Here is a 288,358-nt window from a genome sequence, read left to right as displayed (position 1 = left end):
CTGGATAAGAAGACTACTATGACTCATGATGTCATTCTGGACAATATACAGAAAATAGGCCTATAGGGAAATTCCACAAAATTTTAGTTTCATGAAAAGTGCACATTCCATTCACTTGCTAAATACTGACATATATGTTAAGGGCAATATTATTCCCCCTGCCTTCTGAAAAAGGCTAGTCAAGTGCTCTTTCATTATGCTAGAAAAGAATGAATAAGTTGAATTTTCTTTATATTGTCCAAAATGAAGTCATGAACTGTAGCAGTCTCCTTATCCAGTGACAACATTAGCAAAACTTTAAAATTCATAACTTTTTAATTAATAGTCAAATTTTGTTCTACTACTATTGCTGTCTTCACTCAATCCACATTTACATTCGGTTTCTGTTTCCTTTGTTCATTTTAGACATTACAAAAATCACAAGCAGTAAGATTCAATGTGGAAGAGTGAAGCAATAGTCAGTGAAGAAATAACATCTACAGTATGTCCCCAAAAAAATTACAACGGGACCCTATGCAATGATATCTTTAAAAATATTGCATCAATCTAAATACAAATTCAGGGTATGAAGCTATAACTCATTGCCCACATCTTACAGAAAACCCCATTTGATTTGCTTCAGTGGTAAAAGAGAAATGAGGAATTTTGTAGAGGATGTCGGGAATCTCTTTTGTCCAAGTTCTGTCTGAAGTAGCACTTAGACAGGTGGATCATTTTGGATGTTATCAATTCGAAAAATTGATTGTAATTTTTTGGGGACATACTGCAGTATATCACACAAAAATTACAATCATATTTTTGCATTGATAACATCCAATATGATTTTTTTTTTCAATGCTACTTCAGTTTCTTAAAATATAACATCTTAGGTCTATATTGCAGAAATCCCCATTCGATTTGGTTAAGCGGTCACAGAGAAATGTGGATTGTAGTAAAGCATGTCATGAGTCTGATTCTTCCAAGTTTAGCACTTCGATGATTTTGTGTGTAAACAATAGGCAGAACTTGGACAAAAGAGATTCCCGACATCCTCTACAAAATTCCTCATTTCTCTTTGACCACCGAAGCAAATCGAATGGGGTTTTCTGGAAGATGTGGGCAATGAGTTATAGTTTCATACCCTGAATTTGTATTTAGATTGATGCTAATATCTTTAAAGATATCATTGCATAGGGCCCCGTTGTAATTTTTTTTTTGGACATACGGTACAGTACCAGGTCAATGCAACTGCACAATCAATTGCTGTACAGATAAATCCATTAGGTCTTTCATAGCCAAATCCGATTTGCAAGAATATAAATAATCAAGTTCATTTCCTCTTTTCTTTATGTTTACAAATCTTCACAGTTGTCTATTCTTCAGAAAGGAAATGGAAATATACCATTACTACATCATATATCGATACCACATACCTATTAGTAGGCTCTTGACTCTTTGTAATTCAGAATCATTTTCAAACACCTCTCCTGTGAATATCAAGCATGGCTTAGTCCCTGTTGTGCATTTTGGTGTCTGGGAAACAAGAAAATGGAGAAAGATATGACATTCATCAAAAGTTAACCTGGCTCTACAATGTATGTAGAACCTCCAGATATGCGAAGTACAGATTATTTCAAGAATTTTTACAGGAAAGCAGATAGTTTGAGCATCTGGCACATTAATGAATTAAATCGCCTGACTAACTTCATATTTCTTGAAAGTCTTTATTACACATTGGTAGCTATTTTACTTTGCAAAAGAGGAGACAACAAGTAGTAATCTATTAATAACAAAGTCTGAAAACAAAGAAAACGGAAAAAATTGTTCTTGTGGCATTACAATTACATGAACATTACAGCCTTTAAAATTGAATAATAACCAAACCTTGGGCCAATGCAAACACAGGATGCATCCACTCACCTTGAATTCATGCATTGATTTGAAGTTTTCTACTCCAAACTCCACCATATCTAACGTATGGTAGTCAAACATGCGACCTGAAAGTGAGGGTGTGAGAGAATGGGAGAGAGTAAGTTTTGTGGCAAAACTTATTTTCATAAGATTCTGCATGAAAATAAGAAGACATTCATTCATGCACAAGGGACCAATAACGAAAAATAACTTATCACAGTTTCTTAGGTGCAGATAAGCAAAACAACATCTGATCACATGCATACGCAGGGAATAAATTTCCTGGTATCGCACTTTTTATATGGTATTACTGCTATACAAAATATTATTTGTGTAGCATTTTTCGAAGCAGTGTACGACTCATGAACATAAACAGCGAAAGCTCACTGCATGAGGACGGCACAGTCTATCTACATGCAAGTTTATGTCACATGTACATCATGTGTAAATGACATTGGTTTTCTGGGGGTTTGCTGGAAAATCTTTACGGGGGGGGGGGGTGTTTCATAAAGCTGTTCTTAAAAGTTACGAACAACTTAAGAATGACTGGTGATCAGTTCTGATGTGCTATACTTATCAGAATTTCCATAATTCAGCACAAGAACTGATCACCAGTCGTTCTTAAGTCGTTCGTAACTTTAGCAAAGCTTTATGAAACACCCCCCCCCCCCCCCCCTACGGGGATGTTAAATGTCACATGTGGTAATAGCATATCAAATTCCAGTTGACATGGCAACTTTATGGTTATATCAATATTCTTGTGTGTCTAATTTTACTTGCAGTGTATCATGGTCATGTTGCCTTAAAATCACTGCTTTCACATTGATGTTTACATCTTTTCTTTTCATCAGTCATTTATTTACCTAGGACAAGGTTATTTGGTCTCTTCTTGGAGTGAGAGCCGAACGCAAACAGCGAAGCATCATTCTTTTGGGCCATGAATTCCAGTGACGTTTGGTCATCAAACGGTCGCATGATGTTTTTTCTGTGAAGATACAATATCAAGGATAAATTTGCATTTCATTTACACAATAAGCCCAACACAACATAGACTGACTTTAACTGCCAAAGGAAGTATCACGTACCACAAATGCCACAACCAGAAAATTTCATGAATTTCATCTAGACTGCCAGGTGCACAAACATATTGCAATTGCATTGTATCAAGGCTTTTCAATGATTGTCTTTCATGTCGTTTCTCAATATTAGACCTGTGATTGTCTAGTATTAACATCCAATACATGGTATTTTGACACACTCTGGATAGAATTTGGAGGACAAGATAGAGGCTTGCCAGCAAAGGCTGTACCTGTTCACATGAAAAAATGAATAGAAATAAAGAAAAGAAATCACTTTCATAGTATAACTGGCAACAAACTCCAACTTCATCAGCTGGCAACAAACAATGGTTCTCCCAGACCTATTTAAAGAAGTGAAAGCTATTCCCGACCAATGTAAAATTGGAAACATTCACACATTTAAATTTGTCATGCTCAGCTAATTTAAGCTGTGAACTTCCCTTGACTATAAATGATGAATGAGAGAAGATTTCCACATACATTTGTACACATATTCATATCATCTGTACAGTTCTGGTTGAAGTGAGGATGTAGCTTTTAACGTTTTGGAAGATGTTCAGAAACCACTCTATGAGATGTCAAAGAGCATGCAATTCTAAAGGATATCAAAAGTTTATTTGATGAAAATCGGTTTTGAAATGGCTGAGATATCCAAAAACAAGGTGAAACAAAGAGATCCTAATAAAAGGCGTGGCCTGTCGCCTTATCATCACTTTTTTGGATATCTCAGCCATTTGAAAACCAATTTTCATCAAATAAACGTTGAATCCTTCTTAAAATGACATGCTCTTTCATATTTCGTAAGAGGTTCTCGTTATCTCACTTAGGAATGTTATTAACCTGAATCCCCACCTCAACCAGTACTGTGCAGTCCCCTTAAGACTATTTATGTTATTTTTGCATGATATTCACATAGATTCTCTCCATGCAGCAACAATACTTTGCCACATGGCTACAGTTGTGTTTACACACCTCCTGAATATCTGGCTGTGCGGCTTCCTCAGCATGTGAAGCTCAGTGAGGACAGCCGTAATCCTCTCACTGGTGTGTCCGCCCCGAATGAAGAGGGACGTCTTGTTGTTCTCAATCAGCTTTGGCTCCCGCTTCTCAAGCGCCCTCTTCACGCGCTGATTCTTTGGCTTTCTGATATTTCAAAGGACAAAAAAACAAACAAACAAATAAACAAACACTCAAGGTATAAAGTGAACACCGCAAGGATTATTCATTCATTCATTCAGTGCTGCAAAAATATGGTTAACTTGAATTTAAAGCAGGCTATCCGTTTCTAATATACAGTAGTGCTAGATACTAATTATTGATGTTGTAAATCACATATCTTTACTGCCAAGAAGGCTACATAACAGGATTTTTTTTTACACATTATAAATCTTGAATATCAAACTATTGCACAATAAAAATAACACACTGTATTTGAGTCTTCAAAGTAATTCTTAAAGACCTTTAAATGATAGAAATACATGAAGTAGAAGAAAGCAAATAAAGACTGGAAATGTCAATAGTCACTGAGGTGACTGGTATGCCATTGCCTATGTCACAATATTGTCCCAATAGGTCTACAGTACATGTTGAAAATGTGTGACAATTCATTGAATTGTTTTAACCAACTGAACAGACCTTTGACCCTTTGGAACAAATCTTCCCCAACAAAATCATTTGAAATCATTTTGCAGCGATGCATGTATAAACTTTGCTTAATTAATGTATAAAATTATTCATTTACAACTGTACAGGATATGGAGAAAAGTGCAATTTAAGCAGTAAATACTATAATCTTAGATTTTATACCTGGCCTTTGACCCCATACTTCCAAGGAAAACCATTGGCATTCAATACATGTATGCAAATGTACAGTGGTCACTGCTAAAATAATCAGGAGGGGCCTAAGACAAGTTTTTCTCCCGTTTAATGAATTTCAAACACGTACTAATCTCACCCAAAATATTTCATAACTTAAACACACTACCATTTGAGTGTCCAAAGTTGGGTAGAAGACACTTTTAATGAGTTTTATGCATCAAACCTAACTAGGCCGTGCTATTTAGGTAGATGATAGAGCCGGGCGGGGGGGGGGGGGGGTCCTCCCAAGCCCCCTCTCCAGATCTCGGCCGTCGACCGCGCCATCGCGACGAAATTTGGCACACACATTGCCTACGATGTAATCTAAAGTACCATGAAGTTGATTTTTTTGAAAATTATCATTTTTGCTAAATTATGCTAACTTATGCATAATGATGCATGAAATCAGACAATTTGGTATAAATCACTAAAATAAAGCTCAAAACAGGCACATTTTTTTGTGTACAGATTCTTTTAAGTGTCCTTAGCAAATGTAAGAGAAAAAAATTGTGCAATTAGAAAATTTTTTAAAGTTTTTCGTTGTTTATTGAATTTCTTATGTATTTCTGTTTTTTCGACTTTATGTTTTTCATTGTTTTTTTTAATGAAATTTGTCCGCGACATTGTTCCGAACAAGAAAATATGTTATGAATTGATTTTAATCAATAAAACCCCCAAATAACCATGCTTTTATGAAATTTGCCTGTAAACGCAGCTACAGTTTGCATTGAAATTGTACACGAATTCACGTTTTTGAACAATTTTTGGTCTGACATGCACGTACATATTTATTAGGGTGTCTGATCGCGCACTGCCAACCTTCAGACAAAACGCGACCCTATCTTACAACACGCAAGCCCCATAGAACACAATAGAGTTGCGCGCCTACGCTGTTTTGACCCCGCGTTTTGTGCTAAAAAATTGCATTTATGGCAAAATCCCCGGTCCATGCCGCTATCGAATCCTAACAAATTTGGTATCATATGAAAGAGGAAGTTTTGCTCCATATTCTATCAAAGCGCTGGTACATGACTCCGACGATAACTTGGTGTAAATGTCATTAGAATCACACCTATCTCGATATCTCAGCATCTGCTTCGCTACTTGTACCAGCATGTGGCATGCGAGTAGTTTAGGATGTGCTGAATCCGCTGGTGAAGTCGGTTTTTCGCTAGCTCCACGTCTTGGACCGGGGATATTGCCTAGAAGATACCCCTTGCAATAATTTTTTGATCACAGCGAACGTGTTTGGCGTGGCTTCGTATGCAACAACCATAGTAACGTCCGCGCCAATATGCTCATACATATGTAAATCTACACGCATTCGCCGCCACATGGCGCGCATGCAGCTAGCTCGCGCGCTGTGTGTGTGTGTATCTCACTGACCTACATGTGTAGGTCAGTGGTGTGTCTACCGTCGCAAGGTAGCTACATAGTTTGCTAGATCGCAGTGTGTGTGTGTGTGTGTCTACTTACGAGTACGTGCGCACACCGGTGCCACTGAAAACAGAGCTACCGTAGCTAGCTGTCATGTCGCTTCGCTTGCGATAGTTATACAGCACTGAGTTCTATGGGGTTACGATTGCCCAGCATTCACAATGTGCATGTAATACGCTCGTAAACCACCTGGCACATCAGTTTCAATGTAGTAAAAGTACTATTACTGGGTTGATAACGCTCATAACAGGCCTACAATGTATGAGTTAGCAATACAAACAAATGACCACGTAGAGTCATAATTATTATTTTTTAAATACTTCAATATAAAAGTGCACTAACGATGCACGAGTTACAGTCTTTCTCGCGATCTTATGCAGCACAACAGATAGGCCTAGGCTACACAACGCATCATATTGGGCAAGTCAATTGTGACGCGGTACCGCGGCCCGCGGTGGAAGGTAGGTACAAATACCGACTTTAACGACTGAACTTCCAATCGACAGAAAAGGGCAAGCAATGATTTTGGCAGCTATACTCTTAAGCCACAAATGTATTCACGAATGGTGGTAAAGTGACACCAATTCATGGCTAAATAGCCATAACATTTTCACATGAACTCAGAGATCTCTGACAGAATCGACGTGTATTTCTTATGTATGTAGTCGTCGCATTCAGTAGCCAGCTGTGTACGTGTACACGTGTAGCGTAGCGCATATAGCGTGTGTGTAGGTAGTACAATAATACCTTCAAAGCATGCATGCTCGCTAGCTCGTCCGCCGATGTTGGCTGGGCCGGAATGCATGCGCTACGTATTCATTTACAACGCTGAGCGCTGTATACGTACATATCAGTTCGGGAAACCCACTCACAAGGGGGGCCCCTCCTTATAAGTAACCCGTCCCCCTTATAAGTAACCCCGTCCCCCTTATAAGTAACCCCCGGGGCACCCCTTATAAGGAGTCTCCATGCTTTTTTGCAATGCAACGCGAAAATGAAAGGACTGCGGCAATTCGCTTGATTATGTCCATAAAGGTTCACAAGTTTCCTAGTTACTCACGAAATTTGAGCAAAATCGGTTTGAGGCATCTAAAATCATGGATTTAAATGCGATGCCAAACGACCCATGCGAATGCTGAAATGCGAGCGATTACTGGCGTGAGTGTCGCCAGGCGCGGCGGCGCGGCAATGCTTGAGTGCAGACGTGGCGACTGAGTACATGTACTCAGTCGCCACGTCTGCACTCAAGCATTGCGAGCGATTACTGGCGTGAGTGTCGCCAGGCGCGGCGGCGCGGCAATGCTTGAGTGCAGACGTGGCGACTGAGTACATACTCAGTCGCCACGTCTGCACTCAAGCATTGCCGCGCCGCCGCGCCTGGCGACACTCACGCCAGTAATCGCTCGCATTTCAGCATTCGCATGGGTCGTTTGGCATCGCATTTAAATCCATGATTTTAGATATGATGCCTCAAACCGATTTTGCTCAAATTTCGTGAGTAACTAGGAAACTTGTGAAGCTTTATGGACATAATCAAGCGAATTGCCGCAGTCCTTTCATTTTCGCGTTGCATTGCAAAAAAGCGTGGAGACTCCTTATAAGGGGTGCCCCGGGGGTTACTTATAAGGGGGACGGGGTTACTTATAAGGGGGACGGGTTACTTATAAGGAGGGGCCCCCCTTGTGAGTGGGTTTCCCGAACTGATATACACACAGCACACACAACATGATGACGACACGAGGGGGAGTGGCTTCTGCGCTGGTTACCCGTTTTAGCAATCCGCTGTACGCTCATTAACCGGTCGCTGGATATCTGCACGCGAATGCTACTTATCGGCCTTGTTTGCAAACATGATTTGGACACATTTTCGTGCGTGCTCGTCAAAAAAAAGGTGTAATATTGCAGTGATTTTAAAGTTAAATTTCTCGACATTGAATGATTATTCTGCCATGAAATTTGAAATATATGCTAATGACACAATTTTCTTTCATATGAAATAGTTTATAATCCACCTTATAGAATTTCAAAAGTTGCAAAAATGCTCCAGACACCCTATATTTATGCGCAACTTCAGAAACGTGCGCCCGGGCATCGCAAATTTGGTGTCAAAAGATGCGGGAGACTCGAAAGAAAAAAGTCATGAAACGTCGCAGCAATAGCTTTTCGTGATAGCTCATAATCTGACAAAATGCCAAGTAAATTTTTTGCCTGGGCTGGGTCCGGTCCCTCCCCCTCTAACTGCGACAGCCGCCACACGCAGTGTGGCGGCTGCGCCGTGCTCCCATAAAAGATCTTCATGTTGAACAAACGGGTGCCTTTGCGGCGCTATATTTCCTTAATTTTTCAACAGAAACTACTAGGAATACTTACATGGGTCGATGAAACCTAAATGACTATCATCGGCGACTGTTTGATGCATTTCATTGCTTGTGATGCACAAAATGATGTCTTATAAGCAGCTCACCGATGTTCACAGAATTCACAATCACTTGCACAAGCGCACAGAATACTTGAACTATAACATAAGCGAAACTGCGGGGAAGCCGCCAGGACCGCGCCTGGCGGCGCGGTCTCCGGGGCTACTCCCCCTCCAGCCCTCGCTAAGCTAGCGAGACTAGAGTAACTGCGTCAGTAAGCGGCCGTGCAGCCGTTCGCGGCAGATACAACATACACGGTAATATACCGCTAAACACAGCACTGCACTGTTACATGCACACTACACATATGCTAACACACTAGCAATCAACAAAAATCAACCGATAAAATAGGCACAATCTCTGACGAAAGTGAAATTTTCTCACCGAAATGACAACATATCGCATCCAAAATGAAATTTTCAGTACTTCTTAACATAACAGTTAAGAAACAATGGTCCAAGAAACTGGATTTTTTGTCATTTTCTCGATGTTCATGGATTTTGAAAACACATCCTCACGTAAAATAGAACTTTCGCGAGCCGATGTGGGCCGCCATATTTTTCGGAAAATGGATGTTACCATCGAAAAAAAACGGGAAAAACACGAGAAAGACATCAACAACACCGCCAGAATTGCGATCTTGTTTGCGGCCAATGCATGTGCGCACGCTATTTTCACGTGCTTTCGCAATGGGAATTGGCGCTTACGCAATGTTCGCGAGACATGTGAAGGCGTTTCAGCTAAAGATCGCGGAGCACGCGCGTATTGCATAGGGATTGTACATCGTGCCGCAAGCAGAAATACTACGTCGCATATCGCCCTTATCGGCGAAAATTGTGCCGGGTTTTGCCCTGGTAAATCATGAAAACTGCGTTGGTCAATGGTTAATTTCTTTTACGAAAACAATTGCGTTAATGCATAATCTTGTCTATGATATATGAAATGGTTGAAAATAATTTGCCTGATTTGTTTACAAGTTGGAAAAACCCTTAACAATGCTTAAACTGCCGCAAACGGGATATTTTACTCTAGAGCATAGAGTAAAGCCGGGTTGACTGAACATACTCTAGCTCTCCTAGCGCTAACCCCGGGGCGCTGTAGCCAGTGACACGTGTCGTAAACATTACGTGTTGGGGTCGCTGGTGGAGCTGGAGCGGATATACCAGCGCTAGCCTCAGTCTAACTAGACCCTATGTACTAATGTAGTCTAACAACGTTACATACATCTAACGCTATAATGAGTATGTGGGACTGTACTGTCTACCTACGTGTGCACATCAACAGTTCATACAGATCGCCAATGTACATTTTACCGCAAGAATAAAGCACATTAATGACAGATTTTCAAAATGTTAATACTGACACTATTCGCTGCATCTTCTAGTCAGTGGCGGGAAATTTCTCTCGGAGTACAGGCCTTCTGTCAAGTGTTCTGGTTGTTCGATTGAAAGTACGGTCACTGCACGGTACTTAGCTTCCCACGTGTTGTGCTAGCTGTGCAGTGCCAGTGGTTTGAAAGGTCAGAACATTTACTATATTTGCCTTTTTCCAAAACTGTTTTTATTTATGATCACGTAACTTTTATAAAAAAAAGAAGAGAATAAGTACTTTAATGAGTTTGCAAATTTTTTTATTTCTATTGGTTATTAGTAAGTTTGATTAGATAAAATTATCATTTTTACATTCACAAATGGTAATTCTCTTGTCACTTGAGAGTATTCTCATGATAAAACGACTTTAATTAGGCTAAACATTGTCACATGACATTTTGCGGGTCACGTTATCGCAATTTATACAACGTCCAAGTAGATCCTTGTCATTTGATTGGAGGATTGTTGGTGACGTGATATTCAATAAGTACTCCATTCAACGCGCCGTGCAATTTTGGTTCTATTTTTGCGTGCAACTTGGTTTGATTTTTCTGTTCTATTCCACGGTTCGAAAAATTGTACGGTACTGCGTGTACTGTGTGTTGCATATTGAAGATCGCATGCAGCTAGCGCAGTGTACGTGTGCGGTACATGCATGCGCGTACGTAGGCCTACGTAGTGCTAGTGTACGTGTTTGAGCGCTAGTATAGCTGTGACCTGTATCTTACACTGATTGCGCAAGCCAGAAAGAGAATCGCAGTGGATCCACATGTAAGTATGGCTATATTTTTCATACATATATAGACTTCTAGGCCTACTTAGACCAAAAAGATCTACTTGGACGTCGTATAAATCAAATAGTGTATGGTCTTTACTCGTGCAATGGAACGAGATTTCGCACGAGGTGAAAGATAGAGGCGCTCTATTCAACGAGGCAAAATCGTACCATTGCACTCGTGACCATTCACTATTTGTATACTAATCCACTCAAAACATCACGAAAGTACAATAACAACCGGATGCGGATACGACAAGTCGACCCATCTACAATACGAAGTCTCTTCGCTTATTTGGACTCCGCGATCCGTGTGTAATGTTCCGTCTATTCACATGATTTTGACCATAATATCTCTTCTAATCGGCCACTGAAACTTTGGGCGTAATCCGTCGGAAGTTTGACGTAAGATGTATTCTTAATTCTTTCATACTGTAGATGTAGTGTAATTAATGTAAAGTGTAAATAAAATTTTAGATGAAATCAGAGCAGGGACAGAGTTTACAGAGTCAGAAAGCACTGACTGAGAGAGAGGGAGAGAGACGGGGGGGGGGGGGTGGCGGGGGGGGGATAGGAGAGGGAGTTAGACAACTCAGATGTTGTCTAATACTTCTTGTTAGAATTGTAAAAATAAGCTAAATAAGTTATCCTTGGCACATGTCATAACAAGATCGCTCGTCCAGCTCCAGGAAGAAACCTTCATTCTCTATTCTTCAATCTTCATTCTTTAGCCACCCCCGGCCCCTCGCACAATACTGTACTGACAACTATTATTATTATTTTGTTTTATTTTGTTTTATTTTTGTAGAGCAAGATCTTTACAAGTGGCAGCTGCAGAGTTATGGAACAAACTACCTATAGCCTATACTGGCTATAGAAGGCATCTCCAGCACTCAAACAAGCAGGCTTATACAAAAGATAAATTAATTCCAAAACTAAGTTGTTTTTTTTTTACATATTTCTTTAACTTGATGATAATGGATCAGGATCTGCACTGTATGTTGAACTTCTCATTTGGTCCCCTTTTCTCTCTTTTTTGTTTAATGAGTATAAGACTACTTGCCTTTATTTCTGTATTTTCCTTCCTTCATTGTGCATAGAGACATTAATCCATTTTTATTTGCAATATGTCATGATTGATATGTTATTATGATTTGTTAATGTTGTTATCATTTTGTAGTCATAGAGACATTAATCCAGTTTGGTCAGTCATATGTAATGATTGATATGTTATTTTGATTTGCTATTGTTATTATAATTTTGTAGTCATGATTCCCAGGTCCAGTGTAGCACTTACTCAACGCATTCAAGACAACAAGGGATTGCTGTGCTGAGGGTTGACATCGTACATGTGTCTCTCGACAGATGAAGAAACTTGCCAAGACCTAGATCTAGATCTGCTACCTTGCTCATTGAAATGGCAGCACTTCAACACATGCTTTTCAGGGATTTTTTGTTCAAGAGTGTCCTGTGCTTGACGTTTCTCCTGGCCAAAGCTGACTTCATGACAGAAGTGGGCTCCGCTAATGGTGCTGACTTGAATGGAAGAGAACATACTTACAATCAGCAAGGGCGTGTGGCACTCCAGTATAGCTTCTCTGAATCAGACAGTGGCGAGGGTGCAGGGGACGACGCCTTTGCCAAATGTCAGCACAGAGACACCCTCCTCAAAAACTACAGCGAAGCATCGTCGGAATTCCTCGAGTGTGCTGTTAAAAGAGCTAAACCAGTTCGCATCTGCGAGAAGTGCGTGAGAGAGTTCAAAAATGTGCACTATGCGTGGGATATGATTAACAAGGTAAACCAATCAATACTGCATGGATGTGTGTTAATCACTGTGTCAGTGAAATTATTAGGGTTGTTTTTATATCACTGAGTACCTGGTATTTCTTATAATATGCAAGATATCAATACAGCATTAAAACAGCTATGATAAAGCTGTATGTACAACTTGGTAATTACTGCAAATACAATGCTGTGGCACACTTATTATACATTTTGATATCTAATGTGTAGTACTTTTGTAACGTTCTACATGCTGTTCAGCATAATGCAAATAAGTTTGCTGATCAGGCATTGAAGCGAATGAAATAAGAATATTTTGGTCAGAATGAAATGGTCTTTGACCAGTTTTTAATGTGTCATACCATTTCTCCATACGACTTATATGATCTTTCCTTTAAGTTGCTTTCATTTGACATATTGATGATAATCATGTCACCATTGCCAAAAATTAAAATCCAGTGTGCATACGTGTTTCATCCATGTATAAAGGCTAGTCTCTTTTTTTTTCAGTCAATATGTTGGCAAAGAGTGTAATGTTGATGATGGTGAAACAGCATTTACATAGCCCTGTTTATCTGTAGAAACATTCAAAGGTGCCTGGCTCCCACAATGTGTCACACCTCATTCACAAAGTTGCTGGAAAAGATCGTTTGTAGACATTTTAATCATGAGCACAGGTAGCCTAGTGTACTGTAATGATACATGTGTGTAAGTTAGCTGATACTAAAAAAACAACAATGATTACAACAACAAACAAATATCTACTTGATTTATTGTAGGAAATCAAATCATAATGCCTGCTTGAGTTTCTATTTGTACATTTGATCTGCTCAATGAATTGTTCCCTTGAATATTTGCCCTGAAAGGAAATTTGTAGTTGTGAGCATCCTTACGTTCTCTGGTGATTTTTATTCTATTTCTTATCTATAACCTTTTATTTCCCCAATTTGTCTTTTGTTAGGATGATGAGTGCAAGGAGGACATCCTTGTGTCTGACACCCTCCAAATTGTTACACAGACACACACATTCTTGCAGTCACTGTGGGATGTTGGTCTGTGTGAGAGTAAGTATACTGGTATGAGACTTGTATGATTGTAACAGGGATTGCATCTCAATCAATGATGCAGACTGGTAGATCTGATACAGCAGGTTGCTGCACTAGCTGTACATTGGGTAGATTAGGATAGAAATGTTGCACAAATTCAATCTACAAAGGCTGGGGTGAAATCTGCGTGTTAAACCATAATTGTTGTCCTAAAGTTTTTCTTTTAAAAAAAAGACCCTTAATTCCCATGGCTGTAATGAGTGTATATGATAGGCTCTGTACTAATTAATGCTTCACATTGTATTTAGAAATTCATGGATTTCGTTGAGGGGGGGGGGGGGGGACCCCCCTGATATAGCACAATAAAGCCCAACCTGATTAGGGTTAAAGGTACTCTACCACGTACCACATATATTTATGGAAAACTCCCAGAGATCACACATAGCATGGTTTCTACCCAGTTGACAACAGACTAATATTGTAGTGGAAGTTTAGTTCTGTAATGCCTGTGTGTTAAGGCTGAAGAATATTCTGTCCTCTTGCCCTATGTCCCTCATCAAAAACCTGTAATCCGTTTCCAATTGAATTTTGCTTGATTTTAGGAGTGCCTTTGTAAACTATAAGTCAGCTTGACTTGTAAAGTACCCTTTTACATACCGACATTTAATACCAACATTAAGCATATTGAGAGTTACATATTTGATTGACATGCATGGAGCTTATGACTTGGCTGTTGTTTGAAATGCCATTTGCAGAGGGCCAGGAAACTCATGTCATTGTCTGAATACTGTATACGCTGTTACTTTTGCGTACAGATATTTTCGCGAATGAGGAGGTCACGGATATTTTTACGAGATGTTGTTTTTGCAAATTCACACAGAGGCCTTCACAAGCGCACTAATACTACAATAGCGTATGATGACATTTTCGCGTGTTGTTAGATTCGCGGTCCAACTAAGATTCACGAAATTCACGAAAATCAAACCCTTGCGAAAATAACAGCTTATACAGTACACAGCAGCTTTATACACTTAGAAATGTTTCAGAAATGTGCTTGCAAATAAGCTCTGTTGTAATTAGAAGCTGCTCTTCATATCGTGTATGCATGCAATGTTTCTTTTGTTACTCAAGATGTGGGACAATGGGTAACAATGCCTCCACGTTTTATATTGAACATTGCAGATTGTTACAGCACATCTTCACATTTCGAGGCGAGCAATAGCACGATGCAGTTCCTCAGGCACTACAATGAGACCATTGACTGCTTCATTGCATTTGGCGGAGTGAGTTTACATGGAAACGCAAAACAACAATCATGAAGGAATTGCCATAGTGGCATGGAATGATAATTTCATTCTCTGAATTCAAAATGCAATACATTGTATATATCTTGCTTTCACCACCAAGTCCCCCCTCCCCAAAAAAAAAGAAAGAAAAGATACAAAAATAAATATTGATTAAATTAAAAAAATAAATAAATAAAAAAAAATATATATATATATGTATATATGTATATATATATATATATGAAGAGTTTGTTCACAAAAACCGATAAGTCCATATTTGCCAAATGGAGATTTTTGCGATTAAGGGTCAAGGAAAATAAAGAGAATAATAAGAAAATATTTGCTTCTTTTGACCATAACTTCAAAAATGTACCTTTATATGTAGTGACCAGTATATCATTTAAAAGGTATTATTTTGTACTTTATGATAGAGACCATACTTCAAAATCTTAAAAAATGGACTTATCGGTTTTTGCGAACAAACTCTTCATATATATATATAGATATATATATATATATATATATATATATTTCTGTGATGTCATGCTGTATGCACTTGTTATCATTGTTACTATTACTTGCTAGTGTTCAATAAGGTAGAGTGAAAAAATTATATTTCATTTGAGCACTAGTAATCTGTCATCTTATTCATTGAGTAATCTTAAAGCCTCCTAATTGCTGAGTTTATTTACTGATTCTCAGAGTGGCAACTCGTTTAAGAACATAAAAGTTCCTATAAAATCTACACATTTTTGTTAATTTATTTTTGAATTGTATAGATTTGATGGTTTTAAATAGTTCCATCTAATTCAGAGGTGCCCAATTCAATGATGATATGATGATTATGTCTTGCAAATACATATCTCCAGGACTTGTGGGTTGAAATATGTTGCGATTCCTGGTCATCAAATGTTAATATGTCGGTGTGATGCCCTTTCAATTTTTTTTAAATGACGTTACCAAAGATGTTTGCCAGGCTAAAATGCAGGTTCATAAAAATTTTGAAACAAACAAACTTTTTGTTTTCTTTTCTTTTTTTAAAAGCAATTTGACTGTATTGTATTTGTCACTGTGGCAGCATGTTTCATGCAGCTTGTTGCAGGATTACAGATTCAATTTTTGGTTTTCAGATTCTGGATAATGAGATTTGGGATAAATGGTAAAGAGTAGTGTGCAGTTTTTGTTATTGCAGATGATACGTTTTCCCCCTTGTAAATGCATTCACAGTTAACTGTCTTATCTTCCACAGCATGTACCTGGTCCTGAGGATAACAACACTACAAGTATATGCACAAACTGTAGTGAGCAATACAAAGCCCTGAATCATGTGTACAATAGCATTCCTGAAAATGGGCTGTGCATGGACATAATTGACTTGGTAAGATGTGTTTTCTCTCTCATGTGAAAGGGATGATACAGTATTGGTGGAGATGAAAATTGGGCTTTAACATTTTTGCGAGATACCAAGAAAACACTTATGAAATAGTACAGAGCATACCATTTGAAGAGGAATTCGAAGTTTATTTGATAAAAATCGGGTTTGGAATAGCTGAAACATCCAAAAACAAAGTAAAACAAAGCGATCGTAATAAAATGTGGGTCCCACACTTTATTAGGATCGCATTTTTTTTGATATCTCGGCCATTTAAAAACCAATTTTCATCAAATAAACATTAAATCCCTCTTGGAACTACATGCTCTTTCATATTTCATAAGAGGTTTCTCACTATCTCACCAAAAAATGATCAAAACCTGAAGTTAAGGCTCAACCAAAACTATACCATCCCTTTAAAGGGAAGGTAAACCCAAAGAGCAATGTGGATTGAGTGAAAGCAGCAACGTTAGTAGAACGCATCAGTGAAAGTTTGAGGAAAATTGGACAATCGATGCAAAAGTTATGAATTTTTAAAGTTTTGGTGTTGGAACCGCTGGATGAGGAGACTACTAGAGGATATGACGTATGAGTGGACAACAATACAAAGAAAATATAAAGGAAATTCAACAAAAATTCACTTTTCTAGAATTATGAAAGAGCAATGGACCAACCGCTTTCAGAAAGCAGGGGGAATCATTGCTACCCTTAACATAATGTCAATATCAAGTTGATGGAATTTGTAATTTTCATGAAAAATGGATTTTTGTAGAATTTTCTTTATATTTTCTTGGTATTGTTGTCCACTCATACGTCATAACCTCTAGTAGTCTCTTCATCCAGCGGTTCCAACACCAAAACTTTAAAAATTCATAACTTTTGCATCGATTGTCCGATTTTCTTCAAACTTTCACTGATGCGTTCTACTAATTTTGCTGCTTTCACTCAATCTACATTACTCTTGGGGTTTATCTTCCCTTTAAGAAAAGTTTCAGACTCATCGGACCAAGAATCTATGTACCAACTTCCTCTTTTACAGTTCCTGCATCAAATGCATTTCAATTTATGCTCATCTGAAATCTGTAAAATGACATGGAATTCATGCTCTGAACAATGTCATACTGTGTACCCTGTTATTTTCGCGTACAGATATTTTCGCGAATGAGGAGGTCACGGACATTTTCGCGAGATGTTATTTCGAGAATTGACACAGAGGCCTACATATAAGCGCATTACTACCTTAGCATATGGTGACATTTTCGCGTGTTGTTCAATTCGCTGTCCAACTGTGATTCGCGAAATTCACAAAAATTAAACCCTCGCGAAAATAACAGCTTATACAGTAAACAAGTGAGAGTTATGATGTGTTGCTCCTGAAAGTACAATTCTGTATACGGAAATTATTATTATTGTTGTTGCTATTATTATTTTTATTATCATCATCATAATAACAATGATAATGATAATAATAATAATAATAATAATAATAATGTTATTATTATTATTATTACATGTATTATCATTATTATTATTATTATTATTATGGCAATTACGGCTATTACTGCCACTGCTACTATTAATTCTCTTTTACTGTTATTATTGTCATCCTTTACAAAATCATCAGCAATATTTGTAATTCTATCATTCTATGTTGGATAATTGATGAAATTGACCGTCGTGTAAGTGTACTTTGATTTCACTCTATCGATTGAAGCCAGTCTGCATTTGGATTGGCACAGCATTTTGATTTTTTTTTTTTTCGCTTTATTATTATTATTATTATTTTTTTATTTAATGGTGTGCCCAGATGAATCGGACTCGTATGCAGTGGAAGAGCAGCGGCTGCACCTGGAGAGAGAGAAATTTCACCTTCGTGACGGCTTTAAGTGTCTTCATCTGCATCCTCCCGCTCTTCTTCTATCTGACGGCCAAGATTCACGGCACCAAGAAAGAGCAGAAGCTGGTCAAAAGTGGGTTTATTCACTCTCAATTTTCCCTTTCCTTTCCTAGCATACGTTTTCATTTCAGGTACTGTAAAAGTGGAAATTTTTGCGGTGTTGAAATTTTCGCGCATTTCGCGCAACCAGAAACTAGCGCAAAATAAAAGCCCGCGAATATTTTTGCTTGCCATATGTTCCTGTGCATGACGTCTTGATTCCGCGGAATTAAAAACACGCGAAACTCTTCTGACCCGGCCAAGCGCGAAAAATTAGTCGCGCGAAAATATCAACTTTTACAGTATTGAAATTTGTAGCGTGCTATCAACCTTGATAAATGACATTTTAAAAGAGAGCTTAAATGAGTAAGATGAACTTTATTTCACAAGTCTTTGTGCATTGCAGAGATGGGTATATCGCATACATTTTCATTAAAAAATTTCTCTAGAGCCAAAATTAGCAAAAAAAAAGTAAATGCATGCAAAATTTCTTGTCTACACTATGATGCATTGTGTGCCAGTGGCAATTCATAGAAATTTCATGCCACAAAAAAGGTCATCTGTTCCAGTTCATGAAAATGTCATACCCCAAATATTTCTTGTTTTACAGTAGCTGACTCATTGTTGAGAGTAATACATAGTAATAGGAGATATCTACCCCTTGGAAACAGACCTTTTTTTATAGCCAAGATTACATTCTGTACAGTTTGTCAAAAAAAAAAAATACAATCAGCTTTTGCATTGAAAACTTCCAGTATGATGATTAGACTGTCTAAATGCTACTTCAGGGTCTTGAAATATAACATCTGAGCTATATTTTCCAGAAAACCCCATTCAATTTGGTTAAGTTGTCACAGAGAAATGTGGATCTTTGTAAAGCATGTCATGGGTCTGATTCTTCCAAATTTAGCACTCATGGATGCTCTTGGTAGTGCATAATGGTGAACACAATGGACAGGGCTTGGAGGGAAGGGATTCCTGACATGCTCTACAAAACTCCTCATTTCTCTTTGACCACTGCAGCAGATCAGATGGTGTTTTCAGTAAGATGTGGGTAATAAGTTATAGTTTCATACCCTGAAATACTATTTGAATTGATTCACTATTTCTAAAGTTACCATTGCGGAGGGTCCTGTCATAATTGTTTTTGGGGACATACAGTAGATGATTTATACTTCATCCTTTTCTCCAAAATGGGTGCAATCTGCAATTCATGTCTTACTCTTTACATTGCAGAAAGTAGACAGCAAAGAAGAGGTTTGACAGCGTCGGACAGGTTATTCGCAGGGACAGCAGATTCTTTGCGCTGAAGCCTTCTTCATCCCAAGTTGACAGCGCTTCATCAGTGCATCAAGTACAGCTTGTGGAGGGTTAACATATGCAGGAAAACCTTGTTGTGAGAAGATTACCAATCTTGCCTGCTTATAACCAGTCCCTCCTCGTAAATATACTAAAAAAGTGACCAGCTACATGCAGTAATGGAAAATTTGGACAGCCAAATTCACCTGGTTAAAAGCGGTACCTCTATGTAAGCGAGCCCGTGGTAAAGGTTCCCTGTAGTACCTTCAAACGCCACACTCCAGCCTTTATGACGCTTGTCAAGGGTTCCTATTTGAAGATGCAATTTGTGTGGGGCGTTGTCTGTCGTTATCACACAAACTCCACTTTATAATATGTCCACCTCTTTACACAGCTCATCCTTTATACACGACACTCAACGCGAGAGAGGGTGAGATATATTGTATATAAGATGGAGAAAAAGCAAAAAATATGATAGTGTACTGAAATGCAATTCCTCCTTCAATGTTCCTCTGTACTTGGTTATATGCTATGACTGTATTTTCTTTTTCCTGCAGTCAATTTGTCAAATTTCTTCAATGCTGATAAAACTGTTGTTAATTTGTCACTGATTGGTAGCTTTGATTTCATTGTCTTTGGTAAAAATCGGTAGCTTTGTTTTCATTGTCTTTGCTGAAGTAAAATTCTGAGGTAAAGTCCGCTCAAATATATTGTGCCCATTCTTCCCAGTTCCCCAACTCCCACTTTAAAAACAAAAACAAAAAACAAAACAGGAAAAAAAGACACATACAGATTGAAAGTTGGCTGATCTGAGTTGAATTTAATCAAGATCTGTTACACATGGCCTCTATTGCAAACACTGGATGCTAAGAAGAATTTGCAGTGAAGCATTGTGGAAACATGTACACCAATACCATAAACATCCTAATTAATTTCATATGTATTTGACAGCCCACACATGTGTTTCTGTGTACGCCCAAAACAGATAAAATCAAAGGGATCATATAGTTTTGGTTGAGACCTAACTTCAGGTTTCTAACATTTTTGGGTGGGATAATGAAAAACCTCTTATGAAATATGAAAGAGCATGTACATGTAATTACAAGAGGAATGCAACATTTATTTGATGAAAAATGGTTTCGAAATGGCTGAGATACAAAAAAAAAAGAGCAATCCGAATAAAATAAAAGGTGGGCCCCACCTTTTATTACGATTGCTTCATTTTACTTTGTTTTTATATGTCTCAGCCATCCCAAAACCAATTTTCACAAAATAAACTTTGAATTCCTCTTAGAATGGTATGCTATGTACTATTTCATAAGTGGTTTCTTGGTATGTGGCAAAAAGTTAAAAGCCCAATCCTCATCTCTGCCTAAACTATACTATCCCTTTAAACTTGACAAATTTCTGTTTTGCCACCACTGTTTTGTCAAAAATGGGTAAATAGTCTAGGTTTACAGGACCTCTCATTATTGTGAGAATCACCTCAGAGTATGTACCACCCCCCCCCCCCCCTTCATAGCACATTGGACATTTGCTGCATAATTAGATCTCTGTCATTTTGAACATGTGCCAAGCAGTTTCAGTCAGTGAGTATAATTAATGTCAGTGAATCTTCAGGTTTGTCTTGACATCTGTCATATCAAAGTGCTTCCAATTCAGAGCTTTCACAAAAGACCAAGGAATTAGGACTATTGCCATTTGATTTGTGTGAGAGAACTCCGTCTATATCTGGAGTGATAGCATTATGATTTGGAGGGAAAAAAATAAAGCAAAAAAAAAAAATGAAATGGAGCAATTACAAGTAAGGCATTGCAAAGTGTCCTGTACATTTTGACTTAATGCTTGTTACAGTGCAAATAAAATAAATTCTATATTTACAACAGAATTGTATATTATGTAATTGGTGCATGTAATTGTAATTTATACATTGTACTACTCTGAGGAATGATAGTTTATTTGTTCTACATTGTATTATGTTGAAGTCAAAATGAGCAGAAATCTTTTGATTCTGATGCATGTTGAAGAATGCCCCATGATCAAAGTGGAATGGATGGACAGGATGCTGGCATTAAAAAACATGGTGGAGCCAAAGATGATACATACTTGTCATCAAAAGGGGAATTTCCCATCCCGTCTGCAGTACCGGTAGTAATTCTTATCATCTCCTTACAATGATCAAGATCACACAGCTTTATGGTTTACTATGTACTGATTGCCACCTGTCTAGGACAGGAAATCATCTTTAAAGTACCAGTTTATGTGCACAATATCTTGGATATGAAATGCTCCTTTACATCATCAAACAGAACTAGTACCAGTTCTATTAAAATTTAACATAAAATGAAGACAGTATTGGAATTCATACGTTTCATGTTTTCTTACCACAGTAATAAGTTCGCAATTCAACACTTTGATACTATACATGGTAATAAAACATTTTTGGAATTTTTAGCCTTAGCATGTTTTCAGAAAATGTGTAATATCTGTAGTAACTGCACATGCAGAGAAGACAAAACAATGTCATACTCACACATCTCCCCCAATAATTTGTAGCAACTGTAGGCAGCTCTGTTCCAAAATCATTTTTGGTTGATGAAATAGAAACTGCAACCCTTAACCTTTAAAACCATCAGAAGAATTTATTACAAGTCTTACAATGTGTTGACATGGTGGATGCCATTTGTTTACTTCTTAAAAAATAAAACAAAAGAGAAAATTTCATGACCGGGTCAAGGCCTAAAACAGACTTTACAGAGGAGATGCTGTGTACAGATCTATTTTGGAGTAAGTATAACATTGCCAATTTTGTGGGTGGTTTTGGATCTTGAACCTCTCTGATGAAATAAGTTCATGTATTACATGTGTATTTTTGAAGTGAAATACAGCTGTATTAGATTTTCCCACCTTGGATAAACTACATTCATGTGACAGGAGGTAATATTTTGTGAGTCATTACTTCTGCAAATACATGTGTCACAAAAAAATTCCTGAAAATTATAATGCTGCAAAATGTATGGTGCACATACAGTAACATGTCATCTAAGTGAGATGTATGATACATGTAGTATGTACAAGTATCACTGAAAATTAAAAACTTCCATAACTTTATCCTATTATTTATATCAAAGCAAATTTTACACTGTTTGATAGCACTCAATTTGTCAACATTTATTTCAACTTCAAGATTTATCCGATTACATCACACTAATGTAAAGAAGATGATCATTATTCAGTGCCCATGGGCACCTTTAGTCTCTGTGTCTAACTTTTAAGATAAATTTTCAATTTTGTTCCACTGTATCTGTTCAAAATGTCTTTCTTGAAATAGGAGGATAACACTTTTAGAGGCAGAGGCTACTTGCAAAGACTATTTGCAAAGTATGTCACTACAGTGCACTGCTGTTATACCGAAATCCTTGGGACCTGCAGTTTTCTTTTGTTATATCAAAATTTTGTTATAACCGAACAGAGTAATGTGTAGAGAGTCCTTATTTTGATTTTGTTGTAACAAGAATTCTGTAATAACCACGTTCGTTATAACGGGAGTACACTGTACCCCCTCCCCATATGTGTGAAAAGAGTTAACTCCATAAAAGCAATAAATGTTCATCACACTTTCTTTAAAAATATGTTCATGCACATTGACTCTTTATTTTCATGACTGTGTACAAGGTACGTAAGCTCATCTTTTTAAATAAAAATAAAGCAAATTTCTTTGCAATGTCCACTTCAACATCTACAGACTTCTTTGGGTCACATACACGGGAATGAACAACGCAAAGTGCACAGTGCGCTTTAATCTTTTAACATAATTACATATCTCTCCACAGCCTGCACATGGAAACATTAACATTCACACTGGGTCTCTTTTGTCTTTGATGCAAACTATTTGACATATCCCATGAGAATATAGAGACATTCTACATGTATTTTCTGCCCTATCTGGTCTATATCAGACCCCTTCCACTGATCCTAAGTGATTTTCTAAGAAAAGATTTGTACAGCGTAAAAACACCTGATATGAAAGTACAGGCTCTTGGCATGTGAAAGTGCTGTAAGACAATAGATTTTATGCCCATCACTTATGACGGAAACTAATGCTCATTCAATAATTTCTACTACGTGTACTTTCTTCCAATATCAGCATAGATTTGTCATACAATGACAATTTCAAACTAAATTCCCTAATACATGTACATGTATTAGAGTGGATCTCTACACGAAGAAATCCTTACAGGCAACATTTTCTCGATAATATTTTGTTTTTCATTTCTTGAGTAGCACACTGACCTAACATGACATAAAGGCTTGTGAAAACAAAACTCCAACCTAGAATTGAGCCAAATTGGTGACTGCTGTGTGTCTCTCTAGTTACTACAATTATTCTAGAAAAAAAATGTGACTTTATATCAAGCTTCGCAAATTTTCACATCTCTCGGCAAATATGAACAAAAATTCATTGAACAAGTTTTACAGAACTTTTCTCACAAGGCGTTCCTCTTAGACGCTTTGCAGAGCTACTATTCACTGGTTTCTTTACTTTTCACTGAGAAGGAGGCTTACTAGTCCAAAGCAGAGTGTGCAGATTCAATTCTGAATCTTTTTGATGAAGCTTTCCTGCTAATCATACATTTTTTTTATACAGTGCACTCCCGTTATAACGAAATGCTCGGGACCGGCAGTTTTCTTTCGTTATAATGAAATTTCGTTATAACCGAACAAATACAATATATAACGAAAAGAAGGAAGCCACGTATATATATATACAGTGTATATATATATATATATATATACAGTTAAACTCGCATAAGTCGATCTTCTCGGGACTGAGCAAAACACATCGACTTGGGCGATTTTCGACTTGTGCGTAAGTCGAAAAAAATTGACTTAACAACAGTTACACATATACAATTGTACATGTATGTTGTCTAATCTGGAGCCGAGAGCTGGAGAGGTGTGCCGCAGCACGGGGTCGCACGGCAGGGCCGTGTTGAACTTTGCATGGACAGTGCATTAGTAGTGGCACAGGTCCGATTACTTTACACCCTTGTTAAACCTTGAGGAAGTGAATATGAACGATATTTGAGCAGTGATTGATTCCAGTTTACCATACCGTGGCTTGAAATGCGTGTTGAGGTGTAATTCTGATTTACCCGTGCCCGTAACTTCCCCCCTACTTTCCGCTTTGAAAACTCAGCAGCTTCATCTATCCACTGCACAGCGCAGACTGCAAACATACACAGACTATACACAGCCCAGTCGCTGTACGCATAACTATACACAGCCCAGTAGCTGTACGTACGTAGCGCTAGCGCGACAGGGTAGTACCAGCGGACCTCCAAACACGAAGAGAGTTCAACAATCGCATGCGATCGCTTTGAATTTTGATACTTTATATCATTTTTTGTCACCTGTCTGGTCGGGCTAGTTCTTATGTAAACAAAAACTGGCGTCTCGTGATTTTGACAGTGATTTATTGCACAATAAAATCTTATTCGACTTAGGCACAGTGAATTTAATGGTTTTTCCGTGAAAGTGTTCTTGGAATTTCATCGACGTAGGCGAGTATTCGACTTACAAAATTCGACTTGTGAGTGAATTAATACACGTAGGTCAATGGGGAAAAATCGGGACTTTTTAAAATCATCGACTTGCGCGATTATTCGACATATGCGATGTCGACTTAGGCGAGTTTAACTGTATATATCATATTCTGTTTGCTGAATACTCATCATACAATGGAAAACTATGTGAAATGTGATGGGATAACTGTATTACAATAATAAACGCAAGTTCCCCTCAGAAACTGTGCGTGACACAAGGAGCGAACACACAGTGGTGAGAAGCGTTCACCCATGCAGAGACGCTCATGCTTGTTCCGCTACGTATTTTCGAAAGCAATTCACATTTCGTTATAACGGAGCACATTTCTTTTGTTTTTCTTTGTCTGTGGCGCTCGAAAAAGACTTCGTTATAACGGAAATTTCGCTATAACCGTGTTCGTTATAAGCGAATTTTGTACCATAGACTTTAATGTCGATAATTTTGGGACCAGAAGATTGACTTCGTTATAACGAAATTTCGTTATAACCGTGTTCGTTGTAACGGGAGTGCACTGTAGTAGTAATAACTGCAAACAAGGGAGAGCTATGGGCCCTCTCTTTTTCCCTCGTGTTGGGACAATAGTTTGAACTATTCATTCACGGAAAAAGTTGAGATGCATATCATGCTCATGCACACCATTCTTATCATCTATACATTAAAAAAGGCAAAAAAAAAGTGTATCAGGTCAAAGAATCTGTGCATCTGACTACCAACATCTGGAAGAAAACGATGTGGTGGTTTTAAAACAATTCTTCAAGTCTACATGAAAAAAAAAGAGGAAAAAGAGCACACATCTGTATGTTGTCATGTCTCGTCACAATCTTGTACGCCTATGGCAGGCCTAAAAGTCTACATGCAACTGCAAGGCAATGCTTACACTTCAGAGCAGCCTCATCATGGATGTTTATCTGAGAGAGATTTACATTTAGATAGTGTAATCTTAAACAGTACCATTATTTTAATTAGCACAGCAGATTGGAATATAAGCCATCCAAACTCATAAATAAAGTACCATACATTCAGATTAGACCAGGGACAGGTAGGGTGTCTCACTCATGGGTGCATTATACTGACTATGTGTGGAGACACAAAACCGGACTACGGTTGCAGACATTTCTCCCCTAAATGTTTGTACACAAATTGCAGATGTCAGCATCTACAGCAACCAAAGACAAGTACGTAAATATTCACTGGCCTAGAGGAACATAAATGACATATTGAGTTAACTAGACTCATCGGTGACATAACTCGTGTGCTAAGAATGAAAATCAAGAAATCTCTGTTAATATGTCTATAGGATACAGGAAACTACAAAAAGACAAGAAAATTTGACAGCAGACGCAAAGATTTAGGAAATTCAATACTTTACAAGATATATAAAAAAAAAAAAAAATGTGGGCACTGATGTCAATTCTTCGCATTTTCTAGTATAAAGGATTCGAATTGCTGCAGACTCGAGATTGGAGACACTCCACTGGAGCAATTCCATAACAGGAGCTGGGGGTAAAGACAACACAAAATCTGTCATGGGTGCTGTCCTGTCTTGGAGGTAGCATCAACTATGAGGAGGATATTTCGATGCATTCTATGAAGGAGAAGAGCGTGGCATTCTCTACATCGACTATCGACTATCAACTTCAAACAGCAAAGGAAAGGATGCCTGTCTCCAAAACGGGGCGCCATCACACCAACGATAACCTCACATATGCCGTATTCAGGAGCCAGGGTTGGGGGTTGGGAGCTCACGCGAGACCGTTCCATCCCTTTTTGTCAAGTCTCAATGGTCACAGAGCACAGTTTACAGACATCAATCTCACAGCTTTGCTTTCAGGGCGTGCGGTCTGTTCACAACAGAACAGCAAAGGATGCCTTGTCTCTCTAACATTGCTGGAATGAACAGTTCAGTAGTCTTCATTTGAATGCCTACTCTTTTTCATTCTGCCTTCGATCCTGAGGGAGGAGAGGAGAGGAGAATGAACAGAGAGAGAGAGACATGTTAATTCGCATTTCGGTTTATCTTGCATATCATAAACAAAATACAATACACAATACTTCTCTCTCAGATTATTAATGACACAAATGAGAGACTTGTGTTTGATCGTAACTTTTATGCAACGGGGCCCTAGTCTATTACAGAAGGATTCTGTAATAGAATCCCGTTCTTCCCATCCCTTCCCTCCCTCTCCCCTCCCCCCCCCCCCCCCAAAAAAAAAAAAACACAACAACAACATCATTACAAAAACACAATAAAACAAGTGTCAAATGTCTGAATGTCTAGAATAAAACACAAAACAAAACAAAACAAAAGAAAAAGTAATTCTGAAACATTATGGCAAGGGTATGGGCACACACCGGTGTCTGCTCTTGTTTTTCCTCTTCTTGTGGCCATGTGAGCTCTTGTGGACCTTGCCGGTGTGGTTGCTGCTGCTACTGCTGCTGCCGGCCTGCGGGTTCTCCTTGGAATCCACAGCCTCTCCGTTGCTGTGTCCGTCCGCGGAGTCCTTCTCCAACTTTGTCACCAGCCCGTCTTGATTGTTGGACACATCCTTGGTCTCTGATTCTAAGCATACATAGAAATTAATCAGTGGTTATAATATTTGAGGGGGAGGGAAGAGATGGGAGGGAAAGTGGGGAAGAAACATCCACACAAAGCACAGAGGAAGTAAGAAACTAGTAGCTAATCTAGGGATGGGAATGGCATTCCAGCAGACAATTGCATTTATCATTTTAAGTGAACTCATTTTGGGGTAAAACTCTTCATGTTTCCAGCCGATTATAACTTTTACAGAATATATCTGTTTTTTCCCCCCATCATAATTTTTAATGAACATACTCCAACAATAATACGGTGGATAATCTTTAATTTGGCATCAACTTTACCATGACTTTTAGTTGGTACAAATGTATGAAATTATGGATCAGGCACCAAACCAATGTCATATGAAAGGGACAATTCAGACAATGACATCACTACACACTACAAATGCACTTACTTTTGTCATTTGAATCTGTAAGGCCAAGTGATGCCTGTGAAGCAAAAGAAAATGAAATTAAACAAAAATAGGCAGAGGTTAAATGATATTCCACTCATACACAACTGACGAAGAGGATAACATCGACATTGTCTCACAAATAGAAATTACATCAAAGCATCAGTCTTATTGAATCATATAACCCACCTCTTGACAATAATGCAAAGTACTCTTGTCTGCTTTTTTTTTTATTATTTCACAAGATACATAAACCTCTATTTTGGATTATATTGTTACATATTTTACAATCAGAGTGTTTGACATCATTTAAAATATCAAAAACAATTGATATTTTGAAATTCACAGCAAAATGATAAAAGTTTTAAATTCTGGCCTTCTTCTTTGTCAGTTCTCCAGAAAAGTCCACATGTGAATGTGCTTTATCATTGGTGTATCACACATGTACCAAAACTGATGAAAAGCAAGAAACATTTCATGAATTATTACTCTTCTCACTAACAATGAACTTTGCACCAATTTATATAATTATCTGAAATGGTCATACATGTGGCCAGTTTTACCATCATACTTTCCAGCTTTCTCAGGTATGAATGGATGGGCAAAGATAAGTAGGAATCGTGGACACTAATGCCTCACCATTTTATAGCTACAGTTAATATCAAAAGTGTGATTGATATCCTTGACATTTACAACATTTGAAATCACAATACCTGAGAAGTGATGCTAGACTTGGAGAAGAGTCTGTCAGCCTCTTTGAATTTTCGATTCCTCTTGTCTGTTTTGCTGTTTGTATTCCTGTATAAGGAAACAAGTTTACATACAAAGCTTAATCGAAGACCCACGACAAGCAGCACAGTTTATCGGTAGGCATTTTCATCATAGGCATTAGAATCTACCAACATACATATATACATATATATATATATATATAAGTAACATTTTGTAAACATTCATGAGAAAATGCAAGTGTGTTAATTCATTTCATTTTGGAAAACTTATCTGTGAAGTGTCACGTCACATTCCACTTTTGTTTTGAACTTGTGATTCCGATTTTGACAGAATCCTGACTTTCATTGTGTCAGCAACATCAAAAGAATCATTCCATTTTCTTTTTTAATCAATCTTGTTTTTTTCCATTTAATTGGAAAGCTGATTTCATACTTCATCTTTACAAGACAGGAATTTACATTTATTTCCACAACAAACACTGAACAGTGTCACTTACTTATTTGTTAGGTATCTGTCCCATCCTCTGATAATGTTTCCATACATTGCCGTGTCCTCCAAGTAGCTGCCTTCAAATGCATAGATCTGTCTCTCAAGATTGGCAAGTGTCTCCTGCAACAGAGGAAGAAATATCAAATCCCAAAATGAATCTGGCAAAAGACCAAAAGCAGGGCTCAACACTAACGGTGGCCCAGGGCCACCAAAAATGAAAGTCGGGCCACCAAATTTCAAAAAAGGGCAAATTTGGTGGTCCACCTTGGGCCACCAATAATTTTGGAAAAGTGTCATTTATTTATGTTAAGACAGGGCTCGACACTAACGGTGGCCCGGTGGCCCGGTGGCCCAGGGCCACCAAAAACACGCATCGGGCCACCAAAATTTCAGAAATGAAGATTTTGGTGGCCCAATCGGGCCACCAAAAAGTCGGATAATTGCCTTTACTTTTGTAGATGGACAGCGGTAACAATCGGCTCCGTAAGATGCTAAAATAAATATCAGATGTTTTTGCTTTTTATTTTGGAAATGAATAACGGTAATATTCGACTCCGTATGATACTAAAATAAGTGTCGGATGTTTGATTTTGCGTTCGGAAATGAATAAGGATAACATTTGGCTCCAGAAGATGATGAAATAAATGTGGAATGTTAGCTCTGACGTTCGGAAATGAATACTAATAACATTCAACTCCGTACGATGAGAAAATAAATGCCGGATGTTTGCTTTTTATTTTGGAAATGAATGACGGTAATATTCGGCTCCGTACGATACTAAAAGAAGTGTCGGATGTTTGGTTTTGCGTTCGGAAATGAATAAGGATAACATTCGGCTCCAGAAGATGCTGAAATAAATGTGGAATGTTAGCTTTGACGTTCCGAATGAATACTAATAATATTCAACTCCGTACGATGAGAAAATAAATGCCGGATGTTTGCTTTTACGTTGTAAAGTAAATAACAACATTCAGCTCCAGAAGATGCTAAAGTAAGTGTTGAATGATCCCTTTGACGTTAGGAAATGAATAAACATGATATTCAACTCCATATAGATAGAAATACCGGATGTTCACGTTCAGGTGAATGATAAGAATAATGTCTCATGTTTGCTTTTATGTTCGAATGTATATACACGTGTAGCAACAACATTCAGCTTCGGAAGATGCTAAAATAGATGTCGGATATTAATTTTGCTCTCACGTTCGGAAATGAACAACAATAATATCGTCGGGTGCCCGTGCATTGGCCGCTAACGCAATACAATTTGTATTGCGTTAGCGGCCAATGCACGGGCACCCGACGATATTCAACTCCATATAGATAGTAAAATAAATACCGGATGTTCACTTTCAGATTTGAAGTAAATAGCAATAACAGATCAGCTGCAGAAGATGCTAAAATAAATGTTTAATGATCCCTTGCCCTTTGACGTTCGGAAATGAATAACAATGATATTCAACCCCGAATGATGATTAAATAAATGTCGGATGTTTGCTTTTACTTTCGAAACTATTATAGCAATAACATTCGGCTAAGGAAGATGCTAAAATAAATGTCAGATGATTGCTTTTACGTTCGGAAGTGAATAGCAGTAATATTCTGCTCTATACGATGCTAAAATGAATGTCGGATATTTGCTATTACATTTTGAAATGAATAACAGTAACTTTCAGCTGCGTTTAATGGTAAAATATTTAATGTCTGATGTCTGCCTGACGTTCAAAAATGAAAAACAGTAAAATTCGGCTCCACACAATGCTAAATTGTCAGATAATTCATTTCACTTTCAGAAGTGGACAGCAGTAACATTCGGCTCCGTACAATAATAAAACAAATGTTGGATGTTTGCTTTTTTTAATTTTAAAATGAATAACGGTAATATTCTGCTCCGTACGGTGCTAAAATGAATAACAGATTATTGCTTTCACATTTGGAAATGATTGACGGTATCAATCGGCTCAGTTAGATGCTAAAATAAATTGAGGATGTTTGCTTTCACGTTCAGAAATGAATAAGGATAACATTCAGCTCCGTAAGATGCTAAAATGAATGTCAGTTCTTTGCTTTTACATTTGAAAAAAAAAATAATAATTAATAGTAACATTCGGCTCCGTACGATGTTGAAATACTAGTAAATGTTGGATAATTGCTTTTACAATCAGAAATGAATAACGGTAACTTCCAGCTCTTTATAATGCCAAAACAGATGTCGGATGTTCACAAATGTCTGCAAATGCTCCCACTCAATCGTTTCAAACGTAAGTTTTGACCACCTAAATAGGCATCAACTTTTATAATAATCTATAAGCCTATTTGCTAAATCTTAGAACTCAGAATAACGGTAACATGATTGAATTTTCTCTTCATTTATTTTAGACATGGGTACATGTATCACTTCAGTAATACAATGTACAATTTGTACTTAATATTTCATTTTCTATGTTCAGTAGGACCGATTTAGTATTTCTTATGTTTTTCTTGATTTTTTTTTTTCCGGGCCACCAGATTTTACTTTCGGGCCACCAAAAAATAAAAATTAATGATTTTGGTGGCCCCATCGGGCCACCAAAAATAAAAGTTAGTGTCAAGCCCTGGTTAGGATATTGCAACCCATGTGCCTGTCAATGAATATTTACACTTTAATACTAGTCTTACCATTCCACAGTTAATTTGTTTAAAGGATGGATGAAAAGGACTGAATGAGTGCCTGAGAGTGATTGTTGCGAGTTTGTTGAGGTTTATTTATGAGTAGATATGTCCAGCTTCCAATTCTTACAATTATAAAACTGAAATATTTGACTCATAAAAAAAGCAGGGATTTTTAACGTTTTTTATTGTTTTTGGGGGACCACCAAAACTTTGAAATTGAATCGGTGGCCCCATCCGGCCACCAAATAAAAAAGTTAGTGTGGAGCCCTGCCAAAAGAAACTGTTAGATATTGCACACAAATAAAGCAAATCAAACTCATTTAGGTTAGGGCCGAACTATACACAGCCCTATTGGGCCCTATCCCTGCTGTACACAAGTACAGTGTCCACAGACCAGTCGCGGCCGTGGCCGTGCTAATTGCTAGCGCACGGCGGGCGTCTGGTACGTCGGGCTAATCAAACTCATGATGCTCTGACTGTCGACTGAGTTTGACACTCTACAGTCCCGAGACAGCTTCTGAAGTTGTAAACATTCTGTGATGAGTTATGAACATCTACCAAACATCTAACAACGTTACCACACAAACTAAATTGCAGTAGAAATCTACGGTAGGTCTAGATCTACTTTCAACTTGCGTGACGACTGAGTGAAGTGCGAAAAAAAAAAAAAAAAAAAAACTACACCACTAACGTTAAACGTATTGCAGTGTACGGATACGATACAGTACTCGAGTGCATGCAGTTCGTTGCTAATGCAGTGCAGTGCATTGCATGTAAAACATGACGTCAGAGCCACAGACCAGACTAGAGTGCGATACGAAAATTGCCCGCCACCACTGCCTATTCCGATCATTTACTTGTCCTGTACTTACAATGTACACAAAACGACTACATTAACAACCTCTAATATTCACAGAATCTTAATCATACCGCTATTTCTGTTCTCCTTTTCACTAATTCGGCCAGTTCTGTTCTCGTATCAGATTGTGGCTGGGCATTTTTCGACGACATCTTGCTTGACTTGACTTGACCCGTACGTGGGCGCGAGATGGCGCTATGCGAAAATTAATTGCCTAGCTCGCCACCAGACCAGCCAAGCATGCTGCGTAGTGAGCTGCTAGTACATGTACATGGGTACTATGCTGATTTGATTGAGCGATCGAGCTATATATATGCTAGCTCGCTCGCGAGAGCGCGCGCTTTCTGACTGAGAATTTTCATGCAATGCGTGGTCCGGTCGTCGAGAGCTAGAGAACCACAGAACTCTCTCATCTCGCGAGCTTGAGCCGGTTGAAATTATTACGTAATAAGCACGCATGCACGTAAATCGTAGGACCTAAAAAGGCTTTAGGCCCTACTCTTTGATTTATACTGGTCGACAAGAGTCGTGGGGAAAGTAAAGTAAAGAGGAGGACTGAAGAGGACTGATGAGGCGGCCGCCGAGCGAGGCCGCGCCGATGTGATGTGATAAGTTTGATACAGTCACAGTCGTCTGCTTCGTCACTTGTACAGGCAGGATTCCAGATGTTCACGTGCTGAGTGAAATATACCAAAGCCCAAAGCCAAAGGTAAATCCAGGTGAGCAGGTATTAAAGCTAACGGTTAGGAATTAAATGAGACTGAAAGTTTTTATACGTACGCTTCAGTCCATGAAGCACCAGAAGCAGAGACAGAGTGCAATTTTGTACAGCCTCATTTCTCAATCATTTGATTTGTCAATGATTTGTCTTGTGATTGGACTTGGGAAATCACCTTGTCTTTGGTTTCTCTCTCTTGTTTAACTGCGACCAGCCTGAAAGGAAAGGCCTAAAATTTTAAAAGTTAACATGTTAAGCGTTGAACTGTAGAATCTATGTGTGACAGTGAAGGAGCGCGGTTACTCTGATTTAATAGTTTTTAAATTTAGACTAGAGGTCTACTTGGTTCCTTTTTAGCTCACCTGAGCCAAAGGCTCAAGTGAGCTATTGCGATCGCCCTTCGTCCGGCGTCCGGCGTGCGTCGTGCGTAAACTTTTTACACTTTCATCTTCTTCTTGAAAACCCCGAGACCGATTTTCATCAACATTGGCAGGTAGCATCCCTAACATTAGGGGGTTAGGAACTCAATTTGTTAAAATGGGCACCATGCCCCACCCAGGAGGCCCCCAGGGGGCCCAAACCCCCCAAAATTAAGGAATCTGTAAAAATCTTCTTCTCTAGAACCAGAAGTGATAGAGCTAAGTTTATACTATGAGTTAGTACATTGATGACTGTAGTTTCAAGTTTGTTCATGGCAGAATCAGGGGTGCCCCCCTTGGGATCCAGGGGAGGGGGGTGGGGAGGGGTTCTAGCGTTAGTGGGGCCAAAATTGTACATTTTCATCTTCTTCTTGAGAACCCCATGACCCATTTTCACCAAACTTGGCAGGTAGCATCCCTAGGGGGTTAGGATCTCAATTTGTTAAAATGGGCACCATGCCCCACCCAGGGGGCCCCCAGGGGGCCCAAACCCCCCAAATGAAGGAATCTTTAAAAATCTTCTCTAGAATCAGAAGTTACAGAGCTAAGATAATACTATGAGTGAGTACATTAATGACTGTAGTTTCAAGTTTGTTCATAGGAGATCCAGGGGTGCCCCTCTTGGGGGCGGGGGGGGGGGGGGGGGGGGTTGGTTGGGAAGGTCCAAATGGGGGCCTGAATTGTACATTTTCATCTTCTTCCTGAAAACCTCATGATGTATTTTCGTCAAAATTGGCAGGTAGCATCCCTAGGGGGTCAGGATCTCAATTTATAAAAATGGGCACCATGCCCCACCCAGAGGGCCCCAGGGGGCCCCAATCCCCCCCAAATTAAGGAATCTTAAAAAATTTGGGCCCTTATTGTACATTTTCATCTTCTACTTGAGAATGCCTGGTCAAATTTTGGTAGAACCGTGAATAATTTAGATTAGTGACTGCGTGAAAGGTGAACTTGCGATACTCAGGTGAGCGCTAGACCAGCGGGTCTCTTGTTACTCAATATGATCACTGATGATGGACCCTAAGTTAGACCATCTCCATAGCCTAGGTCTACATCTAGTTTACAGCTAGCTAGATCTAATTTACTTTTTAATTTTATAACAACTTGAAAAACAAGGTGTTTTTGTATATAAAAGTAACAAATTACTGTAAACTATTCAGGGGAGGATCCAGAAATTCAGTAAAGCATGTAAAAAAGGGGAGGCAGGGGTGGATACATGGATCTGGCTTTTTTTCCAAGGGGGTGGGGGGGGGGGGTTCAGGGGCTGAGCTGGGTATTGTGAGGGAGCATATAGTGACCGAGCTCGAGCGAGTGAAACAAGCGAGGGGGGAGGGTGTGTGAGGGGGTTATTCCCCCCACAGGTATAGGGAGATTTTTCATTTTTAGGGTTGCCAGCTTGCAATTTTAAGCTAATGTGCGTGCTCAAGTTTTTTTCCCAAAATAATTGGGGGGGGGGGGGGGCGATGCAGAGCATTGTCCACAAGGCGCAAAGCGCCAATATCTGTGAACCGCATAGCGGCGTGTTGATTTTTTTTTTTTGCTATTTGAACCCCCGTAAGTGATGTTTTCCTGGCATCTACTGTACCAGTCTAGGGAGCATCTACTAAACGAAGTAACGCAATGGAGACCATAAAAAGCAGTCCATACAGATAACTGGAGGGGGAGTGAGCAATATCGCTTTGTTAGTCCTTTGAATCCTGGTTATGGGTAAAATTAGTTGCTTTACAAGTAGTTTGAAGGTGTTGTCGACTATACTCTGGGTGGTGGCTGGTAGTGAGTTTCAGGGTTTTTTTGTCAATAACAAAACATTTCTTGTGGCTATCAGAAATTTAGGATGGACCACACCTGGCAATTCCACATCATGGAATTTCAAATCCAATCATAGAAGACATGATTTCATCTAAAAAATATGCGTAATTATTGTCAACAACATTGAATCAATTAAAATCAAAGCAAGCTTAGCTTCAATGGCACCTTTGACTACTGTGGTACCTCAACCTTTCAAAAACGCATGCTGAAATTACAATAAATATGTATATAGGCTCTATTTAAGTATTGTGTAGAAATAGGTTTTGAGTCAATATAAATCTTTGTACCATATTGCTAGAGTCTGTGAGTAAAAGAGTATTTTGATATAAAGTGTGTGAAACATTGTGCTCATTGTTTAATGCACTTTTACAACCCCAAATGCAGGAACTAGATACATGTGACAGTTAGTGCCAGTGGTCTCGACGAGTCTCGCACACTTTGCAAGTGACTGGATGGTCGATGGCCGTTTACATCTGCAGACTTGTGCTGTCTGTAGGCAACAAGCGTCGTCACAATATAAGATGGTTGACCACTCCATCAGCCGGGCTTGATGGGGACTGTCTGCATATGCTGAAGAAGGCTGTTTCTCCTTTACTTGAGATACCGTACACCAAGCAGTTGCAGCTTAAATACATCAGGTAAGGTCACAATAAATGCACATTCCAGAATACTCCACAGAATACAATTAGTTTTCTGATTTCAACAGTTTTCAGCTCCTCGATATGTTGATCGATGTCCATGTATGTGTGAATTTTCGCTTTCAGCTTAAACTAGGTCTTCTTTTGATATGAAGTGGTGATGGAATGATCAAACTAAAACGACTTTTTCGGAAAAATAACAGCCCTCGATGGCATAATTATGGTTTTCTATTCAAGGGTCAATGACAAATTTATTGTGAAAATCACACTGTATATACAATGACCATGTGTCACATAGATGTAGAATAATATTTGTACAAAATTACAAATACAAATTGTAGCCAGCACAAAACATAATGTGATGAACTTGAGTACCAGGTACTGTTTTTAACTTTCTTTCCCTTTTGAGAAAGGCACCTTGCAATAGTCGTGTGAGAAGACGACAAATGTGGTGTATCAATCCCTTTTTCACCATTATCCTTATCAAATGATACTTCTATAATTTTTAACAACCTGTTTTAATTTATTTCGCAAACTAGTATGGTACTCGAGGGAATCATTTATGCCCACTTTTATTGATGATTATTTCTGTAATAGAGTGTCTATTTTTTTGCTGATGCTTCTGTGATCACTTTTTGTGAGTATTGTTGCTGGAAATCAGTCTGTGAATATAGGAACGTGATAACAACAGAATTCCAAAGGGGAGGGATTATTCTGTAGTAACTCAACATTTGTCTACTAGTATCTATTATGATAATGCATAAAGAGGATATGCAGTGCATTTTTTTTTTGTTTTGTTGCAGTAGTAATTTAATAGTGTGATATGCAGTGTGCATATATACACTGCTGTAGGTTTTTTCTAACACACACATACACAATTACAAGTGTACATAGCTTTTCAACATCTACTGTAGATGGCTGCTTATTTGTGTGTATACATTGTACAGGCATTGCAGGCTAGACGTACCCTGGATGCCCAGGTCACTTCCTGTCTGCAATGTAGTGTGATGTCTGGTTTTTATGCAAATGAGGTGATAATGAATAATTATTTTCATGACAGCCAATCATTTTAAGTTATGTAATATATTCAGTATTCTTTAGCCAATCAAAATAGTTTTTGCCTTTGTGGCAATTCAGAGCTTGCTGAGTTAGTTTGCAGGCCCCAAAATTTAGTCAGTCCTGCTGCAACTTTCAAAGAGTGATCACCAGTGTGTCTCTATTCTGCTTAGATCTGGCACATGCTTGTGACTCAGGCACACGATACTGTCAGTGATGAGTTTTTGACTTTGAGATTAGCTACTTCACTGTAGGTCACCTACTCGGTCTACGTAGACCCCAGTAGACCCCAGTACGTACTCGGTCTACGTAGACCCCTATATACTGATTCTGGTGATGGATTCATATTTTGGACTGAGCATTATTTTTGGATAATTCCAACCACGGAATAGCAGGCACTCCTGTGACGCTAGATTACTGCTAGAATCTACCAAGGTTTTTTTTAGTACTTCTGATGGGACATTGACAGCAGCTGTGTATCACATCGGGCTAGGCTATCTCCGTGGCGTGGGGAGCTAACCTCGCATTGGTCCCTACACTGACGTCTGAACCCGCCATCATTGCAGTACTCGTGCACAGCGGGGTCCCTTCTTGGTTTCAAGCTGTTTCGTTCGATGACGCCGGCGCCCAGCACGGCAGTGAACATCAGTGAACAGTGAATACCACCCTCCTAGTTTCATCATCAGCGGCCAGGGTTTTCTTCCAAGTTCTACGGACGATTTCTAGCGCCTGTGTGACTGTCAAATTTACCGTCGACGGAATGCTACTGACATACCGTGCTACTATAGGCTAGTGCTGGACTATCCTAGCAGGTAGCTTTATATTAGGTCCTAACGTTAGATTTATACCTGGTACAACCATGTACTTACTACAATCCATGTTTGTAAATTAACAGCGGCGGCCTCCCGCTATATAAACAGTGCCTATAGTTAAGCTGTACTACACTAACAGTCCCTGCTGGTCAACGTACGTACAATGTACTGTAGGGCCTACAGTCTGTAACCTTGCATAGGGTAGGCTAGCTAGTCTATACTGTTTTTAGCCTCAGTTTTGTCGGCCATTGATATGCGTTAATGTTACAGTTAAAGCGGCGGCCTTCCGCTATATAAACAGTGCCACAGCTTACTTGTTAACCACAATTGAAGAGCTCTGTAGACACGCTGTGTTTCTCTGGATTTATTTTGTTGGCTGATGCCTCATAAATGAAATGGTTTAAGCCAGATATCTTGAATAGTATACCGAAGCCTTTGTGTTGTGTAACATTAGTGTAAAGCCTACCTGTGAATCCCGTGATCAAAAGTGTGGGGTGAATGGGCACGTGGAGTCATTGGATTTTTAGTTGTTGTTTTTTTTTTTTTTTTAGCTGCACTGAGTTAAAACATATTCATATGAATTTGTGTGCACGTGTGAATTTTTGAAGTCAGTGATCAATCTTACCTTTGGTTACAATGTTTCATCTGACATCACACACTCATTAAATACTCGAGGTATATCTCATACATCGAAACGCCAAAAGCCCCAAACCACAAATCATATTACATTACCGATCCCCACAATTCCATGCCCCACCTGGGCCCCCCCCCCCCATAAGATTAATTAAAGATTATCTCTAGAACCAGAAGTGATTGAGCTAAGTTGATACATTGAGTCAGTATATTGATGACTGTTGTTTCAAGTTTGTTCATGGGAGAATCAGGGGTGCCCCCCCATTGGGACCCAAGTAAGTGGGGTAGGATGGGTCCAAATGGTGATGTAAATTGTGCATGTTCATAATCATTGAAAACCCATTGGTGAATATTCACCAAACTTGACAGGTAGCATGCCAGGGGGTTAAGTTCTCAATTTGTTCAACAGGGCACATTGGGGGACCGGAGGGGGACTAATCCCCCCCCCCCCCCTCCCCCAACATTAAGGCATATTTACAAATTACAGTTCCTCTCTAGAACCAGAAGTGATAAAACAAAGTTACTTTGAGTTTGAGATTGGTGACTATAGTTCTAATGTAAGTTTGTTCATTGCAGATCCAGGACTGGACCTAAATTTTCATCTTCTTGCTGAAAACAACATGGATTTTCACCAAACTTGCAAGTAGCATTTCTAGGGGGATAAGATCTCAATGTGTTTGAATGGGCACCATGCTTTCCTTGGGGGCCCCAGGGGGTCCAAACCTCCTAAGTTAATGAATATTCAAAGATATTTTTCTCTACAATCAAAAGAGATCAGGGCTTTAGTTTAAGTCTTTTTTTTTCCAAACTGCATAATCCATAATTCTATAAAGTACAGTGTACTTGGCAGGTATTTTTACCAGTGTGATGGAATATGCAAGTTATGGACACCATGCCCCCAGCTCTCAAAGCTACCCCCACCACAAGTTTCCAATGTTCTCGGGTAAGAGTCTGCAAGAATGCCTGGAAGGTGAACTTGCGATACTCAGGTGAGCGCGAGACCCACAGGTCTCTTGTTCACCAGATGTTCTCTTGTCTTGTCTTGGCAGAAGCCATGTTTTACTCCAGCAACTTGCTGCCAGACTCGTGGACCTGGAAGTGGAATGTGGCGAATGTCGCACACTGGATCACATGAGCAATCGCGGTGGAGTCTACTGCCATGTGGGAAACACAAAACGCTCGGTGAGTGCCTGCACATGTCCATCTGTATACTGTATAAGCTATTTTTTTCGCAAGGGTTTGATTTTTGCGAATTTAACAACAATGTCGCCATGCACTGTGCTGTAATATAGTGCACTTACAATAGCCTCGGTGTCAATTTGCGAAAACAACATCTCGCAAAAATGTCTGTGACCTGCTCATCCGTGAAAATAACAGCTTTAAATACACCGGTATATAGTAGTATGTGAAGCTTTGGAAAAATTCTCCATTCAAAATCAAAGCTTGGACCCCACTCTTGCAAATATGAAAATAAGAGTGCAGACAATAGCCGGGTTCACACATACAAAAAAGCGGGATGACGATCGCGATCCATATCTCGAGTTTTTTTGCGAGCGTCCACACGTACCAAATTAGCGGGATAGCGATCGCGATCAGTATCCCGCTAATTTGACGAGCGTCCACACGTTCCGAATTATCCCGCTAATTGCCGAAAGAGATAACAGCAAAGCCTGCAAACTGGGTCGCGCAGCGCCCTTCTCTATCACTACCTGTGCGCACTTTCCTTTGCCCATTGTCTTTTACACGTCAGTGGTGTGGTTCGCGCGCTGTTGTTTTGGTGCGCCAAAGAGGTGAAGGACCTCTTCGCAGAGGCCTCGCTGTAGTGATGTGCGCATTGCATGATGGGATAAAAAAAACCTCAAGATTCTAATCCCGACCGTTCACACGTACCAGCGCAGGGCCAATTATCCCACTAATTGATGAACCAGCGCAATATTTCTTGGGATTAGCATCGCGATGCTTATCCCGCTAATTTTCAGGTTTTTTCTGTCCACATGTGCAAAAAACTCGGGATGACGATTGCGATGCAAATCTCGAGATTTGTATCCCGCTAATTGGTGTACGTGTGAACCCGGCTATTGTTAGAATGTGTGATCCCGGCTATTGTTAGAATGTGTGATGTGGACTTAATATTCATGGTTTGTATTAAGAAAGATTGCTCTCACCTATCAGCAACATAACACTTTCAGCAACAGTCATCAACACACCCCTGTGTTAAGAATTGCAAATACTTTAGGTTTGCAGTGCAGATATCAAGCCAACCCAAAGTGTTTTAGTAGCTGATAGAATATCTCAGAAACTAGCTCTTAATGAGGGTGTACAAATGAGCAGAAACCAAAACTCCAGTGAAATTCTGTCTGAAACTTTAAGGTACGAAAAGATTATGCTATCTTGGTTGTTTACTGTACAAGGGCTTATCTCCTTTACTTCTAGCTTTCAACTGTGCTGAGCTTGCCAATCACAAGTGTAGTTCTTTCAGTCTAAACAACCCTCTCTCAATATTTCGACCATCCCCTGGTCTGGCATGTAACCTTTTGAAGGTAAAGGGGAGTATACTGGTAATATCTTGCCCGAGTTTTACCTATTGCTTCTCCTTTCAGGCAAGCAGGCAAGTTTTTATAACATTTTGTGGGCTGGAAACCTTACTTGTTACCCACGGGCACTGGCTCTTGATTGCCTGGGGTCCAGTGGGCATTTGGATATCGATGTGGCATCAGCCTCCGCCCTCTGAAACTAAAGACCAAAATAGAATGTAACTGTATATTAAGTTGTGAATAAACAAGGATCGTAGGAACCTCTTCAGTGTTATCTCTTGGCTAAATTTTAGTTTGCAATGGTTTTTACTGTTCATTATTATACAATTTATCCGACATAATTTTTATATTCCATAGATTACATTTGGTATGAGTGTTCAAAAAACCATGGCTTCACGTTTCCAGTGCCCTCCCCTATGATCCCATAAATTATGTGCATCTAATCATAGTCCCTTCCCAACATCTGTTTTTGGTTGAAGCCAGTGACAGAAAGGTATCGCAACAAGTCTGACTTCAGCACAGGTCCTGGCCCAGATGGAAATCCAAAGACTGTTGGATACTATGTCGGTGACTGGAAAAGTAAGTGTGATATAAAAAATATGCTTTTTTCTTTCTTTAATTGGGACTGTATTAACCCAAGTCATACAGATATAAAACAAAGGAATTAATTCAAACATGACATTATTGTTAATCTGAGTGGCATGTCATGCAAATTTATTTAGATAGTGTTTTAACTCCCAAAGTCACCTGTTTGTATATTTTATGCTATTTTTATCTTGTTTGTGTGTGTATTTATCCAAACAATTCTTTTTTAATAGTGAATAAGAGTGTGTAGCTGAAGTCTTATTTACAGTAGTATGAAGGCAGTGTTGCTGATCTTCTAGAAACATGTATACAACATCCATTCCACTTAATAACTGTGACATATCAGTTTCCTTGTCTTCTCTGAAACCAAGATGTTGGACTCACACTTCAACTGATTGGGTACCAATACCTACTGAGTACATTAAAAAAAGTGGATTGTATAGATGTACTTGTATTGCAGTGTTAGTTTGTTATAAAGTCAGTGAAACGTCAAATGTATAACTCCAAACGATCACTACATGTTGATTTTACGAGCAATAGACATCAAAGTTATTTTTATCATCTTCAGCTAACTTGCAGAATGTGTTTGGACTTTCATTGATAATGCTAGTTGCTTTTCAGCATGAGCCACTTATTTTTATGAAAGACACTGACCAGCAGATATACGCAAAGGTTGCATTTTATTTGTTTTTAGAGTTAGTTTATAAACCTTAATTGTGGGATATTTTGTTTATACAGACATGAAAGTCACACATTCAGAGTGATGTTACCACCTACCTTAATCACAACCAGCTTTCAATTTGAAAGTAATCGAGTACATGTTAGTTATATCCAATCAGGAGAGACTCTTCATCCTCCTTCCTGCCACCAGCTGGGCAAGTTCGCTCAGTGTAAGTGTTGGTGCTTGTATGTTCACAAACACTCATTTGACATTTAGACTGTGCTTCTTCTTTTTTCTTTTCTTTTTTAGAGAAGACAGTCATGTGTATCCCACCAACCTATGCAAAGAATGACAAGACGGACCATATCAGAGTTGCAGAGGTATGATTATCCTCTTTGTTTTCCACCGTCAAGGTTGTACGTACCCTACTGCTTACAAGGAAGTATGAAGTTCTCTGACTAACAGAGTCCTTGTAGCAGTGAAGAGACAATCTCGTTTGAAGAGAGAAAAATCCACTGCACTCGATTTCCAGTCACATTTTTTATTTGTGGCCAACAAAATGAGCATACCTGTCTGACAAAGCTATTTAAAGGTGTGTTCCCAGTGCCAATCATATCAACTCGATTAAACCCAACCAACCTATTTTGGCCTAGTTGGGCTCACTCAGGAAGTGCAATCGGGTTCGATCTACCTTGATCGGTATCGGTCTTTCTTCCTACACAACAATTTTTGACATGTCAAAAAATATCGTGTAGGAAGCTGGACCAATGCTGATCATGGAAGATCAACCTCACTCGCCCCTGATCGCCCCCGATCACCCTTGCTGAGCGAACCCGACCAGGCCAAAATAGGTTGGTCAGGTTTGATCAAGTTGATATAATTGGCAGTGGGAACCCACTGTAAATAATGAATAGTGTTTAAAAAGAGTTTGGGACTTGAAGACACAATCACTTTTTAAAAATGGAAGGCAGTTGGAAGAATTATGTCATTTTTCTTTTTATTCATTGCACTTCATTTGTTCAGCACATGATTAATGAAGCTGGATTGTAGGAACCTTTTGATGAAAGAATTCAACCAAATGTACCCCTTTCCAGGCATATCAAAGTTTTCTACGACTGTCTCCTCTGCGAGCCATGCACGACTTCCAAGATGGGGGCCACTGGCGCAACATCCTCGTACGTTCCAACCAGCTGGGACAGCTCATGGCAGTGGTCACCTTTCACCCCCAGCACCTCGCTGAGGTCAAAGTTCAGGAAGTCAAGGACTCCTTGCAAGAGTATTTTGTTCAGGGAGAAGGGAGACACTGTGGGTTGGACTCTCTCTATTTTCAACAGAGGTAGAGAGACAATTAATTTGGTGTTCAATTTGCAAGCTTCCTGGTGTAGATCAACTGCCATGTACATGCCTAGATTCAGGCAAAGTTTTCAATGTCAAAGCAATGGAGATTGTACCTGTATCTTGAATATTGTACTGTGTGTCACTTGATTCCAATCTGTTACTTACAAAAAAAAGGGGAAAATTCTCACTCAGAAAAAAAGAAAAAGTTTCTTAAAAAGGTTGATTGGTCCCTTTCATACCGAAAAGAATAGTTCTGAAAATTTTCACTGAGCATCATCTGCATGTAACAGGACAGAGTGTTTTTTTTTAATCTGTTTGCCTACCATGCTTACATCAGTTGCAGAAAGTTATTCTGTTGAGCTACTTCATAAATTAATCCACAGTGCTTTTAGACGACAAGTTGTATTGCAATAGAAGATATCAATTGGTTAACATTAATCAGTGCAGAGAAATCATAGAATATGTTGTGGCAATGCATTTTAACTTGAGCCATTTGATATACACATTAATATGCTGCGAATGCCTGTCTGCACAGAAAACCAAATAGTGTGGTATACACTGTCCAAAATCCCTGGCATGGAAAGTGTTGAATTAAGCCATGTATGCACCCAACGTTAAAGACTTGTCATCCTTCAATTTTTCATTTAGTTTGTTTTGTTTTGTTTTGTAATCCACCACCCAGCACCAGGACGAGAATGTCAAATGAAGAATCGCAATTCGAGCTCCTGCATGGCTGTGCGCACATCTACGAGAAATTGTTCGATCTGCGTTTTCGCATTTCACCGTCATCCTTCTTCCAAGTCAACACGCCAGCAGCAGAGGTGTTGTACTCAACAGTGAAGGAAATGTGTGAAGCCAGTGCGTGAGTTCCAGTTTGGGAAGATAAAGCTGTGGGTTTGATATTGCATGACAACCAGTTATATACAGGGGTGGAAGTGCATATGAATCAATATGGGGCCTGGTTTATAATCACTGAAAAATGAAAAAAAGGTAATGATACACTATTGTAAGTCTTCACTTTTAGTTCAGTTCAGTATCATTGAGCAAACAATATACACGAGTACAAATAACATGTGATCATTTTGAACATGCTGAGGGTACATCTCTAGAAGTAGAAAACTTGTGAGTGTGCCCTGAACATAAATGAATATAGTATACAGTAATAAACAAAGTTATGATCAAGATACAAAACAGACATAGGGCAACAGGGACAAATATTCATTTTACAAATAGTGTTTGAATAGAATAGAATATATTCCAGATATGCAGCTATTACTATATTAATAGCTACTTGTGTTTCTCATTCTCTCTGTCACTTCTTGTGTATATCTGCGTGATTTCCAGGTGTGTAGCTTGCTTTGTCTATTCTTGTTCCTCTTCTACTCAAGTTTATACGCTTTTGCCTCATCTCATGTTCTTTAACACTTAAACAACTTGTGCCACCAGAAGTCCTGTTGCCTAATAGATGTTATGCTCATGGCCTGTGAATATTTTTTCGTTTGGTCTACTTTTAAAGGGGATGGCTAGTAACCGATCAGTGGGAATCAGTGGGAATGCTGAGGGATGATTGTTCCAATCCTTGTGGGATTCATTTAAGAGTACATAATATATCTACTGTTGTGCGAAAATTATTTGCCTTCAGAACGGTCTCATATTCCAGTAATGTGCAGATTAATGCCCCGTCACTGACCAGGCACGCTAACCTGGAAACATTAAACTGCACATTACTTGAATATGAGACCATTCTGAAGCAAATAATTTTCACACAACAATAGATATATAATGCACTCTTAAATGAATCCCACAAGGATTGGAACAATCATCCTCCAGCATTTCCACTGATTCCCACTGATCAGTTACTAGCTATCCCCTTTAAACTTGACTGATTAAATCCTAATTTGGATGGGGGGGGGGGTGTATACACTTTACTCTTGTAGGACTATGTAAAGAACTAAAAGTATTCTGATACTATTGCACTCTGTGCACTTGTCTGAATGTGAGATATATGGGTCAAATGTTTTTTTTTTTCTTCTCACAGTTCCACCACTCTGATTGATGTGTGCTGTGGGACAGGGACAATCGGATTGGTACTCGCTGGGGAGGTGAAAGAGGTCATTGGTATCGAGATTGTACAACAGGCTGTGCAGGATGCCGTACTTAATGCTGAAGTGAATGGTGAGTATGAGTTATCCATGCAGGCAGCTCCTTTTCTCTTATCATATTCTAATCTACCTCCCACTTTTCTACCACTTTTCACTATGTCATTATGAGTTCTGCAAAATATGATTCAGCTTGTTATCATAGGTCAGAAGTCTAAGACTCAAACTCCTGACGTGCAATTACCTACAATGTATGCACAGAGCCGAGTCTCTCCACAAGAGATGTTAAGAACTTTTGTCTAATTTTCCCTTTTCACCCTAACAAAAACATAGTCTCTACACGACAAAAATATATTTTCATAGCTTGCAGTCAATAGTTGTTGGGATTTTTTTTTCTTCAACACTTAACAATTGGTAAGAAATCTACAAAACTATGGTAGTTTGAAGATTAAGATGGTGCTGGCTGCTTTTCATGCACTGGCACAGCACAAATGAAAACATTATTTTGGTAATTGAATATCACCGCTACCTTTCACACACTGCCACAAATCGAAAGGAAACCAAAAGCATAATTTTGTATTCAGTGTACCACGCACTTATATTTGTGTTGTATACGTGCTATCTTTATCCAGAGATTGGCAATGCTAAATTCCTGTGCGGTGCTGCAGAGAAGGTGCTACCCAAGGTTGTGGCCAACTTGGAAGACGATTTTGATGTCGTCATGGTTGTAAACCCAGCTCGGGCAGGATTACGTGAGTTTGTCGTCTTTATTTTGGAGCTATCTTTGGTTTCAAAGTTAACAGCAAAGGAACAAAAAGAAAAGACAGACCTCACTTTGAATATTTCACTATCGTATTTTTATTTGCAGTTTTTACTAATCGAATGATATGACAGAACTGAATATATATCTGTTGGATACCACTGGCATTTCTCTATAAAGCTTGACCCACTTGGCAAACCCTTTGCTTTATTTTGTTGTTTTGGATATCTCTGAAAATGACTTTAACTCTTGCCATAGAAAGTGTATTTTCCTTGATTTCCTCACGAAAATGCACCAAACATTTAGTTTTGTTCTATTCATTCATTCATTCAATTCATTCAACTCTACTTAATTTCCATCCAAGAAAATGAAATGCATAATTAATTTTGATACAAGGTTCACATCTGACAAAGAGATTGTGGCAGATATTGAAATTCCCATTTTCTGTCTTTCTTCTTCTTCTTTTTTTTATGCCTCCGCCACGAAGTGGTGCCGGAGGCATTATGTTTTCGGGTTGTCCGTCCGTCCGTCCGTCCTTCCGTCCGTCCGTCCGTCTTTCCGTCCGTCCGTAATGAATTTTGTGGACAAGGTAACTATCAAAAGCTGTTGAGGTATCCTGATGAAACTTGGCATGTATGTGTATTAGGGGGTGAAGTTGTGCCTATCAACTTTTGGGTGCATGTGCTCAAGGTCAAAGGTCAAAAGGTCAAGGTCAAATACATAAAATTTCACTATTTCCACCATATCTATGCAATGCCAGAAGATATTTTCTTGAAACTTAGTGTATACATGTATTACCCAATTTAGATTCTCTGGTGAAAGTTTGGGTCATGAGGTCAAAGGTCAAAGGTCAAAAGGTCGAGTAAAAGTATTAAAACTTCTTTTTTTTCTCTGTAAATTGGAAAATTGTTCAAGGTATCTTCATGAAACATAGTATATATACATGTACTGACTGGCAGTGATTATCTAGAGATGTAGGGTTCATGGGGTCAAAGGTCAGGGGTCAAAGGTCAAGTGCAACACTTCAAAATTTTACTATTTCCCTCATGTTCATGCAATGCCAGCAGGATTAGTATTTTTTTTTTTACACTTGGTGTATGCATGTGTAACCTAATAGAAATTCTCTGGAGAGTTTTTTTTCTTTTTCTTTTTTTATTGCCTCAAAGGTCAAAGATCAAGTGAAAGTGCTGAACTAACTTTTTCCTCCATATCTCGGAAGTGGCTCAATTTATCGTGAAACCTACTGCATATCTATGCATGTTCTACCTGAAAGTGATTATCTTATGAATTTTAGGGTCTAAGGCCAGATGAACATGGTAACAATTTACTATTCAGTACAGAAATTGCACTTTTTCTCCATACCGGTACCATGAAAATTACTCAATGCATAAATGTATGAATGGGTCAAAGTCAAGTTAAAGTCCTTAAATCCCCAAATACATGCTCTCCTATTCATCCAATTAAACCAAGTTCAAGGAAGGTGAACATTTAACACATTTCTGACAAACTTGTCATTTCAATATTTTGCCAGTTTTGTGAAAATGTAATCACACATTGTCCACATGGACTATCTAGACCTATTAGGAGAATCATGCATTATGGCGGAGGCATACCAGTCGCCATAGCGACATTTCTAGTTTTTTTTTTTTTTTTTTTTTTGGGGGGGGGGGTTATCTTGCTGCTTGTCCCCAATATCATCAATAAAGTTGTCGCCTCTCAACCCCACAGACCCCAAAGTCATCAAAGCCATCAGGAATTGTACTGCAGTAAAGCGCCTCATCTATGTCTCCTGCAAACCAGACGGGACAGCTTTTAACAACTTTGTAGAGTGAGTAACAGTACAAATATATGCTCCTGTAAAATTTGAATGTCACTTCATGTACACATTGACTCTCATCCTACCAAACAGACAGAAATCTAGTCGTTTTATTCAAAAACAAAAAATTAGATATAATAAAGTTGTGAAATTGTAGAGTATCAAAAGTTGTCTGTATATCTGTTTTCTGAAAGTACACTAATGTAGACAGTTTCCAAACTTCCCTCCCTTTACCTGTTGGGCTCCTTGCCCATGACCTCCCACTCTCTCCTTTGTTTTCTTTGTTCTGTGTACCCAGCCTGTCCCTTACTGTTCTTGTTGTGTGAAGTCCTTATATGTGATTGCTTTCCCTGCCTGTTTGTCATTTTGCCTCTGACGAAGATTCTGCTAGGATAGATAGCTCAGGCCCGTTTTGATTCCATTTTACTCCATTGGCTCGCCACTATTGGATAAGCAGTTTTCAGCAGCCTTTTATTTTGCTACATTTTCCAAACTTTGAAGGAATCTATCTTGTAGGCAGGGGAAACAATGTTCCTCAACTTTTTTCAGAAGAACCCAATAGGGGCTCAGGGCCAAGGCCCAAAATGTCTGAATCCTATATCCTTTGGAGCTTTAGCATTGTTGGAGCTGAAAGGGTTCTCCATAGTTCAGTAGTGTCAAGTTTTTTTAAGAATAAAGTAAGTGCTGTTGATATATGCTGACAACATGAAGCTTACAGAATGTCCTTGTGAGAGGTTAATATATCTGCACTATTCCTCTTTCTTGCTTTCATAGCCTGTGCAGGCCAGCCACAGAAAGACTACGGGGACCTGCCTTTGTGGCCAGCAAAGCAGTACCAGTGGACCTGTTTCCTCACACCAATCACTGTGAGCTGGTCATCCAGTTTGAGAGGTGACCAGATGTTAGGGGTGGGGGGGGGGGGGGGGACAGTGTTCGGATGATGGCTAACTATTGCTGCATGTATAGTTCTCCAGCAGAACAAATGGTTTACTTGACATAAGTTTTTGTATTATGTTGCACGTATAGTGAGATAACTCATAAGACAAGGTAATTTTGCAAGGCCCATACCTTTTGTAGTCATTTGTTTTTATTCTTGATACAATATACAAGATCCTGATATACAGTCCAACCTCTCCAATCGGGATATGTCCGGGACTGGTGCTCATCCAGATGTGAGATTTGGCCAAATATGGGAGACTCAATGTTTAAAGCCCAAACAAAGTTCTGGTAAGCCTGCAAAAGTTGTCAAATTTTGCCCCACAATGTGAACGTATGCCTAGGAAATGTGCGGAATAACGCTGTAATAACAAGATATTCAATGGGTAACGACGAAAATGGGAAATATTAACCAAAAACGTTCAGTCTCAGAACTTACCCGAACGGGGTCAGGCTAAAATCGGACTCGGGGATAACTCGGCTTCGCTTTGACGGCGGGATGAGTAATAATGGTTGTCCCTCTGATTGTACAGTGTTGTCCTATGGGAGCGGCCTGTATAAACTAGCGCTTCGTGTTCTGGCTACTCGCAGTAATGGTCCGAGTTGTTACAACGCGCGCATCAAAAACCTCTTTTGCGCGCATGCAAAATTAGTGTGCGCCTATCAAGCACCTCTAAAACAATCAAAGGCGCTTGATAAACAACAACAAAAAGTCCAAAGACCGCGCGTCTCAGCAACTGAGGACCGCGCGCTGTCATTTTTGTTTTGTTTTGTACAGGATTACTAGTACGTTAGCACGCACTTTCCTGTCCATTCAGTTAGGCCTCATTTGGTATATGCAGTGGCCAGTAGAATGTAGTGATCACTTACTGCGTGTGAATTGTCTGAAGTAGGGTCGAATTTTTCCCGAGACCGAGTTAGTCTGGAGCCTTCTGGAATAAAAGTCGGTTTTCCTACTATTATTATTTTTCTCAAAATACTCCAAACCGACTCATCATTCCGGCAAACCGCGTCAGCCAGGTAAGTTTCTTAGTGGACTCTTTCAATATATTGCAAGCAATAATGAAATAGTGCTAGACGGGTTCTCAAGCACTTACCGAAACTTAGTTTTCACTTTAACTGCCAAGTGGTAACTACACTTGTACACTGTACACAGTACATATACATTTAACCTATTGCAGGTAGGGTACACTGCGCTGATTTGGGGGTATAGGCTATTGGGGCGAGGGATGAAAATAGCTATAAAAAATAACTTTTGTAGTCTTCGTCTTGGGACTACCTGAATTATGGCTTAAGATTTAGGTATTGCATGCGAGATCAAAATTCTGATTGTTCCCAGCTCTAGAAGTGGAGCACTTCCGAAAGGTCAAAGGTCATTATCATACATGAAAATAGCTTGTTCTCGCTATAATTCAAGAACCGCTTGAGGGATCCACTTCAAAATTAGCTCATGTATGTACAGTGTATATGTGGATAACGATAATCTGATATAGCTGTACATCTTTGGAGTCACAAGGTCAAAGGTCATGTACATGGAAATAGCTTCTTTTCATTATAACCTAACTGCTTGAGGAATCAAATTTGGCTCATGTGTACACTATTGGAGTGGCAATAATATATTACAATTTGGGGGTCACAAGAAAGAGGTCACAGAGGTAATTAAAGTGCCATGGCGTCACAATAGCTCCAACAAAGTTGCCTTTTCCAGCCATTTCTTCACATTGTCTTGTGATAAAGGCTCTTTCGTGGTGGCCTCTGACCCTAACGGTTTGTAGCTTCCTGGTTGTTTGAGAACCCCTTTACTCCTCCTGCGGCTGTTGTATCTCTATTAACTGTTTGCTCGATGGTCATATCACATGCCACCTGTGCAAATCAATGACTACAATGAGACCAATCAAGCTAGCAAGCATGGATACTTCTCTTTAAGTTTGTGTCAATTGAAGCACATTTTCAACCAAATCAAGATAAGATCTCCAGAAGGCAAAAGTACTATTCCTCTCCTTATGACTTGTTATGAACATGTCATATCCTGTCATATTGAGCTGCTTGCACACATGTAACCATGTTTACAGCTCAACCATCTACACTTCCTCGGTTGTAATGAGAAGTTTACGATGGGTTTACCTTTAGCATATCAACAAACCAAAACATATATACCCCATCCTATACTACTTTCAATAGTAGGTATCACGGGATTTTAGTTCATTACGTGCTTTAGCATATGAACAGACCAAAACATACCCCATGCTATACATAACTATCTAGATTCAATGCCAGGTGTTTGTCCTGCAATCGTGGACATGACCTGCCTGCACACATTTAACCACGTTCAGAGCTCAACCATTTACATCCTCAGTTGAAATGAGAAGTTTACGATGGGTCTAACACTCTATTGAGTGCTATGTAATGCAATGCAACTTTCAACAAGACTGATACTCCTCAGTGATAGGATGGGGGAGGGGGGTAGTGACATGGAAAGCAGTGGATCTGAGCTGGGGAGTACAAATTGGCACTCGTGAGGTGGATTGAGCAGATGGTACAGGCTCTTGTGGACCTTAACTTAATTGCAACATTAGACATATGGAGTTGGTTTGGGTTTCATCAGTGAATGGCTAGATGAAGCGACGAGCAGTTTCTTGGCAGCTTTGGCATATGAAACATGAGTCACTGTGGAATAGTTTTGAACTTTCCATGCAAGTTAGTGCTTGGGACAGCCTGTATAGGCCACGCGGCAGTGACCGTTACATGTACAGCACAGGCCCCGCATTGCAAGCACATCTTACACAACATAGCTTAGATCTACAGGAGTCCTTTGTGTGGCCAAACCACTGGCAGTTGTAGCAGCGTGGAATGGGAGAATGCTTTGACTCACTGGAAGAGATTCATAGTCAAAGCATTTCAATTTAGGAAGCGTAGGGCTCAGGTTCAGTCAGCTCTCTAGTACACTCAAAGAAGCACATGGGTACAGGGGGCAGCATGTAAAGTTGCATCGCTGAAATCTGCTGGCTAAGTGACTTAATTGTAGCCAGTTTTAATGGTCAGTTTCCTTTGCATGGACTTACATGCAGATTCAAATTATGACACATAAATATTCGTGATCCAAATTACAGAACATTTTGATACATGTACAGGCAAACAAGAAAGCAATGACTGATAACTGAATATTTGTATTGATATGTAAATGTTGTGTACATACGAGGCTTTTGCGAGTTTGACAAGTATCCAGTCTTGTAAAGGCCAATCAGTGAGAATTGAAAAAGCAGGAAAATGCAAAGCCAGCACATTCTGAAGTCATCAAGAAGCATTACATATTTTGAAACTGTGTTGCCTTGTTGCTCTTCCTTCTCGAGGATAAAGTTCTCCACTTCAGATGTTTCCTGAAAACATACACATTCGACTGCTCGGCCCATTGGTTGACAGTTTGAACAAGTGCACCACGAAACACTTCCGACACAATCACTGCAATCCAGAGCTGCATGAATTGTAGTCATGGTGGTTAGAATCCTAAGTTAGGATCTTAGGGTTGTTATGGGTCTGTTATAAGGACATGTTGTCTTAATCATCATGGCAGCTGGTATGATTTGCCGGTCGATGCAATCAATTTCGTTTGATGTTATCCAATTCTACCTTGCATTAACTTGAAATATCTACACCATATGCACTTGATAAATTTTGGTATTGACTATTAAATCTACTTACTCATCTTTTCCCCGACAATCGGCGGCGGCAGCATAACTAAGCATGGTGGATGAGTGAGATGGCGATCTCCCAGGAATTGGTGAATTTCAAAATATTGTTGGCATGCCCTGAGCGAAGTAACTTGTCCAGTCCCTGACCGTGTTTTTTTTTTTTTTTTTTATATATATACATACCCCCGCCACACGTAGAGTGATGGGGGTATTTTTTTTTCTTCAGAGATTAGAGGAAGGAAGAAATAACAGCCAATGCACCCTTCATGTATCGATTTAAAGATTAATGCTATGAAAAACGTCCTGATAGTAACTACATTATTATTATCATTCTCTAACACATTTATAGTGGACAGCTCATTCATGCATTCTTCACTGACATTAAACTGAATACCTGGCACCTGGACATTATCATCAGTTTTGATTCGATTTGGTGGTCCATCCTCATCAACACCATACATTTCCAAGTTTCCTGCATCAATACTAAATATTATTACACATAACTCCGGAATAAAATAGTTGTTGAGATGATCTGCCTTCATTTCTGAGAACATGGTTGTTCCACATAGAAGAAAATTGTTATAATGCAAAGTTGATTCTCAGCAAATAAACATGATGTAATGCAAAAATATATAATTCTGAATTCTGAACTTTGACTTTACCCTAATAACGACTCTGAGAATTTGTTTGTTCAAGTATAAAAGACAACTGAATCTAATAACAGATTGCTTGTACTAACTTGTAGTACCAATCAGTGTTACTGTATCCCTTTGTACCTTATTTGTAACATATTTTGACTTCTGAGTTCTTTCGGCTTGTGCTAGTGAATCAATCCAGTCGGATGCATAGTCTGAAGTATGTGGCTTGCAGATTCCACGCCATCATCGAAAAGGGGAGTGTCGGTCTCTATGGCGATGCCATCTGTGGTCGACCGCATCAAGATAAGTGCAGGTAGTATGAACCACTCTGCTGGGAAAGGTTCAACTGCTACATCGAGACTGGGTATGGCGTTACTTCAGAGCCTTAGTGGCCTCTTTTAGAATCCCTTCTGATACATAAGGGTTTACTTGTGGTCCGAGTCCTCTAGCCTGAAGTTGCCAGAGCAGAAAACTTTAATGTTCCAGCGTCTGTGGCATCTTTAAGCGTGAATGTTTGCTTCCTGCCGATGAAATGAATCCAAGCTCTTTTGAGGAGCAGGAAGACTTCGTTTGGTGCCAACATCTTCCCGGGCAAGTAGTCCAGGGATGTACTCGAGTTCTTTTAGATGTGTTGCTGCAGCTCCCCACCACGCACTACTTCCCAATCATCCCCATTGTCGACAACTAGGAGTACTGTAGTTCGTCCTTGCTCTCTGAGTTGTTGAGTGATTGGCAGGACATCACACAAGTAAGTCTTGATGTCCACTGAGATGCCTGGAGGACAGTTAACAACATGAGTTTCACCGATCCTGTCAAATCTGTAATGTTATGTACAATTAGAGGCAGGTTTATTAATTCAAGAAAGTGCATTGAAGTGTTGGTTAGTTTGCACTGTAAATCTCCATTTGTTTCTTTATTATTTCATTTGGTTTGAACGGTCCCTATGTGTGCCGACTACACATGCCGCAGTACATTATATCCAATGAAAATTATACAAAGTAATCTACACATTTCCTTCAAAAGCAAAAATAGTCATATTAGTTATTCATTTATTTATGATACATCTATACATTGATGATCTTTAAAATAAGCAATGGTAAATTACTTCATTTCCTTAACCATCAATGGTACCCTAACATTGTTCTAAACGTCTGTTGCATATTGAAAAGGCAATGTTAAACTAGCATCGGTTAAATAATTAGATTGGCATTTTCAATAATCTTGCACAAACCTCCGGCAGCCTAAAATGCACACAAAACACGTGGCCCACCGATAAGATTAGATGGAAGGGGGTGGGGGTCATCTTGCCACAACATTTTTATCTGTCTGTTTCTTGAGTCACACACTGGATGCTCGTTGGTGGATTGTTTCCCTTTCTGGTTAACTAAGATATGTCTGTCGTTTCCAAGAAGGGCACCATGGAGCTCGACATGATTTCCATCTATTGCTCCAACAACCAGAAATAAAGTCAGCTGGAAGAATCCTGTCTGGGTTTCCCGCACTTCCACCCTAGATTCAGAAAACTTTATTACCTGCTGTCAATGAACAATCAAATTTTAAATATAAGAAAAAAGGAAGTGACATAGACTCTATTATCCTGTGTGTGATGCTGAGAGAAGACATTGATGCCTAGGTGCAGAATGATTCATGATGCTAGGGTAACACTTACCAACTTATTTTAATTTAATCGTAACATAAATCGATATATATTGAGTACCATATCAAAAGAAAATAATTTGTATCATATCAGTCCATTGTGATGATGATCCTTCCTAGTTTAGATTATTGATCGCCCACTGCAGTTGTGAAAAGTAAGTTTTTGAAAAGTGATGTATGTAAAGATACAAAGCGTTTACGTAACATAGTTTGAACAATAGATTCCCTTCAAGCCAATTCCATCTAAATTATGTGACATACTGTTTGTTACTGTATACTGACCCTCAGGATTCTGCTATCATGTGTTCTTCCTGGCCATCGTGCCACAACATTTGTATCCTTTGTATCTTGAGTCACACACTAATTGCTTGTTGGTGAAGTGTTTCCCTTTTCGTCGATTATACTGTTAAAGGAAGGTGAATTCGTCATCTCCACGGGGGGCACTGTGAAGCTCGATGTGGGTTCCGTCTATTGCTCCAACAACCTTTGGAAATCCAGCCAACTGATAGAATCCTATCTGGGTTTCCCACACTTCCACCTTAGATTCAGGAAACTTTATTACCTGCTGTCAATGAACAATCAAATTTTAAATATTAAAAGAATTAACACCAACCTCATTTTCTGTTGTGTGATGCTAAAAGAGGAATTGATGCTGAGGTGCGGAATACTTCATGACACTAGGTTAACACTTAACTTATTCGATTTTAACTCATATCATAAAATCATGTATATTAAATTCCATATTGCAAGAAGATAATATATCTCATCAATGGCATGGTGATTCTTCCTAATTTGGATCATTGAAAGCATACTTCAGTTGTGAAAAGTAAGTTTTTGAAATGTGATGTGTGTACAGATATAAAGCAGTTAGTTAAACATAGCTTGAGCCTATTCCTTTCAAGCCAGTTTCATCTGAATTATGTGACAAACGCTATATACTGACCCTCAAGATTCTGCTATCGTGTGTTGTTCCAGGCCATCGTGCCACAACATTTGTATCTGTTTGTATCTTGAGTCACACACTATTTGCTTGTTGGTGGAGTATTACTCTTTCTGATTAAGGAAGATGAATTCACCATCTCCAAGGGGGGCACTCTGAAGCTCGACGTGGGTTCCGTCTATTGCTCCAACAACCTTTGGAAATCCAGCCAACTGGTAGAATCCTATCTGGGTTTCCTGCACTTCCACCTTAGATTCACTAAACTTTGTTACCTACTGTCAATGAACAATCTAATTTTCAATATTAAAAAAAAATGACACCAACCTTATTTTCTCTTGTGTGATGCTAAAAGAGGAATTGATGCTGAGGTGCGGAATGATTCATGATGCTAGGTTAACACTTGTCAACTTATTCAATTTTAACTCATACCATGAAATAATGTATGTTAAATTCCTTATTGAAAGAAGACAATCCGTCAATTGCATGGTGATCCTTCCTAATCTAGATTATTGATAGCCCACTGCAGTTGTGAAAAGTAAGTTTTTGAAAAGTGTTGTATATTAAGATATAAAGCAATATTACATAACATAGTCTGACCAATAGATTCCCTTCAAGCTAATTCTATCTGAATTATGTGACATACTGTTACTGACCCTCCAGATTCTGCTGTCATGAGTTCTTCCTGGCCATCTTGCTACAACATTTCTATCAATTTGTGTATGGAGTTGCACACTAGTTGGATGTTGGTGGACAGTTTCCCTCTTTGGTTAATGAAGATATTTCAATTCCAAGGAAGGCACTGTGGAGTTCGATGTGAGTTCCATCTATCGCACCCACAACATTTGGAAATCCAACCAGCTGGTAGAATCCTATCTGGGTTTCTTACACTTCCATCCTAGATTCAGGAACCTTTGTTACCTGCTGTCAATGAACAATCTAATTTTAAATACTAAAAAGAAAGGAAGTGTAATGTACCCTATTTTCCTGTGTGTGATGCTGAGAGAAGACAGTGATGCTTAGGTGCAGAATGATTTGTGATGCTAGGTAACACTTGTCACCTTATTCAGTTTTAATTCATATCATAAAATGATGTATATTGAATTCCATATCAAAAGATAAGATAATATGTCAGTCAGTTGTGTGGTGATCCTTCCTAATCTAGATTATTGATAGCCCACTCCAGTTGTGAAAAGTATTTTTTGAAAAGTGACATATATACAGATATAAAGCAATTAATTAGAAGTAGCTTGAGCCATGAATAATAGATTCCTTTCCACCCAGTTTCATCTGAATTATGTGACATACGTTATGTACTGACCCTCAAGATTCTGCTATCGTGTGTTGTTCCAGGCCATCGTGCTACAACATTTGTATCAGTTTGTATATTGAGTCACACGCTATTTGTACGTTAACAAAGATATATCTGTCGTTTCCAAGGAAGGCACTGTGGAGTTAGACGCGAGTTCAATCTATTGCTCCAACAACTGGAAATAAAGTCAGGTGGAAGAATATCCTATCTGGGTTTCCCACACATCCACCTTAGATTCAGGAAACTTCGCTACCTGCTGTCAATGAACAATCTAATTTGAAATAGTAGAAGAAGAAAAAAAAGAAGTGACATAAACTCTATTTTCCTGTGTGTGATGTTAAGGTAACACTTACCAACTTATTTCATTTTAATCATAACACTAATTGATATACATTGAATACTAATATTAAAGAAAATAACATATATCATATTAGTCAATTGTAATGGTGATCCTTCCTAATTTTGATTATCGATAGCCCACTACAGATGTGAAAAATCAGTTTTTTTTTAAAGAGGTGTATGTATTTTTCTATTCAATTTTTTCAATTCCATTTATTTCCACAAATCTGATAAAAGAGACAATTACATTGTACATCACAGCATACAAGGGACATCGTAAAGGCAAATAGATAATATCTACAAAACATAGGTGTTATATCAAGAGAAGTGGAGGAATCAACATAGGCTTAAACCAGCCTTTTAAGGTCAATCCCAAAGAAATAAATTTAGTTTAGTACATTGAAAGAGTATCGCTGCATTCTAACAAGCTGGTTTTGTACGTACTCTGACTACTGGGTGTTTGTAGACATAGTTACCGATAAAGTTGTAAGTTTTTTATATAAAATCTGCTGGTATATTTCCGTAAGTGCATTGAGAAGACCCTTCTTGCGAAAGGACAACTTTATAAAAACTGTTAACTTTCTTAGATTGCAAATTGGACGCATTCTTCAATGTCATTGTCAAGTCTACAGCAGCTCTCGGCTGAGGTATGTGCTGTGTCATTTCTACACTACACGATTTTGTATGCATGGGATCACACTGCTGTGATGGAGCTGTGCAGATGATAACTTAACATTAGGTATCATTTTGTTTGATATTAATAATGCTATTGCTAGATTCTGTGGATTTATTAACACCATCTGTAATGTACCTGCTGTTTTCTGAATTACTTCTTATCATGGGCAGAGTGTAAAGACCTAGCTTGAAGAATACAATATGATTTTGATATAGAAAATTAATACTTATAATCGACCTTTTGTTGCATTCCGTTGGCGTTGCTCCGCCGCCGGTACCTCCCGACATAAACTCTAACACCGTTACCGCTTCATTGTTGACCGATGCGTCATCATCGAAAGGGTTTCTCATCTGCAAGAAATGTTGTAGACACATGTCCTTGATCATTGTGCTGATGGAACTGGGAGGAACTGGAGGTGGCCCCCCTCCAGTTTTTTGGCACTCTTTTTGGTACGAGGACATTTCCTTCTTGGCATTTATCCTTAGTCTTTTCCATTGATCTTTGACTTGTGTCGTACTCCATTTCTGTCTAAACTTTGCTTGTAACAACCTTGTTATTTCCTCCCATGATTTCTTCTTCTCTTCGTTTGTTTTGATGTCTGTTTTTTTTTTTTGTTTTGTAGTATGCTGATTCTCTCGGCAATCAATTCCAGTAAGTGATTTCTCTCCACCATTTGCCAATTCTGCGCGCTGCTTTTTACTCCGGCCATTTTCACAAGTTTCCTTATCATGCAGTTTGTGTTATGTAATCTGTGGTTTGTTTATGTGTGTTTTTGTACCATGTAAGCTGCGGGTGTACTGAGCATGCTCAGTACACTTGTAAGAGTTTGATAAATTGTACTGAGCATGCTTAGTTCAGTGTTTTCTCCGTGGTACAATTTTAAATTATGGTTTAAACCATGGTCTAAAATTGTTCTATGGATTGTCCATGGTTCAAACCATGGACAAAAATTGTACCATGGATTGTACCACAGTACAATCCATGGTGCCATTTTAGTCCATGATTTAGACCATGGTTTTCCTAAACCTTGCTTCGTGAATTGTTCCATAGTTTAAACCGTGGTCTAAGTTTGTACCAGGTTTACTTGGACCACGGTTTCAAATGTCCATGGTTTAATTTTGTACCACCTTCGTGAATTCGTTCCAATGAGTTTGCATGGTGGCATGTCGTCTTGAATATGGAAGAAAAAAAAAACACCTTCGGTAGGAATGTTAGGGTTCTCTCCAGACAAGGAGGATATGCTAGATTGAATACATAGAAGGATGATAGCCACATACAATGTAGCAATCGCAGGTAGTACACATGATTGTTCAATCCAACATGGAGAAATCATCCAGGCCCTGTTCACAAAATTGCTTTTTTCAACAGCTCAATATCTAATACCGGTAATGGGTTTATTTGGTGTTTTTCTTCTTTTTTTTTTCCCCATTTTAGATTTTGCTCATGCATGGGTTGTGTGATTGTATAGTGTTCACAAAGAGAGGAGGGAACAAGAGAGGCAACAGATTTACAACAGAAAATACACACAAAAAAAAAAACACACCCCAATCGCCCCCTTTTTAAGGAATCATGAATACATGTCTGAAATATAGCCTAAAATCTTATGAGTAACTAAACATGGAATGATGCATCATGGACTTGTACATGTCGTGTTATCGACTTGATGAGAAATCAAAATGACTCATGGATGAAAGCAGCAGAATTTACTACAATCTGAGAAGAATTCAGTTGGTCAGAATATGAATCTAAGTGATTGATCAAAAAGTATTAACCTTTGATGTATGATGTACTCATGGATACTTATCAGATTCGCAATGAATGTTCTTTGTAAATCAGTACTAGAGATATGTGAGCTCAATATCTTTGGTTTTGTTTGATCTATTTGAATTCTTAAAGAATAAAGTAATTGAAAAAAACACCTGCATTATCAATCTATTAAATGCATCAGTTTTGCTTTAGCATAGACCAAATGAAATGAAAAGAAATGTATACCTACATGAAATTCTAAATCAAGCTTCTTCATACTTCTTTGCTTGTTTTTTTAAGCCACTCCATAGTATTTGCATTTCTGTTCCACTCCTTCCCAGGTATCCAAGAGTTGCAATTTGTTGGGCAAGACTCTCCTAACATTCTCAATGCTTTTTTACCACCTGTGAGATGTTTAATGCATGTGAATGAAAAAGAAAGAAATTTCCCTCCTATGAAAAATTCAATATTTGAACCATACTTGAATTGAATATCATTAAAACCTTTCTTAAAATCTTATTACTCATAAACGTGCCTCTTAAATGAAAAACACTCGCTGAGATGGGGAATGCTAGATGTAGCATATCACTGTTTTCATTATTAAGCACAATATCTCAAGCATGCAGATTGTTATGTATTTATCATCACACAAAGACAGTAATGATGTAAACGGACACCAATTCATGAGATCCAAGAGCCATGTTTAATGTCCTGCCGGCTCTTCCAGAGGCCATATTAGGAAGTCACTAGCGCACTACAACACTGATGCGCTTGCATTGCTGATGCGTCGTATGTATGTGTGCTTACAATAGGCTGAGCTTCAGACTCCATATATTACAATGTACATTCCTCCCTGAGGTGTCAATCTTTTATCAAAACCAAAAAAGAAATTTTGTTGCTGCTTTGCAAAATAATGTTGTCGCGGTGCCATGTCTGCAGCAAGGCAGTAAACTGATGCCTAGACATAGGGAATTGCAGAAATTTGTGCTGCAAATACCTGTATTTTCGCTTTGCACTCTTTTGAATTTCTCCTCAGTTCGCATTAATAGCTGTGCCAGCCATCCGCAAGCTCCCTTTTCTTCACGTACATGTACCCCTCAAACTGCTGTTTCTTGACCAATTTGTTGAGGTTGGGTGTGACGTTGTCCAATTGGTGTCTCATTTTCCTTTTGAGCCAGAGTTCAGAGACCAGCAGCAGCCAGGGGCTAAATCAAATACTTGTACCACTTACCTTTACCAGCCATTGTGTCTTACCATTCAGTATCACCTACCAACTTAATTCCTGCAAATTCTAATTCATAATACATCTGACAGTTTTACCATATTTTAACTACTGACGCACGCATTTATTCGAATAATTTGCATTCCTCTGTAAACTTCGTTCTCGTATGTCACTGCCAAAATGACATATCAACCAAATATTCTGTCACAAGCCATTTGAATTGTCAATCATTTCCAGAATTTCAGATTAACCAATAAAATGTGCTACCATAATTTGTTCTCGTTGTTAATCGTTTCCAGGATTTGAATAACCATTAAAATGTTCTATCAAAATTCGTTCTTGTTGTTAGTTGGTTCCGAAATGTCAGAGTAGCCAATAAATCTATCGTGATGGTATCAAAACATGTCTATTCCAGGGTCAAAGACCCTGCTCCACGGAAAAGCTATCGTGCTGACCTCTGTTATAACGTTATGGTTGTTAATAAAGACAAAAGAAATGACAAAGGATACCACTCGTAAATTGTCATTTACTAACAGAGTCCATCTTACGACATGTCTACTTGCCACGAGACTAAGCGTGGAAGAGGCTAGGCTTCTAAGATATAGCTACAATGTCAACAGTCAGCCTAACTGTGACACGTCCTGGACTAAATCTGAATTCAATGTGATGTCATGATTTCATGACAATCACCAGAATGTTAAAACTCTAGTCCGTAAAGAAACAGGGTTTAACCTCAACCACGGGAATTCTTTAGAATGACTACAAAATCGTGTCTTTGGACGTGAGCCACAATAGCAGACACTGATAGAATTCATACTAAGTTATGAAAGTTCAGTCCGAAAAAGCCTAACAATCAATCTCTCAATCTAATATCATGACATGGAAGAAGAATTAAAACACAGAATCTCTGCTCGAGGAATACCGGTACTAAGAATGACGCTAACAAGAATCTCCGCAAGTATCACAATATTTTGGGCCTTTGTGGCAATGTCTTCAAATGGCTATCAAAACACTCACTGTCAACACGCTTCTATCAGGAAGAGCTTGACAAAAACTTGAAAAGAAACTGCAAACGGCCTTGAAGTTGTAGAGCAGAATCCTTCTGAGGAATTTTCTCTGCTATTTATACTTCCCACCATGCATCCAATGTCACTTTCGATATTCCCGCAATGAATTCTCATTGGTTAAAAGTACAATACTTCATTTTCTGTGAATGGACACTTGATATGCAAATAATTATCGGGACTTGCTGACTGACCAGTGACGGCTTAAAAAATTTTACCTCATAAAATAAACCAGCTTTAAAAAAAAAAAACTCTTCATGTTAAAATTCTTAGATGTTATCAAGCAAATTTATCACTCTTCCATGCAAAAATCATTAAACTATAATCATTAAACTATCTGCATATACCTTAATCCACACTCATCTCCCCTACAATTAAAGTATTATAGAGTAAAACGAGTGGATAAAAAAAAAAAAAACAGCGGGAAACTACCACGTTGTTTATGCAAATGAGCTTTGATCCTCTTCATCATTAAGGTATTTGGTGATGCACACCGCATCCCTCTCTCAATTGTAATCTATACAGCGCAGTCACTCGCTCTGCGATGCGACAATGGCGCATCATTAACCTTAACGTAACCCGGCTCTTTACTCGGCCATGGAGCGAGATGCTCTTGCATCTCTTGACTTATACCATATAAAATAAACTATGCCATTAAATCCCTGTTAACATTCTTCATCCTTATCGTATAGACTCTCAGAATCTATATATAAAATGACATATTACAGCTTATAATTGAGAAAAGAGGGGGGAGTGATGAGGATAAAAGATCGTTTTCGCTACGATCGGGATTCCTAAGGAAAGGACGCTACGGAAAGTTTATTGACCCTCAGACTGTGCCTTATGTGACAAAGAGGGCACCCTTCCACTTGTATTCATAAACGTGCATGACTTTGGTGTACGATCATTTCTCGTCGCTTGTGAATGCTTGCCAAAGTCTCTCTGGCAGAAATAAGTGATATTCGCTCGACCAATATTCTCACATCTGAAATTTGCAATATAATATGAGGTATTTTGAGAGGTTATGATATACATATATTATTTTTTGGGGAGGGATGGTACATCACACTATTTTTTTTTTAAGGTCACTCCATAGTATTTGCATTTCTGTTCCACTCCTTCCCAGGTATCCAAGAGTTGCAATTTGTTGGGCAAGACTCTCCCCATATTCTCTATGCTTTTTTGCCACCTGTGAGATGTTAAATGCATGTGAATGAAAAAGAAAGAAATTTCCCTCTTTCTAAGAAAAATTCAATATTTCAACCATACTTGAATTGTATGTCATTAAAACCTTTCTTAATATCTTCAAATTACTCACAAAAGTGTCTCTTATCGATGAAAACACTCGCTGAGATGGGGATTGCTACATGTAGCATATCACTGTTATCGTTATTAAGCACAATATCTCAAGCATGCAGATTGTTATGTATTTATCCTCACACAAAGACAGTAATGATATAAACGGACACCAATTCATGAAATCCAAAAGCCGTGTTTAATGTGCTGCCGGCTCTTCCAGAGGCCGTATTGGGAAGTCACTGGCGCACTACAACACTGATGCGCTTGCATCGCTGATGCGTTGTATGTATGTGTGCTTACAATAGGCTGAGCTTCAGACTCCTTATATTACAATGTACATTCCTCCCTGAGGTATCAATCTTTTATCAAAACCAAAAAAAGATTTTCTTTTGCTGCTTTGCAAACGATTGTTGTCGCGGTGCCATGTCTGCAGCAAGGCAGTAAACTGATGCCTAGACAGAGGGAATTGCAGAAATTTGTGCTACAAATACTTGTATCTTTGCTTTGCACTCTTTTGAATTTCTCCTCAGTTCACATTCATACAGTAGCTGTGCCAGCCATCCGCAAGTTCCCTTTTCTTCACGTACATGATACCCCTCAAACTGCTGTTTCTTGACCAATTTGTTGAGGTTGGGTCTGACGTTGTCCAATCGGCATCTCATTTTCCTTTTGAGCAAGAGTTCACTTGGGCACTTTCCTGTAGATGACTGTGGTGTGAGTCGGTTGGCGAATAAGAATCTCTGAAGTTTCATCTCCAGGTCCTTCCCTGCAGTATTCTTCACACCTTGCTTTACAGTTCCAATGGCATGTTCTGCTATACTCTATTGAATCTTGTAAGAAGGCACATTGGTCTCGCTTTACGCAAAGTCTGCTTTCCTCCAATCTTGTAAGCATCTGTTCTTCAATTCTGTTCTACAATGGCTAAGTGCTCTTGATCAGACTTGCTACTGACGATGATATGATGATGTCGTCTAGATACGGTCTACACATTAGAATCCCTGCAAGGATGGACTCTATCATCCTCTGGAAAGGGCAGGTGCGCTAGCAAGCAATACCAAACGGTAGTCTGGCATATTGGAATAATGGGTCTAGGAACACTCCACCCTGGAAAACCACCCTCCAGATAACACTATTAGACTATGACGTGCATAAGGTCTAAGGAGGCCTAGACATAGGGAATTGCAGAAATTTATGCTACAAATTGTGTAGGGAAGAGAGTAGAAAAGAGGAGTTGTATTATGTTGTATCATGAGAGTATGTCTTTGTTCTTTCTTTAATCTCTTGTGGCTCTAAAAAGAGCCGTTGTTTCAAGGCTTAAAAGCCTGACACCTTTCCATGTTTTTCAATCACTACAGGTATGACTCTGTGCAGGTGGTTGATGTATCTGCCACATAGATCTGGAGTCATCTTCGATCTCCAAAACTTCTATTGCTTCCTTGAGTTCTGGCAGAGTCTGCGGCTTGGCGGTTCGTTGAAGCCATTTTTCAGCTGGTGCCACATAAATTCAATGGGGTCGAGGTCGGGACTCTCCGGAGGGGTGACCCACCAGTTAATCCCGTTCGCTTTCATGAGCTCCTTCTTAAGCTTTGAGCAGTGTTTGGAATCATTATCCTGTTGAAACTGATGATGATCGGGATACGTCGTCTCTATAAAGGGGATCAGGGTCTTTCAAAGAATTTCCTCACAGTAGAAATTGGAGTCCATTATGCCTGAGAATATGAGGATATCCGTTGCTCCCCTCTGCGAAATTCCGGCCCAAACATGTAATGTTCCTGGATGTTGTGGCCTTCCCTTCAGTTTCCTCTCCTGCCCCCTCTGTCGGAAGCACAACCGTGAATTTGAGTGGAGCTGTACGCTACACTCATCCATAAAAATGACATCAAAGGACTCCTGGTCTTTCCTAAGCTTCGTGCAGTGTGCTTCCCGTTTTGATTGATTGTCGCGACAGACGATCTGCGATGATTTAGCCAGCAGGGGACCCAGCCAAGGCTTTGCCTGCAACGCCTGATGGACGATGAAGACACGTCAAGATGCTAGTCTCTGGAAAGGATATGCTGAATGTCCCTGCTGCTGAGCTCGTCGTTTTCCTTGTAGAGGTTGTCGATTATGGTACGGAAATCCTCGAGCTTCGAAAGACAGGGATTTCGTATCTGCACTCCAGTGGAGCCCGTTAACTCGTATTGCTTCAGGAAGGCGGATATTGCCTGCCGGCTTACAGTGATGCCTTGCCCCGCTAGTTTAACTTGTATAGAAGTTACACCAATGCAATCATCTCGAGAGAGACTAAGGACTCTCTGTCTTGTGGCAGGAGACATTTGCCCCATTCTTTTTTGACGAATCTGCTCAATATAAGGCCTACGTGTACTGTATTCGCTGTGAAAGCTTAGATGGAACTGAACATTCAATGCGTCTTCATCAAGCATTTATATGCAGTTCGACCTTGATTATCCGGCCTCCTTTTATCCGGAAATCTCTATTATCCGGACGCGTTCACGCAGTGAAGGACTTTTTTTTTTCATCCAAAATTTGAGAAAAAACAATGACTTTAGCATCTTTTCATGGATCTATTTCACTAATTTCATAAGATGTGCATGATAGGTTTCTCAATATCTAATGAGGTAAAAACATGTATGATTTTAACATAAAGATATACTTTATTTTTGTGAAGAAGGGACTACAATTTTGCGCAGGCTGGCATAGATTACACCACCGTTGCGGGGTATGCTACGTGTACCTACCAAGCTGCCAGTGCACTGGGACGGCAGCTTGGACGGCAGCTATATACATCAACATTGTGTCTCCCATATCCGGCCAATTCGCTTATCCGGATGAGCGCCGGTCCCGACATGGCCGGATAATCGAGGTCGAACTGTACTTGCAGTCGTGTTGAGAAAATAGTGCCAACTTATAACTGGATGCGAATATTTGCATATTCACAGAAGATTGCCTGGCTAAGGCATCCTATATCATAATAATCCTTGAATTTTCCGAATATCTGCCTTCCTGAAGCGATACAAGCTAACCAGTTCGACAGAAATCCCCGCCATTAGAAGCTAGAAGATTATCGCACGATAATCGACAACCTCTACAAGGAAAACGACGAGGTCAGCAGCAGGGACATTCAGCATATCCTTTCCAGAGACTGGCATCTTGATGTGTCTTCATCGACCATCAGGCAGTGCAGGCAAAGCCTTGGCTGGGTCCCTTTGCCGAGCTAAATCGTCGCAGATCGTCTGTCGCGACAATCAATCAAAACGGGAAGCGCACTGCAAGAAGCTTATGAAAGACCAGGAGTCGTTTGATGATGTCATTTTTACGGATGAGTGTAGCGTACAGCTCCACCCAAATGCACAGTTGTGCTTCCAAAAGAGGTGGGAGGAGAGGAAACTGAAGGGAAGGCCACAACATCCAGGAAAATTACATGTTTGGGCCGGAATTTCACCAACGGGAGCAACAGATATCCTCGTATTCTAAGGCATAATGGACTCTAATTTCTACTGTGAGGAAATTCTTTGAAAGATCCTGATCCCCTTTATAGAGGTGACGTATCCCGATCATCATCGGTTTCAACAGGATAATGATCCCAAACACTGCGCAAAGTTTACGAAGGAGTTCATGAAAGCAAACAGGATTAACTGGTGGGTCACCCCTCTGGAGTCCCGACCTCAACACCATTGAACTCATGTTGCGAACCGCCAAGCCGCAGACTCTGCCAGAACTCAGGAAGCATTGTCATTTACTAACAGAGTCCATCTTACGACATGTCTATACTTGCCACAAGACTAAGCGTGGAAGAGGCTAGGCTTCTAAGATTTAGCTACAATGTCAACAGTCAGCCTAACTGTGACACGTCCTGGACTAAATCTGAATTCAGTGTGATGTCATGATTTTATGACAATCACCAGAGAGTTAAAACTCTAGTCCGAAAAGAAACAGGGTTTAACCTCAATAACGGGAATTCTTTACAGTTACTACAAAATCGTGTCTTTGGACGTGAGCCACAATAGCAGACACTGATCATAGAATTCATACTTCGTTATGAAAGTTCAGTCCGAAAAAGCCTAACAATCAATCTCTTAATGTAATATCGTGGCATGGAAGAAGAATTAAAACACAGAATCTCTGCTCGAGGAATACCGGTACCGGTACTAAAAATGACGCTAACAAGAATCTCCGCAAGTATCACAATATTTTGGGCCTTTGTGGCATTGTCTTCAAATGGCTATCAAAACACTCACTGTTTTTGCCGTCAGCAACACGCTTCTATCAGGAAGAGCTTGACAAAAACTTGAAAAGAAACTGCAAACGGCCTTGAAGTTGTAGAGCATATTTATACTTCCCACCATGCATCCAATGTCACTTTCGATATTCCCGCAATGAATTCTCACTGGTTAAAAGTACAATGCTTCATTTTCTGTGAATGGACACCTATAATATGCAAATAATTATTGGGACTTGCCGACTGACCAATGATGGCTTAAAGAAGTTTACCTCATAAAATAAACCAGCTTTAAAAAAAAAAAAACTCTTCATGTTAAAAATTCTCAGATGTTATCCAGCAAATTTATCACTCTATTCCATGCAAAAATCGTTAAACTATCTGTATCATACCTTAATCCACACTCATCTCTCCTACAATTAAAGTATTATAGAGTGAAATGAGTGGATAAGAAAAAAAGCGGGAAACTACCACTTTGTTTATGCAAATGAACTTTGATCCTCTTCATCATTAAAGTATTTGGTGATGCACACCTCATCCCTCTCTCAATTGTAATCTATACAGCGCAGTCACTCGCTCTGCGATGGGACAATGACGCATCATTAACCTTAATGTAACCCGGCTCTTTACTCGGCCACGGAGCGAGATGCTCTTGCATCTCTTGACTTATACCATATAAAATAAACTATGCCATTAAATCCCGATTAACATTCTTCATCCTTATCTTATAGACTCTCAGAATCTATATAAAATGACATATTTCAGCTTATAATAAGATAAGAGGGGAGAGTGATGAGGATAAAAGATCGTTTTCGCTACGATCGGGATTCCTAAGGAAAGGACGCTACTGAAAAGTTTATTGACCCTCAGACTGTGCCTAATGTGACAAGAGAGGGCACCCTTCCACTTGTATTCATAAACGTGCATGACTTTGGTGTACGATCATTTTCTCATCGCTTGCGAATGCTTGCCAAAGTCTCTTTGGCAGAAATAAGTGATACTGAAGTATTCGCTCGACCAATATTCTCACATCTGAAATTTGCAATATAATATGAGGGTATTTTGAGAGGTTATGATATACATGTATTATTTTTTTTTGGGGGGGGGGGGATGGTACGTCACACTATTTTTTTTTTTTTAGGTCACTCCATAGTATTTGCGCTTCTGTTCCACTCCTTCCCGGGTATCCAAGAGTTGCAATTAGTTGGGCAAGACTCTCCTAACATTCTCAATGCTTTTTACCACCTGTGAGATGTGAGATGTGTAATGCATGTCAATGAAGAAGAAAGTGATTTCCCTCCTGAAAAATTAAATATTTGAATCATACTTAAAATTGAATAGCATTAAAAACTTTCTTAATTCATGTATCTTCAAATCACTCACAAGAGTGCCTTTTAAGTGAAAAACACTTGCTGAGATGGGGAATGCTAGATGTAGCATATCACTGTTTTCGTTATTAAGCACATTATCTAAAGCATGCAGATTGTTATGTATTTATCATCACACAAAGACAGTAATGATGTAAACGGACACCAATTCATGAGTTTTGTGCACGTCTGTTTGTGTATAATTATGGTCTGTGACTGCTGTGCATTTGAAAGTGCGTTCATGTGTGTGTGTGTTTTGTACATTATAGCTGAGAATATAAATACAACAACATATTGAGGGCTTAGTTTTATGAAACCTTCATTCATGACATCTGTCCCACTATAAAATCCAAATATAATCTATCATGTTTTCATAATACACTGGTTACAACGTACAGTCTGGCCAAATGTTAAGCATGACACTATTAGACTGTGACGTGCACGAGGTCTAAGGAGGCCTAGACATAGGGAATTGCAGAAATTTATGCTACAAATTGTGTAGGGAAGAAAGTAGAAAAGAGAAGTTATATTATGTTGTATCATGAGAGATCTTTGTTCTTTCTTGAATCTCTTGTGACTCTAAAAAGAGCCGTTGTTTCGAGGCTTAAAAGCCTGACGCCTTTCCATGTTTTTCAATCACTACAGGTATGACTCTGTGCAGGTGGTTGATATTTCTGCCATGTAGATCTGGAGTCATCTTCGTTCTCCAAAACTCGTGTATTGCTTCCTTGAGTTCTGGCAGAGTCTGCGGCTTGGCGGTTCGTTGAAGCCATAACTTGAGCTGGTGCCACACGAGTTCAATGGGGTTGAGGTCGGGACTCTCCAGAGGGGTGACCCACCAGTTAATTCCGTTCGCTTTCATGAACTCCTTTGTAAACTTTGAGCAGTGATTGGGATCATTATCCTGTTGAAACCGATGATGATCGGGATACGTCGCCTCTATAAAGGGGATCAGGGTCTTTCAAAGAATTTCCTCACAATAGAAATTGGAGTCCATTATGCCTGAGAATATGAGGGCATCTGTTGCCCCTGTCTGCGAAATTCCGGCCCAAACATGTAATTTTCCTGGATGTTTTGGCCTTCCGTTCAGTTTCCTCTCCTGCCCCCTCTGTCGGAAGCACAACTGTGCGTTTGGGTGGAGCTGTACGCTACATTCGTCCGTAAAAATGACATCATCAAATGACTCCGGTCTTTCATTAGCTTCTTGCAGTGCGCTTCCCGTTTTGATTGATTGTCGCGACGGACGATCTACGACGATTTAGCTCGGCAAGGGATCCAGCCAAGGCTTTGCCTGCACCGCCTGATGGTCAATGAAGACACATCAAGATGATAGTCTCTGAAAAGGATATGCTGAATGTCCCTCCTGCTGAGCTTGTCGTTTTCCTTGTAGAGGTCGTCGATTATCGTGCGATAATCTTCTAGCTTCGAATGGCGGGGATTTCGCCTCTGCGCTTCTGTCGAACCGGTTAGCTTGTATCGCTTCAGGAAGGCAGATACTGCCTGCCGGCTTACAGTGATGCCTTGCTCCGTTAGTTTAACTTGTATAGAAGTTACACCAGTGTGACCATCTCGAGAGAGACTAAGGACTCTCTGCCTCGTGGCAGGAGACATGCGCCCCATTCTTCTTGACTTCCATTCTTTCTTTCCATCCTTCTTCACGTTCTTATCCGCAACCATAAACTTGCTTCGAGCAGGCCCCTTATGTACTCTCTCGGTCTTCCAAACCTCCAATCTAGTTAATATGACAGTGTCTCTACCTCAGATCCCCTAACGTCCTCCATGTCTTCATGCCAGCAATCAAACATTAACCATTCTTCAGTATAAAAAACATTCTTCTTCCCAATCCACTCCTCAGCACCCTACGGCGGGCTTTCATGGCCTCTTCCGCCCTAATTACTATTCCCTAACATGGTCACTGGTTTGGTGCCACACAGTGCCACTTAGAAGACATAGCAATTTACATGCGTTCGCTTATAGTTACTGGCCTCGAGATTCTATCTCCCGGCAACTATGACAGGTAGATTCTTCTCATAAAAACAAGTGTCTGTATTTTTCAACCTGTTCCATGACTTTCAAGAACATTTATAAGTAACTATGAGAATTTATACTTTCAACATTGGCATCTAATACAACCCTCACATAAAAATGTATACCATCACTATAAAAGTGAACCACTCTCCTTAATGCAAAATGAAGTTTATCAACATTCTATCGGGGAGGGGGGGGGGGGATCAACGGCAGACGAAAAGGTCCAAATTCTCCAACTAACACGGTGGCTGGAACCCAGGCTGGTACAGGTCCTCTTGCTTGCCAGACTCCAGCCTATATGCAAGAATGATACTAAGATCACGTGTACAAGTTGATGAAAAATGCAAGTTATGCCTATTCGGCAAGTAAACACCAGGCTCTGTATTGCTAATGCCATGTACCATTCCCTATTCGAGAACGCACCTTTCAACTGTGCTTGTAGCACACACAAAAAATACTTAATCCTTGTGCAGGATTTCCACTCCAGATGGGTTGACAATACTCAGAGTCAGAGTCAAAAAAAGGGGGGGGGGGGGTAAAAGGAGGGGGTTGTACATACTCTGTACTTGCACCAAGCATCAACTGCCGAACAGTGCTAACTTATATCGAGGGAAGATGCATTATGATGCATCCATACATGCTATACTTGCATGTAAACACATTCTTATACAATCCTTATTTATGCCTTTATAACATACCGACTTCTGCTATAGATTCCCGTAATACACATTTGTTCTATAGTGGTCTTGCCACAATACCTGGACTTATGATTCATATACCAATGTACTGTGTGGCAACCATGCCAAAGAGTACCAACTTAACCTGTACAGTAGATTCAATTGCACATCACTTGTTTCCTAATGAGGTACGCTTTACCACATTGAACTAAGTTCTGTATAATATGACAAAGTTTCTATTGATTTGTATTACTAATAAATTGATGATTTACTAAGACCACAAAAATGCTTCTTTCTGCATTCCAATTTGAGAGTATTAAAATTCACATCTACTGAAGATAAGCCAAAATATCAATAATTGTGTTGTGAAAAATTATTATTGTATGGAAAATCCGCAGTCAGAGAGAGAGTCCAAAAGTCAAAAATATTATCAACAATCTATCCATGTTCCCCTATCCAGGGATCTCCGGATCCCAAATTTGCACCTCTCTTTGCCCTCTTCTGTTGTCTCTGCTTGGTCTCATGGTGGATGGCTGATGAGGATGTTTGATAGTAGTAGAACGGTAGTGAAAGTTGTAGCAGAAGTGGTGTGAGTGTTTGCTGTGAGAGTGAATTCCCGAAAAGTGACAAATCGAGCTTTCCGCCGGCTATATATACGGCAGATCTGGGCCGCTCATTGGCTAAGAGTCCCGTAATTAAGCCCCTTTGTTATACAGGTGTACTATGCCCCCTACGTTAGCGTTCAATATCACCAGGACAACTAATGGGTTACACGTAAGAAGGCACATTGGTCCCGCTTTAGGCAAAGCTGCTTTCCTCCATCCTTGTAAGCATCTGTTCTTCAATTCTGTTCTACAATGGCTAAATGCTCTTGATCAGACTTGATCAGATGATATGATGATGTCGTCTAGATACGGTCTACACATTAGAATCCCTGCGAGGATGGACTCTATCATCCTCTGGAAAGGGCAGGTGTGCTAGCAAACAATACCAAACGGTAGTCTGGCATATTGGAATAATGGGTCTAGGAACACTCCACCCTGGAAAACCACCCTCCAGATAACACTATTAGACTATGACGTGCATAAGGTCTAAGGAGGCCTAGACATAGGGAATTGCAGAAATTTATGCTACAAATTGTGTAGGGAAGAGAGTAGAAAAGAGGAGTTGTATTATGTTGTATCATGAGAGTATGTCTTTGTTCTTTCTTTAATCTCTTGTGGCTCTAAAAAGAGCTGTTGTTTCAAGGCTTAAAAGCCTGACGCCTTTCCATGTTTTTCAATCACTACAGGTATGACTCTGTGCAGGTGGTTGATGTATCTGCCACATAGATCTGGAGTCATCTTCGATCTCCAAAACTTCTATTGCTTCCTTGAGTTCTGGCAGAGTCTGCGGCTTGGCGGTTCGTTGAAGCCATATTTCAGCTGGTGCCACACAAATTCAATGGGGTCGAGGTCGGGACTCTCCGGAGGGGTGACCCACCAGTTAATCCCGTTCGCTTTCATGAACTCCTTCTTAAGCTTTGAGCAGTGTTTGGAATCATTATCCTGTTGAAACCGATGATGATCGGGATACGTCGTCTCTATAAAGGGGATCAGGGTCTTTCAAAGAATTTTCTCACAGTAGAAATTGGAGTCCATTATGCCTGAGAATATGAGGATATCCGTTGCTCCCCTCTGCGAAATTCCGGCCCAAACATGTAATGTTCCTGGATGTTGTGGCCTTCCCTTCAGTTTCCTCTCCTGCCCCCTCTGTCGGAAGCACAACCGTGAATTTGGGTGGAGCTGTACGCTACACTCATCCGTAAAAATGACATCAAAGGACTCCTGGTCTTTCCTAAGCTTCGTGCAGTGTGCTTCCCGTTTTGATTGATTGTCGCGACGGACGATCTGCGATGATTAGCCGGCAGGGGACCCAGCCAAGGCTTTGCCTGCAACGCCTGATGGATGATGAAGACACGTCAAGATGCTAGTCTCTGGAAAGGATATGCTGAATGTCCCTGCTGCTGAGCTCGTCGTTTTCCTTGTAGAGGTTGTCGATTATGGTACGGAAATTTTCGAGCTTCGAAAGACAGGGATTTCGTGTCTGCACTCCAGTGGAGCCCGTTAACTCGTATTGCTTCAGGAAGGCAGATATTGCCTGCCAGCTTACAGTGATGCCTTGCCCCGCTAGTTTAACTTGTATAGAAGTTACACCAATGCAATCATCTCGAGAGAGACTAAGGACTCTCTGTCTTGTGGCAGGAGACATGTGCCCCATTCTTTTTTGACGAATCTGCTCGATATAAGGCCTACGTGTACTGTATTCGCTGTGAAAGCTTACCGGTAGATGGGACTGAACATTCAATGCGTCTTCATCAAGCATTTATATGCAGTTTGACTTTGATTATCCGGCCTCCTTTTATCCGGAAATCTCTATTATCCGTTCACGCAGTGAAGGACTTCTTTTTTTTTTTCATCCAAACTTTGAGAAAAAACAATGACTTTAGCATCTTTTCATGGATCTATTTCACTAATTTCATAAGATGTGCATGATAGGTTTCTCAATATCTATTTAGGTAAAAACATGTATGATTTTCACATAAAGATATACTTTATTTTTGTGAAGAAGGGACTACAATTTTGCGCAGGCTAGCATAGATTACACCACCGTTGCGGGATATGCTACCTACCAAGCTGCCAGTGCACTGGGACGGCAGCTTGGACGGCAGCTATATACATTAACATTGTGTCTCCCATATCCGGCCAATTCGCTTGTCCGGATGAGCGCCGGTCCCGACATAGCCGGATAATCGAGGTCGAACTGTACTTGCAGTCGTGTTGAGAAAATAGTGCCAACTTATAAACTGGATGCGAATATTTGCATATTCACAGAAGATTGCCTGGCTAAGGCATCCTATATCATAATAATCCTTGAATTTTCCGTTCCTTGTCACCTCTTTGGGTTTTGATAAGAATAAACTAATAACAATGTATCGTAGCACCACTCAACTGGTATCCTATGCAACATGCAACATGCAACCACTCAGTCCGTCGGTGGCCATGCCATAACCATACCGACCACCTACCCTGCATTACACCCTAGCTTCGAGCGTCAAAATTCCATGATACTCCAAGGTCATATGCCAAACGAAAACTATCAACCTCTTCAGGTTTCACTTTAACTGACCAAATATCTTACTCAACATTACTCCAAAACCAGTTTGTGGTTACTTAATAGCTTTTATAACCTGTATTGTATACAGTAATCAAACTGTAATAAACATATGGCATGGTAAAAATAAGAAGGGGGGGGGAGTACCTAGTTCCAAAAAAGGGGGAGTACCTAGTTCAAAAAAAAAGGGAGGTAGTACCTAGTTCCAAAAAAAGAGGGGGGAGTACCTAGTTCCAAAAAAGGGGGAGGGGAGTACCTAGTTCCCCAAAAAAGGGGGAGGGGAGTACCTAGTTCCCCAAAAAAGAGGGGGGGGGGGAGTACCTACTTCCAAAAAAAGGGGGGAGTACCTAGTTCCAAAAAAAAAAGAGGGGAGGGGGGAGTACCTAGTTCCAAAAAGAGGGGGGGTTATTGCCAACTTCATCAACTGCCATCACTTGCATCCACTGCACTCTGCCACGCCATGGCCAGTGATCTCGTCATGCCTTGTTCAGGCTTGAGATAGATCTACGATGGTTGTTAACATTCCTTATTCAGGATTACATCCAATTTATTTGCCAAAGCCTTCCCATTCTTGATGGCCGTTGTTGATGAATTGCTCAGGCAAGACCATTTACTCATACCTTGTTCAGGATTTCTATTGGGCTACCTGTTTGGGAACGGATGCAAGTGGATGCAAGTGATGGCAGTTGATGAAGTTGGCAATGACCCCCCCCCCCTTTTTTTTTGGAACTACAGTAGGTACTCCCCCCCCCCTTTTTTTTGGAACTAGGCACTCCCCCCCCCCCCCCCCCCCCTTTTTATGCCTCCTCCACAAAGTGGTGCCAGAGGCATTATGTTTTCGGGTTGTCCGTCCGTCCGTCCATAATGAATTTTGTGGACAAGGTAACTATCAAAAGCTGTTGAGGTATCCTGATGAAACTTGGCATGTATGTGTATTAGGGGGTGAAGTTGTGCCTATCAGCTTTTTGGTGCACGTGCTCAAGGTCAAAGGTCAAAAGGTCAGGGTCAAATACATAAAATTTCACTATTTCCACCATATCTATGCAATGCCTGAAGATATTTTCTTGAAACTTAGTGTATACATGTATTACCCAATTTAGATTCTCTGGTGAAAGTTTGGGTCATGAGGTCAAAGGTCAAAAGGTCGAGTAAAAGTATTAAAACTTCTTTTTTTCTCTGTAAATTGGAAAATTGTTCAAGGTATCTTCATGGAACATAGTATATACATGTACTGACTGGCAGTGATTATCGAGAGAATGTAGGGTTCATGGGGTCAAAGGTCAGGGGTCAAATGTCAAGTGCAACACTTAAAAATTTTGCTATTTCCCTCATGTTCATACAATGCCAGCAGGATTATTTTTTTTTTTTACACTTGGTGTATGCATGTGTAACCTAATAGAAATTCTCTGGAGAGTTTTTTCTTTTTCTTTTTCTTTTTTTTTGCCTCAAAGGTCAAAAGGTCAAAGATCAAGTGAAAGTGCTGAACTAACTTTTTCCTCCATATCTCGGAAATGGCTCAATTTATCGTGAAACTTACTGCATATTTATGCATGTTCTACTTGAAAGTGATTATCTTATGAATATTAGGGTCAAAGGCCAGATGAGCATGGTAACAATTTACTATTCAGTACAGAAATTGCACTTTTTCTCCATACCGGTACCATGAAAATTACTCAATGCATAAATGTATGAATGGGTCAAAGTCAAGTTAAAGCCCTTAAATCCCCAAATACATGCTCTCCTATTCATCCAATTAAATCAAGGTCAAGGAAGGTGAACATTTAACACAAGTGACAAACTTGTCATTTCAATATTTTGCCAGTTTTTGTGAAAATGTAATCACACATTGTCCACATGTACTATCTACACCTATTAGGAGAATCATGCATTATGGCGGAGGCATACCAGTCGCCATAGCGACATTTCTAGTTTGGAAATAGGTTCTCCCCCCTTTATTGGATCTAGGTACTCTCCCCCGTACCCCCTCCCCCCCCCCCCCCCCCCCCCCCCCCCCGTTCTCATTTTTACCATGCCATATATTTATTACAGTTTGATTACTGTATGTAATATACAAATATACTTGGCCTTGAGAGTGTTAAAACTATGGGCAGAGGTGACTCCAAACTAGTACTATTCACTGAGGGGCGCAGCCCCTCAGTGAATAGTACTAGTTTGGAGTCACCGAGGCCCATAGTTTTAACAAGAAACTCGAAACTAGGCAAAGTATATTTGTTTTATATTTTGGAGCAAAAATTTGAATAAAAAGTGAAAATCATTATAGGCTTAGCCTAACCCCGGGACGCTCCGTGTACACAGTTACACTGCAACACTGCGTGTTGGGGTTGGTCGCAGTTAGGCTTAGCCGCACTGCATGGCAGCAGCGCAGCGCCTGCAATACGCAACAGTGCAAGAGACCGGAAATTGAAAAACGTAGCAGCCGTGGCACCGCCAGAGTTGCCCGTCGCATGTATGCAAGCGCTCGTATGGCCGCTGCAAACCTGAACACTAGAATTCGGGACCGGACGTGGACGGACCACGTAAACTTGATTGTAAAGAAGGGTGATTGTGACATCATTTTGCAAATAGTATATACTATTTGCAAAATGTCGTCATAAAAGTGACGTCATTTTGCAAATAGTACTTCATGGAGTGTCAAACACACCAACACTCTAAAATAGTTCAAAATACCTATTAATCACGTGAAGCTCTTTTAACCAATCAATGGAAGACAAATTTTTGATCCAAAATATAATACAGGTTATAAATGCTACCAAGTAACCAGAAACTGGTGATGGAGTAATGTTGAGCAAGATATTTGGTCAGTTACAGTGAAACCTGAAGAGGTTAATAGTCTTTGTTTGGCATATGACCTTAGGAGTATCATGGAATTTCGACGCTCGAAGCTAGGGTGTAATGCGGGGCAGGTGGTCGGTATGGTTATAGCATGGCCACCGACGGACTGAGTGGTTGCATGTTGCATAGGATACCACTTGAGTGGTGCTACATTGTTATTGGTTTATTCTTATCAAAACCCAATAAGGTGACAAGGAACGGTATATTCAAGGATTATTATGATAAAGCTGCCTTAGCCAGGCAATCTTCTGTGAATATGCAAATATTCGCATCCAGTTTATAAGTTGGCACTATTTTCTCAACACGACTACGAGTATATAAATGCTTGATGAAGACACATGGATCGTTCAGTCCTATGTAAGCTTTCACAGCGAATACAGTACACATAGGCCTCATATCGAGTAGATTCGTCAAAAAAGAATGGGTGCATGTCTCCTGCCACGAGGCAGAGAGTCCTTAGTCTCTCTCGAGATGATCACATTGGTGTAACTTCTATACAAGTTAAACTAGCAGAGCAAGGCATCACTGTAAGCCGGCAGGCAATATCTGCCTTCCTGAAGCGATACAAGCTAACCGGTTCGACAGAAGCGTTGAGGCGAAATCCCCGCCATTAGAAGCTAGAAGATTATCGCACGATAATCGATGACCTCTACAAGGAAAACGACGAGGTCAGCAGCAGGGACATTCAGCATATCCTTTCCAGAGACTGGCATCTTGACGTGTCTTCATCGTCCATCAGGCGGTGCAGGCAAAGCCTTGGCTGGGTCCCCTGCCAGCTAAATCATCGCAGATCGTCCGTCGAGACAATCAATCAAAACGGCAAGCGCACTGCAAGAAGCTTATGAAAGACCAGGAGTCGTTTGATGATGTCATTTTTACGGATGAGTGTAGCGTACAGCTCCACCCAAATGCACAGTTGTGCTTCCAAAAGAGGTGGGAGGAGAGGAAACTGAAGGGAAGGCCACAACATCCAGGAAAATTACATGTTTGGGCCGGAATTTCACAGAGGGGAGCAACGGATATCCTCGTATTCTAAGGCATAATGGACTCTAATTCTACTGTGAGGAAATTCTTTGAAAGATCCTGATCCCCTTTATAGAGGTGACGTATCCTGATCATCATCGGTTTCAACAGGATAATGATCCCAAACACTGCGCAAAGTTTACAAAGGAGTTCATGAAAGCGAACAGGATTAACTGGTGGGTCACCCCTCCGGAGTCCCGACCTCAACACCATTGAACTCATGTCGCCAAGCCGCAGACTCTGCCACAACTCAGGAAGCATTGTCATTTACTAACAGAGTCCATCTTACGACATGTCTATACTTGCCACGAGACTAAGCGTGGAAGAGGCTAGGCTTCTAAGATTTAGCTACAATGTCAACAGTCAGCCTAACTGTGACACGTCCTGGACTAAATCTGAATTCAATGTGATAGCCATGATTTTATGACAATCACCAGAAAGTTAAAACTCTAGTCCGAAAAGAAACAGGGTTTAACCTCAACCACGGGAATTCTTTACAGTTACTACAAAATCGTGTCTTTGGACGTGAGCCACAATAGCAGACACTGATCATAGAATTCATACTTCGTTATGAAAGTTCAGTCCGAAAAAGCCTAACAATCAATCTCTCAATCTAATATAATGACATGGAAGAAGAATTAAAACACAGAATCTCTGCTCGAGGAATACCGGTACCGGTACTAAAAATGACGCTAACAAGAATCTCCGCAAGTATCACAATATTTTTGGCCTTTGTGGCATTGTCTTCAAATGGCTATCAAAACACTCACTGTTTTTGCCATCAGCAATGCGCTTCTATCAGGAAGAGCTTGACAAAAACTTGAAAAGAAACTGCAAACGGCCTTGAAGTTGTAGAGCAGAATCCTTCTGAGGAATTTTCTCTGCTATTTATACTTCCCACCATGCATCCAATGTCACTTTCGATATTCCCGCAATGAATTCTCATTGGTTAAAAGTACAATGCTTCATTTTCTGTGAATGGACACCTATAATATGCAAATAATTATGGGGACTTGCTGACTGACCAGTGACGGCTTAAAGAATTTTACCTCATGAAATAAACCAGCTTTAAAAAAAAAAACTCTTCATGTTAAAATTCTCATATGTTATCCAGCAAATTTATCACTCTATTCCACACAAAAATCATTAAACTATCTGTATCATACCTTAATCCACACTCATCTCTCCTACAATTAAAGTATTATAGAGTGAAATGAGTGGATAAAAAAAAAAAACAGCAGGAAACTACCACTTTGTTTATGCAAATGAGCTTTGATCCTCTTCATCATTAAAGTATTTGGTGATGCACACCTCATCCCTCTCTCAATTGTAATCTATACAGCGCAGTCACTCGCTCTGCGATGCGACAATGGCGCATCATTAACCTTAACGTAACCCAGCTCTTTACTCGGCCACGGAGCGAGATGCTCTTTCATCTCTTGACTTATACCATATAAAATAAACTATGCCATTAAATCCCTATTAACATTCTTCATCCTTATCTTATAGGCTCTCGGAATCTATATATAAAATGACATATTTCAGCTTATAATTGAGATAAGAGGGGAGAGTGATGAGGATAAAAGATCGTTTTCGCTACGATCGGGATTCCTAAGGAAAGGACGCTACCGAAAAGTTTATCGACTCTCAGTAAGGACTGTGCCTAATGTGACAAAAGAGGGCGCCCTTTCACATGTATTCATAAATGTTCATGACTTTGGTGTGCGATCATTTCTCATCACTTGCGAATGATTGCCAAAGTCTCTCCAGATGGCAGAAATAAGTGATATTCGCTCAACCAATATTCTCACATCTGAAATTTGCAATATGATATGAGGTATTTTGAGAGGTTATGATAAACACGTATTTTTTTTTGGGGGGGGGGGATGGTACATCACACTATTTTTTTTTAGGTCACTCCATAGTATTTGCATTACTGTTCCACTCCTTCCCGGGTATCCAAGAGTTGCAATTACTCGGGCAAGACTCTCCTAACATTCTTGATGCTTTTTTTACCACCTGTGAGATGTGTAATGCATGTCAATGAAGAAGAAAGTGATTTCCCTCCTTCTGAAAAATTAAATATTTGAATCATACTTGAAGTTGAATAGCATTAAAAACTTTCTTAATACATGTATCTTCAAATCACTCACAAAAGTGCCTTTTAAATGAAAAACACTTGCTGAGATGGGGAATGCTAGATGTACAAATGTAGCATATCACTGTTTTCGTTATTAAGCACAATATCTAAAGCATGCAGATTGTTATGTATTTATCATCACACAAAGACAGTAATGATGTAAACGGACACCAATTCATGAGTTTTGTGCACATCTGTTTATGTATAATTATGGTCTGTGACTGCTGTGCATTTGAAAGTGTGTTCATGTGTGTGTATGTTTTGTACATTATAGCTGAGAATATAAATACAACAACATATTGAGGGCTTAGTTCTAAGAAACCTTCATTCATGACATCTGTCCCACTATAAAATCCAAATATAATCTATCATGTTTTCATAATACACTGGTTACAACGTACAGTCTGGCCAAACGTTAAGCATGACACTATTAGACTATGACGTGCATGAGGTCTAAGGAGGCCTAGACATAGGGAATTGGAGAAATTTATGCTAGAAATTGTGTAGGGAAGAAAGTAGAAAAGTGAAGTTATATTATGTTGTATCATGAGAGTATATCTTTGTTCTTTCTTGAATCTCTTGTGGCTCTAAAAAGAGCCGTTGTTTCGAGGCTTAAAAGCCTGACGCCTTTCCATGTTTTTCAATCACTACAGGTATGACTCTGTGCAGGTGGTTGATGTATCTGCCACATAGATCTGGAGTCATCTTTGTTCTCCAAAACTCGTATATTGCTTCCTTGAGTTCTGGCAGAGTCTGCGGCTTGGCGGTTCCTTGAAGCCATAACTTGAGATGGTGCCACACGAGTTCAATGGGGTTGAGGTCGGGACTCTCCAGAGGGGTGACCCACCAGTTAATTCCGTTCGCTTTCATGAACTCCTTTGTAAACTTTGAGCAGTGATTGGGATCATTATCCTGTTGAAACCGATGATGATCGGGATACGTCGCCTCTATAAAGGGGATCAGGGTCTGTCAAAGAATTTCCTCACAATAGAAATTGGAGTCCATTATGCCTGAGAATACGAGGGCATCCGTTGCCCCCGTCTGCGAAATTCCGGCCCAGACATGTAATTTTCCTGGATGTTTTGGCCTTCCGTTCAGTTTCCTCTCCTGCCCCCTCTGTCGGAAACACAACTGTGCGTTTGGGTGGAGCTGTACGCTACATTCGTCCGTAAAAATGACATCATCAAACGACTCCGGTCTTTCATAACCTTCTTGCAGTGCGCTTCCCGTTTTGATTGATTGTCGCGACGGACGATCTGCGACGATTTAGCTCGGCAAGAGACCCAGCCAAGGCTTTGCCTGCACCGCCTGATGGTCGATGAAGACACATCAAGATGATAGTCTCTGGAAAGGATATGCTGAATGTCCCTGCTGCTGATCTCATCGTTTTCCTTGTAGAGGTCGTCGATTATTGTGCGATAATCTTCTAGCTTCGAACGGCGGGGATTTCGCCTCTGCGCTTCTGTCGAACTGGTTAGCTTGTATCGCTTCAGGAAGGCAGATACTGCCTGCCGGCTTACAGTGATGCCTTGCTCCGTTAGTTTAACTTGTATAGAAGTTACACCAATGTGACCATCTCGAGAGAGACTAAGGACTCTCTGCCTCGTGGCAGGAGACATGCACCCCATTCTTCTTGACTTCCATTCTTTCTTTCCATCCTTCTTCATGTTCTTATCGGCAACCATAACCTTGCTCCGAGCAGGCCCCTTATGTACTCTCTCGGTCTTCCAAACCTCCAATCTAGTTAATATGACAGTGTCTCTACCTCAGATCCCCAAACGTCCTCCATGTCTTCATGCCAGCAATCAAACATTAACCATTCTTCAGTATAAAAACATTCTTCTTCCCAATCCACTCCTCAGCACCCGACGGCGGGCTTTCATGGCCTTTCCGCCCCAATTACTATTCCCTAACATGGTCACTGGTTTGGTGCCACACAGTGCCACTTAGAAGACATAGCAATTTACATACGTTCGCTTTGTAGTTACTGGCCCCGAGATTCTATCTTTTTTTTTTCAACCTGTTCCATGACTTTCAAGAACATTTATACATGTAAGTAACTATGAGAATTTATATCTTCAACAGTGGCATCTAATACAATCCTCACATAAATATGTAAACCATCACTATAAAAGTGAACCACTCTCCTTAATGCAGATTGAAGTTTATCAATCATTCTATCGGGGGGGGGGGGGGGGGGGGATCAACAGCAGACAAAAAGGTCCAAATTCTCCAACTAACTCGGTGGCTGGAACCCAGGCTGGTACAGGTCCTCTTGCTTGCCAGACTCCAGCCTATATGCAGGAATGATACTAAGATCACGTGTACACATTGATGAAAAATGTAAGTTATGCCTATTCGGCAAGTAAACACCAGGCTCTGTATTGCTAACACCATGTATTGCACATCAATTGCACATCACTTGTTTCCTAATGAGGTACCGCTTTACCACATTGAACTAAGTTCTGTATATATGGCAAAGTTTCTATTGATTGGTATTACTAATTAATGGATGATTTAGTAAGACCACAAAAATGCTTCTTTATGCATTCCAATTTGAGAGTATTGAAATTCATATCTACTGAAGATAAGCCAAAATATCAATAATTGTGTTGTGAAAAATTATTATTGTATGGAAAATCCGCAATCAGAGAGAGTCCAAAAGTCAAAAATATTATCAACAATCTATCTATGTTTCCCTATCCAGGGATCCCCAGATCCCAAATTTGCACTCTCTTTGCCCTCTTCTGTTGTCTCTGCTTGCTCTCATGGTGGATGGCTGATGAGGATGTTTGATAGTAGTAGAATGGTAGTGAAAGTGGTAGCAGGAGTGGTGTGAGTGCTTGCTGTGAGAGTGAATTCCTGAAAAGTGACAAATCGAGCTTTCCGCCGGCTATATATACGGCAGATCCGGGCCGCTCATTGGCTAAAAGTCCCGTGATTAAGCCCCTTTGTTATACAGGTGTACTACGCCCCCTACGTTAGCGTTCAATATCACCAGGACAACTAACGGGTTACACGTTTACTACACAGGGGAACCCGCGAACTACAAATGGGACAGTCCGGATTCTGATTATAAATCAAGCTCAATTACTAAGGATATTTATCAAAAACAATAAATTATGGTAATTTAGAAGTATGAGTACCTCTCAGCTTGACCAGCTACGGAAACAGGTATTGTAAACACCTTAAGTTCATATGACAAGTTAGGGTTAGCTAAACAATCGCAACATAGTCCCACATACTGTAATCTATGGTGTTATCGATACCTCCTGCCTACAATGTGCAGAATGAATGTGTAGTGTATCACGATCGTAATTCTGCATAAAATCTGAAGTCTGCACTTAGAAAAAGATTTTTTTTTTAAAGAAAACCTATGGGGGGTATTCTTAACAATTTATCTATAAAGCCAAAAAGATCAATAAAGGCTAAAATAGTGGAGGAAAATGAAGAATTTTCTTTCAAATCCAAATTAAATGAAATGCTAGAAGAGGCAATATAAAACAAAAAGGTAGGAATTTGAATTAATTTTTCAAATTATAAAAAAAATAAATCATATTTGATTCTTGAATTTGTGTCATGAATTCTTAAATTTTGACAATAAAAAAATGAAATTAAAATGTTCTGTTCATTTAATCATCATAGTGCAATTATTCCCTATGTCATTAGAAGTTAAAGTTGACAGGAAATTCTTATTTTTCCCCTTTACTTTTTTAACTTTGATTTTGTTTGAGACTATAAAGACATAAACAGAACTTTCATTCATGTCTCCCACTCTGCTAAACTGGTCTTTTGTTATCATTATTATCTTGAAGGGCATTTCCAAATGAAAGACATGTCAATTTCTGCAGTTTTTACTTTTGTACTTTGGAGGACAAAAACAAATGCATTTACTCACGTTTCCCTTTATATTGACCCACCAGTTTGATAGCCAATTGATATACCTTCAATTTAGGATAAAACATTGATTTTAATCAAAATCTTCCATGAAAAATATGGTCGATAGCCCAGCCTACTGCATGGCTCTTGAGAGTGCTGCTGATTCTGCATATCTGGTTTGCGCAGGCCATGGTCCATCACTGTGAATTTGTACTTCTTGCTAGCTATTGCAACTTGCTTGTGCAGTGGCAGATATCTAGTTGCAGCATTCAGCAGATTCTAATTGAAGCATTGTCATAGAAAATATGATTTATATTTGATTGTTCCCCATATATCTACTTGATTTTGGGTAAGATTGTTTATATGACCAGTTAAACTTCAACATACTAACATAAAAACGTAGGTGAGTTTATGGGTACACTACAGTAGCTCTAAACTCGTGAATATTGGGGGGGAAACTGTTATTGAAAATTGAAAACAAATATCAAAAAATAAATGCTTCACCATTAGAACTTATCATTTACAATTTCAATGATTACTCTATTCAAACATTAAGTAACAAAATATAAGCAGGCTGAGCACAATAGCGGTGATTACATGTACACAAATTCACCGAGCAGTGTTTGCACAACCTGTTTGTGATGTCTCATGAAACAGGCAGCATAATTATCATCATTTCATTACATCTTTGAATTTCACTGTACGCTTGTATGTCTAACATTCGCGAAAAAATTTGATGGAAATTTATTAGATTCGTGAAATGTGCACAAAAAATAAGTGGAAATTTTGTATCTTGTAGATAAGAGGATCACCTTTGCTTCTTATGATCTGCTGGTAATAATAAGCCATTTAAATTGCCTGTTTCGACTGAAAATATTAGAATCTAGTCCCGGATGCATATGTTAGTACTGGGTAAGGCAAGCCTTTCTGGTCATCCAAAACAACCTGTGCTGTTCAGGTATGCACGCAATTTCAGTAATTATGTTCTGAGTGTGTTTATTTATTTATTTGATTAAAAAGTTATAAGCAGAACAGCAATGAACCATAAGCTATAAAAGTTGTCCCATGGCCAAAGTTGAAGCTCTCCATTACTTTAATGGTGAAAGTGTTCAAATGCATGGTAACTTCAAATGCATGGTAACAGTACATTGTGTACTGTTATCGATTTATTTCACTGCACTTGCTATTCTTTGTCTTTGTACTTATTGAAATTTGTATTCAAATTGTATCTGATTGAATACAGAAATAATTTAAAACAAATCAAATCAAAATCTCTTTCTTTTGATCTAACATGTCTAAGTCGTAAAGTAATGATATTAAGATGTTTTGATCACACGTGAAATACATCCTACTGGGTCATTGTCTTGTGTATTTTCATTGTCATTTATTGTACAGAAAATAGGTCTCTGAAATGAGAGCGAACATATTGAATTTTATTTTAGAGCTGTGTTTCTTATCTATGCAGGGGTACTCCATGCCCATGGTGGTTATTCAGGTGGAATTTGTTTCATAAAGTAGGTTACAATTATTGCAAGCTACAGAAATGTCAGCCATAGTAGCAGCTTGAGTACTTGCAGCTGATTAGTCTAATAAACAGCTGATGCTATGATAACTTGCCATTAAATTCTATATATGTCATATACCATTTGTGTATATATATATATATATATATATATATATATATATATATATATATTGCTCATTCTTGATTTATCTCTAATGCAATGTTACTTTGTTAAATCTTGTTTATGTTTGTGATTTGTATATAAATATGTATACCTTTGTTTTGATTGTAATTTTTGTTATTTTATATATGTTTTTGTATCTGTTTTTATGTGGAGCCCTTCAGTAGAAAAAAAACAACAACTGTAAGGGCTGCCTTGCTGAAATGAAATAAAAATAGAGTAAATTGATAAATTATTTGCAGTTATCGTATGCCTATTTGTGAAATGAGCCCCTGGTCTGAATGGATGGTGTTAGTGACTGTGTGCTGTATAATGTGTGTCATGTAGGAGCACTGCACTCATTATGGGTGCATCAGGAGTTTTTATACCATTTAAACATTCTCTACAAAGGTCACCCATTCATAACCCCACAACACTTTGCCTCTTTGACCACTGGTAACAATAGGCTTATATGTCTGCAAAAACAAGCATCACTGTTAATTACTGAACATGAAGTGGCATGCTGTTAAATGGAATGATATTGTGTGTGTGTTTCTGTGTGTGTCTGTATGTGTGCATGGTTACCAGAAAATAAGAAAAACCCAAGTCCAGTAGAAACTAGTGTGAGAAGCTTTAGCAGGAAAAGAAAAATCTTGATGTTTCTAATTCAATTTTAGTTGAATTTAATTTTAGTTTGAATATATATTCATATATATATATATATATATATATTCATATATATATATATATATATTCATATATATATATATATATATTCATATATATATATACATATATATATATATATATTCATATATATATATATATATATATATATATATATATATTCATATATATATATATATATATATATATTCATATATATATATATATATATATATATATATATATTCATATATATATATATATATATATATATATATATATATACACACACATAACGAAGAATCAAGAAATAAACCGGTAATGCATTTTTTTTTTTTTTTTGGCCAATAAAGAATGAGTTTATTCAACTCGAATTTTTGGTGGCCTCCACCTTCTTCAGGAGTCTCGACAAAGACTCCTCATTTCTTGATTCTTCGTTATATTGGAGCCAATACGTGAATTCTCTACATGTTTATATATAACAATTCGAGTTGTTACATTTGTTACATTGAAAATGTGCCATATATTTAAAAGATTATATATATATATATATATATATATATATATATATATATATATAGCCAGACTTTTTTTTTTAAATCTTATATTTTCCTACTTTTATATAATGGTCATACAAACATTATCAGTCTCAACTAGGCCCCTACTGATTAAATGTTTGATTGACAAACCGTGTTTGCATTCAAGCAGAACAAGAGAAGACACAAAGATGGGAGAAGCGATTGATCAGTGTTGCTTGACATCAGATTTATTCATTGTAATGTACAAACAGTCCCAACATCTTCATTAGCGTGATCACAGTACAGTACTCATTGCATTTCTCACACTGCCTACACCCTTCAACCAACTAGTTTTAAGATTTACTTGAAAGACGGAGATGAATTCTGCAATTTCTTCTTTGGTACAAATGACGAGTTTGTTTGCAAAAACCAATAAGTCCATTTTTGAAGATTTTGAAGTACAGTCTCTGTCACAAGGTACAAAATAATACCTTTTAAATGATAATGAATTATATTGGCCACTACATATAAAGGTACATTTTTGAAGTTATGGTCAAAAGAAGCTAAAATTTTCTTATTATTCTCTTTATTTTTCTTGACCTTCAATCGCAAATGTCTCCATTTCGCAAATATGGACTTATCGGTTTTTGCAAACAAACTCTTCAAATATTTTATAACCGGCTGTATTACAAGTTCGTATATTCCTCAAATATTCACCCTGATGAATAAGGACGTGATGAACTGCAGTTTTATCACAAAAACTACAATGATACATTTATGACAAACCAAGGAGTAAGTGGTCTCATCGATAGTGCATGATTTGTGTCAAAATGAGTTTGTAGGAAGATGATATTATCTGAGACAGCTAATATGACTTTTGCGTGCATTTTTCATACTTTTTAAAAGCCAAAGTGCAGTTTATAAATGGGAGCACATTGATTGATAAGCTGCCGAATACTCGATTGGCCGAATCTTTTGTATTGGTAATCCTGTCTGACAAAACTATTTTTAATACATTCTCTATATATTTAGTATGCATCTCATATTATTTCTTTCTAGATCTATAAAGCAAATCTCTTATGATGATTACTATAAATGAAATACCTCTAATTGCCCATTTTCTAAATGATTTAATCATCATTATGGTACAGTAACCATAATTATTCAAATAATGCAGTGGTGATGACTTTGTGGAACATAATTATGGCATTTCCACAGCATTACTGGTACTATGTACATGATACAATAAATAGATCAACAAAATAAAATGACAAAACAGTGTTACAATGGAATGATTCATTTCATACTCTCTCTCTCTCTCTCTCTCTCTCTCTCCCTCTCTCACTCACTTTCTGCTCCTTTTGTCTCCCACTTTCATGCGCACTTTTCACTCTGACCCTTCAATTAATTAGTCCATATTTCAGTAAAAGTTTTTTTTCTCTTATTTCTCTTGGGGTTTTTTTTTTGTGGAGAATTTTTGCTGACACTGTGATCACCTGTGCGAATTATGTCCATAAAAGCTGTGCAAGAATATCGCGTGAGCACACTTTATGAATGTGGAAGAAAGCTTGGAAATTGAAATCTTATACATTGTGTAGAATTTTGCTGAATTGTGATCACTTGTGCGAATGATATCCATACAACCCTGGAAATGGAAATCTTATACATTTGTTTGCTTGTTTAGCATTTCGTTTGTTTGCCATTTATTTATTTGTTTTTTATTTGGCGGATGTAGAGAAGGGGGCATCCGTCTTGTTTCTTAAAATCACCAACAGTGATGATCGAAGAATGCCGATTGTGAAAGATTGTTAACATGAGGATGGTAATACGTTAACTCCTTGTGAAAAGTGTGAAATGATGATAACTATGATGAATATTGGTAGGGGTTGTGTTAATTACAACTTAGATTTAGATTTGTCTTCTTTTTGTGATTGCAATCAATCATTAATATCATTCGCTCCCATCATATCTTCTGAAAGTCTTATCTAGAAATTAGCAGTTCACAGGAAAATTAATTCAAGATTTGACACTGCAGTTAATGAATGCTGGAAGAAGAAATTGAAATGACATAACATTCGACATCAATAGCAATAACGCTCTTGTATTTTTCCGCGAGGGTAACATACTGCGGGAGCTTGGCCGGATGTGTAATGATTTAATTATAAGCCTACTGATTATCCATGTTAGATAGTATTGCACTTCAAAGGATTCATTAATAATGCCAATTGGGCCACCGTAAGAGAACTTGTTTAAATGCAATATTAGAGTTCGAACTAGCACGTCGTCATAAGATGTGAAACTGGTGTAATATTCAGTGACAAAGTTTATACTGTATGTCCCATCACTGTGAATGGTGCTCTAAGCATTTTACATAATACAGTCTACATGCATTGTACTCTGGATCCGGTCAGTGAAGTCAAAATCGGGCAGAGAATCGTGGTTGGCGTTATTTTATCCACACGTGCTACATTCAGTTAATACTGTTCCATTCAGTTTGTTACTGGATACCCATATAAGGGAGTGCTTTGGCTTGAATGTCTTACCCAAGAGCGAAGTGTCACCATAAGGGCTCGCATCCTGTTCTGAAACCTCCTCGCCAAAGAGGGTTACAAACCTCTGTGCTCCTCACCGACAATGAAGTACCCGGTCTACTAGACCCATCACATCACATTACATTATACATCATGATTATACTATAGTTCCAGAAAAACGGAAATCAAGTCTCCGTATGAATCAGTTCCACTCTAGTTTCTTCACGCGCAACGTCAGCATGAAAGTTTTATCATGGTGCACTTTCTGCAAGTACTGTAGAAGAACACTGACCGTCAGGACCTGATGGCTAAACAAGACTTGCCAACCTGTACGACGATGGCATATATTTCACTGATATTATGACCTACTTCCTTTTCTGTGGAGTCGTGAGTGACTTGCATGGCCGCACTCACTGAATACTAGTATGCAGAAATTAACTAGCTATTCTGGAACATATCGCTGAGGAGCCGTTCGATCGGAATTTCGCCGATCGTCTGCTGAAAGAATAGGCGTTCTACGAACTTGCTGCTGATGGCGCGGATGGCGGGAAGGGCGAGAAGCAGACGACCGAAGCGCGTGGGACGGGAAAGGTGAGCGTAGCGCACGTAGTCCCCCAGCATCACTTGGGCTTGGTCTTGCAGAGACTCGACTCGTGCAGGATCACTCAATCCAAGGGTTTCTAGAAGAGTTAAAATGGGGGCAAACAAATATTGAAACATTTGTGCTCTCTTCAACAGCCTTTAATAGTCATTGATCTTGATTGGACTCATTTGACATGATAATGATTGACGTGAAGGGACCATTAGTGACATTTTGATATTGCTTCGAATAGGATGAATGAGGAATATATCAGTATATATTAACACTCAATGAACGATTGAAAGAGACTACGAACACACTTTACCGACTTACTGACTGTACTGGCTGAGCAGCTGATTATTCAGAATAGTTACCTCTAAATGTGTAACTTTACCATATAAGTTTTCTCTTTCTTACAGTATAGAGATAACAAATCCTTGCTTCGCAAAATCATTAACCAGAAACTTCACTTTCTCAGACGTCTCTGCAAGGAAGTGCCGAACACCTTCCGAATACCAAAGTATTAAACAAACGGACGTAGACACTTTGGAGGTTTGAAGAAAAGGAATTGAGGTGCATAAGAAAGTTGCAGTATGATTTTACGTGACATTAAAGACGATTACCTGTAGATATTAAGCTTGTGTGATGTGTACAATGTCCCATTATTTCGTGGTTCTTTTTGACATTAGTAAATGTGATATTTGTATTTGTCCGGAAGTTGTACCAACCACGGATAAACCAGAGAAGATACTTTAGGTACAAGAGTCTGTTTAAAGTGGATAGGTAATCCCAAGTTCACCTTTTTCTTCAGCTGTGTCTGGTTATCTTTAATTGGCATATTGAATCAATCATTATAATTTCATGATCATTTTCATGATGGAATAATCATAATCAATTTGCACGTTACACGGGATGAATAAGGAAAAGAAACACTTTTGAAAAGTTTTCCCTCTACATGCAAACATGCAGTGCGGGAATTCATTGGGTGCGAGAGGAGGAGACGTCACTCCAAACGTTAGGATCGAAAGGGACAGGCACTTCCTAATTCCAGATAAAGCTAGCTCCTTTAAAATCATAGCTACTATACTGTACCTGCTTTGAAGAGCGCCACAGCTTTCAGGCAGGCGAACTCCGTGAAGTCGACCTTCAGCGCGCGCAACCTCTCCACCACGTCCTCCATGCGATGGACCTGGGCGCGTAACTCGGCCACGGTGTCGGCGGACATCTTTCTCTCTTCGGTTCCCTGGACGAGAGCCTCGACGAGGACGTCTGTTTTGAGAGGGACTGCCCACTGGCTCATGCCCATGAGGAACAGATCCCGCCATGTTTCTTCTAGAAGAATCAACTGTGAGAGAGAAATTTAAAAAAAAAGGCAAAGGACACTGTAAATCGCTGACAAAACTTCACAATCCAGACGAGTCCATTCTATGTCTTTAGAGCAATTTTAGACTTTCCGTCAGAGTTATAACTGTTGTGTTCAGAGTAACATTTAGCATTAAGAGATTCCCCCCCCTACTCTTTTTCGTGTTCAGTATTGCCCCAGATTGCTAAGTGCTGACTAAATTGTTATTTTGTAAAGAGTAAAACGTAAGGAATAGCCTACAATTTATTTTCGGTTTGATTGTTTTCTTCTTCTTTTTTCAATAGAAATGGAATGTCATCCTTTTTAAGTTTGATATTCGTTACTTGAAGCAAATAAGGTATAAAAACAATAGTGGAGAGTCAAAACAATACTCCCTTTTTTTTTTTTCATCTGTGGTTAGCAGCCACTGATCTGCTGGTCTGTTGGCGTTTTGATAACTTAAAGCAATTTTCTGATGTACCTGATCGCGATACGGAAGCAGCCTGAAACACGTGATATTCTTCGCCCACTTGACGGAGGTGAAGAGAAGTCTGGCCGCCACCTCGGGCATGTTGTCCGGTGATGTTCCGCCCAGCTCTAGTCCGACGGAGCGTCCGCCTTCGCCATTTCGCGCGAAGTTCAACACGAGCGGGTTGATGTTGTAGTGTTCGGCCGTGAGAAGGCTGTGGTAAAACGTCCCGTAGTACACCGACGCCGATATGAGGCCGGCGCTCGCGGTCGGAGCGACGCCAGCGGTGAGACCGGACTTCTCCGGGTGGGGCACGGAAAGGGCGAGGATTGGGTGGTGGGCGGTGTGATGGTGCGGCGGCGGGGGACTGTTCGAAGCGCTGCTCGACGGGGTGAGAGAGCGCAGTGAGCCCGAAGCTCCAGGGGATGCGCCGTTGGAGAGTTCCATCGTCTTGTTCTTCGGTTTACGTGGTCCCCTTTCGTGTTGAACAGCTAAAATACAGGAGAGAGAATTAAAGTGATGAAGAGAGGACGACAGGATAAAAGAGAGAGGGGGATATTATGATTATCATTATTTGCCCAAAATTATATTAAATTTCCATATTTCCATGTTTCATTGTGTAATGTCGGTGTGGTTTTTAATGTAGTTGATCTCAGACAAAAATTAAGATTATGAATAGAGGATTCTCCAGTTATTAAAGTTAACTCCATAGATAATTTAAACATCTTTACACCGGACTTTCAGTTAAAAGAATTTCTATCACTGACGCAGTCGGAAGTAAAGGCTGGCTAAGAAGGAATAACTTTTTTTTTCTGTTTTTTGCAGTTCACATTTGTATTCATTGAAAAAAAACACACACACACATTATTTCGCTTTCTTCATTTTAGGCTGAATGTGACAAGTTGTAGTGATAAATCAGGCTCACTATCTATAATGCAGTAAACAAGTGACGACTTCATGTTATAATGCCACATGAAACAAGAGTTCCTTTGACGTCATTATTCAGAACTATAGGTCGCGTCTGATGCACGTAGTTCAAACATCACACTCTTCACTGCATTTCACATGCAGCCGGTGATGAAATACAGAAATCATGTTTTGTTGAAGATGAGGAATTAATGACCTTGTTACTTGTTCACTCCTTTCCACGGGAAAATAACAAACTGGCAGTAAAGAGAGAAAAATACAAAATAATGGCAGATGTTGTCTGCTGGCTATGATTTCAGCTTTCTGTAAAAGGGAGTAGCAGTGTTGGAAACGTGAGAAACAATTTCTCTTCGTCAGTTGAAAAACAACTCTACATGGATTACGAGGTGTGATATGATTATTCTATCCAATAGAAATGAACAACACCTGTTACCGTGCCGATAGTCTAGTTTCCCGATGAATACATACATACAGCGTGTAAGTCTCCGTCAACGTGCTATATAGCAATGGAAAGTATTGTCCTGTCGCATTTATAGTATGCATGCTCCCTGTCCAAAGCTCAAATATTTTATTTCAGTCTTTATAAAAGAAATAGTATTTACTTTGTGTTCCTTTTCCATTGCAAGACGTTTTCACACTGTTATTGCTTCCCTGGGTACCGCAATTGCAAGCTCTGCTTTAACGGTTCCTTTAACCATAAATATATCTTAGTAAGATTAGTCTCCTATATAGACCTCCTATGTTGACACATTTTCTAATTAGGTCTATCACACATTTTTCCCCCTGTTGTATATTGTTTGTTTTATGGTTGTATTGTTTCATTTTCAAGTGAAATTTGAAAATAAATGTGCTGGAAATCTCCACCCATGCAGTCTCTCGAGTGTATTATTTTCCCAAAAATTCTGTTTCGTTTCAGTTTGAGAGAAGACTTGAAGTGAAACCTGACATATATATATATTAACATATATAGACACACTGACATACCTAATCGCATTTTGTGTTCAATAATAACGAAGAGTAATCATAATTTACCATGAAATTACCAAGATCCGCGTATGTTGGTTACTTTTTTTTATGATGCCATAGAGTGGAAATGATTACAAGCAAGCGTGTGTATAACATTTTTCATTTATATTTCTTTGCTCATAGAAAAGATTCATGGGAGTTTGTGTCTTCATCCACGTTGAGCAAAGTTTGGTTATTAATTCACCTAAAATGTGTAATCATTGTGTGATCATACCAGAGCAGCAAAATGGTGCGTAAAAGCATTGGTTGCTTGAGCCTTTGGTCAATGAGAAAATGAGACGTGCTCATTTCAATCATCGATTTCCCTTTTAATGACCATCATGACCTCAACCTCCCAAAACCATTTCGACGAAGTACAAGAACTATATCAACATCATTTTTTCTCCCATTATCTGTTGGTATGGCATCGCCCGGCGTCTATAGTTATATAGATAAATGTCATTGTCCTAATTTAAGACGACAGTTGTATCAACTTCTCACACTTCCATTCATTGGTACACTCCAGAACTTCTTTTGTAGTCATTGTTAGAAGGTTTCCATCCCCAATATGCTCAGAAATAATTTTTGTTTCCTATTCCGAGATTACCGGGTGTGAGTGTCGTGCTCCATTCTTTTCATGACTTGGCTAGATATCCTTGTACTCTCGAGTAGTAACCGGAAACTTTCAAGTATAATTATATGGGATACTTGGTTCGACGCAAATCGCACTTGTTATACAAGCTTTGTAAGGTTTGAGTGTCATATCCAGTGCTTTGGGCCTGACGGCTTGCAAGCGATTTCAGAATTTCCCACAGCACACTGACATTTATACGAATAGGATCTCAAAACCCTCTTCAACGGTTGTAGGAGGAAACGCTTGAATATTTCACCTTTGTCACGATGTGAAATAATGTAAATAAAAAATCTGCGTACTCATGGTACTTCAAAAAAGGGATATACATCATAAACGATGATGTCTCACTCTCCATATCAACGTCTCACTTATTTGAATCGCGTTGCAACTTTTCGTCGACAATTCGGTCACTTCCCTTCAAAAGCAGTAAATCATGACTAGCTATACTTTCGGAGGCTTTCTCCCTGAGCACCTAAAAGTGATCGTTCTTCCTCCATCTTTACGTGGAGTTCGTGTCCACTTCATAGGATGAGGGGCTTTCTATTGATACGCGGCGGAAGAGCTATATGTGGGAACGAACAGATTGGATCAATTGCGTTGGGCATTATAGACAACCAGTGCAAGAGATCAGACGAGACTGCACTTGAGGATTTTTGGCGCCCTTTCTGGTTCTCGAGTGGTTTCTCGCTTGCTTTGCTGTCGTTTTGATATTTGGCGAGGTATACTACGTGACATACGAACATTCCTTCTCTTTCTCCCCCCCCCCCTTCCCTTCTTCTCTCGTAGTTTGAAGCTACTTTTTTGGAGTTATTCCATCTTCTTTTATTCCCTTTTCTCTCTCTCTCTCTCTCTCTGTCTCTCTCTCCATCTCTCTCTCTTTATCTATCTCTCTATTCCCTATTTGTTAATGAATTTGCTATCTTTTTTATTCAAACTATATCGGTTGCTTTGCAAGCCGTGGTGACACATTGATAGCAATAACTGCTTCACGTCTTTATACTGAACAATAAACCATTCATTTGCTTTGATTCGTATACTGTAAATTAGAGACTTGTTTGGTCTTTACGGATGAATACCAAAGGTTACACATCATAGGCGAAGCCATGAGATTAGTGTTTTGTCTCTTTTCATTTCTTTTTGCTTTCTCGATCTCCATCTTACTTCCCCTTTTGCAAAAAATTCTTATATACCTCAGCCAGCGCTTCCGCGCGCCGATCATCCGTGTTTTTTCGACACCAGCGCAGCAGGGCGGCTCCCTGGGGTGATGATCCGTCACTTCGTGGCGGAGAGCTGGGGCATTTTGGGGGAAAGTACGAAGTCACACCGTGGATATATGGCGTGAATAGTGTAAGGGTGGTATGGGTTATTCTCCAGTCGGCACTTCGACGCATTGGGGAAAAAATAACGGGTTTTACTGGAGGAGCTAAAGGCCCCTCGTTCGGAGGTGTTTGGCCCCAAAACTCTGGAGAGACTGGCGAGAGACAAGGTGGTTTCGATGAGGCGGAAAGCCGAACTACCGAAAAGCTGACAAAATATCATGGTCAATTTACCCTCCCATCTCAAGTTAATAAACAAGTGACATTATACAACCATTCCCCCCCTCCCCTATCTAAGGCTTATGGTTTGACCTGAGTGGATGAAAAATAATGAAGATAGGGAAAACACGTTTTGCAAACTTATACACGTACTTTGACTCAATGGTGTGTTCATATATCACAGTCTTGAATTAAAAACTCTGTTTACAGTCTGTGACCTCTCCCCCCCCCCCCCCTCCCCCTCCCCTCTCCCCCCTCTCTCTCTCTCTCTTTGTCAACCTGTCCCTATTTACCTCTTCCAGTCCATCTCTTTCTTTTTCCCGTCTCGTTACCCCATGTCGGTAACCGCAGATGTTTAAAAGAATTATATTGCATATAACTACGTTCCAACCTTTAAGGTCCTGTTTACCTTTGGGAACAGTGATTTCAAAAATGCTCAAGATATCATATTTGATGCATATGTTTAGGTCTGTTGTATCACAAAACATCCTATCGTATAAAATTTTCGCAATAAAGCCTAAAATATAAGGAGATATCAGTATTTTTCTCAATAACCCAGTACTGTAGACGATTTAGTCTGGAAACAGATTATAACTATTGTTCACATTTTGTGAAATTAACAATACCTGAAAGTGCAGTTTCGCGATTGAGGTAAAACGTGCATCGAATTGTAAAAAAGAGACTGTAAAAACTTACAGTGTGGCGAAAGAACATTAAAATTAGCCTTTTTGAAGATATAATAGAAAAAAAAGAACAAACTGAAGAATAGTGGGAGGAGTCACTCTTGCAAACATTACGCAGACATTGAAAAATTGAGATCATTATGTCTTTTGAATGAGACCGCCTGAAACAGCCGTGTTTTTTAAAAGTCGTCGTTTCATGGTACTTTTCTGTCTTTATTGGAAGAAGACAAAATCTCAGCACCCCCTCAGGGTACAAACGGCATAAATGATTTATAAAATCAACGCCTCGGGCCGTGATTCCACGCCTACATTGTGTTTCATACTGGTAGATTATCCGGCGAAATCTCATCACGAGTCAACACAAAACAGACGGTAAACTTCTCCCGTCCCTTATAGAGACAAAATCAAAAGCTAGCTAGCTGTGGCAAAAGAAAAGAAAAAAAAAAACAGCCCCGAGGGCAAATCAACACAAGCTTCGCCTAGAATTCGCCTGCGCTCCGATCCACCCTTTTCTCCATATTTATTCCACGGGCGGGATGGGCAAGGTAAACACAACGATACAATACTGATCGTCCGCCGAATTGGCAAAGCGATCGTTATCACGCGAATTGCTGTCCGTTTGTCGCAGACGACCGCGCGGTATTGACTTATTTATCAAGCGGAACGAAACGATCCGGATCCTGCAACTCGCCTTGGAGATGTTGAAACAGACTTACATCTGTCATCGACTTCTTGAGAACTCAGCATCATTGAATTCGCAGGACGAAATAGTATGAAATGTATCCACCCCCTACCCCCCCCCCCCCTGCCAAATATAGCAATGATAAGAAGGAGCCAGTAGTGCAAGTTCCTTTATAATAACCGTTTTTGTTGCGGGTTCGTTTTTGCTTTTGTTTTTTCCTCGTTGTTGTTCCACATCATCAGCAGCTTGAGTCCAAGATTAATTTAAGAATGCCTTCAACATGCACGCTAAATGATGTTCTAAGTGATTACAGAGATCAATCACTAAAAGAAGTGAAAAGCATCCACAAAAAAAGAAGAAAAAACACGAAATGCTAGCAATATGTTTTTGTTTAAAAGGTGTCAATAATTCTCAAGGATCACAGTTTATTGTTCTTGTCTCACTGTTTTCTATATTTAAAGAAATCGGTGTTTCACTTCACAAACAAGACAATGATTTATCCCTGGACATGATTCTCACATCTTTCTGGTTTCGTGGGATAAAATTTTGTCTTCTTTGCTTGATTCAATGCTTTTGCATTGTTGTATATCTTGTACTCTTTCGGATCTAGAGTTTGCTATACCTATAATTCAAGTGATACGACATAGTTACGACCTTCATTGATTATAATCACTCGCTTGATGCTATTCGGTTTTAAAAACTGGAAGGGGGCTTCCAAAATAGGAAGAAAAGATTGTTTAATGGCTCAATGAGTCGCAGCTGTATTGCTATGTCAGGGCATAGATTCATTGTTAGGCATACTGAAGCCCCCCACCCCCACCCCCACCCCCACCCCCAGTTATGGGTGAACTGTATGTTCACCTTTAAAAATGACACCCAAACCGAACAAGCATATTATGTTCCACACAGGTTAATCTATTCTAACTTAACTCATTCACTTACTTAGTACTAACTCAATGAATGCAATTCTCGTGGCACGGGACTATAAACGTGACACTCGGCTGGAAAATTAATCGTCTTTACATGAACACCAAAAGCTGTAACTAAACGCTTTGCATCAACCCACCGATCCTTGCGGAGCAACATCGGTCAGAACAAAGAAGGTGTATATAGGATAGGAAAAGAGATGAACTGATACAAAATGACAGCCTTGACCGTCACATTTTCGTCCAAATCTACTTATCAACCTCTGCAATTAAAAGCGATTCAACCGTATTTATTCAACTGCTAGAAAGCACTTCGCTTAGAAGCGTGGACATAGCTTCTTCCCTTGATTTCATTACTCCGGTAAATTAAAACAAAAAGAGAGGAAAAATGGAGGGATAAGATTGGGACCGAATCTGCCTTATAAATGCCCAGTGTGGGGAAAACAGGTCTTTCCAACTAGAGCTCGCAAGGATACCGGGTATTTTCGCTATGATTATTCGGGCGGAAGCGTCCGCTGCTCTTTAACGATCGACTCGTCTTAAATCCGGGCGACTTTTTGGAGGTTTTCTTGACGGCACATACATATAGACATGCGGGATACTTTCGATTTTAAGACTCCGCGAAGTCTTCCGTAATTATGGAGAAAGCGGACAGCTATTCAAATCAACTCATGAGGTCAATCACAATATAATTCACTGCCTTCGAAACAGGGCAATACGAGCAGAATGCCTGGTAAAAGCATGCGATTTCCGTGAGGTAAAGGATTAAATTTGTTGAAAGTACAATTTACAGTATAGACAGTATTAATGCACGCACTTTCTTAGTTTGGATAGCCCACAAGTTTCTTAAGATTTTTGAAACTTGAAAAAAGTCCCTATTGCGATGTACACTTCTTTATGCAGGAGAAATCAGTTAAAAAAAACACTCAAACACAAAACTGCGGCGATGTCTCAGTGGGTTTCTGTAAATATCACGGAATAAAGTAACTATAATGCCTGTCATTGTATTGTATTGATTTTTTTCCCGTTTACTTCACAACTGAAGTATCTGTTGGCGTTACATTGTAAGTACATAATTATCATGCAATCAAAATGTTACCTATCACTCTTTTTATCCTTTTATTTCACTAAAAGTGCGGAATACCTCTCAATGCTGACACAAGAATTCATGTAGTAAGATATTTCATTATATATATATATATATATGTGTGTGTGTGTGTGTGTGTGTGTGTGTTTGTATGTATGGGTGTGTGCGTTAGTTTGTGCGTCTACCTCCTACACACAATCATATACATAAATTACATTTCAACAGATTTTTTGTTTTACAGTATTCCAGTTATGAAAATGAATATTGCCTATGCATCAGCGTGAAGAATCTTATTCCTCATAATCATTTTATATATTTTTTTATGAAATAGCGGTTAGCGAATCATGTCCGCCTGGATTTTTATTGGTTGTTAAGGTTACTCTCTAAAAAAAAATCGAGTGAAAATTTTCACTCTAAAAAGAGTGAATACAAAAAAGAGTGAATTTCGAGTGAAATTGGAGTGAATTTTGAGTGAAAATGCTCATTTTCACTCATTTTGGAGTGACGTCAGGGATCACTCCAAAATCTTCGAGTGATCCCTGACGTCACTCCAAAATGAGTGAAAATGAGCATTTTCACTCAAAATTCACTCTAATTTCACTCGAAATTCACTCTTTTTTGTATTCACTCTCTTTTTAGAGTGAAAATTTTCACTCGATTTTTTTTTAGAGAGTATGCAAACAAGAGTATCTTATACAATTTATATGTGCATCTACATAATCGGCCACTGTGTTGGGTTTTTTATTTTCATTTATGTTACTTTTTATGTATGACATCGAGAACGATAAAGATGTTTTGTTAGGTTCACTTTGTTTGTTTACTCTGGCGTTATGAAATCTACCGCTCTGTCTTAAAAGAATTGAGACTCACATTTATATCTAAATATAATTTTTTTTTTTGAAAATGCCAACAACTGAAGATCTTAACCTTAGCTTGTGAAGAGAAACATTAACATCAACGAAAGAGGGATGAAATACCATGCAGAGGGATTCGAGTGATGAAGAAAATCACCTCCGCCTCAACTCACCATCTTTGTTCATCTGAGATTCGAAGCACTTTCGAAGCCTGCAGGCGCGGCACTGGTTTCGGTGCGTCTTGTCGATAGGGCAGTCCCCGCCCCCTTTCCCTTGCTGCTTACACACGTAAACCCGGTTGCGGTGGATGCTGCGTTTGAAGAACCCGCTGCACCCGTCGCACGCGTACACGCCGTAATGCTTGCCAGAGCTCCGATCCCCACACACTTTACACGGAATGTCGAGCAGACGATCACCTGAGCGGGAACACACATACACACAAAAGAAGAAAATTGTCTCACATTAAATAAAATTAAGAGTATGATTTTTGTTCATTAACATTACAGGAAATCTAAATCATATATTCTTCCCCTTTCATGATTAAGTTGAGTTTCACAGTTTTATAAACGTTGTCAAAACAAGAGATTTTCAAAGTATTTCGGAGCATCTTTTGATGCAATGTTCTATTAAACCTGTGCTTCATATTTCACATTTACACATGGTTAGCACGTGCAAGATTCTGCTCCCACCGAAAATGGGTCTCGAGATCATGTCAAGACGCTTGTTTGTCAAGTACATTTTCCCTTCCTCGCTGACAACACCACATACACAATGCAGAAAAACAAAGTAAAAATAAAAAGAAGCACTGTTGATAGTGACTTTCTTAATTCATAAGAAAAAAAAACAGTGTGGTATAGAATACTGCAGACTTAAAATGTGAAATCACGTAATAAATCATGCTAGTTAGATGTGTTCAACACAATATGCCCGGAATTCTTCTAAAAATCGCGGTAGTGAAAACAAAATTTCAATCAACATTTTCAATAGGCCTATTTGAACATTCTTTTCAAAATGGTCCAAAGCAATCATTTTTATGTAGTCCCTAATGTTCTTATGTAAGACGCTGATTTTAAATCCACAATCTTGCAAGACAAACGTACCTCGAGTAAGTAGTAGACCCCTCATCATTCCCTACGAAATACTGTTGTCTGAGTAGAAAAAGTTACGACTGTTCGTAATTCCACAATTTCTTTGCTCCCCTGAACTGAACTGAGAACCTGTTTGAAAATGTGTCTTAATTTATATATGCGAAAGGGACGGGGAAAAAAAGCGCTATAATATACTCCTCTCCGTTTCCTCAGAGTGGCTTACTGCTTGACAAAAGAATCTCAATTCAATGAAGGTGTTATTCTCTGTTTTATTATCAAATGTTTTGATTGAGTAACGCATTCGACGACCATGCAGATCGCGGAGGCCCGGCCTCCCGAAATGTTCGACCAATCAGCTGGTCGGATAGCTTTAAGGATCCCGGTGTGATTCGCGAGCAACTCGCGAGTCGAGCGCGCGACTTGGATTTACTCGTCAAACAAAAACCAACGGGAGTGAAGGATGGAAAAAAAAAATCTTTGCAAGAAAGTCGTCTGGCTTGCGCCAGGCACACTTGTCACTTGGGTTGAATAGAGTAAATTCGCGATGTACACCTGGTCATCTTTTATCGTAAATGGTATAGCACAAAGGTATTTTCCTTTCCACTTTGTTGTTCATTCTTCTTCTTATTTACACTCACAATAAGGCGCAGTAAGATTTTCTTGTCTGTAGTAACCTCGCGCTCCAGTTGCATTTTTTTTTTCAACGAAGCACGAGTGATTGTTATCGGACTTTGTGACAATATGGGAACAATGACGACTGTATTTACTTGTTATGAACCATCTTGTTGTGAACTATCAAAACAGAGCTGCGGGTCTAGACATAAACATGGCATGGAGCGCGAACCAAGTTACGGCTTGTGCACCTGTTTAGAAACGCACACTCGTTGGTTAACAGACATTTTGCAGGCCTACTCTTTAGTCATGATTTCGTTAGACTTTGGGTCCCTATTATTAAGAAGTTACTCCGCGGCTTTCATAAAGACATCCTACACATGCCCCAATTGATTTTCCTCTGATATTGTTCACGAAGAAAATCTGTGAACATATATATAATTTTATATATATATGTATATATATATATATATATATATATATATACATATATATATATCCGTTGGGTATATAGTTTGTTGAGGATTGATGAAAAGTGAAGCAGAGCATTTTAGGCGTACCTGTGCTAGGTATATATATCATATAAATAAATAAATAGATATGTATATATATATATATATATATATATATATATATATATATATATGTATATATATATATGTATATATATATATATATATATATATATATATATATATATATATATATAGGAGTGACGGAGGAATGACTGCTCGCAGACGTTGCAGTATGTTCACTAATAAGCCTTTAATTCTCCCGAGCTTTCGACAGAGTTACCGGTCTTTTTAGGGGTATGCCTGCTGTGTATGGTGTAGGTGGGATGAGTGGTTTTATATATATATATATATATATATATATATATATATATATATATATATATATATATATAACATGGCACTAAACATCTTTTTTTTTTTTGGTAATTTGTGAGCTACCAGCTTTCACTTTTTGGTCTTTATTTTTACAGCGTGCTTCTTCCTGTTTGATTGCATCCTTATGAAGCAATTAAAGTACAAACGCAAAGTGTCTCTTCAATGTATTTTGTTTTCGTATGAAAACACATCCTGTAACAGTTCTTTAACCTCTTCATTTGACGCAATCTATATACCACGTTCAAACGCCAGGCCAATAACAGCTGAACGCAAAACACCGCCCAAATAACAGATTTTTAAAGTTTCGTTTTATTATGAGTAAAAACAAAAAAGAAGAATTCAACATAGTTAATCATGCCAGGTCGCAGAGAAAACATAAATCAGCACAGAAATTCAATGTGACTAAAGAAGAATACGAACTTAATGCTTTCATCCTCGGAAAAAAAAGAGTGAAAGACTTGTAATAGTTTGAGCACTCATTATAGGCCTAGAGGGTTGGGTTTGTCGCGTTTGTGCATCTCATTCTGAAGTTTCGGGAGCATTAGATCATGTTCTGTGTTATTGAAATTACAAGCGACTTCCACTGTGCCATTTTCTTACATAATCTTGAAGACTTGCCTTTTTTGTAACAGTTTCAAGTCTTTTAATTGCATAAAGAGAAAGTTGTATTTTTCTCGAACATGTAAACTGTTCCATTTCATTTTCTTGAAAATGTCTTTTTTTTTTCCCTCAGCAATAATATTAACAGTCTACATACTGTTACAATTAAATTTGCATGTTTTCTTTTTCAACGATTTGATACCCTCTCATGTCCGTAAACACCTCACAGAGCATATTATAGTGACTTAACCATTAAGGTTTTCGACATTATAACTTTATATGAAGTTGCCCGCTCCTTTGCGCCCTTTCGGACAATGATAATTGCAACAATTTCTTTGTTGGTTTCATTGTTATCACGACATTTCGTGGACAAAAGGTGTGCGCGCGATTTGTCATTTTGTCGACCAGTTGTGTAAACATAACACATACACCACAATATTTTTTTTATTCGGGGGGGGGGGAGGTAAGTGGTCTTCTGTTTGTAGCACTTGAATACATACACACAGGCACACACACACAATAAATGTACATCCCACTCTTTCTTTTTAAATCATTAAAATCAGTTCAATTCAATTCAATTTATTTCGTTTTCTTCTTCCACAGAACATTTATTTCATTTTCTTTTTCCACTTGTTTAGAATCGCAGTACAATCATTGTCAGTATCAATGAGTCATTATGAACTGAATTGAACTGATTTTAATAACATAAAGAAAAAGAATGTTCAAAAGCTGCAAATCTTACAGAACAGATTGCTCAAGACTAGGTATGTAACTCGCCTTACTTATGATTCATTGTCACTTGATATGTTAGAACAAAGACGAGCAAAGCATACTTCATATTTGAAGTATAAAATAGTCGCGAATTTAGCACCGGAGTATCTTACTAGTACATTTGAGATGAAACGTTCCCCATGTAACATAAGAAACAATTTCCAAATCCTGTCATTACCTCGGTTAAATACATGTTTTAAGAAGAATAGTTTGAGTTATTATGTGGCAAAATTATGGAACGATTTACGAACTGATCTTAAACTGAAAGCCACTTATGACAGCTTTAAACAGAATATAAACAGTTATTTTGCTATAAATATTTGATAACAAAAGTGTGTATTTTTTCTCATTCTATGACTTTATGATTTCTCTCTCTCTATTTTCCTTTTGAATCATTACATTTTATATTGTTACTTACCATGCTCACCATGTTGTGCATTTGTTTGTAGTATTTAATTGATTATTTTTTCCTTTAATTTTTTTTTGTATTGTATTGTATATTACTATTTTCTATGTGTTCTTAGCCGTGCACGGACATGTTGATAAAAGTCATTGACTAAATTTTGTTGCCGTGCTTATATAAATGAATGAAATGAAGTGAATGAAATATTCGGAATTATTAAAGTATTTAACGTGGTTCGAATATCATTCGTCCTTCCCAGCGTAAACATAATACATCAATATGTAAATGAAGCAACGTTCATAACACTTTGATTTAAAACAAAAACAAAGGCAACGCTGAAATACAAAAAAAAATCAATAGTTGAAAGGATGACAGTAAAAGATTTAACTTTCTTTCTTTATTTTTGTTATTGTTTATGCATTCTTCCCTCAATTTCTAAGTTTGGAAATCAATTCAGATCACTGATTGCAACTTTTGTGTCAAAGTGGGAACATCAAAATGGGACCACTGCAGGTGGTGATGTTCTGCAGTACGTGTGTGTGTGTGTGTGTGTGTGTGTGTGTGTGTGTGTGTGTGTGTGTGTGTGTGTGTGTGTGTGTGTTTGAAAGAAAGGGGGTAGAGAAAAAAGGACAAGCAGAAGAAGAGAAGAGGAATAGACTGAGGCAAGGTGCATAAAGAGACACGGATACGTTATATATACATACATAGTAGAGAGAAAGAGAGAGCGAGATTTATAGGGGAGGGGGAAGGATGACGTAGAAAATATGTGATAGAGGGGGAAGATAGGGGAGGGGAAAGATGAGAGAGAGAGAATGTGTGATAGAGAGAGAGGGAGAGAGAGAACGACACAGGAGAAGGGAAATTTTAGACTGAACGAGATATAGAAGGCATGTTGCTGATTCTTAAAAAGTGGGGGTAAAGAGCAAAGAATCTCCGGAAAGAATCTTTACATCCAACAGAAAATGGTTTTCATCAAACAGTATGCCACAGCTGACGCAAATCACTCCGGCAAAACTTTGAAAAGCGTCTCGCGCACCTTGGCCGATTCTGGGTGATAAGGTCCAATTAGTAAGGAAAGAGGAACAACAGATAAAAGAGGGCGGGGAAATGGACTGGGTAAGGGGACATGATAATGACAATCAAAACCCCAAATCATCCGCATACACATTGTTACAAAAATATCGTCATAATATTATCTAAGGCGGATTGACGAGGAAATGAAAGGACCATCAGTTTGTAATACGCTGTAATAAAGTCATGTTAACAATATTCGACTTTTCATTAATCACACGTATAGGAAAATGGATAAGATTTTCCTATCAATACTTGGTCAGGATCAATGTCGTTGTCTTGGGATCATTTATTTTTGAAAACGTATGGCTAGGTTAGGCTCTACATAATACTTTACAGAACAGAACTTGTGTCTGAGAATCTCTTCAAGATAATTCAAAGTTGCTGCACAATGAACAATTTGAAATTGTTTATTCTACTTCATAAATTGCGTCGTATTCAAACATTTTACGGGTCTCCCAAACCCGACTGAATTCTAACTAAGCCTTTGCACTTTTCTCCCCTAGGTCTGCCTTAGCGAAAAAACGGGAAGTAATTGTAATTAGGTGTTATTCTCTCTCACCTGACTTGCAGCGTGTCTGAAGTATTCACTCAAGCAGCTAATTCCTCACTCAGAAAAAGCTCAAAAAGGTCACTTAGTAGCATTAAAAGGCTTTTTGTCGACGGAAACCACACAAGTGCACCCAAATTTGATTTTTGTTCTCTAGTGTTGATTACGTTAATGCTCCACTAGTTCAAGATAAACGTGTCACAAGTTCTTTTTTCCATACGCCATCTTTCCTTGTTGCAGTTTGCACAAAGGAACAAAGCATATTATAATTTTGCGCACCATCAAGTGCACAAACTTTTTTTTTTCCTTCAGGAAAGTTATCCGTTCAGGAGTATAATCATGATTCAAATGGACGAGATTTTTGCCGTTTTCTGGATTGTGGTTTACTTGTCTAGTTGAGTGGAAAAGATCGTAATCATGGGTGTCACAGCGTGTGTAATCCGAAATACCCTCTAAATTTACTGTGAGTGTCAACTTTTTTTTTCCAATAATAACTCCTCCCCCCTAAAAAGAAAAGAAAAGAAAAGAATACAATCAAACAGGAAACATCGACGAAAAAATGCAATCAGCGAATGAAATGCCAACACTGATCTATATTTTGATATCAGAATTAAGTGATCTTAATTCCGGCCGTTTAGTTTTATTTTTTTTTAATCTGGTTTTCTACCATGTGTGTTTTCTATGATTTGATTTGATTTGATTTGATTTGATTTGATTTGATTTGATTTGATTTGATTTGATTTGATCTATTGATTTCTGTGTTAGCATTGTATACATGAACATACATGTTTTCCTTGAACATTTTTGTCATCAAGTTTGTGTTTATATTTATTTTTGCAAACATGGGTATAGATAATGAAGAAGACTTGAAAGAATTACAGCAATGTCATAACAATTTTACCATCTCGATAACAACTCAACATAATTATCACGTCATTAATGTGATATACAATCACTTTCTTCATAAAGACACGAGTGTACCTAGTTGTTTACCAATTTTGTTGTTGTTATTTTCTCTCTGAAAGAATTGTAGAAAATTCGGCATCGACAAAAACGTATATTTTATATTCAGTTTAATCATATCCACTCTACGTGCAAGTGCGTCTTCTTGTGTAAGATTCCAAACATGGTATTCCTATTTTTTTCCTTCATACCTGACAAGTTGTCTTTTGTTGACAACCCGTCTTTGTGACTGCCATGAAAGCAGAGCATGGCGATGTTGCTCTGATAAAAACATGCATCTTTATGGCGAATCTCTGTACCTTCACTGCTATATATCATCACGTCGAAGATGCGCCCTTTTGGTTATCTTCCTGACAGCAACCAGCCCTCCTTTGGAAGCTGAACAAATAATGAGGAGTGACGAAGAAGATCGCCCATGGCTTGATTTTTCCCACGATAATTTTTAAAAGAGGTATTTCAGTAGTTTTGTCAGTCTCAATCCTTCTAACAATGCATATCTGAATGTCGTTGATCATTGGATATATTTTTGTTTTTAAGTGATGAACTCTCAAGGTCATGCAAGTGTCTGTCTCGGAGGGAATCGAATGCCTGCACACAAGCCACTTTTAAACAAAGGGGGGGGGGGGGGGGGGGGGGGGGAGAGGGAGAGTTGGAGGGAAAGGGAGGGGAACGAGAGACAAAGATAGTTTGCTAACTCACTTGTCCCGACCCCCTATTTTGTGGTGGGGATGTCCCAACACCTCTCGTGCTGGGCTCATCATCTGTACAAAGGAATTCGTGAAGCCCTGATTGAGTTGCGTTAAAACTCTCTTTAGCGGGTAACAATGGCCGCCATTGGAATAGCTGCGAAACGGTCGTGTGCTGGTCGTGTGGGAACGCTTTTCTCTAAACACGGGCGGCGTCCGCCACCGAAGACCTCGCACCCCTCTCGCACCCTTCACAATTAACTTGTTCCACCCAGTCCCCCGTGGTCGATGAGCCGAAGAACTGCACGGCATTGCAGTACACTGAGAACGAATCTTTTGGTCGTTTACTCCCTACACACACATTCACACACACACACACACACACACACACACACGCACACACACACACACACTTTTTTTTTCATTGCTGGAGACAAGTTCACGTTAAGAAATAGCGGTTCAAGATCAAGATTTCGTGACGGGGGTGCATTGTGGGATTGCTTGTATGTCTTTTTGTTCTGCCTTGTTTTGTTCAGTTTCTTTGTAATTTCTGTCGTGTCCTTCCTTTGTGCGTGTGTGTGTGTGTCTTTCAACATAGCTGTGTATCTCTGATTTCAATATATTCTATTCATAAACCCCCTTTCAAGAATCTGAAAAAAAAAATCATGTAACTAACTTCACAGATAAACCAAAGAGACGGAAATAAAAACAGATCAAATGTGTTTTTATTTTTTAACTATATCGAAGGGAATGTTTCTTTTGAAAATACAATTCGCATATGCGTTTTGGAAAGTCATGGTTTAGTGATTATAATGACCAGGTGCATTAAAAAAATCGAAGAAGAAATTTGACAGCGGCAGAAACATCTATATTTAGTGAGATAGGGGAATTTTTGTCAGATATGAACGAAAATTGTTTGACCCATTGGATTCATCCTCGAAGCGACTTTTTAAACTTTTCTTATCTTTAACATTCATACGATCTTTTACCACTGGAGTTAGTCATTAATTGGGAGGAATTTCTGGTCAAATCGGCATTTAGCCATGAGTTCGCTTTGTTACACTGTGGTTTTCTCTTTGAACTACACACAACGCGTTTTCCATGGCGCTGTAGACTCTGCAGATAAAAGTAAGTGGTTATCGGGGTATGGGGGTCACCAACAAATTCAAGCTGCGGTAATATCATTGTATTGTTGGGGTTTTTTTCTCCAATTTGCGTTGTTATCATTATTTGCATTCTTTGTAGTTCATTCTTTATCTAACTTCAAGACAAATACAATCAAACACACACAAGCACACTTAATCACATTCAATATCATGGAAGCATGCAAATTATGCTCAGTCAAGGGGAAAGTGTATCACAGCGTTTTTGTTAATAATATTATAGTACTTAAGCTTTTGTGGGCGTTTGTGAGTAATCTGAAGAAAAACAGTAAAAAATACTATACTGAGCATCACGAAGATGACACTAATTTCAGAACTTATTTAGATATTCTTTTGGACAAATTGTTAAGTGATGTTGAATGCATCATGAATGCATCACAGTATGGGCCCTACATGTCAACTTCAATTTGCACTATATACAAGATTCTGTAAGGTTGCTTTTTCAAGAATTCATGACTCGGACATACAACGAGGCAGAAAGGTGCGACGAGTGAGTGAGCATCGAGATTCTCGACCAATCAGCCCGCCGCCACTGCGGGGTGCACCTGTCCGACGGGTGAGAATAGCGACCTCTCTGGCGCGCTAGTTAGGATTTCGTTGTCGCCCAGCTGCGAACGTGCGAAAACGCAATAAACCGCGCGATATTACGGGACTTTCTGATGCACATGAAGCTAAAGTCGTGGGGTAACTGGCGAAAAGGAATTACAGCCTCTCCTATCCTGTAAGACACAATGTTCAGGAGGTTTACTTAACAATCGGGTAAAAGGCGACCATGGTGGTGACTAAAATGATGCAATGGTGCGATGGGGCCTTTGGGAATCTTCTACGGCTAGCTGCCACTGATATTAAGCTACTGATGATTTTGCTTATGCCTTACATAGTGCATTGCACGGTGAACGAAAATGACATATAGACATTATTTACCATTTGCATGTGAAACAAAGACCCAGATTTAGTGCTTCAAAATAGTTCTAAAATGTGACTTAGGCATAGAAACAACCAATGTAAAAACGTTAATCAGTATTATCAATGTTGAATATTGTTAAATATACAATGAAAATGTGAACAATATTTATAATGAAACCCGATTGTTTCTAGAACAAACCGTCTACAGTTACGGTTTATTGAGAAAATAGTGATATCTCCTTAAATTTCAGGCTTTATTGCAAAATTTCTATATGATCGGATGTTTTGTGATATACAACTAATCAACATATATAACAAATATGATCTGGAATATTTCTTAATCACTTCTCCCGATGGTAAAAAGTACCTTTAAAGTAGGCCTACACATTCACACGCAGTGATTATTAACACAATGTTGTCACACACACAATGTATACTAATATTCGAATGGTGGATATCTGTGCATCCATGATGACAGAACTTTCAAGACGGGTCTCAGCGGAATAAAATAGTCTCTGCTTTATAAACACCTCTCATCACCCTGACCTGCTCATGATCAGTATAATAACGAGGAAATTCTGAATTCGAGTCTTGTTAAGTGCTTAAATCCTTGAACAAGATGTTCAACAACGACATCTCTTTTAACCGAGGAGTTTATTGTAAAAAGGCACCTGGCGAATCTTGGAAATCATATCTTATACCAAAGAGAATATACTGGGTTGACGAAAACTCTTTTTAGTTCTCAGACAAAGATGGCATTCTGTGTTGAATTTAAAACTTGAGGGTATATTACGTTGTTATATTTGTAAGGTTTAACATTCACCTTTGACATAATCTTATTTTCACTGTGTGTATTTGCTTTGAGAAAACTTTGATATGCTGTAATATCGCTCATACATTATCATTATATATATATATATATATATATATATATATATATATATATATGTCACCAAAACAAACTAAAATATGTCGACTACTTTGAGCGTTCGAAAAATATTTTTTCCTCAACTTTTCTATCTAGATAATTCACGGACTCTTCTAATTTGGACGAATTTTGAACAAAGTTTCGATCCTTGAAATCATTTGTAAATACTTGTTATTTAGTATGATGTGATACCCAACTTGCTCGTTGTTCCGAAGGTTCATTACGGACCCTATATCACTTCGGATCAACGAACCTTCGGAATAACGAACCCTATTTCATTTTCGGATTAACGAACCTTCGGAATTACGAACCCTATTTCATTTTCGAATAAACGAGCCTTCGGAATAACGAACCCTATTTCACTTTCGGATTAACGAACCTTCGGAATAACGAACCTTCGGAATAAGGAACAGCACCCACGTTGATCATGCCAGTATGATTTGGGGTAGTTTGTGAACGTTGATGAAACATTGCAAACAGCTTTGAGCGCAACCACGTGCTGGAAATGCAGGGTAATAACAATTCAACAACAGCTGGACTATACTATGCGTTTTAGCCCCCATTTTACTGTATTTGAATTTGAACTCTTCCTTGAGAGTTCAGCAACATGTGACTTCGGTTTCAAAATATTGCTTCAGTGCTTTGGGACAGTAACGCATATCAGTGTTATTCCAAGAACTCGTATACTAAATGAAAGGATAGAAAATGCTTTATTTTCATAATTCTCTGTTTCGAACAGTATGTTATGTCCATGCATACATAGTGTTTGGCATCATTTCAAAATAATATGTCATGAAAGGCGTTTTCTCTTTGGACATAAATCTTTAATATTGATGGTCACCGTTTGGTATTACACCCATGTTTGGAAGCTGGGTTACAGTCGTTTAAACACTCACCAGCTCTGCGCACTGGAAAATGAATTTCCTCTCATAAAAGGTTTTCAACAGCAACATACTTTTTTTTTAATCCGAGTTATGGGGCTGAGTTATCAACAATTTCATTTATAAGAGACCAATTTAGACACTTTATGTGTTGAGTTGTCAGCATGGTAACTAACTACAAGCCATTGAGACCAATCAAGTTATCTCTTTTCATTACACTATTCTTTAAATTGATATCATTAAAGTTAACAAACTCATCAAAATTACTTTCGACATTCATCGATTTTACTTATCAAATCAGTTGATTTTCTTATTGTTACATAGTGAAGGGTATACATAGTATATGATTATGCCTTACCAATTAACATATCAAATATTCACGATTCTGAAGTATGGTACATTTTATGCAGAGTACGTTTTGCTCCGGACCGCTTTGCCCTTACAAACATTATAGTTTGCCCAGTGGAAAAATTGTATCTGGTATATTGCAAAGTCTCTATTTTCTTGCTACCGATTATCATAATTTTTTAAAAAACATGTGAGGAACTTTTTCAGGTTCTTCCTTGTCCAACTCTGTTTTTCAGTTTCCTTCTCCCATTCTCTCCGTCCCTCTCTCCCTCCCTCACACATACACTCACACACACACACACACACACACACACATACACATACACACGCACACTCCCTCTCTCTCTCTCTCTCTCTCTCGCTTCTCTACTCTAGAATAAGTAATTTCTCTCATTCGTATGAACTGCCATCACATAATACGACGGCTGTAATACATGCAGGATTGTGAGTAAACTACTGTCTAAGTGGTTTAATTTCGCGAACTACGCGAATCACAGCTGGATCGCGAATTTAACAACACGCGAAAATGTCGCCATACACTAGAGTAACAATACATGCACGATAGCGTTGGTGTCAATTCGCGAAATCAACATCTCGCGAATGTCTGTCTTTATAATTCGCGAAAATATCTGTACGCGAAAATAACAGCTTATGCGGTATTATTACTGATAATACCCACGTTGGAGCTATAAAGATACATGAACGTCACATTCCCCCTTCTTCTCCAACTTTCTCTTTCCCTCTATGTTACTCTCTCTCTCTCTCTCTCTCTCTCTCTAAATATTTATGCAATGCATTACATATATATATATATATATATATATATATATATATATATATATATATATGTATATATACTCTCTTTAAAAAATCGAGTGAAAATATTCACTCTTAAAGGAGTGAACACAAAAAAGAGTGAATTTAGAGTGAAAATGCTCATTTTCACTCATTTTGGAGTGACCTCAGGAATCACTCGAAGATTTAGGAGTGATCCCTGAGGTCACTCCCAAACGAGTGAAAATGAACATTTTCACTCAAAATTCACTCCAATTTCACTCTAAATTCACTCTTTTTTGTATTCACTCCTTTAAGAGTGAATATTTTCGCTCGATTTTTTTAAAGAGTATATATATTTATATATATAATCAAAATATGAAAGTTTCGCGTCGGTGTGTAGTAAATAGATATCAAGAGTAAAAACAGTCGTATAAACACCGCAGGAACCAAAACAATTGGACTGACGTTTCGGTCAAAGACCTTTATCAAAGACTTTGATAAAGGTCTTTGACCGAAACGTCAGTTCAATTTTTTGGCTCCTGCGGTGTTTATACGACTGCTTTTACTCTTGATATATATATATATATATATATATATATATATATATATATATATATATATATATATATATATATATATATGTACATAACAATATACATCATCTATCTGTCTTCTGATCGCACTTTTTGTTGTTCTTTCACAACCTGATATATTTTCTAACAATGCCATGGCAATTTCAAAAGAGTTAGAGATACTGTAATGCCCACATCCATGTCTATCATGTCTATAGAGTAATGAAAAATCTCGATACAATCAAGATGATCGAGCGTAAGAATGAAGAAAAAGAAGAGGCTAATGAAAAGTAGCAATGAGGAATTCAAACATTATCGTCACCAAATAGAGAATGATAATAAATGCGATGATGATTACTAGTAACTCATCTTCTTTTTCTAAGAACCGCATAGAGCTGACATTAGAAATTTTGTGAGAGATATTAGCAATCATTGATTATTGAAATTGTTATTAATTATTGTTATCAAAAGAAGTGAAACATATGTTTTGTCGAAAATTGAAATAAACTTTGAATTGAATTGAATTGAATTGATAGTATCTCTCGTCATTCACTCACTGATCTTCACAGGCTGTCTGTGTTCTGGCCTTGGCGACGCCATCGTCGTGATCGTCGGCTTCAGTATCGTGGTCGATGATAGCGGCAATCTCGGTTTCTCCTCCCCAAAGTTCATCAGATCCATCACGATACGGCAGGGTATTTGCGGACACCCCTATCGCACTCTCGGGGCGCTTATAACGTCGTAACAGTTCTTCCTTCAAAGTTGTTTCCCAGATGAGTTTCAAGCTATGAATGGTCAATTGCTATATGCCCCAAGCAATTTTTGATCTTCTGGAAGATCTATTTTATGGAAATATCGAAATACCTTTTTAGCCAGTGTCAATTTGAGAATTGATTAAGAGGAAAAATTGTTTTCAGTTTACTGTCCCAGTGGAGAAAACAGAATCATGCAGTTTTTTGGAAGTCGAAGGAAATTAGATGATTCAAAGTTTAGGACTAGCCGAAAAAGCGTTAGCAGCATTTATCCAAATTTACAATGGCACTACAAGTAAACTCGCCAAATTGAAAGTAGTTCCGACAGAACTCTGGAGATGCAATGTAGTGACAAAACCATAGGAGATTTTGGAAGAGCTGTTGCAGTTATGAAATTATATCTGATGATGCCTAAGAAGTATCTATCACAGTCAAACCATATGATAGTACGGCGTCAATCATGTGGGGATTAATAGTCCTGAGTTATTCATTTCGGGGGAGTGGGTTGAAGGGTGAAACGTGGTCAGGACCAGCTTTATTGCTTGAGAGTCTGAGCACCTGCTATGACGTGTAGCAGGTAATAAGCATGCGCAATATTACGCCTGTGGATGACGTAGTATCGAGCCGATGATCTGATTGGACAATTGCATGATAGGTAGAGAAGACTTGGTTTGGGAATACAATCGACACGTGTGTGATGGCAATCATGAGGTTCATATTCTCATGATGAGAAAAAACGAATGAAATAGAAAAGAATGGGTTTGTTGATGGTGATACACATGATGATGGTGAGGGAGTGTTGTTATTAACAGGCACAATGATGGTGGGGATTATAATTACTTGCATATTCCTTAACTTCAGTTGAGAATAATTATTCTTCAATATTCACGAGAGTATAGACTTCCACTACAACCATTTCCTTTGACATCACGGTATATCTTCAAAGCGACATGTCCAAGTGTAGTATAAGCCGTTGACAGGAATGACAACAATTATGTTAATAATGATGATGATAATGTTGATGATGATGATGATGATGATGACGGTGATACATAAGAAGGTGATTGTGGTAATGTTACAGGGGCCGAGGAACGTTTATGGGGTGGGGGCTCTGTGACCGAGGAGGTCAAGGTCAATAGAATTATGGTGATAGTGAGAACGATTATCATGTTGATTATAATGATAATGATGATGACGATAATGATGATGATGATGATGATGATGATAACAACAATGATGGTGATTGCGATGATGATGAATGAGAATGTAATTATGGTGATTTAACGTTATAAGTAGACATTTCAGCTGTAAAATTATCAAATAAGATTATAGCGAGAATAATAGGAATGAAATCTATAAATGTATTTACGAGGTGCAATGTGGGTGTCCGAAAAGGGTAAACTCTAGCACTACAGTCCAAAAGTAGGCACATGACGCGGGACATTAACTTTATTCAATAAAGCAAACATATTAGTGTTTGTCAAGACCATCAATAACATTTTAAGCACCATAAAGGGTGGGATGACATTGAGGATGGAGATGGCATTGACATAAGGAAATATAATAATAAAGAACATCGTAAAGAATAAAAAACATATGGTCAGTAAGCTCTTCTGAGAATTGGCTTGAAAAGTTCTGCTTCTCCGAAATAGCAAAAGTGCAAGGTAATCTTGAGAAATATACCGATATTATGTTTCAGGGATTTCTCTACTCACAATGAATATTCTCAGTGAATAAGACCATAATGGAAGTGACTAAAAGATAATAATGGTATATGCAATATTGACTGCGCGTGAATGGAAGGGCTAACGTTGTCGCTTTTGCGCAATATAGGCTTACAGACAGGACTTGAAAGACAGTTGGTGGGGCAAAATGCAAGTGAAGTGTTATCTACTGCAGCCTGTCACTGAAATGACGTAAATGACCACTACACGGTGTTTAATCCCCAAGAGTTAAAAAGTCCACCTACCGATTTCCGGACAATCGATACCTTTCCATTTTGACCACTTGGCGTAGAGTGACTGACTTTAAAACATTTCATTCGGCCGACGTTGTCAAGTAACGTCGTTATTACACTCTAATCGTCACCTCCCAGAACGTGTATCATCAATTAGCAATCGCTGACATCTTCAAACCCATTACAAACACCGACCATTCACGTTGAAATCGTGTGCCCGCAGCGAAATCAATACTGCTTCCCAAGTTGCATGACTATAGCACCCACGTTTGCCAAACGCGAAACATTTTGACGGCTTTATATTCTTCAATCATTACAAAGCCATAAAAAGGGGGAAGGGTATTAATATTATTTTCACACTTTGTGACTGACGTCCGTAAGTGATGTGATGCTAACAACCCGGAAAAACACTCAATTAGGATTTATGCCATCGACCGCCGGGTATCAAATCCATTAAAACACCGTTACGATCGTTTTCGCGATAGCCGAGGGAGTGTGCGCCATGTGCGCACCGCTGCGATGTTACGTAATCGCTGAAGAGGGTGCCCTCAGTGGCTGGATTGTGAGAAATGGACAGATGGGAGTAGAAGTCAGTGGTATAACATCAAAAGGCACCTCATTACAGATCACGGCTGTCATTACAGACCTCTGCTGACATTAGCGCTAATTTTTCGCAGCCCGGTTATTATTCACATTTCTTTATACGCATGAAACAAGACCTATTCCAGAGTAACTGTTGTCTTGGAAATCAAGAGGTCTCAGAGAGTTATAAAGACAACGAAATATATTTTTGCCTGCTTCGATACAGTCGGACAATTTCCTCCATAATGATTATTCAAATTGTGACAATTATCTTATTTTGTGTGCATTCTATTTTTATTATCTTAATTTATGTTGGTTATCTCCATGAGTTATATACTAGTAATGCCTATACACCCACACACACACCCACACACACACCCACACACACACACACACATAACTATATATATATATATATATATATATATATATATACTGCATATGTATATATATATATATACTGCATATATATATATATATATATGTGTGTGTGTGTGTGTGTGTGTGTGTGTGTGTGAGAGTGTGTGTCAAGACTCGTGAAGAAGGCGTTGGACGCGGAAAATTTGAGTAGAATAAACTAATGCTTTATCGGCCAAAAATGCATTGCCAGTTTGTTTCTTCATTTCTTCGTGGAGCCAATACGTGAAATCGAAACATGTCTATATACATATATTATATATATATATATATATATATATATATAGTACATATAGTACATAGTACATACAGAGAGAGAGAGAGAGAGAGAGATGCATACTTACACACGTACATATAGAGAGGAACATATAGATATACATCATTGTATAATGGTTTTACGGTGATTAGCTGGCAGGAAAAGATGAAGAATCGAAGTTTTTTTTTTTGTTGTTGTTGTTGTTGTTTTGCTTAGTATCGAATTCGTAGGTCTTGTTTGCCTAGTGTCGGACTTATGGGCCTTTTTGTCTAATTTTAGACTTGTGCAATGGGCCTTCTTTTCCTACTGTCGGACTCATGGGCCTTATTTTCCTGGTGTCCAGCTCATGGGTTGTATGACCCATGGCCTGTATGACTCACGGACCTGTGTTCGTGTATTTGTTGTTGTCGTCGTTTATTTGGTTTTTTTTTTTTTAATGCCGAACTCATCAGTCGTACATGACTCGTGGGTGTCAGTCTCGTGGGATGCCCTCGACATAAATTCTCTTGATTTATATGCGTCTCTTTGTACACGACGACTTTAACATCTTACCTGGATGACCATGTTTTCGTCGGGATATTTGCCTGTAATCACTGACTGAAATTTAATAGTACCACTAATACTATTTAGCATTATTAATTCCAAGTGTTGCCATCATGTGGTGAAAGTAGTGTCACTGCTCCTTCAATTACTGCTATACTGAATTTTTTTTTTTCTCCGTCATAAACAATGGACCAGTCCTGGGACGAAATGATCTTTATGATCTGCGTTGTTTACAAATTGTTAACAATATCGTATGATCCATTATTAATGTTTACTTTGCATTAGTCATACTTTTCCGTTGGATGGAAATAAAAGGCCAATTGTATTGTAATCAAAAACCCCTAATCAAAATTACAAGTAGCACGTTTAGCTATCAGACATTAGACTATTATCAATGTGAGTTTGAGTCGTCTTTCACAGTATTATATCGTAACTCAAACTTTCAGTCGGAGGTGGACACTTTTCGATTCAATTCAAAGTTTATTCATTTTTATTTAAAAAAAAACTTGATACAAAGCGGTACATGTGTTATTTTGACTTTCATTCAGTTGGGAAGGACAGATCATTGAACACATTTTAAGATAAATGCACAAATGGTATTATAACGAGAAAAAACGAACAATACATTTTGCCTTTGTAACAAAAAAAGAAGTAAGAGTGTTCCACTAAAAGGTAAGCTAAGCTTCCAGGACGTGGAACACTCAAATGAAAACAAACAGCAAATCCAACTTACCAATATGTATTTAAGTTAAATTCATATGTACCATTGTACATTTTATTATTGATGTTATGATTTGATATGATATACTTTGCAGTGGATGTGATCATTTATTGTGATATGATATACTTTGCAGTGGATGTGATTATTATGTGATATGATATACTTTGCAGCAGATCTCATAAAAGTGAACCAATTTTCGCGAAGATTCTGTCTCGGATCCGATCTCCAACCTTGCATCCTGGGCGACCTGAACGAAAAAAAAAATGGTTGTCAACCAAGAATGAATCAGCATGTAACTGATGAACAAGTCGTCCTGGGCCCTGTTGCATAAAGCCTTAACCAGAGGTTTTTTTTTCAAGGTTAAAGGAAACCAAAACCCAAATATGAATTTGGATTGAGTGAAAGTGGCAATATTAGTTGATCATATCAGCTGAAGTTTGATAAAAATCGGACAGTCGATTCAAAACTTATGAATTTTGAATTTTCAGTGCAGTAATTGCTGGATAAGGAGACTACTACAGTTCATGACGTCATTGTGGGCAACAATTTAAAGAAAATAATAATATATGGAAAATTCCACAAAATTTCATTTTTCATGGAAAGTCAAATTCCATCGACGAGCTACTGTCATATGTTCAGGATAATATCATTCCCTCTGCTTTCTGAAAGAGGTAAGCCAAGTGCTCTTTTACGCCAAATAATGAAAATATGTTGAATTTTCTTTATGTTTTCTGTGTATTATTATCCACAATGATGTCATGAACTATAGTAGTCTCCTTGTCCAGCAATGACAGGGCCAAAACTTTAAAAAAAAATCATAACTTTTAATGGAATGTCCAATTTTCCTAAAACTTTCACTGATCAGATCAACTATCGTATTGTTGCTTTCACTCAATCCACATTTATATTTGGGTTTTGGTTTGCTGTAAGTCCAGAAACTCTTGAGAAAATCGACTAACCATAAAACTCGGGTAGGCACCCACCTCTAACCCGAGGGTTTTCTCAGGTTCTTTATGCAACAGAGACCAGAAGTTGCTGATTAGACGTCGAGAAGTAGCCTACAAACAAATAAAACAAAAACGGAACAAAATAAAAATAAAAACGACACCTTTGGATGCAATGTGGCCCGATGATTCCCTCGTCGAAATCTGGAGTTCCACTTACTTTTCTTCCACGATGACGTCCACACATCCACCGGAGGCGCCATTTTACTTTGTACATAGGCTGCGTTCTCGCACTAGGGAGCTTTCGCTACACGACGGGAAGACCAAGAGTCCGCAGAAGTAATCAGCTGTGACAGTCCCCGCACTCGCACTCCCATCCCCATATCGAAACAGTTTCGCTTTCCTGTGTGGACGGAGGTGTGGCAACAAGATCGCTGATTGGCTGACTGAATCCTGCCCAGCATCGGAGTCGAACGCTATTTTGGCCGAGTACCGTTCTCGTTTTCCCCAGGACGGGACGTTTCTCGGATTTGATCAAGCACAGAAGCAAATTTTTACACACGGCACGCTCAACTACCGACCGCGTCGTGCTTGCAAAGTGCAACACGACGCAGCCCTGGAGAGACGAGAACGGCAGCGTCACAAATCTAAAGCTCCCTGATATTGTTACATTGACATGAAATAAAAGTGCTTGGAAAAAAAAAGAGTCATGTCACGCCATTACACATCATGATTTCAGGGCATGCCATGAAAAACAATACACGTCACATGATCTGAATCGCGTGTGTGACAAATTTGGAGTAATTGACTGTCTGCCACAGAGATTCATTTTCAGTTTGATTTTTATTACGCATTTTCCAAGGGAATCATACCTTCATAAAATGAAAACACGTGTACACATATTCGAGAAAAAAAATCTAACAAAATAAATGTACAGTATGCAATCACGATGATATTCAAAACATTATCTGAATGAATATATTGAAGTTAGATAAGTCAACAATACAATTAAATCAAATTCAAGAGAAGAAAAATGCATTAGTCCGCCTACTTTACGCAGGTGCTCGATAAAATACAGCCTAGAAAATAAGGGGAGCGACCTTTATCCTGCCACTTCAACCCTTTATTGCAATCATCTGTGAGCAGCTTTTACTTTTATCTCTGTAACTATATTTACTCGTTCGATATGTAAAACACGAACCTTTTCTTTTTAAATATATTCCAGCTTTAAGTCTCAAGTCTTTATCAAAATGTATTCTATATATCATAAAAAGGTTGCTCGGCTTCATTCGGATGCAACACACGATCGCTCAGGTCTCCTTTTCTCAAAGGACGTAGGGTTTTAGGGTTAGGGTTGTGGTGATAGGGTTTTAGGTTTAGTTTGACGTGAGAAGTTAGGGTTATAATGTTTGTGGGTAGACTCTATGTTTAGCTTAGCGTGCAGATATTTCATGGGAGCAATTGTCGCTGGAGCAAATGTCATGGGACCATTTGGATCGAGGCGACAAAGTGCTTGCAAATGGTACACAGGTCATTTCTCATAAACATAAACATCACAAGTGTGAAACTATTCAAAGTTAGAAGAGCAGCTTGCAGAGTGACATATCATTACGCACCACAAAGCCTTTGAAGCAAACGCCCTCAAAATCGATCCAAGGAGATTCGATCAACTTTTTCGTTCATGCTCTTTTAGCCAATCACGAATCACCTCTCATACTGTTCACGCGAACCCCACTCTTATGTTTTTCCCACGCTTCACAGAATTCCCACGAATTTTCTTGGTCACTTCACCCGTGATCGTGGTGGACTCGTGCACGGTCATCGAGCTTTTGTTTGGTTTTTCTGTAGGTTTTTTGTTTGAAGGTGTGAAGTATTGTTTTTAAGTGTGTCGGTATTTGGGCCGCACCCGCTGCTCTTACTTTCTGTTGTTCTGATTTGTTATTTTATGATTTGCTGATCGACTATTCGGCGATCGTTTGCGCAGATGGCTTTAAGCAGTATTTCTGAAAACTTTTTGTTTTTGGCCCTTTTCGTGCTTCTAAACTTAACTCAATTTTCGTTTTTTTAGAATAGGCCCTAAATGTATTACTGAGTTTAACTTGATCTTTCATCAAAAGAAATACGATGTTGGTCCCACATCAAGAGGGTGCACGTCACCAGACGGACACCCACGAGTTATACAGCCCACGAATTATAGGCCTATACAGCCCATGAATTCGACACTAAGCAAACAAGGCCCACGAGACCGACACATTAAACTCCGTGTTGTATCTGTCGAACTTGTGGATTGTTTTTACCTAGTGTCGAACTCATGGGCTTTATTTGCCTAGTGTCGAACTCGTGAGCTGTATGACTCGTGGGCTGTGTGACTCATGGGTGTCGGTCTCGTAGGATGACCCCGATCAAACCATGCGAAATGAAGAAGCCTCGAACTATGAATATTATATGATTATATAAGGTTGTCTGTTTCTTTTTTAATTGGTTCTTTATCTATTTCTTTCTTCCTTTGTTTTGAAGAGCGAAAGAGTGGTTGGAAAAAAAGAGATACTCAGCCATCGTTGGACTGACGTATATGTGCATGCCATCAAGGTGGAAGAAATGCAAAATCATTAATCTTCAGTTATATATGGATTCAGCATCCTTGACGCCATCATTGGACAGTCAGCTCGTTTTCTTAAATATGAGATCAGTTTGTGTTGTTGCAGCGAAGCATTGTTTGTTAATGAATGAAATAAATTGAATTAAATTGAATGATATTTTTTTTTCTAAAAAGAAATAACGATAATTCAAGTTCCATCAGGATGATACATTATGAACCTATATACTAATGTCCCTAAAATGTTTACTTATAACGTTAACAGTAATAATGGTGATATCAATAATAATGATATACCATTTTCGTTCAACTTCTACTGCAGACACCGAATGGAATTCCTGTTCTGAGTCAATAGATGATAGGTTTTATCTACTGGAAAAAATAATCATCAGAACAAAAGTAAAAATAAGAAAGAAATGAAATCCAACCAAAATTTAGCGCAAGATTTGTTAAAAAATAATATTCTGTAAATAGAGGTTAGCGGTTATGATTACGTTCTGGTAAGTGTCGCACTAGAAAAAAAAAATATGGATATCATAATAATCTCGTCCAAGTACTTCTATAATGGTAAATTTAAACATAGCTATGGAGGCGGATAGTTTCCACTTTGAATACCGGGTAGACGTCTTAGAAGTTTTCCTAGTGGTATCCAGTATCAGAGATCTCGCCATGTTAAAACACAAGTTCTTAAAAAGTAAATAATGTTGTCCTTTGCTGAACCCCTAAAAACAAAAACAAATACCAAAAGGACATGGATCTTGCCTGTTATCAAAGCTGCAAATCTACACAGTTAATCTTTTATAAAGTACTTAAATTTTGTTGAAGCTTTTTTTTTTATGGTTTTTTAAATTTGATGAACAAGAACAGCAGCTGCGTGGCGGGACTAGTCAAGACACTTTGCTGGAAAGCAGACGGACTTTACAAGATCGTGGGATAGACATGCACCCGACTGAAGTATCGATCAACAAATGTCCCTTTTCTCACACGGGTTATGGCTAACCCTAACAACACCATTGCATCTGAATATAGCATTGCTATCTTATGTCGGTGCAGGGGCGGGTCCAGGAATTCCGTAAAGAGGGGACATCTTTACAAAACTAAAGGGTGCGCACGCATCCCAACCCAATATTTTCTTTTTATTTCTTTTGTTTTAACAAAAAATAAAGGGGGCGCTCCCACCTGGATCCGCTACTGTCGTTGGATATGTGAGATTGTCTTAGTTTATGTCGACAAACGACGTAGGCAAGCCACGTCCTAAGTGCGAACATTTTCTTCAAACCAGTTTGCCAACTACCGGTTATTTTACTCCTGTAATCAGGTTTCTCAGAGGACATATATACAATTATTCCTTTGAGATTAATAAGTGTTTATTCCTTGCAGCAATGATGCTATTTGCAACAATTACATCGGTTGATGATTGTTATTCCTAAGGTTCGTAAGTCCGAAAATGATAAAAGCTTCGGTATTTAAGGTTGTTCATCCGAGAATGAGAAAAACTCTGTTATTCCGGAGGTTCGTTCATCAGAAAAATAACGAAATAAGGTTCGTTAATCAGAAAATGAAAAAAGGTGCGTATTAACGAACGTTCAGAATTACAAACCATATTTCATTTTGTTGTGCACACGCGTTTCAGTGTTTTGTAAGTGCCTGACGGTTAACTGCTGATTAAAAAAAAAAAAAAATGTCGGTTACGGGAATGAGAGTATCAAGAAAAATACAAAGGAAATGATTTTTGCAGAGTCACCGTTGGTAACTATGATGCAGAAGCGTCGGTTGTAAATTCAAGATTGTAATCTGCCCGTTTAACGATGGGGCCTTCCCGGCTTCAAAAGCTTTCAGTGTCAACTTTCCTGGTGAAAACATAGAGGGGGGGGGGGGGGGGGGGGGAGAAAACTCTTGTCTGAGTCTGCTGTGGTACATGCCATGTTGTAAAATCATTTCGACTCCATAGCTATAAATTAGCTTCCATCAGAGACTTAACATTCGAATGATTATGATCACGAACAAAGGGCGTGGAAACCAAATTTACTGCATTCATTTATCATCAAAGCCCATTATGACGAGTGGGGAATTGCTGCTGGCAAAGTGATTACAAACAAAGTGAGCGTGACATGACTATCATGAACAAACAACACATGAAATTCCGAACGGGTGGATATCTGTCGTCAGGCTCTGACGTCACCAATCTGGAATGTCTGCCAATAAACCCAGTATATGTGACATGTCCATGGCTTTCTATCAGATGTGCAGTAAAAAGATAAATAAAAGAGTTTTGTTTGTTTGTTTGTTTTATTTCCGTCATAAACATACATACAGATATAAAAGACAACATATGAGGTACAAGGAAAATGATACATCATGCATAAAAATGAAGCATACATACATAGCAAATGAATAATGTGACACATCATCGATATACCAAAAAAAAAAAAAAATGAGGAAATAGAATGTACAGTAGGATTATATAGAGAGATAACGGCTGGATAGCCCATAATCAGCTGCACTTTTCTGGTGCCGCTGGTCTTCCATGGGGACCAGTTATAAAGAGTCATAACTTTAATGCCAGTAAGAGATAACTTCTTTTCTTCTTTTATTATTGACTGTGAAAAGAAAAGGGGCAGCTTTGTACAAGATCTACATAATAATTGCTGCAAGGCGAAAAGAATATAAGCATAATAAAATATGAAAACTGTCCATCAGAGTTGACAAAAAGACAGGCTGTATTGGTAGCAACTTCGGGGTCACCCCACGAACTCGACACCCACGAGTCATACGGCTCGGGAGTTGGACATTTGAAAGAAATGTCCACGAGTCATGCAGAAGAGTTCGACACCAGTCAGATAAGATTTAAGTCCAACACTATATTTATTAGGCAAACAAAGCCCACGAGTTCGACACCAGGAAAACAAGGCCCACGAGTTCGACACCAAAAAAAAAGCAAAAAAAAAAAAAGGCTCAGAGTTCCACACTAGGCAAAACGGTCCATGAATTATAACATAAAAACATAATATCACGGTGCTTAATGTGTCGGTCTCATGGGCCTTATTTGCTTATCAAACTCATGGACTGCATGACTCGTTGACTGTATGATTCGTGGGTGTCGAACTCGTGACGTGGTTGTTTATCCTATCACCACTTTCAAATGCCACGTCACGCAACTGGTGCATTAGTATTTTAGGTTGCATGGTGCTGTAAAATGAGGAAGTGGGTTCCTGGTAACACCATGTACATGATATGCATGTCCTTGAGAGGATTGTTGTTTAGGAAAAGAAGACCCCAGAAACAGGAACAGGAATACGGGAAGCGACACACAGGGAGGGTGTAGGGAAGGTGAATAGTGACAGGGGAAGGGCAGCATGCATTAAGCTGGAAGTTGAGGTTGCACTGAGGGAGACGGGAAGATATAAGAGACACGTATACGCGTCCCTGTTTCCGCCCTGACTGTATATGTACGAAAGAAGAGAGTGAGGATCCAGCAAAGAGTTCCGAAGTCGGTTGGGGAGAAAGATGAAGCGGAAGGGAAAGAACGGAAGGGGGAGGACAAGTTTGGAAAATTATTACCAAAAAAAAAACAACAACAAAAAAAACAGAGAGAGAGAGAGAGAGAGAAGTGATGAAGATGTGAATATTCGAACAATGGTTATTAGAATCTTTCGAAAATTCACATCTTCAGAACTCCTCTCTCCTGATGGGTATTTATTCTCCAAACATTTCTTTCAAGAACGATGGTGCTACCGCGGGGTCATCTCACGAGACCGACACCCACGAGTCATACAGCCCACGGGTTCGACATTGAAAACAGGTCCATGAGTCATACAGCTCACGAGTCATACAGCCCAGGAGTTTGACACTAGGCAAATTAAGCCCACGAATTCGACAGATACAGCACGGCGCTTAATGTGTCGGTCTCGTGGGCCTTGTTTGCTTAGTGACGAACTCATGGGCTGTATGACTCGTGAGCTGTATAACTTTTGGGCTGTATAGCTCATGGTCTGCATGACTCGTGGGCTGTATGACTCGTGGGTGTCGGTCTCGTGACGTGAACCCGTTACCGCAACCTCTCTACCTTATCTTGTATCATCTGTTGAAGAGTAGCAGTGCTGGAGTTTTCAACCATTCTGACCAGACTCTAATAGAGCCAGATCTAGAACCTTGTATAATAAGCATCAATATGTAAGTTTGTTGTGCCATTTCTGATAGAACTTGTTACGTTTGATACTCGATACCCCTAATTGTATGACTGATCATCTTTCTGGCTATTCTTTGAGAAGCTACACACACAAGCACAAACAAACACACACACACACACACACACACACACACAACAACAACAACAAAAATACACTCACTCATACGTGTACGTATCATTCCATGCAGAGCTTGCAATTGCCTTTAACACAGCAACTCTACCTTTTAAGAAAACGAAAAGAATCGTCACTTTGATGTACTGTAACCTCTCGGGAGCTGAATAAGTCTTACGAAGCGGTGTTTGCCCGCTAGCAATAAAAACATGAGAAACAATAAATTCCTGCAGTGTCTTGATCAGCGTCTGTAGACAAACGTCGTCCGATTAGAAAACTCAATTTGTCACGGGAAATGCAGTGGTGTAACGCAGCAACTACATGCTGGTACACAGTTCCACCTCTTGGCCAAACGTTCTGCGCTCCACGATATAGCGACGGGCGCCAATAAATGCGGAGATCCTGATAACGTTTTATGGTGCTCCATCAAAAATGCATTAGCCATACCGTCTTGACTTTGCTACGAAAGCTCATTTGTCAAAGCAAATACATTTCCTTTTACTAGTAATCTTCTTAATCTATATTCTTAAGTATCTTTTTTTCTGTTTTTTTTTTTACACGTTGCGCTCACCTTTTCATTTCCTAAAGTAGCTGGATATCTATTTTGGTGGATAGCATAAATACATAAAATGGAGCTTGGTTAGTCTGGGCGGGGATGTTTTATGAATTATCAAAAATTTCCTTTCTTTGCTTTGTACAATAATTGTGAATTTAGGACATAATTCATGAACAATTAAGAAAACAAGTCTTTGCATTTATAAGTTCGCTGTCAGCACACGCGTATAAGATGCTGGGAAAGCGGATGATTTACAAGTGTTTGGTCCGAGATATTATGCTATATACGTGTTAAGACTTCACACTGTACTAGTCTGTAAAAGTAAAATGGAACGATAGAGAGAAAAGGAGTGAAGAAGGGAGACAGAGCAGAAGAGGAATAGATTGAATCTTCAAATCATACTAATGGCAAGAGGTTAGTAGGTGATGATATCTCCCTTTCTCTCTCCCCGTATCTCTCTCTCTCCTCTTCCCGCATCGGTGGCACAATGCTCTATAGGTCACCCCTATGATTGCCATTTAATGTTCTTGTCAATTCAAAAGGAATCTCGACCTTTCAAATTGAGATGGAAAGGGCTCTTTGAGTTCTTTAGGGTATGTTTGTTCATTTTAACTTATATAGGGTCTCCCTTTTAGAATTCTAAAAAATGGGGTTGGCCTTAATATATGCTGACGAAGGCCCGAGGCAGGCCGAAAATTTTGTTAATAAAAACTTTCTTGTTGGAACTACAAATGGCGTACTCGAGAGTCCTCCTTCTTCTTATATTAACATTCGAAGTCCAACACATGAAAAATTCCCATATATATATATATATATATATATATATATATATATATATATATATATAATACTATAGGTGTTACAAAAAACATTTCCCACTTTTGATCCTTGATAATTTGAACACTATACATCAGATAACGCTGTCATTGATAATGAGCAATGGTTGAATAGTGTACAATTTGGTTGGAGGTGATTTGAATAGGAGAGCATGAATCACTTTCGTTAAATTCATGATTAATTGTAAAGTTAAGTTCCAGATTTTTGTCAAATTTGAACCCTCTGTTCAAAATTGAACTTTACACAAGAACCAATGATGTGTATATGTGAGCGTGTGCATACAATGACCTTGAACAATAGACCTGAATACCACGAATACCATCTTTTCAGGGCTCTGCCGACTAGGCTTCTGGACTCTTGCTCCAAGGCACATGAATGTTTTATTGATAATTCATGGTGGATTGCCCTGGGCACTGCTAGTCTGAATTCAGGGTAAAGGGTGAAATGCATGAACATGAGACATCCAGGCAGATGAAAAAGTAAACACACGTTTGCATGTGCTTGCATACACTACATTTCAGGATGAATAAAGACTAGCTGTGGTGGTAGAACTTCTCATGAATATGTGATAGAGCATTCCAACCCTGGCCATTGTTCAGGACCATTGTCTGGGTGTCACCACACACTCCCATTAGTCCATCGTGCAAAGTTGAAGTTTTGTACAGAGGGATGAAAATAGAGCAAAATCTGAAACCACACTTAAAAATAAATCTTGAATTTAATGAAACTGGTTTATGCTTTCATTTTAAAATTACCAACAGTTGGATTTTTTTTTTGTAACAACTAGCATATATATATATATATATATATATATATATATATATATATATATACATGCAGCGAATTCTCGTGGGGTCCATGCTTACAATCCACACGTGCCAAGCACACCCCTCCATGTTGACACTTTCCAGTGTTTCTAACTTTCCGGCCTTTGTCCCAAAACATTAGGATTTATTGCATAATTCTACCTCATAAAGTACCTAGTACCTAGTACCTAAAGTATATATATATATATATATATATATATATATATATATATACACATTTATATATATATATATACATATATATACATACATATATATATATGTTTGTATATATATGTATATATATGTGTATATATCTATATATATATACACGTATATATACATTTTGTATAGATATAGCACTTTCATCCCTGACGAAGGGGGAGGCCCCCGAAAATTCGGATTTTGAATTAAAATCAAGGCAATTGGCACTTAATGCATTCCTCTATTGTGGCATTATTATTGCTTTTTCCAGTACTGCCAATACACAGAGCAATTATATATATGCATATATATATATATATATATATATATATATATATATTTCTCCTTACTTTTTCATATCTCATATTTATATATATATATATATACATATGTGTGTGTGTGTGTGTGTGTGTGTACTAGTATATATTATATATGCACATATATAAATATATCTATATATATTTGCTGTTGATGGATAAATATAATGAATTATAATGAATTATAAACTTGTGATAATGTATGTGCTTTATACTGTATTGTGAGTATAAATCATGCTTGTATACAATTGTGCATATATCGAAAATTGTATTTATTCATATGTATATATGTACAGGAATACAATGTATTTATGTATGTATGCATACATGTAGATATTCCAATGTATACGCCTATATGCCAACAAAAAGAATTTTCTAAATGGACAATCAATGAATCTGAATCTATACACTGCAGCTTATTATAATTATTCATTTGTGACCTGCTACAACAAAATGGTCCTAAAGTCGCGCAAGGTCAAAGCCGTGAAAATCGAGTTTGAAGTCAGAGCATCAAAATTGGTCAAAACTTACGATTTTCTGAATTTGACATATTATTAGAGTCTGACATGTCTTCTATCGTCTGTCGAAATTTTGAAGCAAAATGATGAAAGGAAAGACCAAAAAATAACGTTTTTCTGGGCCATGTTTTTTGGCGTTTCAACAAAGCAGAAACGGGTTAGAACATTTGGATTGGGCGCCACAGATAGGCTCCGCCCCTAACAACGACCAGAGTGATCTCATTGGTCAGTTTGCTGCTTGCCGCTAACCAAAGCGTGAAGCTCGCACACTGCCTAGTCGACTGGTGCGTGCTGGCAGGGTGCGCTATGCCCAGCCGCTTCTCCTGGCATCCTGGTCACTGATTGGTCGGTGAGGAGACCGCCGACGCTGTGTTTGAATGAGCATTTTGGGGGTTGCTAGGGCTTACCTTCTATTGTCCGGAGGTGAATACTGACTTGCGTGTCCCTTGATCGTGACTGCGTCGCAGGGAGATCTTTTAGGGCGCTTTTCTCGAAACAGTGATTTCCCAGACGTCTCGACATGCTCTCTTTTAAACATCGATATCTCCACAGCCGATTATTTTTATAAGATGTGTTATACATCAATTTAAAGCAGAAAGATTAGGGAATTGTGTCATGCAATTTTCAAATAATCGGCCTCACCCGACTTTAGGATCATTTTGTTGTAGCGGGTCACATTTTATATTCCATCTGACTGTACAGCGGACAAAGCTGATGAAGACATACATGTCGAAGGCTATAACAAAATTTGGCCTCCTACAACATCCGTCATTAATTTCATCACACTTATATATCATATTTGTGTTTGTGAGTGTGTGTTTGTGTTCGTGTGTGTCTGTGTGTGATGTTATGTTCCATATATACATAACTACACAGTGTATAAGTCAAGAGATGTGATAATGCATAAAACATGAAAGTAAAATCAGGGAAGCATTGATTTACATTGGAGGGGACTTTCCAATTCTGCAAATTTTCTCTCCTTTTCTCTCTCCTCTGCTAAGTACAGTTGTACAATGTAATACTGCCATGACATAATGAATGATTACTTTTTTTGATAATTTAATTACAAAATGTATATATAAACACATAATTACATAATTCTTTCAAAATAGAGTCAGGAAAACATCCATTCAACACTGTTGGGGACTTAGATACAGTCATTTTATAATGTGCTGCCTTACATTCATTGCTCCTCCATTAGCAATGCATCATCTATAGAGGGCACTATTCCTCTCATGCAAGAAAAGCAACGTGGACTATCTTTGAAAATATGGGCAGATTGCTATATCACACTTCCAGTAAACATAACTCATCAATTTCCCATCAAATGTAGTCATTTGGGAAGGCCTAGGAAAAATGCACATAGATAAGGATGTTGCTCGAGCCTGCTTGAACCAATTTTGAAATGATCTTTGAATTATGACATAAATGGTACCCTGGGGTACCAAATAAAAATCAGCCATTTCGTTGAATCATTACTATTATTATTTTTAAGGTTGTACCCTGGGTTGCCAAAAAGTGGGAAATTATTTTGGTGTGATTCTTTTCAACATTAAATTTGCCCCATGTCCTTGTAAAAAATTCTATAGGTCATGTTTTTTAGCTAGCTGGAGCTAGCGTGCGCTAGCCACTGCACTACACTGCACCGCACTGAAGCAGACGCTATTGCTAGCACAGCATACCATGCATGCATAGTATAACATGCAGTGGCATGGGAATGACTATGTACACCCACACACAGTGCATGCATTTCTCTGCGGCTGTCCTCGAGTGGACGTGAGGTGGCGCTACACAGCGTGGTACCCCGGGGTAACGCAGAGACTCCAACTCTCCTGTTTTCGACGGGAGATCTCCCGCCGAAAACCCATATTTGCAAAATCTCCCGTTCTCCCGTTTGAGATTTAATTTCTCCCGCCCTGGCTCTTTGTCTCCCGTTGGAAAGGATTTCTTACTTATTTCTATCGTATGTTGAAAAAATAAGCCTTAGATAGCACCAGAGAGCATCTAGAACCCTGGGAATTTCGCGCTTCGCACACATCAAGTTGGAGTCTCCCGTTTGCTAAGGGTTTCAGGCAGGAGAATCTCCAGATCAGAAGGTGCTTGGGGTTGGAGTCTCTGGTAACGCGTGATGCATCAAATAAAGATAATATTGCCCTCATGTCGCCCCTACTTTCACAACTGCATACACTTTCTCGGCCATGTGTTTAGCTCTGTAAACATCAGCTATTGATAGATGGAACCAAGCACTCAACATATGACAATGTGATACTCATAATACACACACAGGCCTATACAGGCACATCCTAGATGGAATTGGAAATTAAATTGTCTCAAATTTCCTGAATAAGGAAATCGGCATGGGTGTGTTGGACCCCATAAATGCAACTGTGAAGTATTTCAAAGTTGAATTAGAATGATTTTACTGTCTTTTACTCTTTTGACGAAAGATCAAATGGTGGAGTTTTCTTCTTAGAAAATGTGAATATTCCAGGGAAAAGTCTTAAATACCCTGTCCTTACTCATCTGTACACTTTGCATGGGAACAAACAAGAATCCTACTCTCACAAATTCAGACCAGCCAAACAGGAAATAGACCCAAGTACATTCATCATCACTATCGTTATTGGTGTGAATGCATGCTTATGCATGAATTTGTATGTCTATGTATGAATATGTACATTTATGTATGATTATGTATGTTTATGTATGATTACTGGGGGCAGTATGTATGTTTATGCATGTTTATGCATGAATATGTATGTTAATGCATTGTTTAGGAATGAATATGTATGTTGTGGATGCAGAGAAAATGACTATGTAGCAGCTCAGAAAAGCAAAATAGATGCTTCATAAATCTCAACAGATACCCATCCTATTTTGTATAAGCCTTGCTTGAAACATCGTGAAGACATTGCAAAGACTCCAACCCAAAGCACCTTCTGATCTGGAGATTCTCCCGCCTGAAACCCCTAGCAAACGGGAGACTCCAACTTGATGTGTGCGAAGCGCGAAGTTCCTAGGGTTGTAGATGCTCTCTGGTGCTATCTAAGGTTTATTTTCTCAACATACAGTACAATAGAAATAAGTAAGAAACCCTTTCCAACGGGAGACAAAGAGCCAGGGCGGGAGAAATTAAATCTCAAGCAGGAGAATGGGAGATTTTGCAAAAATGGGTTTTCGGCGGGAGATCTCCCGTCGAAAACGGGAGAGTTGGAGTCTCTGACATTGACCTTTGTACTGATGACAGTTCCTTCAGAATGTGTGTGGCATTGCTTCCTCTTAATCCCGCAAATTAAGGTTCATGTTAGAAGAGTGTGAAACAAGCAACCTGGAGGGCGCCCCCAACACATTAGGCATTTCAGTGTTTTTATCTGCAAAGCAAGTACCTCGGGTCCATGGCATGTAGAGTAGCATCGTAAATATTGGTCTGATTACCCAACAAGCTCGAGTCTGTCATGGTGTGGGAACCACATCTTTGAGAAAAGACAGCGCTCCATAGAAATCCCTAAATGAACTGCAGGTCAGGCTATGCTCAGTCCCACGTAATGAACTTCATGTTAGTGTGTACCACACTTCAGGCACAAGCACATCAAGCCCGTGTGGGTGTTTCCTCCATCCTGGCATACAGACTCGAACATATAAGGAACAAGTACTAAGCCATCATGCCTCTACAAAGTTTCTCCCACAAACTCCTCAGTCCCACAGCTTAATCAGTCCGTCCCAGCCACACGTGATGACCTTTGATGTCTCGTGGGGGTGCCAGAGGCAGCCGATGCACACTCCATCATGGGCCTTTAGCTTGGTGTACAGCTTGGTGCTCTTCCAGTCCCACACATTCAGTTTGCCGTCAGCATCACCAGACACAATGTAACTAGAAAGCGTACGTATAGAAAGGAAAACGAGACAAAAAGAGTTAGTAAGATAAATCATAACAACGAGGCAATGTGCTTGTCCATCATCAAGATACTACAGTTGTACTTTCTTCTCATTCAAAGAAATTTATAACTGATCACAATAACTCATTTGATTAGCACCTATTCACTACCTTACAGTGCAATTTTTGTGAACTGAACGAATGCAGAGAGATCAGTGACAAACTCATTGAAAGTATGAGGAAAATTGCACAAGTAATTCAAAACCTATGAATGCTTCAAGTTTTGATTAATTATCTACATCCTGCATCTTCAGGTAAGGAGCTCTACAACACTTTGTGTTGTCAGTGTAACAGAACAACAAAGAATAAGAAACGCACACAGAAAGTCATTCCTTATGAAACATACTGTATATGCCTTATATTTAGCAAGTCTAATTTTTTCGCAAATCGGAACTTCCTAAAAATTTCCCTGAGTGGTTTATTTTGTGAATGTAGAGTACAGTACTGAATGAAGAAATATATAGGTGCATGTCATATTCATGTTGGGATTAGAGCTAATATTATCGTGTGTTTTCAATTTGTGAATAGCAGAAGACTCAAGAAATTCACAAAAATAAAAGTTTTGCAAAATATTTGGCATATACAGTACTCAGTCCTCTGACCTGTTACTGAGGTATGACAGGGAAAATATCATTCTCCATTCTTTCTGTACGAGTAAGGCCAAGTGCTCCTTGAATATTCTAGAAATCTGAATACTAGTGATATCCTTTTTCTTTACATTACTCCACTACTATGACTTCAACAATGGCAGATTTCTTATACACATTTTTGTCCTTTCTCACATATACAACTTGATATTTTAAAGTCATGGAAAATGTATAAAAGCATTAGAGATCACTAGCTTCAATTGATAAACAGGCATCGTCCAATATAATCGTGGGTTCAAAGTAAGGCAAACTAGAGAGGGCAGCATGTAAAATTGTCTGAAACTTTACATCACATTTGAATGGATTGTCAGAATTCAAGTCTTTTCAGACCTTTCACAGAATGTTGCCTTGATCTTCTTGTATTCACAGGAACACTGATTATAATGAGTGGTTGTGTATCATCTTCATGTCTATCATCCCATCACCTTATGACCAATGCCTTACTTAAAAACACACAAACACTTGCAGCAGGGCTTGAACCCACAACATTCTTGTTGAAAAGTACAGCATGCAATCCCGAAGACCCAATCCAACTACGAGGAAAACCCACATAATTGCCACGGAAGTACAATCACCACTGCATGAGCATTCTGTAGATGTGGAAAAATGTTGCTAATTTCATGCTTTTGAGCAGAACTGTTGCAAAAATAACGAAGCATCAGTATCCTCAATACTCTCATTCACAAAATCATAGGTGAGCATATAGTCCCCCAAAAATGGCCAAACGCAAAAATGAAATTAATCCTGCAAAATTTCAAAATTTTACAGTCTCTGGTGAGAAACAAAGAGTGTGCATTACCAGACCCTTAAAAAAAGCAAACAAACAAACAAACAAACTTTGTTCATACAGGGATAATATAAACAACAAAACAAAAGCAGAAGTCAGGAAAATCCCAGTATTGTATAATAGTAACATTACAAATAAGGAGTAAGAAAAACACATTAAAAAAAATTCTGCTTTCCCTCACTCTAAGCGAGTTTTAACACCTTTTTTTTTCACACAGGGAAGATAACGACAATAAAAGAAAAAATCATGAAAACCTCAGTATTGCACATCAGCAAGGCACACACAGGAAGAATAACAGGGGAAAAAAACAAAACAAAACAATAATCTCAGGGACAAGTGACGGCCCTCACCTCATGTCTGGAGCAAAGTCCATCTGACAGGCGTAACCGGCCACCATGTGACCCTTGAAGATCTTCTTCCTGTTCTGCCTGAACCTGTTGATGGCACTGTAGATGACGATCTGGTTGTCCATGGACTGGCAGCCCAGCCACTTGCCTGTAGACAATAAAAGACACAGTCATACAGGGGTAAGCACTGTTTCTTAACCCCTCATGTCTCTCCCCCCCCCCCCCCACATATATCTGTGCTATGGTGCTGAATCTTTCAGTTCAAATTTGAATCATTAATTGTCAGTACCGTAAATACCGTCATGCCACAAAAAAAAGGCAGTTGGCTCTAATGCACGAAAACTTCATGTCATGAATATATCTTGTTTTACAGTAGTTGGACTGAATTGAAATATATAAATGTATGGTAAAATTATAATAGGGCCTCGTCCACCTCAAGCTTTGCTTATCTATTTTCATATCAGGGACAGTGGTTGTTATAAATTTGACAATTCCTATATTGAGTTGACTTGAAATTTCTCATAAAGAAACATCAATAGGGTGTTGTTGTTTTTTTTAAGGCAAAGAAGAAATGAAAATCAATTCAATATAATGAGGTGATTTTCCAGGTCTCTTTCCTTTACATTCTTTTGTTTTTACCCCTGATATAACGAGATACCCAATATGACAATATTACAGCGGTCCCAAGCAGCTTCTTATAATAACAGGGTTCACCTGAACATCACTAATTTGACTGTGGAAAGTTTTCGTCTTGTGGTGAATATATATCATTTAGTCTCAACCAAAAATGCATACATATCATACAATGTCTGCACTTGAAAGAACTTCCCAGTGCAAGGGCAAGATTTTCAAAAGTCATCTGGACAATTCTATGAACTGCAACCGAATGATAGAGTCGTACCAATCGTTTTTAATGCGTACCGTTGTGGCTGAGGGTGACACTGGGCATACTGTGCATGCTGGGATCGGCGATGTACTTGAAGTCGACGGGAATGTCCCACTCCCACACGCGCAGGCTCTTGTCGTCAGACGTCGTGACAAAGCGCTTGTTGTTGTCCACGAAGGTGATGGTGTTCACCGCACCCAGGTGGCGGTCGTACTCTTGAACGACCTCCTCGGTCCTCAGATCATACTGTGATTTTTTAGAAAGGGAAGAAGAGATATAACGAGGGAGGGAGAGAGAGAGAGGACAAGCTTGATCAAGACTGAATTCAGTGCAGGCTATAAGTATTTGTTCTCTTTGCTTGTCTGATGATAACTAAATGGGAAATTTGACACTACTCAACACATACTATCACATTCAAATTAATAAATTATTGTTGCTTTTATTGCATTGTCTTTCATCAGCGTAAATAAGCAACAATTATACAGTGACCTGGGTGTTTAAGTAGTAGCCACGATAAAAAAATCACAAGCACACATACACAGGTTGGATTTGAACCCACAATCTCCTGATTACTGGACAGGTGTTGTATCCACTAGACCCCCGAGCTTCCACCTAAGAGCCACTGCTGGTTCTAATTCTTATGGCATGCAGGGGGTACTGCCTATTTACCAAATTAATAAATTATTGTGTCAAAACACTGAAGACACTGAACAATTGATAACTGGTGCTTATTTAAATTGATGAAGGGCAAATTTGTCAATTAGTTGCAATAAACACAACTAGAGGCAAGAATTCATAAATTAACTAATACTAAATTACAATCACATTGCTCTGAAGAATTCAATAGCCAATGCCACAGATTTGTCAGAAAATAACAATGCTGATCAAGAGAACAAAAACAACAACAACAACAACAACAGGTTTAACTAGTATGTCGCTATGGCAACTGGTATGCCTCCGCCATAATGCATGATTCTCCCAATAGGTCTATAGTACATGTGGACAATGTGTGATTACATTTTCACAAAATTGGCAAAATATTAAACTGACATGTTTGTCACAAATGTATTGAATGTTTACCTTCCTTGACCTATGTTTAATTGGATGAATAGGAGAGCATGTATTTGGGGATTTAAGAACTTTAACTTGACTTTGACCATTTCATAAGTTTATGCACTGAGTAAATTTCAAGGTATGGAGAAAAAGCGCAATTTCTGTATTGAACAGTAAATTGTTATCATTTTCATCTGGCCTTTGATTTATAAAAGAATCACTGTCAGGCAGAACATACATAAATTCAGCATGTTCTAAGTTTCAAGATAACTTGAGCCACTTCCGAGATATGGAGAAAGAATTAAGTTCAGCACTTTCACTTGATCTTTGACCTTTTGACCTTTGACCTTCTTGGCAAAAAAAAAAATCCCAGAGAATCTCTATTGAGTTATACATGCATACATCAAGTTTAAAAAAAAAAAGTCCTGCTGGCATTGCATAATTACATAAGGAAAATAGTAAAATTTTGAAGTATTGCCCTTGACCTTTGACCCCTGACCTTTGACCCCATGAACCCTTAATTCCCTAGATAACCACTGCCAGTCAGTAGATGCATATATATACTATGTTCCATGAAGATACCTTGAACAATTTCCAAGATACAGAGAAAAAAGTGAAAATTTAACATTTTACTTGACCTTTTGACCTTTGACCTTTTGACCTCATGACCCCAAACTTTCACCAGAGAATCTTAATTGGGTAGTACATGTATACACTAAGTTTCCAGAAAATATCTTCAGGCATTGCATAGATATGGGGGAAATAGTAAAATTTTAAGCATTTGACCTTGACCTTTGACCTTGAGCATGTGCACCCAAAAGTTGATAGGCACAACTTCACCCCCTAATACACATACATGCCAAGTTTCATTAGGATACCTCAAAAGGTTTTGGTAGTTACCCTGTCCACAAAATTCATTACGGACGGACAGAAGGACGGACGGACGGACAGAAGGACGGACGGAAAGACGCTACGACGGACGGACGGACGGACAACCCGAAAACATAATGCCTCCGGCACCACTTCGTGGCGGAGGCATAAAAAAACCCTCTCTGACAGGACTAGGTCCAATTACTAGGACCAATCACTGGTTTGCAATAATAGCAAGGAGCAACAATTTTTGGCTGGTGGCATTGGTATCTGCCAATAACTACAAGTAGAATTGTTGCAAGATGCATTCTGAATCAAAAGTCTCTGGCTAATTGATGGCCTCCTCACCTGAACAATCTTCTTGTCCGACATGCCGGCCACAAAGATGTCCTGCTTGTCCTCCTCAGGATTGAACTTCACACAGTAGGGCACCTTGCGGTTGGTGAACTTCTTGATGCATTCACCTGGAGTGAAAAGGTTAGCATTCACAGAGTGAGAGTCATCGGTGATGAGACTGGTAAAAGCAGTGAGGTGTACTGGTGGGAATGGTAAATTCTGCAAGCACTGCGCTGCTGTGTAATGGGGGTGGACTGTGGCATAATGGTGGGAGCACTGTGGTGTAATGGAGAAAGGACTGTGGTGTAATGGTGGGGGCACTTCCTATAATGGTGGCAGTGCTGTCATATAATGGAAGGAGCATTATGAGAATCAGTGGAATTACTGTGGTCTAATGGTAGGAGTACTGTGGTACAATGGTGGGAGTACCGTGGTGTAACAGAGGAAGGACTGTGGTGTAATGGTGGGAGCACTTTCTATAATAGTGGGACTGCTGTGATATAAAGGAAGGAGCATTTTGTGAATCAGTGGAAACACTGGTGTAATGGTTGGAGCACTGCAGTGTATCAGAGGAAAGGCGTGGTGTATCAATAGGAGTGCTGTGGTATAATGGTAGGAGCACTCTGGTGTAATGTTGGGAACATTGTGGCATAATGGTATGCAGCACTGTGGTGGGGCACTGAGCACTGTGTAGTACTGGAGGGAGCACTGTGGTGTAATGGCAGGAGCACTATGGTGTGATGGTTGGAGCACTGTGGTGTCATGGTTTGATCACTCTAGTGTATATAAGGAAAACTGTGGTATAGAAACAAAAACACCTGCTTTAGAGTCAGTATCTCTCCTACTTTGGAAACTCACCCGTTTCTGTGTCCCAGAGTTTGATGTAGCGATCGTAGCCAGCACTGAGGAACTTTGTGCCCTCATTGTTGAAACAGATGTCCCTGACTGCCTGTTTGTGTCCGGAGAAGGTTCTGATCAGCCTCCTCTGGTTGTACACCTCCCACAGCTGGTTTCACACACACAGAGAAAAAAAAATCACATTATACAATGAAAATTCACTCTAGTGGTCACATTTCAATTTCAATCGGGAAGCTAGCCATGCACATGATTATACTTGCTGTCCCAAAGAAAATAGTTAAAACTGTCTCTGCGTTCACCAAATGGAACTGATTTCCTTTCCAACTCTAACTGTCAGCATTTACAGCTATCTGTAAAGAGCTCCCCAATATACCGCATATCTACCTAGGCCTTAAAAAAAATAAATCCATGGAGGGTAGCATGATTCGGATAGGGGCTCAGTGTGCAGATATCAAATGTTGCCTTGATACAGTCGTAACTGTCCCAGCATAAAATTGTACTTCTGTTCAGTGTTTTCCTTTATTGCAATGTTGTATTGTTTTCAATAACTACGTACAAATGTATGTGTAAATGTTTGACTGTAATTGCATTTTTGTTGGAAATGAAAATAAATGAAATGAGATGAAAGGATTATAATCTGAGCTTACATTTTGGACTAGAAACTTTACCTACCTTCTAACAAGAGGCATCATGAATATTAACAATCCTACCAAGGAAAAGGTCATCTGGAAAAGGTCATCTAAAAAATGAACACTACCTTGATCTTGGAGTCCATCCCACAAGACAGAAGGAGGTGACCGGACATGGGGAAGAGCCTGATGGCCGCCACACCCTTGGTGTGACCAGTCCAGGCATGGATCATCTTCTTTGGTAGGTAGCACTTGTCGGGAGGCTGCTCCGACCTCAGGTCGACGTCCAGATCCTGTGGGATGTGCAGGTAGGACCTGCCCTGGTAGTCGTAGGCGTCTTTGACTGAGAGACAAGATTGAGGCAGTGTTGAGAGTGAATGCAAATCGCATGTTTAACATTCAAAACTGTGATCTCTCTCTACCCATGGTTGAATTTGACTCAGAGTAAACAGTGACTACAACTCTTCCACGTTGCGACCATTTTCTCGAAATCTCCCGCTCTGCCACTTGAGTTTGACTTTTTCCGACTCTAGCTGTGTGTTTCCCGCTTAAGACATATTTTCTCCGGCGTAGGATTTAGCTTTCCCCTGCCTAACACTAATGTGTGTTCATAATTAAGGATAAGATGGCACCAGAGAACATTTACCACTAAAGAGCTCCCAGGGCCCTGGAGCAGGCCCTGGAGACCTGCTGCAAGGGACATCACAACTCAAACTTGTAATGTGTGAAACTGCCACTTAAAATCATGCACACGAACATGCAGAAGTCTCCAGTTTGCTAGTGGGTCCAGGCTGGAGAATCTCGTCATCCTGTTAAAGAGGTGCTGGGTTTGGAGTCTCTGAATTAACACTCCCTTGACACGTATATCAATGATCAAAACCATTCACATTAAATTTCATGGCAGATTTCATTGATGATGAAATCTTCTGTAGGTAATTTCTTGTCCCCTAACAAGGAATCCAAGTTTGAATGACGACATAGATGGACTATACATCAGACACACACCTTACAAGTTTTCACACAAGGGTCAACTACAATCATACCTCAAAAAGGAAACTCAAGACATGAAAACATAAACACGGATAATCTAAACCATTTGATGAGCTTCTGCAGCTCTCTCTCTCATTCTCAAAACAAATCCAATACTGTAAAACGAGGAATGTTCGCGTGCATTTCAATTTCGCGAATTTCGCGAGAGCCAAAATTCGCAAAATCAAAATGCACGCGAAAGTTCTTGTCTACACTATATGCATTGAATGTACGAGGCAACTCGCAAAAATTTCATGCAGCCATAAAGGCCGTCGGCTCCAATTTGCGAAAATTTCATGCCGCGAAAATAATGTGTTTTACAGTAGATACACAAATGAAACTGGAGGCTGTTGAAGCTGAAATTGGACAAGTTTAGTCCATGAACTACTAGTAATGTGGACTGTTTGTGAAACTCACTGTGCAATGTCGTCTTCTCGTCAGCAGGTTTATCATCCACGACCTTTCCTCGCTTGGCTCTCTTTGCAAGAATCTCATCCAATTCGGTTTGCTCCTCCTGTTTGTCGTTCAAGGAGAGATGAATGCATTCAGTGCATACATGTACATGTATACACCAATATTAACACAGAAAAAATATATATATTTACATACATTCATACCATATATAAAACATCGAATATGGGAGACTGTTACTTCTGTAGCAGGCTGTACAGACCATTCCTGGATGAAACAGTCACACATACACACATACATGTATATATTATGTACGTACAATGTTGTACAATACTTCAAGGTCGTTTGATAGAACTGCATTACATTGTATAGAAGTCATATTATAAATAATAAAATTCCAGAATTTGACCCTGATATAAGGTAAGTTCTTTACCCCTCTAATATTGGCCTTTAACAAATTTATTTACAAAAAGATACTTGATTACCTCCATCTCAGAGTCACATGTATCACATATGATGAATTTCAGCCACTGGTTCTACAAGATACCATGATACCAAGATACCCTCAGGCAAACAGAATCCTTAACCTCCCCAGAAAAGTTCAGACCAGACAGGTCAAAACTTAAATTTACCATATTTTATTCTTTGAACAGCAAAGCAGAAAATTTAATGATACTTTATGAATTGACAACATGTGTGTATTTTGTGTATGTGTGTGGGGGGGGGGGGGGGGGGGAGGGGGGGGGGGGAGACAAACAGAAAACAGAACACAAGCCCCGGGGCAGATTGATATTCAGCTGATATTCAGCAAAGTTTGACTTTGATGTGATATCTCTGTTGTGCCCCTTGCAGTAAGTCATGAATTAAATTGCCATATTTCTTCAGAGATACTTTGCAAATTTTTTTTTTTCATTTTTATGTATGGAGGGATCTGATCTACCATGATACAACTGTCATCTGTCGATCTTCCAAGAATGAAAATAATGCTTGACATAATCACAGTACTTTGGCTCTTGGGAGCCCCTTGCCCTAATGTCCTGCCAGTTGAACAACTTGGTATCCCTTGCTCACAAGAACAATGAAACAAAATATATACACCAAAACAACAACAAAACATTCAAGAAGGCTCCCTCCCACGTCCCTTGAGCCCTCGGCAAGGCGAGCCCCAAAAATGAGCAGCCGTAAGGTCCAAACCCACCTCCGATGGCTTGGCAACCGTCTTCTCGTCCACGTACTTTCCCCAAGGGCCCTCGAATCCCTCGATGTCAGACGCGTCCAGATTCCGCACCCTCTTCCTTTTGTCCCCCTCTCGCTTGCTCGTCTTTTCAAACACGGTTTTTCCTGCGCATCGCAATATTCAATATGTGACATTTACTGACTGACCCTTGCTCACATGAATCTACAGTACTCTACACGTGCTATAATTTTGCCATATGTCGCACAATGATAGTAAAGAAGCCACTGAGCAGTTTTATACAGCATCATCTGCATATTTCCACACTTGGAGAACTATCCATCAAGTATGTGTTACAATATAAACATAACTTTCCATTAATAATCCATTCTGGTGGCAGAACATCATTAATGGCATATCATACACTGAAACACACAATGATGCATCTACACATATATGTATAAATCATATGTACTAAATTATTTCTGGCAATAGCCTACATTCAATTATTACCAAGTGTTTACATTCAGTGTACTTTTGATAGCATCCATTCTTTTTTTACGCATCATTTTCTCATGAGGACGTTGCATATTTTATGGGATTATTGATTTGTAAATTTGTAAAGATTTCACTTTTATTTTCAACAAATTTCAGTGCTACCTCAAATGCCCAGAAGTCATGAGAGTGGAATGTTCTACTCAACAGATCAGATTTCTACATTTGCAATAGAGGTGAATGCAAAATTTGACAGGTTTGAGGCAGAATGACATGTCCAACAACCATGAAGTTTGATAACCTCACTCTACTTTGATATCAACCAAAGACATAACTTTCATATATGCCCTTATTGGCATGAAGAAACACAATGCCAATACTTCCCTGCTCAGACATGGGAAAAGCATATGATATCCAAGTAAATGATTTTTTTTTTTTTTTTTTTTTGGTGGTGGGATACAAAATATGTCACATTTGGTTAGATGTGTGGAAGGGGAGTGTCCAATGGGCTTGATCATTTACTGGTTAAACTCTCCACACTTTGTTCCCCACTGACTCTTGATATTGGTCATCACTTTTAACATGGTTGACTGCATGGGCTGCTGAACCGAGGGTGGGTGGAGGAGGGCTGGGGGCTATACGAGCTACAGCCCCCCCCCCCATTTTTTTACCTGAAAAAACAAAACAAAAACAAAAATCGAAAAAGAAACAACAACACCCACAACTTTCCAAAGGTTTTGTCCTTAGATTCTTCCCATCTAAAAAGGGGGTGTGGCATTGAGGGTGCCATTGACCCATGACCCTGCAGCCCCCCCTCCCCAACCCTATAAAACATTTTGCTGTCCCTGGATTGTATCTGACAAAAATGACCATTGGAATGCTAAAGTGCTGCAAGACCACCAAAGTCATACTGACCTTCAGGTGCCACCGTGCCCTCCGTACTGCTGACCATTTTCTGACCACCGGTTTCCACACTGGGATCAACAGCAAACCCTGATGGGAGAGAAATGGTAGTAGAGACAAAGTGCATTACATGCATGAAGTGTGATTATATACAAAGTGGAAATGAAGATGACGAACACAGCCACCAGGAACGGAAGAAGATGACTGCTAAGGATGGAGAGAATTATGACGACCCATAATCAAATCAAAGTATCTGTACAAAGTTATTCAAAGCAAAAAGATAGACATGCCAAAATAGTGAGTTGACTTAAAAAGACACACGACATGAAAAGTAAAGAAAAACCTAAAAAAAGAGCCTTCAAGAGAGAATAATAACATTGTTTAAAACGAAATACCCATCAATGGCTCTATCAGACTTTGTAAAATACATTCATATACAGTACTCTCCACGTAATCGGGTATCGCTTAAATGGGTACTCCGTTTAATTGGGTAGTAATGTTAAAATCAGTTCCAATGCACATTAAAATTACCTGATAATCGGGTTGCCTCTCCGCATAAATGGGTAAATAATTTTCTTCTAATCTAATTTCTACCCGCGAGAAGGTTGAAACGAAAATCAGTTCATGCACCAGCTCCATAATTTTGCTTTTCCCCAGTCACTTCTCGAAAAGTAACCCGACGTTCTACGTGACTATAGTGCATGCAAAGAGACCTGTTCATTTTGGAAAACGCCTGCATGTTAACGAGGAGTCTATAGTCAAACGACAAAGTTTTCTGAAGACATTTTTGTCCATAAAAAGAGCAAGTGTAAGGTATGTATAATGTGCCGTGCAAGCACACGTGTTAAGCATACAGTGTAGGTGTTTGGTGCAGCGTACAATGCATGTACATACACATTGTGTGTGTCAATTGTGAATGAGACGTGTTCTTCTGTTAATCGGGTACTCCGCTTAATTGGGTAAGAACGCTCTGCCCGAGCCTACCCGATCATGCGGAGAGTACTGTACTACAACCTTTATCAAAATCACATGCAAACCACAGGCAACATATAATTATGCAAGAATACGTTCAGCACTTTTTGTTTCTATAATATTGATTCTTTGGCTTACAGAGACTAACATATGAGCATGAAAATGAGGAGAAACACATAACAACTAAAAAAAAAAAGAAGAAGAAGAAATTACGACAGATAACAGTGAAAGTAAGGCAAAATCCAAACATGCTTCCAATATACACCCAAACTTGAAGTGGGGGACAAGCTTACCATAACTGGAAAACGTTCTCCTCTGGTTTTCAAAATGGAAAGCGTTGAGATGTGCCGGCTCTACAAATCCAGACAGCATGTTCTTGGCTGCTTTCTGTTGCTGGGTCTTGAATGGGTTTGCTGGGCCAGCCTGTTTTTGGATAAAACAACAACAATAATCCAAATACCACTAAAATCACTTGAGACAAGAAAAAAAAAAACACATACATACACAGATCATATTATCATCTCCTGTGTGTTTAAAAACAAGCAACACACCAATGAACTCATGAAGAAAGAAAAAGAAACAAACAAATATACCTGTGAGGGAGAACAGAAATTATTGTCACCTTTAATGTCTCTAAAAATATACAACAAAACAACAAACAGGATTGTACAATGTGGGAAGGACAGTACAGAATGCATGGTGACCTTCAATGGTGTCTGAAAACAAGCAGCAAGCAAGACAACTAGAAGAGAAAATACTGACAGCAGAGAAATCAGTGTCTTTCCTGCACTTACATCTTATTTCCCACACATTCATGTAGATCATGTACATGTATGCATCCAACCTATCCTTTGTTCTGTTTTAGTTTTTTTTTTTTTTTGGTGTCTATCTCTGTCCTTTTATCTCCCTCTCCCTCTTCTTTTCTTAATGAAATCAAATTCAGCTACTTTGAAGACTGAAGACAGTAATGCCACAAGGGCTTTCTTGCTGAATTAAAAGCTTTAAATATTTAAAGCGTGTACAATGAACTATGTCAAGTTCCAAGCCAAATAATAACATTCTCCAGCTATTGTGTAAGTCCCCAAAATAAGCAATTTGAAAAGAAGAAGGTATATTGAGTACCTCCAGCGTCTTCTAAACTCTTCCCACTGTGTAGTGATATATTTCATGAAAACCAGTACAACTTTACTATAAAAGATATGTTCCTAAATCTAAATTTAATATTTGTAACTTGTCAAGTTACACAATACAAACAACTTTACCAGAAGAGCTGCTACTTCTGGACTGAATGGGTAATAACATTTTGTGTTAAACACATACAGTACTTTATCCTTCTCATAATATATATACAATTGTATCACACTTACCTCTGGTGTATATATCTGTTCATACTGAGGGTTGTACATTACTAGCTTAGTTGATGGGTCCAGGGGTTGGTAGGGGTTATTTCCAAACTGTGAAGACAATTATAGGTAACAATTAGGAGAGAGAAAAAAATTATAGTACAAATGTCAATGGAAGCTAAATTTCCATGTCCCATCATAGACCAATAAAACATGAATTTGTATGTGAATGTGAATACAGAATAAACAGGAGTTCTAGCTTTGCAACACATTCAGATTTCAGATCTTACATTTTAGATTTCTTTTTGTAAACAGCTATGTACTTATCCAGAAAAGTAGTGCATTACACCTATGGTACATTGAGTGACGGTGTGGAGAACAAGAATTTTAACAGTCCAGGATGGCACATTGTATGTGCGCATGCAAACAAGCCTGATATATGCAAAGTGTAAATGGCTGAAAGATTAACATGTGCTGTTTTTTTACCAAAAAAACAAAACAAAACAAAACAAAACAAAACAACCTTGGCATATTTTTGCAAATGTTGACCTAGCAATGGTAAAGGAGATAAACAGGAAAAAGTTCAAATTACTCTTGGCAATCCTATAAAACATAACAAAAAAAAAACTAATTGGTTCAAATATGTATTGCAACTTTTCCCCCCAGATTGAGTACGATTCTGTGCAGTCTAAAAGCTAAAGTCTGTTCTTAGGGGGTTATGCTAACAAGTCTGAGAAATATAATATGTAAACTTCTTCATACACAGTTTGAACTCCTGTGAGAGGTGCAGTGTAGAGAAGCAGTGCAACTCGCAATAAAGTCACAGAGTGCAAACTGACGCACTACAATAAAATTTGATCAGTTCTCACTGCTGCCGAGGCAATTTATGCTGCTTTTTCTGGTCAATTTTGTGAAATTACATATTCATCACACAGTCGGCAGCAGAGCGCAGTCTTGAAGTCTGATTTTTATGAAATTTGAGTTCTTTTTCAAACTGTTTAAACAGACAATTTTCTGCGACAGTTAGGCACACAAATCAAATTCTGCACACAAATGAGGGCTTGTCAGAAGATATGTGGGCAAATATCCGTGCAGCACCAGTCCGCAGCAGCAACATGGATTTTTTTGTGGATTTTTTTTGTGAATTTTGAAAATGAAAAGTTTGTACATGTCTACACTGTACATAAGGTAAGTAACTAAAACATTTAAAACAATATTTTGGGCACAAGTTATTTTCCTGCAGACCAGATGGCAGATGTAAAAATTAGACATCGAGTACAATTGTATGCCGATCAGTATTCATCCACCTGCCAGGATCCATTCACTTACAAAACGGTGTCACTTAATCACAAGTGCGCCAATTCTATTGTCACAACACACGCATATCACATCATTTTACACACTGGCACTGTCATTCACAACAAGAAAGTCCCCTAGTCACCTCCAAAAATCCTCTAAAAATCCCAAATTTTGCCATCAAAAATGCAAAATCGGCACCAGAATTAAGTCCAATGTTGAGAATCACAGTTGCTGAAAAAGTGCTAAAAATCGAGAAATGCACCATCCTGTTGTGAGATTTCTCACTTTATCGCAACAAAAATGCAAAAGAAAAAAATATTTCTGTACGTGCTGATGCAATGACTATATGTACATTGTACAGGGGTTAAATGCAAAATTTGTCCGTCAAAGGGGGCCATGCGCCACAAACGTCTCCGATGCAACCTTGCGTGAATTAGGTATGCTGTGGGGGGCATTTGTCAGCAGCCATGAATGCGCACTGACATTGAACATGCATACATTGTAGCACGCATGCGGCTGAATTCTGACCGGGCCAGATGGATTCTGCTCATTTATCAAAGCGATATAGAGTAACTGCGGCAGTAAGCGGCTGTGCAGCTGTTCGCGGCAGGTACAACATACACGGTAATATACCGCTAAACACAGCATTGCACTGTTACATGCACACTACACATATACTAACACACTAGCAATCAACAAAAACCAACCGATAAAATGGGTACGATCTCTGACGAAAGTGAAATTTTCTCACCTAAATGACATCATATCGCATCCAAAATAAAATTTTCGGTACTTCTTAACATAACAATTAAGAAATAATGGTCCAAGAAACTTGATTTTTTGTCGTTTTCCCGATGCTCATGGATTTTGAAAACATATCCTCACATAAAATAGAACTTTCGCGAGCCGATATGGGCCGCCATTTTTGTTCGGAAAGTGGATGTTACCATCGAAAAAATTCAGAAAAACACGAGAAAGACATCAACAACACCGTCAGAATTGCGATCTTGTTTGCGGCCAATGCATGTGCGCCCGCTATTTTCACGTGCTTTCGCAATGGTAATTGGCGCTTACGCAATGTTCGCGAGACATGTGAAGGCATTCAGCTAAAGATCGTGGAGCACGCGCGTTTTGCATAGGGATTGTACAGCGTGCCGCAAGCAGAAATACTACATCGCATATCGCCCTTATCGGCGAAAATTGTGCCGGGTTTTGCCCTGGTAAATCATGAAAACTGTGTTGGTCAATGGTAAATTTCTTTTATGAAAACAATTGCGTTGATAAATAATCTTGTCTATGATATATGAAATGGTTGAAAATAATTTGCCTGCTTTGTTTACAAGTTGGAAAAACCCTTAACAATGCTTAAACTGCCGCAAACGGAATATTTTACTCTATTCAATTTTTTAGAATTTGTGAAATTCTATGAGGTAGAAAACTGGACCCCCCCCCAAAAAAAAAAATAAATAAATAACATCGAGATACATAAAAGTAGAATCCTTTAGATCTAGTTTATATTTAACACCCATTGTTGTAACCGTTCCCCCGTTAGATATGATTTTGTAATAATGTTATTGAGAAAAGAATCTAAATTTAGTGCCCGTAGTGGTAGTGCAGCTGCAGAACATCAATTTTCTGGTGGTTTTGACTAAATCACTCTCATGCCAAGTATCCCTGGGCCTGGCCCTGCCTGCTGATCCATTCATGCACCAGTTGCACAACTTGTGCCTATTTTAGGCTGTCTGTGCCCCCGGCCCGGGCCAGTTCGGAAGACTGTGGTGAAGTAAATTTGGGAATTAGAGTGGGCTGCTGGAGCTGGCTGGGGCATATTAACCCACTTATTTCTCGTAAATTTATTAATAATAGACCTGGCTTGTCATTGCTTGTACTTGTAGAGTTCAGAGGCAGAGCAGAGGCAGTTTCTAGAGAGACACTACACTCGTAATGTAGCTCGGACACACATAGATTATATCTAACGTTACATAGCTACAGTACAGGCTCTAGATAAATATTAGGGCCTACATGCACGACATGTATCTAAATTAATGGGACTACAGGCGGACTATCATAACGTTGTCTTACATCTGCAGTTTCGTCCACGACAGGTGCTGCATTAAGTTGCAGTTTTGCTTGTAGAGTCTGCACAGTATTGTTTTTCTCCAAGGGTTTAAGATGAGCAAGTGCATCTTCAGAAACTTCACGCTGATCATTAGATTCATCGTCACTTTCGTCGCTTCCGTAAGCCTGCAACGCTGCGATCGCTGCCATGTCGCTAGTACATGTATGTACCTGCTGCCTGTCAATAAAACAGATATTCTCATTGGTCAAAAGCTCGAAGTAGTAAAATAAATAACGAATCAAAATAGTCTTTTCATTGCTCTCTGCAAGTCTGCTTTCATGTTGCCTTCTTATTTGTTGATTGTAAAGATCGTGTAGTATTGTTTTCGATTATCAAATAATTTTACAATCAAAGATGTATTCAAAATAAGATTACAGAACAAAAAAATTAACTTGGTAAAGTTTTGTGGTATTTAATCAAATCTAAACAATTAGATTTTAAACTTACCGTAACAAGGGGGCGCGCCGCCTGGATGTGCATAATTATTTTATTAAGTCTACTGTGACCGATCGTACCTGCTTCGAACACCGTGTTGTCACTTTCCTCGATTTGGAGTCTCTGGATGCGACACTCAAAATACCTGTAAAAATGGGTAAGTACTGCGACAAAGTAAAAGTTGCATTGTTATTAATAGAATAGATTTTGTTGTTTGACCTTTTTTTGCCATGATCCATTTTCCATGACGGCAAGATCAGCAAGAGACAGCTGAAACCTGTTGACTTCCGGGGTTGTGCTCACCGGCAACCTCGGCCTAAGCTCGGGGTAGAGGACACGAGCGCGCTAGCGAGCTGAGCGGAATGCCAAGGGATACACTGCCACTGGATATTACTGCTAGCTATCATTCATGCCAGCTACTGGTTCATCGTAGGAGCTAACATTAGAAGTAGAAGTTCTACTTCTAATGTTAGTTTCTACGATGAACCAGAAATGAAGCAGAACTTGAGCCTGAGGCTAGTGCTAGAGTTGGAGAGCTTCGAGAGCTAGTATTTACTCGTAGTAAGACTACGAAGAGAGAGAGAGTAGATAGAGAGAGAGAGAGAGCCACATCATGATCCTCGCTAGCCTATAGTATAATTAATTTAAATGGCCTCGCTCTTGATCTAGATCTGAGCAGGATCTGGATCAAGAATGAGGTAGATTTTTTCCAGTATTAATGCAAGCTGCCCATAACATGTGTAACTGTAAAATTGATTTGACCACAATCAACGGCAACGCCATCCATGATTTGTCCGCCTGCTACATGTAGAATTATGCACTTGTCAATGTAATGACGCACCCCACTACCCCTGGACATGGGTGCGTCATGGTCATTTTGGACTGACCACACAGGGTTTTTGACGGACACCACAGTCACTTTTTTGACTGACAAAACGCTGCAAGTGACGAAGACCACAGTCACTTTTTTGACGGACAACACGTTGAAAGTGACGCACACCTCGGTCACTTTTTTGACGGACATCCTCGGTACATTTGACGCACCCCCGAAAATACTGAAACGATTCTTGCATACGTTTTATTCAAGCAATTTCATTTTCTTTTGGTTCGTAAACATAATTTGTAAAAGTTTCGGCAAGTTTCCCTTACCCTGGCCCTGTAAGCACCGTGCCGTCATTCACCGTACATCATGCTGCTGCAGCTACGATATTCCGTAAGGGAGTATGTATTCTGTGCGTACAATCCATACATGACAATCACATGTGTGCAGATGCGCTGTGTGTGCGCGGCCATTGCTAGTCCGGTGGATGCATACTGCAGAGCAGGTACACACCACGCCACGGCATTCCCGCGAGTAACTATACACGGCCCAGTCGCTGTACGTAGAGATTCGCACAGCGTACTCTAACAGCGTCGCGCGTCTGGTCGGCATCCCGCGAGCAGAAAATGGCATGCGGCAGGCAGTTTCTTCAGCTGCCGCTTCTTTTACTGTCAAAAATTCGCCTTTGTCACCACAGAACATTATTTATACGCACATTGTATTGGAATATAAACGAACTTTCTTCGATAGCAATGTGTGTTGGTGTTGCATCGCAATATGCAATAGGCACTACCTATACTAAGTGTTCGACAGTAACTTAGTAAGGTTGAAATTGTTTACTGGTAACATTGCTGAACAGTCCCTGGTCTGAGATCGAGTATTCATGATTTCATGGGTTTGTTTGAGGGAAAATGTGAGGAGAAAGGGTGGCTTTTAAATTATTTGATTCCCAGATTCTGGCAAGCATTTTTCCCTCTTAATTATTCCAAAACGCTTCCCGACTTTGAATTTCACTTGCCGCGGGAAAGCGCTCACTGTAATTTCACTCGTGATACGTGTATCCGGTAGTAGCGTGCAAAAATGTGTGCAATTTTCCATAGCCAAGTGACGTACCATGACGCACCCCTCGGTTCAGAATAATGCGTGTTATTTTCCATAGCCAAGTGACGTACCATGACGCACCCCTCGGTCAAAAATGTGACCGACAATGATGGGATTTGACGCACCCCTCGGTCAAAAATTTGACGGACAAAGCTGGTAAAATGACAAACACCTGGGTCACAAATTTGACGGACCAAACGAGGAAATGACGCACCCATGTCCGGGGGTAGTGGGGTGAGTCATTACATTGACAAGTGCATTAGAAACCTATGTAGAACTTTTGGTGAAAGCGGCGCGGTTGCCGATATAAAAAATTTATAAATACTCTAGTAATAATAATGATTAATTACCTCTGCTCCACCAAGGGAGGAGGTTATGTTTTCATCAGTGTTTTTTTGTTGTTGTTGTTGGTGTGTTTGTCTGCGTGCAAAATAAAAGTTGTAAACAGATTTGGATGAAGCTTTGACACAAGGACCAGATGATTAAATTTTTGCAAGTGATCTGGGAATTTTTATGGATTTTATGAGGAATTTTTTGTATTTTGGCAGGTAGGGTCCGTGAACTTTAATAGGAGTTTAAGCTGCGTGATTTTTTAGGTTTGCATGCACACACTAAGTGCATGCTCTAGTTTCTGGTAGGGCAAGGCATGCCGCACAGCTAGAATGTTGATGACGTATAAAAAAAGCTTCTATATTCGGAAATCGGGCAAATTTCAACATGCATACCCCTTGTGACTGGAAATCACTGATCTCTATGGAAGAACAAGATCAGTGGTGGAAACGAGCTGCTTGGCGGAGGTCTGTGCTCTCAGAGTGCTTCTCTAGTTTACATTAGATTTAAACTCCATACTGATAGGCTGATTAAATTTAAGATTTATTGCAGCTTGTTTTGGCAGATACTATACTACTAGTGTGTTGTGTAATCTCACCCTAATGAAAGCAAGAGAACGGCATTATTTATTTTTTGTTTTTAGCAGAAAATGACAATCATTCATCGGATTATGAGAATTAAAGTAAAACAAACTGCCCATAACCCAATCATCACGCCAGTTGATGTCCAAAATTTGACCTCGGACTACATGCACAGACCTGTCACTGTACAGAAGTTGCGACAGGGCTGTACCAGTTGAGATCCGAAAGATCAGCCTATTCTGAATGACAATATGAATTTTGAATTCATCACATCATGTTTGTTACTCAGACCTAAATATTTACTGTCTTGATCAATTTAGCTTTCATGGGCCTATGGGTGTGTTATCGATATTGACATACACTATGTACAACTTACCGAAAATGAAGATTTAAATATTATATGAACACTGAATTCACACCTCTCTGCATGGTGTAGATCACACTGTTTTGGCTCAATTCTCAGTTCAAAGAAATTGCTTCAGTTATGATCAGAATGATTGTCAAAAATGGCTGCGGTGCCTGCGATGGTACAAGCACTTATTTATCTCTACTAAATCATACAAGGTTTGCATTACTCTTTCAATGTGAAAACATGTGAAAAGTCCAGCCGAAGCAGCAACATGTTTTTTTAATTCTTTTACTAACAGGTCCATGACGTTGTATGTTTGTGTAAAAGCAATCATCCTCAGACCTTTGTATAAATTGAAGTGGTCAAACTTAAACTCAGACTCTTGATTGTGGTTGTCCTTTCATAAAATGTTTTTGTTTATGAAAGAGAAAATACATATATACAGCTGTATATGGGGCCCTATTGAAAAATAATTTGCCCCAGACAATACTGAGATCCGATCTAGAGGTTATAAACAGCTAAAACTTCATCATTACCGGTATTGCATATTAATGTCTGCACGAGGAAGCTCATAATAGATGTCTCTGCATGGGAGCTCAATGATACCAAGTACTGTGTTCTCTATGTCTCTGTAGGGAAGCTCATATGAATAAGAAAGAAAGGAAAAGTAAGGAAAAGAATAGAGGGAGAAAAAAATGGAAAGAAATGTCTCCACATGGGAATTCATGTAACAATAAATACATTTGTGAAACAGTCTCATGTAACAGAATACATTTCTTAGAATCATTAAATGAAGGCAAGCCATGTTTGATCATGAATATTCTAATGGTGAATGGTCTTTACACACGTGTGTATTAAAGCACAGTGGTACATGATTTCTCACATGCTATTAGAGGTTTAACAAGGTGAAGCTAAGCTGAATAAAACATTTCACCAAATTGCAGTATATATTGTTCCATTCAGCACAGGAAAACCAGTCATGTTTTGTTCTCTAACACTGCAGATGTAAACTCTTGTTTGAAATTTGTTTGTAGAGGTTATACATGTATATGCATGTCAGCGCACAAGCAGTGTTACAGCTCTACTAGATGGCAAAATTCCCATGCTGCACCAGACCAACCAGGTCCTTGCAGGCAGAAGAGAAATGTACAAACTACAGAAAAAAGGATGAAAATATTTTAATTGAGTGAGATCTGCGCACGATAAACAAACTTGATAGTAATGCTCACAAGAGGCGTGTTTGGTTCCCTGGTCTTACTTCCGTGTTACCAAGGTATCACATGTTACTCTCTCTTTTATGTCGGAACCAGCTATGCTTACAACAAAAATACCGGGTATGCTTAACTGTGATAATATTGCAACATATACCGAGGGTACATATATTGTTGGGGCAGTTAACTCTATCAAGCTGATACAGTGTAGCATATATATTCATATGACATTTATTTATTTATTTATTTTTTTTTTTTTTGGGTACTGATGACAGCCAAATTGTATCAAAGGTCTTTTTTGTCAAATTCTTTTTGCATGTTGTAAATTTTAGCACAGGTATGGTACATACATGTATGGAGCTCTCAGATAGTGACATCAATTGACATACCATCAGAATATGGGTATATGCAAAGTATCATTGTGAATGCACACACACAAACACACAAACACACACACACACACACACACACACACACACACACATCATACACAGACACACAGATACGCAAACACGTGTATGATACACAAACAAACACATATACACACAGGAGTGCTGGGCAGGGTTCCAAGTTCTGACTGTTATCTCTGGTTGCTACATGCACTGAGGAATGCTGAGTTTAATTACCCCATTTCAGGAATGGGAATTGTTTGACTTCCAAAAGGTAAAGGGAGGCCTGGGATCATATCAGGTAGACATACCACAGGGATTACAACTTATCAACAGCCCACACTAGCCAGTGACATACTGCAAGTAGCAGGGCATTCAGACGCAAAAGATTCATACTAGAACGGTATAGCTATGCCAAAACAGTATAGCTATATGTCTGAACGCTGACTAACGAAACGACGTATAACAAAACGATGTACAAACTGTATAGCGAAACGATGGTCAGAGCATCGTTTCGAACTAGAACTCGATAACGAATCAGCATTCCGTGTGCTTCTGAACGTATGGCGAACATACATTGTAGAACGGTATAACTGGGCGGGGCTTAATGGTAACGCGCATGAAAGGTGACCCCACAGCTGTCACTCATGACTATAACAGCATGCGCAGTGGTCGAAATTAGTGTCTGAACAGTCTATCGGCTATACGGTGATTCTTTATACGTCGTTTCGTTAAACGAGTTTTGGTATAAAATGGCATGCGTCTGAATAGGGGGTAGTTCAAATAAAAGCTGCTAGAAGAGATGGCAGACTAGTCAAATTGCTTTCAGACTACTTCAGATCTAGTTACTAGTCTGTCTCTGACTAGATATGAAGGCCACAGCAAATGTGTTTGTGAGACTTTGAATTAAAGGAAGTCATCAATATAACATCCTTCCAAATAATTGTCTAGCTCATGTGAAATTGCTGATCATAACTTTTCTTCTTCTGTTTTGTTTGCATAAGGACCAACATATTGGAATTACTGCAAAAAAAATAAACAAAAAAAATCAAGTCTGTTTCTCTTGCATGTTCTGATATTCTTGATAGGAGTCATCAAACAAAATGAATATAAACTTTTTTTTGGGGGGGGGCACCCATTTTTTTGTTATCTTTTTCATCGATCACATTGCTGATTGTATATTGTGTTATACATTCAAGAGAAATGTTTTGTTGGTGAAACTATAGAAATCAAATTATAAAGATTAATGAAGGTTATGAACAAATATCCTGCAATACAACTCATGTCATACATGTGTGTTTAGATGAATTGCATGCTAAAATCAAGCTCTAGTGCAAATTTTGAGCCCCATAATTGATGCAGATCATGGGAAGGTTTCTATTTATGAAGAGAAAAAAAAAACAAAAAGGAAAAGATGTGAGTGTTAGTAAGAAATCTCCTACAAGTGTTGTTTGAAGTTTATCATACTGCTGTAGCAATAAACTGAAGTCAATACGTATAGTGATGATATGTCACAGTACCTTGATTTTTATACAACCGTGGCATTTGCATGGGATTATAACAGGGAATTTACAAGGACTCGAATCAGCTCTCTAGGTCTGTTCAAGAGTTTGTTTCTTTCTTGTGTGTGTTTCTATGGACAATCGATACTGCTTTCTGATTAGTCACAAGCTAATTTGACAAGCCATCACTTACATAGGTTTGTACAAAGCATGCTTTATAATAGTAGCTGAAGTGTAGACAAAGGACAATACCAAGATCCAGGTGTAAGGATTTTAGTGGATAGTACATGTACATCATTGAGATTGAATTTTGTGCTTTTGTGTGAATGGAATTGTATTTCAATTACTTGTGCACAAAAGATTGTGAAAGATTTTGTGTTGTTTGTGTCCAAACACTTGTGGTGCCTTCTTGTAATAAAGGTCCTGTTTACCTTCGGGAACAGTGATTTAAAATTTTTATCAAGATTTTACATTTAATGCATATATGTACATCTGTTGTACCACAAAACATACCATCATATAACATTTTCGTAATAAAGCTTAAAATATAAGGAGATATAGATCTGTATTTTTCTCAATAAACCATAACAAATGTAGACAGTTTACAGTACTTAGTCTTTAAACATTTTTATTATAACTATTGTTCACGTTTTGTATTAACTTAACATCGACTTTACCTAGTGATTCAAATTTTTACAGTGGTTGTTTCTATCTGTAACTCACATTTTAGAACTACTTTAAAGCACTAATGCTGGGTTTTTGTTTCATCTGCAAATGGTGAATTATGCCTTTAAGATTTCTATTCACTGACTATGTGGTCATTTCTTTGGCTTTCTTCACCGATTGACACAGATGTCTGGAAACTAATTGTCAATTAACAGAGTTTACTTAATCCCTCTAATCCCTATTGTGTCACTCTGGTCTTCTTCTGGAACTGAAGCACATTGAATACAGGAGAGTGGGCTTGCTATAGATTACAACTAGGTAAAGTTTGTAAGGATTAAAGGACAAGTCCACCTTATATACATGTGGATTGAGTGAATGCAGCAATAGAACACATCAGTGAGAGTTTGGGGAAAATCGGACAATCCGTTCAAAAGTTATGAATTTTTAAAGTATCTGCGTAGTCACTGCTGGATGAGAAGACTACTACAGTGTATGATGTCATATGCGTACAACCATATAAAGAAAATAAAAAGAGAATTTCACAAAAGTTTACTTTTTGAATAAAGTGCACATTTCTTCGACTTGTTACTGACATGTGTTAAGGGTAATATTATTCCCCCTGCCTTCTGAAAAAGAGAAGTCAAGTGTTCTTTTGTTATGCGAGAAAAATGAAAATATGTTGAATTTTCTTTATTCTTTCTTTATATCATTGTACTCATGTGACATCACAAGCTATTGTAGCCTTCTCATCCAGCCTTGAGTGAACAGAAACTTCAAAAATTCATAACTTTTGAACGGATTGTCCGATTTACCTCAAACTCTCACTGATGTGTTCTACTAATATTGCTGCATTCACTCAACCCACATGTCAATGAAGGTGAACTTGTCCTTTAAGTTACTGAATGCTGATGATAAAGCTTAGCAAGTTAAGCCTAGTGCCTTGGCACCTAAAGGAATAAATTCGCTATTTGCAGATGAAACAAAAACCCAGCATTTTAGTACTTTAAAACAGTTCTAAAATATGAGTTAGGGATAGAAACAACCACTGTAAAAATTTGAATTGGTAAAATCGATTATAGTTAAGTATTGTTAAATATACAAAATGTGGACAATAGTTATAATAAAAATATTTCCAGACTAAACCGTTTACAGTTACGGTCTATTGAGAAAAATACAGACATCTCCTTATATTTAAGGCTTTATCGTGAACATTTTATATGATAGGATGTTTTGTGGTACAACAGGCCTACACATATGCAGTAAATGTCATATCTTGACAATTTTTTGAATCACTGTTCCCAAAGGTAAACAGGACCTTTAATGGTGATTTTGTTACAACTTGAATTAAAAGGCACACTCTGTATGAATTCTGAAACAGATACATTGAAACAATCAACATGTCACACTGGCAAGTTGTCGGTATATAAACTACAGTACATTGTACATCAATGCATTTATGAAACGAGACAGTGTCCTAATTTATACCATTGTATGTAGGGATACAACACATACACCTGTAGGTTTCAACTACAGGGATGCTGTTAAAATGTCTCATGAGTTCAAACAGCACACTCGTCTTTTTTCCCCCTGCAGGGGCGGATCCAGGAATTCCGTAAAGAGGGGGCGTGTTTACAAAATTAAAGGGGGCGCACGCACCCCTCCCCCATTTTTTTTCTTTTTATTTCTTTTGTTTCAACAAAAAAATAAAGGGGGGGGGGGCGTGCGCCGGTTGCGGTCCTCCCTGGATCCGCCCCTGCCCTGGTATCAGAAAGGTTTGTTCTATGTACAGTAATCATCCTCATAGGATGCTTTTACCAAGTAAGAGTGCAACTGGACCCTCCCCCCCCCCCCCCCAAGAAAAAAAATCAAAATCCCCCCTCAAGTCAAAGGTGTGCTTGCCGTGTACAACACTGTAGATTGCTGATTTCCTCTGGAAATTTTTGACTTCATTGCATAGCAGTGCAGAGTTTGTTTGTTTTTTCATCTACTTCTTCTTTTTCACAAAGGGCCACTGACGTCCTGATGAGGTTTCCTATAATTCTTTGTGTTCCAATGATTCAAATGTGCACAAATATAGCAAACAAACCTATGGACAGGAAATTAATTTGGTGTGCAGTGGGTTAAGAGGTATGGCGCTTGCCCACATGACAGACGGTCAGGGTAAAACTGCGGGCCAAGACTTCCTCTGCTCCAGGCGTTCTTGTTCGAAATGGCAGGATCCCAGTTACTTGGCGGTGTGAATGTGACACCATTCACCGTGCGGCTCACCGTCTTTCACCAAGCACAGAATCTGGCTACTTCCTTTCGAGTGATCAAATGAGGTGCATTTTACAGTTGATGTGCATATTGTAGTCGCCAGAATTGTCGTATGTCACACTTTGAAAAGTGTACTGTTTGTGTTCTTTGTTTGCTGATGGATTTGAGAAGGAACCAAATGTTTGTCAGGTTCAGTGTTACAAAATTGTGGCTCACAGAAGTTCAGACAAACATACACAAATATGTACACTTGCATGCACCTATTAGTCATATGTGACAGCTATATTTCTCTCATACTCAGTCATAGCACACACACACACACACACACAACATATATGCATACACAAACACACCCTCTCCCTCTCCCTCCCATCCCCCTCCTCCTCTCTCTCTCTTTGCAATATACCTTCGATGTCTTTTGGATTTGGAGATTGAGAATTCATATAAGTTTTTCAAACATACATGTATTTATATAGTATGGTAAAGTCAAAGAAGTTGTAGTCAAAGTCAGCAAAGAAAAGAGAAATGAAGGAAAAGATTGTTCAATTACGCTGTCTTATACCTGCAAAGGAAATAATGGAATTTAATCTTTACAGCACTACATTCTTGCAGAATAAGGGTGACTGAATCCATTTTTTAAGTAAGTGTCGGCAGTTATCGTGGCGGAAAACTAGGAAGTGTGAGCAGTGACAAGGCCGCCATCGCATATTGAGAACGATGTGAAAATCGGGGAAAACACGTTCTTGATTTTGGGAGGGAATAAACGTGGACGGTTGCTGCACATGAGCATTGTCTTAAACAAGATGCGGGCGTGCAAATAGAAAAGTCCCTATTTACAACATGAGTAAACCATTACATGTGTGTCGTATTTCAACTGTGCAGCCAGACTAGGTATACCAGTAGAGAAAGTCATGTTAGTAATCTATTTGTAGTCAGGAAGACACAGATAAAATTGAAACTCAAGAGAATGAAAGTACAAAGTTGTGCAATATTGGGAGCTGAGCAAGAGCCAAAGAGAAATGGTGGGGGTGGGGTGGGGGGGGGGGGGGGTTGGGGAGGGGGATAGAAGGGAAGGGAAAAGGAAAGGAGAAGAAGGCACAGTCACCAATGTCTTGGACCCAAGGAAACAAATATAGTGCCGGGACGGGATCGGAAAATGCGGAGGAAATGTGACCTTTTAGGAACCCCCCTTCCCACTTGGCTTGCTAAAATAGATCAGCTTCCGAAAGGAACACTAAAGTCTGTACCTCTCATTTGCATGAGAGCAACACAAGAGAGGTCTGAAACGCAAGGTCTGAGCTCATAGCATATACGACATGTAGCGCAGCTGTCGCAAGAGGCCTCAGAAATTAAATTGTAATGGATCATTAGGAAAGATGTGTCAGTAAATTTAAAAGAAAAATCATCATTTGTAGAAGGAATGGAAATTTATCATTTTGAGAAGGCTGGTGCAAGAATGGTTCTGAAATATGAAATGCAAGCCTAGAAATTTGATTAATCTTTGGCAGGGTGTTTGATTCTACTCTGATTTTAGTTCACAAAGTCAGTAAATTTCCATCTTGATGTGAAAGCAAGAAAATCTTTATTCTTCGTGTTGTTTGATACAAAAGAAATGAATAATATCACTCAAGGAGCATTATTGTATTCATGCACCCAAATAAGTCTATAGCAATGTATGTTCATGTGGGACATCATTCGTAGATCAGAAAGCTGACAGTCAAAACAGTTTTGTAGCCACTGTGCCATAATTCATCCAGTGTGTCTTTTTCTCCCGGATGAAGCAACTCCTTGAAAGGTCTAGCATCATCCGTTAGCCCTCTTCATAGACTGTCAAAGTATTCACACCGTTTAAAAATACATTTCAACCCAAATAGAATGATTTTGTTTCTGTCTGAGAGCAAACCCCTGATGAATCATATTTCTCACAGATACATTTCTCAAATTACCTTTGGCCATGTTGGGGTATGCAGGTTTTTTTCCAGTCAAGTTTCACTCGATTTCTGGGGTTATGTGCATTGTAGTGTGAATGGATTGATCACTGGAATGTGAATCTGGAGGTGGTGTAGCTTTTAATAGAAATTGTGGTTTTCCCCTTATGGAATCAAATACTGTCATGTTGTGTCTGTGTGTGCACAGTACATACACTTGCACGTAAGCATGTATTTCAAAATGAAGAGTTATGTGTTGCATGGACCAGCATTAACTTTAATGCCACTCTTCACTAGCAGTTGAGGTTAGATGGTACTACATACATAGCTAGGGCTTGCACATAGATGACATCAACCTTGAAGAATGTGGGGGGGGGGGGGAATAGAGTTAATTACATGGGGAGTACCATCACCTGAGATTTGACAGATCAATACGATGTTGTGGAATGATAATGTCAAAATTGTCAGTGATCTGTTGCTCTGTTATTTCATCCTCATTGTTTTTTGATATTTATCATTAGCCTTATTTTTCTGTGATATGAAAGGCACATACTTGCACGTGATCGCAATTTAAAAGAGTGCTGATTTGTTTGTAGTTGCTGCAAGGTAGCTGTGTGTTGTTTGTTTTTCTACATCGCAATTGTGTATATATATAAATTGCTTTCAAGTCTTTTATGCTTTTATGGCAAATACAGAAAAAAAAGTTTTTTTTTAATAGATATTCAGTGAATCATTAAAAAAGATCATGCTTTGAGCTCGAGCTCTCCGTCAAAATACCAGAAAATTTTATAGCAATTGTGGAATTCCTGGTTTGTTTGTTTTTTTCTTTACAGTGCTGTATGTTTTGTCTTGAAAATAATATGCTGACTTGTGCAAACTGTGGCAGTATGGCTACACAGATGCCATAGATGTTTCCATAACATTTGCTCCTGTGACAATTGCTCCCATGAAATATCTGCCCACTATTTCAAGCCAAACATAAAACCTACCCACAAACATATTACCCGAACCCTAGTCCTCGTATCACACTAAACGTAAAACCCTATCACAACCCTAACCCTAACCAAATCCGTGGGACAAATAAGACTGAAGCGTTTGTTGCAGAAGCAAATGTCGCGTCACCGCCATAGACACATCCCCAGACAGGTGCGTTCTTTCTGTGACCGCACAGAGTTCTACAACGACTTCCTCTGTTTACACCAGAGGTGTAACTGTCCCTTACTCTCTTCGTCCAGGTTTCCATATGAAAGGAAAGCACATTCCTGTGTCTGGTATAAACAGGACAAGCTGTAAAATAACAGCGCACTTCCCCCTTGTCAGTCTGAACCCTTTGTAACTACTCCTCATGCACCAAGCTGCTTCTTCATTTATTAGTCAGACTTACATGTAGTGTGAGAGATTTGTCTGTCGTAAAAACTGTATGTAGGGAGAATTCCAGCCCAGTTTAACCCGTTGAGGACGAGTCCCGAGTATACTCGGGCAGGTGTCTATGGGAAATGCGTGTTGTAGCAAAATCACTCCGTCCTCAATGGGTTAAAAGAAAGTTTGAATGAAAAGAGGAGTAAAATGCGTACAAACAGAACAGTGAAAGTTTATAGAAATCTATTAAGAATTATCAGGGAATTTAGAAAATTCCTCCAATTTTTGCAAAACAGATCTTGAACAGTTGATATGTATTATACATATGAGTGAGCTGATGATGTCATCAGCTCACAAATTTTAGTCTCACAATAGTTGTAAAACAAAAATTTTATTCCTGACTGAAAAGCTTTGGAATAATGATCAGTCAAATGTAAATACAGTGCATTAGGATTTGAGACTTGGGCATACACATTGTAAGTGCATTTGAACACCAAAAATTTCCGAAAATAATAGCAAAACTTTATAACGTCCTTTATTCTGACTTTCCAATTTTAGTCAAATTTTTACCAATGTGTTTATAAGATTTTACTCTTCCTTTAAGACTAACTCTTAACAGGACCAGAATTTCCCTTTAAAGGGATGGTATAGTATTGGTGGAGATGAAGATTTGGCTATTACCTTTTTGCAAAATACCAAGAAACCACTTATGTAATAATACAGAAAATACCATTCAAAGAGGAATTCAAAGTCTATTGGATGAAAATCGGTTTTGGAATGGCCGAGACATCCAAAAACAAAGTAAAACAAAGCGATCCTAATAAAAGGTGGGTCCCAACTTTTGTTAGGATTGCCCTGTTATGAATTGGATATCTCAGCCATTTCAAAACCAATTTTCATCAAATAAACATTGAATCCCTCTTGGAATTACATGCTCTTTCATATTTCATATGAGGTTTCTCATTATGCCACCAAAAATGTTAGAAACCTGAAGTTATGTCTCAGCCAAAACTATTTAACAATATTAATGATCACCAAATGCTGTCATGGTGATGTTTCAAACCAGTGCAACTGTCTGGACGGAGAATAGAACTTTGGAATTAAATGCCCCGCTTGTGTTACATGATGGGAGTGACTGCAAATACTACTGGATCTTCAGATGTTTTTATGTTGAAATAAACAAGATGTATCACAAAGTGCTCATCAGGCTGTTTAAAAAGAGGGCAAAGTTGGTTCTGTTGTATGTAGGCATCTTGTCTACTCTTGTCTACGCATCTTATTTTCGTGAATGTTGCGAGAGCCAAGATTTGTGCAATTAAAATGCAGGTGAAAATTCTTCTACACTACAATGTACAATGTATATACATCAAATGCCAGTGACGATTTGCGAAATTTACATGCCGCAAAAAAAGACTGTCGGTTCCAATTTGCGAAAAATGAATGCGATGAAAATATCTTGCTTTACAGTAGGCATTGGTCTGTACATGTATGAAGCAACCGAAAACAGCAATACAAAACAAACGACAAAAAAACTCCCCACCCCACCCCCCCCCCAAAAAAAAAAAATATGATAAAATAAAATTGAACAACTCAACACTGTCTTTTTGATCTGTTAGAGCATTTCCCAGCCAGAGTAGTATTTGATATGTACAAGCAAAAGGAAGCTGTTGCCGCTGCAGTTGTAGGGTGTCAAATTGCTGTCCGCGGAGATCTACGCAGCTCTTCTTTTTTCTTTTTTCTATTTTCCTTAGGCAGCCCTTGTCCGGAAGGACCGTCCTGGTTGGTTTATGCTCTTTCCCGTCAGGCTTTCATCTCAAATCAAAGGCTTTCCTTTGCAAATGTACTTCTGTAAAAGAAATCAAGTGGCAAATTCCGGGAATATATATAAAGTGGAAAGTGTGGACGCATGTTTTGGTAAAGCCTGCAACACGCTAAGTGGAAAGTGTGGACGCATGTTTTGGTAAAGCCTGCAACACGCTGTGCTATAAATGAAGAGGTGCTCAACTTTGTCAACATTTGACTAGAGGAAATAGAGAGTCTTGTTGCAAATTGGTTTTGAGATTATCTATTTAAGGGGAAGCATGAAGCTTCAATTTCCGATTTGACTATATGATTAGAAAGATACAGGGAAAAGAATGGTAATGGTGTAAATTTAGTGAACACTGAATGAAGAACAAAAGAATACTGTGAAATTTGAAAGTTTCACACATTTGCCTGACATTAGTTACATTCAGACGGTGATCCTTAACCTCTAGGATAGCTACGTCTACTTTTGAGGATAAGCTTCATCATGTGAGCTTGTGTCTGTCCCTGTGTTCACATTAGCCCCCGCCACACAGGGAAAGTCCTGTGCTGTGGGACTTTCTCCTCAAAAACCATAATGTGAATGCTCGCTGGGACTTGTCCCCTCGAAGCAATGACGGGGACAAGATTTGGAGGGGAAAGTGACCTTTGGGCGAAATTGATGGCGTCCAGCTGTATTCATGAAATGTGCGCATGCGCTGTGCCTGGTATCAAGTGGCAGAGCTCGCTCCAAGCCCCAAATGCCCCCACAGCTCGGGAACAGATGAGATAGCAGTGTGGACGGTCAGTCATAAAAGAGATAAGATCTCTCGTGACTGTCCCCGCAACTCGGGGTCTAATGTGAACGCGGGGATAGTTGTACAATTGTAGTTGAGGGGCCAGAGCTTATCCTCAAAGATAGCTATCCTCGAGGTGAAGGATCACCATCTGAACGTAAACTAAAGTAATGTCAGTCACAGCTACATATTTTCAAATTTATTTAAAATTCCAAACACATTATAGCTCCCTCTTTTGCTTCTTGAGGTTTAACCCCTTCATTGCCATTATTCATAAATGTCAGTAAAATTCTATGAAAGAAGGTTTGTCAGTGGTAATTGCAGAGTTAATTTTGTTGACTTCACCAACTATAAAAAACAGTGAGAGAGAAGAACGCATTGACACAGTATTGCCATAGTCATCAACAGACTTGCATATCGATATGTTAAAATTGTTTTCCACTTAGTCACACAGGGAACAATGACAGTTAGCCTCATTTATAAGTGTGGTGTAGCAAATTCAATAGGCCTGCAAGGGTGCCAACTTCCTGTTGACAACCTCAAGGGGATGTGATGACATTGGGAAAAGGTAATTTAAGGTAATACTTTTTTTCTAATACACGACCTGTAATATAATTTGAATGGATACTGCTGTTCATATTTTCCTGGTGTTAAAGTGAATAATCACTCCCATGTTCAAATCACCTTGAAATTCAAGAAGAATTCTGGAAATAAAGCAAGATTGATGTAGAAATCATTGTGTTCATGTCCAGATTTGGGTTTAGAATTAGGACGATATTGCAAAGATATACACTCCTATAGATGTATGCTCAAGTTGACTAGAATCACTGTAATAGACTTACGAATTCAATAGATTGAGAATGATGAAAAACGTCTGGAGTTCACATTGAATTCATCCAGAATTGTAACAGTAAAGCAATGATGACCTTTATCAAAGGGGATGTCACTGTTGAATTACGAACAGAAACGCTTGTGTGCAAAGAACACTGAACTGTATACTCTAGTGAGAGTCATGAGCCAATGATGTCATCACCGTATGTTACTGTATATTCAGTTTCAATTCAATTCAATTTCAATTTATTTTCATATTTCTTGATGAAAAAAATACATCAAATATAACAGAATTAAATGAGATACATACAACTGTAGTATCCAGCTGGAGACATATATAGAATATTGCAAATATAAAAAACATATAGTGGTCGATCTAAGGAGTTTGGAATATGTTGAATGAATGTTAGAATCGAGTTAAAGATTAAGATGGGGAGCACGGGCACAACACTGACCGAAACATAGAGCAAAACAAAATAAAAAAGTACCGTAAAGTTCCGTGTATAAGACGCACTATTTTTTCGTCGGAAAACGTTGAAAATCGGGGATGCGTCGTATACACGGGTACAGTCGAATCACGGAAAAACATCTGTCATGTACACCCAATTTTATAAGGCCAACTTGGGGCCATGTATGCCCATCGACGTTTGGAAGGTAAGCAATCACTAGAACTTACGGATAAAAGAGCGATCTTTCAATCTGGACACACACAAAAGCTGCAAATACGAGATAAACTTACATCGGCCTTGCATGTGCAGTAACGATGTATCAATCTGGCCATAGACAACAGCTGTAACAGCACTGCTGTATGCTACCGATGTCAGTCTACCAAGCTACCAACAGCCAACCTAGTAGCTGGAATACGCGATGTACATGGTATCATTACTAAATTACCGATACTGTAAAACTTATCAATGTACTAGTATCAATATGGCCATAGACAAAAGCTGTAAAATACGGAGTAGGATCGACACTATGTCACCGTAAATATGAACGATGTGTGAAGCATGCATGCATATCCATGTCGTTCGTTTGCTCTTCATTTCACGAGTGCGAGACCAGCTAGGATAGCATAGCTACACTGTGCTGTAGCTAGCTAGTACTAGCTAGTAAGCCTTTGGCAAAGGCAGCAGCTGCAGAGAAGCTTTTGCAATGGACTCGCGTGCACACAGCGATCGGATCGAAGCGCGCTTGCCCGTTGCGCGCTGTGTGTGCAAGTCCATTGCTCTCTGTGTGCGTGTGCTGAAATTATAGCGAGCTGCCTTTTGCAAAAGGCTAGCACTGTGCATACAAGCATGATACAAGAGACACACATGTTACTGGTAATAGTGCATGAGTGTAATTACCGTACGCACCGTACGTCTTGCCGTATGATCCCTCTGCTACACTTGTTGATGTTTTTCTTATTTTTCGTAATGAACCTTCCAGTCTGACATGCGTCAATATGCGAGACACCCTCTGCTATGTATGACAGCAAAGATCGTACTGTATACTCATGAGTACGATATGCATGACACATGTGCCACGATTGAAAGGCGAAACAATAGCAAGTGAGTACCAAGACAAGTCTCGCATTTTGCGTCTTCCATATTTTGTTGATATCCGATGAATACCGTTAAAAGAAAATATAAAAGGAAACGAAAAATAGAGCAAATACATGCTGCATTCTAGGGAAATATTGAGCTGAACTAATATGTATGACACACGCAATATTTGCGTGGACATTTTCGTGTTTTTTTTGGTTTTTTTTTATATTTTAGGTTCGAAATTAGGGGTGCGTCTTATACACGGGTGCGTCTTATACACGGAACTTTACAGTACAGGAACAATTATACAGTTATGTAGCAAATTCTTCTCTAATGCAGGTTTGGGGTCGGATATATTCCATGTACAATAGCAAGTTGAATTTTTCACGAATTGAGACTGCTGGACAATTTCGCGGATCGTTAAATTCATAGTCATGGAGTACATGAATGGAGGAAGAAATGCACTCATGCATGTGGCATTCATGTCGGGATCATCAAAGTTAATGTTTTTGCGTGCTGTAAATATTTGCAGATAGATAGATGTGTCTAGGAGGCAAATGTGAAGTGCCATAGTAGATGTGCATGGATGCGAAATGTTCTGCATCAGCAACTTTATAACTGGATGATGTTATTTTTATCCTAAGGATTCATATCAAATGCCAGTTTTTCTTCAGTCATCTCAGAAATGCAGGTTCAGTTTATGGTAGACACGTGAGTACACATAATATGTGCTACATTTCAAGTAATTGTATGGCCTTTCGAAAGAAAAAAAGTACCGTAAAAGAAGAAATATTTGCGGCATGAAATTTTCGCTAATTGCCATGTGCTAGCATTCAATGCATAGTGTAGACAATTTTTGTGTGCATTTTAATTTTGCGAATCTTGGCTCTCGCAAAATTTGTGAAATTAATATGCAAATAGAAATTTCTGGTTTTACAATAAACCTAAAATGTCGTTGTTGCTTGTGTGCTGCCTGTGTGCATTGATTTTGAATACTGTTAGGATGTCTCCATGTAGTGATCATGTTCCACTCTAATTATCAAGTATGCATATGACGGTACACCTGTAGCGTACCCACTGCTTCGTGTGTGAGTTAATTACCTGTAAATCCACTGCGGTCTCTAGCAATGAGGCCTTCTTTCTGCTCATTCCAGCACCCAGACAGGAGAGATGCCAACTTGGCTCGAGCGTGAGAGAGGGACTCTCCTGTCTACCTGTTGCTCCCTCTCTCTCTCTCCCTCCCTATCCCCCCTCTAACCCCCCCCCCCCCCCATCCCCACCACCACCTGCAGCCAAAAATACCTGTCGCACAGACACAGCTGCCAGCAAAGTTTGAAGAAATATGTTTGCTGCTGCTCACGTCACTTTAATAAATCGTTAATGCCAAGTACGCTGCACATCACCATGCCTCCTGTCCTCAGGAGTCCCCACGTGTGGGGTTCCACAACTCCATTGTGACATGTCTCTGTCAAGAGCTTGGCATGCCAGCATGGGCTATTATTATTTGCGACACCTTTGCTTCCCGTTATTCATGGAACATTTTTTTTCTTTTTGAAAGGGGGGGGGGGGGGGGGGAGTAGGATGGGGGTCTGTACTCCTTCTTTGGCAAACTTGTCCACATTCCCCTCATAATTCTGTCATTTAAAATCTCCTGTGGATGATTTTCGCAATTAACCTTTTGATTGAGACCCAAGGTTTGGCAGGTGCCATGATGCTGCAGCTAAAATTGAACCACATTCCCTTGATTGGTTTGCTGGGAACCAAAGTCTTTTAGGACCCCCCTAAAAACCAAACCAAATCAAACAAAACAAAACAGAACAAAGAAAAATCTATATAATAGATTTGTAACTTCACACATGTTAAATGATTCTAATTGCTGGGCCCAGACTGCTTTCCATGTATAGTGCAGGAAGAGTCTATATCTGTAACACTCTAACTTCCTGGCTATGAGTCTAGGAAAGCTGTCTGATTACCGGATAATGCACAACAGAAAATTGGTAAGGTTCTAAACCCAGAAGTGCTTTAATTCAGCAAGAATTTACAGTACAATACAGTGTACTCGCATTTAAGCAGTAATCTTGTTAAAGATATAGCAGGGAGCCATGTCCTTCATAAAAGTTTAACACCCCAAGAAATTATCCCAGCCCAAGAAATTATCCCAGCAATTATCAGAATTTTTTTTTCATTTACCCTACTAGATGCATTAAAATATGATCAAGTGAAATCTCATTTAAAGGACAAGTCCACCTTCATAGATGTGGATTGAGTGAGTGCAGCAATATTTGTAGAGCACATCAGTGAAAGTTTGGGGAAAATCGGACACTCCGTTCAAAAGTTATGAATTTTTAAAGTATCTGCACAGTCACTGCTGGATGAGAAGACTACTACAGTGTATGATGTCACATGCGTACAACGGTATAAGGGAAATATAAAGAGAATTTCACAAAATTCTACCTTTTAAAAAAGGTGCACATTTCCGCGACTTGTCACTGACGTATGTTAAGGGTAATATTATTCCCCTTGCCTTCTGAAAGAGAGAAGTCAAGCATTCTTTTATTATGCGAGAAAAGTGAAAATATCTTGTATCTAATATATGTGATATCTATAGTAGTAGTCTTCTCATCCAGCAGTGACTAAGCAGAAACTTCAAAAATTCATAACTTTTAAACGGATTGTCCGATTTTCCCACTATTGCTGATGTGTTCTATTAATATTGCTGCATTCACTCAATCCACATGTCTCTGAAGGTGAACTTGTCCTTTAATATTGCATTTGCATACCCAAAGCAAGAATGTTTAATTTTTTAGCGCCTGTCGGGCTACTTACAACTGTATCTGTTATTGTTATAGACAGGTATTAATTTGAAAATACAGTCATGACTTCATGAATGGAACTCCAAACCTACTGTATTCGAAAGGCGCATGAGTTTATCTCTGACTAATACATTATAATACTGTAAAGTGCATATATTGTAATTTATCTCATGCACTCAGCACAGCCTGGAGAGAAAGAAGTTTTGTTCATGTTTCAGATGCCACAATATCACATAGAAATGTTCGATAGACAAAGGCTCTCTGCATAGTGTAATTTGAGACAACATACATAATGTGCGTTATCACATCTCTGTACTCCAGAAGGAATTGTATCTGGCCGTATTGGTATCTCTTGCAGCCTGTACGATAAAGGGCTGTTGCAGATTGATAGTGATGGTACAGTGATTCAGCTCTGTTTAATTGTGGTTCTGATTGAGGGTGAACAACGTACATTACAGGAAATCTGCACAAAGAATAATGCTACATTATTTACAAATTTGTATTTACAGAGCTACTGTATAATTATGGGGCTGGTCATAGGAGCTGTTTGAAAAAAAAAAAGATATGAAGAAAAAGATGCATGATACACTGTAGATTATGTTTTGTTGCATTGCTACTTTTGTGGGAAATGTCTCGGACCTGCAATGTACAGAAGTCTACAATAGTATGGAATTTCCTCGTTTCAGAAGATGCTGCCTAGCGGAAGAGTATTGTATTGATATTGAATTTACACTTGTAGATTTGTGCTCTCATTTCCTTTGCAACTTGATGCTTTTCACATCCCAGAGTCAGTAAGGCTTGAAATCAGATGAAACGTGAGCATATCGATATTTATGTTTTCTTTCTGTGAGAGGTATTCAAAAAGAAAGTCAACATAAGTACATAACTTGGTGATGTACCAGTCTCCATGCAGGCTTTGTGCAGTGTGTACATATGTAGTATTTGATGGATTTGCAGTAGTTTCCATGAAAACTATGTGCAGTGTATATACAGTGTATGAAGGACACTCAGAACGATGATAATGATAATGATATCATAACACCAAGAATAATGATAATAGTGGTAATAATAATTGCAATTATAAAGTAAAAATAACTACACCTGTATGATAATTTCCATGAAATGAAAGAAGAATGGTAGGATGTTTATTCATAACATATTGTAATTTTCATTGTTTACTTTGCTTTTGTGATGCGTAGTATTGTCAACTTCACGTATTTTTCTTTGTTACTACATTGCATTGATGTTGTGTTATTTTGTGTATGAAAATGTTGTTGGAAATGAAATAAATGAAACGAAATGAAATGAAATGAAATACTTAGTACACATCTTGGAAGCTCACTTACATTGTATGGTACAGCAGTAGAAAACCATCAGGTTTATAAAAAAAAAGAAAACAAAAGAAAAGCAAGATGCCTCTTTAATGTAAGATGGACTCTTGCTCATTAACACTGTTTACAACTGTTGAATCACATGAAAATTGCACGTTACATTATGTACAATGCTACCTATATAAATGTTCTTATTTTATGGGAACATTGCGTGCTAAGTTTGATGCAGCATTGTGATATCATTGTCTGTGAGTTCAGGAAAAGTGAGTGAAGGCTAGGGTGATTGGGGGGGGGGGGTAGGAGGAGAAGGAGACTGGGGCTATGTTCTCTTCTGCCTGCTGCCAGTCAGAATAATTGGCAGCGAAGACGTCGTCACGGAAACCGCTTGGAATTTCCCCTCCCGGAAATCGGGATCCTTGAGAGGGAATGTCCATGCGTAGACCTGTGCTACAGGATGATGTCCCATGGAGGACTTTTGATAGTGGAGAGAGAGATCGTGAGGGGAAGAAGGGTGAAGGATCAAGGAGCGTCTCGCTCTTTAGATACTGAAAGTATTGCACTGAATTAGGCTTCTCGCACTCTTGCAAAGAATGAAAGTTGAGGTGAATTTTCACTAGCCATGTATAAAAATTGTGTGTTTTTTCTAGTCCGAGGATGTAAAATGTGGGTTTGTGGGAGTGAATTTTCACATGATTGTGATACTGAATGTTTTTTTTAAATGACTCAATCTATTGTGCTTAGATTCAGTGGAAATGTTTTCCTGGTTACAATTCACTTGATTTGTCTCATCACTAAATTAGGGCAGAGTATGAGACAGTGAGAGCTATAAATTATGACCATTTAATATTTATGTTCATATTTTATTGCTGATTCACAATGAATGTGTTTTGGGGATTGTTGATTTGTGCAAAGGTTCAGCATGGTTTAGTTGTACCATTATCACCCTTTTTAATAGTATACATGTATACATACGTCAGGAACAAATCAAGGGAGTGTGTGCTTTTTAGAAAGAGTGAAATTTTGTGGCATTCTGTTGATACTTTCCTTTTATACACATGAAGGTTCCCCTCATCACAAATTGTTATATTAAACCTTTTCATCCAGTGATGACGACACAATTTATGGATTTCACCTAAAACATTAAACAGTCAAAACGTTTGAATTTAAATTCATGAAAGTCTTTCGTCCAGATGTTTTCATTGCAAGTGATTGACAAATTGCCCTACGTACGTGTACATTGACGTAAATATTTGCGTTGATGTAGGGCAATTTGTCAATCTGTTGCAATGTTTGAATTGATTGTCCAATTTTCCTCACATGTCACCAATTGATGTATTCTACTAAAATGTCTGCATTCACAGAATCCACAAAATGATAAGTTTTAAGCCTGGTGAATTTCCTCTTTGAATGCCACTGCATGTATAGTGTGCAAATGATGATAGCAAGGGTCTGATTCAGGCCACCCATGCCTCCCTCCCCCCCCCCCCCCACCCTCCAGGGGAAGTCCCTCCTGGGGTTCTCTCTTGGCCAGTACAATTTAGCATCTGGGAGGGGAGGACTTAAGGGGATATGGTTGTGAGCAACTTCATAACCTTGTATAAAGCTACAGTCATGGAAGGCACCGGAGCCTCTATGGGGGGTATTTCATGAAGAGTGTTCTCCAATATTTTTCCACACAAATTTACTCTCAGCCAATCAGATGCAAGGATTTCCGTAGCTTACAACAGTTTGTCAGCAAAATATCTGACAAAGCGCTCTATGACATGCCCCCCAGTAGTGACTTGCATAATTTGGGGGGACTCCCTAAAGTGTTCTGGTGTTCTGATTTTGACGGAGTGACGCCGACACTGAGTCAGAAACCTGTGGGGGAAAGAGCCTGACTCTCTCATTCTTGGTTGGCATGGTAACACCATCGAGAATGCAGATCACAGCTTTACGCTGTACATGTGTGACTTCGTACTCTGTCATTGCTTCAGCTTTGGTTGCTTTACGAATTCTTAAAAAAGAAAGAAAAAAAAACGCCTTATGGATTATTTAGTCAGACTGTAGGAACATTGTACTTCAGTGCATTTTTTAAAGCTATCAAAATGACCCTACATATTTAATACCGTGTACATTGTACTGTAGTTGAAGCAAATTGGATGAATAGTAAACTTTGACAAGACCGCATGCATACTGAAGTGATAACAACATGAAACAATTGCTGTGCACACTTGACAATAAAATGTTTATATATTCACTATTTCAATGTAATTTACTGTGATGTCATGACTTCTTTGTCATTGACAAGATGAAAGGAAATAAGCTGTAGGTACACCTGAACATGCACGTCGATTCAGCAAAATTCAAAGAAAACATTGAAGCAAATGTCACAGAAGGGTAAACTGGGTTAGTCAAATTTGGGTATCCTGTAGGCATGTTTTAGCTGTCAACTACAGTAAGAATGCACTACTGTGTTTTGGGGTTTGGGATGTTTTATATCAAACACAATCCTTTGTTCCTCCATGATATTGTGTGTGTGTGTGTGTGTGTGTGTGTGTGTGTGTGTGTATGTGTGTGTGTTTCTCTTGCTTCGTGTGCTCGATGTGCCAGTCGACATTCTTGCAGTGTTGATGACGCAGTATTCCTGTGATCAGCTCGTAGATGAGTCACACTTTGTTTTAATAGTGATAGTGATCTGTTTGTAATGGTTTTATTCTACAAGTACAGGTACAAGCATGATGCATATCAATCTCTGTTTCCAGCCATCTTTATTTATTGTTGCAGTTGAATCTGCTTGTTTTAACTTGATAAGTGTAGTCCATTTTTAAGTAAGGCCACTGTAGTCCCACCTATTCTTGTATCTGTTAGTGATATATTTTAAGCAGGGGGTTTATCATCTTTGCTTCTGTGGTATACATTGTGTCAACATTTGTTCAAACTTCTCTCAGCTGTTTTGGGAGAAAGCATGACTTTTCCTGTTATTCTTTGTTAATGAGGAATGTGTGCACATCTGGGAAATTCTACTGTAGCTGCCTTGTGATAACCAAGTCCAGTTTTTATAAGGTGATATGTTTTCAGGAACAATGTTTTCAGGAAAGATGAAATTATCTGGGCTGAGGATAAAATCTATGTCTTCTCAGTACTTTCCTTGTTCCTTTTCAAATTCACTGGGGAAAAAAATGTTTGCTCTAGTATATGTTGGCACACAGCTTGGACGTGGAATAATGTTTGATTTTGAGAAGAAAGAATACAGTAAGCAATCTTGTTTTTGTTGTTCATTCATTTCATTCAATTCACTTTTATTGATCATCATGAAAATAGAAATATATACAGTGTAAAATGTGTTGGGGAGTTCACAAAGAAAGCCAAAGGCATGATACAAAGTGATCCCCTTTGTAGAGTTGAATACATAAAATGCAGATTCAGAGTTACATTCAGAGTACGTAATGACAGTTACAGATTACATAGACAAATAAAATGAAAGAAAAAACATATGCTACTACACTAAACAAATAAAACAAACAGACAGAACAAAACTAACAAAGATGGACTGATACATTTGATACAATTCAATAGGCATTTAAAAGATATTTTTGTTTTATCTAGACTTAAAAGCACTTTGAGTGGATACATTCCCAAAAATTGAATCTAAATCATTCCAGAATTTATCACCTATATATCAAATAGATTTTTTTGTTATACTCTAGCAATTGTATTTCACTCGCTTAGTTTGTTGTGTTGCTGCTGATTTTAGGTTTCTGTAAGAGCCGTTAAATGGAAAGCCTATAATTTATTTCATTATGCTTGCATACATTATTATGTGTAACAAGTGGACACACATGCACATTGAACATGGATATGAAGACAATTTTTCTCACCTTTTTTCATGACTACTTTTCCTGCTTTTATGATTGAACACAGCTTGTACGTATCTGCTCTAAAAAGAGTTAATAGATTTCATGATTTATACCAGTATGTACTTGTACTGTATTTTATGTGCAGCCAGCTGCTTATCATTCTTTCTTTCCAACATGTGTGTATGTTTACATTACAAGTTGGAATGTGCAGGATATGCTCAATACAGTTCATGCTGTACAGATCTCTCATAACACAGTTATGTTGTAAAGGAGGATGGACTGCTACTACATGTACCTGTTAGCCTTAAAGCCTTAATTTGTGACGAGTGGGGTTCAGGGCTAAGTCAGTGTAATGACTGTGATTAACCGTGTCATGTTAAGAAAAGAGAACACAAAGCTGTGCTACGGGAGTGTCTATTTTAGGAAACAACTAGCACATGGCAGCATATCTTAGGGGGTCAGGGAGGGGTGTAATGGTGGTGTGAGTAACACAGTTCCCTATTAGTATGCATTACACGTTGGCAGTTGAGCCGGGTTTGCCAAACTTTAATGTGCAGCAGGAATGTATACGTTTAGATGTGCAGGACCGCTGTTCTAAAAAAAAAAACAAAAAAAAAAACAAAAAAAACAACAAAAAAAAAAAACACCCCAACAACCCTGATATTTCTGGAACTGCAACGTGTGTTGGCACAGTTACTGTGGTCCTCCCTTTATCATGGAACAGGGCCATCTTTGGGTAGAGGGTGACAAAGTGACTCTGTCGTTGCGAGTGCAGTTCTGTCAAAAATCTCAGCTCTGACTTGAGGCACTGTTTAACATTGTTTCCAGTTTGAAAAAGCTCAACTGTGTGGACCACCTACAAAATTAATGTGCAAGTGCTTCCAGTATTGTGTAGAGAGGAAACTATTGGGGGAGGGGGGAGTAGTTGAAAGTTAGAATTACATTGTACAATAAGATGCTTTGAAAAGGAAAAGATCTGTGAGTGGCCATCAGAGCCACCATGTACTCAATATATGTAGATTTTTGCCCATAGATAGTAGTATTTGATAGAATTCACTATTTTTGAACTGTTTATGAGCTGCTGATAGTTGATCGCAGACATCGTGAAAATGTCTGCATACTTTTCAGAAGTCGTGAATGTGTGAGTTTCTTTTGTTAATCACACATTTGAACATCATTACATGGCAAGCAAAGTTCAACAATTTGTTCATAGATGAAGCCAAGGCAAAGGTAAATTGTGTCTTTAAAAGAAGCTCGATATGATACTTCATCCCTTGGATACCTGTGAGAGGTTTTGGCTTTTAATGAGATAGTCAGAACTTGTGCAGGTAAGTCCCACTTTGATTTCTCACAGAGTGTGAGGTGTCAGTCCAATCATATTGTGCTGATCCATTATACACACCCCCACACAGAGGGAAATTGGCTAAAAGGGATTGTATCGAATTGATTGAAGTGAGGATTCAGCTTTTGATGTTTTTACAAGATTTAGAAACCACTCTATGAAATGTTGAAGATAATACAATTCTAAGGGGAATTGAAAGTTTTTTTTTTGTGTGAATCAGTTTTGAAATGACTGAGATATCCAAAAACAAGGTAAAACAAAGAGATCCTGATAAAAGTCGTGTGTCACATTTTGTTGTTGTTGTTAGGATCACCTTTTTGGACATCTCAGTCATTTTAAGACTGATTTGCATCAAATAAACTGTGAATTCCTCTAAGAATTACATGTTCTTACATATTTCATAAGAGGTCTCTCATTATCACAGACACACACACACACACACACAAATTGGAAACCTGCAGCCCCATCTAAACTATTTACTGTACCATCCCTTAAAGGACAAGTCCACCTTCATAGACATGTGGAGTGAGTGAATGCAACAATATTGGTAGAACACTTCAGTGCGAATTTGAGGAAAATCTGACAATCTGTTCAAAAGTTATGAATTTTTCAAGTTTGCTCAGTCACTGCTGGATGAGAAGACTACTACAGCTTGTTATGTCATATGTGTATAACGTTATACAGAAAGTATAAAGAAAATTCAACATATTTTCACTTTTCTCACATAATACAAGAACCCTTGACTTGTCTCTTTCAGAAGGCAGGGAGAACAATATTACCCTTAACATTCGTCAGTGGCAAGTTGAGAAAATGTGCACTTTTAAAAAAAATGAAATTTTGCAAAATTCTCTTTATGTTTTCCTTATATCATTCTACGCATGTGAAATCATATACTATAGTAGTCTTCCCATCCAGCAGTGACTGCGCTGAAACTGTAAAAATTCATAACTTTTGAACAGAATCTCAGATTTCAACCAAACTTTCACTGATGTGTTGTACTGGTATTGCTGCATTCACTCAATCTACACATATATGAAGGTGGACTTGTCCTTTAATGATCACTTGCCTTTCCCATGAAAGTGACTATCAACAGCCAGTAAATGCTCTCCTGTGCCATACAAGTTGATCGCTAGGCCTTATCACACAATGAAATGTGCGCTGTCCAAAATGCGCTCATGTGAATACAACAAGCTCTATTAGTCAGAGAATGTGTTTTTAGGCAGTGGTGTCTGTCACACAGTACTATTTCACTGTTCTTCATACAATGCCATTTCATTTAAATACTAATTTAATACTATATGAACTGAATGTCATTTAGATTGACTATATATGTGAGATTGTATGGCAGTCCTTGCTTGTTGCTAGGTTAGGCATGCCTCTTGCAATCTCTGGACTTGCCAAACACATTTTCACATGGTAGAAATACTTGAAAGTGGTTTATGTACCATAAATATGCAACACATACACTTCGGATAGGAGTCAATCAATCCATAAAGCTCATAGTATTTCGTAATTGTTCTCTGGCTGTCCAGTACCTCAACTTGACCGATAAACAGTTTTTGCATGTTCAAGTCCAAACGCTGAATGGGTGAGAGCATTTTAATACAAGTTGATGTATCGATTACAGTCTTACGCTAGTCTGTAGAAATAGCATTTGTTATAAAGAGACAACCCTTCTGACTGATGATTCATATCCCTCCCCCTCCCCTTACCCCTCCCCTCTTCACCCTTACCCTTCCCCTCCTCCCCTCCTCCCCTCCTCCCTTCCCCTTAACTCGCCCATCCCCTTCTCTCCCCCTCCCCCTCCACCCCCCCCCCCCCCCATTTGCATACTTGGCATTGAGATCACTCATGAAGATATAATGGCCCAATTTTGCTGAGCTATTGTGGGAAAGAATTAGGTAATTCAAAAGCCCCCCAAAAATTGCCAAGAATCGGTGATGAGGTAATTTCAAAAGTACCTCTTCCATTGGCAGTTGTCCATTGTTATTTTTATTTCTAGATATATTTGTGAATTGTAGGGATTTCTTTTTGTCTTGTTTGGCCAGTCATTCTTTGAGTTAGCCTTTACGGAGAGCATGGTCATGATGAACATTCCTAAAAATAATTGTATGATATAAAAGGGCGATATCTGTTCTGTCGATCATATCTTTGTGAACTGTTTGCACAATTTGTGAAACAATATTGCTGGAAGGCAGAGTTGATATCCAGGGTAGAATTAGTGCTTCATATTTGGCTCCCGAGGTGGGTGAGTCTCTTTCTGAGCCAGCTGGTGGTGAGTTTGCGTAGGACCACATGCATACACTTTGGGAATCAGCTGTGATAATATGTGATATTGAAGTTGATTTTAAAGTCTATTTTGATTTTAGTATTGATTAGTATTTGCATTTCATTGTATTCATTTTTTATGTGTATGTGTATAGACATCATGAGTAAGATTACGTGCACCATAATTGATTCTCTTTTTAGTGTAAAAACAATGTTGAGTGTAAGTGTTTGTTTGTTTGCTTTTGATGTACGACAAGGACCCCTTTGAAAATCAGCCCTAACTATGTGCCCCATAAGGGCAATCCTTCTCATGAGTGAAAAATAGATAGATAAAAATAATAAAAAGATGAATAATTTACAGAGAGAATCTTGCTCGAGAGATGATGTGTTGAAAAGCTTGCCAATCTGAACTTTGAACTTCTCCTCTTTGTACAAATTGTATGTGTGTGGTTTTCCACTCAGAGGAATAATGGGATTGGCCATTGAAAACTGGATCAAATTCTTTCTTTTGATAGCAAGAATCATGCCCAGCCCTCTAACTATGGCCGCGTTCATGCGAATTTCGTAGCCAGAATCACAAACATAAATCATGATTCAAAACGGCGTTTCAAATCACGGTCTCAGCGGAAGAGCGTTCATGCGGACATTCGCGACGCTGATTCTGGCTCTGCTCATTCTTTGCCATTGCGCAGCATACTGCGCAGTTTGACCTTGTCTCTGCAACTCGAGCCAGACCACCTTATGCCAACTGATCAGTCAGTTTATTATAGGCCTTTACGTTTCTATTTCGGTGAATACTTTTCAATAAGATGTGGCATTCAGGCTCTGCCCACAGATCGAAAAATCTTAATTCTTCGTCTCTCCAATTGCTTCCCTTGGTAGACACAGCGCTGCAGCCACTGCTATTATCAACTCAATCGGAGAGTAATTACATGTATTATTATATTAAACAGCTATATACTAGCATAGAATCGGTGTGTGGCGTTGATGTAAACCAACAAATGCAAGTTTGATACCGAAACACACGATTCATAAGACGTACACAAGCGCGCGAACGGAACAAGAAGCTGTGGGATACCCTATTAGACACGCATGCGCACAGCGCACAATGACGTCATAGAATCATGATTGAAATCACGGTTGCGTTCATGCGGCTTCTGCGATCGTGATTCTGGCAGAATCATGATTCAAAACGCCCTTTTTTCCGCGTTTCAGATTGGCGTTTTGAAACGCGTTTAAATGGAAAAATCGCATGAACGCAACGCAACTAAACACGTTTAGCGACTAAACGTGTTTAGAAACGCAATTCTAGTTTCGCATGAACGCAGCCTATGTGTGAAGTGTAGTGTGAAATCATAGTATCTCATTCTTCCGGATTGAAATGCACTCGTAGACTTCCATTTAAGTTCATATCTCTGGAGAAGAGGCCTCTAACTACTTGAATATCAGTGCCTGACTCTGTGTTGGATTCTCTTAGTCACTTCAGAGTCATCGCTTCATATTCTTGAGGCTCAATTTCAGCTAATTGTCAAACTCTGCTGGCTGAGCTGTAGTGGCCATGTTCTGATGGACATTAACCCGTTGAGGACGAGTCCCGAGTAAACTCTAGATCTGTTTATAGTAGGCATCTATGGTAAATGTGTGTTGTAGCAAACTCAGCCCGTCCTCAACGGGTTAACAAACAACGCAGCACCAAAATGCTGTGAGATTAATGCTGTCACTATCAGAAAGATCTGGATGTGCAAACAAATTTTGCTCTGCTCTTAAAGTGCAAATTGGGTGGTTCATACCAATGGGACTACAGTTGAATCTCTCGTATCCGGACAAGTCGGGACCGGGGCTCATCCGGATAAGGAATTTGGCCGGATATGGGAGACTCAATGCTTTATACATGTACATATACATACACAATACTGATGTAGCCCATTGTAGTACCACATGTAGTAATGTGTATACTGCAACCTTTTCATTGTTACACTCAGTAACAGACCTCAAAATAGAGGTTCGTGTTTGCAAGAATGCAATCATTTTCTTTTATAAATTCTTGGAATGATTTACCTAAATAATTATTAAGAAATGTATCAAGTATATGTAATTCATGTGTGTTTGTGTAGGAGTTCTCAAGGAGTTGGGAATCCCCCTTTCCTCCCGTAATTATTAAAAAATAAGAAAATCACGGCGAGATTGCGTCCGTATAATAGAGAGATCTGGATAAAGGGAGGCCGGATAAGAGAGGTTCAACTGTATCTATAGGAGAGGTTGAATGTGGTGAATCCTGTCACACACAGACTTGGAAGCATTATCTGTAGTTTCATTTAAAGTCATCATTTGCAATCTTCAGTTTTCTGTGACTTTATATTCACTCAGTATCGCAGACTCGCAGATAGGTTTTGCCTGATGCGGAGAGTTTGCGAATGCATCTGTTTGTGGTGACTTCTAAAAGATAGAAGGACAAATGAGTCGCCAGACTGTTCGGTATGATCGGTCAAGAGCCAAATTTGGTTTTGCTTTCCCTGTCCTTGTGTAATCTTCTCTATCTTTATTCACGCACAAAGTTCAGAGCAACAGATTTCTACCCATAATCTATTTATCATCAGTCATCCATTCGTAAGACTGACTGTGGCAGAGAATGCCAGACAAAAACAATTGTAGTTCAATTAATGTGTTTAACTGTAAAAGTGAGGATCTATGTGTGGGGTAGGAGGTTTTACAAGTGCATTTAGTGCAACATGAAGTTAGAGTGAAAATAAAAGTGGTCTGCTAGTTATTACTTGTTAAAGGTCGTAAAGTATCAATTTAATATTACTTTGTAGTTTTGATTTCAAGTTTGATATATTATATATTATAGATTATATAACTGCTGTGGTAGTTTTCTTTCACATTCACTTGTCCTGCAGCGTGAGTAAATGTCATAATGTGGACTTGTTACCTTTTGTACGGTGTATGTGCTGCCAAAACCCCTAGCCACTGTGGCAGTGGTGAGCTGTTGATATGATTGCTCAATTGTCGTCACCATCCGCAAAATTAAAAACATTCAAAATTCATCATACCCAGCGGAGCGTGAAAAATTACTGTTGTGAAAATGTCCACTTTTGCAGTATGACGCATTCAATACTGATAATTGATTTTTAGCTCACCTGAGCCAAAGGCTCAAGTGAGCTATTGCGATCGCCCTTCGTCCGGCGTCCGTCGTGCGTCGTCCGTCGTCCGTCGTCCGTCGTCCGTCGTCCGTCGTCCGTCGTCCGTCGTCCGTCGTGCGTCGTGCGTAAACTTTTTACATTTTCATCTTCTTCTTGAAAACCCCAAGACCGATTTTCATCAAACTTGGCAGGTAGCATCCCTAGGGGGTTAGGAACTCAATTTGTTAAAATGGGCACCATGACCCACCCAGGGGGCCCCCAGGGGGGCCCAAACCCCCCAAATTTAAGGAATCTTTAAAAATCTTCTTCTCTAGAACCAGAAGTGATAGAGCTAAGTTAATACTATGAGTTAGTTCATTGATGACTGTAGTTTCAAGTTTGTTCATGGCAGAATCAGGGATGCCCCCCTTGGGACCCAGGGGAGGGGGGTGGGGAGGGGTTCTAATGGGGCCTAAATTGTACATTTTCATCTTCTTCTTGAGAACCCCATGACCCATTTTCACCAAACTTGGCAGGTAGCATCCCTAGGGGGTTAGGAACTCAATTTGTTAAAATGGGCACCATGCCCCACCCAGGGGACCCCCAGGGGACCCCCAGGGGGCCCAAATCCCCAAAATTAAGGAATCTTTAAAAATCTTCTTCTCTAGAACCAGAAGTGATGGAGCTAAGTTAATACTATGAGTTAGTACATTGATGACTGCAGTTTCAAGTTTGTTCATGGCAGAATCAGGGGTGCCCCCCTTGGGACCCAGGGGAGGGAGGTGAGGAGGGGTCCTAATGGGGCCTAAATTGTACATTTTTATCTTCTTTTTTAGAACCCCATGACCCATTTTCACCAAACTTGGCAGGTAGCATCCCTAAGGGGTTAGGATTTCAATTTGTTAAAATGGGCACCATGTCCCACCCAGGGGGCCCCCAGGGGGGCCCAAACCCCCCAAATGAAGGAATCGTTAAAAATTTTCTCTAGAATCAGAAGTTATACAGCTAAGATAATACTATGAGTGAGTACATTAATTACTGTAGTTTCGAGTTTGTTCATAGGAGATCCAGGGGTGCCCCTCTTGGGGGCAGGGGTGGGGGGGGGGGGTGGGGGTGGGGGGTTGGTTAGGAAGGTCCAAATGGGGGCCTGAATCGTACATTGTCATCTTCTTCCTGAAAACCTCATGATAGATTTTCGTCAAACTTGGCAGGTAGCATCCTTAGGGGGTCAGGATCTCAATTTATCAAAATGGGCACCATGCCCCACCCAGAGGGCCCCAGGGGGCCCCCAATCCCCCAAATTAAGGAATCTTTAAAAATTTGGGCCCTTATTGTACATTTTCATCTTCTACTTCAGAATGCCTGGTCAAATTTTGGTAGAGCTGTGAATAATTTAGATTAGTGACTGCGTGAAAGGTGAACTTGCGATACTCAGGTGAGCGCTAGACCCGCGGGTCTCTTGTTTATTACTTGTGTGGTATTGTCATGGTTTGAGTATTGTATGAATAGTTAGGTATCCCATGATTATGTTGTATCAGTAGTCAGTGTCAATGCATACTGTACAAGCTGAAATTTTCACGGTGGTTTTATTTTCGCGAATTTCGCGAATAGCCTTTGAACCGCGGAAATAGCAACGCGCTAATAACTAAAATCAGTTAGACCCTCACAACCACGAAATTAACAACACACGAAAATATCCTCCAAGTACATTGTAGCAATTCGCGAAAATATCTGTACGCGAAAATTTCAGCTCGTACAGTATAAGGTGCTCCTTGAGGTGCTGCTTTGTCCGAAACGGAGATCGAGGAAGCCACGATTGCCCAACTGCATTGCCCCATTCTAGCACGGCTGCACAGTTTGTCACCCGTGCAAGCCTGTGCAGTTTACATTGATTGTCTGAAACTCTCTACACCAGTTAAATTTCTCTTGGCTTTGTTTTGGGAACCACAGGGTTCCCCTTTAGGCGATGTCCTCAAGCAACAAGTTTTAGGTCTTAGTTCTGTGAGGCAAAGGTTTAAACTCAAATATGGGACATTATGTTGTAGTCTTTTTTTCTCTTTACATCTTGGCTTACAGGAAATTAGGTTGTGAATTTGAGACAGGATACATTTCAGCACTCAGCTGGCACTATTCTTATCCCTGTGATCAGTAAATGACTCCTGCGGATTAAATTGTATTTTGATGTGATCCTTTTTCTGCAACTCATGCCTCATCGCCTCCACTTCCTCCTAAGGAAGGAAGGTCACTCTAAAGCAGCACTATATTTTTTTTCTTACAGTTTCAACCACTAAGGAAGGTATACCTAGAATTTCTATTAAGCGCTTTTAGGATGCGTTAATCTCAAAATTTTCCGAGGCAGAATCACGATTCTAAACCTATTGGAGGCATTTACAGGTGATGAATAAAAGCAAGGTACATGTTTTCAAACACGTAAAAACAGAAACACTGATTTGAAATGCCAAAAAAGGGGCAATTTTAAATGCATTTGAGAACACAATCGTCTTTGTGCGAGTAAATGTTAAAACGCAATGCTGTTTTGAAACGTGTTTGTATCTCTGAGCTGCCCAGGTTAACTTCCAGAGCATTCCGGTTGCATAAAAAAATGTGCTTCATTTGTGTTTTCTACCCATTTTTTGTGCATGCATGAATGATAAAGCCATGTTTGGTGGTACGCAGTTAACCTCTACTTCCTGGGTCGAACAGTGCAAAGCAGCTGCACAGTGATAACAATTATATAATGCAACTGATTGACAAATTGCCCTACATCGACGTAAACAAGGGCAATTGTCAATCAGTTGCAATGAAAACGTCTCGGCGGAAGAATTTCATGAATGTGAATGATTACGGTATATAATGGTTTTATACGGCACTCCGAGAATCGTGTGTCAAACCACGTTCATATTAAAAACGCCATTCAAAAGGCGTTTTGAAACATGTTTCTCTCCCTCAAGTTAGATTTAAGTGTAGCCTAAGTGGAGTATAAGGAAATCTTGACTGAGATGCCGGAATGAATTTAAATAAAGAGAGGAACTCTAAGGCTTGTTCAAATTGACTTTAAAAAAAAAAATACAGTGAAAGCGTCAATCCAGTCAGACATAAAGAAGAGAAAGTTAAAGGAGTTTGAAATACCACATTTTCATAAACAGTGCCAGCTGTCATAATCACAAAGCAAAAATTCATAGAGATGATTATGTCATCTCCTACACTCAGTCTCTCATTAGGCGTTTTCACATCAGCCCAATAAAAATCCAAGCTCGAGATATCTTTCGCGATCGCAAATTAGCGCGCTATTTCATTTCCTATTCACATCAGCCCGAACATTATCAAATAGCGCGCTAGTTCGCATGAATTATTGTGCTATTTCGGAAATTTCCCGAGTTGGACTCGAGAAATTTTCTCGATCAATTAGCGCGCTAATTTGTATTCACATTATATCAAATAGTTCGCTATTTCGTGATCGGGTTAATTTCCCAAGTCAGAAAATAGCGCGCTATTTCAAAACATCAGGCTGATGTGAAACACCTCTTGGTGTTTATTGACAAATCTGTGTTTGATTCTGGGGACAGTCACAAATTAGAAAAGAGGAAATCATGTCCTTCACAGTAGATTTATAGATGATAGTCGTAGGGATATCGCAGTGATCGAGTAAATTGTTAGATAGACTATTTCGAGCTGCTGTCAGTTGTCAATAAGAATTATTTGTAAGGACAAACCAATAGGGGAAGTGTGGACCACAATATCAGTGCCTCACCTAATTTACATACATTGTGTGTGATTGTGACAGACATTGCTGTTTTGTGAAAGTAGAAGTTTTGACATTCCTTAACGTCTGTTTTTTCTTTGTCTGGCTGTTCTGAGACTGCACTGTTCTGTGTATATAAAGTGTTTACTCTCCTTGTCAAGGTCATCTTGAGCAATGAGAGGGGGTTTCCCCAAGTTAAAGCAAAGTGCAGAAAGCCAATCTGTTGAAAATTGTAAAGTTGTTTATTGTGTGATGACTTGCTCAACCAACCCCCCCCCCATATCGTACACTGTTGTGCCATGAAATGGGTATCTCTCCTCTGCCCTCCGCAAGAGTTATGGCAAGTCCGTACGGTGTTGTAGTTTTCTAAAAGAGTATAAAGAGCCAATTCATGGCATGCGCTGTTCCGTGATCTCGAGCGAGGTTGCGAGAGCCGTCACTTCAAGAGCAGGAAACGCTTGCAGGTGGGAGGGCAAGGATTCCGACGGCCCACCCAATTACTCCGCTTCGAAGCGGGGGTGGGGGGGTGGGGGATGGCAGAGAACTGAAAAATCAGATTAATGATTTCACCTCAACAGTGAAAGCGAGTGAGACGTTTTCAAGCAATTGAGAGAAAGTGTGTGTGTGTGTGTGTGTGTGTGTGCTCTGAGCAAGGTTATATCAGGGTTTTCTTCTTCACCCTCCCCCCCCCCCCCCAATCTTCTCCAATGTTTAATTAAACAATCTCTGATTTTCTTCGTCCCCTTCCACACAGAACATATCATGCATGACACACTGTACATGTAAATGCAAATATAGTCAGAATCACAGCCCTGGGAGATGTTTCATCAACGTTTGTCAGCGCTGACAATTTCAGCAAAATCCTTGGTTTTGATTGGCTGAGATGCTCTGGTCGCTGACTGTTACTATGGTGATTCAAGTTGTCAGCGCTGACAAACGTTGATGAAACACCCCCCTGGTATTTTAGCCTTACATAAAAAGCGAAATTCCATGTTGTAGTCAAGATGATTTAATAGAATTTAATCAAACAAAAATTACGAAAGTTTAACAAATGTAGGAACTGGAATATTCACATGTTTTTGTGTTTTTTTAACAGCAACACCAGGACAATCTTATACATTAGTTTATGTATGCAAATATAGTTAAGGATATGATGTCATTGCTACACCAGTCTTTCATTGACCTGTCCATAAACCTCCACAAAATGTTCTTGTTTGAAATGATTAATGAAAAAAGAAATTACATCCTCTTCTTTTACAATGTAGGTGCAAATTCAAAGGTAAATTCACTGTTTATGTTTTTTTGAACTCTCTTTTTGTCAAGCCACCTTTAATCACGGAGTTGACCTTTAAAACTAATTAATTGCACAGTCGTTTACTGACTTTATGTGTAAATAGGTACATAGAAACTGTTGGCTATCAGGTATAATCAATCTAGATACATGAATGGCTTTTCACATCGAAAGTGAAGCGGTGTATTACCATCACTTTCAATGTGAAGACTAGTTATGGTTTATGCAGCTGAGCGGTATACTGTGTTGTATGAAGAGATCTGTGTGTCGCACATACAATCTGTAATGTCCAGGTTGATCCAGGTCTTGGGTGTTCTCTGTGGCAGCTTGTAACAGGCCACCTTGAGCTTTAAATTCATAAAGTCCTTGGCAGCAAATGGACTGACTGTATGGACCCGTCGAAAGAGAAACTACTCATTAGAAAAAATATAACGCTGACAGTTGAATGAGGTTAAGTAGACACAATTAGCCTTGAGGGTTCAGTGGATCAAACCACTGACTCTCAGTCATAAGGTCCTTGGTTCAATTCTGCTGGCAGTAGTGGTTGTGCACATGGGCAAGGCACCTTAAAGGACAAATTCACCTTCATAGACATGTAGGTTGAGTGAATGCAGCAATATTAGAAGAGCACATCATTGAGAGTTTGAGGAAAATCGGACAATCCGTTCAAAAGTTATGAATTTTTGAAGTTTCTGCTCACTCAAGGCTGGATGAGAAGACTACTATAGCTTCTGATGTCACATGAGTACAACGATATAAAGAAAGAATAAAGAAAATTCAACATGTTTTCACTTTTCTCGCATAACAAAAGAACACTTGACTTCTCTCTTTCAGAAGGCAGGGGGAATAATATTACCCTTATGTCAGTAACAAGTCGAAGAAATGTGCACTTTATTCAAAAAGTAAAGTTTTGTGAAATTCTCTTTTTATTTTCTTTATATGGTTGTATGCATATGACATCATATACTGTAGTAGTCTTTTCATCCAGCAGTGACTACGCAGATAATTCATAATTCATAACTTTTGAACGGATTGTCCAATCTTCCCCAAACTTTCACTGATGTATTTTACTAATATTGCTGCATTCACTCAATCCACATATATGTATATGAAGGTGGACTTGTCCTTTAAGTATCCCTATTAATATAGTCGCATTCACACAGACAAAATAGCAAGATAAGGATCGCTATTGCAATGCTGATTTTTTTTCCTCCGTTCAGACGGACAGAAATAACCCGCTAATAGAGATTTGCCAATTGTGATAATGTCAACCAAACTGCGCATTTCCGAAATCTACCGGAATGGTGACCCTTGCCCTTGTGTTCGTGGGCTTTCATGTGTCTTTTGAATGATCGACATGCACATGTAGGACAAAAATCTTGAGAATTTTTGCTCCAGCATTAAACACTCGCTGTGGTGTGATTTATCACACTATTTCTCAAGTTATCGCAATAAATCCGAAATAATTGCAAGATTTCTTGGGATTTCGATCGTGATGCTGATCACACTATTTAAGTGGGATTTTTATGTCCACACAGGCCATAATTTCAAGATTTCAATCTCGGTGCAAATCTCAAGAATTGTATCCTGCTTTTAATTTGCATCAGTTTGCATCCCATTAATGCTTACCCTTTTTGGAGGGGACTTAGTAGTCCAGTAGTAGCTTGCTTGTGAGCATTGAAGTGGTATGTACATGCTTCCGTAATGACCATCTCAAGTAAAATCCAAATAGGCAACCAGAACAAAATGCTTTGTTTGTGCAAGTGTCATTTTCTTTCATAATTATGTGAAAGAAGACTTGATATAACAAGTACTATAAGTTTAAGCAAAATATTAGGACCTGGTTCTTTAGGCTCATATTTCTTACACATTTCCTTTTGAGCTATGAAAACATGAAAATCATATTTCATGTACAGTTGTAAGTACATATGTATATGTGAGGCAGGGTGTCATGCATTTGTTTTCTTATATTCAACAAAATCATTACAGCAGAATTTTTTTTAATCAAAATGTGCTGGTAAAGTAGCTAATGCCTATTAAAATGAATGTGTGTGTCTCCATGTTTTACTGTGAAATTCAAATAAAAGGTTATTGTTAATTGTAAACCTTGGACGTTGTCTTGGAGAGTAAAGTGGCATTTCAATGCTTTGTGGTGTATTCTGTCAAATCCCAGGCTAGTTCCTTCTTTTTCAATTGGCGTCCATGATGATACAGATTGAGCATACAATCTTTAAGTGTTTGTGGAGAGCAACGGCGAAATGAGAAAAGAAAATCTGTAATTCTGTCGTGTTCTGTTTCTGCCATAAACAGTAAAGGTATATTTCACATGTGACAGCGTGTCCCTACAACAATTCTAAATGCAGTGTGATTTGATACAGTCTCAAGAAGCTGAATGTGGTACCGGTATAATGTGTATGACATAAAAAACAAATAAACGAAGACTGACATATATTTCATGATGCTGGCACTGTGATTGAAGCCTTACTACACAAGGCCCTTTTGTTTTGTAGCAGAGATTATCATGATCAAATCTCCATCCTAAGTTTTTTGCTGCTATCAGGATGCAGGTTAGATAGGCGTGACCTCACTATCCCTTTTTCTTTGTTGTCGCCCGCAGTGGAGGCGGAGGTCGAGTTCGACTACGAGGCCGTAAACCTGGACGAGCTGACCCTGACGAAGGGCGATGTCATCAAGAACATCAAGATGATGGAGGGGGGCTGGTGGGAAGGCGAGGTCGGCGGCAAGCGGGGTATGTTTCCCGACAACTTTGTCAAGGTGAGTGCTGCTAATATTCGCTCACGAGTATTTGAAATAATGATCGATGATAATACACATTTGTAGTACTAGTAGTTAAAGGAGTTGTAGTAATGTATGATGATAATGATAATCAAATATTATGCACTCTTACAGGCTCTAGTTGAAATCATGGATTCTGAGGTGGCAGGAAAATAGTACAATTTCTGTCGAAGAGGAATCCGATGATTTCACTAATGGCTCAAAACAGTGCATGATATATTTGTTCAATTGCAACTGATCTATGCATAAGAGATAGTAAATTTGTTGAAATTGAAATATTTACATACTGCAGCGCTGATGCAAAGCATGCCAGAGTGCACACAATTTTCGTGGTGGTCTATTAGAGCAGAAGGCTATACCAATATGCTTGACACATGCTGTTGATAAAGACATTGAGTGATTGTGTACGTGTGTACGTGTGATAAGGTATTCATGGTCATGCGGACTATGCCATGAATATTATGTCCAGGCATACCACATTTTTTTTTCCAGCGGCTTTTATATCTTCAAATTGGCACTGTTATGCTTTGTCACATGACACTAAGTAGACCAATCACTGAACAGTACATGTATATCATTAATGAAGGATGTAATAATGCAAATTCATGCATTAATACATACAATAAGTATTCAGGAATGTATGCCCCTTCCCTGAAGGATGGCAGAGCTATTATTTTTGGATTGAGTGTCCATCCGTCCATCTATACCAAGATCATAGAAATATCACTGAAGAACTAGATGGACTGTGTATGTGACACACTGTATGGTGTACTTATAGTGGGTGCTTGAGAAGTTGGACATCCCAGTCATCTGCAGCAAGGCAATTAGGCACTCCATTCCTTAGTACTTTCTTTAAATGCATCAAAATATTGATTACAGTACCTAGGGATGTCATATATTAGAGTAAAAGCATTTGATGTTGTAGTCGTCAACGTGAAAATGTGAAACTTCCGCAAACGTATAAAGTTGCAATGTGTGGTGATAGGTTGGTTTAGTATGATAGCAAACAGTGGAGCATCTAGCTCAGCACAGAGGAATACACACAGTGTCATTAAATCAACCACAATGCCTCATTTTAAAACCAATGTCAATTTCATATCTTTTTAATTTCTATTTCATATCCTCTGGTAGTTCACCTTTGCTTTTTATACTAGTAAGATGATATTCATGCTTTGACAAGTTTGAAAAAGAGTGTTTTCACAACTTTGTTTTCTCAAATGTATCAACATTGACATAAGGAAACTACATGTAGTTCTTACTTTCATAATCAAGTATAGATATTATTCATAAGACATTAGTGATATTGGATATGATGTGCGTGTATATATAAATAACAGCTAAAGGTTTTTACTCAGATTACGAAGATATTAGTTCACAACAGTACTAATATATACAGGAAACTCTGTGAAAGATGATGTTTTAACGAATTTTCGCCCATTGGGCTTTGCATTGACATGACAAAGCCCTATGGGCTAAAATTAGTTAAAAGAACGTCTTTCACAGAGTTTCCTTTTTCTACTACTGTTGTGAACTATGTGCTTATGTGTATGTCTAGATATAAACACAAACAAATGTATCCACTCTTTACTTATAATATATTTTTTTTCATGATCTTTTAATGCTATGCAGAAATTAAATCAAGAGCGAAGACGGATTTTGTGTAGTACACAGATTTGGCGATAAATTTCCGTAATGAAATTCTGCCTTTAGAATGCCTTTTGGTCCTGCAGTGCTGCAAATTCTTTGCAAACAAATGCACTGTCAGAATCTACTGTATGTGCATCCCACAATGTACAAATACTTTTAACAAAGCAGAGTGCCAGCAACCTTCAGGTTCCTTGATGGAGGGCCACTGCATATCAATATTATCACAATTCAGGGTGCCAATATAATGATAATAACTTTTCTTTCGTGTTTTCTATTATTTTGATAAATTTATAAATACATGCCACGATGAGTGGAGAAATGCACAAATGGCAAGATTGTCTGGTAAACTGTACACTGGAAAAGGCTGCAGAACAACACAAGACACTAATTAGACTTTTACTGTATTTATAACAGTATGACCAAGGGGAGTTGCATTGTACTCTGACATTGTGAAATGTAATACTGTAAATCAGTTCGGAGTTCAAAACCATGCAGCCCCCAATACAGAGTGTGCATGGATGAAAGCAATTTAGCATGTCATTGTTTCGATACCGGCTATTAGCCTGCGTTGTCTCAGTCAATTTTGTCTACTCTGTTTTTCATACATTCTCTCTCTCTCTCTCCCTTTCTCTCTCTCTCTCTCGCTCTCTCTCTCTTTTCCCCTCTCTATCTCTGTAGCTTGCCAACTAGACCTTAATAGAGCCATAATACCATTTTATGACCACATTCATCGATGCGAATGACCCCAGCAATTTAGATTTAATTACTATGCATTGGGAAACGGGGTAGGATTTATATATTTTGCCAGTATGAACTTTAGTCACATGGGAAAGGGAAAGACCCTATGTACATTGATCAGAAGATATTTGTGAAACATGTGTACCACAACATCCTTTACCCTATATATACTGTAAGAGTTGCTGAATAATGATCTCAGGAATTTTAAGGTATTTTTTAAATTCAACAGACTCCCCAAGGTTTTCTATTGATACTTAAAACATTGTCCCTCTTTTTTGTCCAACAACTTGCAAAAGAAACATGAAAAACAGCCACCGGATAAGCACAGTGTGGATAAAACTAGCCTTGAGCTTTTAGATGTTATGAACATTCAAGACCATTGTTCAAATCAGAATGAGAATTTAGTATTAAAATGCATTCATAAAAATCAGAAGCTTGGACTCAAATTTTGAACATTCCTAGATTTTGAAATTTGCCCATGAAATAGTTATGGGCAATTCCATGGGAATGTGGACACGGCACTAAAATTTCAAGTTTATCATATTGCAAAAGAATTACTCATTATGTATTACCCATATATTGAAGTTAAAGAAACTCAAAGAATTATATCAATCGGTCAAATATTTCCCGAGAAACAGCTACAAATGTTGAAGACAATTTCTCAGTCATCCAAATTGCTAAAATGCATGCTTAACTTAATATACATTTTTTTAATAGAAAAATTCTGCTAGCACTTCAATTAATTTATTTAAAAGAAGCAAATTGGTTCTACTTCAGTCTCCCATGAGGAAATTTTTATGCCACTTTCAAAAAATTTTAATCACCACATGAAAGTTCAGCCCTTGAGCCATGTAACGCGAGTTACCGAAACAAGAAATATTTTTCATTCTGAAGGAAGCAGTGGAGGTAATTTGTTGGGAATCATAATTTTCTAAATTCATCACACCCTGATACTGCACACAGGATGCTGACTTGAACAAACACTGTTATCACATTTAAAAATGTCAATGAAAAGTGTAACGCGAGTTACCATGTAACGCGAGTTACCGGCATGTAACGCGAGTTACCGACTATAAACACAAGTTTCCCCCAACAGAAGCAAATTTTAACACTTAATTGAGCTAGATTGTTGTGAAAACTATCAAATGCAGTGTTATAAACAATATGCTGGTGGACTAAAACAAAGGAGGGCAGCCTGATAAACTGTGATTGTATAATACTAGCATCAACGCCACTGATCACATGCCACATTGAAGAGTCTAGCCAGGTTTTCACTGCACGTGTACATGTACATCCAGCAGTGAATGAGAACATAAAATTGATCTTCTGAATTTCCTGCATCAGTGATACAGAATTTTTATTACAAAATGCTATAAAGCAGCATGTGTTGGTTCTAATCCTTATTCGGAGGTCTACTGAAGATGACGCCTGTCCGGAGATCAGGAGGTCTTAGGTTCGAATCCTGCTCGAGTATGTATGCCCATGATTTTTTATCATGGCTACTACTAAAACATTGATCAATTTAGTGCTTGTTTATGTTGATGTAGGGCAATTTGTCAATCAGTTGCAAAGAAAACATCTCAACGGAATAATTTCATGAATTTGAATGATTACGCAGTACCCGCTGCATGCTATAAGGATTAGAACCAACACTTGCTGTTGGGCAAAAGCTCGGTGGTCTAGTGGAGATGATGTCAGTCCGGTGATCAGGAGGTCGTAGGTCGAATCCTGCTCCTGCCCATGGATGCTTTTTTATCATGGCTACTATTAAAACACTGATCAATTCAGTGCTTATTTAGAGTCAATGTAGGGTAGAGCCAGTTCCTAATTACACTGTAGCTCATGTACACATTGGTACAAATGACATCTCTTTTCTCTCAGTTGGTTTAGCACTTCACTCAATTCAAAGCGACATAATACATGTTTGTAAGTGCTCGTTGTAACAACTAAGGAATTCATGTTCAAAAAAAAAAAAAGAATGAAATTGCATTTAGATCAGGGGATCCAATACTCCCATCAGTTTATAATTTAGCAGGCATCCATTTCATTGTTTTGTATTGAATGCAGTAACAGCTTATTTCCTTTTATATTGCGTGCGAAATACCATTCTTGCTGTCAGGTGGATGTGCTGGTAAGCATCATTTAGATAAGGATTGCATGAATAGTCATCGCATCACAGATGCTTATCTCAGTGAATTTACAAATCAAAATGCCTGTTGGTACAAATGACCTTTTTCTGCTCATGCACAAAGTGGAATTACGAACTGGTCTATTTGTCAATCAGTTGTAAAGAAATGTACTAGTTTTCACTCCTCACAAAGATAAGAATTTGAATTTTTGAAAGATTGTAAGCTTTTTTGTAAACTTGTAGATAGGGTTTAATACTTTTATGTTTTGTTTTAAAAAGACTTTCAACATTTTTCATCTTTACAATCTGAAAATTACAATGCACTTATACACCTAAATCATCTGGGTATATATTCAAACGTATTCAAGGTCTCTATGAGGAGTGAAGCTTTTATTAGTCTTAAACGCATTCTTCTATTGGTTTTATTAGTAAAATATTTGTTTAACATTTATTAATTTTACTATCTACAACAATAAGCTTCCCTCAAAATATTCAACACAAGATTCAGTGCCATCAGAACAGCTGTATGTCATCAATTTGTGTCACCCTGTGTTAGTGGACATAATGTAACGCGAGTTACCGTAACGCGAGTTACCGACATAAAAGCTCCCTACATTTTACCAGGTCATTGTTACTCAACTTTGATAGTGTTAAGTTAGGAGTCATAACCCACTATCAATTCAAGGTAGGAAAACTTTTATCAAGATTGGCTAGTATGAGGACACTTTCCAAAAAGAGGTCTTTATAGAACTGACCATGTCCTTTTTGTGTAACGCGAGTTACCATAATTCAATGATTCAAGAATCCCAACATGTTTGTCCTTTTTTTTTCTTTTTTGATTCATTTAGTTGGTGTATGTCTACTTAACCCATGATGCAAAAAGTAACTTGTAGATCCTACAAATTACAAAGTTATTGGCACATTATCCCATAAATGTACCCATTATTTGTAACGCGAGTTACCATGGAATTGCCCTTATGGTATCCGACCGATCATTTAAAAAAAAAAATGATTTTCAGCCACATCACATTGCGTTACCATGTTTCTTTTTGTTTTTCTTTTAATTCTGTGACTTTTATATGCATAAACTATGTGCATAATATGGTGATAAGTCACATTTATACAGTATCTCTACATTAGTGCTACAATTTGTATAACATGCGATATTGAAAGACAATACTTTTCTTTTGTATTCATTGTTCCCAGGGAGAAATCAAGTTGTGTATTACTGTAAATTGCAGGAGAATTAGAGGCAATTAGTAGGCAACATTGTGCATTATTGGTAGTCAATGTCAGCGATTTCAAGTGGTACAAGTACAGTAGTACTTGGCATCTGCATCTGCATCGTTTTAATCACTTTTCATTCAAAAGCATACAAGTACTGCATCAACTGAAATTGTAGGTGTCAAGATTGTAAAGGAGTAAAAGCTTGACCCGTCAATTAGTTGGTGTCAGAAGTATGTACAGTTGATTGATTGCTTTGTACACTCCCAGTAGTCACTTGAAGTGGTACTTGGCAGAGTTTAATGACAGTTATATTTAGTCTTCAGCCAAACTTGCAGATGTTGTACAATGTAGTTTCACTTGGGATATATATGACTCTATATCTGATGGCAAATCTTGAAATCTGTGATTACACATCACTTTTTTTTTCTTTTTTTTTTTTGTTCATCTGTTATTGATATGTTGGCATCATTTTCATCACTCTTTGCTCGAATAGGTACAAAATTGCATCAAATGAAATTGCATGTATCAGGAAGATACCAGTAGATAGAATGTATTATGTGTGACAGTATTTTTGATTTAATGATGTACAAGTATTGTCGCTTCATATGTAAGCATTGGATCATACTTATTTCTCACTCCATAGTGAGAAATAAGTATGATCTGCAAGAATCTTTAAGGTTGAAGGAAGCAGACTACTGACAAGAAGAAGAAGAAGAAGAACAAATTTAACCACTCCCCAAATTCGAAGTCCAAGTGTACAGAAATTATTCTCGCAAAATAGATGTGACATTTACACATTAAGAATATACTAGTGCGTGTGTTTTGTTAATTGATTTCTAGTACCGGTTTTGTGACGTCAACCCACTGTGCTCCCACATGATAGCAATAAACGTAGCCGGCTTTGCAGTCTGCAGTATAATTTGTACACATGTACGTCACCCTGGTGTGATGTTTATGAGCAGCGATGCGGAGTTCATTGCGAGCTGTTCCCACCAGAGTGTGATGTACAGGGAGAGGCTGTATGCCAGGGTTTATGGCGCACCAGCTTCAGGCATTCCTGTATCACCAAGTGAGGCATTCTGAGTAGCAACGGCAATCACTTTGGTCCGCAGCAATCACAGTCATGTTCAGAGATCTTGGATTCTTGTCAATAGGAGCCAATGCACATTGCTTGACACCAGCTCGCCAAGAGAGGGCGCAGCATTCCAAGTCAAAGCAGTCAGATGTATCTGGAGTTGAAATGTACTTGATCTAGATGATGATGACAGTGATTTGACAGTGATTGCATGTATCTACTTTGTTGGGAAATGTATGATCAGAGTCTAAATTTGTACACTGGTTGGGTCTAGTTGCTAATGGTCTACTACAACTCAAACATTTCCCACTCCAACTCATCAGAAATCAGATTAATCACAGCCCTTCCCTGTAGATTGAGGGGTGTTAGAAGGTTGTTCCTCTTATAATAGTGCTAATCAATCAAGTGATTCATTTGTTTTGAACACCCATACAGTATGATTGTGATTACTGTAAAAGTGGAAATTTTCGCTGTGTTGAAATTTTCACGCATTTCGCGCAATCAGAAACTAGCGCAAAAATAAAAGCACACAAATATTTTTACTTGCCATATGTTCCTGTAATTGCTGTCTTGATTCCGCGGAATTGAAAACACGTGAAAATCTTCTCACCGGGCCGAGCGCGAAAAATTAGTCCCGCGAAAATATCCACTTTTACAGAAGCTTCTCCTAGTGCTGTATTCAAGCTGATCATGCAAGTTTGATGTCAATGAATCTTTGTAGAAGAATCTGAAATCATCCCAGAAATCATGAAGTAGTTTTAGATTTGTAAGGGGACATAAATATGTTTACAGGCATTGCACAGATGTCTCCTGTGTGCAGAATGCAGAATGGTCTTTATAGTTTTAAAGTCGGACGATCGTCACCCCTAATGGTACGTTATTGCATAACTCAGGAGTCTGAACGAACAAAATTTGTGCATGCAAGTTTGCGCAATGCCAGACTGCAGTGCTATCCATATACATTGTAAATGTGTGGGACAATGCTGCCACTGAGACACGTGTGTGTGTGTGTGTATGCATCATACACAAACATTGTGACCGCGAGCTGCGGTGATTGGAGGAGAGAGGCCAGAAGACGCTTGGCTCTTTTGGCCTCTCTTCATGCGCACTGTGAGTGTGTGTCCATTCGGATCCCTTCGGAAGCTCGCGTGGCTCGGACAGCCATTTTGGGTCAGGTGATTTTTAGGCCAGTTTGTGTTCGCTGACCCATTGAGCCAGTGCTATTCTCATTCGGTGTCATGACATTTGATACAAAATGGGGGGGAGGCAGCATGTTGCGTTCATCTCCGTGCCGCACAAACCACTCGCCACGATTGTTAAGGCTTTAATATCGACAGTGAATTGGAAGTGAATAGATACACTGTACACGGTGGGTTTGTGGTGCAGACTTGAATGAAAGTCATTCTATTCTACTTTGTCTTATAGCTACACCTGTGCATACAAAGTTATGACAACCGCAAACATTAGAATCACAGTATAACATCGATGTGAAACTGTCGTCTCACATTGTCAAGATGTACTATAGACCTATGTATTGGAAGAACCATGCAATATGGTAGAGGCATACCAGTTGCCATAGCAACATTTCTAGTTTATCTGATGGCTCGTTCGGGTCACTGAAATCTTTAAATCTGAAGTTTTGTTGGTCTGAAAAAGGTATTAAAATAGGGACACAAAATAAAAGCAAAAGTAACAGTCCATTTTGAATCGTACAGTGTAGGTGCTTAATCGGGTTACCAAAAGGTAAATTTGATGGCCTGGTACCAATTTCTAGTGGCCCGGGGCCACCGCTGATATCAAGCCCTACATGTACATGGTTTTGAGTGCCATGTGGGTCAGGTACTCTGTAGCTAATGGTGTGCAGGAAGATATTGATGTGCAGTTGTAAGACTAGATGGTTTGTCTCAGGGAGGTCTGTTTGTCTCAATGTCTTCTTCAGCTCAATAAGTGTAGCGCCCCCTAGTGGCAGGATTCTGCAGCCCATCACAGTGTGTGTTTTCCTCTCTCCTCCCCTCTCGCACATTTTCCTTCCCCATTTTTCCTTTTAGATCCTCATGTTATACATGTAGGATATATTTTGACCAATGAGTAAATTCCTTTTTGTGATTTCTTTTTTAAGTGGAACTGTATAAATATGTGGATTTTGACAAGAGTTGGCAGAATTTATTAAAAGGGTAAATAAGATTGTGAGCTGTTTCAATTAGTAACATGATTCATAGAGAACATACAAATATCGTAAGGAAGGGTTCCAGTATAAAGTCAAAAGATAAATAGAGAAGTAAAGAAAGAAAGAAGCAAATAAACCAACGAAAGATAGATCCATGTGCTGTTAATGAATATTAAATTAGATAGCTAAAGAGAGTTCTGAAAATATGATAACATGTACAAGGATGATATGAGAGCTTTGTTTTTGATAGTTAATTAGTCACAGCCTGATCACAGTAATAGAGCCAAGTAGTTTTGTGATTTCCTGTTAGGTAAAGATTAGAAATTATTCATGGGTGGTCCCAATAGGTTCCTCAGATCTGCTAGGTGACCCCAATGTCCATCGGGGCACAACGTGATATAGTTGGCTAGTTTTCAAAGCTCTACTTAAATCCGCATCCACAACTGCTGGATTCTGAGTCTGCATTGTATGTGAGTGCCACGGGAGATCAGCAAAGTTGTTGACTGCATAAATTCCTTCATTTGGAAATTTTATAGGGGAAGTTAAAACTTAAAAATGGAGTATGGGATGTTTACAGTTGGCACTATGTAAGATATATTAGCGTTCTTCCTCTTTTTTTTTTTCCAAAGTGTACAAAAAGCTCAGTGTCATCCGTAGGGAAGAGTCTATGATGGTTAAAGGACAAGTTTACCTCCATAGACATAGTGGGTTGAGTGAATGCAGCAATATTAGTAGAGCACATCAGTTAGAGTTTGAGGAAAATCGGACATTCCCTTCAAAAGTTATGCATTTTTGAATTTTCTGCTCACTCAAGGCTGGATGAGAAGACTACTATAGCTTGTGATGTCACATGAGTACAACGATATAAAGAAAGAATAAAGAAAATTCAACATATTCCACCTTTCTCGCATAACAAAAGAACACTTGACTTCTCTCTTTCAGAAGGCAGGGGGAATAATATTACCCTTAACATATGTCAGTAACAGGTCAAAGAAATGTGCACTTAATTCAAAAAGTAAAGTTTTGTGAAATTCTCTTTTTATTTTCTTTATATGGTTGTACGCATATGACATCATACACTATGGTAGGCTTCTCATCCAGCAGTGACTACGCAGATACTTTAAAAATTCATAACTTTTGAACGGATTGTCCGATTTTCCCCAAACTTGCACTGATGTGTTCTACTAATATTGCTGCATTCACTCGTGAATCCACATGTATATATGAAGGTGGACTTGTCCTTTAACATTAGTCCTAAATAGGTGCATAATTTGGCAGTTCTGCACATGACGATAAGACTGTAATGCTCTGGTGTGTGGCAGACTGCCAATTAACAAATTTGAACAGTTATATGACTATGCATTACGTCTACAAGATGATTACAGTATTGTTTCATGAAGTGGTATTTGAAAAATGAAAATAGGATTTGAATTTTAAAACTTTTTTCCCAATGGTGTCAATACACAATGTTACTCTTTATCAAAATACCACATTTAAACCTGTTTGTTTTGTTTGTTGTTGTTGTTGTTGTTGTTGTCGTTTTGTATTTGTGATGAATTGCACATAAATCATGTAAATGGAACGTTTTATATTCCAGGCACTGTTGCAGTATGCAGATCATGTATATTTTAATCTGGGTTTCAGGTTAGATATAAAACTCTGTATTTTTCATGAAAGTCTTGTAGACATCATTTGGTGTAAAGTGTTGTGACACCTGTGCTTGTATAAATTTATGTGTGTGTGCATGTGTGTTTTTTTATTTTTTATTTTTTTTTAGTTGATTAGACATGGTTAATTGTATATTGTGTTTAGACATTCGAGATGAATGTTTTTGTCATGTGAAATTGTAGAAATCAAATGAAGATTATTAACAAACAAAAAAAGTGCTTGCATGTAAGTGAAAGTTCATATTACATACATTGCAAGGAAATACCCCACTCTACACTTGTAAGTCAAGGTCTTCTTTGTCATGTGCTTCACCAATGTAGTTCCACATCACCATCTTCAAAGTGTCTTTGGTACATTGAGTATTCAAATGGAAACAGAAAGTTCGATGGAATTTTCAAGTTTCATATGTTTATGAAACATAAATATACCAACCTCATACTCAAATTACATAAGGTGATTAAAAGTCCTGGCCAAACAAGTTTCCTGTTGACCACCACACAAAACTTCACTGATTTTCCTTTTTTTTTAATTGGAATTAAAAAATGTATATGTACTTATCCTTTGTATCAGTTTTTGTTGTGCTGCAATAAACAAGCTACAATGGCTTTTAGTGACAAAAGGTTGTAGTTGCCAAACAATCATTGTGAGAGTTGTCAGTTAATGACATCATTATTTGACCTACATTGTAATTTGAATGCCATCTGTGGTTGACACCAATATTTAAAAAAAAAAAACATGGAGAACTTTATAATTCCATAACTTCTTAGTTTGTGTCCAATTTTAGTTTAAAAACAAAGAACCCTGCTATTATAATCCTCAGACTACGGTCATTGTATTCAAAGTCAACTTGAGCACAATGTGGTATTGTGACTTTAAAATCACTTCTCATGGGTTAATTCATGAACATGCAAAGGGGAAAAGTGTCTGTACTGTAGTTGCCTCTACAGGTAGCCAGGAGTAATGCCCTTGTTCACTTGTTCACAAGGAACTAAGACACTGTCAACAACACCAGCGGACTCTTGCAAATTTCTGTACACAAAAGGTTTTATAAGTAGGGGGTACGCAACACAGAGACATACATGTATGTATATGTGAGCGTGTGTGTATGTTTATGTGTGTGTGTGGAGGGCGGGGGCTGGGGTGAAACTGTGGGATGGGGCAAAGAGGAATCAGGCAATAAGGCCAAGAGGAAGACGAGGAAATCTTTTGGCCACTTTGTGAAATACATCCCTGTATCATACTGACCTATCTCCGGCACTGAGCAGCGTTAAGTACGTCAGTGGGAATCTCTGTGTAATGCTAACGCAGCTGCCTGTACTATCCAGCTCTCCTCAGAGTACACTGTGCTTGTACGACAGTCGGAGGGGAGGGGAAAAAAAGAAGAGATAATTTTGGGAGGAATTCCAAGTCAACTATTATATACTTCCTCTGTGATCCATCTGGCGGTGTTCTGCTGCTGTTATATTTCCTGTCATTTTTTTTCCTTTTCTTTCACCAGACCCTTTGCCTTATTTTGCTCTTTTCTCTCGTTACATGTTCTTGTGCATTCAACGTCGGACTCCGCCAGGTCATCAAAGACAAAGAGAAGGAGAAAGGGTCGTCGATGAAGTCAAAAACGCAAGCACCGCTCGCCAACGGGGATGCTGCCGCGTCGTCAGGCATGAACACCCCTGACCAGGACTCCAAAGTAACAAAACGAGGTAAGCCAGCCTTTACGAGGGCCTTCCTCTTTCTCTGAAACTTTGGAGCTAGAACTATTAGCTGCCTCATAAGAACTGCCAACCCCCCCCCCCATGACTTGGACACATATTTGCTATTAAAACTTCATCACTGCCATAAATTGCATAAAGGAGCAAAGTATACTATATGTATGTCATATAAATGTGTATCTCCAGGTGGTTCTTTTTGGTGGTTTTAATTTTGCACAATTTATTGTTTGCGACAAAATCAGTGCAGCCAAAACATTGTCTCCCGTTACCGGAATGCAATGCATATTATCATCGCCAGGATTGGAAATAGTTGACTGCACTTCTTTTAAAGGGAAATACTTCACTCACTCCTCATGCCATTATTATGGTTCTTGATCTTGAAATCAATAATTCACAAAATGTAATATCATGACCCAGATTTACGAAAAATTGTGCTCTTGAAAATATATGACATAGGCCTACTATACATGTATACAGTGCTGCCTATGCTTTGCATAGAATGTTTTCTAGAGTTGTAGTGATTATGCAACATTTGATGACTTTTGTTGAGGGGGTATTGATTGTGTTGCTTGATGATAAGTGCCACACAAGAATTGTTACATAAAATGGTTTGGTAATGACATCATTACCCCCATCTATGTTACATACTGTATACGCCATATATTTGGCAAGTCTGATTTTTTTTCTTCGAATCGGGACTTCACGATAGTTTCGCAAGCGATAAAATTGACAGCTGTGGAGTGACAGAAATGAATGGAGAAATGGTTGTGTGCATGCAGAATTTATGTTGAGATCAGAGTTGATAATTTTGCATGTTATTAATTTCACGAATAGCACTCGAAACTTTATATAACTTGTAAAAATAAAAACCTCTTGGAATATATGGCATATACAGTATGTTGATGTTGATGATGCTGTTGTTAACATGAAAACAGCAAATTTGGAATTACCTCACTCTGTGTGTGTGTGTGTGTGTGTATTTTACACGTCCAATTGTAATGAAACATTCACTCTTCTATTCATTTTTCTTTCCTCTTTTAGTCAATGTTTACTTGAAATGTTTAATTTTCCTTTGACAGGGTTTATTGCAAGTACTGTATACACCATATATTTAGCTATTGAATCTATTTTTTTTTCCCAAATCGGGACTTCTTGAGAATTTCCCGAGTGGTTAAATTCGCGATCGTGGAGCCCAGTACTGAACGGAGAAATGCATTCGTGCATGTCACATTCATGTCAGGCTCAGAGTTAATATTTTTGCGTGTTTTTAGATTCACAATAGTACCGGACTCACAAAATAAACAGTGGTAGATAGTCATCGTGCAGTGAGCGATTATTGTTGTTTTTTGATCTACCAAATGATGCAACTGATGTCTGCTTGTTTTAGATGCATTTCAACAACATGGACAGCATACTCACATAGAGCACAAGGCATAGTAAAGGCAGTGATATACACATGTAGGTATACACATAATCCTGAACAAGAGTATTGGAGCTTTGTTCAGCAAACAACATTCAGCACCAGGCCCAACCCTAGCTATTGAAACTATGTCATATTTTCTAGGACATCCTGCTATCACCGCCTGATTTTAAGTTCAGTGCCCCGTTGCATAAAAGTTACTATTGTGGTAACGTTGCCATCCAATGGTAACTACCATGGTAACAATACTCAACAACCAATCAAAATCAAGAATTCCATGGTAGTTATAATGGGATGGCAAAGTTTGACCACAATAATAACTTTTATGCAACACAGGGCCCAGGAGTATCACTGGTGCCAGTGTTGAGATATAAACCTAGCACTAATACTAGCATACAAAAGGAGAAATTCCTAAAGAGGAAAGTTCTAGATCCATTAGCTATAATCAGCATGGTCATAATCCAAGCTCAAAGTAAAAAAAAAAAAAAACTCCTCTGTGAAATGTTTGAATTTCCAGAACATTTGGTGATGGGATTTTGTTGGCAAAATGGCACCAGTATTTTGGAACAATCTCCATGTAAACAGTAGAATAGTACAGATTTTGATAAACTTAAATCGTTGCTAAAATCTCATCATTTTGATGATTACTGGTGATTATGTTACTGTTATACAAAAAAAAATTTTCTGTAATTTTATGTGTTTCTAAGAACTGAATATTTACTTTTGCTATTGTTATTATTATCATTATCATTATTATTATTATTATTATTATCATTAATATTATTACTACTACTACTAGAATTAAAACACACACAAACACAAGACAGTATTATTGCATGAACTTCACGTGGTATCTTTCTATAGATTATGGGAAATATTCACTTCATTGAAGATTTGAAATTATGGCCTTGTAGCAGTTTTGTAGTCACATTATTGATGGTGTAAATGATGTCTGTCTTTATTATAATTTTAGAATTTACATCCTAAAAATTAAGGTTTCCTAAAACAGTGTTTAAAGACAAAGTGCAAGAGATGTGATTTGTGTGTGAGTGAGTGCTTGTGTTGAGTAATGTATATGCCGAATATTTCACGAGGTTTTTTTTTTTGCGAATTTCGCAGGTCGGGTGTTATTCGGGAATTTAAAAAACATGAAAATACAAACTCTGACCCCCGAAATAATCTGACGGGTATGCATGCATTTCTCTGCTCAGTTACACTGTACTTCGCAATCGCGAATTTTACCGCTAGCGAAATTGATGAGAAGTCCCGACTCGCCAAAAATTAGATTCGTTAAATATATGGCGTATACAGTATGTGTTGTGTTAGGTTTTTTTTAGCTTCTCTTTGAAGTATTGCGTGCAGTGCTAGCTGAAATGCACTGCATTGTACATGCATGTATAAATGTATACAAACAATTGTTATTTTGTGAGCCAGATTTCTGTTATAGTTGTTTGTGAGTAGCACACAATCCCTATCCATTTAGACTTTAACCGCAGTTCTCCTCCACACACTCATGGGAGGAAACTTTTGTCTGCGTCACCCCTGCTGATCAAGTCCAGAAGTTCTGGATACATTTCTTCTTGTTCGGTGGAAAAGGGGATGGGGGAAGAAGGGGGAGGGACAGGCTGGAATGGGGGTGGGGTGAGGGAGGAAGAGGAGAGGAGAGACTTGGATGGGGTAGGGAGAGGCATCATTGTCGTATAGTCTTAGCCTAAGCCTCTTAGACTTTTCATTTGCAGTATTTTCACTATTACTCAGCCATGCTTAGTTCTCATACAGAAATGTTTATTTAGGACTAGATACAGCAGTCAAGGGGGGGGGGGAAGAACAGTAGCAAAAGCTGACACCTCCCATCCCCTTTAAAAGAAAACAACCACAACAACAGCAACAACAACAACAACAACTGTTCCAACAACTTTCCTTATGTCCCACTCCAATTATTACCAAAACGGTATACATGTAGCTATGTGATGAATTTGTACGTCTGAATGCTGACTAATGAAACAATGTATAACGAAACGACGTAAAATGAAACAACGGTCAGAGCATCGTTTCAAACTAGAACTCGATGACAAATCAGTATTCCATAATGTCCATGTATGCGTCTTAAGGAATGGCCACCATAGAATGGTACATTGTATGACTGGGCAGGGCTTAATGTGAGCACATGCAAAAGGTAACCCTATTCCTCTCACTAGCAGTAACGTCATGACAATTACAACATGAGCAGTGGGAAACTGCACATGTTGATCTGTACAACATTTTCGAGATAAGCGTTTGAACAGTCTGTCAGCTATACAATGATTCTTTATACATCGTTTCTTTATTTGAATTACCGAGTTTTGTATGAACTGGCTTGCGTCTGAACAGGGGGTCTGTGCCTGAAAGCGAGTTTTTGTAGCCCGAGGGCAAACAAGCATGCTTGGCTGGTACTAGCATCCTGTCATTTTGTATGTGTGTGTGTGGGGGGGGGGGACCCCTCTGCCCTGACTCAGTAGACCCCATGGGGGAATGGCATAAGTTACGTTCAGACGGGAGCCCTTAACCTCGAAGTTAGGAAACTTCGAGGTTAGAGCTTGTAGTTAGGGACCGTGAAGACGCACTCGTAGTTAGCAAACCTCGAGGTTTGCTCGAAGTTTCGAGCCACGAGAAATCTTATGGTTAGCGCTCTAACCACGAGCCGCGGGGGGTCCCCACTCGTAGTTAAGCACCGTGTGGACACAAAACACAACGAACTCGAAGTTAAGAGTGACCTCGCCGTAAACTCCGGCCCCCACAATTTCCCTCTGCTTCCGGGTCAACCTCCCAAACGTACACCACAAATACAACACACGTGAAAAACCTATGACGCATGACACAACAGCATCATCTTTTCTTCCCATGTGCTTGATCTCTGAAACTGAACACATCGAACTCGCTATCAAACTGTATTCTATATTCTTCTCCGACGCTAAAAAATGTTTTCGACGAATATCTTCATAAAGGCATAAAGTCATCAGTGCAGTGCTATCTCTGCATACCATGACAGAGAAAAAGAGTCCCCGTAAGCGAGTCCGACAGGGTTCGACTAAAGAATAAATAGACGCCTTGTTACAGTGTGGGCTGAAACTTCCGGTTTTGTGTTTTTAACATCGAGTGGGACCCACTCGCAGTTACGGGGGGCAGAAGCTTAACCTCGAAGTTTCGTAACCTCGAGGTTAAGATTCGTCGTGTGGACACACGTCGTAGTTAGGGGGCAAGAGCGAAACCTCGAGGTTTCCTAACCTCGAGGTTAGGGCCTGCCGTCTGAACGTAACTACTGTTTCAGTTTTGTGCAAAGGTTTAGCAATCATTGGAACCTTTGCGCTATGAAAAAAGCGCAAGCGCTCCTTAGCTATTAAATGAGATTCTGTCAGATGTCATGAATTCCAAGCCATTCCGGACTTTCAAATGTGAGCCAAGTCAGTTGTATCTTCCTGCTTTCCATAGTATGTGCTACATAGGTATATTAATGCACATTTGGCCATTAGGATGAATGTACACTGTACTAAAGTCATACTGCCGCTCTGATTTATTGGCATTTAAGAACTCTTTTATGACTTTCTATTAGGCATTGTAAGATGTAGGCTATTGGGATATAGCTCATTGATTTTGACTGTTAATCTGTTTGCATTTTTATCAGCGTAAGGTTGCTGCAATTGCCTCATTGTACTCGAGTGTTGTCAAACCAACTGTCCTTGTTTACATTCTTGGTATGAGAGGATTTGGTTTAAAATAATTCAATTCGATTTAATTCAGTTTGATTTCTTTCAATTCAATCTGATTTGATTTGATTTCATTGAATTGAATTGAATCTGATTTGATTTAATTCAATTTGATTTAATTTGATTTAATCAAATTAAATTGAACCAAATTGATCAGAATCGAATTGCATCGAATTGAGTAGAATTGAGTGTTTGAGACTCTTTTAAGAGCGAGATTATTTCACCAATATGACCATCGCAGCATGCATACTGTAGCACCTTAAGGCCTAATGGGGGCAGTTCATGCTACAATGTACTTCCCTCATTCACCATACCTTGTACACCAATTGTATGTCTCAGAAATTACAAGTCAACCATTTGGCATGATGTAGAGTGTAAAATTTGGTCCCTCGTTGCTATAAAGATATCATTGTTCCATCGTCTGATATTGATTGCCATTTAAACAGGAAATAGTTTTTCCTAGTTGGTGAGAATCCCATAATGATAGCTGCCCATGAGAGAGTAAAATTACACCTGGTTGTGTTTATATGAAATCCATGTACTTGCTGTCTTGTGACCAGCCCATATGATATTGTGTGAAATGAAAATTAAAGGTCTGCCATCTTCTTGGACACAGAGGTGGCTTTCCTAGAGCTATACTCGGTTTTTAAAGGGATGGCATAGTTTTTGTTGAAATGGAGCTTTAGGTTTCCAACTTTTTTGTAAGATAATGAAAAACCTCTTATGAAATATGAAAAAGCTTACAATTCTAAATGTAATTTAGAGCTTATTTAATGGAAATTGTTTCTGAATTGACCGAGATATCCCCAAACAAAGAGGTCCTAATAAAATGGTGGACGCGACCCACCTTGTATTAGGACCACCCTTGTTTTACCTTCTTATTTTTTATATGTCAACTATTTCAAAACTATTTTTCATCAGATAAACTGAATTTCTCTTAGAATTTTATGCTCGTTAATATTTCATTAAAGTGGTTTGTAATAATCTTGAAAAAGTTGAAATGTGAATCCCCCATTTTAATCAAAACTATACCATACCTTAAAGGGACTGTACAGTACTGGTTGAGGTGACGGTTTAAGTTTATAACATTTTTTGGTGAGATAATGAGAAACCTCTTATGAAATATGAAAGAGTTTGTAATATCAAGAATGATTCAATGTTTATTCGATGAAAATTGACCTTGAAATGGCTTAGATATCTAAAAAACACCAATCCTAATAAAATTGACAGACCACGACTTTTATTAGGATCTCTTTGTTTTACCATAATTTTAGATAGATATCTCACTCATTTCAAACTGGTTTTCATCCGGTAAACTTTGAAAATTCCTCTTAGAATTGTATACTCTTTGATATTTCAATAAAGTGGTTTTTGATTATCTCACAAAAAGTTGAATAATTTGAATACCCCGTCTCAATCAAAACTATGCCATATGGTATAGTTTTGATTGATATATCCCTTTAAGCCAAAGAAAAGTATTAAAGAGGACAGTGAGAGAGAATGTGAGGTTGAGACGGAGTGAGAGATGGGGATGACTGCGGGGAAGGAGGAAGGAATTGTTCTTATGTTTCTAAGCAGCCTGAGAGTTATTTCCTGGTTGCCAAGCAGAGTTTTGGCACCAAACTGCTACATGTGTGTGTAGTGCCTCACTGTAAACCAAGCATTATCAGATGCACACACACACACACACACACACACTTGTAGCCACATACTTCTTCTACGAGTGTATTTAAACAGCACACCAGAAGATAAACACTATGAAGGACTGTTACTACCGCTGCTACTGATGTGATACCCCTGACTATTTTTTTTGATCATCTTTATTTTGATAATGATGATAATCGATATGATTTAGAACACACCAAATACCCTCTGTGTAATGCTGTAGGTGCAAATAGAATAAAGAAAAGAACAGGTTTTAAGAAGTAAGCCTGTAGAAATTACAGAAAATCATAGATAATCGAAAAAGAGACCTTCAACAGTAGTGGGTCTTTCAGACAGCTTTAGAAAGAATCAGATGAAGAGCAATTAAAAAAACAAAACAAAACAAAATGGAAGGTGCCGTGTATTGAATATATCTACACTATTCAAAAACTTAACAATATTGGTTCACATTAATTTCTCCTACTACTACTGCACCTGCTACTACCAAGACTGTAATCACTTTTAATCAATACACTTGTGATATTAAATGACATGCTAGGATTCAAAGACATAATTTATTATAAATGAATGAATTCTCTGTATGATACGCAAATGATTCAAGTGTACTGCTTGTATTTTCTCATTAGTGGTATGGTATTTCCTGTCATCTATGAAACAAGTTTAGTTTACCCAAAAGTCCAGCATTTATAAATACATGGAACAAAATGACTTATGTATCAAATTATTGCAGTTTCGCTTTTCAGTTGTCTCCAAGCATGCCAAAATAACATTGTCATAATCAGGATGTAATGTTACATCCTGATTGCATATATTCGCTGACACACGGCTGACGGACACTATTTGTGGTTTTGTACATACCATGGGAAGCAGCGAATGAGGACCAATACAATCAGATCACCCATGTCTCACCACACTGCTGGGTATTTCACAACCTGTTGAGGACAGTTTGATTTTGCTACAACACGTATTTCCCATAGACGCTTGCCCGAGTATACTCCGGATTCATCCTCTATGGCCGAATTCACGAAGGTGGTACAAATAAAACCATGGAGCCTCAAGTGTCACACGGAATATTTCGTTATGAAATTGGTCATTTCATTGACAAAATGACCGTTTCGTTAACAAAATTATCATTTCGTGGACGAAATGTTCAGTTAGTTACAAAATGTAATTTCGTTACAAAATAATCATTTCATCGACGAAATGACCGATTTTTATATGAAATATTCCAATGCGACAATTGGCGCTTCATGGCTTTTGTCCATGGTTTAAACCATGGTTTCATTTGTACCACCTTCGTGAATTCAGGCCTATGGGTTAAGGTGATGTGATGGGTATAGTGATATCAGCATCTAATATTTTTCTCCCCACTTCTCTTTGTGTCCCCCATCCCTCTCTCTCTCGTTCGTCTCCAGAGGGCGGTAGCAAAAAGAGGCTGATGCGGGCCAAGGTGGCCTACAGCTACAACCCGCAGAACGACGACGAGCTGGAGCTGGTGGTGAATGAGACGGTGGAGGTGCTGAACCAGCCGGAGGAGGGCTGGTGGGAGGGAATCATCAACGGCAAACAGGGCATGTTCCCCTCCAACTTTGTCAACATCATCAAGGACGACGATGTGCACGAAGCGAGGCCTGAAGGTGAGAACTGTTGTGGAGGAATTTGTGTTTGTAAGGGGAATGAAGCCCAAATGATGCATTTCAAATGAGTGAGTGCAGCAGCGTTAGTACAAAATGTAGAACACATCAGTGAACATTTGAAGACAATCTGGCAATCAGTTCAAAAGTTATGAATTTTTACAGGTTTGGTGCAGCCATCGCTGGATGAGAAGACTAGTACAGTTTGTGATATCATTTACGAAAAACAATGTCAAGAAGATATAAGGAAAATTCAACATAATTTCACTTTTCTAGCATAATGAAAGACCACTTGACATATCTCTTTCAGAAAGCAGGGGAAATGATAGTGCCCTTTATAACATATGTCAGCAACAAGGCGAGGGAATGTGTTAAATGTCATAAAACATGACATTTTGTGGAATATATTATGTATCTTCTTCATACATGATGTCACAAACTATGGTAGTCTTCTCATCTAGCAATGGCTGCACTTAAACTTTAAAAATTCAAAACTTTTGAAAGGACTGTCTGATTTTACTCAAATGTTTACTAGTAATGCTTTCTAACGCACTGCATTCACTAAATCCATCCATTTATTTGTGTTTTATTCTGCTTCAACATAAAGATCCAGATTCATAGTGTAGAAAGTCCAGCACTTCAATGGATGAATGCAGCAATTTTATGGAATTGTGATATTGTTTTTCTGTGATGAAAATAACTTTTCCATGTGGAGCCCACTAACTTGGCTGATACCATCACAAACAACAATATACCAAAGACAATAACCAAGCAGCAACTTCAGCTCATTCATTTCAAGAATTGTAATTTTTTTTTTGTACTGCAGTGATGAAAATAATATTTGTATGGTTGCAAAGATGATTAAAAAAAAAGACTGCTTTGACAGGGCATTGTTTGCCATAGCGCATGCGTATCAGGGCAATCACCCCTCGCCTAAATACTGGCAAGTGGTAAAGTTAGAGTAAAGATCAGGGTTAGGGTTAGGTGTAGGATTAGGAGTTTGGGTTAAGGTTAGGATTAGGTTCAGGATTAGGATTAGGAATAGGGCCAGGGGAAGGGTCCAGGGTAATTGCCCAGAGGGTATATTTGCCCTCGACCCTATATATATGACATCACCAGTGACCAATCATTGTTTGATTGGTGTTGCTGCAGTGGCAGCCCCTATGTGAAAAATCCCGACCCAGATGCAATACAGACAGGACACTGGATATCCTCGTTCATGAGAGATTTAACTCTCATACATCCATGATTGGCATGCTACAAACATGAGGATCATGGGGAAATGTGGAATGTGATGAATGGCTGGAATGGGTGCAGTCATGGTTATGCCCCCACTTCTGACCAATCAGAAGAGGGGGCTCATAAACAACATATTGTGCCCTACTCATGCATCGATAGTGGAACTTTGGACCCACTCATTCCCACTTAAGACAAAGCTACAAGTCTGTATGATGGTCTTATGCTTTCATGTATAATTGCACACCTGGTTTTCATTTCCCTCTTCAACAGATGATACTTTTCTTCGGGCTGTCTTAGGTTCCCACACACTGTGTACGAGTTGGCTGTGATGAAAACAATGAAAACAGGAATATGTGATTTATCTTTTTGTTCCACAAGCAAAACTTTCATAATAACCATGCAAAGTCTCCTGGCCTTAGTCACAAGTTGTCCCCCAAAACAGGGATGTTATGTAAAAAGATCTTTTTTTTTTTTTTTTGGGGGGGGGGGGGGGGCATGGCTTCTAGGGCCTTGTGTCATCATTTCCAAAGGATGTCATACACAAATTACCACAAGCAAAACTTTTTTTGGCTGGCATTGTCTTGTGAAAATGAAGGTTTTTCATTGATTTTCTTCTTTTCTTTTCCCTTTTTCCCCTTAAAACTACCATAGCATCGGGTCCATCAGCTGCCACCGGGGCCGCCACCACACCCGCAGAGGAGGAGCGGCCGCCGAAGTCCAAGATCAAGAGCTCCGGCATGGGGTTCGGTAACATCTTCCAAAGTGGGCAGCCCCACCTGAGGAAGACTCCCGCCCCGAGTAAAGATGTAGGTACTCCCAAATCCGAGCCATTCCCGTTTGCGTTGAAGAGGGTGAGGAATTTCAGAATTATTATTACAATTTTTTTCCTGATATCCTAACAATCTACCCACCCGTGTGCAGGTATTTAGAGGGATGTTTAGCTCAGTTTTAATTCTCTTTCTCTCTCTCTTTTTTTGTTCTTGTTTTTCTCTGCCAAACTCATTTATCTATAGCCATACCCTATATATAATAGTTTGAGCATATGTTAGATTAGTTTCTGTAGCTGTCAAGTTGAGACAATATCTAACCAACGTCTTTATTTACATCAGATCACACAATTCCATTGTATTTACACTGTATAACACAAGTTATTCACAGAACCTAATACCACATTGCATAAAGTACCATAGTTACATCTTTTCAATTACCAAAGCCTTTAAAAAAAAGCTGAATCATTCTTTGAACAACCATGAAAAAGACTGAAAGTCCAGAAAGCTCATAAGTATCAAAATGACATCATAATTTATATTATTTGAAGACGTTTCTATATTATTGTCCAGCGGCATCCACATGTCCAAGATGTACAACTTACATTGGGTGTGAGTGCTAAAATATAAAATGTGTGTGGCACATTGCCATGAAAGCCTGATATAGTTGCAGACACTGAAATGAAGAAAACAGCTAAAATGAGGGATTTTAACCCCCGAAATGGTCAGAAGAAATGTTTGATAGGTGTTCTAACATGAAAGGTTCAAAACATTTTACAACCCCATTACCAGAAATTTAGTCTAAGAATGTTTTACAATATTTTTAAACTTGCAACTATTGTTTTGAATTGAGTATTGAGTTCAAATGCGTAATTCTTGCACGCTTTATTGCATCTTTGCTAAAAGGCAAATATTCTCAAAACCCTTCATTTGGTGGCTGGAATTCTAACAAATCAGTGGTAGGTTGTTAGAAAGAAAACAGAACAAATTATTTGACCACTAGAGAGCATAAAATCTGGGCAATTCAATAGTTAGGTTCACACGCTGTTCCTAAACTTTATGTTTAGGTCAAAAACTTAACTCTTGATGATTGGCTTGTAGTTTAGCACCGTGTGGACGCACTCAAAAGTTGGCAATCTTAAAGTTTAGTCGATGATTAGAACCACGGGACATCTTAGGGTTTACATTCTCTCCATGAGCCACGGGGGGTCCCCACTCGTAGTTTTGCTCCTTGTGGACACAATAATCGACGAGCTTGTGAGTTAGCGTGAACCTCGCGTCTCATTTGCTGCGCTATTTTGTATGGGCACAAGGTCATGTAGCAAAGACTCTGCACTTTCATTGACATTGTAATCATCAAGTGGGGCTCACTCATACAATACGCCATGTAAGTTGTAACTTAAAGTTTAGGTGGGTGTGTGAACCCGTGTCGTGAATTCACGAGTAGAGCTAATCATCGATAGTTAAGTTTTTTACCTAAACTTCAAGTTTGGCAACTGTGTGTGAATGTAACAAATGAAACCAGTATCAGAAAATTGATACTTAGTGGCACCATTTTCAGGGTCCTGTGGTGACGGTTCACATATCATTCCAATTCCTAATACAGCAACAGGTAATACCTGTGTTGGAAGTGACAAATGGGAGTTTTCTTTTCAATCTATTTGAATTTTTTGAGGTGTCTTAGGTTTACCAATAACTTCTTTCTATTGAAAGCTCTTGTTCATCTCTGTTAGTGTATGATAAACCAATGCCTATGGAAACCTGGTTTGTCCCTTTACAAAGTTTATGAGAACTTCATAATATTGTATACAGAACTGGTTGAGGCTGTTGCTATCATTATGACAAGATTCTAAACAAGCTAAAGAGGGTGATGCTGCAATAGATGGGTTAAAACCTCCCCTTTTCTGTGGATTGATTTATTCTTATCCTTTCTGTGAGTACATCCTTCATTTATAATGTAAATGTTAGAGTGAATGTGATATAAATTTGAATTTAAAGGACAAGTTCACCTTAAAGGGGATGTCTAGTAACTGATCAGTGAGTCAGTGGGAATGCTGGAGGATGATTGTTCCAATCCTTGTGGGATTCATTTAAGAGTGCATTATACTTGTGTGAAAAGTATTTGCTTCAGAATGGTCTCATATTCAAGTAATGTGCAGTTTAATGTTTCCAGGTAAGCGTCCCTGGTCAGTGACGGGGCATTAATCTGCACATTACTTGAATATGAGACCATTCTGAAGCAAATAATTTTCACACAACAGTAGATATATAATGTACTCTTAAATGAATCTCACAAGGATTGGAACAATCATCCCTCAGCATTCCCAATGATTCCCACTGATCGGTTACTAGCCATCCCCTTTAATATACATGTAGCCCAGATGGCTACTGGCACATAAGAAATAAGAAAAAACAAGACAAAACACTGCAGTCATGTTTTCCTAGTTGCCCAGATTTACCAGATTTGTGGAGAAGTTTCTCCTTGTAAAGCTGCTGTTACATGCATGCGAAAGGAAAGAACTCACCCAATCCAGAATATTCTAGGAAGTGCCTACATATTTGGCTGAGTGATGCAATACATATAGTACACTGTACTTTGTACTTGTAGCCCAGTTATTTTTGGTAGCTATTTTCAGGTATGATGTCATGCACATCACTAGACAGTGAGTCAGGGTGTCTAGAATGATCTTGAGCTCACAAGTATGTAGCCCTAGGTTGGAGATCATTACAGAACATTCAAGAAGGTTGAAGGAACCTATATATGCCATATAAATTCTGAAGTAGGCAGAGTACATAACAACTCTGCTCTGAAAGTCATGTCACCTCTGGCTCTGAATTTACTTGCTATAATCAGTCATGTGTTACCTGCTGACCTGCTATATTCTGTGGAAATATTAAAGGCCTGGGAGACATATTGCCTGCTGAGAATTGATTCACCTATACATTGGTGACCAACTCCATTTTCATGTCTATGGACATTGCTACATCAAAGCCTTGACTGGCTGGATTCCTAGCTGGAGATTATTTGCTGGATCATCATTCACACGTTGACTGGACGCGGTCATCACAACATCTGGATTCTACACGTATCGCTGGGAATTTCTACTTTGGATTACAGTAACCTGAGCCCATTGATTCATGTCTGAGGGATCATTAATTGGTTCATTGAGGATCGTTCATCTGTCCATCACACATCATCTTTGGACATTTCCAGAGGATTACATGGAATTTGTTATTTTTACGTTCGACCGTAACACATGTATGAAAGCGATCATGAAGTACTTATACTTACAGATTAGTGTCTGTACCTGAAATATCACTGTTGATAAACTGCCTGAACAGAATGTGTTGGTTCTATTGTGCAATCATTCTCAGTGTGATTTCGGTTGTAACAATCATGGAAAAGGAGTTTTCACAGAAATGAATGGGAGGAGCTAATAGAACATTTGACCAATAAGAAATTATTTTCAGCAAACACCACACCCCAAGATAAGATTTAGCCCATGAAATTTTTTCAGGAAGGGAAGTACGTTTGATAGTCAAATTACCTTAAAAAAGACCATGTTTGAGAGAGGACAGGTACGAGCACAATGGGAGCAGCTTCAGACTAGACTATTTTGGAAGTTTGAGGAAGTTTGATAATAGTGGGAAATGACTGAGATATTAGGTTTAGAGCCCTTCCATGTTAGATCATATCCCTTCCTAGTTAAAAACTAATCTAAATGTACACTGACGCTGATTCTGCTAGCGAGATTTACTCTGTAAACATGACAACAATGATGATCTCGACCTAACTTTCCCAGTAATTGCACTGATGAGCGGCGGCACAAGATGAAAAACTTTGCATCACTATATAAAAGCCAGAGTTAACCCCAATTAGGAGAGTAACATACTCCAAATAGTCAACTGGTGTCATAATAACGTCAGAGTGCCCCATCTGGCATGGAGAAAATGGACAGTGATGGTGATGAAGTGTTTAATATGGCAGTGAAAACAGACAGACCGCTCAACGGACACCCCAACCCCATGGAAGAGATCGACATGCAGATGAGGACTTCATCCGACGACTGTACAGGCGCCGAGATAAGTGGCCATGCCCACTAACTTCATTTTTCCCTTCTAACAAGCCCCTCCCCTTCCCACTGAGTGAGATGGTGGTAATTTGGTCTGTGACGAGTGTGATGGTCAACCACGTTGTCAGAAAAGTATATTGTTTGTGATCTAGTCCCTGCTTTTAGGCCTACAAGAAAGCAGGCTGGTGAATAAACATGCTAGTGGTAGCATTAGAGTAAACCATATTGTTAGTTCTATCATTCTTTAGCATGTTGTATTTGCTGTTCGTGGAGATATATGAAGTCCCTTTTTAAAATTTTGTAGAGTTGATAATGATTGCTGTGTATGTGATTACCTAGCCCCCAACAAGTACAGAGAGTAGCTTTATTTTGTTCTACACATGTGACATCACAAACTGTTTTAGTCTTCTCATCCAGCGTTGACTGTGCAGAGACTTTAAAAAATTCATAACTTTTGAACAGATTGTCCAAATTTTCTCAACTTTCACCGATGCGTTCTACTGACATTGCTGCATTCACTCAATCCACATACATGTATAATTCGTCGGGTGCCCGTGCATTGGCCGCTAACGCAATACAAATTGTATTGCGTTAGCGGCCAATGCACGGGCACCCGACCGACGATAACGCAATACAAATTGTATTGCGTTAGCGGCCAATGCACGGGCACCCGACGATATTAAGGTGAACTTGTCCTTTAAGGTCTGTTCTCATTCTGTCATACCAGCTTAACTCTCTCAGTGTAACCATCTCATATACTACCATTACCATTACATACATGTAACCAGTGTAGGAATTCCTCTTGCCTTGGGGCAGGAAGTGAAACTGAGTTTCATATTCACACGTGCAGAAATAGCACAATAGTTTTAATCACCATTGTTAAACTATCTTTCACAAATGCTGAAAATTTTCTCCTGTGTGCAAGTCTGTACTTCTTCATATAAGCAAAAAATTGTCTTCAGTTTTATTGATCCTACTCCATGGCAGTTTTGACCATACCTGAGCAGTTTATTTTTAATTTTTCATTGTATACCAGCCAAGGTTCTACTTTATTGCTCTGTGCTCATCAAATTTCTGTCCACGATGTTTATGGTAATCACTCTATTCCAACACAAACAATTCAACATTTTCTTTGGGTGAATTTTAAGAACAACAAAAGTGTGAAGGTGCTTTGCAACGTGAAAGACACTTTTGCGACACAACAAAGGCAGACTGAGCCTGAAACATAATTATTGATATACAATTGTATGCATACAATTGTACATGTATATCAATAATTATGTTTCAGGCTCAGCTGTATACAATTGTATGCATACAATTGTATATCAATAATAATCTTTCAGGCTCAGTGTGACATTGTTATGATGCCAAAGTGTCTTTGCAAAACAACATTGAGATCTAGAAACCTGGACTCAAATTTTATGGTCCCTCATAGCTGTCATCTTACAAGCAGTGAGAATGTGAAATCGATTGTGCGCAAGTCCCAGGTATTGTATTTCTTAACGACCAATACTTGCAGTTGGATAAGCTTCGGAAACTCGCCCATCGAGCGTAGTGGTCACCCATTGTGTCATACGCTAGAGGTTGTTGATTCTCGATATTTAATCAAACACTTGAGAAGCAATCCCAAATCAGGTGTCACCACTTATATGTGTATGTGTAGGTATTGTCTCAATCCCTTTCACGTCTCTTTTTTAATGCAAGGAAACCCGAGCTGTGATTCAATTCTTGGAACAAATCCAACACCACTTAGAAGAAAAGTTCACACGTGACCGCATTGTCCAGTGTGGGAATGTCAGTCTCGGGGGTTGTTGGCTTTGCATGACATTGTCCTGACCATTTGAATGCGTCGTTTCTTGTGGCGGGTGCAATATTGAGGCAGTTGTATCAATTAAACCCACAGATGTCCCTCCGAAAAGACCAGGCGAGCGCCGACAAGAACGCGGCCGAGGAGAAGAGGAAAGCGGAGGAGAGCGAAAAGGAGAAGGCCAAATCAGAGAAGGACCACACCGACCATTCTGCAAAAGGTTTGCATCTTGTTGTTTATTGTGTCTGTACAAGAAGTATTTTGTCTACATACAGTGTACTTGTATATGATGTAGGTGTGAACAATGTGTATCATTCATTACATTCATAGTCATCCTTCTCATACACTACATCCATCTTACAGCCACCCTTCCACAGTCAAGCTCCTTATCAGTTCTCTGGTTTCTTTTTCGCGGTCAAGATCAGCTATTCTTCTGACTGTTGTTTTTTCTGTAATTTTACCAGCCAAGTTTTGGCTTGAATAGGGCTATATACAGTTAACAACAAAATTATTCATACCCCTGGCAAATTTTTAGTTTTGAGCAGATTTCTTGCAAGTGAAGGATTGAGTGATGGTGATTGGCTGTTATATCTCAACATTTCTATTGTTATGCAAATGAGATGAAACTGTAATTAATGTCAATTTATAGAAGACAAATATGAGTAAAAAGTTGACACCCAATCACCATCACTCCATCCTTCACTTGTGAGAAATCTGCTCAAAACTAATAATTTCTGAGGGGTACAACTGTATGAACAATTTTGTTGTTAACTATACATAACGTGGTCATTCACTGATGTAACTCACCTATGGTAAGCCAAATTGATTATGATAAGTTGCATGCACACATTTTGTGTATTGTCATAAGCTGATATCTTTGGGTTATACATTGTTTGTTAAGAAGGCATAGCAAAACTAAAGATTGCTTTGATATAAATTATACATGCGTTGGGGTAAAAGTGTGGTCTGTGAATTAAGTGCTCTGTGCACTGTAAAACCAGTAATTTTTGCATGTGCAAATTTTATGAGAGCCAAGATTTGTGAAATTAAAATGCACCAGTAGTTCTTGTCTACACTATAATGCATTGAATGCCAGTGGCAATTCAAGAAAATTTGTTGCCGTGAAAAAAGGCTGTATGCTCCAATTTGCAAAAAATTCATGCCGCGAATATTTCTTGCTTTACAGTTTTCTAGTCCAGTGGGAAGGTCTGTCATGTGTACTCTAGTTTGAGGAAGTGTCTGTTAGACATGTCATTCTTTACTGCACTGATTTTTACCCATTTAATTTCAAAATCATTCCAGATCGCTACCTCGTGTCTTGAATACTCCAATCTGTAGAAAACATTACAGGGAAATTCAACACCAAGTCTAATAGAGAGAGCAAAATTGGGCAACATAAAGTCAGCAGTTCTCATCGAAATTACACGTTAATAGAAATTGAGAGCTGCAAATTTTTAAAATGTCTCATCCCATATGCAAATTAACTGAGGTGATGCTGTCATTTGATAACTCCTGACTTTCCCTGTGGTTTGATCACCAAAATTGAAATGAAAAAAAAAAAAAAAGATTTTATCTGCCATTGATGATGTAGGAACTACAAGACCAGCATTTGATATTAGCCCATTGTCTGCCTTGTGTGCAAAGGACATTGGGATTTATTTGTGGATTGTCACTGTGTTCTTGTGTACGTCTTGTTCTGAAAAGCATTCCTTGGTATAGTGTCTTTAGTATGCACATCATAGGTGTGTTATTGTTATCATTATCATTATTTAGTTAGTAGTATCATTAATGTGAGTGTATTATCAGCAGCAGTAAAAGTATTTTTATTGTTATCATCATTACTTTCATTTTTATTACAAGTGTATTGGTAATGTCATCATTACCATGAGGTAAAAGCGTCTCATACATTGTACATTTACTTTCTTTGCCCTTCCCAGGTATATGTCGCGTTAGGGTCATATTCGACTACGATCCCAAAAACAACGACGAGCTCCAGCTCAAAAAAGGCGACATCGTCGTCGTACTCGACAAAGATGCAGGAGACAGTGGGTGGTGGAGGGGCGAACTGAACGGCAAGGAGGGTGTCTTCCCAGATAACTTCACGGAGGAGATACCCCCGGAAGATGTAAGTGGCTGCACTCCAACTTCCAGGTCTAGGGCAATTACCCCCTGGGCAATTACCCCAGACCCTAATCCTAACCCTAACCCTAACCCAAACTCTAACCCTAAACCTAAACCTAACCCTAATGTTTACTGTAACCTCATCACTAAGCACTATTTAGCCCTGATATGCCAACTTCCCCTTACAATGTTTGTATCTTAAAGGGATGGTGTAGTTTTGGTTGAGATTGGGTTTCAGTTTTCCAACTTCTTGAGCAAGATAATAAGAAATCTCTTATGAAATATAAAAGAACATATGATTCTAGTAAGGAATTCAAAGTTTGTTTGATGAAAATTGGTTTTTAAATGGATGAAATATCAAAAATAAAGAGGTCCTAATAAAAGGTGGAACCCGCCTCTTATTGGAGCATCTTTGTGTGACTTTGTTTTTGGATATCTCAGCCATTTCAAAACTGATTTTCATCAAGTAAAATTTGAATTCCTCTTAGAATTGTATGCTCTTTCATATTTCTGACAAAGAGGTTTCTCATTTTCTCGAAAAAAGTGAACAAGTAACAACCATCTACTGTATATGCTGAATATTTTGCTAGGTGAATTTTTGTGAATTTTGTGAGTCGGGTGCTATACGTGAATTTAAAAACACATGAATATATCAACTTTGGGGATCAGAATGTGATGTGCAGGCATACATTTCTCTGTTCGGTACTGCACTCCACAATCGCAAATTTAACCACTTGCAAAATTATCAGAAAGTTCTGACTGACGAAAAGTTAGACTCACTAAATATACAGCGTATGCAGTTATTTACTTTTATCAAATAGATCATGGCTGCAGAAGTATGGAAAAAAAAATATGAAAAGTTCCAGTGGCAAGGTTATGGAATGACACATGAAAATATTTCCTTTTTTTTATGCATGTTTATTTCATTTCAATGATGAGTTGTTCCCGAAGTTAACAGTTTCTGGGCGTGATTTTCTTGCAGAAGTCCAAGAAGAAAACACCAGCCCCGGGCCCCGCGAGACCGACGTCAGGTAAGGGACGGCACAAAAAGTTTCCAAACATTTTCCATCTCTCTCTAAAAAGTGAAACCCCCCTCTATGATGAGACATGTCTCAGGTTCTATCCATCATTTCATCACTTTAAGTGATTGCCAGTTGTGTTCCAGCAGAGCTGTGTCTTTTTGCACGCTAAATGTCATAACCGCACGGTGGTGGGGAGGAATCTTAAAGGGGAAATCCACACATTTCATGACTCACAAAAGCACAGGAGCTCTCAGAAATCTATCTTCTTTGTTGATTTTAAATACTTGTAGCATGCACTCACAGTGCAAAACATTGTGTGCCAACTCTTTAATTTACATTTGTGAGTACTTGCACTGTGTCAGCGCTCTGGTTTTGAAACAATATTGCTAAATTTTAAAGTGTTACTCACACCAGTAGGTGCTACTAGGATTAAAAACACTTGTTGTTTACCACAAGAATTCATGTAGACACTGTCCACCTAGCCTAAGCTCAATGATTAAAAAAAAAAATTAAAAAAAAAATTAAAAAATCCCAAAACTTTGTTTGCAAATTGGTAGATAAGCACCATAATACAACTTATAAGTTGATGAAACATGTGAGCAAGAACTGCTGTTTGGTTTAATAGTGTGGGGAAACCAATAACAGCTCCCCTCTTAGTTCATTATTTCATAGTTCTTGAGGTGCTCTTCTTTGTTTGTGTGGCTTTTCTTTTGTTCTGCTCATATCAATGCAGTAGAACCATCACAAAGTCATACACAGTTCTCTTCCTTTGGATGAGGACATTTTTTAGAGCAGACCACGCAATGCTAGTCGCTGACACTATCCATGAGCAATTTGTATTGAGGGGCTATTTCTTGATACAATTTAATATATTATATGTGTATGTATATAAGCACACACACAAAAACAACAACAGTGAAATGCTCACCACAGTGTCATCTGTTAAATTTTGAGGAAAGTTTAATGTGTAGTGTGTTATGTTTTCAGACATTTCTATATGTTGACTGTACCAAATGTTTGTCACATTGTCTTATGTCTGATGCTTTTTTGTTTTTATGTTTGCATGTTCAAAAAAATTTGTTGATCAGTGGAATGATGAAGATGTTTGATATGTTTCTCCAACATGTACGTCCTAATATATCTGCGCATCAAACAGGATTATTTCAATCCCCAAGTGGCGAGCCGCCACGCATCCTACCACGTAAGCCAACCAAGACAGATAAAAAAACCAACCACAAATATACTTTTCCACCAATCAGATCAAACTTCATTCCATACTGTTTTCATACTGTATACGCCATATATTGCATGACTATTATAAATCAACCAATCAAGACTTGTATAATAATATCTTGACAGCAGATGAATTTGCAATAGAGAGCCACAGGAAAGACGGATTGAGAAATAAGAATTATCCCATTTCAAAGAGAAAACTTACCCATTGCTGTATTTTCCACCTTGTTGTACAGTGCACTCCCGTTATAATGAACTTCCGGTTACAACAAAGTAAACATTCAGGCCGCAACATTATCGGCTCTATGTTCTTTATTGCTTTAATACTTGTTCGGTTATTTAAAAATTTCGATATAATGAAAGAAAAATGCTGGTCCCAAGGACTTCGTTATAACAGGAGTCCACTGTATTATGCTCTGCATTTCTGTTTTATCCCATGGCAACATTTTGGCAAGTTGTCGATTGCAAGGATATTGCTCCACTTGAGCTTTGCATGAAGATGAAAACACCATGAAATATATGGCGTATACAGTATCTGCTCTGGTGACGCAGGATGGGCATTTCATTTTTCTCCTCTCTATGACTTCAGCCTGATTAAGTCAGAGGGTTTGCATGGTCCACATTCTCTAGTGATATACCGCATGTATAGACAGTGCTATTCTTTCCCCCTTTTTGTCTCTTTTGGGGACATGCCATTTATTGTCATTCTAGAGTCTGTTTTGCCTTCATTTGCAGTCAACCCATTTCTAATTCAGCATTGAAAAAAAAGGCTTGACCGTTTAGTGGGAATTTGTGCTTGGAACAAGACGCACGCGAAACATACGCATGCGTGTCGTTACATGTATTAGCAAGCTTTAGATCTGTGATGTGAACGCTTTTAGACGACGCAGTCTCGCGGATGGACAATGGAAACGATTGTCTCTTTTGCCCAATAGCATCGTCTTAGTGTTCACATCGCAGAGCTGAAGCTTGTTATTATCTGACAAGAAGATGCGGGGGGAATATGGAGCACTCAGATAACAGAGCCATTTCTGTATTTTCTGCCAACATTATTTCATTCTCTGTTGACATTATTTCTAAATATTCTTGAAGTTAGAGTCATTATATTGTTTGGGGCAAAGATTCTGGAAAATTTTAGAACTTTCTCCCATCTTACTCCGCTTTGTTTGCTCTCCTTTCTTCTAACTTTCACAAAGCAGCATGCAGGGAAGGTAGACATGAGAATGAGCAAGGAAAACGGTTGAGACCAAAACAACTAAATAATGGTCCCCTCCCCCGCCTTAAAAGAAATTAGATAATCGCACTAGTCCCTTACATAATACATCCGTGTGTTTGTGTATTTTAGGGTACTTGGCCTTAAGCAAGTCCGAATAACTCTTTTTTTTTCACATTTTGCATTCCATATAATAACTTAAATCAATTACTGATGCAGTCGTTTTTATCTAAATTAAGTCAAGTTCTTTTTAAGAGAAGCTGCTGTATTCAAATTACTCTATGAGTGGGTATTGCTCCAGGACTTTCCCTCTTATCTTTAATAAACCAAATAATGAGCCCCTTAATATTATTTCGTGACTGCGAACACATACCAATAGATTTGAATGTGCGCATCATCTAATAGTCCCACAAATCAGATGTATGCCTATAGATACAATCTGTAGGAGCTGTAGGTTCTTTATGGCTGTTTTTGGTTTTCTAAAAGACTGGCAAAAATCATTCTTTTTTATTTTTTAATTCATGTATGAAAACGATGCCATTCTCGTTCTTTTTTTTTTTTCATGATTTCATTCCTCTAATCTTCATGCAAGTCTTGATTTTATGCACAGAGGACACATACATGTCGAAGCTCCCCCAGAATTGGGTGCTTACTTCCATTCCACATAACCTTTGATAGGAACAAATTTATCCTTGTACTTGACATGTTGCCATAATAGTGGACTATTTAATAACAAACAGACTTGAATTTTAATTTGTTTAATTCAGAGTAGCCACATTCTCAGTCCAACACATTCACCCTGTTTCATGTTTCAGTTTGTGTTAAGATGATACAGGGTACATTTGATAAACAACACTGCAGATGTACATGTAGAATATTGAACACGTTAAGTTCTCATGGTATTTCTTTATTTTGGCATGGGGATGATTATTTTTGCTGTGGGATTCCGCATTTAATCTTGACTTCTTGGCAGCTTTAGTATTTGTCTCGTGGTGGAGTGGACTCCTTTCCTCTCATTCCTCAAATTCTCTGCTGGGATTTTGTACAGTATTTCTAGAGGACTGTCCTGCTTATTGTTGTCTTGTATTAAAGCCACTATTTAATATTGGGAGCAGTGATTAAATTTAAAAAAAAAAATGTATGAATTGTCACATTTGATGCATATGTATAGTTCAGTTGTATCACAAAACACCCTACCATACAAAAATTTCACAATAAAGCTGCAAATATAACGAGATATCGCAAGTTTTCTCAATAAAGTGTCTTGGTGACGGTTTATTCTCGAAACCTTTTTTAATAAAACTAAATTGTTCACATTTTGTATATTCAACAATACTTTACCAATGATTATACTGATTAACATTTTCATGTTGGTTATTTTTATCCCTAACTTACATTTTAGAACTATTCTGAAGCACTGAAGCTTTTTTTTTCATCTGCAAATGTTAGCAAGAGGCTTTAACCTGTGGAACATGTTGAAAACTGTAGATAAACATTTGTGTACATTGTGCCCTCTTATAACCCACCAAGTCCTTGGGAATTTTGCTGCAGAAGCTATGGTCTTGTTATCAAATTGGCAACTCTAATATGATTGCATAAAATTATCATATACTGGGAAAACAGTGTAGATGAAACTAGGTGTATTTATTGAAGCTGCACGTAATCACAAAGAAATGTAAAAAAAAAGTGCACATTTGAGAATGATAGAGGAAGCTTTCATCTTGTGAAATGTGGAGCCAATTTAAGATTTCAGTTGATACAGATTTAGCAATTAATAGGAAGCCTGTAAAATTCTGCAACAGGAATAAACAAAATGAAATTACCAAGGGAGGGCTCAGATGATCTTTTAAAAAAGAATATCACTCATTAAATGCTTATGAAGAATAGAAAGAAATATAATTATATATTACACAGATACAGCATCAGTCATAGATATGTAGTATCTGAGGTTTTATTACAATTGTAGTAAACTTTACATATTGAGTTGTTCATCATTTTAATGCCAAAGTTGTATTCTTGATCAGTAGTTTCATTTCACAGAAGTATGTTCAACTTTAAAAATTCCTTAACTTCATATTCGTTTTTTAAGTCCAATGAAGCTTTTTGTTCCATTCGTCTCATGTCACTCATATAGAATTTGACTTGAATACAGAATAGAAGTTTTCCTTCACATTATCCTCCGTAACAAATACTGTCTGTAAGTATCCCTATCAGATATTAGGGGGTTTTAGATTTTCGTGACGCAGACATTCAGAGGCAACCCCCCCCCCAAAAAAAAAAAAAAAAAAAAAAAAAAAAAACTGTTATGAGCATGCGCAAAATTGCCTATCAGAGTCAATCTATTTATAGCTCGCATCGTCTGAGTTTTCACTATGCTTTCTGGGCTATCTATCCGCTCAATTCATGACACAGAGACCTACTTGATGCATCGATCATATGGGGGCGCCATTTTACTTCGTATAGGTTGCATCTCCGTGTAATCTAAAGCTACTTTGCAACATGACGCGGGAAGAGAGGAGAATGGCCGATGCAATTGTCGTCTCAAACATCTGCGTCACAAATCTAAAGCTCCTTACTATGCCAACCTTTCATTAGAATTAGTCAACATGTCTAGGGGGCAACATGTACATTTTGAAAGCTAAATTTTGAGTTAGAGAATACAAAATATCTCATGCATATTCATGACTTGTTGGACCAATCAGGGCCCATCAGACCGCTGAGTGGTGAGCAGCCCCCTCTACTACCACGTAAGCACAAACTATCATTTTATGCTATCTGCGGGAAAAGAGGAGTCATGTATTTGTAATATGCTCTTCTATGCTTGTATATATACAATACCTATATGTTTATGCAATTTCATGCATATATTATATATGTACATTTATTTCTAAACACATACCCAAACATACTAATCAATGGTGCTTTGTCATAAACATCACCACGGCATTTCTGTTGATGTTGCGAGTTTACTTTTCCCATATCTAAAAAGCTTCTCATTTGGTCACGATAATTTCTTTCATCATTTCCTGTATTCATCAGCATTCACAGTCAAATTTGTAAGGGATACATCAATGCTGCTCCTTAGATAGCACAAGTTTCTTTTCATTTTTAATCTATTATTTTGTCGTTTTATTTTGCTTGTAGTTTCAATATACCTATTCATATGACATCATTCATTCTGGCGCTGTAGATCATTGTCAGCTCATCTGCTTCAATAGATTTATTGTGCCTTTTGATTCACATTTTCAGTTATCTTGAACTATTCATCTGATTCGTTACTTTGGTTGTGTGGGTTAAACTTAAACTGAACTCTGATAGTAGATTGCTTTATTTACTTTGTGGGTTTCATCTGAAACACTGGAGAGACATTTTTAGACTTTCTGTTTATTTCATCTTTGTTTGTCTGCTTGGGGATATTTGGGAGAGTTGGAGAGGAAACTTTGCAGCATTGTCTTACTTTTATTTAATAGTTTATTTACCCTTTGCCAGCTCTGTGGAATAAAGTAATGGCACAGACTTCCACAACTTCATGATATCTGTGTGTGAGTGAGTTCCACTTGTAAAATTTACATTGAATATATGCACTTCTCTGCCATGGGATTATGCAGATTACTTGTATGTCAGTTTAAGATATTTTCAGCTGCTGCAGTGCTTTCAGTCAGGTATGACTGTCATTTTTTTATATTGGTTTATAGTTATTTCTTTACCATTTTTTTTTGTTGCTCTATTGATATTTATAAACCACTAATCAAATATGAATATCAGTCTGCACAATTTATTGATTCACTACCTGTGACGTGTCGAAAAAGCAACATTTTAAAACTTTTTCTTTTTTCAATTTTGTCAATTTGTATTTGAAAGTATATCAAGCATTTTCTTGAATCTTTGGCTGAATTTCTCCCAGAATACTCAGAAGAGAAATACCATGGAGATGCAGAAATGAGTTTTGTGGCTGTGCTGTAGCCATGAGCAGATATAAGGTCATGTATGGCCAAAGAACAGTGCTAACTGTGAAATCCACTGATTGAACAATGGAGTCATGTTGAAAATACGTTGACTACTGGATGAGGCAATTTCCCATTGAGTCAGAATGTGGCATGCTTAGTGTACACCCATTGTATGAATATGCCAAGGGTTTGGTTACTCTTTGATTCTTACTCATAAATAAAAACATATAAATGAAATGATTTTACATGTCTGTTAACCTTTTAGTGTGCCCAGGTACCTCGCTCAGCTTGCTTGCTTGCCAAGTTTTTTTCAATGGTATTCAGTAAATGTATCCATACCAGACTTGGCTGTAGATTTGTAATCCCATTCACGTGCAATAATGTGCCTCAGTCCAACGGGAAGGCCACTGTCACACAATAGTGATTAAAAGTGGAGTAAGTAGGTAATCTCATTCATTGACAATTAGTTTCCAGGCATCTGTGCCAATCGACGGAGAGAGCACCCCACGAGCGTACCCCACGAGCATGCGTACGTGCCATTTGGCGAACAGTACGCTACAGGGTTAAAGTGCCTCGTGTGGAATATTGTAAATATTTCTCTTCAGAAGGGGGAAGTGTGAGATGTTCTTGGAACACCTCCAGATAGAGCTATGAGAGAGAGCAAATGGGAAGGAAGTGTATGTGAGGCTGTCTGGGACGCAGCTGGGCATCGGGTATCCATTGTTTGTCGGACGGTCACGAAGGACATAGAAGTGCTAACTTTGACCCCTCAAATCCCAGAAACCAGTAGCACGCTTTTGTGATTACATGCTGTGTTTCACTACCATGATTCCATACTTCTTACTGTCAGTGCTCTGTAAGGTAGAGTAAAACAGTTGTCTTTGTGTTATTTGCAGACATTTCAGTCATTTGTGAAGTTTTAACTGATCCTCAAATTGGCAACTTATGAAAGATTAGATTTCCTGTTTCTCTCACTGTTTGCCAATTTTTGTACAATTTCTTTTTGGTTTTGCGCAGATTTACAGAATCTAATCCATTCCCATAACCTTTCTATGAACAGCAAAAGGCAGGGCTCAACACTAACATTTTTCTCTGATGGCCCGTTCAGGCCACTAAGATCTTTGGTTTTTAAATTTTTGTGGCCTAAAAAAGAAATGGAGTGACCTGGAATATAAAGAATTGTAAAAATTCATTTTGAATTCTAGCTGCCTAATTAGGCAACCAGAAGAAATTTTTTTTTTTGAAAATTTGTTAGGTCAACGTCACTTTTTAGTGGCCCCAGGCCACGGGACCGCCACTAATGTAGAGCCCTGCAGTTAATATTCGAGGTGCCAATTTACTGAATGATAACAACAACAAAAAAATAATAATTCCTTAATTCCTGCAGGAAGATTTCACCAGGAACATATTGGGTTGAAGACAGTAAGTGCATGTGATCATACTGGCTCACCACTTAAAAAATTAGAAAAAAAAAAAAAACTCTGTTTTAACTGAGCTGTGTGACGATATTCAGAGATGGATAAAGGGACAGTCAAGCATACAAAAGTTTGTGAAAGTTGGGCTGTGCAGAATTCTCTGAACAAATATTACAGAGACAGTAAACTTTTCTGGAATTGTTCATTTCAAAATTATACGGGGGGGGGGGGGGGGGGGGGGGTGGATTAAGTGTGATAAATCCAGTGCCAGATATTCACTCTTCTGAAGCATCTACCTGAGTTTCAACTTCCTATTTTTTTTAACCATCATTCTTAATACATGATGCAAGTGAATTTGGAAGCATGTAGGATAATGCAGCTCATGTATTTTACAACAAGCAAACATTGTTAAACAATGCCTTTAATTAGACTGTCATATTAACATTAACAATTGTGTCATGATGCATTTGTTGTGCGCTGCATATGGATATCATGAAGAGCAGTAACAATTATCATCCACAGTCAATATTTCCACCTTTAAAACTCTTGCTGGAAATGATATACATTTGTATATAACATATTATGACTACCAATGTATTAGTTATTCTTATATACATGTTGTACATGGCTGTGCGTGGTGTTGCCAGAGTTGATAAATTTGGTATGTCCAATAACATTCCTAGCTATATCTTCATAACCATTATCATCCTCATCATCATCATCATGTGAGTTCTGCTGCACATGTATCCATGGTAACAGCAAGAAGTTGTCTTCTTTAGCCTCCACCTCCTTCCACAGACGATTGCTAGAAGAAGTCTAGTACTTTAATGATTACCATTATCATCTGCTGTATCATGTACAGATGCAGTGGCGTGCGAAATAATGGCACCGTTTTGCGAACCAGTGGTTTTCCTTTCACAAAATTACCATACCACATATATTCCATGGTGCTCTGTTAACTTGATGGGTGTCAGGGAAGGGATGGTGCTGGAATCATCTAACCTTTTCTTCATTTGTAATTTTTGCTTGATGTTTACCATTTTCCCTCTGGAAAAGTATATGGATATCATAGAGCATCGCTTGTAAGACATTGCATTCATTCCATGGCATTTGTCGAAGGACATGATTACTTGGAATTAGTCAAGAGTTCTGCAGGGTTTGCTGTTTGGCAGATCTAGAGGTCCCATTGAAACCTCGTGAGAGATACGGACAGAGAACGAGAGAAAGAGAGGGAGAGAAAGAGGAGAGAGAGAGAGAAGAGAGAGAGAGAGAGGGAGCAAGCAAGAGAGTCATATGTCACAGCTTGATCCAAGACTGCTGTTCACTAAACACGAGAGAGCTACGTGCAGAAATGAATGATGGAGCATTGATATAAGGATGCTACCATGTGAAATTGAACACTGCTGTCGGCGTGCACAGGAAGGTGTATCATCTCCGCCAGCGAAATCTGACTTTTCGTATACTTGCAGTTTCTCTGAAAAGCGATACGTTTGGTGCAATTGAGAGTGAAAACATTTTGTATCCCTCGGACTATAAATCTTCAAGTGGCACTTGGGAAACTTACATTTGTGTGCTTATATCACAATGTAAAAACAAAACAAACAAAAACAGGTTGCCAGATAATGTTTTTCAGTGGTGGTCAATGAAATTTACGGCTTCGGAAAAGATATATTGCTCATCAAAACTGACTGTTCTATTCATCGTTATTCAAAGGTATCAGTGCTACCGCTGACCGTTTTTTTTTTTTTTTCTGTAGATTTCATTGTGCACATTTCCATGTGCCTCAACTGTGAATTGTGAGAAAATGCTTGTTTTTAAGAAGAACTGTCTGAAGCTCTCTTTGTATTTTATTTTATTCTTCTAAAATAAAATGGAATATATAATGTAATCTAGAGGTCGTGTTTATTGATAATGCAATAATGCCCATACAGACTCTACTTTATCGCCATTTCTTCTCTCGATATGTGTACAATGTATATATTGTTTATCAGAAGCTATATATGTATGTATGTGTGTTTGTTTGTGTGTGTGTGTGTGTGTGTGTGTGTGTAAATACTCTTTTTATGTACTCAGTCTACTTACTCGGTCTACATCAGTCTACGTAAGACAGTACTGCAACATTTTTCACTAATCCCATACATTCCTTTTTCTATTTTGTCATGCAAATATCATATACATACTGCATATATACAAATATTTATAGTATCGTAATTGCAGCCACATGGGAGTTGTTAGGTCTGCGTATTGTGTGATATTTTGCTTCACGCACTGTGAGTCTTATAAAACGGCGACTGCCATTTGCAAGTACATACTTCTTCCCCAAGTCAGTCATTCTGTTCTTGTGTAGGCCTGTGTGTGAGAAGTGACAAGAGAAGCTCACAAATCCTTTTTAATTTCATTAAGCATTACCGTGGAGAGATACACACGACTGCTTTGATATTAATTGGAGTTTTTATAATATCGGTTTGAACCATGCCAGGTCCCACGAGACCCATGAGCGGAGATCAGAAAGGGGCGGTGCCGCCAAAGTCATCGATAGCCAAGCAGTCGTCCCAGGACGGGCCCAAGGCGGCGGGCAAGGAATCGTCGACCAACGGTCAGCAGAGGCACGTGCCAGCTGGGGCTCGGCAGGTGAGGGCCCATAGATTTGTCCTCCCGTACTGAATAGAATGCTGTGCATTTCATCCTGACAACTATATTAATAATGATAATAGTTGATATTTTTAGAGCGCCTTTTCCACTGGATACAAAGCGCTATGACATGTCACCCCTAGTCGACATAGGAGATAAATATATACAAATTACCAGGCAGTGACAGTACAAGTCCAGTGCACATATGGGAATATCAAAATACATGTACAACTAGGTAGGTCTTCAAATCTTGTTTGAAGTGATCGAGTGTTGGTTTTGATTTCAGAAGAGGAGGGAGCTTATTCCATAGTCTGGGAGCAGTAGAGGAGAAAGCTACATCGCCAGCTAGTTTGTTAGTGCGTGGTGGAGTGAAGGTAACAGATGACGAGAGACGAGTGCGCCTAGAGTGAGAGTGGCGTCCCAGACACTCCCCGACATACTCTGGAGCTTTATTGTTGACTACTTAGTATACTAGTAGGAGAAGGTTGAAGGATATTCTTACTTTGACTGGCAGCCAGTGGAGTTGACGTATGAAAGGAGTGGCATTCGATTATTTTTGCTGCTGAACATGTCTGTGGTTAGCCCAATCATTTCACCTGAGCTCTAAATCTGTTGAAGACTACATGTAGTCCTGAGTATACTCAGGCAGGTGTCTATGGGAAATATGTGCTATGGCATAATCAGCTGGCCCTCAAATGTTTTATAGCATACCATGTGCCATTACAAGGAGTTTAATATGTCATAGGCATTGTATGAGAGAAACATTCGTATCATTTCATGACTCCCATAGCCAGGTTGTTCTTTAAGTTTCCCTTAGTAACATTTTCACACCAAAGAGTGACGTATTGTATACATGCGGTGTATATTTCCATGATCAGATTGCATTGGGGCAATATTATGCACCTATATTGTCTTTTTAGAGGTGTAATGTCACACTTGACCTCCCTGCTGGATTTATATCTTTCTAAAGCGCTGAAAAATATTGTTTCAAGGAGAAAGCATAACTCCGGAGCAACTGTCAATAATAGAGATGGCAATAATTATATTTTATACTGTTTGGTCCACAGAAATACAAATGGTTTCATTCTAGCCCCATTGGCAGCAAGTTAAATAGTGGAATTATATCATCTGATGTGCTGTCACTACTTGCAATATAACAATTTTATTGTCTCGCCCACCGGAGGTGAAGGCGAGACTAAGGGATCCAAGTGGCGTCCGTCCATCGTCCGTCGTCCGTCCGTCGTCCGTCACAAATGTTAAAGTTTACCTGCAAGACTCTCTTATGATGCATAACTTGGGAACTGTTACAGCAATGGCAGCCACACTTGGGTAATAGAAGCACTAGGGGTATCTTCATGTTATGGTGTTGTCGGAGGTCATGTTATGGTGTTGTCGAAGGTCATGTGATGATGTCAAAGGTCATTTGAGGTGCAATACTCTTTTCTATGTTAAAGTTTACCTGCAAGACTCTCTTTTGACAAATAACTTCACATAAGTTGCTTGGATTACAACCTAACTTGGGTCATAGATGCACTGGGGGTACCTTCATGTTATGGTGCCATAAGAGGTCACATGATAAGGTCAAAGGTCATTTGGGGTCATACGTTAAAGTTTACTTGCAAGACTCTCTTATCGCACGTAATTCAGCACATGTTGCTACAATGGCAATCAAACTTGAGTGATGGATGCACTTGGAATACATTCATGTTATGGTGCCGTTGGAGCTCACATGGTAAGGTCAAAGGTCACAAGCATGGGTCAACGACCTTTTAGAGCCCAATGTTTAGTTTTTGTGGCGCTTTTCTATTATGGGTCATAACTTTTGATCCATAGGTCCGTTTGTGACCAAACTTGGATGGTAGATGTCTCTTGGGGAGTGGATGGTCACCACAAGGTCAAAGGTCACAGGCAGGGGTCAACGAACTTTAAGTGCCCAATGTTAAGATTTTATGGCACATTTCTTTTTTGCCATAAATTTGTACCCTTTTTTATCCCTTTTTATCGGTTATATCTCTTTTTTTTATCTGTTCTATCCCATTCGGGCACAATTTCTTGTACACGAATGGGCAGGACACATTATGGCACTTGCCTTGTTTATTGCTGCAGTAATCATGTGATTGCATTTTGGTTAATCACTGATCAGTATTTATGTAGACCATCTAATATTTTCAAATATTCCCCTCAAGGTAGTTACTACATTGTTATATGCTACATTGGTATGCCAGTACCGAATGTCCAAAAAAAAAAAAAAAAATTGCAAGAGGATTTCCACATTGATAACTTTCGATATGATTAAACTGTCTGAATGCTATTTATAATTTAACATCTTACCTACATTTTACAGAAAATCCCATTCAGTTTGGTTAAGTGGTCACAGAGAAATGGGGATCGCAGTAAAGCATGTCGTGGGTCTGTTTCTTCCAAGTTCAGCACTTGGATGCTCTTGGAACTGCATCTTAATGTGTGAACACATTGGACAGAACTTGGAGGGAAGGGATTCCTGACATGCTCTACAAAAATCCTCACTTCTCTTTGACCATGGAAGCCCATTGAATGTGATTGTCTGTAAAGATGTGGGTAATAAGTTATAGTATCATACACTGAAATTGTATTGAAATTGTACCATCCCGGGATAGTTCCAAGGAGCTGCTGAAAGGGATTGATACTTCAAGGTTCAAGGTTCAAGATTGATTGATTCACTATTAGTAAAGTTATCATTGTGGAGGGTCCCATTGCATTTTTTGGGACAGACGGTATATTTGCCAAGCATCTGAAACGGCATCTCTCCTCTCCTACCCTCAGGTCCTCCCACCGCCCTCAAAGAGGCCTCCCCTGCTCTCAAAACCCTCTGCCGCCAAAGTCCACAACAAAAGCGCCGACTCGTTAGACACGAGCAAAGACAGCACGGAAGCAGGAAAAGCAGACGCAAAAGGTATGGGTTACGTTAGATTCAAAGGGATGCACAACTACAGTGTATGTGCCACTTTCAAATTCCTCAAGTTTGTAATTTATGTCAAATTTTGGTGCAACTTTTACCTCATTTAGAATTCATTAGATTTTGCTCTACGTACTAAAGTCAATATGAACGTGATGTGGAATGGCCCTTTAGGAGAGGCTTACTGGGTAGAATACTGTATATGCCGTATATTCAGCAAGTCTGATTTTTCGCGAGTCGGGACTTCCCGACAATTTTGGGAGTGGTGAAGTTCGCGATTGTGGAGTACAGTACTGAACGGCGAAATGTATGCATTCATGTCGGGATGAGAGTTGATATTTTTGCGTGTTTTTAAATTCGCAGTTAGCATCCAACTCTTTAAATTCCCGAAAATAATATCCTTGCGAAATATTTGGTGTATGCAATATCTTGTCTGTGGATATCATCTCCACACTGGAATCAAAGTATGGGTCTTGGTTTGGGGGTTGGGAGCCTTCTCCACTATACCATAGTTGTCCAATTTGAAATGACACGACATGGAAGGCTCTATGGCTATCGTGAAGACAGACAGTCTGTCATAATTCTAATTTCCATTCAACAATATAGTAAATATCTAGCAGAGTTTTAATGATTATGCACAATCCAATCATGTTTTATACCCCAAAAAAATTTAAAAAGTAAAAAACAAAAGCAGACAAATGAACAAGCAAATAAACAACCAAATATCCTATATCTCTTTCCCCACTGTCTGTCTTACCCAGAAGCCACATTTGACGACATAAAGCCCAGCTCGGAGAAACTCACCCACCTCAACCTCTCAAGACCAAAAGCTGTGGGTAACAGGAGACCGCCCTCTACTGTTGGTGGTCCGGGAGTGCAGCCAGCCTCAAATGTAAGTTCCCACCAACCAACCCCTCTTTCCAATCTGTCTTCCTCCCTGCCCCCCCCCCCCATTTTTTATTTTACTCAACTTCCAAGTCAATTAAATGTGTGTGCATGTTTCTGTGCATATTGGACATGCATGTAGCATTGTGCCGTGTCATATGACACTATAGAACAGCATTTGGAACCTTGCAGTATGGATTTGTGCAATCACAGCAATTTGTGATACAACGTTGGTCATAGGATTTTAAAGTCTTCCTGCTTCAAATATTATAACTTTTGATTATCTCATATTTTGACTAATCAATGACATGGAGATGCCAAATTGCATTCATTCCACACCGTTCTGTCAGTGACTCCCAGTGTGTGGATTTTTGAACTGTCCATACTGACCATTTTCCTGAGCTAATAAATGATATATGAATAGCAGTGTGCTTCACATACATTTACTTGTCTTACTAATGGATTTGATTTGATTTGATTTGATTTTTTTTTTTTTTGGGGGGGGGGGGCATCAGTGATACAACCTGTATGTACTATATAGTTTTTCAACAGGTACAGTTGTACTTGCAATTCCAATAGTGTCCTTTATTTACAATATAATGTTATGTCATGTAAAAACAAAAAAGAACCAAAAAAAAAAATATGGAAAGAAAATTTAAAAAGTGCCAGCACCCCCTGTACAGAAATCATTCCAATGGTTAATATGAATGTGTTCTGGGCCCTGTTTTATCAAAAGATAAATTTAACGTTAAGTCAAGATAATCCATGATTAACTTCTCATATCAACTCTAAGTCCACTTAATCTATGATTAACTTCCAAGTTAACTTGAAGTCCGTTTTATCAAAACACCGACAGTTGGAAAAAAATTTAACTTTCTCCAAGATCAACATATAAGTTTTCTCAACCGCTCCAAATCCATGATTAACTTAACAGTTGATAAATATCAACTTTAAGTAGAAACAGTCTCGGTAGACTCAATTGTAAGATAATTTACAGAAGAAAGATGACTGTCGCACTTTCCTAGTCTAGCTGGGGTCTTGTCACAAATGTTTGTCTGTTAACTGCTCACCTTTCTTTAACATTTTGTTGCGTTTCTTTCATGTAATTATGGTCTTTTCCTTGCATGAAATTCACGATCGGCACGCATTGCTTACGCGACTGCTGCACGCAAACACCCTAGACAGCAGTCTCAATCCCAGCCTGTGCGCCCGGCGCCTCGGCCCGCCCGCCAATCAAGCCATCGCCAGCGAGGGCAAGTAACCGAGTATGTTACTGTAACTGGAACCGCGTCTGTGTGCAATGCGTATCTTGCCAAAGAACTCATATGAGAGGAAACCAGTGATTCCTGACGTGCGTAGGCCTACGTAGAGCTAGTTCGTCAATAGATACTAATTAACAGTTTAGTAGGCCTATACAGAAAATGAAGTTTAATTCTATAGCACTGAGTACGACAGTAACTTGAGATCTAAGTTAGGCTAACCAGTATAGGCTTATTACGTTAGGCCTAAGTAATGTTCAGCGAGTCGTTTGTACTTACCGTAACACATACCGCAGATTAGAACGTCTATTAGAGTCTAGAATTTCGACATGTTGATGTAGACTCGCGATCTATCCTTTACAAAGCCGATCTGCGCCGTAGAGGTAAAAACAAGCTACTGTAGTCACCACACTCTCACAAGTTTCCATAATCCTACACGTAAACACACAGGACTTCAGCCTATTGAATTAAGACTTGAAACAATGCATAGATATAGGCCTACATGACCTTCACCTTGGACAGTCAGTTACTGTACGTTTAGATCCTTGTCAATGAATACTTGATTGAGTGTTTAATTAATCCCTACGTAGTGTGCGGAATCTTTACGGTACGCGCGTACGCAGATTTTCGTTGAGCTCGAGATGTGCTATTAGATCTATCGACCTACTTTCTTCAATACAACGCAAAACGGCGTATTTTACGGTTCTGTTGCCAACTTAGATACAATGTACTTCTAATTCAGCGGCTGTAGCGCTAATAATACTGCGTCGCACTAGCAGACTACGCTTCCGTGGCCATGGCAAACAATCATGTTTGTGTTGTTTGTTTTGCTTAAAGTATTGTATTGTTTTTAAGCAGACAGTACCGGAAACCAGCCTCGTCCCGTGTTTTTGTTTTGACTAAATCAATAATTAAGTCATGGTGATCACTTATAACTATAATCGACTGTTAAGTCTCTTCGTAAAACGGAAACTTGCAGTTGATTTAAAGTTATAGCGGACTTCAAGTTGGATAAAGTTAACTTTATCTTGATAAAACAGGGCCCTGGTATACTAAGCAGGCATTTAGTGTTATGGTTCATGATAGTACAGTGCATATTGTTTATTGTTATTGATATTCCAGGTAATGTGCTTTTATATAGTGCATGAATGTATGCACAGTGGAACAGTCGATATCTTTTTGTTGTTGTAGTATACATGTATCTTCCATTTTCTGATCTGTGGTTGTAGTTTAATGTGTTCAAATTTGCCATTGGCATTTGAGTATCAGTTTGAAGAGTCTTTAAAAACAAGACCAAAATTAGATACAAATTCTTTTGTGAGAATTGGAATTATGCATGTGACCATGTTATTCAGAGTTCTCCATGACTTGTTGAAATAATAAATTGACTATTAGAATTACCGACTGTCTCCTCAGCACAAGTTAGGTTTTTGTTTTATGAGTACATTATCCAAATTTGTAGATAATAATTGATTTGTCCGAAAAAAAAAAAATGTTAAATTTCAAAATAGCTCACAGGGCATATTTTCCTATTCAAGAGTGGTAGCCACAAAAAAAAAAAACTACAGAAATGCAATACAAAACATGAATCATCTTATTTTACTAGAGAAATAGCAAAGTGGCTACTTATTTCATTGTATTCAACAGAAGACTTAGGGGCAGCAGTTTACAAATGCAGTCCTTCACAGCTGAATTCAGATTCCAAGTCGTGTTCATTTACACCCTATAATTGTAGCTCTAATTGCATATTGTGCCTTATTTTTGGCAAGTTAATACAGCGTGTTACTGTTTTGCATGCATTTTATGCTAATGCGTTGATTTATTTGCTATGGTTTTGCTTGCAGAAGTATCATTTATATTTTGTTTTGCTCTCCCCCTTTTATTCCCCACCCCTTTTTTGTGCCCATCTGGACTGATTTCCATCCAATTTCATTTCAAAACCATGTTTGAATAACCCATCTTCCAAACTAACGACTGACACATTTCTGAAAAATAAATTGGCATGAACATTCCCTTTTAATCATAACATTGAATACCATACTGTGTTCTGATGTGTGATGATTGTAAACTGCAATCTATTTGTGTTCCATGTATCCTTTAAAACTGATGATATATCTCAAAATGTGTCTGTGTATTTACATTCCTCTCCTTGTGTTATCGCTTTGCTGTTGGGCTACCCTAAAAATTACCCCTTGTTTTCCATCTGGAATCTTGCTTATTGGAATGTTGCTTATTTAAAATATCATCTTTGTGCTGATATCTCACAACATCAAATGGTAATCCTGTGTTTAATATAATTTCTTAACTTTTGTTATCACATTACTACCTTCTACCACCTGGCAACAATGGATCAAAACTTAATCTCATCACTCATCAAACTCAACTATAAAATGCCACTCACCCATTACCCCCCCCCCCCCCCCACTATCGAAACTAACATGATCATGCTCCAATGCTGTACTCATTACATGTGACAAAACACCCATCTGCAACCCCCCCCCCCCCCTGATCATACCCAACACTGCCAACCTAACCCCTCCCTCCACTAAATCTTACCCCCCTCTCAAATACACACACATACTGCACACACACACACACACACTCACACAGATGTCCACGCCCCTAGGTCCCTCACCCCTGGCCAACTCATCGCCAACATGGGGCGATGCCGTCGATGGCCCCGGCCCCGGCCCCGCCACTGCCACCGCCACCTCCCCCCAACCCGACGAGCCCGCAAAACCTCCCCCCTGGAGTCGGGACATCAAAAAGTCCCTGCGTAAACCGCCCATTCAGCTGCCGTCTCAGGACAAGGTGATGAAATCAAATCACGGGGAAGCTATCAAAACCTACTGTCTGTCTGACATCAAGCACTCTTACAGTGTCCATTTCCTAATGTATGTGTCCACAGCTTTCTTGAAGCTCCAACATTCTTTCACATGCACTGCGTTGAAAGGCGATCTAGATATTTGTGGTTTTTGTGTGAGTAAGAGTGTGGGTATGTGTGTGAGTGTGTGTAGATATGTAGTCCTTTCTTTCCTAGGACTCTCTTAGGGCTACCCCACAGATTTTTGCATGGAATAATCCAACTTCCTGAAAAGTTAACTATTTTTCCTGCCCTGACAAAAGAGTATAAAAGTATTGTAAAGCAAGAAATACCGGTATTTTGCAGCATGAAATGTTGGGGAGTTGGATCCGACAACCTTTTTCACAAAATGAGACTTTTATGAATTGCCCCTGGTATCCAATGCACTGTAGTGTAGACAAAAATTTTCACATGCATTTTAATTTGGCAAATCTTGGCTCTCACGAAATTCATGAAATTAAGATACACATGAACAGTTCTATTTTTACAGTAGATATAGCACACAAATAGCTTTCTGTCAACTCTTTAGAACCTCCCCAATTTTGATGTTTGAATGTTGGCATCCTTGGAATAGAGCACAGGTTCTAATGGCTTTAATAGAATCAATCTTTTCTCAACATCACAGAAGAAGAAAATGATGGCAAATTATTATCATCCAGGATGCAATTTTTTCCTCTCTTCACCTCATACTATATAAAAGATGCTGCATTGGATGTTCATACTGAACACCTGCAGATCTCTCTTTTGGCAGCCGCTGAGAAAAAAGAAAGAAGAAAGTCAACTTCAGCCGGGTTTTGAAATTGATTTATGATTGTGAAATCTTTGCACTGTCATTGCTGTAATGTCACCACCATACTTTATCACTTGTGACCTGCAATCTTCAAAAAGCATCAGCAAAGTGCATAGTCTATTCAAATATTTCTTCCTCGAAAGCAACCGATCTTTGCGAATCAATCTGTTCTTCCCATGCTTGTGTGCATTTGCAAAAAGAAAAGAAAAAAAGACACAGGACCAAGTAAAAAGCTTAATTTGCATTCAAAAAAATCATAAATGATAGATAAATCTTTTAGTGTGGTAGGTTTAAAAAACATTAAATAGTTTCTCTGTTTCTGTAGTTGTTTTACCTCTTTATTTATCTATATACTATCTATCAAAGTATCACAGGCAGGCAAGCATGCCCCACATTTGATTGTGAACACACGCACACACACAAATAAGAATAGAAAGCAATACTACAGCCGTATCATTTTTTTCTTTTTGTTTATTTCACATGTTGTGTTTGCACTCTACTAAGGCAGAGAATTCAATCTTGTTATCTGATTTATCTGATTTTATTGACTGCCATCATGTATGGAGACTCTTTTGTCTGTGCTATGAAGAATTGTGTGCATGGAAAGCTAGAAGCATTTTTGCATGTGTTTGTTTGTTTGTTTGTTTTTTGTCAAGCATTTCTGAATTGTGCATACATAAAATGCTTTGTATGTATATGTGTCATGTCTTTTGCATGGAATTTTTTGTTATGCATGAGAGCATGGTAGCTAGATTTCTTGAGATAGCCGCTTTTGTTTGGATGCACAACTGATGTTTTGATGACTCGGAATACATGGGATGGTATATCTAACACTCTAACCCGACATCATATTTATACAATAGGGCAGAAATCTTTTTCATGTTCTGTGTTGATGGCATATCTAGATAGATATGAAAAGCATACACTGTGTAAATTCAATATTATGAAAAATCAGTTTGTAATTTGGAACTGTTAATCCAGACTGTGTGGCTGACACAACTATAGTGTATATGCACTTTCATTTGAAATCTGAGGCTGCATATTTTCTTCAAGGTGAACAGCTCATAGTACATTGTAACTGGTCAGACAGCTGTTTAGACAGTCATGGAGTATGATATGTCTTTTGGGTCAACCTAACTGACTTGTGTTTGAAAGGACAAGATTACATGACAACCACTATCAACTGCTCTAAAAAAACAAAAATTAAGCAAAGCAGTGAATCGCCACAAATTTTAAATGAAACTGTCGCTTCATGAAATGTAATGAAAATGTGGTACAGCAATCAAATGGTACTTCAGTATGGGAGTATGGTTCCAAATTGCAGACTGTTCTGATGTTCACTAACCCCCCTCTTTTCTTCTTCTCAAGCCAAGCTGGCGCTCATGCTCACATAGATGTTTCCAGTAACCTTCCCCAAATCTTGCCCTTCTCCACAGAGCGTGGACAGCGCTCCCCCGTCGGACACCCCTCCCATACTGCCCCGCTCTAAGCATAAAAAGCTTCTCCAGAACCACACGCCCCTCGCCTCCATCCCAGCCCAGACCGACAGCCCCCTCAAAACCCACGACGTGACCCCGCCTTCAAAGTCCCCGACCCAAACGCACCCCCCGGTCACGATCCCCCACTCGAAACCCCAGCCCCCGGACCATCCCCCGCCCCGCCATTCCGACCACGCCCCTTCTTCCTCTTCCATCTCTGCTTCCAAAGAGCCGGCGCCTAGCAACGAGCCTCCTTGGAAGACAGAGTTGAAAAACCGCAACCAGAAAGCAAACGTCAGTCATGCTGGTGGCTTGCAGGTGATTGGGCGCTTTAAGAGAAGGCAGAGTTCTTTGGATGTGCCTTCTTTTAACCAATTTTATTTTGCCTTGTTTTTTGTTTTTTTTAATCAGCACTACAGAATGAGATCTGAAGCAAGTACATTGTACAATGATATACATGTACCGTAAAAGTGGTTACTTTTGGGCGAGTAATTTTTCGCACTTGGCCGGGTGAGATGAATTTCGTGTGTTTTTGATTCCGCAGAATCAAGACATGTATTAGGGGAACATATGACATGCAAAAATATTCGTGCTGATTTCTGGTTGCACCAAATGCTCGAAAATTTCCACTTGTACAGTAATCATTTGCCATTTATTCCTTTATTAACTTTTGTGTGCTATAAGTGCTAATTGGCAAAAAAAAAAAAAAAAAAAATCCCATAGCATTTTACACACTGCCTAAAGACCTTGGCACAACAAGGGTTAGTAGCTTTGAATTTTTACAAGCCAACCAAATACCTATACATCACTGTGCTACTTTTTTGATAGTACAATGACATCTGAATTTTGCTACGTATATTTTCATATTGTAAATGTACAATGTACTAGCATAAATCCACTTACCTTTGAACTGTGGAATTGCACCTGCCAAATAAAAAAAGAAAAGAAAAGAAAATGTCTAAAAAAAGGATCAAGGGTCATTGTTGAGCTCCTACTCATGAACCACTGACTGTAAAAAAAAAGAAGAAAAGTTTGATTGATGGCTCAACATCATACCAGTCTCCTTTGAAGAGAGAATTCCAACTTAAAGGAGAAGAAAAGACGGTCACATCCTTTGGGACACTGACCTTTAAAGACACTAGAATATTTTTGTGAAAGGTGATTTCAAACCTCACTCTGTAGTGCTGGGGCTGAGAGGGAATTTTGACACAAATCTGTTTGCAATTCGCAGTTAACATTACTTCAGCTTTTTGACTTCCTTTTTCCTTCTATCTTTTTCCTTTGTTAACTGATTCCTGTTGTGTTTTTTAAGATTGCAATTAACCGAGAGAGGAAATTTTTTGGGGGAAAATCTCCTTCTCTGTGTGTGTCTGTTGTTTAAAGGTGTCAGAATTTAACATCATTTTGTGTTGTGATTGCGTGTGAAATAACATCACATGTGCTATGAGAAGGGAAGTTTCCAAACATGTATGCAAATTCAGTGAATGCATAAAGATTAGTGAAGCACCCACTAAAAAAAAAGAAAAAAAAAGATAGATTAACTTTTTGAACAGTCACAATATGTTGGCTACAATTTTTGCTCAATCCCATGTGGCGCCCTCTACAGACAGGAACTGAACTTCACATTTTCCCTGTCACAGTTATGTATCACAATACTAAGAAAATATGAAAAGAACTTCACACAAATTTAAAAAAAAACCTTCACCATGCTCCCCCACAAGTCAAGGCAGATGTGACCTTATCTCACTGACGCATTAAAGGACTGTGTCCTTTTCGTTGAATATGAAATAATTTGTGAAATCCATATCATGTTATCTCTATCTTGTGTGATTGATCTCATTAAAGAGAAGGTATTACTAGGAAGAGCAAGAACTAAAACCATTCAGAACTCTTGGATGGACTGTCGATTTTTCTCTTAAAAACCTTCACCTCAGTGTTTCACAAGTCTTTCTGCATTCAGTGAGTCTGTGCACATCATCGGGACGAAACTTCCCCTTAAGTACTGCGTGAGAATAGGACTTGCATCTTGGTGCATTAACTGTTTGGGAAACTCATGTCAGTGCATTGTGTGTTTCAGTATGTTGTTTACTTAAGTGGTATGTTTCTTGGTTTGCCCAATGCATGTGTTTGTGTCATGTGTGGGTACTTTTTGTTGTTTTGGGGTTTGTTGGGGTTTGTTGCTTTTTGGTTTGTTTGGTTTTTTTTCCGCTGTGCCCACTAGAACAGAACTTTGAATATGCCAGTTTTTTTTTTTTTTTCCATCTGGGCATAGGTGCACAATTCAGTCATATGATGTACATATTACTTGGATCATCCCAGGGAAGCTGAAATGATATTTAAAGCAAACTTAGTCTTGTCTTGTTATACGTCAGGTTTGCCAATTTGCCAATTGAGTCTTGATATGATTTGTTGATAGGGAGAGTTCATAAGCCCAAGACATGGCATTCGAAGAAGTATTTTGTTTTCTTGATTTTATAAGAATGAAACTAATAATAATGATAATGATGATAATTATAATAAAAATGATCGTGATTATTAATATTATCATTATTATCATCATTATTGTTATTAGTAGTAGTAGTAGTATTGTTATTATAGTATTATTACTGATATTGTTTTTATTATTATTATTATTAGTGTTATTATTATTATTGTAATTGTTATTGTTGTTATTAATTGTTATTATTATTATTATTATTATTATTATTATTATTATTATTATCATCATCATCATCATTATTTTTATCATTATTATTAAAGCCATGACTATTTATATTACTATTAGTAGTGGCAGTGGTAGGAGTACATGTAGTAACATGAGCACTTCAAATTGAAACTGAGGAAAGGAACAAAGTAAGAGTAGTCTTTTGCGGGCACAATTTATTTACACTGTGGCCCGTTGCTGGCATTTATAATTATTTCCCTGCTTCTTATTTTGTGTGTGTGTGTGTGTCTGTCTGTCTGTCTGTCTGTGTGTGTATGTATGTTTTCGTGTGTGTTCATTTGTCAACCTTTGATTAGAAAAGAAAAGAAAATCTCTGGGCGCAGGTTGAGTATCATTCTTGCTTTTCCATGCCACCACCAATGCATTTCATAGTGTCTGCATTATGCCATAAATGGAAGTAAAAACAAAGAGATTGAAATAAAAATCATAATCATTATTTTGACGCTTGTTATTACAAAAAGAAATTATAACACCGATCTTTCTTAACAGTCAAAAACAAAGACATGGGTCAAAAAAAGAAAATGCAATGTTAAACTCACCTTGTGATAAAACTTTAACCAGGAACTAGCAATTTTTTATGGCTTTCATTTGCTGTATATTTTGCTTTCTAATTTCTCTCCAGAAACGCAAAGTCTCAATAGCTCTACAAAACCCCTCCTCCCAAAAACTGATATGTGATTTTTAGACCATATCAAGAGTTTAGTCAGGTAAACTTACTGACTTTGAAAGCAGTACAGTATGGGACCAAAAACAGAAAGGTATTAGTTTGCAATCTCTTCCTATGAAGCAGTGGAATTATTTTCCAGAAGATGGTATCGGGCAGGTGTTTGGAAATATACGAAAAGATTGTTCAGAATGACTTGCCGTGGGATCCATAATTTGAGACAAATCATCAGCTGTGAATCTTTCCATTTGGATAGCATTATGAATCAGTCAAATATCTTCAGGTTTTTGCGAGGATCAGCAGAAATAGTTTAGTGCCATTAAAGACAGTGCTGTCGGCCCAAATTTCTTAGATCTGCGATCTTTATCACATAGTAATCTTGACTGGTACGTGAAATCCAGACAGGGAAAGTGAGTACTTTACAGAATAGTTTAGAATCATTCATTTTTTGTGTATACCATACCTCAAGTTTCATATTTTATAGTAGATATATTAGATGGTAAGGCTGGACACAGGTAAATTTCTGCTTATTTCATACCATCTACCCTGAAGCCATAGCCATTTTTCACTTTGTAATCATTAGAATGATAAAGGGCACACCAAACAGATGCCTCGTATTTTAAAAGAATGCTTGCAGATTATCATTAAGTCAAAGTCACCCCTCTTTTGCGTGTACAGAAAAACTACAAAGCAATTCAGTTGACAAAATTTCCTGATTTGAAGAGATCATTTAGCACACCAAAGTTATTTGAAGATATATAATATATATCTACATCAGTTAAAAAAACCATCCGTCCGCTTCCCATGAATTATGCTAATATATCTATGTATGTCAAAGAGTATATAGGTATATTTCTTTCTGTGGTGTATGTCCCAAACATATCACCGATTCCATCATGTCATCATCTATTTCATCAATGTCCTTACCCATGGCAGTCTGTTGAGAATGGAAGCGCCCCTCCGGGTAGGCCCAAGACCACACCCATGCCCTCTGTGGCTTCCTCATCCACCACATCCGTGGCATCCAAGCCAGACACCAGCGGTGCCCCGCCCAGGCCCGCCCCCATCAGCACGGCAGACCCCACAGCGGCGGCGGCGGCGGCGGCAACAGGAGTAGCAAGCTTGGCGGAGGCAAGGCCCTCGGGCGACAGTGCAGGGACGGCAGAACTTGTGCAGGACTTGAAGAAAGAAATCAAAGGTGTGTGCCCGTGTGTTTGCATGTGTCTATCTCTCTGTCTGTCTGTTTGTGTGTTTGTTGGAGCATCAAGAACGATTATCAGTTTGGCCTTGTGCTGAAAATGATACCCTTACCTCTGGTGAACAGGTGAGCGGAATGCACAGGGTCCTAGTGCACAAGATGCCTAACTGTGCATATCCATTGTTCCAAACAGCTTCCATAGCAACTTCCATCAGCACTGAGGCCTCATAGCTGTTGCCATGGCAACTGCCATTGTGGCAAGTTGTTATTTATGGGAAGTCATTTTGCAAGAGTGCCTCACATTGTACTGTTCATCAATATTCAATTGAATATTATTCTCATTGAGTACTCGATTTTGTAAATAAGCTGCTTCCCTTGGTCATTTGTTTGTATATTCTTTACAAATCCCTACAAGTTTGTGGCATCATGGTCAGTGATCAACCGACATACATTGTGTGGATGTGGTTTAGCATATGACCTAGAATGCATAGATTACATCATGATACTTTGGATGGATCAGAGTGTTTTGAAATATTTTGTTTTGGGTGGTACATCAGCATCTGTAGGTGTATAAATTCAGTGATGCAGTAACAAATCACAGTGAATTTAGTTTATCAAAAAAATTTGCAATTATTGACATTATGCTGATGCCTATATACATTGTATATCCTCTCCTGTCTGTAATGAACATCCTTGTCTCTGGTAGATTTTAATTATACCATGGGTAAGCTTTATTATAGACCCCTGATCGCATTTGCTTTTCCCACCAAAGTATTAGGGAGCTTCAGATTTTTTGCGACACAGCCATTCAGAGAGAAAAAAAAACATGTTCGGCGCATGCGCAGAATTGTATATCAAAATCGATCTATTTATAGCTTGCATCATCTGAGTTTTTACTACACGTTCTCGGCTGTTTTTATGTCCGCTCAATTCACATCACAGAGAGCTACTTGATGCACTGATCGTAAGGTGGTGCCATTTTACTTTGTACAAGTTGAGTCTTCACATAATCTAAAGCTACTTTGCTACGCGACACAGGGAGAGAGGAGAACAACCAGTGCAATCATCATCTGAAACGTCTGCGTCGCAAATCTAAAACTCCCTACCGACTCATTTGTGTCCTTGTTTCTTCGTGTGTATTTTATATCTGTGTATGTGTGTGGATTCAGTCGTGTGAATGCATGAAAAACAGGAAAATGAAATACCATTGTAACATGAAAGTAGAAAATGTCAGATGCGGCATAGTTGTGCTCCTAACTTCACTCGTCTCTTTCCCCCGCTTTGTAGGTCTGCATGACATGATAGCGGCGATGAAAAGCGAGTTCAAGAAGGAGGTGAAGAAGTTGATGACTGAGGTGGATGAGGAGAAGAAGCACCGGATGATGATGCAGGTGGAACTAGAACGGATAAAGAAACTTGTGATGGAGGGAGACTGATTGCCATGGTAACCACAGCCCCAGAGGATTTTTTTTTAAACTTCCGGATGAGAGAACGAAGCAAAGGGGATTTAAAGATTCTTTTTAAAAAAAGACAGAAACAGCTGCATCTGCCTAAGACTGATATTTTGCCTTCATCCTCATCACCATCATCATCGTCGTCGTCATCATCATCGTTGTCGTCCTCGCCTTCTTTCAGAATGAGCACAAAATGCTACTCAGCTATTTGACCGATCAGCCTACCGCCTTTACTGTATTGTCCACTTTCACCTTCCCGTCCCACAAATACACATGCTTGTCTTTGTGTGTGTATATTTACCCGAGTTTAAAAAGATGACATACATTTATATATATGTATATATGTATGTATATATATATATATATATGTATATGTATATATATATATATATGTATGTATGTATGTATGTATATATATATATATATATATATATATATATATATATATATATGATATTCATCTCAATATCACAGATACTCTTTGAGCATCTGGAATGTGGCTTGACGGAATCATTGAATGCCTTGTGCAGGCCCTATGAAATTCACACTCACAAGAGAAAAAAACCCAAATGTGTACATATCATTTCCTTAGCACAGTGATTTCATGGTCAATACATTTGTCATGGAGTAAAGGACAGTAAGGTAAATCCTAAGCAGGGAGATGTAATATACCTCTGGTATGAATAACACTCTGTTTCTTTAAAATTTATCACAAAAATCAAAGAAACGTGTCATTAACCTTCATCCATACAATTTAAGATGACTTCAGCTAACCAGATACGGTGGTGATGGTTTAAACGTGAAAAGATTCTCCAAGTAATAATCTTGAAGAAGAATGGTTAACATTACAGCGCAATATGTGTGGCAGTAGGACCAAAGCTTTACTCTACATCAATTTCCAGAGTGACCAAATTTGGTTTGTGTTTCATCCACACCTTAGATTTTGAATTATGTGCAGTGAATGTGTCTTTACAATGTGTCAGTGCATAGTTGGTTTAATCAACATGGCTATAAGTATTTTTTATAATTGTGAAGAAGACTTATTTTGCATATATTTGATCTGAATTATATTCTAGGGGGCTTTATGAGCTTATGATCTTGTACAAATCCATGATGCACATTTCTTGCTACTGATTTTTGTTTCAGAACATTTTGAGTAGTAAAATGGCCCCATATTTTTTTTTTTCAGAAAGATGAAATATTTATACTTTTCTTAGTATAGTAGGTGCACCATATGAATGCTAAAATGTCTGTTGTATTCATTTTTAAAACAAGAATATGTAACAATAAGTAGTCTGTTTCAAAAATTTTTGTGTGGATTGTGATATTTAATTGATTATCAGTCGTCCTATGCTTTCGTGCGTTTCGGGAAATTTAACAGTAAGTTTGCTAGGTATCATACAGCATGAGTTGCAGCACACTGGAAAGAAGTGAAAACATGCAGCAGTCTGTCCGTGCTGTTTCTAATGACACGTCACTCTCATTAATGGACGTATGCTAAGTTTACTGTTGTCATTCTATTACTTTTTCTTTTTGTTCGCTTCGTTGGAATGCATCTTCTGCGATGTGTAAGCAGATAGGATAATCCCCGAAACTCAAGCATCCTTAACTTTGGGCTATTCAATGGCCTACCAGTCTGTCTTAAGAAAAGGGCAGCCCCCTCCCCCCCCCCCCAAAAAAAAAAACACACACACACACATACACCTGACACTTACTGACAGTAGGATGTGTTAAAATCAAGATTTTTTTCATTAACAAGCCCTCCCAATCCGTGCACAAACTGCCGATTGTAGAAGAGAGTAATTATCAAAGTGGTATGCAAGCCTGACTTTTTCGCTTGTGTGAGGACCTAGAGTACATCTGACCTTGAGACCTGTAAATTCCGTAGGAAGCAAAGAGAATGAAATCTCCAGTTGGCAGACAAACTTAAGCTTTTTACATCTTTTGGCCATACTTGTTTTCAGTTTATCAAGTGCTGCCCAGAATCTGAGTTTCCTTTTCATCAATCAAATCCTTTCTGTCTTGCAATGAGACAATCCATGCATTATCTTAACTCTTCTCTTCAAATGCTGCTGTACAATTTCTCTTTCAAAGAAACTGACATTATCCAATGAGAGATATGCAATCCTAGAAATTATGTTTGTCCATAAATTCAGTATGGGGATATCATATCTGCCAGATGTTTCTATGTGGCAGGAATACCTCATTGTTTTGATTTATGTTTTGGGGGGGATGTTGTGGGTGAAGAAAAAAAGCTCTATATTTGTTGTGAATATTTGTTGGTTGTATTTGAGGTGTTGATGAAAATTCTTGCTTTTGCAAAATGTACTCCCATTTTTTTTTTTTCTGCTAGTTGTTATTAAGGAGGCCCGCCCTCATATTAGGACGTATTTCAGCTTGAGTCCTTTAAAAATCACCATACCACGTTTTACGTGAGAGCAGCATTTCACCTCGGAATACCATGACTCCTCCAGATTTGGGTAGGTGCAAATATTCCCGTGGGTGCATCAAACATATGACTACATTGTTTGTGCATACTGTCAGTCTTTCTCCATGTGATAACATTCTTGTCTTTCCATCTAGTCCCATTTATTCAAAGCGTAGTCCACACATTCGATTTAGGTGTGTGTAAACATCCCGCTTGTTGGCGGTCATTTCCACTGTTTGTTTCGATTATTTTTCAGCGCTTTCACTCCAGTTTACTCATTTACCTTGTTTCAGTGTAGTGTAGCAGGAAAAGTTGCGTCTGTGGTCTGTGATTTTGGCGGGCTGCTGTTGACCACATCATACCTCCCATTTTCAAAGTACAAATAATGAGAAAGAGAAAACCAAAAACTTATTATTTTTTTGCATGTCTCATTGGATTGTGTGATCATAAGGTATTACTTGACAACCTAGGTTTTTACGACTGGTTTTCTTACCATTGGGACCACACCAACATTTACATGTATTTAATAATGCTTCTTGAATTGCTTTCGTCATCCTATATATGGTCACACAGATACACATACATGCACACACACACACACACACAGGCGCGCCGGAAGCAGTTTTGGATTGGGGGGGCAAACATTGGAGGGGGCTCAAGATTAGACCATGCATATGTTACACAATATACACATACACACACACACACACACGCACACTCATCTATTATATATATATATATATATATATATATATATATATATATATGTGTGTGTGTGTGTGTGTGTGTGTGTGTGTGTGTGTGTGTGTAAAGTGGCGTACGGTGGGTCGAAACATGGGGGGAACCATAAAGTAAATTTGACGGTCTGTATGCTTGTGCGTGTGTGCGTGAGCAATAACGGGACTACAATACATTACGGAATGTGATACATTCAACAACGCAGTCATTGAGGAACATTGTAAGTTTTCCTTACATAGATTATGGAATGACGGTGTGTAACGATCGACAAATTATATACTGTCAGCAACATAAGGTGAATGGCGTAACAATAAAATGCGAGCGAGCGAAGCGAGCGAGCTTGAAAATTTTGATATTCTACAGTTCCAAAACTGGAGTTTTAATTGTAGCTATATATTTCGCTTTGGAAATAAATGGGGGCGCATCGGGCGCAACTGCTGGCAATTATTGGCAGCAACATAAGGAGAATGGCATAACGATTCAATGCGATCGAGCTTGAGAATTTTGACATTTTACAGTAAAAAAAAAACTCCCGTTTGTAGCTATATATTTCGCTTTGGAAATTAAGGGGGCATCGGTCGCAACTGCTGGCAACTACTGGCAGCAACGTTAGGAGAGTGGCATAACGATTCAATGCGAGCGAGCGAAGCGAGCGAGCTTGAAAATTTTGACATGTTACAGTCCCCAAACTCCCGTTTGTAACTATACCTTTCGCTTTGTAAATTAAGGGGGGGGCATCGGGCGCAACTGCTGGCAATTACTGGCAGCAACATTAGGAGAGTGGCATAACAATTCAATGCGAGCGAGCGAAGCGAGCGAGCTTGAAAATTTTGACATTATACAGTCCCCAAACTCCCGTTTGTAGCTATATTTATCTTTCGCTTTGGAAATTAAGGGGTGGGGGCATCGGGCGCAACTACTGGCAATTACTGTCAGCAACATTAGGAGAATGACATAGCGATTCAATGCGAGCGAGCGAAGCGAGCGAGCTTGAAAATTTTGACATTCTAGAGTCCAACAACTGCCGTCGTAGCTATGTTTTTCGCTTTAGAAATTAAGGGGGAGGCGCACCGGGCTCAACTGCTGGATGCGAGCGAGCGAAGCGAGCGAGCTTGAAAATTTTGACATTTTACAGTCCAAAAGCTGCCGATTGTAGCCATATTTTTTCCCTTTTATTCATATATATACATATTTATTTTATTTTCTTTGTTATTCATTTGTTTTTATTATTATTATTTTTTTTTTTTGGGGGGGGGGGCTTTTTGGGGGGGCAAAAATGCGTTTTGCCCCCCCACTTTTTGGATTGGGGGGGCGGCCGCCCCCCCTGCCCCCCCACTTCCGGCGCCTATGCACACACACATACACAACCCATTTATGCAGCTACACGTATACTACTGGGGACATGGAATGTCCCTCCTCTGGTCCTGGTCCTCAGAGAAGTAGTATATATATAGTAGAGGGGAAAACACTTTGGCCACCATAGTCTTTTGCTATTACTTCCTATTAACAGTTGTTTTCGCTACAAATTTGGACATTGTGTCATCTATAGTAAAGCCACAGGAACCAGCTTGTATGCATTGTGCCAACATACACACAAATTGCTAATGTTTACAGAGGGGCTATTACTGTCAATGATGGAAGGCAGAGGAAGAAGGCAGAGCTAACATTTTTCTGGGGGTATTAACCCGTTGAGGACAGGCTGATTTTGCTACAACACGTATAGACACGTGTCTGAGTATACTCAGGACTCGTCTTCAACGGGTAAATTGATTCATGAGTAGGATGAGATAAGTTGGTAATACCTCATGCTATTTTCTATACAAGTGCCTTAATAACAGATGTGTGAGGATTGCCAACTCTCCAACCTTCTCATAGTCAGTCTGAATCTGTTTTAAGATTGTGCACACAGCGGTGTTTAGCCAAAGGTGTACAGTATAACAGAAAATTACCCCCAGCTTCTCTGCTGAATCTTGAAAAGGGATTATACCCAAAGAAATGGGTGCCCCGTCCACTTCTGTCTTGTGCCAACTGTGGGCTACATGGAAATACTTATTGCCATATACCAATCTTTTAAAATGCATCCAGATGATGATCAAACATGCCATTCTGTTTTTAGTTTATCTCAAGACATTCACCTCTCAAAGAAAGAAAGAAAAAAAAAAAGGAGCATTCAGTATTAACCCGTTGTCTGTGGGAAATGCATGTTGTAGCAAAATCAGTCAGTCCTCAACGGGTTAAAGACAACACTGAGCAGGCATCATCGCAGAGTCAGCAAACGCAACTCACTTGCTCACTGAGTGGAATCCGTCTTTAAGGCACTGTGTGTACACTACACTTTTAAAGTGGAGTGGACAATCCTTACTGCTCCAGCAGCTGACCATTAGGGAGACAGTCGTTACCCGTAGGTGATGGCGCCGTAAAATATTGACGCCAAACACAGGGTCTACAATTGTGATTGATGAATGACCTCATTGAGTGTTTGGCAGTCAAAGCGAAAGTCTTCGTTTTTTATTTGTTTGTTTGTTTTTTGACAGGAGTCCATCATCCTTCAGAACCCATTAGGGAGCACCGCAGTAATATGAGTGTTTGTATTCTATGGTGGGCCCATATTTAATACATCACATCTGCTCAGCTGTTAAAGACTTGTAGTGCGCTATCAGAAGACGAGAAAGAAAGCAACAGCGCAAAGTACACAGCAGTTTGAAACTGAAGAATTTATATCACTCCCATGTGTGTTGTATATATATATAAATATATATATATATATATATATATATATGTATATATAAATATATGTAAGTGAAAATATATATATATATATATATATATATATATATATACAATCATGTGCTCACAGGGTACAGAAATTTTTGCTTTAAGATGTTTGCAATATGTTAGAAAGAAATAGCTTAACAAAGGAGTTTAATACAGTGGACTCCCGTTATAATGAAGTCGTCGGGACCGGCAGTTTTCTTTTGTTATATCGAAATTTCGTTATAACCGAACAAATAAACAATAGAAATACATAGAGCTGATAATGTTGCGGCCTGAATTTTTACTTTGTTGTAACCGGGATTTCGTTATAACCATGTTTGTTATAACGGGAGTGACTGTATGAGAATAGTTTTTTTGCTATTCATTATCTCTCAGTTCTGATGATCTGGCCCCCTTCAGATCACACTTGACACCCAATCTTTACATCAAAGCTGCGTTTCATTTCTAGTGAGCTATGTTCAATTTGTGCAACATCACATCATGGCTTTTGGGTGAATATTTTTGTCAAATTGTCTAGCTGCTGTGACGTGGGGTGAATTTCCAAATGGACATGATTGTTTTCCAGAACTATGGTCAGATGTCTGATTAATGTAAAACTAGGTGGCTATTTCATACAGTGTGATGTGCAGCAATGTTGTTCAGCAAATGATTTGTTTGCTTTTTTTTTAATCACATGACCGTGAACATTTAAATAACATTCAAGCAAATATTCCATTTTACATTGGTACTTCCAAGTATGCCCACAATCCAATATACACACACACTGACATATTTTTCCCCATCAAAGAGTGTACTAGTGTAAATGTGATAGCAGATGTTGTAAGCGATACTTTCTTTTTTTCTGTTCAGTGCCAAGAAAGGAGTTGCACATCGTGAGGATTAGCTTTGTTGTTCCTTAATGATGCCATGTAGTCTTTAAAAGTCTACAATTAAAGTGGAATGCTTTTATAAAAACCACAACTTTGTCTAACAGAGGAAAGCGGTATTGTGTTAACCTGTTCTTCATGTACTCAAGACGTGTAAATAAACAAATTGTAAATCGTACTTACTTTGTTGAGCATGATTAACTGAAAGTATTTGCATAATGGAATTTGAACAATCTTTCAAATTGATGCAGCGATGTGAGATATGTAAATTTGAAATGGCTACCAAATTGCAAATCAGTTGAATTTATGTTAACTCATTTCATTTCAGTTTAAGTCAGGTAAACCTTATGCTATGAATATTACTCTATATATCAGAAGAAAATTGTCTTTCATTCAGTAAATTCTCTTATCACTGGTGTGTATACTCGAATTTGTGGATATTAATTTTAATAAAGAACCAGAGGGGCTTTCAAATTTCCCCTTTGTTGAAATGCAGGCTTGTGGTTACAATTTGTGAATTTGTTTGTTGCATGAATTACTTAGTAGATGGTTGAATTTGCTATTTAATGAATTGGCTTGTGATGCCTTTTGAAAAAAAAAAAAACTCCCATAAGTCAAGTGTAAACTGCAATCATTCACCGAAAAATTTTCTGTTACATACCAATTCACATTTTTATTGATAAACCTGTTGAGCATGTTCTTAAGTAATCTTTAACGTGCATTCCCTCCTACCAGTGACATTTCATGAACAGTTAGGCTTTTTCTACATCAAAAGCACAGTAGCATAGTCCTCGTGTATAAAAAAAAAGAAAAATGAGTAATAAGTACTGCAGTGGAATGTCATCATTAAAGAGGTAATATATATTTTATAAACAAACCCTCTTATAAGAAGGTGATTTTGTGCCTCCCAACTCTTTATATTTCTTTGTTGTTGTTGTTGTTGTTTTGCTCTGATATAGTGAAGAAGCCTGATATAACAATGTAATTGTCATAATTTTAGGTGGTCCATGCTATATTGAAGGTCCCCCATAATGGCAATGATTAGCAGTGGTATTGAAATGCACAATGTGAGAATTTTAAGTTAATGCCTCAGCCCAATATGTGTTGACAGTAAATATTTATATACCTCCTCTCCCCCTAGTATACACCTGTTTCTATCTCTAAACATTGTGATCTTGTCCCGCTTTGTTGGTCAGGGTTTGTGTGTGTATGTGTGTGTTTGTTGTCCAGTATATCAGCTTTGATGGTCAAGTTTTTCCTACCCCCCCCCCCCCCCTCAAAAAAAAAGACAAATTATAATTGATGAATATGCATTTTCAGGATCATCATTCCTCCAATTTAAAGCTTGACCAAATTCTCTTCTGCAGAGTCATTATTCTTCCACCTTCTTCAAGTCTTACCCTTTTCATTTCATTCCTGAAAAATTCATTCCATTAGAAGTTTTTGCTTCATTTTGTTTTGTTTCACAGATTATTTTTCAATATTGCTTGTGGTGTAGATGCACATAGGTGTGTATACATTATCATGTAATATTGCTTATTGTATATGTGCCTGGAAATACCAGTGCCCGCGGCATCTCTGTATATCTTTGTGAGCATATTTTTGTCTTGCTATACCATTTACAACGTCAGTCTTACTGTCAAATATATTTTTATTTTCTATGGTATTGATTGTAATCCACAGCTCCATGTAAGTAGATTTCTGTGGCACATTTTATATGTCCCTTGTGTACCCACTGTTGTCTTAATCCATTTCTTGCAGTTTCATCGGCCATCCTTTTGTGTCCTACTGTTTCATGCCTCTCATTCTTCAATTGAAGGGTTTGTTTGCAAAAACCGATAAGTCCATTTTTGAAGATTTTGAAGTACGATATCTGTCATAAAGTACAAAATTATACCTTTTAAATGATACATTGGTCACTTCATGTAAAGGTATATTTTTTTAAGTTATGGTCGAAAGAAGCAAAAATTTTCTTATTATTCTCTTTATTTTTCTTGACCTTTAATCGCATATATCTCCATTTGGCAAATATGGACTTATCGGTTTTTGCAAACAAGCTCTTCAATTGCTTGTTCTTTTCTTCATTTTGATTATGGTTTGACTGTACTTTTTTCTGTCATCTCTTGTCATGATTTTTAAGAGATTGTTTGGGCTTACTTAGGGACATTATTTCAATGGTGCTTTGGTATTTCGTTATCAGGGTCATAGGTGATTCATTCATCAGATGTGTGGGTTTAAAGCTTGTGTGATGTGGATTTCAGATCTCCATAATTGTTATTGAAGATATTATGAACTCAAAGTGGATTGTTCAAAATTCTGATCACTATTCTTCAGTGTTTGAATTTTTGTGTTGTTCATATGTATATGTATCTTTTATTCTCACATCATCTGCTTTCAATAGAATTATCAAATACTTTATTCCATCCCAACATATTTTGTTCAAGAAATGAGACAGTAGAACTTTTTTTTTCACATTCCCCATGTCTTTCTGAATTTTTGCCATAAGATTTAAGTGTGCACATTACTAGATTTCACAGTTTGGTTAGGCCTTCATTTCCATGAATAAGAAGTTAATTTATTTGATTAGGGTTGAAAAATTGAACAGTAAGAGGAAATGTCTGTAATTTTGATCTCCACTCTGGTACACATTCACCCCGGTTATTTCATGTGAACAAGCATTTAAAAAGCAAGGAAAATGGAATACACTGCATGTCCTTGTGACACTTGAGACTTTGCATGCATCTTTGCAATGTAATTGATGCAGGGACTGTCAAGACTTTTGAAATGACAAGGAATTGAAACAAGATTGAAGTACTTTTCCTTGTGTGGTTGGTTTGAAAAAGGAAAAAGATAATGAAGTATCGACATTAATTGTGAAAAAAAAATATTAATGCAGTTTTGAAGTGATTCAATTTGTTGTATGTTGTTACTTTTGTTCCAAATAGAAAAAAAAACCTTCCTCTTTAGCCATAATCTCCCACATCCCCATTGATGTAGAAATACAAATTGTGTGTATATATATGTGTATGTGTGTGTGTGTGTGTGCCTGTATATATATATATATATATATCTACAGACATACATACCTACACATATGTGTATATATATATTTTTTCAAAGACAAAATTTACATTTGTTACATCATGGGGGACTGCTTGGGCGAAATCTATCATGCGTTCACCAGTAAAGGGTGCACTGACTTTCTTACAGTAATTCTTTTTTTTTCTGGGCTCTTTGGCCACAGTGGTTTACAACTTTGAGTTTACAGTTATAGTTATTAGTATTTTCATTATTGTTGATATTATTGTTACTATTTTTACTATTGATAATGTTATTGTGTGCATTCTGGTGAGTTGAACTGTACCGATGCCGTTTCCAGATATATACGCACCTTATCTGTATGTATTTTTGTCAGAAGTTTTTTTGATTTGAGAGTTTGTGATTATATCATATGCCTTGTGGAGGCTTGTATGAGACGTCTTGCAATGTATTCTTTCAAAACAGTTGTATGTACAGATGGTAATATGATGGATACGACTAATGAACATGTCATGTATTATTTAGAGACTGTATGTATTGAGAACATGTATGTCTAAGGGCAAGAGTTTTTAAGAGTGTATTTCTGTGTGTAATACAATATTGTAGAAAGGTTGTAGAGAAAATGTGAAGAAAGAAAAGAAAAGACCACTTGATATTATTACCAGAAAAGGAAACCTGTGTCATATCTATGTTTATTTCTACTACATGTTTGTGAAAGTGATTTAAAATTACATTGCATTACACACACGCTAAAAATACATTGTATACTGTACATAAAACTGAGAACACAATAACCTGCACTTTCGTATAGACCTACACAATGACATTTTATGTGCAACAAACCAAGTCCCACTAAGAACAATAGCTACTTATAATGCCATATAAAGTGTCTATCCATGTAATTACAGGAACCATTCCCTGTAAGCTAGGTTGGTACTAATCGATGGAAGCAATATACATGTATTCAAAAGAAAAAGATAAGTGAATTTCAATACACTTTATAGACTGAAAAGCAGCCTCCTGCTGAGTCCGGTACCATGACAAAAATGAAAATAAAAATGAAAAAATAAAAAATTGAAAAATGGGTGGTAGAAGGCTTCACGGTGCACCACGTATTCTTTCTGGAGTAAGTGAGTAAGAATACGTGGTGCACCGTGAAGCCTTCTACCACCCAACGTTCTACCACCACGGAAGCCTTCAAGGATTTCAACTTGAAAAATCCTTGAATTTTGCACTGTATCCAATGGGCAGCGATGTTTGCCACGCCCCCATTCAGTTACGCAAATTACATGACGTAATGAGGTTATCACCTCAGAGCTCTCCCTGTGCTTTGATGAAATAATGATAATAATGATAATGATAACAATAATTATTTATTTATTTATTCTCTGTTCTTTATACAGGGTAGTCTCATAAGTACATAAAACTGCTTTGTAAGAGAGACCTGTATTGCATAAAAAGATGAAAATACAGTTTACAATTTGAAACAAATTTTGAACATTACAGTGTTACAGTCCTCAACAGTACAATACATACAGTACAATACAATAAAAATATGATAAGTTAAAACAGTGATTGAAATATAAAATTGAATATGATATTAGATAAATGATATATAAAAATGTAAAGTTAAATCACATCTCACTTTCATAATAGTAATGTTTTTTTATTATTATGACCAGTAAAATATCAAAATATTGAAGGATCAATCTTTTGTGATCCATCATTATCCCCTTCTTATCCTTATTCCCACCCACCCCCTTTTCCGAAGAATACTTGCTGCAGCAAAATGTTTCAGTGAAAAAAGAAAGAAAAAATGTATACAGACGGCAAGAAGATATCCAATTTATAAGATTAAAAAAGATCAAAACTTTAAAATTTACACAATTTCTTAAAATGTTCAAACAACACAAAAGTTTGGACATAAATGAGTAGTGTTTGGTTTGGGTAAAAACTCAGATGGCAAGAGTATATCAGCATTAAAAATTAAAACTCAAAACTTACACATTTACACTATTTCTTAAAATTTTCGAACAACACAAGTTTGAACTTGAATAGGTATAAAACATATTGATACAATGTGCCTTGATTCGAAAATGTTGACCTCATACTCTGTATGTGGTTTAGAAATAAAAGGAGGATTGTTCGCAGCATATTGTGTCGAATAGTATGTTGGTCTTTTGGAAATAAGTTTCTTCATTAAAATACATAGTTGTGTGGTTATTACTAATTTCAAACATCATTATAATGCACAATGATTGAATGTAATCCGTTGCATTTGAGATAACAAACCTCTTCTGAATTATGAAAGAGCACTGATGTAACTCTCAGAGGATTTCAAAGTTTATTTTGATGAAAATTTGTTTTGAAATGGCCGAGATATCCAAAACAAAGTGATCTTGATAAAAGATGGGACCCACCTTTTATTAGGATTGCCTTGTTTTTCTTTGTTTTTCGATATCTTGGCCTTTTCAAAAGCAATTTTCATTAGATAATAAACTTTTAGTTCCTCTCATAAGATTCTGTTCTCAAGTGGTTACCGAGTATCTCACAAGTACAGTAGTTGAAAGATAAATCCTGACCTCAACCAATACTATACCTTCCCTTGACAAAGATTTCAATCAGATAACATCGATGGCTTATCTATTACATGTATCCATATGTGCTTTTTAGCCTCCACTGAATGTGTTCTGACTTTGATAAAGGCTAATTATAGGCGCTTGAACTTTACTGTGAAAAGGTAACCTTCAAATGTATCTGTAGTAAGTCTTCCCGTTTGAGGCTGTTTATTGTTTTATCAATATATCGCAATTATACACGCGAATAATCTTTACCATAATTATTAAGCAACAATAACAATCACTTTTATGACATTGCATATACCATGTAATCTCGAGACTAAGTGGTTTCTCAAATACGCCTTCTGTGCAGCACAGTAGGCCTATAACAAGCCAATAGGTCCACGGTATCGACACCTGTAGGCCTTCTACATTCTTCTCCCTGGTATCGTACATAATTTATCTCTGTACGCGTGTCAATGTTTTATGGACAGGGGGGGGGGGTGGTGGGGTCCAGGAATTCCGTAGTTGATTAAAGGGGGGGGGGGTGCGCCTTTGCAAAATTAAAGGGGGACGCGCCCCCTTTTTTTCTCTTCATCTCTTTTGTTTTAACAAAGAATAAAAGGGGCGCGCCCGGGTCGCCCCGCCTGGATCCACCACTGATGGACATTACACATCATGAGCAAAAACCAAACTCCCGCACTTCCCGCTGGGTATGTATCAGCGGGGTCATCCCACTAGACCGACACCCACGAGTTATACAGCCCAAGAGTTCGACATTGAAAACAGGTCCATGAGTCATCACAGCTCACGAGTCATACAGCCCATGAGTTCGACACTAGGCAAATAAAGCCCAGGAGTTCGACACTAGGTAAAACAGCCCACGAGTTCGACAGATCCAACACGGGGCTTAATGTGTCGGTCTCGTGGGCCTTGTTAGCTTAGTGTCGAACTAATGGGCTGTATGACTCGTGAGCTGTATAACTCATGGGCTGTATGACTTGTGAGCTGTATGACTCGTAGGCTGTATGACTCGTGGGTCGTGGGTGTCGGTCTCGTGACGTGCACCCTGTATCAGCAAGTACAAAATACCGTACTGATAGGGTTTGAATGTTGGTGCCATGACCTAGCAGTCAATCATCAAAATGGGTTTTGTTTGTTTGGGTTTTTTTTTTCTTAATTAGGTCCTGCAATTAACATGAACGCTGTGCGAAGGCTCGTTGATTTCGGACCAGCGCAAGCGCAAAATGCACTTAAAGGCATGCCTGAAAATGGGGTGTTTCCACGCGTACACTAGCGGATTCAGCCCGCTGTTCAATGTGATTATTGCGATGATGATGGCACTTTGTTCCTGATCTCCGGGTAAAACGAGAGTGAAGATCGATGGAGACACGCAGAGGAAAAAGAGCACGATGATGACCAGCATGTTCACCGTTATCTTGGATTCAATATCTCTCTGGCGCTTGGCAAATCCCGCCGGTTTGGCCATCTTTAACGTTGAACATGCCTCTTTGGTCTGGTCGGACTCCTCTTGGCTTGCCGTTCCTGCTACTCCAGGATCTGGTAGCGAATGCTGCTTCGATGCAGCAGTGAGTTTGCGCAGATGGTTCCGGACGTGCGCGTAAATGCGCACATACGAAGTGACGATTGCAATGAGTGAGAGGAGAAGCCACGCGCCTCCGAGGAAGCTGTACGATTCGCCGGTGGCGTGCGCGCAGATCCCTTCGTAGCGTCCAAAAGTGGCGACCCCTGACATTGCAAACGCTAGAGTTACCATCGATATGGCGCCATAGAGCGTGACCATCATGATCGCAATGTTTCTCTTCGTGTACACCGCCATGTACTCCTCGCGCGTCTTCGTAATCATGAAGAACCGGTCGACGGCAATCAGTGCCAGCGTTGCGACGCTTATGCCAAGGAATATGTAGAGGCCGATCGCGGCGACCGTGCACACGACGCCGAAAGAATCTGACTCGCTGACGTTCAGGAGAGACAACACTTGGACGATCAGCAACAGGCAATTCAGTAAATCCGTGACAGCTAGTCCGACGACGAAGATGTTGGTTGAAGTCCGTAACTGGCGCGAGAGAGCAACGGAAGCGAGAACGAGAATATTTCCAAAGGTACCAAGGAGTATCGTGGTTGAGAATATGCACCCCGCTACGACAGTTTGCGCTCGGCCTATCTCTGCGCTTGTGTTGGCCGACATATTCGCCATCTTTGGTAGATTTGGACGTACTCGGAATGGTCTAATTCGAGAAAGAGAGAAAAAATATCGCAACAAACTTGGATATCGGATGATTTATGACATACAGATGCAAACACATATAACTTGTACACAGTATTGCATAGTGTGTAAGCAGTCAAACGTGTCAATAACGACTACCTATCAGAAAAAGAGTAGCCAGGATAGATAAAAGACCACTTTTATCTTAGACAGGTTATAATGATTGAGAGTTTTTTCTTATTTTTTTTTTTCATCTTGTTTAGTAGGCCTCTTAACCGTCATGGGGGAGGGGAGGGCTACGTGTCCTATCATCAACATTATCATCATGCTGAGACAGGCTGTCGTAATACAATGTCGATTGTCTCATTTTAGTTAATAATTGCAGAAGGACATTACACTATCAATAACTGCAGAAGGACATTCCACTACCTAGGCCATGCTCTTTCTGAATGCATGTAACTGAATATTTCAATTGCCTTGTATAATGTACTTTGACGGATGGACGGGGATAAAGTGGAAGAGTGTACATCAACTTGTGTTTACTGAAAAACATATTTATACTTTGAAAAGATCATTCATCATTTTGTTTTGCTTTTTCTCTCATTGCAGGCTTGAACAGTGTTACAGTCAGTCTTAATAAACCGAATTATATTCACGTTTATTTCATACGCTACATGATTGCTGGTTAGGGGCCTATAGACTAGAATATACAATAAAGACTTAGTATACAGTCATGAAATTGCAGTTCCTGGATATACTCAAATCAGGTTTTAAACTCAAATGTGCATTCTTGAGTCTTTCGAAGAAGCACTTCATTGATTACAGTAAGAAATGTAACGGAAGAGCATGATCACATTTTTTGTCGATTTTACTTTCAAATGCCCTTGTCAGTCATAACAGTCATTTATTATTCATTTTTAAACAAATTTTAACAAACCTGATAAAGAAAATGCATATAGAATATCTAAATATCAGTAAAACACGTATGATTAGTGCATGAATGGCAAAAAATGTGGCTGTTGATCATGATTATGATTGGGAAGTCACATGATTCCTATCAACTTTATCGCATGAACATTCAAACTACATGTTTTAAAGAATATAAGACGTACAATATATGTATATATATATATAACATAAATAAATAAATGAATATATATAATTCATATATATATATGTATGTATATATATAATATATATGTATATATATTATATATACATATATATTATATATATACATATATATATATATGAATTATATATATTCATTTATTTACTTATGTATATATATATACATATATATAAGTAAATGTAAATATACTATGTACATGTATATATATTATATATATGTATATATATATATATATATATATATATATATATATATAAAGTTAGAATAACTGGAAGATCGCAAATGCATATTTGTCACTCGAATGGCTGATGTCGTATTAGTCTCATGTAAGATCAGAGACAAATTCCCCCAGTTGATTGATCGCATCCTTCGTTCATATCACAGGGATTAGCGCTCTCCTCATTGGTGCCTCATGCCTGTCAATTTCTGTAAGGCGTTTCGTTTTAGTTATACATGGCTGGTTGCCTCTAATCATGGCGTCACGGACAACTTATTTCATCCGTAGTATACTCTCAGACTATACATCATATGAATGGTTCGCGTTAGTATAGTCGATATAACAATCAAAGGTCTGTGCATAGTATACTGGTCGTCTTCACTTTCAAAAGAAAATCATGTCGGCTGATTATTCATGTACGTTGAAGACTGGAGGGGCTCGATTAAAGACTACGTGTCCACATACATGTACAAAGTTTATCTTTCCAAACTCTATACAGATTTCGATGGTTTTGCTTGACCCGTTAAAATACATGAAAGACATGTACACACATTAATGGCATTGTCATTATACTTCCGATTTACTTCATCTAGCTTGCCCAATACACACCCTGTTCGTATCTCGACACCAGTATTGTTTTTTTTTTTATGAAACTTCTTTATTCGCATGCATGCTTCCTTAAAGGAAGTAAACGCTCGTAAATAAGCAATGGAAAGGCGTCTCTATAAAGCCATTTTTATCACCGAGAGCTTATTATATTGGGTTACAAAGCTCGACAATGTTTCCTTATGAAAGGGTGCAATTCAACAACATTGTTCAGGTTGCCTTGAAGGAGACCTCCGGATGATTTTCAGATTTTTACATTTGAACAACTATAGATTACTAGTAGTTATACTGAGTGTATAGAGTTTAAGAATTTATAGTGATTGGGATGAAGAATAAGAATGTTTTCACAATTTGTAACAAATTGCAATGAACAAGAAGGATGACATGGCAGCCTCACCATAAGAATGTATGTGATGGGGCTCAAGGAAGCAGAAAAAGAAAGAAAGAAAGTATGCATAGATTATACAGGTGAACTTGCAAGCAAGCAGTATAATGGAAATACATTGCTACATTTCTGAAATATGTGAGCCTCCTATATACGTCATCGTCATTGTTCAGTGTAATTTGTTTAAGGTTTTTCAAAGTATCATTTCTCTGCTCAAGAACCACAATTAATTCCACAAATCTACACAGGGAGCTGTCGATTTATGTACTACGTGATGTGAAATTATGAAAATCGTCTCGAATGCCCCTTTAAGAGAGTGCACCAAGTTCGCACGAACACGTCAAATTTATAACAAATTGCAATGAACAAAGATGATGACATGGCAGCCTCACAATAAGAATGTATGAGAAAAGAAGAAGGTATGCATGGATTCTACACAGGCGAACTTGTTAAGCAAGCGGTATTGTAATGGACTTACACTGCTACATTTTCTGGAATAGAAAAACATGTGAGGCTCCGATGTCATCAACACTGTTCAGTGTAATTTGTTTAAGATTTCTTCAGAGTATTGGTTTCTCTGCTCAAGGACCACAATGAATCCCACAAATCTACACAGGGAGCTGTCGATTTATATGTACTACATGATGTGAAATCATAAAAATCGTCTGGAATGTCCCTTTTAAAAAAGAATTACAGATATGAAATGTTGAAGCTTTACATTCAATATGTATGCTATGTCTTCAGGCATGCATGGGCGTGATCATTCATGACATGAAAAAAAAACATAAAGGTTGACCAAACAGTCATCTTTAGATGTCCAGGAAATAAGAGTTTTTGAAAGTGCTCTCATTTCAGAATTGGTTATTCAAGTGGCCTTTTTTTTTTCATCAAAATTGCACATTATCAATAGCAGAATTATTGTTGCAACTTTTCACTTTTGATCTGTCCCCATACTCAGCCGTTTTGCACATTCTAAGAACACCCAATCATATCATGTGAGGTGTTTTTAAAGATAATTAATCAGGCTTTCTTACTAATGAAGATAATGCGGGTATAAGAGAAATATGATATATCGAACTTTAATTGCAGATCTTATTTTAAGGAGTTTACACGAAGTTACATACAACATACCATTTGATAAATTATAATGTGACCGTATGCACATAGGCAAAGACAATGCAATTGGTGGGGAAACAGCAAGAAATTAAAAGAAAAACCTTATGAGCAGCTGACCCGTGAGTTTTAACTTGCATACCTTTTAAAAGAATATGAAATGTAAGTTAGGTTGACAAAACATGACAATTCAAAACAATACAGACATTGCAAAAAATACTACGAAGGTGTGAACGATAACAATGAAAGAAAATTAAAAAAAAAAACCGAGATGTGAGATCTTGGAATTATCGAGGAATATCGAAGAATTATCTATTCTTGGCTTGGTAGCACTTTCTAAGCGTCCGGGGAAAAAAAACCGGACTGAAGATAAAGTCAGCAAACTTGTAAATTGGCGCAAAAACCATCTTATCTTGCCAACGTTGACAGTTCGTCGTTCCGAAGATTCGTTAATCCAAAAATAACATAATGTACATTATTCCGAATGTTCGTAATTCCGAAAATGAAATAAAGTTCTTATAATCCGAAAGTAAAATTTAAGTTCGTTAATCCGAAAATGAAATAAATTTCGTTTAGTGACAAAATACGGTCTTGTACTTAAAAAAAATACAGACAGAACAAAATGGTAGGATATTCATCAATGAACGCAAACACTCACACATACGCACTCAAACACAAACACAAACACACACAAGATACATACTTATTGACGGACTTTAATACACTCGTAATTTGTATTTGTGCTATTGGTGAAAAAAAAAGTATTTTCTCCTTCTCCGTATGACACCCTTCCCCTTTTTCTACATCTTCATCAGGATGAGCCATTCTTCGCCACCAGATAGTTCAAATGTCACAATAACGAACCTCATTGATTCCGGATCAACACACCTTATTTCATTTTCAGATTGACGAACCTATTATTATTTTCATATCAACGAACCCTAAAATTTCGGATTGACGCACCTTCGGAATAACGAACCTTATTCCGGTTTTTTTGGAAGAACGACCCCTATTTCATTTTAGGATTAAAGAATCTTCATCACCCGTGCCGACATGGAGGGGAAGAGACAGACCCCTTGGCAAGATACCTGGTACCACATGAATGAATGGTTTGACTCCCAATTGATATTCCACTTACCGATGGGATGTGCTGTTGTTTCTCACTAGTGGTCCAGTTGCAACCAAATCTTTCTTCTTTTTTTTTCAAAATATGGATTTAAATGTGTTCAGTGCGAAGTTGCACAGATTACGGTGATGACTACACCACAATACACTTCGATGGTCACTTGGTATATGAAGGCCCCTTCACGCCGTTTTTCTTGAGTATCATCGAGCTTCGCAATTCCGTTCGCGAGTTGTTCTCTTAACTCATCACACACACAAAGAATGGTTTAACAGCCGTGCTTTCGTATGTAAGTATGGTTATGACCCGAATGCGTTGCGCGTCTGAAATAGTATTGATCGCCAATAATCCGCAGCGTGACAAACGAAAGTCAATGACAGACTTTTCCCAATGTAGGAGGCTTGGTATCGATGAGATAATCTAACTCAATGGCAGAAAAGATCTTTATGAAATTATGATAGTCGTGTCCTCAAGTGATTCAAATTACCCTCGCACAAACGTCTGCAATGTTAATGTCTTGCTCTGTTGCTAAGAAAGGGGGTGAACTGGTTTAGGGACGTGCGCAGGGAATTCAAAGCCCTCCTTATCAAAACACTTTACCATGCACCAGAAAACGACTTCATTCGACTTTTTCTTCCCAGCATTTTAATTATCCAGTGAAAACCAGCAACAGACGAGTTTATGACGAAGGATCATTTCGGAGAAAATTAATCACCTCTCCAAAAGGGCATGAACGCATTCCTTTTCTTCAATAAAGGTGCTAGGAAACCAGACCACTGATACGGTCATCTTAAATGTCTCCTTCGTTGAATTTCGCCTGGCCGGGCAGAATGACGAACATGAATATTTCACCCAATAACTCCAGGAGCCCACTCTGCATGCGTATATCGCATGACGCTATATCATATTTGAGGTTAAAGATCTATTCCAGTGAAACACACACAAAAGAAAACGACAAACCAATAACATCCTGGTGCTTGTATACAATGTTATGATATGTCAGTCTTTTATCAAAGGAAGAAGCTGCGCGCAGTTGTGGGTATGCCTGGTATATCAGGGATCAAGAACTACATGTAATATTTTACATAATATTTCACACTTGTCTTGTGTGTGTGTGTGTGTTTGTGTATGTGTGTGTGTGTGTGTGTGTGTGTGTGTGAGTTGTTATCGTTTCTTGATCATAAGCCGTTATTCGTAAATAATCAATTACATTATGACCAACTTCCCGCAGTTGAGATGTTGTATAGCACAATCACGTGGACACCCTGATTTGTATCATGTAGACGTGAAAGTTCAGCTCGCGCGCGCGCGCACACACACACACACACACACACACACACACACGACATACACATTCACTATGCAACCGCACATTCACAGTAACATCCCAAAATAATGCATATATAGCATTCACCCTAGCGTAGATCGAAACCAAACATCCTCAGTTATATTTTTCGATTTTCGTGCAGAAATGATGCGTATTGTTTACTTCAGATTCATTATATTTTACTCCTCACTACAATGTATCGAAATAAGGTTTCATTATTGTATTTTACATTGTTCAATTTGCAACGTTATTTTTCTGTCACAAAAGAAAGTGAGATGTATGTTGTGTTTTTTGTCGAGAAATAAATTTGAATTGAAATATTTGCCCATATGAGACGCGCAATTTAACAGAGGAACATGCCTACCTCCTCCTTCCCCTCCCTCCTCTTTGCTTTTATTGGTTCTCCCAAGGTCACCATAAACTGTCGCAGTTGAATTTTTATTACTAAAGACCCTCTGAAAGCACCAATTCTTGTCCACCACCTGTATTATGGGACAACGAAACTCGACCAACGTACACCAGTACAATTGTATTGCCAATGCATCGAGCCATAGATTGTCCATGAGCAGGTGACTGCGCTCACCTGTATTTCCTATAACCCTGTGAAATATTTGACTTCCGGTTTTTGATCTCCATGGCAGACCTATACACAAAACGTAGTTTGTGAACTTCAGATTTTTAAGGGGGAGATATGGTGATATCGCGAAGCCTTTACTTTTCATAAAAGACGTGGGTTCTTTGTTTAAGCGCTTTTTCTGTCTATCAAATGTCGCACGTCAGTGGATCTATTTGTGGTTAGTTACAGTATCTATACACAGTGTCAAAGATACTTGGTGAAACCTTGTATTGCTATTAGCAGGGACAGGTTTTACAGAGAATCTTCCAAAAATGTTTCAGAGATTTGTTTCTTATTCTAATATACATTTAACGCTACCATGGTAACCGACGGATTGACAGCAAAACCATAAAAATCGGCTGAATATAGTGTTCAGTACTCTCTAAAAAATCGAGTGAAAATATTCACTCTTAAAAGAGTGAATACAAAAAAGAGTGAATTTAGAGTGAAATTGGAGTGAATTTTGAGTGAAAATGTTCATTTTCACTCATTTTGGAGTGACCTCAGGGATCACTCGAAGATTTTGGAGTGATCCCTGAGGTCACTCCAAAACGAGTGAAAATGTTCATTTTCACTCGAAATTCACTCCAATTTCACTCTAAATTCACTCTTTTTTGTATTCACTCTTTTAAGAGTGAATATTTTCACTCGATCTTTTTTAGAGAGTAGTCTTTTCGCGACACTAGCTGCTTTTCAAATAACAAGAACTGTCTCTGAATCATTTTTATCTTCATGTAGGCTACATTTAACGCTACCATGGTAACCGACGGATTGACAGCAAAACCATACAATTGGCTGATTAGTGTTCAGTACTCTTTTCGCGACACTGGCTGCTTCTCAACTAACAAGCACTGTCTCTAAACCATTCTTTTGCAGACCATGTCATCGCAGACATCATAACGTCTTTTATTAATCGAGATCTCTGTTTCGATGCAGAAGGCTGAGTTGCCTGGGGTCGTGGTTTACCCAGAGGGTTCTCATTACAGATAGAATATGGGTTATATTGTGTGTGTGGAGAAATTGATAAGAAGATAGAAAATCAAATGCGTGATACATCACAAATAGTATTCATCGTTAGTCGTCACCATGTCAAGACAGTGGCCTTCCGCGGGTTACCATTAACAACAGGCTGCAGGATTTGCAGGATTTACTGGTCGACCTGACAATGAACCCTTTACAATAAAATGTCCACGAGCAGCAATAAAGTTGGGTTGTTCACAGGTCTTTCCATACCAGCGGCGATGGTAATGAATACAGTGATTTAAAAAAATAGAGAAATGTGTAGTGGTGCCCAGAGACTTAAACAAACATATCAATTTCCACCAACCTTTACAAGTAGCTGTATATGCACGCGCGCGTTTGTGTGCGTGCGATATGAATTACAGAGGTTTCCATGAATGTTCCTTTCAAGCTTAGTCTTTTTTTTTTCATTATCATATCTAATTTGTATTTCTTTCTTTATCATTGTCTTTCATTTTTGTTTTGATTTCTTTTGTTTTGTTGTTGTTGTTGTTGTGTTGTGTGTTTTTTTTTTTTGTCTTCGCGTCACATTTTACCATATATAGGAGAAAGTCTGATCAATTATGAACGGGGGACTTGAAATTACGACCAATTTCCTACGCAATTTTTCTGTATGCCATTGCTTGCCATTTTAGTTAGCTTAGAGTCGGATGCTATATGCAGGATTAAGGATTAACGAAGGGGTGCACATCACGAGTCCGACACCCACGAGTCATACAGCCCACGAGTTATACAGCCCACGAGCTAGACACTAAGGCCCGAATTCACGAAGGTGGTACAAATGAAACCATCGTTTAAACCATGGACAAAAACCATGGAGTGCCAAGTGTCCAATGGAATATTTTGCTACGAAATCAGTCATTTCGTCGATGAAATGATCATTTTGTAACGAAATGACAACATTTTGTAACTAAATGAACATTTCGTCCACGAAATGATAATTTCGTTAACGAAACGGTCATTTTGTCCATGAAATGACCAATTTCGTAAAGAAATATTCCGTGCGACACTTGGCGCGCCATGGTTTTTGTCCATGGTTTAAACCATGGTTTCATTTGTACCACCTTCGTGAATTCGGGCCTAAGTGAACAAACCCCACGAGCTGGACATCAAGTAGAATAGGCCCACAAGCTATACGGTCCACCAGCTCGTCACTCGGCAAAAGGTCCACGAGTCCGACACTAGTCGAAAATGACCCCAACATTGTATCAAGGGACTTAATGTACGCAGCGTCTGTCTCGAGGGCCATTTTTACCTACTGTCGAGCTCATTGGCTGTTCATGACTGGCAGGATGTACGACTCATTGGTCCTTTTTTCCAATGTCGAACTCGTGGGCCGTTTGAGTCGTGGATGTCGGGCTCTTCAGATAACCCCTTTTTAAATGTAGTGCACACTTTTCACTCAACATGCAATTTCTTTTTGTCTAGAGTTATGTCAAACAGACGTCCCCTTTAACGGCCCGCCCCACCCCCATTCCAGCTATATATCAGAACTATTCCAGCTAGAACTATTCCAGCTAGTACTATAGAGTAACATTGTGGAATATAAGTCCAACAGCTTTATAGATAATGAACAGAGGTATAGAATAACCTGTGAGTGCAACAAATGATAACATTCTAATACATTATACTGGCCAATGAAGTAACTCAGTGTTTCGCTTTGAAATGATGCATTGATTTTGATTTGTTTTGATTAGAGATGTAGATGTATATGATCAAACGAAATGTACTGTATTCACCAACTCCCCTCCAGCTTGAAGGCAGGTGTGGTGTAGCCGAATTGGTCCACCCCCCCCCCCCCCCCATTCACAATGGTCTTCTAATTAACAAATTTGTCGGGCTGACACCTAAACATGAATTAATCACAATCCAGTCATTGTCGTTCAATGCTCACTATACTTTGCCTCCCAAGACACGAGACTTAGCCTACCTGCAAGATTGCATCGACCAATAGATTTCGAGATCCGCTATTCGAGAAAGTGAACACATAAGAAGGATATATACTTGTAGCTGAATTTCAGATCCTTGTTTTTGCGGGCAGGTAATTCTGCAGACCGTTGCAAGCTACAAAGGGACTTTTGGGGAAATTTGACAGGTTTGTGTACACACTTCCGTTTTGTGGCTGCTGTTCAAGAAGTTGTTGTTGTTGTTGTTGTTGTTGTTGTTGTTGTTGTTGTTGTTGTTGTTGTTGTTGTCGCTGCTGTTGGTGCTGATTCAGGCAATCCGTGACGTTTTGATGACGACAATTTCCAAGAAATTATAGACATGGGAGGTGATTTACACGGATCAGCGTTATTGTTCCTCATGATCTGGTGCATATTAGTGCATTCATCGGACCAGTCATTGTTTCAGTGGGAAATACTACCCTGGAATCATCAAAGAAATTAGGCTGACGTCACTAGTCTTGAAATCATTCCCAAACTCATCATCTAAGGCTATAATATATGTCAAATAAAGCAAACACTCACCATGACAAACTCTTTGCAAGTATATGTCATTAAAAGATTTTCTTCCTGAGGTCTTTTTTTCTAATATTTATTTTTCCAAGATTCATTACAGCGTTAATCCTAAACAATAGAAATCATTTTCGTCAACGCAACCAGAGAAGTTGAGAAGTATAACGTGACCCTCTTTGTTACTTGTTTTGTTGTTGTTGTTGTTGCTGCTGCTGCTGATCATGATGACACTGTCGTTGTTTCATTTTAATCTTTACTGTTCTTCTGTCCAGGGAACCATCTCCCTTTTGATATTCACATCGAGTTTTAAAAAAATACACAAAAACACTACTTCCGATATCACGAGACTTGTAATTCATATCCTCTATTTACGGTGAATAATGAATCACGAAAATTACAAGACTGGAATAATGTTCTTCAGATAACCCCTTGTTAAATGTAGTGCACACTTTTCACTCAACATGCAATTTCTTTTTGTCTAGAGTTATGTCAAACAGACGTCCCCTTTAACGGCCCGCCCCACCCCCATTCCAGCTATATATCAGAACTATTCCAGCTAGAACTATTCCAGCTAGTACTATAGAGTAACATTGTGGAATATAAGTCCAACAGCTTTATAGATAATGAACAGAGGTATAGAATAACCTGTGAGTGCAACAAATGATAACATTCTAATACATTATACTGGCCAATGAAGTAACTCAGTGTTTCGCTTTGAAATGATGCATTGATTTTGATTTGTTTTGATTAGAGATGTAGATGTATATGATCAAACGAAATGTACTGTATTCACCAACTCCCCTCCAGCTTGAAGGCAGGTGTGGTGTAGCCGAATTGGTCCACCCCCCCCCCCCCCCCATTCACAATGGTCTTCTAATTAACAAATTTGTCGGGCTGACACCTAAACATGAATTAATCACAATCCAGTCATTGTCGTTCAATGCTCACTATACTTTGCCTCCCAAGACACGAGACTTAGCCTACCTGCAAGATTGCATCGACCAAGAGATTTCGAGATCCGCTATTCGAGAAAGTGAACACATAAGAAGGATATATACTTGTAGCTGAATTTCAGATCCTTGTTTTTGCGGGCAGGTAATTCTGCAGACCGTTGCAAGCTACAAAGGGACTTTTGGGGAAATTTGACAGGTTTGTGTACACACTTCCGTTTTGTGGCTGCTGTTCAAGAAGTTGTTGTTGTTGTTGTTGTTGTTGTTGTTGTTGTTGTTGTTGTTGTTGTTGTTGTTGTTGTTGTTGTCGCTGCTGTTGGTGCTGATTCAGGCAATCCGTGACGTTTTGATGACGACAATTTCCAAGAAATTATAGACATGGGAGGTGATTTACACGGATCAGCGTTATTGTTCCTCATGATCTGGTGCTTATTAGTGCATTCATCGGACCAGTCATTGTTTCAGTGGGAAATACTACCCTGGAATCATCAAAGAAATTAGGCTGACGTCACTAGTCTTGAAATCATTCCCAAACTCATCATCTAAGGCTATAATATATGTCAAATAAAGCAAACACTCACCATGACAAACTCTTTGCAAGTATATGTCATTAAAAGGTTTTCTTCCTGAGGTCTTTTTTTCTAATATTTATTTTTCCAAGATTCATTACAGCGTTAATCCTAAACAATAGAAATCATTTTCGTCAACGCAACCAGAGAAGTTGAGAAGTATAACGTGACCCTCTTTGTTACTTGTTTTGTTGTTGTTGTTGTTGCTGCTGCTGCTGATCATGATGACACTGTTGTTGTTTCATTTTAATTTTTACTGTTCTTCTGTCCAGGGAACCATCTCCCTTTTGATATTCACATCGAGTTTAAAAAAAATACACAAAAACACCACTTCCGATATCACGAGACTTGTAATTCATATCCTCTAGTTACGGTGAATAATGAATCACGAAAATTACAAGACTGGAATAATGTTAATACTAACAAGCATCGCCATCACGATCCTCATCATCTTTCCGCAAGACACACACACACACACACACACACACACACACACACACACACACACATACACACACACAAAAAAACAACGGGAAAAAGATAAAATGGTCTAAGAAAAGATCCATGATAGAATATCGTATAACTACGTCTCAAGAGCATCCGTTCCTCATTGTATAAATTTATTATCTAAATCGTTAAATGCAAACGTAAGAGAGAGAAAAAAAGAGGGTCATTCTGCTTACCTTATTATGACGAATTCTCAGTTGCGTGCATTATACACCCCCTGTGCTGCTAGCTATACCAAAGGATATGTCATTTTGGTGTTTTGTAGATAACCAAGAAAAACAAGAGCCCCTGCTCCGTTTAAACATAATTATACAATAGATTTCCCTCGTACAGTATCTGAACGCCATCAACGATTGCAGATATTTAAAAATCACATCGTCGAGAAGAGTGTTCTATGGCCGGCTTCTGTGCGTATTCCTGTCATTATCTATTATACGTACGATTGCTATCAGTACACGTATTGACCTTTTCATTTGCTACGAAATCTAATGGTAGCTGTATTGTGACGTCACGCGCTCTTTCCTCTTTCTAATGTGAACGAATAAAAAAAAATACATGATGCAAACTATTTATAGATGAAATCGATTTACGCTGGGTATATAATTACTTTAGTAATTAAGCCTCGTTTTTGCATGCATTATACATTGCATGCACAATTTCAGCCCAACTTCTCCTGCGAAACAGCACGCACCAGATTTAAAACGGAACTGTTTCCCCATTGCGATGGAATGAATGAAATCTAAATTTATTCTATTTTTTTTTTTTGGGGGGGGGGCTTTATTCTTTACTTTGATTACTTGTGTTAGATACGAGGAATTATTTTTTTTTTCAATCTGAGACTTCTATTACAAGCGTAGGCCTTTACATCAAAACTTGCCATTAGGCCTACGCCGTCTTCTTCATGGAGTTGTCATTAAAACCTGCAGAGAACTTAGGCGATTGCCTATATGTGAAACGTCAGAGATATATGACAATGCCAGAAGTGAAAGTACCAGAGAAAATTTGGTCAGAGCTTAAATGTTAGAGATAATTATGTCTGACGTTGAAATATTGAGGTTAAAATACCAGAAGTACAAACTTAAGCGGTGAAAAAAAAATGATGTCAAAGGTACTAATTTTGTATATAGGGCTAAACTTCACTTAATGATTAACGTTATCTGACAGCGCATACACAAACAAACAAACAAACTAACTAACTAACTAACTAACTAACTAACTAACTAACTAACTAACTAACTTGAAATCATTGAAGGCTTCCGTGGTGGTAGAACGTTGGGTGGTAGAAGGCTTCACGGTGCACCACGTATTCTTTCTGGAGTATGTGAGTGGCCCTGAAAAGGGCCTACCCAATCCCGACGTTTCGGCAAGCATGTTCTCGTCGTTCTCGCCGTTAAGAACGGCGAGAACATGCTTGCCGAAACGTCGGGATTAGGTAGGCCCTTTTCAGGGCCACTCACATACTCCAGAAAGTAACTAACTAACTAACAGACAAAAAAAAAACCCAAACTAAAACAATCGTACTGTGTAAATGGTGTAGATATCTAAATACAATATTCATACTACATGATGTTTATCATAATTTCCAAATTTCCTAACTGAAATAAGCTCTCCTTCTTTGTATACACCTCAAGGATACTAACCACTGGGATGGATTATCTCATGATAATTTAAGACGACGATCAGCGTTGAGAATGTTTTCAGGTTGTCATGGTTTTCGACGTCCTCATCGTCGTGAGCTGGGCATATAGTTCAAAGTCAGCAACGACGTCTCCCAGAACGGATGTCCTCCAGTGCCATCACACATACTAAGTAACTTGATATGATTTTCTCTGATAGCAATATTCTTCCACAGCCTGCCTCGCACCATTATATTTCTATAACAAGTTATCGCGAAATCCCTTTCGAGAGAAAACGCAAATACGCCCGTATCAGTGGATAGTCGATATGTCAGCGCCTATGATATAGAAGAGCCAGGTGAACAAAGAAAGCGAATTGAATGACGATGGATCATAATTGTGATAGATACGTTTGTCGGCATTTCAGGAAATGGATCTGTTGGCTCATAATTTGAGGTTATCATTCCACACTCACTCGTGTCACAGGATGAAATTTCCCTCGCGCAGATTCGAGTTCGCAATCCGTTAGATCGTCACAGGAGTAATAAGTCAATGAGAAGAGCAAATGCAAATAATCCCGAGCAAAGTCGCAATCCATTATGTGGGTTCAGCCGGGATTAAGACAGGGTGCCAGAGCTGCGCTCGCTCGGGCTTTTGCGAGCCAATTATTAACCTACCAAGTGTTCGAGTTGTCATCGTTGAAATCTAAAAGGGTACAGACATAATGATGACTTTTGAAACGTCTGCTACGAATTGACAGAAATTGCGAAGAGAGTAGGCCTATAAGTTTAAAGTTTTACTCAGAGAAGGAGATATTTGAGTAACATGTATATATACATATTTATTTGTTATATCATGAAACATTAAGGACTATTATATCTGTTTATCTGTCCGCACATCTCTCCCTTTTCTCTCTCTTTCTGTCTTTACATAATAATGATAATAATAATAATAATATTATTATTATTAATAATAATAATAACAATAATAATAATAATAATAATAATAATAATAATAATAATATATATATATATATACTAGGTGTTTCAAAAAACATTTCCCACTTTTGATCATTAATAGTCCAAAAACTATTCATCCGATAAAACTGTCATTGATATGAGTAATAGCTGAATAGGGTACAATTTTGTAGAAGGTAATTTGGATGTTAAAGCATGAATCAGTTTCATTAAGATTGATTTTGAAGTAAGGTTTCAGATTTTGGTCAAATTTTAACCCTCTGTACAAAAATGAACTTTGCACAGGAACCAATGATGTGTATGTGAGTGTGTGCTGACAATGACCCTGAACAATGGACATGCCTGAACCACCTGTTGACTAGGTGTCAGTATCGCGCTCCCAGGCACATGAATGCTTAATCAATAATTCATCTGGATTGCCCTGGGCACTGCTAGTCTGAATTCATGCACGGTTAAGGGTAAAATGCATGCACATGGAAAACGTGAGCACATGCTTCCATGTGCGCGCAAACACCACATTTCACTCAAGCTGGCAATCATTTTCAAATTTTGCTTCACATATCACTAAATGTGGGATATAAATAAGCATCAATGATCTAAAGTTCTTCATTTTAATACAACTGTCTACTACTAGTCTGACAAAATTTGTCGCTTTTTCGATAAAAAGAGATCATTTTTGGAAAAGAGTTCAGCAGCATTTTTCATAAGGGCGATTTGTTTCACAGTAGATTTATTTAAGGCTCCATATACACAAGTGTATACTCTAATTGAATTTCTTGGCTTCCTGTCACCATGTTTACGACAGAACTTGAAGGTATTCATTGTAATTTCGTTTTTCAGAAGTAGGGAGAGCACTGTCGCCACTCAACGACAGTATCGGCAGGCGTTTGATACTGCCAGAGGCTGAATAAAGACTAGTTGTGATAGTGGAATTTCTCATGAATAAATAATGAAGCATTCAAACCCTGGCCATTGTTCAGGACCATTGTCAGGGTGTTAACCACACACTCCCATACACACCCATTGACCCCTGTGCAAAGTGAAAGTTTTGTACAGAGGGTTGAAAATAGAGCAAAATTTGGAACCTAACTGTGAAATTAATCATGGATTTCATGACACTGATTTATGTTTTCATATTCAAACCACCTCCAGCAAAATTGTACACTATTCAGCTATCACTCATATCAATGACAGTGTTATCTGACATATAGTTTATGAATTATTAAGAATCAAAAGTGGGAAATGTTTTTGAAACACCTAGTATATATATATATATATATATATATATATATATATACATACATACATGATTATGTGTATGTTTGTCATATTATGATTTTATCATAAACTATAACATACAATATGCAATATCTTCGGAACTTGGGTATTTTTTTTTGTTCCATGTTCATCGTGTCATTGCCGACAACGAGGGGCAGTCTGGTGGTAGCGTCGCTGCCCGGAAAGCAGTAGATGACAGGTTCGAGTCCCACTGGTTCATTTTTTCCGACATGTTTGTTAATTTACAGATCAACAGTTGCGACCTTAACAAATTTAATTTGTAGAGGGAGACAAACTGAAGAAACTCACACCTGAACCTTCACCCCTCTAAATAATATCTTTCTTCATTTATCCTATGTCTTGTCCGCCTTGGACTACTTAACATAACAATGTCGGAATTTCGGAGCTTGGGCATTTGTTCCATGTTCATCATGTCACTGCCGGCAACCAGAGACAACCTGGTGGTAGTGTCGCTGCCCGGAAAGCAGTATATGACAGGTTCGAGTCCCACTGGTTCCTAATCTTTCCCGACATGTTTGTTAATTTGCAGATCAACAGTTGCGATCTTAACAAATTTCATTATTTTGTAGAAGGAGACAAAATAGAAGAAACTCACTCCTGAATATGTAATATGTATCGATATTTATTACATATATCACACGCAAATAAATCAAATAGGCATTATAGATTGAGAGATAAGGAGAGAATGAGATTGAGATATTAATAGATCGATGATTGATATCGGAACATGAGTGTGTAGTAATACACACTTAGAGTGTAAATTCTATCAATCTTCCCGTCCCTAATTAGATTTCAGTGATCTTGCTGGTGAATTATGCATCGTTTCATCATCCCTTTGAGGCGCACAGTCTATGATTGGTGCATGGCCAGATACAGAGGCAGACGTTAAATAAATATTTTAGACTTGTGAGTTTGTGCGTGCATATCAGTAGAAATATACATTTGGTAGATTACTAATTAGATTTAACGTGCATGATATATAGTCGGAAATGACAGATATCAAAACTCAAGGGTGTTGCCATACACACTTAAAGTGTAAATCAATCTCTCAGTCTATAATTAAATTCAGTGAGCTCACTGAAACCATATTAATTGTTTCATCTGCTCATCATCTCATTGAGCAGTCTAATTGGTGCATGGCCAGAAATAGAGGCAGACAATAAAGATATATTGTAGGCTTGTGTGTTTGTGCGTGTATATCAGATAGAAATACACATTGGGTAGATTACTAATTAGATTTAACGTATATGATAGACAGATGTAACTGATATAGAACTCAAGTGTGTTGCAATACACACTTAAAGTGTAAATCTTATCAATCTGTCAGTCTATAATTAAATTCAGTGAGCTCGCTGAAATCATATTAATTGTTTCATTTATTCATCATCTCATTGAGGAGTCTAATTGGTGCATGGCCAGAAACAGAGGCAGACAATAAAGAAATATTGTATAGGTATATGTGTATTTGTGCGTGTATAATCAGTAAAGATATATATTCATTAGATGAAATACTAATTGGATTTAACGTAAATAGACGGTTGTAATTAATTTATTAATTATTTGTGACCCATCTATGATAATCCTATACCATTGATTCACCACTATCATATTAATAATGTGAATTGTCTAAACTTTGACATAATAAATCTTATTGTGCCCTTTCAAGGTTTCATTATTGTGATTGTTTCTTATTTTACATCCATACACGCAAACATACACGAATATTTGAAGAGGGGGGGGGGGGTCAAAGGAAGAGAAAAATGGATAGATGGAAGTATATGTCGTAAAAACAAACTTGGGAGTGTCAAGTCTCTCAGTCTTAAATCAAATTTCAGCTGACAAAAAAAAAAAAAAACAAACAAAACATGTATCGTTGCGTCATTGTTATAGCTCTTGTACACTCAAGCAAGCAAACAAGAGACACACTCACGTGGCAAATTTATGAACACTATAAAGTTGATAATGACACTGGTACTGGACTTAACGTGAAGTACGGTTATAATGAGCTTGCTATTATATTATGTAGGCGAGTAATGGGGGGGGGGGGTGTTCTAGCCGTGCTCTTGGAGGAAGAACTATTTCTTATGTTTACAGGTTGAAATGAGTTCTGTTATCTTCTTTTGTTTGCTTATGAATGCATCAGAACTACATGCCTAACAATGTACTTTAACAAGAAACTGGACATGAAATTGATTTAGCTGCTGACGAGACTTTGGCCGAAACAGACTGTCCAGCTAAGTCACTAATACAGCAATTAAACGATTTCATCCTAATATGTATACAGTTATATATATATATATATATATATATATATATATATATATATATATGTGTGTGTGTGTGTGTGTGTGTGTGTGTGTGTGTGTATAAAGTAGGGCATTGGTTTGTCAGTTTGGATGGTTAAGTAACAATACGGTTTGTTTTAGATGATGCAAGCTTATACACTATGTGATTATTTTGTTTTTTATAACAAAATTACATATGAAGGTGAAGTGATGTAGGTAAAAATATATATATATATATATGAATTTCGCTCCCTTAATTTATTCATGAGATTTTAGCTTACTGTAGGTTTTGGTGAAATCCTGTGTTCTGAAGTGTTCACTTCGTGTAGTGAAGTAGATATAGTGGATTATTTATTAGTCTGATCAAGTTGATCAAGAGAACTCTTTTTTTATGTATTATGAGATTAAGGCAGAATCTTATATCTCTTTTGTACGTATTGTATGATTTGCACAAAATATTAACCGCATATTGAAAATAAAGATTTGATTCATAAGCACAAATGAAAAAGATCACGGCTTCTTATTTTTGTTTAATTCATATTCGTTTCGTAATGAAAATGATGCTGATATTGAATGAAATTCAAATAAAGAATACCATTAAAAATTGTAAGATAAGCGTTGAAGGACTATCATAGGAAGAGACTGAAGTGTGAGGAAAGGGGGTGAAGAGGAATAGGATATGAATGAAATAATGTTGTACATCAATGGTTCATTGACAGTCGTGAGAAATACAATGTAGGAGCTACACACCATGGAAATTGATCACGATCTCCCCGAAAGGCACCCCATCAATTACCACGTGCAGTGCGCTGTCGAGAGCACATAAACAGACCTTGACTTTGCCTGTACAATTGAACGACAACCAAATTTAAACTCCATACATTGATCTTTAATAAATTAGTGAAGGTCACTGAGGGATGAATTTTACTGAATCGCAGTCACAACTAACACAATGTAATCTCACTACAACGCACACAATAGACAACGGAAGAGGATATGGGTAACTCTGAATGGTGAAAATGAACAACGTACGAAGATGATCAAAAATTGATATACTAGTATTCTTTTCAATATATACTCAGTATCTGTTTATTTCCTACTCAAATTGTGGATCACTTTAGTCAGCAATGGATTGTTTGTTTGATTAGATTTTTGAGCTCTTTTTCCCCGCAGGGTCCAGAGAGACGAGATAGAAGTGACTCAGAATGATTACGCACTATCGATGATCTTGTCCCCCACATTTATTTATACATGACAATTATAAAAGTCACGCAATTACAAAAGTCACGCATTTTATGGAGAGCGATTGCTTGAATGAATTTGATTTGTTTGTTGTTGTTAATGTTATTTTCATTGTTCTTGTTTTCTCCTTTTTCTTTTGTTTTTCTCACCCATCACGAGCGAGGAATAGCAACAGGAGTCTCTTATCAACATAATGAACGATACAAGATAACAGTGAAATTCGGAGCATAATCGATTATAGATCTTCACTTGTCATGCTTGTGTCACTCTCCAAAGTCGTCATTTCTCTTAACCCATTAATATAATGAAATATATTATGATATAATATAATATAATATAATATAATACAATATAATATAATATAATATAATATAATATAATATAATATAATAGTATGATATAATACAATATAATACAATATAATAGAATAGAATAGAATATAATATAATATAATATAATATAATATAATATAATATAATATAAGATGATATAGAATAGTATATATATATATATATATATATATATATATATATATATCCCTTGGGCGTTCTTTTTTTCCTCCCACGAGCAATCCTCACTGTAAACGATTTATGATTCAATGCAGGACAGCCAATTTCATTCCAAAATCAAAGAAAGAAATTCATGAGCCATATCATGAAACAACCTACCTAGGACAATGAACAAATTTATACGAACATATAGAATGCAGATGTGGAATTTGAAAGAAATTCCAATAAATGTCAATAAGCGTCGTCATTACAATTAGGCATAATTATGCTTTATCACATTATCAAAATGAATTGAGCTCAGTGCAATGCGATTGCAATCAAATGATCAGCATTTAATTTCACCAAACACTTCCAAGATTCAAAAAGTAGTTGCCACAACTACAAATTGCCAGTTTAAAAAAGTCTTCACGTTGGATTGTAGCTATGGCAGTAGTATTCATCGGAAACTGCAATAGTGGTCAAGTTTTTAGCCTTCATCCGGTATAGCACGCTGCAACAGTGCAAGAGTATGTTGCTCATTACACCATAACGAGCTATAGCGCCATCATTTGTCAACTGTGCAGTGGCAATGAGAAGGCAATACAAGTTAGTAGCCTGTCCTTGATACTAACAGTAGTTTCTTTGTAGTCTGTATAAGAAGTTTTCGAGATAAACAAACTAATTTTATTCCCTTCCATTTGCAGTCATTGACATCGACTTATTACGCTTAAAAGAGGGGCTTTGGATGGAAATATATAGATGGGAATACACTGTAGTTCAATATATCAATTACACTTACATCGGCAATGGTCTAAAGTTGAAAAAATTCGACGTCACATTGTGACAATTGTAATGATGGACAATAAATTTGGCGATATTCCCAAGTTAACCTCTCGCTTTGTCTTTCACAATAGTTTCGTTGCGTCGTGTTGGATGTATCTACCACTGAAGCTGAAAATAATTCCAGAAAGCAGCTATCAGATGAGAGGGACTGTGATGTTATAGTATTTTGTTAATTTGTAAAGAATTTTGAATCAACAACAACAACAACAACCGAAAACAAAGTAGAAAAGAATAACTTTTGGAATATATTATGGAGCTGCTAATTCATTTCAATCTTTCGTGTTTCCATTCCGCCCTTGCCACACGTTCTAGCTCGCATTCAATGATTTAGCCAAAGAGATTTTTCTCCTCTACTGGGGAAAATCTCTTTGGATTTAGCTCATGATATGACTGTGCTGGATGCCTGATTGTCATATTATAAGGAAATAATTGAAATAGATTTCATTGAAAATGATGGAGTCATAATAACTATAATATGCAATATGCACGCAGTTCATAACGATATTCATCATTTTAGAGAAGTACATTGTAGTATACAATATAGAGGAGGGCTTTGAATGAGGCTGTCTTGTTCAATGATCAACACAGCCCAAGCCCAGGCAGGACCTTGGGGAGAACAGTCAACACGTTTCTCACACTCACCACCTCAACTGAGTGGCCTATATTGCATTTGATTACATTGATTATAATATTGTGTAAACTTCCTGCTGTATAATGATTGGTCATAAATAATGTAATGGTTGTAAAACATGCTCAGTGCATGTTTATCGTTAATGTTACTAGAAGCATAAAAATGGAACAAGTAGTACACCTTTACAAACTACCTAACCTAGGGATGAGCCCTTGGTTTATGTTTGGAGGTAGATTGATGCCCCCCCCCCCCCCCCCAAAAAAAAAAGAAAAAAAAAAAAAAGAAAAAAAAAAAAAAGAGGGAAATAATGCTTTGGAAAGGGATGGAGAAATAATCATGAATAACACCGACTCAAAAGTTGACAGATGAACAACCTTATGCGACCTTTAACGCTTTGCCTTTGCGTTATATCAATGCCATAACTCCACCCTCCAAAACTAAAATCTCATATTTAGGGGTGTTTCATTACTAATTCAATTTGTTACTTCTGTATTTCTAAAATGTCACACTGAAAAAGAGAGAACACTTATACAGTTATGAAATACAATGTATTAAAGGGATTATTATATAGTTTTGGGTGAGATGATCTTCAGGTTTACAACTTTTTGTGAGATAATGAGAAACTTTAAAATATAAAAGAGTTTGCAATTCTAAGAGGAATTCAAAGTTTATTTGATAAAAATCGACTTTGAAATGGCGGGGTATCGAAAACAGAGTGATCCTAATAAAAGATGAAACCCTCCTTCTATTCATATCGCTATGCTTTGCTTTGTTTTTGGATATCTCAGTCATTTCAAAAATGATTTTCATCAAATAAACTTTGAATTTCCCTTAAAATTGTATGCTCTTAGATATTTCAAAAGTTTTTTTTTTAATTATCTCGCAAAAATTTAAAATCTGAACCTCCATCTCAGCTAAAACTATATCATCCCTTTAACCAATAATTAATTGCCTTCAGAGTCTAAAATAAATCAATGATTTGTTTTAAAACTATTATGTAAAAACACCACTCTTTCCTCCACCCGAAACAACTACAAAAAATATGATAGAAAGGTGAGAATCATAAATCATGTAACACTATATTTTAAATCTTTGATACTTCCCATTTTTTGTTTTATGCACAGAAGGCAAATGCTTATTTGTAAATGGTGTAAGACCAACCCAACTGTCAGAAAAGCAACAAACTCGCCAAGGTAGGTATTTGACAGCATTCTATAAATTAATATCTTTCGCTACAATTTAGTTTGCGTCGTAGTTCAGTCATTTAGCTGACAAATTTTACTTGCCGTTGCATTCAGTTTGTGAATCATAATAGATAGATACTTCCAATGAGTTGGATCACCGGCACTTATTCAACTGTCTATGATGCCTGTTTGACCTCCACTTTAGGCCAAATACCTGTTTGACCTCCACTATAGGCCAAACTTCACTCGATATTACATCTCGAGGTGTTAAACTTCAGGAAATATACTGATTTTGTTTGCTTTGTTTTCAAAGGATGTCTACTAGATCTATATAAGGCTGACACATCCATGCCGAGAAGTGAAATTTTACATCATGAGACCAAATTGAAATGAGATCGATAATAAGGCTCCCATCAGTTCTCATTTAAAACAATATCAAGCTTACACATGTTACTTGATATTAAGTTCAAAAGCGACAGATCGATGCTAATGGAAGACAATACGTGGCGGTGGCGAACTTGTCAATAATACTCGCCAACATATCGACTTGTGGAAGTTGTTCATTGTGCGATTATCGGAAATTCGCACTACGCCATCTTTCGGCGGTGTTGGCTCTACGGGGAAGACTTGGAGCTCGCTATTCAACCTGTTGGCCCAGCCTACCGAACTTCTGTGTACACAGCGTACTTCGCAGCCATGGCGACCGACAACTTTCAGCGGAATGATATCGGCGCGGCGCAACCGAACGAAACAAAACACGGACTTTGAACGAATACTTCTCTATTGATTTGAACAAATAAACGTCCGAAATATGCGTTTCTGGATTAGACTATTCCAACGAATTTGCTTTACAGAGCTTTTATCATCATTGTTTCAC

The 288,358-nt window shown here is 38.5% G+C and overlaps 8 protein-coding genes across 8 annotated transcripts in view; 3 read left to right on the top strand and 5 right to left on the bottom strand.

Moving 5' to 3' along the window:
- The window catches only part of LOC139735852 (ribosome production factor 2 homolog), a 9,525-nt gene extending 3,167 nt beyond the window's left edge, over window positions 1-6,358 (bottom strand). The window contains exons 1-5 of the mRNA XM_071646597.1: window positions 6,303-6,358; window positions 3,942-4,112; window positions 2,754-2,875; window positions 1,900-1,976; window positions 1,413-1,512 (exon numbers count right to left, since the gene is read on the bottom strand). Coding sequence (XP_071502698.1) covers window positions 1,413-1,512; window positions 1,900-1,976; window positions 2,754-2,875; window positions 3,942-4,112; window positions 6,303-6,358 — 526 coding nt within the window. The remainder of the gene's footprint in view (window positions 1-1,412; window positions 1,513-1,899; window positions 1,977-2,753; window positions 2,876-3,941; window positions 4,113-6,302) is intronic.
- A 5,800-nt stretch (window positions 6,359-12,158) lies between these two features.
- On the top strand, window positions 12,159-19,994 carry LOC139735891 (osteopetrosis-associated transmembrane protein 1-like). Its single transcript, XM_071646645.1, has 6 exons — window positions 12,159-12,623; window positions 13,572-13,674; window positions 14,839-14,939; window positions 16,192-16,320; window positions 18,122-18,284; window positions 19,487-19,994. The coding sequence occupies exons 1-6, from the start codon at window positions 12,243-12,245 to the stop codon at window positions 19,558-19,560; spliced, it is 951 nt and encodes a 316-aa protein (XP_071502746.1). The 5' UTR covers window positions 12,159-12,242; the 3' UTR covers window positions 19,561-19,994.
- Window positions 19,995-26,154: 6,160 nt separating this feature from the next.
- LOC139735890 (chromatin modification-related protein MEAF6-like) lies at window positions 26,155-33,030 on the bottom strand. The gene is made up of 6 exons (XM_071646643.1): window positions 32,950-33,030; window positions 29,375-29,487; window positions 28,860-28,944; window positions 28,150-28,183; window positions 27,509-27,716; window positions 26,155-27,106 (listed from the first exon to the last, which is right to left on the bottom strand). Exons 1-6 carry the CDS (start codon window positions 33,028-33,030, stop codon window positions 27,058-27,060), a joined length of 570 nt encoding a protein of 189 aa, XP_071502744.1. The 3' UTR covers window positions 26,155-27,057.
- Window positions 33,031-36,263: 3,233 nt separating this feature from the next.
- Window positions 36,264-49,651, top strand: LOC139735850 (tRNA (uracil-5-)-methyltransferase homolog B-like). Its single transcript, XM_071646596.1, has 10 exons — window positions 36,264-36,462; window positions 40,013-40,145; window positions 41,977-42,076; window positions 43,053-43,123; window positions 43,838-44,079; window positions 44,764-44,943; window positions 46,120-46,256; window positions 46,813-46,932; window positions 48,669-48,768; window positions 49,531-49,651. The coding sequence occupies exons 1-10, from the start codon at window positions 36,284-36,286 to the stop codon at window positions 49,649-49,651; spliced, it is 1,383 nt and encodes a 460-aa protein (XP_071502697.1). The 5' UTR covers window positions 36,264-36,283.
- A 41,775-nt stretch (window positions 49,652-91,426) lies between these two features.
- On the bottom strand, window positions 91,427-102,123 carry LOC139735889 (photoreceptor-specific nuclear receptor-like). Its single transcript, XM_071646642.1, has 4 exons — window positions 101,886-102,123; window positions 93,392-93,870; window positions 92,661-92,913; window positions 91,427-91,668 (listed from the first exon to the last, which is right to left on the bottom strand). The coding sequence occupies exons 1-4, from the start codon at window positions 101,896-101,898 to the stop codon at window positions 91,427-91,429; spliced, it is 987 nt and encodes a 328-aa protein (XP_071502743.1). The 5' UTR covers window positions 101,899-102,123.
- A 32,777-nt stretch (window positions 102,124-134,900) lies between these two features.
- Window positions 134,901-151,469, bottom strand: LOC139735888 (pre-mRNA-processing factor 17-like). Its single transcript, XM_071646641.1, has 12 exons — window positions 151,284-151,469; window positions 147,927-148,013; window positions 146,853-146,982; window positions 145,600-145,677; window positions 144,214-144,356; window positions 143,022-143,118; window positions 141,704-141,918; window positions 140,947-141,094; window positions 140,101-140,216; window positions 137,865-138,075; window positions 136,947-137,091; window positions 134,901-135,099 (listed from the first exon to the last, which is right to left on the bottom strand). The coding sequence occupies exons 1-12, from the start codon at window positions 151,467-151,469 to the stop codon at window positions 134,922-134,924; spliced, it is 1,734 nt and encodes a 577-aa protein (XP_071502742.1). The 3' UTR covers window positions 134,901-134,921.
- A 363-nt stretch (window positions 151,470-151,832) lies between these two features.
- Window positions 151,833-250,573, top strand: LOC139735849 (SH3 domain-containing kinase-binding protein 1-like). The gene is made up of 15 exons (XM_071646595.1): window positions 151,833-151,912; window positions 191,546-191,703; window positions 203,942-204,074; window positions 212,327-212,548; window positions 214,436-214,635; window positions 220,528-220,726; window positions 222,369-222,556; window positions 223,535-223,583; window positions 224,731-224,775; window positions 233,862-234,013; window positions 236,816-236,945; window positions 237,710-237,840; window positions 244,182-244,541; window positions 248,549-248,810; window positions 250,098-250,573. Exons 1-15 carry the CDS (start codon window positions 151,909-151,911, stop codon window positions 250,244-250,246), a joined length of 2,382 nt encoding a protein of 793 aa, XP_071502696.1. The 5' UTR covers window positions 151,833-151,908; the 3' UTR covers window positions 250,247-250,573.
- Window positions 250,574-263,848: 13,275 nt separating this feature from the next.
- LOC139735848 (alpha-1D adrenergic receptor-like) lies at window positions 263,849-264,886 on the bottom strand. Its single transcript, XM_071646594.1, has one exon. It carries the CDS (start codon window positions 264,884-264,886, stop codon window positions 263,849-263,851), a length of 1,038 nt encoding a protein of 345 aa, XP_071502695.1.
- Window positions 264,887-288,358: the final 23,472 nt, after the last annotated feature.

This window comes from Diadema antillarum, unplaced genomic scaffold, assembly GCF_040938485.1.
Source record: "Diadema antillarum isolate AM-2024a unplaced genomic scaffold, OU_Dant_1.0 seq00000604_RagTag, whole genome shotgun sequence".
Taxonomy (NCBI): Eukaryota; Metazoa; Echinodermata; class Echinoidea; order Diadematoida; family Diadematidae; genus Diadema; species Diadema antillarum.
This window is presented reverse-complemented; position numbering and strand designations above follow the sequence as displayed.

What these genes read in the sequence shown, in the direction of transcription:
- LOC139735891 (XM_071646645.1), top strand. Translation starts at nt 12,243, where the DNA reads ATGGCAGCACTTCAACACATGCTTTTCAGGGATTTTTTGTTCAAGAGT. An exon ending in GCTTCATTGCATTTGGCGGA is followed by an intron (nt 14,940 to 16,191) that starts GTGAGTTTACAT and finishes TATCTTCCACAG; the next exon opens with CATGTACCTGGTCCTGAGGA. An exon ending in GCATGGACATAATTGACTTG is followed by an intron (nt 16,321 to 18,121) that starts GTAAGATGTGTT and finishes TGGTGTGCCCAG; the next exon opens with ATGAATCGGACTCGTATGCA.
- LOC139735890 (XM_071646643.1), bottom strand. Translation starts at nt 33,030, where the DNA reads ATGTCGTCGAAAAATGCCCAGCCACAATCTGATACGAGAACAGAACTG. An exon ending in GACAGATACCTAACAAATAA is followed by an intron (nt 28,945 to 29,374) that starts GTAAGTGACACT and finishes TTCCTTATACAG; the next exon opens with GAATACAAACAGCAAAACAG. An exon ending in TACAGATTCAAATGACAAAA is followed by an intron (nt 27,717 to 28,149) that starts GTAAGTGCATTT and finishes ATGTATGCTTAG; the next exon opens with AATCAGAGACCAAGGATGTG.
- LOC139735850 (XM_071646596.1), top strand. Translation starts at nt 36,284, where the DNA reads ATGGCCGTTTACATCTGCAGACTTGTGCTGTCTGTAGGCAACAAGCGT. An exon ending in GAAATGTGTGAAGCCAGTGC is followed by an intron (nt 44,944 to 46,119) that starts GTGAGTTCCAGT and finishes TTCTTCTCACAG; the next exon opens with TTCCACCACTCTGATTGATG. An exon ending in GCTTTTAACAACTTTGTAGA is followed by an intron (nt 48,769 to 49,530) that starts GTGAGTAACAGT and finishes TTGCTTTCATAG; the next exon opens with CCTGTGCAGGCCAGCCACAG.
- LOC139735889 (XM_071646642.1), bottom strand. An exon ending in TGCTTCCGTATCGCGATCAG is followed by an intron (nt 92,914 to 93,391) that starts GTACATCAGAAA and finishes TCTCTCTCACAG; the next exon opens with TTGATTCTTCTAGAAGAAAC. An exon ending in TGTGGCGCTCTTCAAAGCAG is followed by an intron (nt 91,669 to 92,660) that starts GTACAGTATAGT and finishes TAACTCTTCTAG; the next exon opens with AAACCCTTGGATTGAGTGAT.
- LOC139735888 (XM_071646641.1), bottom strand. Translation starts at nt 151,469, where the DNA reads ATGGCAGCGATCGCAGCGTTGCAGGCTTACGGAAGCGACGAAAGTGAC. An exon ending in CGAGAAGACGACATTGCACA is followed by an intron (nt 141,919 to 143,021) that starts GTGAGTTTCACA and finishes CTTGTCTCTCAG; the next exon opens with TCAAAGACGCCTACGACTAC. An exon ending in ACTCTGGGACACAGAAACGG is followed by an intron (nt 140,217 to 140,946) that starts GTGAGTTTCCAA and finishes TTTTCACTCCAG; the next exon opens with GTGAATGCATCAAGAAGTTC.
- LOC139735849 (XM_071646595.1), top strand. An exon ending in AGGAAAAGCAGACGCAAAAG is followed by an intron (nt 236,946 to 237,709) that starts GTATGGGTTACG and finishes TGTCTTACCCAG; the next exon opens with AAGCCACATTTGACGACATA. An exon ending in GTCATGCTGGTGGCTTGCAG is followed by an intron (nt 244,542 to 248,548) that starts GTGATTGGGCGC and finishes TACCCATGGCAG; the next exon opens with TCTGTTGAGAATGGAAGCGC.
- LOC139735848 (XM_071646594.1), bottom strand. Translation starts at nt 264,886, where the DNA reads ATGGCGAATATGTCGGCCAACACAAGCGCAGAGATAGGCCGAGCGCAA.